We start from the raw sequence: 288,358 nt of genomic DNA on the forward strand, positions 1-288,358 counted from the left end.
GTCCAGAACGTTAGTGAGTTCTCTCTAACGTTCTGCCAGGCGCGCTGCTCTGCTCATAGACCGAAAATTACTGCCGTGCCAGGTCTTTAGTAAAAAAATAAACAAAACTACTTCGCTACTCACCGAAACAAAGGCTTTTTTGTGTTGTTGAAAGTCTATCCTCCATGGTGGGAAGCCTCTCAGCACCCCGCCTTCTCTATATAATACACTTTTTGGGCAGAAAATAAAATATGTTTGCCAGACGGACATTATTTTATTTACTCCACTGCGCCTTCTACAGATCTGGTCAATATAAATTACCATTGACCAGATCTGTAGAGGGCGCAGTGGAGTAAATAAAATAATTCTTAATATTTTATTTTCTGCCCAAAAAGTGTATTATACAGAGAAGTTGGGGTGCTGAGAGGCTTCCCACCCTGAAGAATAGACTCTCAACAACACAAAACGGTCTTTTTTTTTGTGAATAGGAAAATTGTTTTGTTATTTTGTACTAAAGTTGGAGACCTCGCACGGCAGTAGAATGTTGGGTCTATGAGCAGAGCAGCGCGGCTGGCAGAGCGTTAGAGAGAACTCACTAACGCTGGACCAGGGCTAGCTTTTTAGGCAACGTTAAAAGGGCACTTGTTATGAGATAGGAAGTGTACTGATTTATAACGCGTCGTACGGCTGTGTGCCACTCGCAAGCTCACAAGACGCTTATTGAGCTTGTAGATCGGCTGTTGTTGGGGTAACAACAGGATAGGTGGGCACCAAGGAAGGAAGAGTGGGCACCTTGGTTTTAAATTGGCTTTCCCCCCCAAAAAAAAATGTTTCAAAAAATAATATTTGGAAAATGTTTTTAAAGTACACGATTAGAACATGCTTAAACATTCTACAAGTAAGGTCTAATATTTCTACAATTGCTACACATTGCTACAAAACCTGTCATTTTGGGGCACAAACAGGAAGTTGAAGGATATAATTAAGTCTGATAATGATGTACCTTGCATGTTCACATCATGTATGCTTTACATTACTATAAGACCATTTTTCAAATATTTTTTTTTTTTACATTTAGGACAAAATGGCCAATTTTACATCGAGATGCCCACTCTTCTTGTATCCACCAGGACACTATTTTAAATCCTGGCCCCAGGATATTGCAAGTCCCAGTGGTGGCCTGCCATGTGTTTTAGGGGTACTTTCACCATTTAATGTTACTTGCACTGTTATATTGCTGTTTTTATTCATTAAAAATCGCTTATATGGCGCTCCTTACATTTTGGTGGGTGCTCCCTAAATATTTCAAGGCGAGCCCTGATACTTTACATTACTTGCTAACAACAACCTTTTTCTTGTTTCAGAGAGAATGATGAGGGGCTTTAATTCTCTGTGACACTCACACACACACACACACACACACACACACACACACACACACACACACACACACACACACACACACACACACACACACACACACACACACACACACACACACAGCACACAACCATGTCAGGGGCCCATCACGAACAGAGTAAAAGACGGCGCCCTCCCAGGATGTACCTGATCACCACCGACCTGAAGGTCCAGGACCAGCTGGAGGGGACCATCAGGCTGGAGCAGGGCAACATGTGCCTGGAGCTGTCAGACCCTGTAGGGATGGGGAAGAGCAGGGTGGACCAAGTCTGGGTGAAGGTAAAGTGTTTAGAATGTTATCTCTACTACAGGGGTCTGTGTGTGTGTCACTCACACTTTCCACTTTCTGTCAAATGCAGTATAATTGTTGTCATGCCATGGGATATTTTGTAACAATGATTTATCAAAAATGGTGACTCACGCGTCGATAGGAATAAAGGCTGGTCACTCATACTTAAACTTTGTAAGCTCATCGCTCTCTCTCTCTCTCTCTCTCTCTCTCCCCCGCTCTCTCTCTCTCTCCCCCGCTCTCTCTCTCTCTCTCTCAGGTCTTAGACAACGGTATGATGGTGAAGCTAGAGAGACATTTCCTGGTAGAAGTTGCCAGTGAACTCTGTGGTCTGTTGGAGCCTGTTACTGACCCAGGAACCCGTTTCAAACTGCTGCTAAGTAATAATGATGATGGTTACACTACTAATATAATACTGTGGTGGGACAGAGGATGGAGTGCTCGTTTTGGTTAACGTGATAACCTATTCCATCTACCACTTGTCAAAGCTGCACTAATAGCACTATGTAACTTACCTCTTCTACCCGGTTTTGAACCCGGTTTCCTGCGCAAGTGCTGACATTTTTACCATTGAGCTAATACAGACTGCCTGCTTGCTCAGGGGATACATTTAATATTGACCATCAGGTCAAAATTCATGTCAGATCCTGTGTCGAGGTGAGACATGACCTTTGACACGATCTAAATGTCTCAATAGAAGAGCAGGGAGACACAATACAACCACAACAATTACTCCTACAAATTTTGTCCAAACATCACACAAATCGGTACACATTATCTTTCTAGTCCAGTGAACAAGGTTTTAATTCATTGTTTTAATTAGTTGTCATGTTGATTCTTTCCTGTCTGTAAAGTACTTTGTAACTTTGTTTCGATAAGTGCTTTATAAATAAACGTATAATAATAATAGAATAATTATTTCTGAAACCTAACTACATTTAGGCTTAACTCCTTCTTTTAAGATGATCCTGGGAAGCTTCAGCGATTGGCTGCTGTGCCCCTGGGAACCCGCCTGTGGGCGCAGATTGGCCAACCAGACGAGTTGGCGGAGGCAGAGCTCAGACACAGAGGTCCTCTGACCAGAGGAAGCAGCTGTGTGCTGTTTGGGGTCCAACTGAAAGTAAGATCAACTCTGTTAGGGTTAGGCTGATTTTTCTTAGTTGCATGCCGGTGTTGTGCAAAAATAACCGATCTATAAGTTTGCGATGCATTGTGAGCTTGTTGTGGATCTGGTATCTGCTATGTATCAATCAGGCTCTAGAGTATTGGAGGGCGACAAGAAAAGACGTGAGATGCACCACCACCGAGTCTGGGGGCTAGATTCCACCGTGGTGCATCCGGCTTTGTCGAGCGTCTGTATACGAACACAATTGGCCCGTGTTCGGGGGAGGGAAACCGTCCGGGGAGGGCGATAATTGTCACTGCATGTATTCCTACGGGCTGGGGCGGCGCCTGTCAGCAGGGAGTGTTGGTCGGGAGGAGTAGGACGAAGGCCCTACGTCCTCCCGGTTGGGGCTCCTCGCTGGCAGGTGAGTCAGCAGGATACAACAGCAGTGACAACACACAGAAATGTGTGTGGGGAGGAATCAATTGGCATAAAGACGAGATGCAACCCAGGATGCTGATTAGCTACTCTCTTTCTATCTCTCTCTCTCTCCCACCATGCTGCAGGGCTCAGCAGTAGGTCGAGGAGTAAGTAACGGTTCCTATAAGGGCCACCAGCTCTTCGTCTGCCCCGAAGCCTCCGCCCTCTTCCTGCCCGTCAGTCACATCCGACTACGCCAGTGGTCCTCCTCCGGTGGCGGCGGCTCTAACGAGCAGGACCGTGTCCGTGAGCCCCGGGAATCCCGCCGCAGCGATGGCAACGGCGCCAACTACTACCCTGCTAACAACAATCACAGGTACTCAACAAGGGGAAGCTCATATGATCTTGTTCTCCCCAGTTTCAGGACGCTTAAGGGGACAAATGCTTTTTATTACTCAGTGGAATGCCATCCCTTCAGTCCGGAAATCCCCAAATTCCCTTGCAAAATGTAAGAATGGCTTCATCTCAACTATCTGGTCATAGTTAGATCCCTACCCCGGATAGCCCGCTCCTCTGACTGCATTGGATTCTTCTCTTAGTGTACCTCTATATTTATTGCTACTAACGTTTATATATAAGGATTACATTTTCTTTGTACAGTGCGTGTTGTTCTATGTCTCAAAGTGGACCACAATGGAAACAAGCTTATTTTGTGTATAATACACGTTGGCGTTTTTTGACTTGATGATTATGATTTCTAAACCGCCAATACAAGTATTCTATTCTGTTCTAGCCAGCAGAGCCAGAACCATCATCAGCCTCCCAGCGGCCGCAGCCCCCAGCATCGTGCTCTGCAGCAGGCCCCCGTCAGCATCCTGTCTCGTACCGCTGACTCTGTCCCCCTCACAGCCCAGGGGTAGGCATGTCACAGTTATCACATAATCACCTGATTGCAATTATTTGAGATAATCTCAATTATTTTTGTATAATCGTGAGATTTGTTTCCTGTTGAAAATCTTTTTTTAAATAACAGAAATAGCTGATCTAATAATACATACAATTTATATATTTATATTAGCGCTTTTCTAAAAACTCAGTCGCTTTACAAAAACATAAACAAAATTTAAAAAAATAGTTAAAAAACACACTAAAATGTTGCAAAATAAACGGTAGGAAAGGGGGATTTGAATTAGGTAGGCAATGCAAGTCTGAGAAGGTGGGTTTTGAGTGTGGTAATCACGATTACAATCATATTATTAAGTTCATGGCCTGTTTTGGCCATGGTCCAGGGTAAACTGTCGCACCCTTCTTTGTCCTTTGTTCAGGGTTGACTGCAGGTGCGATGGTCTCAAAAACATAAAGGAAAACTGGCAGAAAAAGACTTGTACTCTACAAAAAGTCTTTGTCTTTTAAGAAAGACTCCTAAAACAGAGACTATGAAAATATTTTTCATTTATTTTAACATGCTCATAAATTGCACTCAAATGAAAGGTACAAAAAAAGCATGAAACGTTTTGCCCATGGTACATTATTCATTTTATTATTATTAGTACTGGTTATTGTCATTTCTTTGTTTATTTGTTTTTATCAATAGGCTTTGTATAATTAAGTTATGTCATATCTGTTCTGTACAATTTGTTTACAAAACATAAAAGGCAAATTTGTATTTATGTGTGTTCCAATGTTCAATGCCAAAAACACAATTAAATCATGAATCACAATTGTTTGTATGACAATTAATCATAAAAAATGTCATGATCGTCACAGCCCTACCCAGGGGCCTGGCTCCTTTCAGGTCCGGGGCCCCACCTCGCCTCCCCCGTTCCGGGAGGGCGAGAGGGTGTGTTTCCCCCTGGATCACACCATCCAGGGGGGAGAGGTGCGCTACTGTGGGCCGCTGCCTGGCCGGAACTCCTCTGGGATGTACGTTGGAATCCTGCTGGTAAGTGGTTGTGTTGTCATTCTGTCAGTCTGCGTGTGTGTCTGTCTGCATGTGAACAAAATGACCCAGAGAGGAGACTCTCTCTCTCTCTCTCTCTCTCTCTCTCTCTCTCTCTCACTCTCACTCTCACACTCACACTCACACATACAGGCGCAAAAACATCTCTATCCCTGGCCTTCGGGCCTGGTGGAGATGATGATGATAATAATAATTGCAGGTTCGATAAGGACCCATGGAAGGTCTTTTCTATGGGCTCCCTGTCTGTGCAGTCAATTCAATTCTTACGGTTAAGTCGTACGACGGTGCAAAGGTCTGCTCTCTCGGTTCAACCTTTCTTGATTCGACCTTTCAGCTGAGCGCATGTGCGCGTACACATACAGACAACAGAGAGCATGTGGAAGCAGAACTGATGGACACACTTTGTTTTGAAGTGATGTTAGTGGTTGTAAATGTGTACGTGTACTCCGCAATGTCCGCATAGTGAATTACACCTTGTTAATCAGTTCAGACTCGGACGTTGCAGATGTGCAGACAGTAAAACAAAATGGAGATTCTTCTAGATTTTTGTCTGCGTGTTGTGTGTTACTTCAGGAAACTCCAGTAACTGATATGTGTGTGTTGTCTGTTACAGGATGCTCCAGTAGGTAACTGGGATGGCTTTTATAAGGGAGAGAAGCTTTGTCACATCCCCTCTCCTCTCTATGGAGAAATACTGGCCATTGCCAAGGTCTCCCCTGGTATGTCTTCTCCTTATTAAATTCAATTAAATTAAATAATTGTTGTAATAGTGCCAGTAATTGAATTGAATTTATATTCATATCAAATGTATATCGTCTGGAAACCTCTTGTCCAAAACTCTTACTTTTCAGGATTTAAATTCAAAAATAGCAGATCTACATGCTCAAAACGCGTCGCTTTGCGCCGCGTTTCGAGCATGTAGATCTGCTATTTTTGATACTTTTGTGTGACGCTGACGCTGTAGTATGATCAAGTATAGGGCATCAATTTACGAAAACAACAACTTACTGTGTTGTGCCATGAAATGCATGGATGATAATGCGCTTTCTAATTCCGCTTGAAAAAACACAATAAGTTAGAATATGGAGATAAGAGGTTTCTGTCCGACAGCAACGATTTGCTCTTTGTATGTGATTTGTGCAGCGTTTGTAGGAGGACAATACTGTTCTTTGGAAATGGACACTTGACTTAAACACGTGTTTTGTGTTGAACATTGTGGTATGAGCCCTACCCACTTCTTCTTATATAACCATCCCTATGTATGTCCTTTTTATTGTACTCATGTAGGTCGAAACATAGTTTTTATCTGTCTGTCTGTGTTCAAGAAGATGTGCGTATTTTTTGTCTCTACTACATGAACCCCTAACTGTTGTGTCTTCTATCTGTTTCCCCCAGAATCGAAATCCCGCCAAAACCCCAAATCCATCCTGAAACCGGTCCAGCCCCCCATCCCCAAACCAAGCCCTACCAATGTCCCCCTCAACCTCAAAATCGCCCTGATGCCTCCTCAGCTCGCCATGCAGAAACAAGGTCTCAAACCCCCTCCCTTGCCGCCGCCCAAGCCCAGCAACAAGCCCACCCTACCTCCTCCGCTCCTGCCTCCCAAACCCCAAGCCACGCCCTCGCCGGTCTCACCGACGGACCGGGACCAACCGCGGCCCTCGAATGGCATACACGGACCTCCCTCTCCGCTGCACTCGCCAGGAAACGGCGACTTCGCAGAGGAGAACTACGACGACGACGCGGGATTGGGAGCTGATCTGGAGGTGGGGTCGATGGTCGAGGTGAATGATCCGCCCCTTTTTGGAGTGATTCGCTGGATTGGTCGGATCGGTGGTGTCCCTGAGCTGGTGGCGGGGATTGAGCTGGTAGGCTGACAGAGTTACTGTATTGTTAATCTCTCAAGAACAGATTCTGACCTGCGGTGGAATCTGTCGGAGCAGTTCGTCATAACGTGTGCGCAATGGCAACAAGTGGGCGTGCCTTCAGATCAGGAAGGAGGCCGCGCTTTACCCAATCAAATGTAGTGGGCGGGATTCACGTGTCCGTCCACTATGGTCCACCCTCCCCCCCTCGAAACTAGCCGAAACTAATTTAACAATAGCGTCCTCGGAGCGGACAAAACCACGGAAAGATATTCACATTTTAAATTACTCTTTCATCATAGAAACAAGTGGGCTTATAACCAAAACCATCCATGTTCTCTGGGAGAAGTGGTGTTAGTGTTCCGTGTAGAAATATTGTTAGTGGGAATGAAAACGTAGCCGCACCAACCGGAAGTGATGCGCTATAGGCAGACATGAAACCGGTGTTTCCCTGCGCTCTAGTCTAACATTATCCTCCGGCCAGACTCCACAGAATATCAGAAAAGCAGAGGTCGCTGTTTTTCATTTTCTGTGGGGTCTGGCTACGCGAGACTACTGTATTGTTGGTCCTCTGACTGGCTTTTATCATTTAAGCTGTTTATGCAACTTCACTTGTTTTCATCTTCATTTTATATAGTGTATTTATTTGATAGTTAATAAACTTTATAAGGTGTTTTTAACCACTTTCAATCTGGCATCCCTAATGGCATCCCTATTTTGGGCCATATAGGAGAAAACTTTCAAAAAGAATGATAAAATGGCAAACAAATTGTAGATCTACAAGCTCACAACGCGGCGTGCATTGTGAGCTTGTAGATGTGCTGTTTTAGCTATGTGTTAAAAGTGGTAAAAAAATGATAAAATATATATATATATAGCAGTAACAATGATAGTAGGAGCTGCAGGTTGATTAACTGTGACCAAATTCAAACCCAGGACCAAGAGTTGAGTGCCGGGACAGACGGCAGTTACCTGGGAGAGCGTCATTTCCGTTGCCCCGTCAACAAGGGGCTGTTCGTCAAACTGCGGAACTGTAGGCGGGACTCCAGGTTCCCTGCCCCCGAGACGCGTGTCAATCAAGTGGAGCGGTGCAACTCAATAGGTGTGTGTCAGTCAGAATCAACCTTTAATTGGTGTTAAGTAAGTAAGCCTTGCCCAGCCATGTGGCCCATAGGGCAAGAGCCTATCCCCTGTTTCTGTAGCGTGAGGCGACTCGATGTACAAGTATCCTCTGGACATGACGCTGGTATGTATTTGGGACCCCAATCCAACCCTGCCAAGGGAGGTATTGGGTCCCAATTTTATAGTCTTTGGTATGACCCTGCCGAGGAACCCTGTCCTCCCAGTCTATGGGTGGACACACTAACCACAAGGCCACTGAGCTGGTTACAGATGTAAAGCAGTGGTTGAAATACTTTTTTCAAGCACCTGTGTGTGTGTGTGTGTGTGTGTGTGTGTGTGTGTGTGTGTGTGTGTGTGTGTGTGTGTGTGTGTGTGTGTGTGTGTGTGTGTGTGTGTGTGTGTGTGTGTGTGTGTGTGTGTGTGTGTGTGTGTGTGTACAAGTATATCTTGTGTGCGTGCCCTCATCCCCACAAACTTTAGACATTTTGGCTGTGTCTCAAACTAGTCCAGTGGTTCTCAAACATTTTCATGTCAAGGACTCCCAAATTGATATGTATTTGGCTGCTGACCCCCCATTTGAAAAGATTTGGTGCCAGGGGCCCCCATAAGCGACAATTTGTGAGAAAATAGCCGATCTACAAGCTCACAAGGCTATTTTTTATTAACTGGAAAATAAAATAGGGCTCAGTTAAGTGTTTGAATTGCCGGGGACCCCCTGGGGGTCAATTCTGGGGGGGTCTGAGTGTGAGAGAGGAAGAGAGGGGTGTGTGTGTGTGTGTGTGTGTGTGTGTGTGTGTGTGTGTGTGTGTGTGTGTGTGTGTGTGCTCTAAATACCAGTACCCCAAGCTATCTATCTGTCCCTCTTAATTGAGTATTTCTCTATCTACACAGGATCAGTCTATCTGTCCATTGTAGGGATATGAACTGGTCATATCGCTAAAGGTTTACACGTGGAGGGAAAACAAAAACGTTTAAATGTAGTAATGAACTATATTCATCACAGGTTTTGACTTTATCACCCCCCAAAAAAGGAGAGAAATAACTAAATATATGGAGAGAAGTGAAGATTATAGACAGAGGGAGACAAAGAGAGAGGGAGCAAGGGACATAAACAAATGGAAACTATGACTAAATCACGATTCCGATTACACACATGCACAACTTTAGACGTGTCGCTTGCAGTCTCTGCACATGGACACACCTACACACACATGCACACACACACACACACACACACACACACACACACACACACACACACACACACACACACACACACACACACACGCGCACAGCCCAATACTTTAACCACAATTGTAGAATGCAGCAACAACCCGAAGCTGCGTGCGATATTGCAACAACAAAGTATCAATAGCCTGGAACATGCCAACCCAGACCCAGGATTAAGTGAATGACTACACACAACAAACAGAACTATGGTGCATTTAGTTCTTTTGGAAAACAAGTTTACTTTAGCCCATTCATCTAATTAATGTAAATAATACTCATCATTACATTGAAAAATGCATTATTTGTGATTAAAATAAAGTTTGTTGGTAATTGGCAATATACAAGCTCACAACACGTTGCATCACGACGCGTTGTGAGCTTATAGACTGGCTATTTGCGCTATTTATTAAAGCGGTTGAAAATGCGCTACCTGTGTCCTCTGTCCCCCAGCGTTCGCGGAGTGGGGCAGTGAGCGGGTGGAGGAGCACACCCCGCCCATGGAGGAGGAGGAGGCCAAGGAGGTGTTCTGTGGCTGGAAGAGAGGCATCCAGGGTCACCTCAACTCCTGCTACCTGGATGCCACCCTGTTCAGGTACTGCACACATGTTGATGTTGGTCTGTCACTCTATGCAGCCTCCTCTCTCTCTCTTTCTCACTCATTCACTCACTCAGGCTTGAAACCCACCAGGCGCGCAAGCATAAGCGCAAGGACGCTGATTTTCTTCCGCTCAATGCAGTCGCGCACGATTTTTTTCTCATTCTCTTTGAAACGCATTGATCAGACCTCCCGCTGGTCTGGTCAGGTTTGACGCCAACACTCGTGCACATTATTTTGTGTGTGTTCCCAGTGTCTATCTTTCTCTCTCTCTCACTCACTCACTCTTTCTCTCTGTCTCCCCCTCTCTTTCTCACTCACTTGCTCTCTCTCTTTCCATCTCTCTTTTACATTCTGTCTTCTTCCCTCTCTCACTCCAAGTCATCTTCCTTCCTCTCGCTAACACCCCCTACTGTATGTCTCTTTCTACCTCTCTCTGCACTCTGACCTCCTCTCCTCTCTCCCTCTGCAGTTTGTTCTCATGCTGTAGTTCAGTAGACTGACCTCCTCTCTCCCTCTGCAGTTTGTTCTCATGCTGTAGTTCAGTAGACTGACCTCCTCTCCTCTCTCCCTCTGCAGTTTGTTCTCATGCTGTAGCTCAGCAGACTGGGTGTTGCTGTGTCCTGTGGACCCCCAGACCAGCTCCCTGTCCAGCCAGGCCCAGGACCTGCTTCGCTGTGAGATCGTCAACCCACTCCGCAGGTGAGCAGCACCAGGAAAATAGGGGTGTGCATCAGTTAATCAAACTCATCAATTTAATCAATTATTTAAAAAAAGATATAGATAATTTTATACAATCATTGATTAATAATCGATCAGTATTTTGGGCTTCAAAACTTGTGTTTTGAAGTGTGTGTGGTGAGCTTGTTGATCTGCTATTTTCCCCAAACATTTGGCTATTTTGACTTGCCCAGAAAAGGGCAGGGACGCTAGGGTTCAAGTGGTTAATCCCCAAATCCCTTTTGTTTCCAGACTTCATGTACCATTCCTTTCTAATGAGCAGATTAGTATTTAGTATTGCTACATTGAATGAGTAAGTGCTGGCTGTTCCTCAGGTTTGGTTATGTGTGCGCCAGTAAAACCATGGCTCTGAGAAGACTACTGGAGGCTGACAGCAGCAGTGACACTGGCTTCACCAACCAAGAGAAAGGTGTGTGTGTGTGTGTGTGTGTGTGTGTGTGTGTGTGTGTGTGTGTGTGTGTGTGTGTGTGTGTGTGTGTGTGTGTGTGTGTGTGTGTGTGTGTGTGTGTGTGTGTGTGTGTGTGTGTGTGTGTGTGTGTGTGTGTGTGTGTGTGTGTGTGTGTGTTTTCTCTAAATACCAGTCCCCCAAGCTATCTATCTGTCCCTCTCAATTGAGTATTTCTCTATCTACACAGGATCAGTCTATCTGTCCATTATGAACTGGTCATATCGCTAAAGGTTTACACGTGGAGGGAAAACAAAAACGTTTAAATGTAGTAATGAACTATATTCATCACAGGTTTTGACTTTATCACCCCCCACTTGCACCCCTTTACCCCTCCCTCCCCCCAAACACTTCTATGAATAAATAAATACAAATATTTGATGATTTGCTTAATGTGCCACATTGTTTTCTAACTCAACAGTAAATAAACCAACATACAGTATAACAGGCTATCTTCAAATTTCTACAGTGACAATTTAAGGACTCTTAAGAACTTTTTAATACCTCTAAGAAACAAATAAGACCATTACTGCGTCAAAAGTATTCAACAAACTACTATAAAGATTCTCAAACATTGGCCAAATTGTCAATTATTACCTATGGAAAGAGAATTTTGAAAATAGCCCCGCATAGCATGTAGATCGGCTATTTTCAGCTATATTTATCTGTGGAACCGTGTCAAACTAAATGTTAGGCCTCAACTGAGTGAGGGGGTGAATATTTTGGGGGTCACAGGCTGAAAAGTTTGAGAACCACTGATCTAAACTAGGAGTGATGTTGAGCCCTTGATGAATGAAAAACAGATAAAGTACCAAAATCATGGCACTGCAATGACTGCATGTTTAAATTATTTTTGCATCACTCAGTTCTGTTGGAGTAAACCAACTCATTATCACAACCTTATGTATGCCCACCTTATCACATGAGAGATAACTTATTTCCTCCATTTACATGTAAACGTCAAGGGATTTTTCAGTCTACTGTATCTTTCTACTGCTATGTACTGTTACATGGTGTACTGTATGTGTGTGTAAGCCTTACACACACAAGGTCATACTGAAGTGCAGTGGTTCTCACTGAACCACAGGTTTTTGTTTTATATAAATCTTCTCTTTTGGGGGTCCCTATCACAAAATATTTTCAGAGGGGGGTCCACAGAACATGGTTGAAAGTGTGTGTGTGTGTGTGTGTGTGTGTGTGTGTGTGTGTGTGTGTGTGTGTGTGTGTGTGTGTGTGTGTGTGTGTGTGTGTGTGTGTGTGTGTGTGTGTGTGTGTGTGTGTGTGTGTGTGTGTGTGTGTGTGTGTGTGTGTGTGTCCATCAGATCCAGAGGAGTTCCTCAACAGGTTGTTCCAGCTGCTCCAGATAGAACCCCTCCTGAAGATCAGGTGAACACCACCCCACTGCACCATGTGATCACTCTGGTGAACACCACCCCACTATAGACAATCTATAAGCCCATCTCACAACGCATGGCATCACAACGAGCTGTGAGATCTGCTATTTTCACAATTTTTCTGAGCTTTTTGAATCTTTCCCCTGACCTCCCTATATTACAATAAGAACCTAAAAACTAACTATAACAAAGCCTTTTCAAAAAATAAACCATAAAAGCAAACGCTCAATGGAAACAACCCCTGGACCTGGGACTTTTTGTGTTATCCGTTTAGCTTAAAGGAGTAGTTCATAATTTGATAACCAGGTCATCGATCAATAGGAAACTCAATAGGAGACTCTTTTGAGTCTCAGTCATCAAATTATTGGCTCAGGAATGCGACAAAAAATATAATAACTCCATGAATTCAAGGCTTCATGGGGTGTGTAATTGATAGGAAATAAGTCATTTTTTGTGGGAACTACCGGTACTCCTTTAACATTTGTCTGCACTACCTATACTGTTAACAATATTGTCAATAAAGTATTCGATCAATCAATAAAAAAAAAACTAAAACGAATGAAAAATGCTAAACTATAATAACCTTGCCAGTTGCCACCCACCTGCACACAACACAACACATCCCAACACAACACGGCACAGCACAACACACCACCTCTGACCGTCCATTGTTGTATTGTCCATTGTGTTGTCAACATTGTTTGTGCTGCTGCCCCACTTTCTTGTTGTTTTCTCTCCTTCAACGTGACTCTCTCTCTTTCTCTATTTCTTTCTTTAACTGTCTCTCTTTCTTTCCTACCCTCTCTCATCTCTCCCCCAACCCTCACCAAGTCTCTCCTCTTCCTTCACCTCCTGTATGATTATGGCCGCAACTATCAAGCCTTTTCTGAGCGATTATTCCATCAATAATTTTTAGGATAACCGAGAAGCTTGATTTTAAAATACAGTATATATATATTAAACTTTTTTACATATACAGTATATATATATATATATCAAAGAATCCATTAACTACTTAAGCATTATGTTATACTTTGTTATAAGTAGTTAAAATAGCAGATCAACAAGCTCACAACGCTTGTGATTGGCTATTTTAACGTATTGATTGTTGTGTATAGATGGACTGTATTGCCTGTATCGATTACATCGATTAACCGTTGTCCCCCTATTGCAGATCGACTAACCAGCAGCCCCAGGAGTTCCACCTCTACCAGCTTTTCCCCCCTTCTCTCCCCCCCTCGCCGTCCTCCCCTGTCTCCCCTCTGTCCCCGTCGTCCCTCAGTCCCGTCCCTCTGTCCTCCCCCTCGGCGGGGGGGCGTCTGAGGGTGGCCAGCGTCCAGGCTCTGCTGGAGTCCTCCTTCCACCACGCCGGACTCAAGTTTGTGGAGGTAACGTCCAATGTTGCCAAATGTTGCCAGAAACAAGCAGCCACGTCTATGAAAACAAGCCCAAAATAATATAAGCAACCAGGGCAGATCAGTATAACTTTATTGTCTAATGTTGATTTAGTGCTTCTCAAACATTTTGATGTCAAGGACCCCCAAATTAATGTATTTATTTGGCCATGGACCCCCATCTGAAAATATTTTGTGCCAGTGACCCCCATACAAGATTTGTGTTGTAAAATGTTTCAAAAACATTCCAGATTTGTAACCTTTTCTTTTTTTGAGAATAGCAGATGTGAGCTTGTGGATCGGCTATTTTCAAATAGTCAATGTATATAGGGGTTAAATAAGTAACTACACTTTAGAAACAAGCCCCAAAAAACGCTACCCGTAACTTCCAATGTTTACAAACAACTTTACAGGAAAACAAGCCCAAAGTCGCTTATAATAAGCAGACTTGCAGGATTCGAATTAGATTTTTAGCGATTATTGCTTCTTTGATTATTCGAATAATCGAGAAGTGTGTCTGTTTTTTTTTTTAAATACATCAACATTAAAAAAATCTAAATCAATTAGTCTGATTAACCACTGATATCCGTGTTGTTATTCTCCTCCCCATCCTCTCCCCCACCAGGCCCCCTCCTGTCTGCTGCTGCTCATGCCCAGGTTTGGGAGGGATTTCAAGATGTTCGACGCCATCTTGCCCTCGCTCAGTCTGGACATCACAGACCTCCTGGAGGACAGTAAGACCCTTCTGGCTTTCATATGGCTCTGTCCCACTACGAAGGAAGGGTTAACCCAGAACCTGCCATAACCTGAAACTTTTCCAGAATATGTGAATAATGGAAATTGGGTCGGCAGCAGCCGATTTGAACGTAGAAACAACAAATGACACCTTTTTATGCGTGTTTCCCATTCAAATCTGCTGCCGATCCAGTCTAATGAAACCTGGGACTACAGTTATGCACAGAGCCTAAAAGGCCTGTGAGTAGGGTTGGGTTCCGGATCCAACATTGAGGAACCGGAATCGGTTCCATCACATTTGGAAGAGTTTTTATTTATTTATTAATAGTGCTGCATCTCTGTCTCTCCATCTTTCTCTCTCCATTACTCTCTCTGTCTCTCTCCATCTCTCTGTCTCTCTCCATCTTTCTCTGTCTCTATCTCTTTCTTTCTCTCTCCATCTTTCTCTGTCTCCCCATCTCTCTTGTCTCTCCATCTCTTTCTCCAGCTCTGAGACAGTGTAGTATCTGTCAGGCAGTGGCAGAGTGGGAGTGTCTACAGTGCTATGAAGATCTAGACATCACCCCTGGTCGCCTCAAACAATACTGCCACACCTGCAACACCCAGGTATATTTTCCTATTATCATTATTATTATTATTATTATTATTATTATTCATCTCTATTATTCAGTTACTTCCACTGTCTGTTCTATTGTCTTTTTTATGGCCTAGCGTCTCTTGCATAATAACTTTATTTCTATGGTCTATTTCTGGGGTTCCCAAACTATTTCAGGCCTAGACCCAAAATACAATCTGGTGTCTACCTGGAACCCAAACCTACACAAATCCATTATGAATGAGTTACTTAAGCCCTAACCTCGCGTCACCACCAGACTTTCCACCGCAGAGGAAAGCCTGGTATTCGTTCTAAAACCAGCCGTGTGATCCGCTTTCGAAAAAAGGAAAATAAAGAATTGTGGTTCCGGTGGTTGATTCCGGTTGGCGTCACATTATTTTTGTTCCCCACATAATGCGAGTCAATTAGTTTAGTCTCGCTAGTCACGCTACAAGACAGAAATTGGACACACCAAACCATTATTATACCAAAAGAAATGAAACGATTATACCAAACTACGTTTTAAACCAGGGGAATCATTTTGGAGATGCACGGCGCCGGTGGTTCCAATTGTTGGTTTCGGCCACCTGATGATGTAAAGTTATTTCCGCTCCGAACGGATCAGAAACCCGACAAGGGTATTGATCCCAGGCTACTTAAGCCCTATTTCAAGAATAGCTAAAATAGCCTCAAGCTCACAACGTGTGGCATCGCAACACTGATCTATTTCATAATGTTATGAATAATAATCTTACGTGTTTCTACATATCCGTCTCTCCCTCCACAGGTCCACAGTCACAAGAAGCGCGTGTCCCACACCCCACAGCAGGTGGGCATTCCCGACGGGCCGTGGCCGTGGCCTGGCCTGCTGTGTGACACTCGCCAGCAATTGCTCCTCTTCGCTGTGACGTGCATCGAGACCAGCCACTATGTGAGCTTCGTCAAGTACGGGCCCCGCCCCACTGACTGGCTGTTTTTCGACAGTATGGCGGACAGGGAAGGTGAGAGATCAAATGAGGAGTTGATTGATTGATTTTTGATTGATTGCCGATTGGCGATTTAAAAGGTTTAGATAGTATGTTAAAAACAGACAAAAAAGCCAAAAGCTTGCTTCCATTGTGATTTTGGACACAGACCTAGACTCAAGAGCGTCTCGGATTGGAGCTGATGTCTGATTGTCAGGTGTGTCTGTCTGTCTGTCTCCTAGGCGGCGAGAACGGCTTCAACATCCCCCAGGTGAGGGCGTGTCCTGAGGTGGGCCGCTACCTCAGCCTATCAGAAGAGGAGTTGAGCCGCCTGGACCCCGCCTCCTTACGAGAGCCCGCCCGCCGCCTGCTGTGCGACGCCCACATGTGCTTCTATCACAGTCCTGAGCTCAGCCTGTACAAGTGACATTTACGTGCACACTCGATCCTCTTCCCCTTGATAGCCCTTTTAATTTTTGGTCTATTTTACACAGACTACAGGATCCAGATGTGTCTGTGTATATCAATGCCTATGGAACAGAGATATTTATATATATACACGCACGCACATGCACATACACTAATGTGCATCATGAACAAAGATATATACATGGACACATACCATCCTGCATTGTCCTTACATAAAACAATTGGTTACATCTCTTAACAAAAACAAAATCCTAAAATAGGGAAGAAATACCGTTGCACTGACCTCACCCACTGTAAATAATATTCACACGCACACCTGTACACCTCTTACCCTCGTCTTACAAATGCTGCATTCCATACGTTCCTGTACCATACAGGTACAGGAACATGCAACTCATTTATATATCCACAAGCACATATCATTAATCCACTTAAACCCAACAGTTACTGAGTTACAGCTGTACTTGGGCCGTACAGCTTTTTTTTCCCCGTCTACACCAAATCTCCTAAAAATAGCAGATCTACAAGCTCACAACTTGTCATGATGCAGGCTTGTAGATCTGCCAATTTTGCCTAATGTTTCCCCCCAAAATAGGCATGCTGTGGGTTCAAGTCGTTAAAACCTGTATTTCCGGTCCCCAGCCTAGAATGTATTCTTAGACAGAGGAAAACCTGACCAGTGGTATAGCCCACTGGTCAGTATAACAAGCAATATGAATTGATTGGTGCAGTGGGTTGGTTTTATGTAGTGAACTACATGTTGATGTGCACATGCCCACATTTGCTTACTTTAATGACTGTGCCTAGTATATCAATAAGCAGTGCATTGACATGCACAATTTACAGAATCCATTATGACTGCAAACACTCCACAATTGTGCCTTATAATATATATGATATGGTCACTTTTCTTTTACACTGATGTTATTTGCACTTTCATTTTTACATGCAGTTTTGTGTTGAACAATGAAATAATGAAATTATTGTAAAGATTTCTATGCATTAGCCCATGGTGTTAATATTATTTTTTTTTACTTTGTATGCTTTTGACAGAACTTGCAAGAATGGAAACACATGTTATAATAAAATGATACCACTAGAGGGCGTCCGTGGTTCTATTTCCATGTCATCATCAGTGTTGCCATGTCTGCTCATTATAAGCGAGTTTTTCTGTAAAGTTGCTTTTAAATATTGGTAGGTTGCGATTTAGTTTGGGCCTGTTTCGGATTCGAGCGGCCTTTTTGCATGTAGTTGAAGGCGCAAGGGGGCGGGGGGCTTCGCGGGTGGGGAGAGAGTCATCGCATCCCAACATTGGACTGTCAGAATCCAGGAGATTGGTTGGGGACGTGGCTAGTGGGGGGTCTGGGGGTCCTCACTACCGAAACGAAAGTTAGCTGTTGTCTGTCCAATAACATGACTTGACTTGACTGGGTTCAAGTCAAGTCATGTTATTGGACAGACGCTCTACCAGTTGAGCTATGCTGTTGGCTGAGAGTTACAGGTTTCCTGGTGGTTTTAACTTGTTTTTCTATAAGTTAGTCTGCAAAGGGAAGCATCACTAAGGATACCAGTCAATTTATCCGTTGCCCCAAGTTACCAGGGACACTTGACTCGAGTGGGAATCGAACCCAGTCAAGTCAAGTCAAGTCATGTTATTGGACAGACGCTCTACCAGTTGAGCTATGCTGTTGGCTGAGAGTTACAGGTTTCCTGGTGGTTTTAACTTGTTTTTCTAGAAGTTAGTCTGCAAAGGGAAGCATCACTAAGGATACCAGTCAATTTATCCGTTGCCCCAAGTTACCGGGGACACTTGACTCGAGTGGGAATCGAACCCACTCAAGTCAAGTCATGTTATTGGACAGACGCTCTACCAGTTGAGCTATGCTGTTGGCTGAGAGTTACAGGTTTCCTGGTGGTTTTAACTTGTTTTTCTAGAAGTTAGTCTGCAAAGGGAAGCATCACTAAGGATACCAGTCAATTTATCAGTTGCCCCAAGTTACCGGGGATACATGACTCGAGTGGGAATCGAACACACTCAAGTCAATTCATGTTATTGGACAGACGCTCTACCAGTTGAGCTAAGCTGTTGGTTGAGATTTACAGGTTTTCTGGTGGTTTTAACTTGTTTTTCTAGAAGTTAGTCTGCAAAGGGAAGCATCACAGTAAAGACACCAGTGGGATTTGAACTCATGGCCTCTGGATCATGAATACTGCGTCTCAACCCATTGAGCTAACTGTTGGCCATGAAATACAGCCTTCCTGGTGCTTTGACTTGAACAACAAACAAGACAAATAAATGTATTTTTTCACCATTGTGTCACTACCGAAACGAAAGTTTGTCACTACCGAAACGAAAGTTAAATCCGAAAAAAGTGTGGAGGTCAAAATCGTCCCCCCAAAAACCTGTTAGGAGTACGTTTCAGACAATTTAGAGTTGATTGGTAATTTTCGTTTCGGTAAAATTGATTTTACCGAAACGAAAGTTAAATCTGAAAAAATCACTAAGTGTGGAGGCCAAAATCGTCCCCCCAAAAACCTGTTAGGAGTACGTTTCAGACAATTTAGAGTTGATTGGTAATTTTCGTTTCGGTAAAATTTATTTTACCGAAACGAAAGTTAAATCCGAAAAAATCATTAAGTGTGGAGGCCAAAATCGTGCCCCCAAAAACCTGTTAGGAGTACGTTTCAGGCAATTTAGAGTTTATTGGTAGTACTTTGTAGTGACTTTTTTTGGTCCCTAACATTCATCGAGCTCTGGACTTAGTACATTTTTTATTCACCATTGTGTCACTACCGAAACGAAAGTTTGTCACTACCGAAACGAAATATTAAAAAAAGATATTGGTTGGATGCATGGCGCATATAATAGGCTATCGCATTGTAGATTAGTAGGCGAATTCCAATATTCACTATACATTCCTCATGTTTAAGCCTAACTGAATTATATATTCATGAACTTGCATATAAATTGTATATATTTTTGGACGACTTGTGCATTTAATTTGTCGCCAATACTTTGCCACGCTTTCTCCCTGGGTCCATTTATTGCGGCCATGTTTCCTTTCTTGCTTATTATATATTTTACTTCCTCGTATGATTCCGGGGAGACTTCTCTTTTGGGTCTTGAGTCGAACCAATTACTCCCGCGGAGACATCAAATTTCTCTTTTGGGCCTTGAGTCTTGGGACTCAAGGCCCAAAAGAGAAATTTGATGTCTCCGCGGGAGTAATTGGTTCGACTCAAGACTCTTTTGGGTCTTGAGTCTTGGGACTCAAGATTCAAATCCTGGAAATGGCAAATCAGCATGTGTGGGATTTGAAGGTGCAAGAGTCAGGTAAAAGTTGGAAAAATGTCCAAGTTGAATTTGAACTAGGAACCTTTCGGTTGTAAGCCCTGTATCTTAACCCCTGCATCACAGTGATTTATATTGTACATGCAAAATTGCTGCTTTACGAAAACGTATTGTTACTGCACTGTTTCTTATTTTTATTTTCATTTGTAATAAAATGTCAGACATCACAAGGTATTCTTCATTTTACGTATCATATGGTCCAGTATATTATTAATTCATATCAGTCACTGTATTCCAGTGGGGCAAGGCAGCCTACTGTAAGTCTTAAAATTTAGTTTGATACTTTTATCAGGCTTGCTTTACTAGCATTGGAAAATAAAATGGTACAATTTCATCCATTAAAAAAGTAGGCCTACAGAAATTGATCTGATGACTGAAGTAATGTAGGAGCTTCAGTCATCCTGGGGGTCTGGGGGTCCTCCCCATAAACTTTTTAACATAGTAGATGTAATTTCCTGTGTTCTGGTGAATTTTGGGAGTTTGATACCAAATCCAGGAGAAAACCAGAAAAAATGATGATCCAGGAGTGTCAGGAGACGTGGTGCCCCCAGAGGCAAATTTGTTTGTTACCGTATGGGTTCCCAGGTTGAGATATTTCAAACTGGCACTTTTATTTGAAAGAAATCAAAGGTGCAACATTTTATTTAAACCAATAAGGATTTATTATTAATAGAGCAATTTTACAGAGCAAGTCATCATCATAAATAAACAATTTCAACTGTTAATGTAAGTGTAGCAAGCTTAAAATGGTCTTATTTAGATTTTTTTAACATTTTATTTCAAAACTTTGAAAGTTTACTCTTTAATCACATTAATCCTGGTGTCCCTAAAAAAGGAAAAAGGCAGATCTAACAGGCTCAATGCGATACGTTATGAGCTTGTAGATCAGTTCTTTTAGCCATTTGTCTTACAACAAGGTATACAGGGCTTAAGTGGTTAAAGGTAACTAACAGTAGTTAATTAAAACAGAGAAAGGTCCTTTTCTAAAGAGCAGTAGATTTTAGACCACAAAGCACTCTCACACACTGGACACTTTCATGTTTTAGACTAGTGTCAAAATTGTATATTTCAGTTCATATTCTAAAATGTTTGCTTAACGGATGACGTTTTGGAACTTTAAAACATTTTCAACAACCATTTATTTCTGAACTTGCACAATTGCAAAGCTGGGAGAAGTCTCAAATGTCAAAATGATGAGGAGGCCCTAACAGTAGTTCACAATATAACTTTCTGCCACTGAAATCTCCGTCCAACACTTGAAGAGAACGAGACAAAGATGACGACAGATGGAACAAGTACAGGCTATGGCAGAGACTTATCCCATTTAGACCTGTTACACCTATGCATTGCATCTGTGTGAACATTAGTTGTTAATATACCAACATGCTTATTTTTTAAATCTTTTGAATAAAAAAGGGGTTTCAGAAAAAACAAGTATTAGACGTTTTTTAGAATTGGTCTCAGGTCTAAATGGGCTAAAGCAGACCTATACAGTTAATGAAGTTAATATCAGTCCATGTCTGCAACAGCAAAGGCAAACAGAGGTGGGTGGGTGTGTGTATGTGTGCAGACACCATCCTCTTCACAGACACCATCCTCTTCACAAAACCATCCCTCCACCCATGATCTCGATTCTCTGTCGGAGATACAAAAAAAAAGAAGGTGTCATTGAAATATTATCCAATAGATTTAACAGTTCCATCATTCCAATATTGTTTCTAGTCCATCAACAAGGAATGGATCATACAGGAAAACAAAGCGGCCGCCATGCAGAGGAACCGGATCCAACATTGAGGAACCGGAATCGGTTCCACCACATTTGGAACCGTTTCTGGAATCTGTTTTTATCACACTGTCTAGTATGGTATGTGGACTTCCAGTCTGCTATAAAATTACAATACTGGTGGTTCTTAAAACGTTTTAATTTCAAGGACCACCATAACTCTTGAGAGTGTACAAATGGAACCAAATGGACCCGTAACACAGACGTGTAAGGGTCCATTTGGAACCCCCTCAAGTAACTCAGAAGGTCCCTGGACCCCTCTACAACAATATGTATGCAATACTGTATGTATGATTGAATTTGTGTTTTAAAAAATTGTAATGAAGGACAAAATTATATCGATTTAAACAAAATATAGGAAAAGGGAACGTTAAAGGGAACCATTATGGAATCAGACCGTTTGGAGAGATTCCTTAAGGAACAGGAATCGTTAAAGGATCCCAACCAGAGCAGTTCAGTGTCTTGCTCAAGGACACTTTGACACGATACCAGGAGGCGCCTTGATCGAAACCGGGAACGTTAAAGATTCCCAGGCGAGTGATCTACCCCCTGAACCACAACTTACTTTTAATAACTGCTGTATCTAGGGGGTGAAAAATCGAATAACGTTTGATCTCTAGGCTTACCTGAGGCGGTTCTATGAAAGCCAGCCAATCAGACGAATGCGTCGGAAGCAGTCCCATTGACTGACACTTGTAGATAGCCAATGCCGAGCCCAGGAGGTTGCCAACCAGGTAGACGAGACCCTGAAGCCACTGTTGACTGGAGCTCTCCAGCAGCTTGAACGCTGTAGGGACAAAAGAATCGGCACTTAAGCCAAGAAACCACACCAACATCACCACTGCACATACTATATTGTTGCTGTCGGGCAGAAACCTCTTATCTCCATATTTTAACTTTTTGTGTTTTTTCGTAAATGAATGCCCTACTTGATCATATTACAGCATCACACAAAAGTATCAAAGGTAGCAGGTATACAATCTCGAAACACGGCGCAAAGCGTTTTGAGCTTGTAGATCTGCTACTTTTGCTATTTTTTCACCCGACAGAGACGATAAGCTGGAACTTCACCGAAGTAAGGAGGTGCACACACTTATGCACATACTGTACTCATTTCCTTTCAAAATGATTTATTATTATTTAATAACAAATTGTTTACTTAACAGGTTTCAAGAACCTCTTCTTTTAATGCATACAAAACCAGTCACAAGGCTTTTAAAGCTGAGAGCAGTTTTAATGATTCTAAAAGTCTAATTAAAATGCAATGTTCAAAAGTGTTTCATTTAATTTCCGTTACTATCATTCCAAACTGATGAGGTTTCCACACGCTCAGTACTATGCAGTGGTGTCCTCTAAATGATTAATCCTAACCCCAACCTGAATCGTTTTCTAATTGCAAGCCTAAAGGTCCTTGCACACTGGAGCGTTTTTTAGGCACAAATTTCGGAAAAAAAAACGACCTCACGTTTGCACACTGCCGCCGAATATTTCGTCCGTATGTATTTTTTTCGGACCAGGGTCGATTATTTGCGTTTTCCGCAGCTGTCTTTTGCCTTTTGAGCAGTGTTGTGTCCTTCCTGATAAACTGACTGATCACAGTCTGTATGTTTCATGTTTTAAGCTGTAGTGTATCCTGAAGTGAATAGCCTATCTGCAGATTCAGCGCCCCACTACCGTGTGCGTGTGTGTGTGTGTGTGTGTGTGTGTGTGTGTGTGTGTGTGTGTGTGTGTGTGTGTGTGTGTCTACCGTAGACATACTGCCAGCCGCTCTTCAGCAGCAGTTGGCTCGAGGAAGTTTGTGGTGGTCTTTTTAATATGTGGCTCCAGTGTTGCTAGCAAAGCATCAAACTGGACCACTGTGTGAAACGTGTGAAACTCTCCGTCCTGTTTACGAAATGTCAGGATAGGATGAAGCCAATATTCTCTTTTCCTTTTTTTCACAAGTGACAGGACCACAAAATCATCTTCACTGCTTGATGACTCAAATTTTTTTTTTTCGTTCTGCGAAAATATTGCAACAGTAATTGCAAATAGTAATACAAGTATACACACACACAAAACACTCTTTGGGGTACTCACTTGCAGACATGGACATGAGTGCCTGAATGGGCCTCCATGCCATCATGCAGACCATCATGATGGGGAAGATGGAGATGGTGTTGCCTGACATGTACATGATGAACAGATTCATGGGGATCTGCTTCAGGGGACCCAGCGCCACGTCCCAGCATCTCTACAGGAGGAGAGAGAGGAGAGGAAGAGGAGAGATAAGTAAAATGTATCTGTATAGCCTGAAATCACAGTTGTGAACACTGCTTGCTTGTTTTTTTTATAAATGCTAGTTTTCTTTATGCAGATATATAGTATGTTGGTTACTCATTCATGTTTTTGTTGTTTAGATTATTATTTTTTCTTGACCACAAAGCATGTCGTTTAGACAGACGCTAGGTTCGATATTACCTGGTATCCTAGTTTCTTTGAGGCACAACATTTTTCTCTCTGCACTTTACCTTATGTGACTATTTACAGCACCTTGTGGTTTGTTGGCTAGAGTTCATGCTTACTCTGATCTTGCCCTTTTAAGTGGTTCTGAATAAGTGAGTGTCTGCTAAATTGCTAGGGTTAGGGTTAGGGTCTAAAACAAACCTCCCCTTTCAAGATTCAAGGTTTGTATTGTTACAGCTTATACAAGTACATGGGAGTACAATTCTTAGATTTCGGTTCCTCAAAACAACTGAAGAATGAGAGGCAGCGAGTCTCACCTTCTCCACCAGGTTCTTGTCCGTCTCCTGGATGCTGGTGTCGGGGACAGGTTTCTCCGAGTAGCCGATGGGGTACACCACATCTCCCTGACCCCCCTGCCGGTCACCTCGACTCCTGAAGGACAAGGAGCAGATTTTATGATGGATGCACTTGGAAAGGCCAAACCACTGTTAACCTGGCATCCACATTTTGGTTGTCATTATTGGTGATCATTAAAATAAAAAGAAAACTAACAAAGGATCTAGTCGCGAATCACGATGCAATGCTTTGTGAGGTTGTAGATTCCACTAGTTATTTATTTTTACATTATGAAAGTATACAATTATTGAATACTGTATATGGCCTGTTTTGGCCATAGTAAATTATCTATTTTGATTATTGGTACTGGTCATTTTCAGTCTTTCTTTGTATATTTAAGTTATTTGCCATATTATCTGTCCTGTGCAATTGTTGTTCACAAAGCCTAAATTAATGTCATTTTGATGTTCCAAAGTTAAATGCCAAAAACACAATAAAGAAACGCGGTAACCACAATTCTTTGTATGACAGTTAACCGTCAAACTGAAATGATCATGATGGTGAGAGCCCTGTGTTTTACCTGCTGTTGCCCACGCTCAGCTCCAGCGCCCACTTCATCCTCCTGGCCCCTCCGCCCCCTCCTCTGGTGGACACGGTGCCTCCTCCGCCTTGTCCCCCTGGAGATGCCATGGCCACGGACTGGACTTCTGCTCTGACCCGCACAGTACACACGGAGAATTCTGCAAGCACACATTAACAAATGACTGATCAGTTACCACAAACAAATCCCTTTATGGTAGTAGGGCCAGGCAGAATATTATATAGATAGTGTGATGGCTAGACCAGTAGTTCTCAAACCTTTTCATGTCAAGGACTCCCAAAACGATATGTATTTGGCCACGGACCCCGCCCCCACAAAAAAAATAATATATATATTCAAAGATTTGCACACATTTTCACGATTTTTCCAAAATAGCAGATCTACAAGCTCATAGCGAGGCACATATGACCGCGCTATGAGCTTGTATATCTGCTATTTTTGAATAGCCAAAGTATAAAAGGTTAAAGTGGTTAAAATTATTGTGATGCTATATTAACACATTTTGCTGGGGACCCCCTGGTATCCCCCTCAAGGACCCCTGGGGGTCCCCCGACCCCACTTTATAGAGAACCAATGAGCTAGACTATTTATCTGGTCTGGGATTTTGGCTATAGCAGTTGAAATAGAACGAAAGCTCTAAACCTAAGCCAAGAAAATCCCGCTGCAATGGTGTCCAAGTAGAACTTAAACCGAGATGTCTAACCCTAACCCAGAGTGAATCACAAGATGACGTAGTTGCAGAGGCTTAAAGGGATAGTTCACCAAAAAAAAATCTTATTTTCTATCAATTACACACCATGAAATCTTGAATTCATGGAGATTTTTTTGTTTTTGTCGCATTCCTGAGCCAATAATTTGATGCCGGCGGAAAGTCTCCGGTAGGAGACTCAAAGTTGACACTTTGTCTCCTACCGCCAGACATCAAAGTATTGGCTTAGGAATGCGACAAAAACAAAACATCTCCATGAATTCAAGTCTCCATGGGGTGACTAATCGATAGAAAAAAATACATTTTGGGGGTGAACTATGCAACACCTGAGTATTTGGGTTGTAAGGCCAGATATAGCCTAGTTGGTACAGAGGATGCTGATCTCTCTCCAGGTAAGAGTCTAGAACTGGTCAAAGTCTTGGAGAACGAGTCTGGCAGATGTAGTCTTGGAATAGTCGAAGTCAAAGAGCCGTGTTTTGGAGATCGTTGGGAGTCCTTGGTTACCGCTGTTGGAACTGAATCCGTCTCTGAGATTCCCTTGGCTTGGAGATCGTTGGCTACGGTGCTTGTGTCATCCCAACGATGTCATTTATACGAGTCAGTCATATGTATCTATATATGGAGTCCTAATGTTGGCCATGGCCAAAGATGGAGTCTATGATGTCAGACTTAGAATGGTGGTCTATCTGGCAACCCTGTATAGGACTAGTGGGTAACTACAGCGACCCATCCAACAATTGTATGATGTGAAAGCCTTCTTTTACAGCAGCGGTTTTTAATTTCAAAGACCTCCCAGAACTCCTGACCTGACAGTGTACGACTAAATGGAACCCAATGGACCCTCACGGGTACATTTGGTTCCATTTGTACTCTCACTGATTTACACACCCTGTAAAGATCAATCGGAAACCCCTCAAGGAACCCTGAGAGTCCCTGGACCCCTCTTTGAGAACCACTGGGCTATAATATTGTGATATGGCTTAAGTCTGGCTTTTAAAGGCCGAATTACAATAAAGTGATGGCTTTTGTTTAGAAACTTACCTGACTGCTCTAGCTGATCTATTATTTGCCTTTACCCACTGATTATATATTCCCCCTCACGAGAAGATTTAACATTTAAATAGGACTTTGCTGTGCACCAGGTAAAGATTATATACATTAGTATTATGAATTTATAGCTATATAGATCCATTTATCTATCCATCCCATGGATCCTCGTGGGATCAATAAAGGCACATCTATCTATTCATCTAACATGGAATTGCGTTACTAGTAGTAGTAGCAGCCCTGAAACATGGGGACAATGGGTCCAATCAATGAACCGTTTATTTACTGTGCAGCCATTAGCCAATGATATTCATAAACAGTGGAACAGGAAATAAGATTGATTCAGAATATTGGTCCTGAAAAGGACAGCGTTTCAAGGCAAAAATAGATCTACAAGCTCAAGATAGTAGTAGATAATAATGTCCTGCTTTACAAGCATTTATCAAGCAGAGCCAGAGACCAGGTTCATCATGTCTGAATATCACAATCACACACAAATACACACGTTTCTCATGATCTAATGACATGTTGTATATTAACAACGTTGACTTTATATCAGTGGTAGATCATTTAACTAATGCTAATCTCAGTGGTATAATAATAATAACATTAAGAAGGTTCTGGATGCTGTAGCTAATAGCAGGACACACTATGGCGAAATATACAATAAAATTAGCCCCATATAGTACCTCTCCCTCCGCTATGTAGCTCCGAGATGAGGTCCTATATCGTTCTCTGCCGTTCGGCTGAAAAATGTCCGCACATTTGCCACTTTACATGTTTCTTACCCCTTTCTGCACATCCGATCCAAAAAGTGAAAGTATTCTGAAATGATCACAGATGTTTGAAATTTTAACTCACCATAAAATCTAACAAACGAGTTGAAAAAAGCACTTTATTCGCCTCTCTCCTCAGCCGGTTCAATAATATTATGCATTAGAAGATGCAATTCAACATTTGACCAGTAGGGGAATCAGTAATGTTATCTCTATGGGCGCAACTCTTGCGCAATGTCTTAAAAACATGTAACCGGCGGAGGAGAGAGGCGAATAAAGTGCTTTTTTCAACTCGTTTGTTAGATTTTATGGTGAGTTAAAATTTCAAACATCTGTGATCATTTCAGAATACCTTTACTTTTTGGATACGATGTGCAGAAAGGGGTAAGAAACATGTAAAGTGGCAAATGTGCGGACATTTTTCAGCCGAACGGCAGAGAACGATATGGAACCTCATCTCGGAGCTATACAGCGGAGGGTGAGGTTCCGATTGGAGCTACAATAAAATGTGCTGCAACAACGCTCTGCTTACCTTACATACACGTCCAAAAGGCCACCGAGCTCCGGTTTTTATTATTATTACTAACGTGGCAAGGAATTAAATATGACTTTTAAATGTTAATTACAAACAGAAGGACATATTCATTCCGACCAGATTCAGTTGCGACGTCTGTGTGGTTTCAATTCAGGCCCACAGTGATGACGCATTAATGACGGCGTTGCCAGACTTTGCGAGAGAAATAAGCAGCCTGGTTTAGGGAAGCAAGTCCAAAGGAAGCGAGGATCCCCCAGAGTTAAAAAAATAAGGGGATCCCCACATCGGTAACAGTGTAGGTGGGTACTAGGGACAGCTAGAAAACTCGATGGCTATTTTGTCCAAACTGTAAAAATATAAATATATTTGAAAATGTTTTAAAGTTAAGTAATGCATGCATACATGAATAGAAAATGCTTAGACATTCGACAATAAATTAAGGTCTATTATTTCTACAATTGCTACAAAACCTGTACATCCAGTAAGTTTGAGCATAAACAAGAAGTTAAAAATAAGTCTGATAATGATGTACTGCATGTTGACATCATGTTAACATTACAAGACCATTCTTTTTGAGTGGTGCCAACCACTCCATATCTGACTTTGTCCGTGTGTCCGTCCGTATGTATGTATGTATGTCCAATAAACAAAAATTGATGACAACATCAATACGGGGCTCATCAAAGGCACCACTCTCTTCACACAGGGCGTGATTTTTCTTTTTACAATTTGGACAAAATGGACACTTTTACATCGAGGTGCGGGGAGAGAGTCAGCGCACTGAAGTACAACAAAAATAAAACCTGGCAAAACAGTTGCGTGCATTAGCGCAAGATGAGGATAAAGGAAACATTCAGTCCCCCTGGGAAAAAAATCTCCTGTTATCGGACGGTCGGAGGTTGGCAGGTATGCTGTGTGTCCAGAGCTAATATCACAAACCACTGGACCGGTCAGGGCCAAATTCCTTGTGCACACTGCCAGAAGTACTAACATATGTTATATAAGTTTGAAATATTTAATTTTAATTGAATTTGACTAGGCCGGCGCCCTTTTGAGTAGTTTTCAGACTGAGAAAACTACATTTGTGCTCTTTTCTCTGAAGTGATTGGATCATCTTCATGCAGCACAGTAAAGACTATTCAAATACGTGAATCAACATGGAGGAAAAAAGACACAAACTTCTTAACATGCTGCTATTCAACTCTCTGACTTTATTAGACATTCATTTAATGAAATCATTGTGGTAACAGTGCATAAATATAAAATACATATAAAATGTTTGTGTATAAAGTTTAAAAGAAAAAATAATGATGATCCGCTACCAAACAGAACGGCACGTATAGGCCTTCCTCAGCGTTACTTGTGTGTGTATAAAGTTTAACATATATTTGCTGTCGGGCAGAAACCTCTTATCTCCATATTTTAACTTTTCGTGTTTTTTCTTAAATTAATGTCCTACGTGATCATACTACGGCGTCACACAAAAGTAGCAGATCTACAAGCTCGAAATGTTTTGATCTGGTAGATCAAGATTAAAACTTGAATAATTGCGTATAATCACATAATAAATGTTTTTTATGACATTGTCCCAGCACAAGGGAGCGATTTCATCCTAAACTTGTGGTACAACCCTCTAAGGCTAAGCCAAGGGTTCCCAAACTTTTCAGGCCGCGACCCCCCAAAATAATCATTGGGGAACTGTGGACCCCCTACCCTGACAAGCACTTGGAATTGAAGGCAATACATTTAGTTTGACTCTGTTCCGAAGATAAATATTTAAAAAATAAAAATAAATAGCCGAAGGTCACAACGCCTTGCAGTGTGAGGCGCTGTGAACTTGTAGATCGGCTATTTTCACAATATTTGCCTCTTTCTTGCGTAATATTTGACAATTTGATATTAAAAAGGTCTTAAAAGTCATTCAATTGTAACTTTAGAAATGTGCAGATACCCTGTATACTGTATGTTGATTTGTTTACTGTTGAATGAGAAAATAATGTTGCACATTACCGGTAAGCTAATTATCTGGGGCTAGCCCAAAATAATTTGGGGGGTCCCCTGTTGCCTCCTGTTGTTGGCGATTTTGCCAGTTGGGTGCCCCAACATATGGCCAACCCCCACCACCCGCTTCCCTTAGGGGAGCTTGCCAATTGGGAGCCGTGGGAACACGCACAGCCCCTCCCAGTGAGGGTCCGGGAACGTCACTAATATGACCTGTGGTGCGAATCCTCCGACCTACCGCCATGTTCTCCAGTATCAGTGCATGGTCCTGCTGCGGCGGAGCACGCGACTCCCGGGTGACCAGCCAACACAGATGTGCATCCGTCACCAGCCGCATGTTGGTCAAAAAGAGCATAATGTTATAAACACGACCAGAGACTGGTATTCCACTCTGCGCCATGCACATAAGCACAAAACTAGGAGCGTATGTGATGAGCGTGACTATTGCCAGTACAATTACCTGAACCTCACTTTTCTCCATTGGTGAGTGACGTGTGCACCACGACCATACTGCTGTTGTACATGCCACCACAGCCAAAGCAGAGGCCAAAGCGCCCAACCCGATGTTGGAGGCGTAGGTCACTTCCGAGAAAAGCATGCAGACGACAACCAAGGTGAGGACAATTGGCAGAGAATAGTAGACGGACTGCGGTTTGGAACGGTAACGTGGATTGGCCACAGTGAACTCCAGCACCACCAGGAGATGTAGCAACACCCCACAGTGCCTTGAAGCGTACCACACGACTACGAATTTGTCGCAGTGCTCCAACCGGCACATGCCATTTATCAGCAGTATCGCCATCACTGGCGTGGACAATGACTGGAGGAGGGCTGTGAAAATCAGCGACACATTGAATACGGTGAGTTCTCGGGCCTCCGAGCGCTTGCGGTAGAAGGATATCAACACGCCGATCAGCCCAGGTAGACCGATGCAGAGGCCGGTCAGTAGGAGAGCCACCGAAGTGGTACCGCCGTACATGTAAAGATCTGCCCCACTCTTCCATCTGCTGTTCGGACAGTTGCTGCTGCTGAAGTTGGCGTTCTCCATGATGAGGCAACGTTGTGGTACCGGTTGGTCTGGTCTGGAAAGTGAGATTGTTAACATGTTTAATAACCTCTAGTGGAAGGCTTCCACATTCAGGCTACACTAGGCCAGTGGTTCTCAACCTTTTCAGGCCGCGACCCCCCAAATTAATCATATTTTAACAGGGGACCCCCACCCTGACAAGCACTTGGAATTGTATGAGTTGAGACATAACATTTATGACATATTTACTGCCTCTGCAATGATCCGATGCACAGGAATAATAATATTTGAAAAAACTAAATACTTGCAACGTCACTAAAAAGAAAATGACCATGTATTTGCATCGAGTCATTATATAAGCATAATGTATGCTAATTAAACACTATAAACATGCCCAATGGCTACATTGTAAACATCCTTACACCTGAATGAGATAAAATATTCATTCACTTAGCAGAAAACCACCAAAACACAAGCCTCTACTTATTATTTCTGCTCATTTATGCAAATATGCAAATTATCTCATTAACTATGCTCGATATAAAAATGTCCCAAGCTGAATTTGATTCTACTTAAAACTTCACATTAGGAACAACTGAGAAAAGATTGATACACCTATTTATCAGGTTGTTATAGCTTTTGCCCTGACAGCCCTGTCTATATGGACAACAGTCCAGAACCTCTGATATGCTGTCTAATAGTCCAAAAGAGCTTTTAGTCACACTGAGCTGTATGGTTCATAGTCATGCACACATAATTATCATATAACATATAAGAGGGGGCCCTGAATAAGCGTTCTCAAATAAATGCCCATGCCTCTGCAAAGTGTATTATTCAAGATGTTAATTGTTAGATCTTATATAGGCTATAGTACACATACGGTGGTAAAGTAGCAGCAAATATAACGAAGAAGAAAGAGAGAGAGAAATCAGGTCTTACCTCGACAGATGTGTCTCTTCTCCTGAAGTGGGCGTTTGGAGCCAAAGCAATAAAACTTAATATCATAAAGTTGAGTGCACTTTAGCCTGTAGTGTAGACACCTGCACACACTCGCAATACTGATAGACTTTATTTATAGCGCTTTCTGACTCAAGTTCACAAAGTGCTTTACAAAAATGACAGTGACATAACTATTATAAAATGATACAATTCATAAAAGCAAGAATCAAAAGATATAACATAAAAAGGCGTAAAAGGAGATTGATTGATTGATTGATTGATTGATTGAATACTTTACTAACAGTTTGCAACAAAGGTACAATGATACAGATTTATACAAAAGAAGCATAAGGATAACCCCAAAAAGCCAAGGGCTTATTTCCATTGAGGTCATGTGCATTCAATTCATCGAGACATTTAAAGACAGACAATAATATGCTATAATATGCAAAACATCATACATACGGGTAGTAATAAAAAAAAATATATATGTACAGTAAACAGTTGAGGGGGGGGGGGGTCATCTCCGGTGATAAGCTTAGACTTTTTACAAGAGCCAGTTACAAATAGCAGACACCTGTAGGTGCTCTTTTCAGGGTATGGGCACTGATGACGTGGAGGAGAGAGCACGCCCCCAGCGCCCAGAGCGTCCCCTGTGGGAATCGAACCCAGGAACTTCTAGATGTGAGGCAACAGCGCTAGCGCCACCGTGCCCCCCTCATCTCCATATTTTAACTTTTTGTGTTTTTTCTTAAATGAATGCCCTACGTGATCATACTACGGTGTCACACAAAAGTAGCAAAAGTAGCAGATCTACAAGCTTGAAATGTTTTGAGCTTGTAGATCAATATCAAAACTTGAATAATTGCGTATAATCACATAATAAATGTTTTTATGACATTGTCCCAGCACAAGGGAGCAAATTCATCCTAAACTTGTGGTACTACCCTCTAAGTCTAAGCCAAGGGTTCCCAAACTTTTCAGGCCGCGACCCCCCAAAATAATCATTGGGAAACTGGGGACCCCCTACCCTGACAAGCACTTGGAATTGAAGGCATTACATTTAGTTTAGCCTGCTCCAACGCTCCTGATTTCGTGTATAGAGGGGCGGGTGTATAGAGGCGCAGAGAGACTGCGCCTGATCCCATTGGTTCACCGATCTGTCCGTCAACCCCCGCCCCGTTAACACAACTTTACGAGCGACGCCCACTGCACTCTGGTTGGTTGGGGAAATCCCACTTCCTTATACCCAGGACAGGCTATGGTTGGTCCAGGCTTTTCTTTTTTTAGCAAAACTAAACAATAAAAGCCTGGAGATCGAGGCTACATTTAGTTTGACTTGGTTCCGAAGAAAAAAAAAATAGCCGATCTACAAAGTTCTGGACCCCAGGAAGAATAGTCTCCACTCTCCACTAAGGTGTAGACTAATGGGGATCCTTAATAAACAAACAAACAAACAATAATGGAAAATATTAATATCCAGTCAAGGTGAAGTGTTGATCATTTATTTGGAAGATTCAGGCAGAGCAACAGCATACAGATCATAAGAAACAGGCCTCCTGGCCTCCTGCAGCCCCTCGGGGCACAAGCTTCATGAGCACCAATCTAAGACAGTTCTTATAGTCCACTGTACCAGAGATGCTATATTCTAAATGATCATATAAGGTATGTACTAAAGATAAAGGCGACACACACATAGATATACAAATTTGCTGACAGAGTGAGAGTAGCATGGAGGAGTCAGCTCAACTGTTAGATTGACAGCTGTTAGTTGTAGCACATTCATATAAAAGCTTGCTGTTTAGACATTCAATGAGATTGTATGGAAGGCCAACAAATACACAATACATATACTTGGCAATCTATACATATTCGCCACGATAAAGGTCACAATGCCTTGCACTGCGAGAGCTTGTAGATCCGCTATTTTCACTATTTCTTGCGTAATAATATTTGACAATTTGGACAATTTGGTATTAAAAGGTTAAGAGTCATTCAATTGTCCCTTGCAGATACCCTGTTTACACTTATACTGTATGTTGATTTGTTGTTGAGTGAGAAAACAATGTTGCACATTAAGCTAATTATCTGGGTACCCGCCAAAATAATTTCGGGGGTCCCCTGGTGCCCCCTGTTGTTGGTGATTTTGTGCCCCAACATACGGCCAACCCCCACTACCCGCTCCCCTTTGGGGAGCTTGCCAACTGGTAGCCGTGGGAACACCCACACCCCCCCCTAGTGAGGTACCCGCTCCCCTTTGGGGAGCTTGCCAACTGGTAGCCGTGGGAACACACACAGCCCCCCCTAGTGAGGTACCCGCTCCGCTTTGGGGAGCTTGCCAACTGGTAGCCGTGGGAACATAGACCCCCCCCCCTGGTGAGGTACCCGCTCCCCTTTGGGGAGCTTGCCAACTGGTAGCCCTGGGAATACCCACACCCCCCCCTAGTGAGGTACCCGCTCCGCTTTGGGGAGCTTGCCAACTGGTAGCCCTGGGAACACCCACACCCCCCCCTAGTGAGGGTCCAGGAATGCCACTGATATGACCTGTGGCACGAATCCTACGATCTACCTCCATGTTCTCCAGTACCAGTGCATGGTCCTGCTGCGGCGGAGCGCTTGACTCCCGGGTGACCAGCCAACACAGATGTGCATCCATCACCAGCCGCATGTTGTTCAAATAGAGCGTAATTCTAAGAATACGAACAAGGACTGGCATTCCACTCTGCAACATGCACATTATCACAAAACTGGGAGCGTATGTGATGAACGCGAGTATTGCCGTACTAATTACCTGAACCTCACTTTTCTCCATTGGTGAGCGACGTGTGCACCACGACCATACTGCTGTTGTACATGCCACCACAGCCAAAGCAGAGGCCAAAGCTCCCAACCCGATGTTGGAGGCGTAGGTCACGTCCGAGAAAAGCATGCAGACGACAACCAAGGTGAGGACAATTGGCAGAGAATAGTAGACGGACTGCAGTTTGGAACTGTAACGTGTTTTGGCCACGGTGAACTCCAGCACCACCAGGAGATGTAGCAACACCCCACAGTGCCTTGAAGCGTGCCACACGAATACGAATTTGTCGCAGTGCTCCAACAGGCACGTGCCGTCAATCAGCAGTAGCACCATCACTGGCGTGGACAATGACTGGAGGAGGGCTGTGAAAATCAGCGACACATTGAATACGGTGAGTTTTCGGGCCTCCGAGCACTTGCAACAGAAGGATATCAACACGACGATCAGCCAAAGTAGACCGATGCAGAGGCCGGTCAGTAGGAGAGCCACTGAAGGGGTATCAACGTAGATGTAAAGGTCTGCCCCACTCTTCCATCTGCTGTACAGACTGTTGCTGCTGCTGAAGTTGGCATTCTCCATGATGAGGCAACGGTTGTGGTACCGGTTGGTCTGGTCTGGAAAGTGAGATTGTTAACATGTTTAATAACCTCTAGTGGAAGGCTTCCACATTCAGCCAGTGGCTCTCAACCTTTTCAGGCCGCGACCCCCCAAAAGAATCATATTTGAACAGGGGACCCCCACCCTGACAAGCACTTGGAATTATATGAGTTGAGGCCCAAGGGGCAAGTCTTAGATATTTACGATGAGGCCGACAAAATGGCCAGAGTGGCGCTGTTTTACCCTGCGCCGACCTGCGGTGTCAGAAAGAATTTATTTTAACGCAAGTGAATGGGTTTTTTGACAAACTTTAGACTAGATTTTCTTACTGTAATAAAAATTGTCATAAATTCTATATGCTTCCAATTGCTAGTTTAAAGTCTCCTTTCAATCATCAGGATATGCGTTTTGCTAAATTATGGTCCTATTTATTATAAAATTGACGATAAAGTAGGCTATTCTCTAGGAGGGGCGGGATGATTTGATTGACAAGCTACACAACCAATAGCATTCATTCCCCGCCCCCCGCTCTTGATTGACAAGCTACCCAACCAATAATGGTCTGGTCTCATTCTGACGCGTATTGAAAGATGGCGGACCTACAGTCTTGCAACAATCGGCTTCATTTTCGGTCTGTAGAAAGCAGCGGAGGGGGTTTGTCCATCTCATTTATACAGTCTATGGTTGAGGCATAACATTTAGTGTGGCTCGGTTCTGTGTGGCCTCGCTTTAGAGGCGTTGTGGGCTTGTAGATCTGCTATTTCTTTTTATGACGGTTTGGCCAATGTTTGACCAGTTTTGATAGTGTAGTTTGTTGATTACTTTTGATGCAGTAATGGTCTTATTTCTTTTCTTTCTTTCTTTTCTTTTGAGGTATTAAAAAGGTCTTAAAAGTCCTTAAATTGTCACTTCACTGTCATTTGGGGACACCCCAAAATCATGTGGGGACCCCACTGGGGGTCCCGACCTACAGGTTGAGAACCACTGCACTAGGAAACAAGCATCCTTAGTGTTTATACACGGACAGCGCAATTTTCAGGTTCAAATGCACTCGAGACACGAGATAACTAAAAACCTCTGGAGGTGTTCAGAGATCCGAAATCAGTGTGTATCGGGACCTAGAGGGTATAATCTATTAAGAAAACAAAACAGGCTAAGTATTAAACACATTTATAAACCCCATACGGTGTCTAGCAGAAACCCTCAGGGCTCTATACTAGTGACTTGTTTGACTTGTTTTCGCTCTACATTAAATATCTTAGCTGAAAATAGCAGATCGACAAGCTATTTTCCTAGAATACCAGAAGGTTTTCCCAGAATACCAGAATACATACTGGGATTTAATTGATTAAATACCACTTAAATACGAAAATGAATAATTTAGAAATGTCATGTGATAATAAATCGCATTTTATCAAAATTGTGTCAATTTCCACCTAAAAGGATGCATTTGAATGGCAGTGCCTAATATGGCTACATAATGGACACAATACACACACAAGCATGGACACAAACACGCTCTCACACACACACACACACACACACACACACACACACACACACACACACACACACACACACACACACACACACACACACACACACACACACACACACACACACACACACACACACACATTTAATTCAATTGGGACCCGTTCATATGGATTGTCGAACAACACCCCAGAAGTTCATATACTTTGTAGTGATGTTTTGATACATTCTAAAGTCTCTATTATTTGTCTATTTTACCTTTTTGACATTCATTCTTAAATGATATTTTAGGATAGGACGCGAACTCTTTGCTCATTTTGCATCTCTTTATTTATATATCTATTATAACTTTATTTATATTGCAGTTTTCTAATCAGAAGTCACAAAGTGCTGCACATGCAGAACAATTGCATATAAAAGGCAAAAAAGCAAGAAAAACAAATCACAATTTAAAAGGATGTATAAAAAGAAAGACAAAGTCATACAAATGACAAATTCAACGGGTAAAAGCTGATACAGAATTTACGCTCACAGTGCTTGTAAAGCAGCATGTAAAATTTAAATGTAGCTATTTTCAACATTTGAAGTTCTGAGTTCTAGGTTCCAAGTACCTTCTGACTAGGGCCCAAATTTGGTTCTGAGAACCCTATTTGAAACCTAGTCATAGCGTATGGAAACAAGTCCAGAACCTCTGATTTAATGTCTAATAGTGCAAAAGAGCTATTAGTCACACTGAGATGTATGGTTCATAGTCATGCACACATAATTATCATATAACATATAACAGGGGGCCCTGAATAAGCGCTCTCAAATAAATGCCCAAGTGCACTATTCAAGATGTTAATTGTTAGATCTCAAATAGGCCATAGTACACATAGCCTACTGTAGTAAAGTAGCAGCAAATAGAACAAGAGAGAGAGAAATCAGGTCTTACCTCAACAGATGTGTCTCCTCTTCTGAAGTGGGCCTTTGAAGGATTCCCATCAAAAGCAATAAAACTTAATATCAGTTAGCGCACTTTAGCCTGTAGACACACCTGCACGCACTCGCAATAATGATAAACTTTATTTGTAGCTAGTATAGGCCTTCTATGGAAAATAAGGGGTTAACCCAACAAATTGCAACAGAAACTCTTTAAACGTTTTTTTTGTTTCACAAATATGTTAGTAACAACATATCAAAAGTCCTAATAAATCCCAGTGGTGGAACATATTGAAAAATGCTGAAATAGGTGATGTCACAATTTCCGGCCCATGAAATTGTGATGTCCATGTTAAAAAAGCATTTAAGCATCTAATTTCCACAAAAAAGGTTCAATAATGTGCACTATCAACCAGAGACTGTGTAGGATGCTGTACAGCGCTTGTTAAAAAAGTTTCTGTATGCATTATGCATTTGTATGCACTCGGTTTTCATATACTGTACATTCTTATGTGAAGCACTGTGCATGTGATTTTGTTGATTTTGTCTGCATTTTCTGTATGAAAATGCAGTGCTTAATGTTTATTATTATTATTATTACTGTGTGCTACATCCAATATATCCAATAGTGGAACCATCACCCACGCTACTCAAGAGGATCTGATGTATTGTCAGATGTCCAGCTTAACATCACATAGCCATGCCCTTGTCTCTGGTCCTACGCCGAAGAGGCAGGCTTATGAGGGTGGTCCGTGTAGAAAACAGGTGGTAATTCCACCCTACTTTTAAAGATTTTTTTTTTGGCTTTTCTGCGCCTTTATTGATAGTATAGTAGAGAGTGACAGGAGACAGGGAGTGACACGGAGCAAAGATCGTCGGGAAAGGGACGCGAACCCGCGACACACCGTCAGGCATCAGAGCCTATGTGGTATGCGCCTGGACTGCTAGGCCAGCGGGCACCCACGGGCCAGGAGGTTCAGGAGGGTCCATTGCCGGCATGGTAGGTCTTCAACTTTGACGGCATCCCCCAGGTCCTTGATGTAGTGATGGATTTGAGTGGGCCCGGCTATCTCCCACTCCTGCTTCCAAGATCTTGGGTGGGCTTCAAGCAACCAGCTATGATCCTTAGGGAGCTGTTAACCTTTTTTTGACCTGTGGGCTTCGGCACCAAGATGGGGGCGCTGTATTTGGCTGCAGAGAAGACCAAGGCTTGCGTGGATATTTGTAGTGTCTTGGCGGTGGCTCGCCAAGTCATGCCAGTGAGACCCTTGATGACACCTTGGCCTTAACATCTTCTAGGTGTTGCTTGAAGAACAGTGTCCTTACCAAATGTATGCTGACGTGGGGCTTGCTCAAATTCCAGGCGCATGTTGTCAACGACAACATGCCAGTCGTTCGACAACGACAACATGCTGGTTCCCTTTTTTATTTTCTGTTGTGAAGATGGTATGCCGCCGACACTGTCTTGCCAATGCTGAGCTACAGACGCCACCTGCGGAGGTAGTCTACCATGGTATCCATGTCTTGGTTGAGACTGCCTTCCATAACCTTCAATAATAATTAGACCTATTTGATCCCGTGGGAGAAATTCTGTTTTAAGTTACAGTAGGTGTCCAGTGCATTGTATAGGGTAGGGGTGGGCAGAATTTATTTCCAGAGGGCCATACTGACTTCCATAAAGTGAATGAAGGGTGCCACACATTGTACAATTGAATTGAAACTTGAAACACATAGTGCTGAATTATGTTACAACTGTATGAATTTGGTAAACATGACAGACTACTTTAGAATAGGTCCTTGCTTTCACAACAACAATTTTCTGTTACAAAATGTTTATCTTTTTTCTTCTTTTTTTTTTTTTTTTTTTTTACAGCTGCACTGTAGCTATTGTATCTATTGTACTCTGAGGTGACCATGATAAGATTACATACATAAAACAATCCAGGTCAATGCCGTATCAACTTTTAAATGAGCCTATAAATTAATACAGTATCTTATCTTATCTAATATGCAGCGCACTGATGCAACATATTCCATTATGTTATAAATATGGACTCAAGGCAGACTGTTTCACTGTTACATTATAAACATAAAACATTTGAGTACATATGGATGGAGGAGTTTACCATTTGGCACTCAAATGGTAAATATGAATTACTATTAATTGGAGTCGAGTTGAATTAATTTGTCTTGAAAATGCAGCTTAAAGTGCTTCACATAAATATATATGAAATGAACATGAAAAGCAATGCATAACATACAGAAACATACACAAGTTTCTGCTTGAAAAGTGTACATTATTGAACCTTTTGTGTGGAAATTAGACAAGAAAACATGCTTAAATCCTTTTTTAACATGGGAAATTGTGACATCACCTATTTCATCTTTTTTTCAATAGCCTATGTTCCACCACTGGGATTTCTTAGGACTTTTGATATGTTATTACTAATATATTTATGAGACAAAAAAAGTTGAGTTTCTGTTGCAATTTGTCCTAGGTCATTTTGTATAATGCCTGTAAGCGCTTTCTGACACAAGTTCACAACGGGCTTTACAAAAATTACAGTGACACTAGACCATACCCGGTCGGCGCAGCGCATCCGTGGGGGGATATGCGCACATGATCTGGCAACCCGGGAGGCAGTTCGTCCCATAGCTGGGCAGCCCCGTAACCATGGCGACAGTGTTTTACACAAAAACGCTAATAAGAAGCTGAGATTTGATGAAATTGAGAAACGGGCTTCACAGTTAAGTTCAGATGGTAATGGTCAATGGATGTGTGCAAAATCAGAGCAATTGGTCCAGCCAGTGAGGAGAACCGGGTAGCTTCACCTCCACTACAAACGCACAGAGGTTACTAGAATTATAGTAGGATAGTAGGATAACAATTATAAAATGATACAATTCATAAAAGCAAGAATCAAAAGATGTAACATAAATAGGCTTAAAAGGAGATTGATTGATTGAATTCTTTATTAACAGTTTGCCAAAAAGTACAGTGGGAAAGACTTATACAAAAGAATGCTAAAAGGATAACCCAAAAAAGCCCAGGGCTTATTTCCATTGAGGTCATGTGCATTCAATTCATCGAGACATTTAAAGACAGACAATAATATGCAAGACATCATATATACGAGTAGTAATAAAAAATATAAAAAAGGATATGTACAGTTGGGGGGTGGGGGGTGTCATTTCCGGTGATAAACTTAGACTTTTACAGGAGCCAGTTACAAATGTGGTTTTGAAGGAAGGTCACACTTTTTTATGACAGTTGGTAGGGCATTCCACATTATGATACGATTAGATAAGCATTGATAAAAGGGAGGCAGTCAAATAAACCGTGCCCACAGTGTTTTTCTCACATCCATAGTAACATAATATATCATGTAGTTTGCTGCTATGCTCAAGCACCTTTATCTTATCTCAGGTACAATGTGTAAATATGTAGAGCATTTGTTTGTTTTCTTTGATTGATCTCTCTTCCACCCTTGCCCCCTCCCACTTTTTTACTTTTGTAAATCTGTGATGTGACAATAAAGCTGAGACCGTTCGCACACCATCAGTTCAGCTTCATCCTTATCTCTGTGACCTTGTACATCAGTTAGTTCTCAAATGTTTGAGTGCCAAGGACCCCCAAATTGATGTACATTTGGCCGCGGACCCCCGATCTGAAAATGTTTTGTGCCAGGGACCTCCAGAAGCAAAGATTTGAGTAAAAAATATTCGCTATAAAAAATATATATTATTCAAAGATTTTCACACATTTTCACGACACGCATCGCTTTTCCCTGCCTGCCGAAAGCTCAAACATTTTCAGCTTGGGTGCCTGGAAGCGCTTTTAGGCGAGTGTCTTGGCGTTTTCAGCCAAGAAAAAAAAAAACAGAAAAAAAATTAGGCCTTGTGTACCCAGGGTACACAAGGCCTAATTGAGCATTTCCGCATTCCATTCTCACAATGGGAGTCAACGCTAGTGTCGTCACTCTCATATTAGATCATGCTGGGCTGGAACACATGCACAAATTACATCATCAACTTGTGAAGAGAGTTGTCCCTATTGAGTGAAAGATTAATTATTTCTAAAATAAATAAAATATTTAAGGTATTTTCAATTTTAGTTATAGAGGGCAATTCAAATGTATTACGGGTCAACTGGGAATGGAAGTGCTGTGGACATTTTTACCCACTGCACTTGTCAGGCATACAGTGCCAAATTCAGGACATTCAAGAATAGTTACTCAACGCTGCATGTATGGGACAAACCGTTTTGTCCATGGACAAACGGTTCATGCACTGTATGAAATACATCTTATAGGGATGGTTGGTGCATGTGTGGGATGAAGTGGCTATGGGCAAAGGTGTATGTGCAGAATTAACTGCAAACGTCCATGAACAAATGAGCATGCACGGGTAAACTCTTTGTCCATGGACGAACACTGCATGTATGTAAAAGTGTTTACTTTAAAGACCCTGTAAAGCAGTAATGTGTTCTCATATTGTCACACCAAAGACTAATCCTACTATAATTCTAGTAACCTGACGGTGGGTGGGTGGATGGAGTCCTGGGTCTCCGATCAAACTGCGCATGCGTCGTGTTGCCAAGTTTCGCGAGAGAAACAAGCAACGAGGTCTATGAAAACGAGGCCAAACCAAACGAACCCTATACCACCAACATTGGCCCTACAGCGCTTGCAGTCGGCCGACATGGCAACACCTAGACCCCGCCCACTCTCTCAGTACAACTCTTCCTGTGGAAAGTAAACACACCAGACGGACCCGAGGCGGGCGAGTAACATGCCTACGCCATTCTCCGTGCTGACACATATATATATATATATATATATATATACATATATATATATATACCACCAACATTGGCCCTACAGCGCTTACAGTACGCCGACATGGCAACACCCAGACCCCGCCCACTCTCTGACTACGTCTACAATTCTTTCTGTCGAAAGTAAACACATGACCAGACGGCCCGGGCCGGGCGAGTAACATGCCTACGCCATTCTCCGTGCTGATATATATATATATATATACGCCCGTGGGGAGGGGTGACCGCGGGCCGGGGGGGGGGGACGCGCGGGGACGTGCGCGGCGGAGAAACCGCGCGACAGGACGTGCATTAACCCCAAATTTGCAACTGGGTAGCGTTAGCAATTAGCATGCTACGGCTAACAGCTACGTTAAACATATTATCAACAACCTGTATGAACGTTCTTCCAGTCGTTCCTTCACAATAAAGGTTGCATCATCAACTCACAACGCGTCGCCATGCGTTGTGGAAATAGCTCATCTACAAGCTCACAATGCCTCGCGATGCGTTGTGAAAATAGGGAGATGGGGAGAGAGAGAGAGAGGGACGGAGAGAATACTCAAATACCTTGAGTAAAAATACTTCAGAGTACTCAACATGAGTACAAATACTTAAAAGTACTGAAAAGTTGAAAAAAAGAGTAAAAACACTTAAAGATTGATGAATACACTACACATACCTAAAAGTTGATAAGAACAGTAAAAATACTTAAAAATCTGTAAAAAAAACTTTAAAGCTAATAAAGTCATTAAAAACACTTTCAAGAAAATACATTGAGTAACAATACTTAAGAGTACTTCAAATGAGTAAATACTACTACTACAAATACTCTTTTAGTACCGCCTCTTTTAGTACCGCCTCAATACCAGCTTCAATGCATTACTGAAATTACATTTATATGAAATACATCACAACACCCTCCTATAATATTAAAAAAACAGGCGAAGGGGTCCGCCATGTTCCACAGGGGTGCGCGGGGACCCCCAGGAAAATAAAAAAGAAATGTTGCATTTTTTTCTTTTTTCTTTTTCACTTTTGGATTTTTTTGTCCCACGCTTTTGGTATCCCAAAATAGGGGGGCGCCACGACGGGGCGCGCGCGGGGGAGAAACCGCGCGACAGGACGTGCATTAACCCCAACTTTGCAACTACTTTCGCCTGCGCCCTTCACCGGGTATGGTCTAGTGTATTATAAACCACCCAGACAAATTGTAATGACTTTTGTCAAGTATATAAAATGAGGTCTCAAAATATTGAAACTCTCACTCTGACTCTGCTTTGAAAACACTGGGGCGTGTCCGTTGAAGCTACAGAAACCACGCCCTCCTCCTCCCGGTGAAACTGACTGATGACAAACTGGACACGGCATAAAAAAATCCCTGCCCGTTCAGTTAAAAGAAACCTGCTCACCCAGCGTGTACATCGCTAGGGGAACACCCTTCTCTCGGGTCTGGGCCCATAACGCATGCACATTAGTGTCCTTTACTGCAGTGGTTCTCAACCTGTGGGTCGGGACCCCCAGGGGGGGTGACCACATGATTTTGTGGAGGTTCCCAGATGACAGTGAAGTGACAATTTAAGGACTTTTTTTTTAATTCCCCCCCAAAAATGACTGCATCAAAAGCAATCAACAAACTGTACTATAAAAACTGGTGAAACATTGACCAAATTGTCAAATAACATAAGAAAGAGGCAAAAATTGTGAAAATAGACACCGAAAATAGCAGATCTATAAGCTTGTAAAGCTATCTATAAGCTTATAAATCTGCTATTTTCACAATATTTATCTGTGGAACAGAGTCAAACTAAATGTAATGCCTCAACTCCTACAATTCCAAGTGCTTGTCAGGGTGGAGGGTCCCCAGTTCAAATATGATTATTTAGGGGGGTTCCCACTGCTCCCTAGTTCAAATATGATTATTTTTGGGGGTCGCGACCTGAAGAGGTTGAGAACCACTGCTTTACTGTACAGTATGTGTCCTATGTCATGAACTACTAACTCCATAAGTGAGCCCGTCAGAGTCAAGACATGAACAAGCTCTGCTCTGAGTATGAGCAATTCTGTTGCAAATACGAAAAACAATGTTTTAAACAAACGGTTAGAGGTATGAAATTAAGCAAGATTGATCAACTATACATTGTCTATTTGTTAATAGAATAAATATACAAAATATATCATTTACAGACAAGTTGTCAAAGATGTACTGTACTGGATCACAACTCCATTAAGTCTGCATAGAAAATACAAACATTGTGGGCCTACAGTATGTGAATAAACAAAACAATAGTTTTGTGCTGACTTTGTGTGCATTTATTGACTGTTCCTGTCATTCTTTTCACCACTGTGTAACTATTTACCATAACCTCTATAGTTGCGTTGTTATAATTATATCATCTTTGCTATATTCATCAAGGAGTTATAACTGTATGATTGTATTTTCTTAAATCCAACGCCAACTCCTCAGTGTTAATTAATAGTTGAGTTGATTAATAATTAATGAGATGATTTAATTAATGCGTCCTATTTCTTGTACACTGGGATCACGTGACACACATGGAATGAGCTCTGTTGGAGCCTAAATAAAGACAAAATTATAATTGGCTTCTGTGACTTCAAATTCAATAATAAAGAATATATTTTTGCCCATATTCACACTTAAGGGTATCTTGATAAAAAGAAATCTGCGATATTAAGATCATAATTAACCTTTTTGCAGAACCACCGCTGGCATTGAGCAGTTCATTAAGAAGTTATTAATGCCAGTGTCAGTTGTGGTGCTGCAAAAAAGTTATTTGCTTTTGAACAAAGGTCACCACTGCACATGAATCACACAATCAACAATCATAAAACAAAAATCTAACTTTCTTAAACATATGATTTTAACTTCAAGACAGCAACATTTTTTATGATTGATTGATTGATCGATTTGATAGATTGATTGATTAATTCATTGATTAATTCATTCATTTATTGAGCTTCATAGGAACATGACCAATGCTTTTGATCTCTAGCTAGCCTATAATTAATTATCCAACTTTAACAACTGGAATGAAATGTTTGTTTTTCTCCCAAACAAATACGTTTCACTGATTGATTGTTTTATTGCTGAGAGAAGCCTGAAGTGGATACTGGTGGTGAGTGAGTGTGAAATGCGCTAAATGGGCACGGTGGGAGGGAGAGCCATCAGCAGTGGTGGAAAAAGTACTCACATTTTTTACTTAAGTAAAAGTATCAATGCTGCTATTTAGAAATACTCTGTTAGAAGTAAAAGTCCTGAATTAAAGTACAAAAAGTCATTGTGCAGAATGTCCCATTAGGCAAGTTCAAAATGTATGGGGGCGGCAGTGGCACAGGGGTACAGTGGCCGGGTAGAGTGCACTGGAAACCGCAAGGTTCCCGGGCTGGGCCGGGCTGGGGGGCTCCCCCAGAGTTAGTGTCGAAGTGTCCTTGAGCAAGACACTGAACCCCTAATTGCTCCTGATGAGCAGGTTGGTGCCTTGCATGGTTTCCTCCCCCATCCGGTGTATGAATGTGTGTGTGAATGGGTGAATGTAATGCACAATCTATGTAAAGCGCTTTGGATAAAATAAAAGCGCTATATAAATGCACCATTTACCATTTATACAAATCTTTTGAAAATGTAGCAGATCTACAAGCTCACAATGCCTGTAGATCTGCTATTTTCAAGTGGCCGAAATATATATACGACTGAAGTGGTTAATTACTGCATGATTTGTACCTCACTATGAGGGTAATTTGGCCCATTCATGCCAGCAAGTACAAGACAAGTGTGATCATTTTAATCCACAGCTTGACTGGAAGTTTAAAATAATTAAGGTGGCGTTTAATGGCGCTCGCGTGTCTGTCTGTGTGTGTGTGTGTGTGTGTGTGTGGGGGGGGGGGGGTCGTGTGTATGTGTGTGTGTGTGTGTGTGTGTGTGTGTGTGGGGGGGGGGGAGCCATGGGGGGTGTTGAAGGGGGTGGGGGGCTATTAGTTTCAGTGCTCAGGGGCCCCGGGGGGGCTTAATCCAGTCCAGAAGAAAGGTAAGCTGCTCGGCCAATAGACAGGCTGTCTGGTTACCTGGACACACCCACCCAGGTCTGCTCGGCCAATAGGCAGGCTGTATGTTTACCTAGACACACCCACCCAGGTCTGCCTTAAGGCACAGAGCGCAGCAGAGAGACTCACAAACACACCAAAGGACCCTGTTGACCTGCACTGACCTTTTGATCTCTCCAACATGAGTGATCTGGAATCCTGTCTTCCGCTTGGATTACTTTTCTTAGGTTAGATTTGGTTTTCAACTACTTTTCCCAATATGGCAGTGAACTTAACCACCGAGCCCTGCGCACCATCTTGTGCCACTTGCAGTACCGCCGAATTAGTGGGCCTTGTGTTGGTAGGCCTGTTGGACAGCGACGACGACGATGACGACGATGTAACGGTTGGAGCTTGTTTTAACAGAGTCTCCAAAAACATGGACCCAGAGAACTATACTAAAGGAAACCTGTACCTCCTTGAGATGGCTTTGGAGACCGACGACGATGAGGAAAGCGGCGCTTACTTCAACTCATTTCCCCAAACGGCTCCATCATCAGAGATCGCCGCTGAGGAAGACTTCCACCTTGAACTAGCATCAGAAAGCGAGGATAATGATGATGGCATTGGGGCTTGTTTCGTTCCCAAACTGGCATCTCAAAGCTATACCAAAGAAAAACTGTTCCTCCGTGGAATGGCATTGGAAAGTGAGGGTGATGGGCGAACTGTAGACTGGTCTACTGCCTTTAACTCCTTTCCCTTGGCATCACGGAGCTTCATTACCTCTGAAGACCATCTTCTTGAATTGGCATCCTCGGATAGTGAGGATGACGACGACGATGATGGAAGTGACGCTTGTTTCGACTCCTTTCCCAAGAGGGCCTCGCAGAGCTTCGAAGACGTGTGTCCCCTTGAGCTGCCGCTGGAATGCAAGGATGAAGATACTAGCTTCTATGATATGAGTGGAGCGGACAGTTTTCTCACAGACTACCTGGTTAATTACCAGGAGGGCCTCGATCAAGTTGAATTGTAAGTAGTGACATATATGCCTATAATTTTCCTTTATTATTAGTATTGTTGCTGTTATTATTACTGTTATTATTTTAACCATTTGTGTATTTGGTGGTCATTATTTGGGGAGAGAGAGACTAAATGAAATCACACACCAATTAATGGAATTTCACTTCACACTGTATGGGAGAATAGCCAATGGTGACTTGGTGCAAATTGAGTGCGTGGGGGAGGGCTGTATCAAGCAATATCTCCATACAGAGTGGGTGGGTGTGGTTGGGGGATTTCAAATGGAACTAGTTTCAGGGTGGGTACATATCAAGCAACTAGCCACTGGGCTGGGTCAGATGGGCAATATTTCTTTTGACCGAATATATCAATATTATGAGGATAATACCACCCTAGCCTGCCGACAGCACGTTGTGGGCCTGTAGATGGCCTGTTTTGTAGGTAAAAACCAGGAAAGGACAGTATTTTTTCACAATAATGTGCAGAATTCCACATGACATCTGGTCTCATATAACAATATCCATATAATATTCTTATATTGCCCAGTCTTAGGGTGAGGTGTGAAATACACAGTTATATTATATATGATCTAATAATTATGTTTTTTTTTTTTGTCTTTTCATTTATTTTACAGCGATGATGATGATCATCATCCGCCGACAGCCCCGGCATTTCTTGAAGTGACCAAGCCCCCCGCACCTAAACATGCCATGCACCCAGCCTCCCCTGAACGTGTCATGCACCCATCGGCCTCCCCTGAACAGACCATGGCCCCAGCATCTCCTGAACAGACCACCATGGCCCCAGCCTGTCCTGAGGTAGCCAGATTGTCAGGAGGGATCACATACACACCGGAGGAATTTTTCAGACTGTTTCCCAGAAGGTCCACGCCTCTAACCATTTGTCAACACACAAATGATGACGGCGACAACACACCAATGGAGGAATGGCATGTCTCCCAGTGCACTGAATGTGCCATCACCACCACCTTGATCTGCAGGTAACCATGCAAATTCACTGTGGGGGTAGGGCTGTATCATGGGTAGGGCTTGCCTTGGGAGATCTCAATAGGCCTAATGGGGGGGTCAGCATCAAGCACATTCAACACCTAGCGACTCCCCAAGCACAGAGGCCGGAAGTGACGTAATTTACATACAGTCGTGCAACAACACATTCTCATTTCCTAGCCCAGTGGTTCTCGCACTTTTTCATGTCAAGGACCCCCAAATTGATATATATTAACCCTGACCCCATCTGAAAATGTTAAAGTGGTTAAACTGATTTTGATGCTATATTAACTAATTTCGCGAGGGATCCCCTGGAACCCCCTCAAAGACCACTGGTGGTCCCTGGACCGCACTTTGAGAACCAACGCCCCTGGCCTATGTCCTGATATACTGTGGGTCTGGGAGGTGTGAAATACTTACTGGTCTGATATTATGATCTAATATTTTGTATGTATTTTTTATTTGTTTTACAGTGAGGGTGCCATGCCCCCAGCAGCGTCTCCTGAAGATGACAGAACATCAGGACAGCAGTCCGCCCCACAAGGTCATGGACACAATCAGCCTAGAGCACGGTCTCGCTCTCCACCGCACGCCAGAGCGCGGTCCAGATCTAGGTCTAGATCAAGGGCCAGGGAACAGCCACAGTCAGTAGCCTCAGCCAGATCCTGGGGAACGGGGAGAGGCCCTGAGCATCAACCGAGCTCGACCAGCACCGACACATCATCGCTGGTGCTTTTCAACACGTTTTTCAGCTATGTCATTGCTCAGATGAAGATCATTGCTCAACGCGCAAAAGAACACGCTGATGAAGCGTACTATCGTACCACAACATACACATCTGAGGAGTTTTTCGATCTGTTTCGCCGCAACGAGGCCAGATGGTCGGAAGTGCAGTCACCCCTACGACGAGTGCGGTCTCGCTCTCCACCGCACACCGCAGCAGAGCGAAGACATTCCTGGAAATCCATCCGCAAGCTGAACAAAGTGACAAGGCCACGGAGGAGCCGTTGAAGAGTAGTTAGCCCGTATTTATTTTCAGAGAGAGAGAGAAAAAAACTGTATTCATACTCTAAAGCAGGTCAGCAAGTAAGTTTGGTCTCAGACCAATTATTTTAATCAAAAAGGGAAAAATTATATTTTATCAGGAGACACAGACAGTCATACTCCTTTTCAAACAAGGTCTCTTCCTAGAACGGAAAGAAACAGTGTTTTGTTTACAGCATATGAAATACACTTCTGGATTGTGTTTTAAACGTGAGAGACGTTTTTTTGGTGAAAACTGAACATTCAAAGAAGAATGGAAAGAGAACTATGCGTTCATCCTACTCGGTTTCATCAATGCAAAGTCATTGCTGTCCATATCCTACCTATGTGAGACTGTCAGTCAGATATTGTAAATTAGTTACAACATAATTTGCCGGGCCAGATATTATCACTGGTGGGCCAGTTCTGGCCCACAGGCTGCCTGTTGCCTACTGCAGCTCTAAAGAATCCTGAGCTGCTGCTAAAAATGTTACTTGTACAATGCGCATGTGAATTTGATGTGCATGCCTTCCAGACATTGATAGTAACATACACTTACTAGTGCAATTTTGAGACTTTACTTGAGTATTTAATTTCTTTATGTTTTTTTACTTAAGTAAAAAATCATGAGTACATAAGTGCCTTCTGCCTTCTTGCACACTTCCCACTGCTGCTAAAGATAACATACCTGCCTTAAAGAGAATTATCATACCTGCCATTCTACCTGTCATTTTTACTTTATTTTTTTACTTTAATTACATAAAGTGTTATTTTATTATTATCATCTTATTATATTGTATTGCTGTTGTTGCAGCAGAACATACACCAGCAACATTTTGTTGTACCCGTTTTCTTGATTTTTGACACGGTCCTCTGTCTCATTGCAAACAGGAACTATAGTTTTCGAGGTGTGTTGTTGAGGCTGTTTTGAGTGTTTTCTTTTTTTTCTCAGCGCAATGCGTTGTGAACTTGTAGAAAGACTATTTTCAGCAAAAAATACTTAGTGTTGAGTGAAAACAGGAGGGGGCTTAGTATAGACGGAAAGTAGGCCTACGGTTATAACAAAGGTAAAAAAAAAATCAAAGTTTAAGTGGTTAAGAGGTTTATCATAACGGCCATTCTACCCTTTTTAGATTTTTTAAAAACGTTTTTTTTATATTTTTTTCTTTCCTTTTTTCCCCCTTCATTACATCCAGTATTATTTTTATTATCTTCTTGTAATATTGTACAGTCTTTGAAGAACATGTCCCACCAAACATTTTGCTGCTTGTCATGTATGAATAACAAATTGATTATGACTGATTCTTGGACACATGTTTTTGTTGTTGATTATTTCAGAAAAACATTCAAAAGCCAAAAAATATTCTTTACTATTGTTATCTGTGTGATTTGAATAAAGATCTGTGAAATTCTATTTCCATTAGTTTTTTTCCTTTGACTTAAATATCATATAACTATAAATGTTCTGATATCCAACTTAAGGTTGTCCTCAAAAAAGGGAGAAAGAAAGTATATTGTACATTACAGGTTATACACAAATTATAACAGGGACACCTTGAAAACAGAACAAAAAGAGGTAAAACTAGCCTAGAATCCAGACAAATCTGCCAGTGCAAAAAAATATAATATTAGCCCTCTGGCCATGCCAGGCTAAGGTAAATCTGGCTTGGGGTAAGAGGCAGAGTAATCGGAGTTCCCAGAAGTTTTCGCCAGCTCTAGAGGCAGAGTGACATGGCCAGGATGATGTGCAGCATTGCATCGGCTGAATAGGGATAAGCCTATTAGCCTATGTGTTGATAATGTGTTTTTAGATTAGGTTTTGTAATATTGTATAATGTTGTGAGCTTATTAGATCAGCTATATTTGGCACACGAAATGTGGAAGAATTTTAACAATTAAGCCCTATTTTAATTTTCGGATATTTGAAAACGCAATGACACATTGTGAGCTTGCATTTGACAAATTTTAACAAAATGATCTTCTCTTATGACCCTTGCACCAAATCTTTTCAAATGGGACTCGCAGCCAATTTATATGACATGAAAATGTTTGAGAACCACTGCATTATTATGTTACAGTATATTGCTATTGTTTAACATAATTGGTCTGCAGTCTGTAGAATAGATGATGATGACTCATCTACTAATCAATAAAAGAGTGTTATTACAGTCGGTGGGGGATCTTTTAACTGTGCCATCTGCTTTGACCCGACTTTCAATTAACAGGGAAACTAAACCATGGAGGCTGGATGATATGATATGGGTGGGCGGAGGGTGAGTGGGGGATGACAAAGTCAACACCACAAGACAACTGAGATAATGTTTATAAAAAAAAGTCAATACAGGTGTTTAGAAGTTCAAATGAAACTTCACCAGTCACAGCTGCTGTGCGTGTGACTGTGTGTGTGTGTGTGTGTGTGTGTGTGTGTGTGTGTGTGTGTGTGTGTGTGTGTGTGTGTTAACGACACCCATACTTCTGAGTGATCATTGAGTCGTTATTTGTTGTTTGTTGAATCATCAGTGAGCCGATGGAGGGGGGAGGAAGCGAAGGGACGGACAGATGGACAATAGGATGTTAATTTGAACCTGTTCCCAGTGACAAGTGGTGTCAACCCGAACCCTGCTGGTTCAGGGGGGACAGATGCCACAAGTGTGCCACTCACTCAACAGATGCACGGACCTGCTCAGACTAACAATGGGTGCAAACGAAGCACGACGCCTCCCCTGCACTCAGATGGTGACACATTTCACACCCTGCTTTTGACATGTTAATATGGTGGATGCTAGCCCTCCTAATAGTATCATACCGTGATACTTCAGCAGTTTCCTTTCAGGCTTTCAAGAGGATAGTTAGTTACAGAGGCTATAGACTCTGTGTAGCATTCAGAGATTGTGGAATAGTTGTCTGGCCTCGAGAGACAGGTGTTGTTCACCCAACAGAGCACTGGTTCCTAAAAAACTGGGTTCCAGGAACCCCCAGGGGTTCTTATTAAGAGGGTTCCAGGGGGTCAGCAAAATGAGGAACTGTTGAAAGTTTAAACACTATGTAAGCACTATGTAACTTCCCTCTTCTACCCCGGATTTGAACCCGGTTTCCTGCGCAAGAGCTGAAATGTTTTACAATTGTAAAACAAGGCTTGTCTGTCTCAATAGAAGAGCATGGAGACCAAATATGACCACCCCAATTGTATAATTTATATTGTATTAACATACTCTACCATACAGACTGGACAAAATTAAATTGTATTCATAATGTGTCAAGAGAGGTTGGCAAAACTTCTCTTATTGGGCTCCCTGGCATAAAAATAGTTTCAATTTGGGGTCCGCAGCCAAATATAATATCAATTTGGGGGTCCTTGACATGTTTTGGAATCACTGTAACAGAGAGCCACATAGCAGCTTTTGTTTGTTAATAGAGAATAGTGAACAGTGTGCTCATCTGTGTGTGCACTTTTCAGGATTCAAATTCAAAGACAGCAAAAGTAGCAGATCTACAAGCTCGTAGTAGCTTAAAATATGGAGATTTCTGCCCGACAACAATGATTTGTAGAACCTTGTTTGTGTTGTTGGCCATTTTCAACCCTACCAACATGGACTACACTACAGTATAGTAATCCAGCAGTTCTCAAAGTGGGGCCTAGTCAGGGGTCCTTGTGGGTGTTCCAGTTTAACTAGTCGCGATGCAACACGTTGTGAGCTTGTAGATCAGCTATTTTCACTATTTTGATACTTCGCTACTTGATCATACTACTGCGTGACACAAACGTTTGGGATATATGAGGTTTCCACCCTGACCGAGACAATATAATAATATATTTATTGTATTACTATAATATATTTTTTATACCTACTGTACAGACAGTTGTAGAATTCTGTACTTAATTTAATCTAACAACTAAGATGTTCTCTAATGGGGGCCCTTTGCACCAAAACTTTGTGCAAATGAAAATGTTTGAGAACCACTGGTATAATGTGAGCACGCACGCACGCACGCACGCACGCACACTATAATGTGTCTTTTCACAGTTAGATTCTCACCTAAGTACAATCCTTCCATGTCAGGAATGTGTGCTGAAACTACTTCTCAATGTGTTAACATGACAAAAGAGTGAAAAGAGTGACCACAGTCTTCTGTGCATGGCTGGGCATTTGCAAATGTGTTGTCCAGAATTTCAGGCGGTGACACCTGGGGAGACAATACATGTTAAAATGTGTTGTCCAGAATGTCAGGCGGTGACACATGGGAGACAAAACATGTTAAAATGCACAGGTAGAAGGCGACTACAGTCTATGTCACTCTTTTGTAATGTAAACACATACACTCAGGTAGAGATACAGCACAGAGTCAGACCAAGTGGCCTGGTTTGTACTGGTTTAGTGTTTTTGTTATAGTCTTATATGAATCACTTTTTTAATACTTTTATAGTGTGTGTCTTTATTTTGAATTTACAAGTTGTAACTAAGTTTTCATGCAGAAGAACTGCATTGGAATTGTGAAGCCTGTTTTATGCTTAGTTGCACACACCGAAAACAGCAGATCTACAAGCTTGCAAGTGTCACAACGACAAGTGTCCTGTGCAGCGTTGCCATGTCTGCTAATTACAAGCGACTTTGGGCTTGTTTTTTGGTAAAGTCGCTTGTAAATATTGGTAGCTGCGGGTTGCGTTTTTTTGGGCTAACGCTATGGACCAGAGCTAGGTTGAAAATGGTGGTTCTCAAACAAATTCAAGTCAAGGACCCATAATATGTATTTGTCCGCGTATTTGTCCGTGGAACCCCATCTGAAAATATTTTGTTCCAGGGACCCTCATACAAGATTTGTGTTGTTAGAATTATGTAAATATTCCACATTTGGCAGTTTTTTATAAAGATAGCATATCTTTATAAATCTGCTATTGTGAGCTAATGCTCACAACGCATCGACGCATTGTGAGCTTATAGATAGCCATTTTTGGTGCACAACACTGGTGCACAACTAAGTACAACTTAGCCCTTAGCCCTTACTTGAATGTTACACTTGACTTTACAGTGTAAACACTGTAGGCTAAATGTTTTACAGAACTGCAAACTGTGACGCCGAATTTATGCTTAGTTGTTGTGCACGGGGTCACACACCGAAACAAGCAGATCTACAAGCTCACAATATTACTCTGCTACTAGTTATAATTTAGCTGCTTTGGCACTGTGACATTTCCTTAAAGGCTACACTGCCACTTTAATATCTTCAGATGTAACGGCACTGCATTGGAATTGTGAACTGTACATAAATAAAGATGATTTAAGTAGTTTTCCCTCATTTACTGTGGTAACACATGGAATGCAATATAATGTTGTTGTTGGGCAGAAACCTCTTATCTCCATATTTGAACTTATAGTGTTTTTTTTACTTTTTTCGTAAATTAATGCCCTACTTGATCATACTACAGTGTGACAAAAGATTCAAAAGTAGAAGATCTGAAAACTCGAAACGTGGCGCGAAGCAACACGCTTTGAGCTTGTAGATCTGCTACTTTTGCTATTTTTGAATTAGAACCCTGAAAAGTAACAGTTTTGGACATATGAGGTTTCCAACCGACAGAGACGATAAGAATAACACTGTTTCCTCATCAACTGCATGATTTTGGAATATTGGGTGAGAGACAGTATGATCTTAGGGAGATCTCCCATTCCTCCCTGTAATTCTAACCATGGGCATAGCCTACATGTTGTCAACTACATCATAAACCAAGGAATCCAGTGAAAAATAAAATAATATTAAATGTGAGTACGGTTCAAGAGGCCGATTTGAAAACTGGTTGCCTACCCAGGGCTATCAGTCATGGCCTGCTGCCAACAGGACATGAGGAAGCTGTGGGAGGAAATAGTTTGTACAACAGATGACTTGTGGCGCCCCCCTATGGACCGAAGTGAAAGCTACACCGCTCAACATGCCATTCCAATTTGGGTTTGATTGGATGTTGCGTTCACAATATATGGCGTTTGTTTTTGTAAGAAATAGGCGTGCCCACAAATTTGTGATGTAACATACAGGTATGGAGTATCAAAATCCTGTATGACGGTCAGTATCACATGAATCACGTAAAATTAACCATTGCAAAACATTGGAAAACTAGGCCCTCACACACATTTTGGAAGACAATTACAGCCAATCAGAATGGAATCTGAACATTCTGACTGATGACTCCAGAAAGAATGTGGACTGATTTGTTTTCACTTTGGGACAAAATCTGTAGAAGGATTAGAAATTATGTTTTGAAGTAAATGCAAAATGGCAGAACATCTTGTCAGATGAAAATGGATGTTGCCTGTTGTTGGATGTTGGCTATGGGGAGTTACATCATGATCCAAGGAGCTAGGGAACATTTTTTATTGCGAACGCGGAAGGAGGCGCCTCCGCCCAAGTGGAGCATACTATGAAACTCTGCTCGGCTTGTGTCTCTGTCTGTGTGTGTGTGTGTGTGTGTGTGTGTGTGTGTGTGTGTGTGTGTGTGCAGTATGTGTGCACTGACTGCACTGCCTGTGTGCAACCAACAGAGTGCGCCAGAGTGCAGTCAAAACACACACACACACACACACACACACACACACACACACACACACAGTCCGTAAATACACAATATTTTCGAGCTGCGTTCGCTTCCAGCGTTCGCGCGTCTTACTTGTTGTATGTATCAAGAGTTATAAGCCAAAACGTGAAGCGGCCTGTTAGTGCCACCATGAGGCCTAACGTTGGTCTTTGTAGTAGTTGTTAATTTGTAGTAAAAGTACAGTGCACAGGCCGGCATGTGCAGCCTATCTTAAACCAGTACTTCTCCGTGGGGTCCCCAGCAAAATGTGTTAATACAGCATCACAATCATTTTAACCCCTTCCTCCATACTTTATCCATATTTTATTGGCTATTCAAAAGACCAGGCAGACAGGGTGTACGGACAGCCAGAACAGGAGAGAGGCGATATTAGACGGCGACCACCGATATGACCCACGGACCACATCGCGCCCTGTGGAGGACTGAGAGAAGAAGGACGCGACCCGAGTATTGACGTGCAACAACCGCAGCGACTTATTCAAACAGGCAAACAATAGTTGTGGTCAACAGATCTTATGCTGAGCTAGACAGAAATGTTAAAGTGCTTTGAATCTGTGACTGGCGTACCTCCTTGTCCTCCACAGGGACATCAGAGTTACTGGTGTGAGAGGCCGAGGTGGTGCATCCAACGCTGCCCACCCCCCCCCCCCCCTCTTTCAACTGGCTGGTTTCTCCTTTTTATTGTTTTTTATTATATTTTAGTTAGTGGGCCCTTTTAGTGAAATTAAATGTCTGATTTGTATTGTATTTTTTAACTGTTGTTATTGTAAAGCACTTTGTAACTTGTTTTTGAAGGTGCTATATAAATAAAGTTATTATTATTATTATAGTTAGTTAGGTAGGCATTTGATTGTGTTTTGGCTATTTTAGATGCCGCTGTAATTAGGGTTAATTTAAATAAAAATCAAGTGTTCACCTTTGCAAGTTTGCCTGTTTAAGTGTTTTGCCTTTTAAAGGTTCTATGACATTCATTTTCACGTTTTTTTTATTTTTTATGTTTTTTGGGGGGTTTTATGACCTCAATTACACCCAAAAAATCTGAACTTTTGAACATTCAGTGGATTTTCTGTGGTCTGGGGTTTTCTGAATAATTAGGCTGAAAAGTAATCTGAGCTTGGCCCTTCGGCAGTGAGGTCACAGGCCATTAATCCTGCCCACTCTCCTCCTCGCCCCTCCCCTCCCCTATCCTTTCCTTTGGGGGGGCGGAGCAGAGGCGATGATTGACAGGCAAAATCCCTCAACAGCGAAACCCGCAGGCAAAGATTTCTTTTTTCATTGCAGTTGAAAATGCTTTAGAAATGTGAGAGAAAAACACCTGCCATGGATCACAGGAGTGGATTTTTTTTGTTAAAACTTTGTATACACGTTTGAAGGACCATGACAAAGACTTTTATTGTGTGGTAAAACTGAATGTCATGAAACCTTTAAATCTCTAAGTTGTCATACGAACCTGTGTTGCTTTTTTAACGTTTAACTGTGAGGACCAGACCTCCTAAAGGTGGCCTTTTAACATGTATTGATTTTAGCTTTAAGCACCCTGCACTTTACAAACTTCATATCAGCAATTTGAGCATCAGAATTCAAGATGAGTGGTACACTAACTTGAAAAGAAATGCATAATTATATATATGCCTATTTCACACCGCATTCAAACACCTTGTTTTTATTTCATTATGTGTAATGTGATGATTGTATTGAGTACTGTGTATTACGTTGTGATGTTCAAAAACCAAACAGTCAAGTTTCATTGTGCATTTTCAAAAACACACAAAATATAAATGTGAACAAGGATGTGTTATTTGAGGACAACAGCATAGTGTTTTCGCACAGAAATAAAATGTATATCACTGATATTACTTACTCTACAATATTCAACAATCATAAATACATTAAATTGATATTCAGATGAAAAAGATAAAACAATAAACAAATTCCCTGAATCCTAATCTAGTTAGAAAATATAGATACAATATATACTTATAGGTATACAAAGATACATATAACATATATCAGCATAGACATACATTCATGTGTCTTGTCCTCCATTTCATCTCATTAAGTAAAAACATGGAAACAGGGTCTCCGTCAGGCATCACAGGTTTTATCACAGTTTTTGTACTCCCTCAAACTGTCTTTCAACCCCATGTCCTGGGACAATGCTCTGCATGAAAACACAGTGTTCAAATGAGTACAATAACAACAACCACTGAACACTACAAATAGATGAAAACTAAAAGCTACTTAACTAGAAAATGTGTCATAAATGACCAATCAAACAAAGTACCATACAATTATTATCTTGTATGTGTGTGCACTTACTCTCACATGTGGTGAGAGTAAGTGCAGCATGTGTACGCCAGGGCTACTTACGCATTCTTTCTGATTCATTTTCTGAAGGAAAACGATGCACTGATGTATTGCGGACTTCGTTAATCTGACTTCCTTTGATTCGCAGTCTTTCTTCTCCTTAAAAAAAAAAAAGGTTAACTTTACAGTTCAGTTTTTTGGCTACAGTTTGCACATCAGCCACAAAGTTGTGGCTGGTTGACAGCCAAGCTGGCAGTGAGATTCAGGAGATAAAGTGTCAGAACAGCAGTCTTAATTCAGAAGAAGAAAATGCATCACCAACCAGGCGATGATGTTTAGAGAGAGTTTCAGCGCTATGTTTCAGGCTCTCTACAACGTCTCTGTTCTTTAGACTCATCTTAGTCAGTCCATGTACCAAATGCTTCAGGCTGTTGGCAAAGTTACCGCTGCAATGACACTATGGGACAAAGCATGTCAAGGTACTGCAGTTTTGTCGAGTAGAACAAATAAAATGTGTCTTGAACAGAACAAGAACTTATAAGGCCTGCATCGATTGCTCAAAAATCAACTCATATTACTTACTGATTCTTCTCTCATTTTGTTTGTTGGCACGTTAGCGTAGTGCTTTGCCTGTAGAAATAGAGATGATAACATTTATTTTATTATTATTAATCCACCGGATGGTGATGACAAGATTCACATGTTACAGTATGCAGATACAAGTCTACACTAACACTAATTCTCTTCAGTGCAAGACCCGGTCACAGTGCAACAGAGTAGGGCTGTGACGATCATGACATTTTACTTGACAATTGATCGTATTACAAATAATTGCGATGAATGCCTTAATTGTGTTTTTAGCATTGAAAATTAAAAATTGCACAAGGCAAGAAGATATGACAAATAACTTTAATATACAAAGAAATGAATGACATTTTATAACTTTATACCTTCAAACTAATGGGGAAATAGAAATAGCAGAAATAGTTGCTATACAAGCTTACACCGCGACAGTGTATGAATATGACAGTTATGCAAAATAATAGTGATTATCTCAAATCATTGCGATTAAGTGATTATATAATAATTGTGACAAGCCTAGTACAGAGTAAAATCCTGAATATTTGTTTAACTCCGAGACCGCAGTATGAAAATGTTTTGCCTTAAATGGAATTAAATTGTCATGAGAAATAGATTATAGGTGATATTGAAACATATTGTTACAATATTCACTATATAATTAGTATTATTATAATTTCAAGTTAATTGAATAGTGAAATTAAACTTCTCATTTGTCTGGGGACCCCCTGGAATCCTCTGAATGGACCCCTGGGTGTCACCAGAGCCCCACTTTGAGCATCTCTGCATTACAAGAGATATCATAAAAATATTGTGTCCACAATACTACTTACAGGTACCAAGTTGAAATTCCCGTCTTCTCTTATTTCCTCGAGGAAATGGATGATCTCTTCGATGGCAGTTCTGGCCTCCTTTGCCTTGTCACCAGCCTCCTTGGCACCCACTGCCCTGGCATCAGCCTTGCAGCGATGCAGCAGGACAACTACTATCACCATGTACTTCATATTCAAGTACTTTTTCTTCTCTTTCTTCTTCTCTTTTGCAGTCTCAGGTGCGTGAAGTGATGGTGAATGCAATCTGAAAGTGCCTTTTTATGGTGACAAAGCCCTAAACCGGAAGTTCATGGAATGCATTGAAGTCTACGGCTCCTTGTCACCATTTCCAGCTTACATGAACCACGTGACCGGCGCTGTTTCTGCCCCCTCATTGGCGCAACTCTCTAACACAAGGCTCTGGCTTAAACAAGCTAACTTTAGCCTGAAGCTAGCGTCAGATGTTATGGAAAACTTTTAGGTAGTAGGAAAAACATTTCCACGGGCCAATTATCGAGTAACATCGACTTACGTCAGTAAATGGACTGCCGTTTACTTACTGTTGCAAAAATAGTAGCGTGGCAAGCCTTGGGGTGTCTGTCATTAGGATGTTTTTTCAAAGGAAGTGAGGCATCCCCTTCAACTGCACCCACCGACGGCTGCCAATTAGAATCACACAAGCATAGAATAAGTCAACTTAGTAATAAAACCGAACAAGGAACGAGTCAGTTTAATATGAATAATAAAAAGTAAGATGAATTATGACTATCTGGGGAGAGAAGTTGTATGCACGCACAATACATCAACTCGGTTGATCACCTTAATAGCCCACGAATCACCTGATAGATCAGAAAGAGGGGGTTTCCATACCTGGTTTAGGGCATATTTGAAATGTGCACATGGCTATTTTACATATTGTGTCCACAATACTACTTACAGGTACCAAGTTGAAATTCCCGTCTTCTCTTATTTCCTCGAGGAAATGGATGATCTCTTCGATGGCAGTTCTGGCCTCCTTTGCCTTGTCACCAGCCTCCTTGGCACCCACTGCCCTGGCATCAGCCTTGCAGCGATGCAGCAGGACAACTACTATCACCATGTACTTCATATTCAAGTACTTTTTCTTCTCTTTCTTCTTCTCTTTTGCAGTCTCAGGTGTGTGAAGTGATGGTGAATGCAATCTGAAAGTGCCTTTTTATGGTGACAAAGCCCTAAACCGGAAGTTCATGGAATGCATTGAAGTCTACGGCTCCTTGTCACCATTTCCAGCTTACATGAACCACGTGACCGGCGCTGTTTCTGCCCCCTCATTGGCGCAACTCTCTAACACAAGGCTCTGGCTTAAACAAGCTAACTTTAGCCTGAAGCTAGCGTCAGATGTTATGGAAAACTTTTAGGTAGTAGGAAAAACATTTCCACGGGCCAATTATCGAGTAACATCGACTTACGTCAGTAAATGGACTGCCGTTTACTTACTGTTGCAAAAATAGTAGCGTGGCAAGCCTTGGGGTGTCTGTCATTAGGACGTTTTTTCAAAGGAAGTGAGGCATCCCCTTCAACTGCACCCACCGACGGCTGCCAATTAGAATCACACAAGCATAGAATAAGTCAACTTAGTAATAAAACCGAACAAGGAACGAGTCAGTTTAATATGAATAATAAAAAGTAAGATGAATTATGACTATCTGGGGAGAGAAGTTGTATGCACGCACAATACATCAACTCGGTTGATCACCTTAATAGCCCACGAATCACCTGATAGATCAGAAAGAGGGGGTTTCCATACCTGGTTTAGGGCATATTTGAAATGTGCACATGGCTATTTTACATATTGTTTCTGTCAGTCAGAAATATTTACAAATATTGAACCAATGAAAAGTAAAAAGCACTTCTGACTAAACGCCTAACTCCATTGGATCCTCAAAGGGTAGTTCAAACCACCTAACAGTTAGGTGGTTGGAGTTATGTCTCAATTCAAGTTTGGGTAAAGTAATGATAATATAAGGACACATTCAAGTATCTGACAATGTATAAAGTCACCATACCAGCTTTGAAGAGGCAGTATTGTGTTGTTCTAAAAACATGTTTTTTTTCCCATTTTCTGAAAGTTAATATTTTGGACAAGGCTTTGTTGACATGTTTCTGAAATGTTTTCTTCTATTGGACAAGCGCTTATAATTCATCCATAAATGTGATAATAACATTTTCTCAATGTGTTTACCACCGCAAAAGGACTGGGATAAAGAAAGAAAAAAAAACATCCCCAGGGAGTAGACTACAGTACTTCCTTTTAATTTTTATTACAAAAACAGGATTTTTCAAGAATTAACAATACAAGTCCATCTACCCGGAACAAACAAAAACTTGAAACCGAACAGGAGAGAAAGGAGGAATAAGTAGGAGAGAGACAGTGAGTATCGGTGGTGTGTGTGTCTGTCTGTCTGCATAAGTTTACAAACTTCATTTAAAAAAACACCTCAAAAGCGGAATCAACAAATGTAGAAAAAAAAAAAGAGAACTGTCCCTCCCTTCTCTCCACAAATAAAAACGAACAATGGGGGGAAACAGAGACAATATTAGATGAAGGAAGATGATATTGGGGAGGGGGCTTTTTTTTTTTCTTCAATCATTTATTGGACTCTTATATAAAATGCTTGGCAGAAGAGGTGTAAAGTCTTCTTTTTCTATCTCTATTACTTAAGAAACACTTTCTTAATCTTTTTTTTATTATCTTTTTTTGTTTTTAAACAGAAAATAACCCAACAACACAATGTTTTCAATAAAAACCCATTTCAACAAAACGAGCACACACACACAAATACACACAAAGGCCTGACGAATGAGGTGTGTATGTGTGTGTGTGTGTGTGTGTGTGAGGAGGTGAAAAGAAAATAGACCTGTGGTTCTCAAAGTGGGGTTCAGGGACCCTCACAGTTCATCGAGGGGGTTCCAGATGGAACCCTTTACAGGTCTGTAACTCTAGAGAGTTATGGGGGTCCTTGAAATTAAGATGTTTTGAGAACCACTGAAATAAAGCAAATTGTATTTGTCTGCTGGTACATTGCTACCATATCAACACCACAGTAAAATCCTCAGTTTTAAAGGAGTAGTTCACCACCCAAAAATGTGTTTTGGTCGCATTCCTGAGCCAATGATTTGATGAACGTGCCATCGGTCAATAGGAGTCACTACGAGGAACCAAAGGAGAATAGCAGGAAGACTCTTTTGAGTCTCCTACCGGAGGTCATCAAATTATTGGTTTAGGAATGCTGCGACAAAAACAAAAAAAATCACCATAAATTCGAGGATTTTTTGGGTGAACTACTCCTTTAAGGCAGAAATTGTAAGAATGGACCCACAGGGGAGCCATTTTTACACCCACGATCTTATGGCGCACGGACCAACAGAAAAGTGGTTTATTTGGAGGGGGTCTACCTCTATATACACGTGTGTGTGTGTGTGTGTGTGTGTGTGTGTGTGTGTGTGTGTGTGTGTGTGTGTGTGTAATACGAGTGAAAAAGAGCTGGCTGGGGGTAGAAAGGGTGGGTCAAATCAGCTATGTTTGGCAGTAATGTGTGTGTGTGTGTGTGTGTGTGTGTGTGTGTGTGTGTGTGTGTGTGTGTGTGTGTGTGTGTGTGTGTGTGTGTGTGTGTGTGTGTGTGTGTGTGTGTGAGAGAGACATTTAGTGCCGCCGTCTCTTCTTGGCGGATGAGGGTCTGGCGGGTGGTCGGATCTTCCTCTTCTTGCTGCTCTCCTCGGGTTCCTCGTAGTGACTCTCTCTGTCCGCTGCAGGGAGACGAGAGGAGAGGGTTACAACCATTTATGCCAGGGTTCCCCTATAGGCGGCCCGTACGACGAAAAAAAATGTTTTTTTTTTTTTTTTGTAAAAAGATATATATCTGTAATACTGTTCAAGCAGACTAACAAACACATCAAAGTAAATTGTTGATTCTGGACTTATTTTGATTTTCAGTATGTACAACTGGCTGGTGTTAATCTGCATTACTTTTCAAGCAGACTTATTTTGTTTCCAGAGTGCATTTTTTCCTTGTGTGACCCTCAACACAGGATTTAAGAATCCCAGGCCTAAAATAACACAGTGTCAAATTAGCTCGATTAGAGAAAAAAACATGACAGACATGTGCGTGCGTGGCGTGCCTGTGTGGCGGGTCTAAGCTTGTGCCAGATGTAAGAGAGGGGGGGGGGGGGATGTTCCAAGGAAAAAACGCGAGGTGCTCTCGTCCAAAAGGCTAGAGAAATATTTCATCTTTCTAGCAATCTAGATCGATGAAATCTAGCAATTTAACCTTTGCTTTTATGAAATATCTGAGATCATTAGGTTTTTATGGAAGACGCTTCTGAACATATTGATAGTTTGACTACTTCAAATGCTCTAATCTTAAAAGAATAACCGAAAATAGCCTATCTACAAGCTCTAAGTCTCAAATGTAGATCGGCTATTTTCGCTGTACAACATGCTTCCATAGAAGACATGCTGGCTTCTATGGAATCCAAAAGACTGAACTTTAATCCATGAGTTCTAGAAGCACACAAACCTTTCCTGGCTTCCTCCTCCAGCTCATCCCAGTCTTTACCACTCTCCTCCTCACTGCCCAGACTGCCTTCACTGTAGTCTGAGGAAAGAACACACACCACGTTATTATACGTGTGAGTGAGAGCGAAAGAGAGATAAGACCCAAAAAAATGGAGAAATCAAGAGATCTGTATGGTTTATGTACACCCTTAATCATGAAACCAAGTGAATTAGCTGGAATCTTGACCAGTTCTCTAGTTATTGTGTTCTTGTTTTTTTTTTTACCATATGAACCCTGGTGTCCCCAATCTGGGGTGAACATTGGGCAAAAACCGACGATCTACAAGCTCGCAATGCCAATACTTGTAGATCAGCTATTTTCAGCGAAGAGATTTGATGCAGAAGGAATAAAAAAGGAACGGACCAAGTATAGAGCCCGGTCAACTAAGTATATAGGGTTTAAGTGGTTAAATATTAACTGGAACTTAAAGCCAAAGACAACACTGTCACTGCGTCAACATTGCTATTCTATGCCGATATTGCACAGCGTACAGAAAACCTTTTGGTACTGTCTTTGATTAGATTTTTGATTGATCATGAAATAAAACATATGTCACATGTAACATAAATCTGACCCACCATAATCAAAATGCTAACGCAAAAAAGCTTACAGCTGGTTTCCATTGCGGCCCTTAGTTTGAGGTGTCTACTGTGTATGATGTCATGTGGTGTGGTGCTGTTGTGTTCATGAAATGTATTGAGTTCATGATGTGCTAATGATGTGCTGTCCCTGGGCACAAATGAAGGAATGTTAAGTGTGCGGCATGTGATACTTACTAGAGTCCTCTGTCTCTGAGTCATAGTCTTCATCACTGTCCTCCTCCTCTGCCTCCACGTCCGAGTCCGCTGAGGGGTTGAACGTCTCGTCCTCCAACTCCGACTCAGAGTCCTCCTCTCCCCCGCTCCCCTGATGGAGACACACACAGTAACAGGCCACCAGGAGGACGATCAGGGACACAGAAGCTGATAAAAGTATCAGACCCCTGGGGGACTCTGGTCTAAGCTGTGTTTTCACTAATGAAATTGTCCAGCAAAACCATTTGCATAACTTGGTGGAATGGCAATGGGAGAGACCGTTTTCACGTGCCCTCCTTGGCAGCAAAAGTTCTAGTATTGCCTGATAACAGACCGTTTATTTGTTTATTTTCTAAACGGTATAGAACTTTATACTGGCGCGAGAGGTTACTGTAAACACGCAAGACTATCTTTAATCCATCGAAAGAACAGAGGCGGGGCGCCCGCTGGCCTGGCGGCCCAGACGCATACCACATACGCTGGTAACCAGACGACCTTTGCTGTGTGTCATCCCCCATCTCTCTCCCCGTTTCCTGTCGGCCTACTGTCCTATCAATTAACTCACCGAGTGCCAGAATTATTTCTGGCTCTGTTGTCCCAGTGCCAGAGATTTTTTTCAAAGTAAAAAAAAAGTGCTTAGGAAGCGAGATACAGCCTTTTTCAGTTATAAGTTAAACAAGGAGTGGATGGAGCTGCATATCTTCAGATAATTATATCTTGGGTTCTGAACATGTTTAAAAAAAAAAAAAAAAAACTACTATACTATACTTACTATTTTTTCAAAAACACGTCAAACACGCCATTGGCACGTTGCGCCATAGCGGTAAAACACGTGAAACACGTTAATGGCACTCAATGAGTTAAAAGGCATAAAAGCCCCCAAAAAATATCTTTAAAAAAAAAAGAACAGAGGATAAGCGAACGGTTTTCTAATATTTATTTTTTCTCTCTCAATCATTCATTATCACGGGATGCAGTGTTAACAGGTGGAGTTGAAAGATCTGTTTCTAGCCTAAAATCTCATGTCCAAGACTACATAAAATTATCTTGAATGGTCAACTAAAATCTCATGTCCAAGACTACATAAAATCATCTTGAACGGTCAACTTAAATCGCTTGTTAATTTTTTAAACGGCCACTTATTAAATCATATCGTTTAATCCCCCGAACGATATTGCGAGAACGGAACGGACAACGAACAGAGGGTGGAATGTTTGTGTGTGTGTGTTTCTGTTCTGTGCCGACTGTCAGTAAGAAGAGGAAATACATGAACTCCAAAACAAAATATACCATTGACTAGTCAGCATGGGGAGTTTTAAACTGGAGTTCTACTCCCAGCTCCAGGAATGTAGTTGAAGCCATTTCTTGATGCTTGTCGTGCACTTTTGAATGAGGCCGTCTCAGTACTTTGATTTCTAGCGTTTTAACTACAGGACTTTTTTAATTTCAGAAAAATACTAGGAAGTTTGCCGTAAAATTTCGATAATGTTTAATGCATCAAATCATCACAACACCTGTTGCAACAATACGCTACACACCCGAGTCAGTGGTTATCAAACTTTTCAGGGCACAACCCCCCCTAAAATAATAATATTTTAACTGGGGCCCCCCCACCCTGACAAGCATGTGAAATTGTAGGTAGCTTGTACCTACAATACAAGTTGTCTCTTTCTTAGGTAATATTTGACAATTTGGCACCACTGGATTAAGTGTTCATGGACTAAAAGGAAATGCTAGTTGAGCAGTGCATACCTCACTCTCTGGGTCCAAGAAGGACCAGCCTCCCTGCTCAAAGAAGCCCTCTGGATCATCAACGATGGTCTTCATGATCTTGGTCCAGTTGAGAGACTGGACTCCTTCTGTGTACTTGATGTCACAGGAACTGCAGGAGAGAGAGTCATACATCAAAACTCATAACACTAGAGGATGGCTTGAAACACATTTCTCTTGTCAAATTCTGGGGGTTCCTGGCACAAAACATTTACAGATGGGGGTTGTCCACGGCCACACACAATTTTGGGAGTACTTGACAAGAAAAAGTTTGAGAACAACTGATTTAGAAGACATTTGTAGAATCGGTCTCAGGTCTTAATGGGTTAACGGTCTGGAACTGTGGGTCATAATTTTCTTATTTCCAGTGGCTCTCAAACTTTTTTAATTTCAAGGACCTCCATAACTTTGAGAGTGTACGAAATAGAACCAAACAGACCTGTAAGGGTGAGTTTTTAACCTGATTGGCAGCATACAAGTTTGAGAACCACTAATCAAAAGATAATGAAATTAGGGCCGGGACTTTATCGCGTTAATTTCGATCAATTCATTACAGAAAAATTAACGCATTTTAATCACACCTATTTTTGCACCGCGAAACGTTTCTCACTTGACGAGTTTCAGACGGACCGATCATACCAGCGCACCGACGTTGGTGCGCAACAACAAAGTTACCTGCAGCATGAAAACATGATGCCTGCTTGATAATGTTGACTGGGCAAATCAGAATCTGTAATGACCCCCCCCCCACGCGCGCTTGTCCCGTTTAGGGGGAGGGGGCGGCGGTGCGCTTGGGGGGGATGCGGTGCGGGTCACATGCTTAATTAAACTACTATAAAACATCAGTAACAACAACACTCTAACAGCCTCCAATGGTGGAAAATAGCAGATCTACAAGCTCACAATGCCTTGCGCTTGTAGATCTGCTATTTTCACATGGTTACATGGCATGTTTTATAATAATAATCGAAATCTACAAAGTAGCTAGTAACTAAAGTTTTCAAATAATTGTAGTGGAGTAAAAAGTACAATATTTGCCTCTGAGATATAGTGGAGTTACTGGAGTAGAAGAAACAGTATTAGAAATTGGAAATACTCGAGTCCAGAGCAAATACCTCAAAATTGTACTTAAGTACAGTTCTTGAGCACATGTACTTAAAGACGTATGCCAAACTCCATTTGAAAAAAATGCTTTTCACTGTTCTCAGGTCAAATATTGATATGCGATTAAAATGCGATTAATTGCGATTAATTAATTACAAAGCCTCTAATTAATTAGATTCTTTTTTTTAATCGAGTCCCAGCCCTAAATGAAATTCAAATAAATTCTGAACGGGCATTACTTCAGCCACTCCTTGATGGGGTCCAGGGAGTTGACAGGCACGGCGTTGATCATGGTGACCTTCTTGTTGTAGTCTTTGTACACGATGACCACGTCAAAGTTCTTCAGGTGGAACTGCACACGCTCAAAGTGGACCAGCTCCACCTCGTCCAGGGTCACCACGAATGGCGGCTGGGGAGAGAGAGAAAACATTTAGTCAAGAGAAAAATATTATTTTCTTATCTTTCTTATGAGCTAAATGTTTTGGAAAATATAATTTCATAGCTTACAAATCAATACATTTACATACTGTATATTTTATACATTTTTTATCAAGGTAGTTAAGCCTAAGAAAAGCATTTCATTAATTTCTCACCCATTCAGTGGTGTTGACCAGTGAACTAGAAGTGGGCTGCAGGAGACAGGTACTCCTGTAGGGGGCGCCCTGGAAACTGAAAACACAAGCAAGGCAAATCCGTCAAAACCTTCAAGAAGGGCTGTTAAAAATCATTACACAAGCAATAGTTTTGTCATTACATCTTCAACTAAGCCAAAACTTGAGCCCATGTGATCCTAATTGGGCTGCTTTTCTCACTCTTTTTTTTTCTTTCAGTCAGACAGACACTTTCATCAGGATTAAGTAACCATTTATTGCAATGATATTGCATTCAGTTTGGCGGTATGACTGCTCCTGTGATACTACAGTATATGCGTAAGCATTACACAGAATCTGAGATCACTAACCCCTCTAAAGCAGAGCCTAAGTTATTGCATGAACATAAATTAAGATACACAGATATAATATACAATCCACAGGAGGCGGCGGAGGGAGTTTGATCACCGACGGGGCTGCAGGAACCAATGGCGAGCAAGAAATCTGAAGAATTAAAAGTGTTCCGCTTAAAAAGACCACCTAGAATGAACCATTAGGATTGAGAGCGTATGTGTTAGCTTGTTAGTGAATGAGAACGAAGGGAAATTGAGTGAGCCGCGCGTGGGGAACCACCCGACTGCCGTGCCTGCCTGAACTATCACAATGCTTGATCAGATAATATGATATGTCTGCACTCTCGCATTGCAATGAGATAATGATACTAAGGCATGGGTCTGAGACCCCTAGGGGGACCGCCGAATCTTTGTGTGATAGAAAAAAATTACACCCTGTGTGAAGGAAGCGGTGCCTTTGATGAGCCCCGTATTGATGTTGTCATCAATATTTGTTTATGGGACAGACACACACCCGGACAGACACACGGACGCCCGGACACACAGACAAAGTCAGATATAGAGCGGTTGACACCGCTAAAAATAGACGATCTACAAGCTCACAATGCCATGCAGCGCGAGGCGTAATGAGCTTGTAGATCGGCTGTTTTCTGGCAAAGTGTAGAGGGGAAAAAAGAGCAGACCAAGTACAAGTTTTCTAAGTATTGAGGGTGTAAGTGGTTAAACTGTCTGAATACACATTAACATGAATCCAACACAACGCTATACAATGACAGTCAAACAAGTCTATGAAGCTATCTATGAAATCTATGAAAATGTTTCATCTGCAACACAATTTATAAAATATCTAGTGGGGAACCCTGCTTCATCTCCCTGCCCTATACAACGTCGAAGCCCCCTGTACTAAGGGAAAAAGAGATTAATTATGATCTTATTGGCTTCCCATACAAGATGGTGAGATGCAAATATTACTATCTCCGCTCACCCCAGGTCTCTGAAGGGGACCTCGAACTCCAGCTCCTCCTTGGTCAGCGTCTCCACCTTCTCGATGAAGTTCTTGAAGGCGGACTTGAGCTTGTGCCTCATCTCGCGCTCCATCTGCTCGGCGTACAGGTCGTCGCGGTCGTGCATGTGTTGGTGCTTGCCCAGATCCGTGGTGATCTCACCCACCTCTGTGTAGAACTGCACGTCCGTGTGCCGCTTCTTGCCGAACATGATGGCGTTCTGGGGGGGAAAAAAAAAGGTCAAAAGACAAACATTTGAGAGACTATTGATAGTCGTTTAATTCAGCGGTTCTCACAAGTGGGGTCTGGTGACCACCAGGGGTCCCTTCATAAGGTTCCAGAGGGTCCCAAGAAAAATGTGTTAATTTAGCATCAAAATCTGGTGTTTGTATAGATTTGTTTGTTTTGTGTGGTATTTATATACATATTTTATTTATTTAGATAGTAGAGAGACAGTGACCAGAGGGCAGAGCAGGGGAAACACAGTCTCCAATCAGAATCGAACTGGGGACGTTGACTATTCTAAGTGTTCAGGATATTTCAATAAAGCTGACTCAAATAAATCTATCGTATTTGAGAATTTGCCCTAGTTGACAGCACACACCTTGAGGTGGAAGTGCAATACGATGATCATCTCTCCGTCACAGGGCTGGAAGATGGAGTGCTTGATGTTGTTGTAGAGGATGTCCACTTTGTCTCCACGCACCGATGTGAAACGGAAACCTGGACACAGAGAGACGGGACACAACGATGAAGGAAAACATTTACATAAAAGAACGTGCTTCTCAATTATTCCATTAACCTACATGAGCAAGATTAAGTCGGTTAGAGGTTCTTCTAAATGTCAGTTTGGATATATCTTTGGCCCCAACCCTCACCATTGGTGTGTGCCTCCAGTGAGCCCTGCATCCTCTTCTGGGCGATGTTGGGTCTGATGTAGAGGTCCTTGAGCTTGGGGTTGCTGCGGTTCAGGTTGATGACCAGGGAGTCCTGCTTGACGATGCCTTCCTTCTCCTTCTCCTCTGCCTCACGCGTCTTGTACCGCTTCTGCACCTCCTTGATGATGCGGAAGGCGTTCTGCAGGTTGGTGGCGGGGATCGACGGGTCGCCCTGCGCCTTCTGGTTGGACGCTCGGTACGTGCTGCGAGAGAGAGATTCAATCGATTCATTAATTTGGTGTAACAAAATATACAAGCAATACAATTTGGGGGTCCTTGATAGGGGTGTGCCGATACACTCATTTCACGATACGATACACAATATTGGGCTCACGATATCGATACGATATATGGCACTTTTTTTACTATGAAAATGTATGGGGGGACAAAAAGCTTATGAAAATAGGGGGGGGGGGGATAGCAAATGCAAACAAATACTTCTGTTTTTGCATTATTATTGCAAAAAATTCCAAAACGCCAAAACGATACATATCGTCACAAAAACGGATATATCGGCACAACCCTAGTCCTTGACATGAAAAAGTTCGAGAACCACTGTTCTAAAAACACATGCACAAAATAAAGCTTGACAAGTGACGTTTCCAAACAGCGGCAGCTTACATTTCTTTGACAAAGGTAGCGTCAGGGTTGGGGAAGATGTTCCCCTCGTGGCGACCCAGAGAGCTGCCAGGAACGTAGAAGTTTATCCTCAGGTAGGTGTAGTCTCCCTCTACCGACATACTGATGTTCTACAAAAGGAAGAAAGGAGGTGAAGGAATGCAATGTTAGTTTTTTTGCTAATGTGATACGTTGGTTGTAAGCTGTCTGTAAGCTGTCAGGTGGAAACCCTGTATGTTCTAATGGATCCAATGTAGCTATTATTTAGTCACAAGCTTTTGTTAATATTTTTATTGGCTTGTGAGTAAATAATGACTACACACTAGATCCATTGGAACACAGGTTCTTTCTTTTTTCTATTCCCTGAAAAGTCACAGTTTTGGACATATTGTCTTTTTCGGGTGGAAACTGTCCAAAACTGTTACTTTTCAGGACAGGATTCAAATTCAAATGAAGCAGATCTACGAGCTCACGCCACGTCACATTGTGAGCTTGTGGATCGGCTACTTTTGTGTTACACTGTAGCATGACGAAGTAGCATTAATCAAAACATAAAAAGTTGAAATATGGCGCTACAAGGTTTCTGCCCAACAGCGATGTGTACAATGTACTCTGGCATCGCAGCGTACCTTGATGGTGGCGATGTGGAAAGGCGTGGAGATGCCAAAGACGGGCATGACGACCGTCTCGTACTTCTTATCGATGAAGATCTTCATGTCCCTGATGTCCTTCTCTCGGGGCATTTGAGAGACATTTTTGTAAGACACGTTGGACTTCCTGGCCCTGGGGGGGGGGGGGGGGGGGGGGGGTCGCAAGAATTAAGAACCACGTTTCGATGAGATGAAAATACACATTAACATTAACGCTACACATTGACAGTGCTGTCAAACAAGTCTATGATGATATCTATGAAATCTATGAAAAAGTTTAATCTGGTGTAGTAGCGGTCCCTGCTTCAACTCTCTCAGCTAAGGGGTCCTTGGCCTGAAAGACCCCTGGTTTAAGTGGTTAACCAATCTATCAATAACAAGCACAAATACAACATAAGAAAACATTATCCTACATCTTATTTGACCTGTCGGTGGCATAAAACCTTTGAAGCATTAAGTTAAGACTTCTATAAGGCTTGATTTTTACATACTGTAAATGAATGGAAGATTTTTTAAAGACTTTTAAAAGTAAACCCATTACTCACTTCTGAATCTGCTGCTCTCCTTTCTGCTCCGTCAGACGTCGCCTGGCTTCCTCGTTCACCGAATTGGCCAATTCCTTCTGGTGGGCCCGCCTCTTCTCCTCTGCCGTCATCTCGTTCTGACCGGTTGGAAAACAAGTTGTGATTAAAACATTATTATGATGAATTACTTTGTTGGGATAGAAGACACGACTCTGTCTGTTGGTGGAGGAACTGTGGCTAACCAGCTAAATTAAACTGAACACGTGTGTTACAAGCGTGTTGGCCAGGGCAACAATTGGAACAATGAACTGTCATTTACAGTTTCATGTATGTGAATTTACATATGTGCACACAGTAATAAACTCTTGCATTCATGTTTAGCATTTTGCCCTGATCGAGGACTCTAAGTACACATATAAAGAAAATATACAGTATACAGTATATACAGTACATAAAATAAATGAATGCGCCTCAGGTACTATGTAAACATAAACTGAAATAGAGTCCAACATACAAAACACACACAGCTTGTTTTGCTCCATCACCACTCTGGCCAGTGCATTTGTAGGCCAGAAATACCAGTCACTTCTGGCAACAGCAAGTAATGGTCTGCCAAACAAAGGGTGATTAGCTGCTAAAATGACTGCTACAGTAAACAAATCACACCAGCCACAATTCAAATTTCGGCACAGGTCTCCACCAGGTCAGGTACGTTCTTGTGGCCTCCTGGTGGCGCTATAATAGGCCAATGTGAAAAGGGTGCCATATATTCTTAGGCCTTTCACGGTAATCGAACACTGCATTTAATTTTGTTCCAAAAATGTGTTTTGCTAAATTAGACCTGCTGGTGGCGCTATATCAGGCCAATGTGAAAAGGGTGGCATTTTTTCCTCGGCCTAGTGGGAATGTGCGTGTGAAATTTCACGGAAATCGCAAGCTGCGTGCATAGTTTGAGGGATTTTGTTCAAAACGGACCAATCCTGCAAACTTTAGAAGCCAACCTTAGCCAATCAGGATGGAATATGGGAAATCACATGACTATAGAGATACTCTGTACCGTTTTGCATGACGTTTGGATAAAATCTGTAGGAGTAATATAAAAAGGGTTTTGCACAAATCGGCCTCCTGGTGGCGCAGCGCTATAACAGGCCCATGTGAAACATTTGGGGCAGAGGTTCTGAATTGGCATCCAGGGAGTGTGTGTGAAAGTTTCGCAGCGAACGGGCCGACGGTGCCTGAGATTAGCTGGTCGCACACGGACAGGACACACGGACGAACACACGGACGGACGGACAGGGGGTAAAACATACTCTCTCGCCATGCCTTTCGGCCTGGCGGAGACAATAAAAAAATCGCGATGCATATGTGTGAGCTTGTAGTAGTGTTATTTTTGCCATTTTGGTTCTTACCCTGGTTCTGTCTGCCAGCAGGGCGGCGCTGCGGGCTCCTTTTCCCAGCAGCTCCTCAGCATCATCTGCCTCTTCCTCTTCATCTTCCTCATCATCATTCTAGGATGGAAAAAAACATAATTAAAAAAATATGACACTGAAATGCCACAGATCTGAATGATTGGATTTGATGACATTCAATTTTGTAATAATTTGAAAAGACAGATTTCACGCTGCCATCTTACCTTCAGAAAGATTCCCACGTTCTTGATCTTTTTCTTCACTGGAGTCAGTACTGTGGCAACTTCCTCCTGCCACAGACATTAAGACATTTGACAATTCGATGAATTAATCAATTAAAAAAATATGGAGTGAAAATAGCAGATCTACAAGCTCACAACGTGAGATCGGCTATTATCACTATTTCTTAGCACCTCCATTGTACAACTAAGTATAAATCAGTCCACCGATTAAAAAAGAAATCAAGAATTACTTTTTCGTTAATACACCTTATAAGTTAAAGAAATGATCAAATTTGTTTCGATTGTTGAAGCTTTAATCAGTTATTGGTTCTAAATGTCAGTTTCGATATATTTTAGGTTAATTGCCCAGCCTTACTTGGGATATCTTATGATCATACCCAGGATGCCAATTAATAAGCATTTATATACAGTAGAGGGTAGCACGGGTCCAAAAAATGGGATCCGAACCAAAACGGACCCGTGGATAATTGGAACGGTCCGAACGGAACCGAGAAAACATTCTAAATTACTGGACCCGGTCCGAAACGGACCCGGGATAGGTGGACCCGGCGTGAAATGGGACAGAGGCAAACTGGACCCGTTCCGAAGCGAGGATAATTCAAATGTATTAGACCCGGTCTGACCGGGTCTCTAGACCCATACTGGACCCGGAGCTCATTTATTGCTAAAATCACCGTGGTATTCAGATTAGCCATGTGTGTTAGTCAGGAGCTCCCCCCGCCCCAACAGAGTAATCACAGACTAGCTGCGTCGCGTGCTTTCTGCTGTGTTGCAGACAGACAGATAGAGAACATTTCGCTGACTTTATACGGTCTGTCCCCGCATATTATATCCATAAATATGCTCCACAGTCCACACAGACAACGTTCCAATTTAGATCTTCCCGGTGGATTTTTTTCTTTCTTTCGGTTTCGCCTGCTAAAAAGACTCAAGAAAACTCACCCCAAAACACACTCGCTCCCATTTTCTTGTATTTGTTTTACTGAGGATAAGGTTAGAAATAAGTTTAGGGTTAGGTATAGTTTTACTGAGGTTAAGTTTAGGAATAAGGTTAGGTTTTGGCACCGTTTTACTGAGGTTACGTTTAGGAATAAGGTTAGGTGTAGGCATAGTTTACTGAGGTTACGTTTAAGAATACCAGGTGAATACCGCCGGATTTTCCCGGGGCGACTGTTTTGGTATTCTTTAACAGCAGTGCAGTGCACAATGAGATTGGCTGCGTATATCAATCGGCTGTTAACATTAAACTATGAGAGAACAGGCGATTTGGGAGCATAATTACAACGCATTGGTCTCATTTTGAAACCGAAGGTTAAAGAGATTAATATAATAATAATAACAAGCTGGTCGTTGGGTCCACATGGGTCCATCCATTTCAAATCGATCCGACTGAGAACCGTGGCAATTGGAACTGATCCGACCCGTGCCCGAGGGACACGTCAATATTTTGGCCCCGAACCGGCTCGGTTCTCGCGTCGGGGCTCGGGTATTCGGTTCCGGGCGGACCCGTGCTACCCTCTAATATACAGTGTATGGGGCGGCAGTGGCTCAGGAAGTAGAGCGCCCTGCTTGGGAAACAAGGTTCTCGGGTTCGATCCCCGGCTCTCGCTGGGTTAGTGTCAAAGTGTCCTTGAGCAAGACACTGTACCATAACTGGTCCCGCTGAGCAGGTTGGCGCCTTGCATGGTTTCCTCCGCCATCGTTACGTGAATGTGTGTGTTAATGGGTAAATGTAATGCGAATTGTAAAGCACTTTGGAAAAGGGTGCTTTATATAAATAAATGCACCATTTACCATGTCACCAACATTCTAAATGTATTGCATAATGGTAAAACAGTGACATTTTCAAATATAGGAACAAACTTACACACAAATACTTTTTTTGGGGTGTGTCATACCTCATTGATCTGTACTGTATCGCCAATAAACAGGGCATATTTCTTCTGTTCTTCCTTTTTCCCCTCCTTATTCACCATGTCGGCAAATCCCAGGCTTATGCTTAACACCATGCCTGATGCACACACAAGACACGTGCATGCTAAACATCCATGGAAATAGCTGCAACGAGCCTCAACCCATTAAGACCGGGAACGCATCTGTGTCATTTTAAGATTTCTTTGGCTATTAAAGAAATAGCAGATATGCAAGCTCATAGCGCGGCACTTTTATATTTTGAAAAAGTGTGGAAGATTTGTCCAAAAAAGGTTGGAGCACCACTGATATAGCAACATACCGTTAGGATTTAGAAACCTTTTTTAGATATGTATATGGCCACGGACCTCAAAATGTTTTCAAGCTAAGATTTCAGTTACAAATGTTTTTTTTTTTTTTTAAATAGCCAAAATAAATCTAAAATGACAAATGCGTTCCCGGATTGAATGGGTTAATACAATCAAATACATTGGTGCTTCACAGCACTGATGTGCTCACACACAAGGAGAAAGCCGATGGGGAATGATTTTCTTAACCACTTTCAACCTGGCATCTCTATTTTGGGCATGTTATACATTTATTTTTTCTTCAAAATCTTTCAAAGAAAATAGCAGATCTACAGTACAAGCTCACACAACGCATTGTGACACTTCCACCAGGAAACACCATCGTACATTGAAAGTATTAAACAGGACTGAAAATGGCACTATGTAACTTTATTTTAATGAATATAATTTTATTTTTATCTAAATGGACCATCTAAAACTAAATGATCACAATGCATCGCATGTGAGCATTTAGAGCGGTTTAGTTTTAAAATGTGAATTTTGTGAATCGTAATTAATTTGGACGATTTCCCACAAAATAGGGATTGCCAGGGTTTAATGTGGATACAATGTTCTGCTTTCTCACCTTTTTTCAGTTTGTATTGGTTTTTAGCATTAAGCACCAGGGAGCCCTCCCTGAACTCTATTCCCATGGCAAACCTGCAAGAGGAAATTAATCAATTAAGTGTAATGATGATTATGAGACAAATCTGGATGGTGCGCACGTGTGCACGTGTGCATGTGTACGTGCGCGTCTACACACAATATATCGTTGCCGTTGCGTGGAAACCTCATCGTTGCTGTCGGGCAGAAACCTCTTATCTCCATATTTTAACTTAGTTTTTTTGTAAAATTAACGCCCTACTTGATCAAACTACAGCGTCACACAAAAGTATCAAAAGTAGCAGATCCACAAGCTCGAAACACGGCGCGAAGCGGAGCTTGTAGATCTGCTACTTTTGCCATTTTTGAACTTGAATCCTGAAAGATTTATAGCTTTGGACATATGAGGTTTCCACCCGACAGACGATTATGTCCAAAACTGTGACTTTTCAGGAAATGGAAAAAAAGAACCTGTGTTCCAATGGATCTAGTGTAATTATTATACAAGCTCTTAACACTTATCATTGGTTCAATATTTGGTTCAATATTTATTTAAAAAAAAACACACAGACACGCTTAACCACGTTCACATTTATCAAAAATGGAAAAGATTGCAGATCTACAAGCTCACAACACAACGTGTCACGATGTGACACTGTAGTATGACGAAGTAGATCATTAATTCACGGGGGGGGGGCATAAGCCGTTTTTTTTTTTTTTTTCCGACAGCAACGATGTCAGCGTTATACCAAAGGTATCAAGCAAATGAATCAATAAAACATGCATTAGTGAGTCTATGTATAATATGTAGGCATACAAAAAAGAAAGTGTGAATGCGTTTCCCTCTTACCCAAGGTTTTTGGTAAGTTTGGACACAAGGTCTGACTTCTCTTTCTTAACATACTCTAGGACAGCGTTGTAAGCATCGCAGATTTTCACCCCTGTGAAAGAGACCAGAGTCATTTATACACTTAATGAAAAAAGGACATTTTTCATCCCTAGAACTGAAATATTTTCATTTCCACTCGATTCAAAACTCACGTCATTCATTTCACATCTCACATGCACCTCAGTCTCTCAAGCCAGACTATCTCTTGTCCCCTTTCGGTGTCCTGGGTTCGGTCCCGGGCACCGCCAACTCAGCGTGTGAGTAGCATGGCTTGCGTAGTCTCGCGAGCCAGACTGTTGCCTCCCACAATTTTCAAATGCTTCCGTCATACAGTCTGGAGCACGGAAGCTCTGAAAATGATCAGAGGATAAAGCGGATGTGACGCCTCCTCCCCGCTTCCGTTTAGTCTTTACAGTCGCGCAAATTTGTCCTAATATAAATAATAATAATCGAAGCATATATAGCTTGCTGCTTATTAGAAAAGGACATTCTAAAGTCAAATATATATTTTCGTGAACGGAAATGACGAACAGATGGCAGCTTCCGTTGTCGGATTTCGGGAGGTGTAGTTCCAGACTCTATATAGCATTCGGAGATTGTGGAATAGCTGTCTGGCTACGCGAGACTATGGCTTGGGTAACTAAGACGTGCGGTTAAGTACTGGGAGCTGATAGTAGGTGTTTGCACCCCACCTCAGCAATCCATCTCAGAAGGGGTCTAGCGCATTGCAAAGGGGACAGACACCCTTCCGTTCTCAGCAGATATTAACAATAAGCCACTCCGACCTACTTACTGATATGAAACGCATCACTATTAGTGACACAGTAATACAAACACAAGTCGACCTCCACCCACCGTGTTTGAGTTCTTTGAGGAGTTCTTCCTCCACCTGCAGCAGGAAGTTGTAGTTGTCCTGCATTTCCTGCGGGGGGTCCACCATCAGCGTACGCACCAGGTTGGAGCAGTAGGACTTGTAGCGGATCCCCATGGAGCATGTGATGGCTCCGAAGTGCATGTGGTTCTTATCACTGGCCAACACAAACAGTGAAATTTTGGTGTTATCAGTCCAAGAATAACTTTTATTTCCATGTGTAATAGAAGAGATCATTTCAGGCCTGTGGTTCTACTTTAAATAAATAAATTAATATGTGAACCGACACATTTTGAGCTTGTAGATCAACAAGCTCAATAACATAAGGTGTAAGTGATTAAACCTAGCATAGAACAACACTTCATATCGATATATACTGTATCAAGTGTCAAATGATGCATCACGTGTACCTGACAACACTGAACTTCAGACTGTAGTTTCCTCCGCTCTGGATGATAGGTGGATAACACATCTCCACCGTGGACGGGTCTGCACCACTCAGGTACTTCTTCTCCTCTATTGCCTTCTCCACAGACTCTGCCAGCTTACTGTGACGCACTTTCTAAAGGGGGGAGGACAGAATTGGACAAGGAGGTTCATGGGATTAAAGTTCATGTAATTGACTCCTGAACCAGTCCCCAATTTCTACAGACTCCAAAACTGTGATTTTGAGGTCCAGGCACTCTCATTAGTTAACCACTCTCCCATAGTTCGATGAGGCAAAAGACAAGCAGACAGATTCACAAAATAACGTTTCGGAATCAAATTTTGGTTCATTCACTGCCACCGTTTTCCCCCTTTGTACATATAGTGTTTTGTATTTGTTGATGACAAGTGTCATTGTGTTAATTTTTTATGTTGATGAATTGAATACATAGGACCACAATGGGAACAGGATTTGTTTGTGTTATACTTTTAGCTTTAATATCTTACCACGTGCCGTTTACCTTTCTGACTAAAAAAGTATTCAATCAATCAAAAACCCTTGGTTTTACCACTGCGCTCGGGTGCCGCAGTGGAAATGTTCTACAGAAAATAAATGTTGATGAATTTAGTTAATGCACTGGAATAAGATTGTAAATGTGTTAGTTGAAACATCCAATTGTTTTTTTTAAAAGTTTATTTCATGCCTCTACGTTATCAAAACCAGATGCCCCCGCTCCTCTTTCTCACCTCGTCTGCATCAACGATCTCCATGACTCGCTCCTTAAAGAACTTTGTGTAGACCTCGCTGGTGACGGCTGCTGCCTTCTTCATCAGCGTCAGCTCTCCGTCCTCCTTCACGGCCATGGTGTACGCAACCACTGCACTGATGTCCACCTGGGAGGGCAGAATGGTTACAATCCGTTTGTCGGACAAGTGCATTTTTATATATTTTGGGCCACCCGCTGGGGTCCACAGCAATACCATAAAATATTAATACATCACTCAAAACCCACCTCTTCAGGATAGCTTTTCCCAGCTGAGGTCTAGCTGAGATGAGATGTCTATCCAACCCATGCTTAACCTTTTATCGGTTATAATCTAGCACTTATTTTTTATTATACTTTTTTTTTTAATCACTATTTCTATATGCAAATACATACTGGTCCCAAATATTTGAACATCAGCATTCTTCAAAGAATAGAGCAGTCATATTTCTTTTGCTTTGTAATAAAAATCTTAAAAAGAATAATCAAATCACATGGATCTCAGGATTCACATGGGAACTGCGAGGATCCATTGTGGATCTGATCTCAGACATCATGTGGCCAGCCTGTGACGTCAGTCATTTATGGCATACTCTACGTATAACAATTTAATGCGATCACTCAAATATGAAAATTATGGAAATGACTTAAAATGCATTTCCAGAATACATAAATAATTCATAGATATACACATACTGAAGTTGAATCTCTCTCTAGCTTTTCCAATCATCAGCTTATTTAGACTACTTTAGGAGAAGAGTCAGCAGCACTAGGGGCCCGACACTGGGTTTTAATACTGAGGGAGGAAGTGTGATGGGTGGATTCTCCTCTTACCTTCTCTAGGCCCTCTGCAGTGATGGTGTCATTCCAGCTCTTCATGTACTCCCCGGGGAACTTGTCCTTGCTGAAGACGCCCACCGTCTTGCCCTCCTTGCTGCCTCTGATGGCCTCCATCATCTTGTCAAAGTTGGCCTTGTTGCTCTCGTTCTGTCAGACACAAGATACGTTAGGCGACATGTTACGCCCCCAATTTAGTCATTGCTGATTCTACTGTCCCCGCCCGTTCGATGTTGGCCTCCGCTGATACACATGGAGTCACAATCCGCCACTGTCGCAGAGAGAGTGTAACATGCACCAAGTTCCACACCATCTCCCCCAAGATCCCCTTCCTGCTGAACAGGCATCCCAAGCAACCAGTAAGGGTTGACAGGTGCAGAGACTAGGACAATTGCCATCTTCCCACCTATGGCCAAGCCAGAGCTACCGAGTACTGAAAATAGATCTCTGCTGTGGTGGGGCCAAGGGTTTTAACAAATCAGAGTGGCTTTGTTTACTCAGTAAACTAAGTGTGTCCAGTAATTGGTCTTGTTGTTCAGAGTAACAAAGTAGTAATGACACATAGTACGGACCACAGAAATTACAACAATCGGAAACATCTCAAGTGACAAGCTACTTTAATTGATTTGTCTGCCCCACCAACAAATTGGCATATCTCAAATCCAAACGGCAGCTGGCCATCTGCCAGGTTGGCTAACTAAAAGAACGGACAAACGCTATGGCCACATCACCATTACCCTGAGATCAATTTCTTCTTACACCTGCTATTCTGTGTGATTCACTATAACCTACCCATAAGCGATCGGTGGAGGAGATGACATTCCTAAAAATGTAACGTTTCAGATACAATATCCAAGGAGAAAAGCAGAAGTTTTGAATGGTCTGGAAACCATTATTTTGAGTCTGAATTCCCTCAAAAGGTTGAACTGATGTATTATTCATTGTATTATGGCTACTGAAGAAGTCTCTACCTTTTCTTTTTACCCCTGGGCACTGTGTGTGTTGTATGTGGTTTGTGTAACCGGGTGGGATTGTGTGGCGGGCGGGTGGGAAGGGGTTGATATAGGATGAATGTGGTGTTATGTACTGTCAAAGAAAAAAACATTGAAAAACTATCACATCAAGCCGTTACCTTTTCTCTGATGAGCAGGGTGATGGGAGGAACTCCGTTTGCATTCTCATTGCCCTTGGTGATGGCCACCTGCTTAAGGAACTCCACCTTCTTTTTACTGGCCAGGAAGATGATTTTGGCCTCGCAGAAAACCATGATGGTGTCTGTCAACTCGTAGCCAAACAACCACGTCTAAGGGAAAACAAGAGGAAAAACACCAAATATATAGTTAAATAACCAATTGAAATTAAGTGAGTAACTGGACAAACACATTTGGGTCTTTGATTTTAAGTTGAAATGATCTCGTCATATAGCGAAAATAATAAAACAATGCACCAACTCAAAATGTGGTTTACATAACAGCGCAAACAATCAGAAAGAGATCATTTAAAAAACAAACTAAAACTGTGTTTCACATGCCTTAAACAAAACTCTCTGTTCTAGAGGAGGCCTTGAAATATGAAAGAGCTCTTGTTCAAAAAGGAGTACGACTGTCTGTCTCCAGGAAAAAAAGTTATTTTTAATCTTTTTGATTAACTAAATAAAGTAGTTAAAGAAAGTGCCACTTTCAAGGATGGGACCTGCACAAGATTATTCCATAGGCATTACTGTACGCACCTGTAATATTTGATTACACACACATTTCATCAGTAGTTGTAGCACACACATCTTTATTCATTAACATGTATAGCAAGCAATATGTTATTATTGTATATGAGGTTGTTAGTTGCACATTCGAGGTCCTAAATCAGCCAACTTAAGCCACTTTCAGACATGCCCCGTATTATGGAAGTTTTCCAGAGTTCAGTCGGAGGGGCTGTATGTATGAAAGCAACATTCCGGCTCAGTAGGATCGGACATGCAAGAGATTGCATGCGGGCAGGACCCTTGACTAAAGTCCGGGTAATACCCGTTCTTCTTCGTTTTGGCAAAAGAACCGGGGTTACCTACGTAACCTCTAGTTTCCCTCCGCAGCGCGCACTTGGCTGTATATAGCCCCGTTTGGAACCTCACTTGCCACGATAGCTCCTAGGCTGTATAGAGACCAATGTTCTCTGAAAATATTGCACTTGATCCTTGCATCTCCCTCAAGCTGTGCCTGTGTTATTTACGTGAAGTAGCTAATATAATGTGCACGTCTACTACCCAGACCCCGACCCTCACCATATCAAACAGAGTATTTACCTTAATGTGTGAACGCATCTGAAACAGACTTCTGTTGCATGCTACATGTGTGAACCGTACAACACCGGACAATGTCCTGACCTGGTTTCCCAGACATTTTCCAGTGTTCATATGAGAAAGTGGCTTTACTTGCTGATCCCTGTTCTGTATATACTATGTTATGGAGCTATTACAATGTCTCTGCATTAATACCACTGAGTTTGATTCCTGTACATTCTTGGTATTCTTCCTCTACATGCGTGGTATTCTGTCTGTATGAGGACTGAGTGTGGTTAACTTTGAAAAGATAGTCTGTGCACAACACTGCTAAGTTAATGACTCATGTACTGTACCTGTAGAGCTGTTGATTTGGCGTACACAATCTCCTCGTCCACCCCAACAGATACCACAAGAGCATCCACTTTGCCAAATTCATCTTCTCCTTTCTGTCAACACACAAAGATGGGATTCACAAAACCGTCATATTGAATATTATCATCCACTTTCATTATGACATGTATCAGAACAAAAATTACGATACGAACATACTTTAGTTAGTATACAAACAAATGCTGTTTATTTCAAATCCCCAAAGTTAGTTGCTACATTTGTCATCTGACACATTTAAGTTATTATAAAACACATCTGCAACATCAGCACCTGACGATGGACAACCAAACCACATTATGTGTTCAAAGCCTCCCTTAAACCCCACCTTTTCAGACTTGTTTTCGCCGCCAAATTAAAATCCCCCTTTCTGCCTTTAATTTTAATGTTTTTCTTTGCTTAGGTTTTAGCCTTTTAACTAGTTATTTTCTTAACAAAGTGGTTTCTATTATATGTTCTGTTGTGTAAAGCGACTTTGGGTACCAAGAAAAGCACTGTATAAATTGGATGTATTATATTAATAATCATAATAATTAATTATTATAATGTAGATGCTACTTGTTACTAAGGAACAAGTGCAGATGTAGGCATTTATTACTAAGAAAACAGAAATTGCCTGGAAGCATCTGGCACTTAACACCTTTCCATTTTATCAGGTGTGTGTGTGTGTGTGTGTGTGTGTGTGTGTGTGTGTGTGTGTGTGTGTGTGTGTGTGTGTGTGTAGCATCTTGTCAATGTGTGTGGAAAATGGGGTTTATAAATGCTGGTTTGCGCTATTCTGTTCATTGCATATCTGATTGTACGCATTGGCTAAAATTCATGGACATGCATTTAAAACACACTTTTTGTTTTTAATATGAAGCACATTCAGTTTACTGTGTGTATGAAATGTGCTATCCAAGACTAAATTGATTAAGGACTGCAGGGAAATTACACAATTATGCAACCTGTATATTATTGTGCTTGGTACACATGCTTAGATAAATGAGCTGATGTTAATAAACACTACAACACTTGTACTTGTAGGTGCTTGGCTAGCTAGTGTGTTAGCATGCTAACACGCTAGCTAACGTGGTTACTGGTACTAGACAAGAATAAAAAACACCAAGGATAACACCAGTGATGTCACAATGAACTGCGTTGTGCGTGGTGTGGTTCGGCAATCGGCACTGACATTTAAGACTTAATCATTTATTCCCCCTCGTTGCACATGCACAACTCTTTCAACAATTAATAAAAGGCGTATTTTTCGAACATCATTATAATTCATTACGTCAAAAACATTATTTAGGACCTAAAAGGACCGTGCAACAAAGTGTCGGCGGGAGGGGGCGCTTAGTTGCGACGTCACATGCGCATCCTTGGTCGCGACAACGACGTGGCGGCGGTTCTCCTTCCCCTTCTCTTCCTTGATGCTCATGTTAGCCAACCAAAAAAAAGCAAAGCAAAAAGAAGCTAAGCTAGCACAGCTAATATGAAACTGACTAGTGGAGGTTTAATGGGGGTTAATGCTGCAGCCCTGCATGTAAAGACATTCCTTCTGTCCCCAAATGTCTCACATTAGGGGACATTTAGGTGACAAGAAACATGTTGTACATGTTTTCTGAGGCCCACTTCCCCCCCTGATGCAAGCCCTGATGTGGGCTACACAACACAGGCTGAAGAAAACTAAAAAGAAGCTAAGCTAGCAAAGCTAGTGTGAAACTGACTGGAGGTTGGTGTAATGGGGGAAATGCTGCAGCCCTGCGTGTAAAGACACATTCCTAGAGTCACCCAAACGTTTATTAATTAGGTGACACAAGAAAACATGTTGTACATGTTTTCTGAGGCCCACTCCCCCCCCCCCCCCTGATGCAAGTCCTGATGTGGGGCTGCCACACACACAACACAGGCTGAATGAAACACAAAAGTCACACAAACCATGATCAACCACACAACATTTGTTTTGTTTGTTATTTTTGTACCTTCCAGTTGCTGTATAATCGTTTGATCCGGCGGTAGTACGCCTCTTTATCCAAGTTGACCGCCATGGTTCTCCTTCTTCTGACTGGTGGTGATGATGTTGTAGCTCCTCTTCTTCACAAACCCTCCCTCCTCAAAGTACTCCAGATCCAGGCTCCTCTCTCTGCTCGGCTCTGCTCTGCTCTCTCTAGTACGGGTATTCTCAACATGTGGGTCGGGACCCATGTTTGGGTCGCGGACCAGTAAGTAAATACGGTTACCCCTTTGTTTTTAATTTTTATTTTCATTATTATTTTTTAATCTTCCAAAAAATAAAAAATGTTCATAAGTTAATAACAAATTCAAACGTTTTTCAAAAGAATTCCATGGGGAAAAAATGGGGGTAAAATCAATTAATTAGAGGGGAAAAAATACTTTTAAGATGTAGTGAAAATAGCAGATCTACAAGCTCACTAGTTTGGGTCATGGGGAGACATCACTTTTCGGTCTCGAGCTAAAAAGTTTGGGAACCACTGCTCTAGGCCGGATGGTGATGATGATGATGATGATATTATGCACTTTATCCACGACTCGTATGTAGGCCTATGTGGTGATTATTAAAAATGGTGGGGAAATGAATATGCAAAAAAATAATAATAAACACTATACACTTCAGGTTAAAATATGCGGCTCAGGAATGGGTGAAAGCCTTATATAATTTTCGCATTCATAAACGACATGCGGGTATTTCCCCCGCCTTTCTTCTCTCCTCTCTCCCTCCTCCCCTCCTTTCTTTCTTCTCCTCTCCCCCCCCTCCTCCCTCCACGCTGCGGAGCAACAATGTGTGACAATTAATTCCTCCCTTCTCCTCTCTCCCTCCTCCTCCTCCTACCTCCTTCTCGTGTTCACTACAACAACAAGCCCCTGGAAAATAGAGCAGCCATGTCATATTAATATGCACAATAATGTGAGGTTTGTGTTGGAGGGTAGAATATTTTAATACATGAATAATGTCTGCATTTAAGAATGCTCCACACACCGTGTGGTACATTCGCTCTCACAATAGTGACGTTTACACCAGTTGTTCTCAAACCATTACATTTCAAGGTCTCCCCTTTACTCTGACAGTATACAAACTCGGTCGCATTTGTACACTGACAGAATTACAGACCTGTAAGGGTCAAGTTAGAACCCGCTAAAGGAACCCAGAGAGTCCCTAGAATCCACCGAGCCACTGATTCACAGATCGCAAATTACTTTGATTGATGGGATGTTTGTGGCGCATGTTGTAATGCTGGTTGCGAAACAGCGCCCCCTGTCTTCTCGACCATGCCGGGGGTTTTCTTTTCTTCCCGCCACGGTGTACTTTCCCGCCACCGTCATCATCATCAGTCCGAAATCCTTGCTCCTACGTCACCCCAGCAGCACAAGTGTAGACTAGAGGGGAGTGACAGTTAGTGATTCTCAGCCTCTTTTTAAAGACCCCCTATTGATATGCATTAGGCCAGCCAGGGACACCCATTTGATATGTATGTATTTATTTATGTATTATATTATATATTTGTATTTTTATATTTATTAGCTTTGGGACTCAGTAGGCTAAAAGTCATTAATGTTAACTTAACTCTGAGATAGTAGCCCATTTGCTTCCATTTGTAAAATGAACAATCTCAGATACAGTTACAGGTCCATTTGGTTCCCAACTATCAATAATATATAATATTTTAATATATTTTTCTAACCCTAACTCTAACCGACTTTGCATTTTATGTATGAAGGGTGCTACATAAATATTATTATAGCAGGGGTCCCCAGACCCCATATTGCCTCATCTTTCCCGATTTGAACCTGGTTTCCTGCGTAAGTCCTGAAATTTCTACCATTGAGCTAGAGCCTATACCTGCTTGCTCAGGGGATAAATTGAATCTTGACCATCAGGTCAAAATTCTGTCAGATCATGTGTGTAGGTGAGACATGGCCTTTGACAAGATCTAAATGTCTCAATAGAAGAGCAGGGAGACAAAATACAACCACCCCAATTGTATACCTTATATTGTATTTTAACATACTCTACCATACAGATTGGACAACATTTAAATGTATTCATTAAGAAAAAGTTACATAGTGCCGCTTTAACTATTCAAATGCATTAGCTATACTAAATGAATGAAGGGGGTCGGAGCAATTGCATCAAACATCTGTCATACCTTTTGAAGGTATGAGAGATGTGGCAGCGGTGGCCTAGTGGTTAGAGGGGCGGCCTTGATACCGGAAGATCCCTAGTTCGATTCCCCAATTCATCACATCGATCATGAATCACCGCTGAATAGCCCTTGAGCAAGGCTTCCATGCAGGGTCCGGCTGGAAACAAGTTTCGTACTTAGTCCGACACCCTGGGTAAACAACAAACTTTGCTTTGCTTTTTGCTTTGAAGGGAGAATGAATAGGTAAACCACAAAATGTATATTAAAACATAAAATATTTTATTTCACCATTAAAAACAATTCCATGTTTATCTACAATACACCAGACAGATCATTCCACTCTTGTTTCATCAAGCTTTAAACCAAAGTGGTAACAGTTGAGTTTCCTTCTTTAAAAGAAACTTGATTACTCAAGTCTGAACGAAATTCCAGGATGTCATTTAAAAACAAAAGAGATATACATTCCCCTTCCCTCTCAAGTAGTGTTAATGGCAAAGCTGGTGTGCACATTTTTATTTCCCATGTTGTGTTTAGTTCTTCAAACAACTTTCTCCACCATGTTCAGATGAAATAAAATAAAACGCTTTTTTCTTTTGTGGGAGGTAGGGGGCTGTGATGGGGAGACTGGGGACAGTCTTTTAATATATATATATATATATATATTTCAAATGTATTTTTCGGCATTTTCTGCTTTAGATAAGAGTAGAGAGACAGGAAACTGAAGGCAGAGAGAGAGAGGATAGACATGCGGGACAAGATGGGAGTCAGGTTCAAGCTGCTGAAACATAATATTCTAAAATAACGGTGTACCATAGTTCTCAATGCAGGTCAGGAATCTACCATTATTGTCCACGGGTCACAGTGGTGCTGTAAGTCCCAAATCTCACCAGTCATGACTTTTAGAAAATGGGAATAGAACTTGATGAATTACTGGGCTTCAATTGGCGTGGTTCTATGAAGTGAGGCTCTCCATTGGTGTAGTATGAGTGAGTCAGTGGTGGACAAATAAGTACCCAACTCCAGTACTTGAGTCAAAGTATAGATACTCCTGGTCAAATAGTAGGCTACTCAACTACAAGTGAAAGTTGCTGTCAAATTTGTGCTCAAGTTAAACTACTGGAGTACATACTTTTAGAAATACTTAAGTATAAATGACAAAGTACAGTTCTTTTTATATCAATGCACTGCTGTATCGGAATTTAGATATAAGATAAGCTTATTAAGACGCATTACAAGTAGATCTTGTAGATCGGGCAAAAGTACAATATTTGTCTTTGAAAGGTAGTGGAGTTAAAGTCATCAAAAAATACAAATACTCAAGTGCAGATACTTCGTTATTGTCAACCACTGGTGATAGTGTACCAACATTTCTCTTGTACCTGTATGAGTGAGTGACAAATAAACCACTCTTGATTCTTGATAGTACTGGTGTATAATGGTTTGATTACCTGCTACAGCAGCTGGTGGAATAGACAAGGTTGCTAGACAAAATTTGGTGGCAGCGTTTAGTGTTAACTTTAAAACATGTCTGTATCACAATAGATCCATGTTGCCTTCCTCTAAAAACTCAGCTTGAAAACTGTGCTTGTCCAAAAAGAAGTGCCCCTTGTCCAAAATCACATTTTTGATCACCTGATATCCAAGCAGCTAAATCTTGTAAAGCATAATCCCACAAGTCTGTGTCTCTCAGAACCAAAGTACCCATAACATTTGACATAAAATAAAATAAAAAATAAAATAAAATAAACAAAATAATCAGCTGTTCTGTTGCCTTGAATTAAATCTTTACATGTTGGTCGTTTCTTAACCAGAGAGCCTGCTTGCTTGGTCATCATTGGTAATTACTGGGGGAATGCGCTCCACTGCAGCAGCAGGCCAGAAAGGGCACATGTCCAGGTCAGCCAAGAGATCCAAGCTGTCCAAGGAGAAGGATGAACCTTTAAATAAGCCTCCCGAGGTATAACTGCCCAAACTGAGAATTTTTTGAGAAAGCAGCAGGTTTGTCAACATCAAACAAGGACCTCCATGACATTTGCAGTAGCTCTTCCATGCTTACTACACTGTTCCAGCTCCTGGGAAAGAGCACTTCCCCTCAGTGTCTTCATATTACGACTCATAAGCAATCGGATGACTTTTTTTTTAATGAATGGACGCGCTGATGAACCTTGAGACCTAATTTTGAAACAAATCTCTTTCCACGCTATTCGTAACAAAGGGTATTCTCTCCAGAGTGCACCGTGCATTAAATGAGTCGGTTTGGTATAGATTTTCCCACAGTGATAACATGGTTTCTCTCCAGTGTGAATCATCTGGTGTATTTTAAGGCCTGACTTCAAAGTGAAGTGTCTTCCACATTGGTCACAGCAGTGGTGTTTTGGTTTTTCGGGGGAACAAAATAATGCAAAAAAGCCCAGTTCAATACCACCAGTGAAACAGACGATCAATCGATTGATTGATCATTAAAACAAACATGCTCTGAAAATGCATGCGGCCCACCCATTATTATCTGACCACTGAACCAGTGTGTTGGGACCCAAAGTTGGACAAATGAGATGATCTGGCAAGGTTGTAGGCAAAGAGGTAAAAAAGAGGAATAACGTGTTGTTCAGCATATTAGGCCATAGTAAAAAAAAAAAAGAAAATCAGGTCCAAGTGTGAAAACCAGTTGAGAATTACCGCAGCAAAAAACTCCCGTAACAACTTAAACCCCAGCATCCGTATAATGGGGAAAGCTTTCGCTGAAAATAGTAGATCGACAAGCGCGTTGTGAGCTTATCGATTGGCTATTTTCTAGCTTTCCCCACAATAACAGAAAAATGAAAAGACACTAGCATAGAGCCCCGAGGTATGGGGTTTAAGTGGTTAACCTAAAAAAACTTTTGTTGTTAACAGCCGAGTCTGGAAGGAACATGAGCGACATTAACCCATTAAGACCTTGAAAGTATCTGTGTCATTTTTAGATTCATTTGGCTATTTTTGAAAAAACATGAACATTTGTGCAAATCTTGGTCCGCATCTGCATCGCAAGGTCCCCCAAAAACATATGTTTTTGGCCGCCGACCCGATCAAAATATGTTGTTCCAGGGACCCCCAGAAGCAAAGACTTGAGTTTAAAACATTGTTGTTTCAAAAAATATATGTACCGGTATTCAAAGATTTTCACAAATGTTCATGATTTTTCAAAAATAGCAGATCTACCAGCTCATAGAGCGTCACTCAGTGCCTTGCTATGAGTTTGTATATCTGCTATCTTTTAATAAAAAAAACAATGGATATAGCTCAAAAAACTAAAATGACACAGATACGTTCCCAGATCGAGTGGGTTAAAGAGCTCTTGACTCTGTGTGAGATGAACGAGCTGTGTGTCCACTGCATTTGTAATGAAATGATTTAAAAACAATATCATAGAAAAATTATCTCATTATTTATAAAGTTCATAATTTAAATGCCAGACAAGATGATCATCAGCCCCCCCCCCCCCCCCCCCCCCCCCCCCCCCCGGCTCACTTTAATGAGGATCAAGTGTCTCTGGTTTCCATTGGTTTAGTTTCAGGATAAAAATCATGATGTCGTCTCGTCACTCATCCGTCCCATCTGGCTGAGCCGTCATTCTGCCGTCAGACGGTAAGTCAAACGGTCGTTGCATACACACAATTCCTTTTTTTCTTTTTTGAAAAGGTGTTTGTTTCAAACCCCTTGGTCTGCCAGATGGGTGGGGCGTTCCACACCAGCGTCACACGCAGATCGGCTGCCCGTTTCGTCAATCACAGAGAAGTACACCGAAATTAGCCGTTAGAATACTTCCCTGTGCTTTTCTGAAACGTTTCTCACCGAGTTGTGCCGTGTGGCAAACCCCACCCGTCTGGCGCTTTAAGTAAATACAAAAACAAACCATGAAAAAAAAAACGGTTTCTGTAAATAGTATTTGATCTTGGTGTATCATTCATTTGACCATCCTTTGCTCCAGACCTCCGCCAGAGCTGTCCGTGTCCTATGTGACGGTGGTGCTCTGTCCTCGGATGGCACACCAAGCCATGAACACGTCCCTGCGGAAACAGAAAACAATCAAATCATTGTTTCGTTTGTCATCGTGGCTGGTGATCACGGGTGATACGTTTTAATAAGATCCCACATAACCCAGAGCTAAAAGGAGCCCCCAAACCAAGCTATGGTTTGGAAATAATATCATTTAGTGCATAAATATGATGGCTGGATCATATTTGGATGGATACATTTGTGATAAGTTGTGAAAAACAGTGTGTTATGACCTCTGGGTCACAAAGAGTCAAGCACTGCTTAATTTTCAATGGGGGGGGGGGGGGTCCTTGAGGGGGTCCCCAGCAAAATGAGGAACACCGTAACCGGAAACTCTGTAATCCTATTTTATATTTCGGCTATTCGAAAATAGCTGATCTCCAAGCTCATAATGTGACATGTTTTGAGTTTGTAGTTCTGCTATTTTCAAGTCATTTTAAAAAATCTTGAAAGATTTTAAATAATCTTCTCTTATAGGGGCCCCTAGCTGGCACAATTCTTTTTCAAATGGGGTCAAATTCATGTAAATGTGGGGGTCCTTGACCAGTGACGTAAAAGGTGACCCCAGGTGACCGGGGCCGCTCCGGTCAAACTGCTGCATATGGACTGTACCCGACCAACACAATAGAACATGACCTATGTTCAGAATGATGCACACCTGCAGTGTGTGGCGACACACTCGTTGCTACAGTACTCGTTGTCCCAGTCCTTGCTCTCCACGGCCGCGTTGGTACAGCCGGCCCGCACGCAGACGTTGTGCGTCGGAGCAGGGGCCATGCCTGGTCCTGGGGCCACGTTCACCTCCACCTCCATCTGAGAGACAGAGGGAGAGAAAGAGACAGAGGGAGAGAGAGAGAGAGTGTGAGTGAGTGAAAGAAAGAAAGAAAAAAAAAGAGAAAGACAGAAATCGTATTTAAAGTTTACTGATCCGATCTCCAAGCACGATCATAGGACCACAATGGAATCATGTCCCCAGGACTTTTTTGCGTTTATCCTTAATGTCTGACTGTGCCACGTGCTGTTTACATTTCTAACTAATAAAGTGTTCAATCAATCAAAGCATATTTTAACCTTTCAAGTCGACCTGGTGTCCAAAATGTGGGCATGTCACTACAGGCGAGAGAAAGCTCTGGTTCCTTGACGACAGATCATGTGTGAACATTATGAGGAGATTGACACTCCCAGCACTTAATATTTCATATCTGAACAGGGTGGTAAAAAAATTAAGCTAAACCTTTACAGATATGTAATGTGGCAGGAGGAGCATACCACATTGGAAAATAACTATTGGTTGATTTAGTGATCAGTTCAGTTCAGTTGCCACCTAACCACTTTTGTGGTTTACTGAGATATCGGCTGTGGCCTACTGCAGTGATTCTTAAAGTGGTGACCAGCAAAATGATGATAGTTAGGAACCAAATAGACCTTTGCGGGTCTGTAACTCTGAGAGCGTACAAATGGAACCAAATGGACCAGGTCCATTTGGTTCCATTTGTACACTCTCAGAGTTACGGGGGTCTGTGGCCGAATGCAAAATGGGGGGAACTTGAAATTACAAAGTGTGAGAACCACTGACCTACTGAACTATCCTTCAATTTAGGACGTGTGCACTCTGCAGCTGTACTATTTAAGGAAATATGAAGATCGGATTAGGACTCGGTATCAGCGGATATTCAATATCAAATTACTCGGATGGGGGGAGCAAAAAAAATACTTGATTCATTCAGACATCCCTAGTTTAGCCGTTTTGGCTGGAGTTTTCCTTGTTATCCGATACATAAAATATAAACGTACAGTATCATATCAAATACAACATTCTGTAAATACTGCAGGCTAGTATTTACACTGGTACAGTATGTTCTAAACTTTAAAGAGGCAGTGCCAAAAGCCTACTACGCCTAGATAATGATCATTGGTTATTATTATACCGTGCAACAATAGTACAAATCAATTTCATCGAATATAAAATATAATCAACTTAATAAAAATGAATCGATCTTGGATTTGATTCCGGTTTAGGAGAGGAACACTGACTCGTAGTTGAATGGATAAGGAGCCCGCCTGGAGAGCAGAAGGTCCCATATATTGTGTCAAGGGACACTTAACCCCTAACTGCCCCCCCCTGCGCTCTCTTGAGAAACACTCAGCTGGGTGAAGCTGAAACCTGAATCTCCCCCGTGGGATGAAATGGGTCTAATTATTTCCTGTTCTGTCTGCTTTGCCGAATGAAAAAAAAACGATATTTTCATGAACTGCCTCACGACAATGCTTGTGTAACTTAGACATTAACTGCAACAAATTTTGATATGAGTGGAATATAACCAATCTACAAGCGTCACACGTTTTCAGCTTGTAGATCTGCTATTTCCATAATGTTTTTTAATTGTTTGAAAAGATATCAAAATGTTTTCAACATGGAAACGATTATGACGTATATGCAAAACATTATTGCGATTATCTCAAATAATTGCGATTATGTAATATTGTGACATGCCTAAATGTGGACTAAACAAATAAAAAACAGAAAAGGTACCAAAATGGTGGCTGTGATGACTCATCGCATTGAGTTTGTGTGCTTTGGTTCCAAATGTTTTTTTTTGTTTCTGTTCCTGTGTAAAGAGGAGGGGGCCAGCATGCTAAGGTGTGTCTTGAGGGATGAGGCACACCTGATTCCTGCCCCTTGGGGTATTTATGCAGGCTGGCCAGGGGCATTCTCTCATTGTTTGTTTGGTTTGTTTGTTTGATTTCTGTTAGACACTTGCACACACACTACATTTTCAGTGTCACACATATTTCAACCTTTTATGTTTTTTCATAAATTAATGCCCTCAAAAATAGCTACACAAGCTTGTAGATCAGCATTTGTTTTGCACAACATCACTGTATGATGAAATATAGAACAGTGGTTAATCAGACTAAGCGATTTACTGTAGTTGATTATAACAAGATCTATTAGATCTCAAAGTGGAGTCCAGGGACCCTTAGGGTTCCTTGAGGGGGTTCTAAATGGACCCTTACAGCTCTGTAAATCTGTCAATTATGGGGGGTCCTTGAAAATAAAAAAGTAATGCTGCCTTCACACTGGCGGCTGCAAAAGATACAAGGCGGTATATTTGTTGCCGAGTTGCTGTTTAAGCGTTGATCAGAGAGAAATATGAAGAATCAGAGAAAAATATGAAGGAAAATATAAAGCCAGCCTGGGGTTAAAAAGAGCAGGGAACTGGCTGACGGAAATAATTGGTTTTCTCCCAATACAAGTAGGATTTGTGTGGAGAGAGAAGGTGAGTGGAAATGGTTAAACAACACTTTTGTATCTGCAGTTGAATCCTGCAGCTTTGTAGCTGCCAGTGTGGACGCAGTATTAGAGAGCCACCGGAATAATTGCTAAGAAAATGGGTAATACTTGCAGCCCCAATCCAGTCTGCATGGAATAAAGCAGAATAAAATCTCCTAATCTGTGATTTGTGAAACAGCATGAAAGGACCTTTAACTATTTAGGTATTATCGTTAAATCCAGGGGTGCACATAACTGGTGCACAGGTGCGCATGCGCACCCAAAATAAATAATGCGCACCACATCAGACGACGCGAGGCGCTTTTGCGTACCAACAGCTGGGACAGGAATTTCCAAGCTTTTATTTTTTAGCAAAAATAAAAAATAAAAGCCTGGAGAACGAGGACACATGCTGCACGTGATTGTGTCAGTGTCTGGCATCGCCTCGCATTGCCTGGCTGCGTGCACGCAGCCAGCTGCACGTGATTGTGTGAGTGTCTGTCTCGCATCGCCTCGCATTGCCTGCTGCACGCAGCCAGCAGCGGCTGTTAGAGGCACTCGTCACCGATGATGAACGCACCGTAATGGTGCAAAATATGCCGTGAACGTCCAAATCTGGCGGATAAAAGCAGCGCAGCACAGGGCACCAACCTTGGGGGCTTCACCAAACGGCGTGAGAGAAAAAAACGTTGACAAAACGGCACGGGACCATTTATTTTGTGCGCACCAAGTCACATCTCCAGGTGCTCTTCTGAGTACTAGACCTAAAAAGTTATGTGCACCCCTGGTTAAATCGCTAAATCTATGTTCCTGCTGTTCTACACACAGCCAACCACGCAACCAGTTGAAGAAATCGTAGATTGAGGCTTTAACGTTTGCTCTTATGAAATATCAGAGACCATTAGGGTTTTATGGAAGACGCTTCTGAGCATGCATTCTATTGATAGTTTGACCACTTAAAAATGACCGTAATCAGTCGTGGCGACTCAGAACTTGAGTCCAACCAGAGCTCCCCTTCCTGCTCTTACCCCCTCCTCTCCATCGGCCACTTCCTCCGCGGCGGCCATCCCTCCGCCGGGCCGCTCCACCTCCATGGCCAGGCTGGACGGCGAGGCGGTGGAGGTCACCGAGGTCGCCACCGCCGCCTCCCCCGCCGACGCCACGATGATGGCCGACGCCTCCTTCTTCACCGGGACAAACTTTATCTGCAGAGGGGGCGGAGCCGACGAGGCCGACGAGGCCCCGCCTCCGCCGCCCCGCGGCTTGGCCTGCAGAGGGGGCGGGGCCTGGCCGTGGACCATCTGCTGCAGGCGCGGCGGGGGCGGCGTGTTCTGCATCTGCTGGAGGGGCGGCGGCTGCCGCGACGAGGGCGCCGCGGTGGCGGTCACCGTCACGCCGCCCGAGGGCGACGGCGCCCGCTTGATGATGATCTTGGTGACCGTGGGGGGGCTCGGGGGCAGCAGCGGAGGAGGCGCGGGCTTGGTGGCGCCCGTGCGGGAGCGGGTGGTTCGTCCCGGCAGGTCCAGGATGATGTTGGACGTGCATATGTTGGTGATGGTGTTCTCCTCCGGGTTGTACTGCTGGGTGCGGGACGGGCGGGAGGCAAAGGAGGAGGAGGAGGGGGCGGAGGAGGTGATGGGGGCGGGGGCCGGCGGTGGAGGAGACGGGGTGGTGTCCAGGACCTCAATGGGAGCCTGAGGAGAGGAGAGGAGGAGAGATTGTTGATAGGAATGAAGAGGAGAGCGGGAGAACAGAGAGGAGAAGATTGTATTGGAGAGGTAAGAACATAGGAGAGGAGAGAGAAGTTACTAAACCTTCCGGTCCTCTCTGCATTTGATTTACCTTGCTTATTCTAAGTCGCTTTGGTTAAGAGCGTCTGCTAAATGCCCGAATTGTAAATTCTGAATTATTGAATCATAAGGACGTCCCAATGTAATGACGATGTAGAAAATGTCTAAAAAGGGTAAAAAAAATGTATCAAATGGCACCACAGGAAATTACACTGACCATGAAATGCAGCACACCCTCAGAATCAAACACTCTTCCCCTCACCTGCGACATCTGATTGGCTCTGTAAGCTGCCAGGTTTTTCAGGTACTCTCTTTTCGCCGCTTCATTCTTCCTCTTGTAGACCTGAGAGAGAGAGAGAGGCACACAGTCAAATCCTCAGTGTCCATTTCAACTCTGAGAGAGTACAAATGGGACTAAGTGTATCCTTATGGGACCAAGTGGATCCTTACTGGTCCAATTGTTTCCATTCGCACCCTCAGACAGAGTTAACGACATGGACACTAGCGTCTCTATTCTGGGCGTGTCATAATAAACAAGCATTTGGCAAAAATAGGCAAAAAAACGGTGAAAATAGCATATCTATATATTTATCTATCTCACAAAATGTCGTGTTGTGAGCCAATAGATCAGCTATTTTTGGTGATGAGAGATTTGGTGTAGAGGGAAAAAAGAAGGACCAAGTACAGACCTGGCAACCTTTGAAAATAAATGTGGGTATCACACTCGCACGCTTTGGCGCTGCTTTCACGCACGCCACTTTCGTGCGCACCGTTTCTGCGTGAGCTGCTTCGCCTGAACGCGATCATTTCCCACTAGCCTCCATATCGACTTTGTCGACAAATAAAACAACTTTTTATTCTGAGTAAAATAAATATTGTGATACCATTATCAATAACAATATTATGTTGATAAGTGATATTGCTTAATCACAATATAAATGTTTTCATCAGTCATGCGGTCCTAATGCACATGAGACAGTTTGTAGTCAGACTGCTCACCTGCTCATTAAAAGAGTAGTTCAACCAAAAAATTACTTATTTTCTATCAATTACACACCCCATGAAGCCTTTAATTCATGGAGATTATTTTGTTTTCGTCACATTCCTGAGCGAATAATTTGATGACCGGCGGAGTCTCTGGTAGTAGACTCCTATGAGTCTCCTACTGAGTGACCGATGACCCGGGCATCAAATTATTGGCTTAGGAATGCTACAAATAATCTCCATGAATTCAAGGCTTCATGGGGTGTGTAATTGATAGAAAATAAGTAATTTTTGGGGTGAACTACTCCTTTAACACTGGAACACACACACGCGCGCGCACACACACACACACACACACACACACACACACACACACACACACAGGAGATATGGGAATTCACAGCACTTGCCAATACATACAGTAGACATTGCTCTGAAAAAACAATACGATTCGTGTTTTTCAATCATTACCTGCTGATCCTTGATGACTGATGTCAATATCAGCAAGCTTGCAAATACTGTACATAAAGGCATGCTAACATCCAATTACAATTTCAACTCCCCCCCCCCTCCGGTCCGTTTACCTTTGCAAAGGAGTTCAAAGAACGTCCCCACTTTGAGGGAACCAGTCAGATGGCGTGAGGAGGGGGAACGAGGAATGGTGGTGTTGCAGATTTGCAGGTTCAGTATATTAGTAAGACTGCAGTACAAGCTATCTGTCCAGTGTATGGGATCTACACTACTGGTAGCATAATGCATAATGCATATAGCCCAGTAGTAGCTGCAAGCAGTCATGCGACTATTGCATAATCGTACAGTAGCTGATAATACAAACATGTAAATCATAGATGGCCCAGGGAATCTCTTAGTTACAACATTGACATGACAACAGTTTTGTTGTCATGACAGAGAGGTCGTTTATTTGACATAATGTCGCCAGACAGTATTATCAGAGCATGCATCCTGGCAGAAAGAAATGCGCTCTGCTCAGTGCATAAAGTAGAGAATAATCAAACTCAAAAGGCATCACCAGCTACTTGTGTGCTTTAACATTTGAAGGGACAAATGGTACCGGCATTACTTAGATGTCAAAATGCGGGCTGGTTGGCATGTGTGTTGCGACTATCAAAACAAACTTTTAGTCGCCAAGAGGCTAAGTCGGGGAAAACGAGAACCTGCCGGACCTCCCCTGTCTTGTCAATAAATCAGCGTTTTGGTTACGTTATTAATTAGTACCAAAAGTGGTACTAAAGCACAAAGTGAAGCGGTCAGCAAAGGTTTGACTTAACCCCTCTTCATTTCATTCAGAAATTCCCACGCAGGTGAACAGCTGATTTTACTACCGACTGACAGACGTATCACCAACACCACGTGACTCGAATCCCCATTGTGAGCGGTTGTGACCAATGATGCAATTAAGAACAATAACAATCCATTCAACTGTCTATACCTGTCACCTACAGCAGGTCTGCAAGTATAGACCCCTGGGGGACCCCGGTCAAGAAGTATATAGGGTTTAAGGGTTTAACCCATTAAATCCGGGAACGCATCTGTGTCACTTTAGATTTCTTTGGCTATTCAAAAATAGCAGATCTACTATTTTTGAAAAAAGATTCTAGACATTTGTAGAATCCCTAGAAGTTTGCTTTAAAAAACATATATATTCAAAGATTTGCACACATTTTCACGATTTTTCAAAAACTAGTACTACGCTCATAGTGCGGTACTCGTGCCGCGCTATGAGCTTGTAGATCTGCTATTTTTGAATAGCCCAAAGTATAAATAATGGTTATAGCTAAAAATCTAAAATGACACAGTATATGCGTTCCCGGATTGAATGGGTTAAATTAACATGCCCATTTGACATCTACATGTGACAACCCTCCCAGTGGACAATTACCTGTTTCTGCTCCTCCCCGAGGCTGTCCCACATGGACGCCACGATCTTGGACACCTCTCCGAACGTGGCGTGGGGGTTCTGGCCCTTGATGGCGGCCTGCGTGTCCCGGAAGAACAGAGCGTAGGCCGACACGGGCTTCTGTGGCTCGTTGGGGTCCTTCTTCGGCTTCCTCCCTTTAGTCCCGCCCCCTCGTCCACCTCCTCCTTTCCGGCCTGTGCCGGCGGAGACTCTGGCGGTAGGGACGGGGACGGGAGAGTCGGTGAGGGAAGGATCCAGGGAGATGGCGAGGGAGATCGGGGACTCCACCAATACGCTCTGATGTGTTGGAGGGAGGGAAGGGACACAGAGAGTTGTGTGCGTCACTTCCAAGTCAGAGGACTGTTTTTAAACTTACATTAAAGTAGCAATACCGTTATGTAGAAATACCCTGTTATTACAAGTAAAAGTCCCATATTCATATACTCAATGTTACTTGAGGAAGAGTACAAAAGCATTGGCATCAGTACTCAACTTTTTCTAAATTTGTATTTTCAAATAACCAAAGTATAAAATAGAGCTGAAATGATTGATGTATGTTTAGTAATAGTGATCTAAATCTGCAAGGTAACTTGAAACTTAAGTCAAATTTGTCAAGTATAAAATGTAAAAAAATGGAATTACTCAAGCAGTGCAGGATTAACGGAAGGGCTTTAGGTGCTGAAGCACAGGGCACCAACCTTGGGGGGTTACCAAACGGCGGGGAGAAAGTACAGTACTTGAGTAAATGTACGTATTTACTTTTCTCCACTGACATTGAGTCACATCCTACAGTAGCGACATGGAAATCTAATCAGAATAATATGACTATTTACAATCCCAATCAGGATATAACTATGATTCTTTTTTAGATAAGAGAGTGTAGAAAGTGAGCAGCACGGCACACAGGTCTCCAGACAACCAAACCAGGGACGTTGTCATTATGTGGTTATACTACCCACTCATCTACCGGTGCACACCACAATATAATTACAATTCTAACCAAAAGGTTTTATTGTGTTGTTTGTATTGTGATATGGATCTCCCCTGGGTCTGAAATAAAGGATTGAATTGAAAAAGATAACCATTTACAATGCAACTACTTCCAAATTTGACAGCAACAGTGGGGGCCACAGACTGTAGGGGATTCTATTTACAGGAGCCAAGGTCCCGATGGGATTTGATCCCATGTTGGGAAAGTCAACCTTATCCATTACACTGTCTTCCGACACAAGTTTATGAGTTCTTTGTTTTCTTTTAGACAATAACTGTACAGCTGTATAACACCAACAAAATAGTAACAACATGGGTAAGTAGTACTTACACAAGTCTGACACAACACAATGTAATCCCATGAACCTTATTATCCCTATTCTGGGGCGAACATTCTGCAAAAATAGCAGCTCTACAAGCTCACAACTTGTTGGTGTGTGGGTTGGCTATTTTCAGGAAAGAAATGTTGTGTTTTTGGATGACAAAAAGGAGGGGGCCATTATAGAGCCCTGAGGGACTTCGGTCAACTAAGAATAAAGGCAAGGGTTTAATCAGACGTTTTATATGTTTTCATATCGTCACTGTCAGCTAGAAACCTTGTATCTCCACATTTCAACTTTTTATGTTGTTGTTTTAGAGTGAATTAATGCCCTACTTTGTTGTCGGTTTCTTTATTCCATTTCCTGAAAAGGCAATGGTTTTGGACATACAAGGCTTCCTCCTCCGACAGGCGATAGTGACGATAGGCACCAGTTTCCAAACGCACCCGTCTGAAATCGTCCATGTCATCGTCCTGTAGGGAGCTGGTGGGGGACGCGGTGGCCGACAGAGGGTGTTCGGGGGACTGCGAGCGGTGCAGGATGCTCCCGCCCCCAAGGCCCAGCCCCAGCTGAGCGCTGAGCTCCGACTGGTCGATGGTGGTCAGCTGGTTGGTCCCCAACAGGCTGTGGCCCATGTCACTCAGCGGGACGTCGATGGTCATTGGAGAGGAGCTACTGAACTGAGAGCCAATGGGATGGCCCAAATCCTGGGAAGTGAACGAAGGAGGAAGAAGAGGGACAAAACAAGGCGACTTTAAAAGTGTTATTTCCATTTGTCAACCAAATGCTGATAAATGGTAAAATGGTGCATTCCCTTTTTTTTAAGATAAATGTTTCTGCTTTTATGCCTTTTTGACAGGATAGTAGGCTGACAGGAAATAGGGAGAGAGATGGGGAGTGACATGCAGCAAAGGCTGTCGGGATCGGGAGTCGAACCCGCAAAGGGCTGTCAGGCTACTTCGAAGCCTAGGTGCCCGGACCGCTACGCCAGCGATTCGAGCCAAAATGGTGCATTTCTATAGCGCCTTTATCCAAAAGTGCTTTACAATGTGCAATACATTCACCCAGAGGCAGAGGAAGCCTTGCAAGGCACCAACCTGCTCATCGGTAGCAGTTAGGGGTACAGTGTCTTGCTCAAGGACACTTCAACACTAACCCAACTGGAGCCGGCAATTTTTTTCATGCCAAGGACCCCCAAATTGATATGTATTTGGCCGCAGACCCCCATCTGAAAATGTTTTGTGGCAGGGACCCCCAGAAGAAAAGATTTATGATAAAAAAAATAACAAAATTATTCAAAAGTTTCCAAACATATCTTTCTAGGATTTTCATACATAAAGACATGTTTTTGGTGAATTATTTTCATTTACACTGTTGCATAGTTACAATGAAGATAATATTCCTGATACCTTCAGATCTGTCGTATTGGAGAATGCAACACATTGCCCAATCCTAATCTCCATTGCGAAACGCTTACATTATGGCGCAAGTTCATGAATGAGAAGGCACATGACGAAACAGACATGTGATGTCTCAGGTCACGAGCCACATTTAAACCCATGAGGTCATGCCTCGTACATGCCTACGTACCTAAGTGCTCCAAATGACTGAAGCCCTAATTTTAGACAAGTTCAAAAGGTAATGTTATGCACCTCCATAAATGTTGTCGCTGGAGCAGGACAAAATAGGTAAATGTATCAAAATAAAGGAAAAGTCTGCAGACAACAGCTTAATGTTCCAAAAATATATACACCGGTAAAGACTAGAAGTTCGGGCCGCTACGCGGCCTTCACATCTAGAGTTTGGGACGCTATGCGGCCCTCACACCTAGGGCCGGCCCTCCCATCAGCCAATTTTAATATAGGATATACTTTTTACTATGCTAAGTCAGAAAACAATGTCTCAGCCAAGTTTGATCCTCCTCATGTCCTCCGTTTGCCGACTTTGCTCAGTAAAAAGATTTTTGTACGCTGTAAAATTAGTAAAAGCTGACTTTTACTCATTTTAGACAATTCAAATGCATCTGGACACCAAGTAGACTAAACACAGGTTAGAAGTCAAACATTTAAACTCCATTGAATGGAGTAAAACCATTTACACTGAAGGCTGGTGCCAAATACAGTTCAGGTGCATTATGGGTGCATAATAAGTGCCCCCTCCTCTCACCATGCCCAGTCCGGACCCCAGCATAGCACCCCCTCCTGGCTGGCTGATGACTCCATGCAGGCTCAGGTGCTCCAGTCCCTGCGACGCCGGGTTGACGAAGGTGGAGGCGAAGGACGGGTCGTCCCCGCCGACCACGGCGTTCCCGGTGTCCGAGGGGCCCGTGTCCGACAGCTCCCCGAAGTGGGACACCACGTCGGACACGGTGAGGGACGAGTCCGGGTCCAGAGAGATGGGGGGGATCTCGAACTCCTCATCGCCCAGGCTGGGGGTGTGGAACGTCTTGAGGAGGAGGAGGAGGAGGAGGGGGTGGGTAGAGAGATGGGTAAGCGGAGGAAGGTGAGGATGAAAGATTCAGGAAGAAGGCAGGAAGAGGAATTTAAACAAGAGAGTTGAAGGAGGGAGGGAAAAAATAGTTCAAATGAGTGAATGACAAGTGTAAACAGAGAAAGGCAAGAAGTGAAGCAGGATAGGAGAGAGTATGAAAGGATCAGGGGAGTGAAGCAAATACAGGCTTATTATCAGGATAATAAAGCTATAATCCCAGACTTATTTGAATGGGAAAAAGTTAACCAATCTAAATAAAGCTATAATCCCAGACTTATTTGAATGGGAAAAAGTTAACCAATCTGTATTGTAGAGCAGTGGTTCTCAAACTTTTTCATGTCAAGGACCCCCAAATGGACACTTATTAGCCCGCGGACCCCCATTTGAAAAGATACATTTTAAGGACCCCCAGTTTGACATGCATTAGGGCTACGGACCCCCATTTAATGGCATTTCTATCTCTGGGACCCCAATTCATGTTGTAAAATTATTGTTAACTTAACTCTGAGAGTGTACAAATGGAACCAAATGGACCCATTAGGGTCCATTTGGTTCCATTTGTACACTCTCAGAGTTACAGACCCATAAGGGTCCATTTGGTTCCTATCCATCATTTAGCTGGGGACCCCCTGGAACCCCCTCAAGTACCCCTGGGGGTCCCCGGACCCCACTTTGAGAACCAATGTTGTAGAGTATGTTAATACAACATAACTGGTACAGTGGATGGAGGTGGTCTCCCTACGCTTCCGTTGAGAAATGTAGACCCTGGTGTCAGGAAGGACATTTACTGGTTGACAAGTATCCCTGCCTGAAGCTCACAAGCCCAAAATCTACCCTGGACAAGCAGTAAACTCGTCTCGGCTTGTACAAGCAGTTGCCTAAGAAGCGGCAGATGTTTGCTTTCCCACACGTTGGACACACAGGTTTGAATCTCGGGTGTTACAGTTAATTACTTACACCTTCTCCGTAGGGAGAGTTGTCGTTTTAATTCATCACCTGAGCTGCGGTGTGCTAATAGGAGACATGGGAGAACAGCGTGGCGAAGGGCCTTCTTTAACACAACACAGCGTTTTCAACAGTTTTAAGAACTCATAAATCTCTAAAATGTTATAGCCTGCAGAGAGGGGCCATTGCATAAACACTCTTCTGTGATGAAGCAGTCACACTGCTGTGTCCAACAACTACTGCTTAGTGTCTAAGGGGTAAGTAAATAATATGTTTCGTAATATTTGTTTAATAGTAAGTAAGTATTGGAAACCAATGGTTCCTGAGCCATGTGGCCCATAGGGCAGGAGCCTATCTCCTGTTTCCGTAGTGTGAGGCGGATTGACGCACAAGCACATCCCCCAGCCATGATGTACGAGACGAATACACCCCCTGGACACAACGCTAGTATGTCGCAGGGAATTGTGACATGGTTCCATGATAAAGCCCCATTTATACTCCCGTTCAGAATGGATGCATGATATGTATTGATACGTTCTGAACGCATTGCGCGTATTTATTCACATATACGCGGCCGTACTTTTGTCTATATTGAGGTTCAACCATTTCATCCACTAGAGGGATTATTCAACCAGCCCCAGCCAACTTTGCCATTGAGCTAAACAGAGGACATACAGTAGTTCCCCAAAACTGAATAAATACCACACATAGAAAAACTAAACTTCACTGTTCAGCTCACTTTTGTTGTAAGTAAGATATTCGCTGGAGAAAAAACAAACAAAAAACAAACAAATCATGGAGGGATTTAACTACTACATCTGCAAACTTCACATGCAAAACTGCTAGCCTAGCATAGCACTGTACAACCAGCCCACATCCATTGAGATGGTAGTTCCCCAAAACTGACTACTGTATATAGCCTACCACACAGCTGGAAAAAGCTAAACTTCACTGTTAGCTCAGTTTTGAGTAACTAAGATATCCACTGGGGGGTTCAAACTAAATTGCAGACTTAACTACCATGTCTGCAAAATTCACATGCATTTTTAAACTGCCTGATGCTGTGTCACCATAACACAGCGCTGGGTGTGTTTCTTCTTCGCTGTGTACCGTTGACTTTGTCTGGTTTCAGCCGTGCAGCCAAAGGAGTAAAATGTAAGCATAGCACGGACGGAGCGGCCCAGTTCGTATCCGTACTTTACATCCGAGTATAAATGGGCCTTAAGCAGATCACAGATACACCCTACATTATCTAACCTTTATTTTACATTTCCAAACTGGTATCATCTTAATACTGTTGATTATTTAAGGCATTCAAAACAAAAACAAAAAAAAAGTGATGTAACTGTTTTGAATGCTGGAAAGTATGATTCTATCTATTACTTTGCTGCTTAAAATGCAAAACAACCTACTCAAAATAAAGATCCTGATCTAAACTAAACTTGTTTAAGGTAGACACCAAACAAAAGCAGGTTTAAGACCCTCAATGTATTTTTCACAGATGTGAACAACACTTGGACTCCATCACCTCACAGTACGAGCACACAGAATGCTCAAGGGTGAGAACTGGACCCATAACTCTCGGAGCAGTGCTAGTGGCATGTCCTACCATTGAGCTAGAAAGGGAATGGAACCCTTAACCCTGACAATGTTAATGACATGTTCCACTCATTGAGTTACACAAACACACACACACACACACACACACACACACACACACACACACACACACACACACAAAATGAAACACTTAACCCTGGTCTGTGGTGGAGGCACTTTCCTAAAACTTTACAACGTATGTCTTTCCAAGCTAAATGCAGTACTAATTAATGAAAGGAATAAACATGCCTAATGTCCGTTCTACCAAAACTAACATTCTGACGTATTGTATCAGCAAAACAAAAGTCTTATGTACAATTAATCTTATGTACAATATGTGTACAACTTTGTAATACATATGTCCTGTACGGCCTCAACAATTCCACTATGCATGTTGGGAGTAGGTTATGGTTCCAACCCTGGTGGTAGGCAAGTCGGGACGCCGCTGAGTCAAAAATGCAGCCATCGCACCGCTCGGCACGGTCACTTGCTCACCTATCGGATCGCTCAGGCACACCTCACAGGGCTCAAGCCCGCTTCTGTCAGCTCACCTGCCTTCTCATTTATACAGTAAGCATCTCTTTTAACAATCATCGTTTCAGCTGCTACAAAACATATGTATGGCTACAAAAATAAGTACTTAAAGTTCAGTGGTCAGGTCATCAAGTATCCATTATAGGTTTTTCCGATGGACTGTGCAGGCTGTAACAGAGACCACCAGAGACAAAGGGAAGAGAGGAGGCATACCTCTGAGGAGGGGAGGAAGGGAAGGCCCGACCCTGGGATCGTCAGGTAGCTGTCACTGCCTCCCGGGAACTAGAACATCAAGATAGGTCAGTTAGGTTTTCATTTCCAACCCAACACTACCCCGGGACGGGTGATTATCTTAATTAGTACACCCTCCGTGAGAGTGAGGGGACGGGACGGGGGCGAGTTAGTGAAATGTAGTAGTGTTGGATTTGGAATGAGAACCAGCATGCACGGTATGTCCTCGATGGCACATGGTTGTTGGACACCAGAGACCATTAGGCTACTGTGTACACAGTCACACAGGCTGGGAAACCAACACCAACCGCATGCTGTTGGGTGTTTCTGGGCGGGTGGCTGGCAAATGCGTCTACTCTAACCGGCACTTTGAAAGATATCCTACTGTAATGTCATTTGTCATAGATTGTTAACCATTTAAGCTCTACTTTATAATTTGTCATACGACAGTGTCATGCTACGGAGATAGACGACTTTCAAGCTCACAACGTGAGAACGTATGAGCTTGTAGATCTGCCATTTTCGATTGTTTTTCTTTTACATTTTGCCAATAAATACATGCCCAAAAGGGGCACATTGAAAGTGGTTAAACTATGCTGTCCTGCAAAGGCAAACAGTAGTAAATAATGTATTTTACATTTGAAAGTTCTCTAGACTTAAGGTCACTTTTACATTATCAAAAGTTATACCCCTACATTACTACATACAACCAAAGGATGCACATTACAACTGATCAACGCACTAGTAGTAGTTCTCAGTTTCACTACTTGACTACTAAATATGAAAGCTTTCCAAGGCCAGTTTCCATAGAGCAGAGAAAGTCACATTTGCCACAAGCCAAATGCAGATCACTCAGATCAACCATTTGGGAATCCTTTCTGGTCAAAGGATCCCATTGTGATGTTAAACAGTCAAAGTGTCAGAACTCGCCACACCTTGGCTTGGCCAGTGGATGAAAGCAGCAAGGTTTGTCCTGACTCCTGGCCAAAGAGCCGTCAATTTCACAACCACAACCTTCGCAAATGCTATGATGAGACTGTTGATCATCACAAACGGTGACGTGTTCACGTGCATCATGAGAATGGACAGGTGGAAGGTGACAATTCAAATAGGCACATAGAATGCAGTCAGGCAGTACTTGGGGACCATGTAGCTCTGGTCCATAGCGTTAAATGGTAAATGGGTTCAGTGTCTTGCTCAAGGACACTTCGACACCAATTCTGGGGGAGCCCGGGATCGAACTGGGAACCTTCCGGTTCTCGCTCCACCTCCTGAGCCACTGCTGCCGTTCTCCCTAAGGAGAACTCCTTCTAACGCTATGGACCAGAGCTAGGGCCCAAGGTATTAATAAAGCACGGTTATATCAAGATACCCTAAAATGGTGCCCACTTTGCAACTCGAGACTGAATCCCAAAACAACACACACTGAAACACACATGACAAGTTATTCTTTCTAGTCTCTGACAGGACATTCAAGGTAACAACTAGCACAGGCAGTGTGGTGTGGTGTGGTGTAGTCTGGTGGTGGTGGCATGTGTGGGGTGTGTGTGTGTGTGTGTGTGTGTGTGTGTGTGTGTGTGTGTGTGTGTGTGTGTGTGTGTGTGTGTGAGATAAATGAAGTTTTCTAGCATAATGTACTGTACTTAATAGGCGTCACCTTGTGGACAGAGTCAAATCCATTGAAAGTCTGTGGATCCAAGAACTCTGGATCTCCATGCTGACCGCTACCATCCGTCAGATCCGAATAAAAATTCAGGTCCATGATCCTTCAATTCAACGTGCACTCATATGAGCTGAGATATAAGATAGGTAAATGTCTTCCAAGTCCAACAAAGCACACGTTTATGCAAAAACAAGTGGAGATATAGCATCCCCCTCCTTTTACCTCCTCAGCTCTCCCTCCCTGGGTCCAATAATTCCAGATTATTCTTCCCTATGAGACAAACACCAGGCTTGACAGCTGCTCCTGCACAGATGTGAACCTATGGCTGCAGATAGACAGATCCAGTACCATCCCAAAAATAGACAGACAGACAGACAGACAGAAAGATAGCCACCCAGCAGCTAAAACGTGGCTGTCTAGCTGCTGTCTTGTCTATCTTGCTGGCTGGTGTGTCTAGTCCTACTACAGTGCAGCTGCTTGCTTTGACGCACAATCGCGGTACATTCACTTCAAAATAATCGCCATTATCGCCATAATCGCCGGGCACGTTTAACGGTACATTATCTAGAAAAACAATATCGCTATTAAACGCTGGCTGTTTTTTTTGACGCAAGGTTGCGGTACGTTATAGGTTACTAGAGCATATTGTCTGACTCTTCCAGTGCTACATCATCCACGAAGCCTCCAATGACACCAGGTTAACGGGTTGGACACAGCGGGGTCCCGGTGCTCCGTCGTGCGGGTCTGTCTGCGGGGTGACAGTCCGTCTCTCTCCTGTCGCGGCGGAGAGGAGAGAGGCAGCCTAGTCCTACCCGACCTCACCGTTTCTTCTTCGTGGTGGTGCCCCGGGCGAGACCTGCTCAATGGATCCCCGAGAACATGGATCAGATACGGATTGATCATTGAAAAGGCTGCTCAATTGATCCCCGAGACATGGATTTGATACGAATTGGATATTGGATATAATGTGTGTGAGAATATATACATATATATATATATATATATATACACACACACACACACACACACACACACACACACACACACACACACACACACACACACACACACACACACACACACACACACACACACACACACACACACACACACACACACACACACATATATGCTGCTAAATGAATCTAAATGAATCTAAATGTTATGATGATCTAATCATTGTATTCGTTTTATGGAAGGTATAGGCCTACAGAAAACAAAACTTTGAAAGAGTTGGTTAAATAAAATGACCTCCATCTCACATGTAAAGCTTCATGGGGAAATTGGAAAAATCACCCTGGCCTGAAGATACATTTAAAATGCTGCTTTTTTTGTTTTGTGTGCTTGCTAATATACTAAACTACACGTTTAAGGCAAAAAGGGTGACTTTTAACCTAAATGACTGTAACATTAATAATACACTGGTAATAATAATGTACCCCCACATGATAACACAGCCAGATATTAAATAGCAAACATCACATGTTGCATAAAACTTGAAATAGCCTATAAGACTGAAAGTGAATAATGATCACAGCAGAGTGGTGGAAAATAAGTAAAAGTAAACCTACTGTACAATTTTGAGGTACTTAACTTTACTTGAGTATTTCCATTTTCTTTATAGCTACTTTTTACTTCTATAGAAGTATGGAGTATACTCCATAGGCTACATCTAAGCAAATATTGTACTTGTTACTTATAACTACACTTTAGTGTTTAAATACTTTGTAGATTACATTTTAAATACAAAACATACAGTAACTGATAAAGTATGTAATTGTAATATTATGCAAATCAGCACATAAAATAATTCAAATCAGCCCAACCTTTATAGCTGCAACATAAAATTAGTGATTTATAACAATCGAATAATATGATTATTCTAATGAATAATTTTATGTTTGGTATAGCCATATTGTAATTATATTTTGATGGAATATAGGACTAGAGAACGTTTGTATTTCTATTGGTAAACATCTGAGTAGCCTGGCACGGTGGTGGAAAAAGTACTCAAATATTTGGTATTGGTACCAAAATGTACTTAAAGCACCAAAATTAGAAAGTACTAATTCTGCAGAATGTCCCATTGCACAAGTTTTCAAATGTATAAAATCTTTTGAAAATAGCTGCTCTACAAGCTCACAAGTAGATCTGCTATTTTCAAATGACCGAAATGTGTATAGAGCTGAAGTGGTTACTCCTGTTTTGTAATAATAATCAATATCTACAAGTAAATAGTAGCTAAAGTTTTCAAATAATTGTAGTAGAGTAAAAGTACAATATTTGCCTCTGAGATGTAGTGGAGTAGAAGTAAAAGTACTGACAACTGGAAATACTCCAGTAAAGTAAAACATACCTCAGAATTCTACTAAAGTACAGTACTTGAGTAAATGTACTTAATTACTTTACACCATTGGTCATAACAAGAACGAGCCGAATGGTTCGAGGCTCCTATACAACGTACTGAGGGCCATGTATGATATATTAAATATCAAAACAACAAACTCCTGTCAAACACTTATACCAACATTAATACAGTGTTATTAGTCAACATCTCTGGCGGATAGAAGCCACTTAAAATGCCTACGATAAAGACCATTTGAGAGATCATAGGCCTCACGGTGAAATGTGGATTAGAGAGACAGGAGGATTATGATCTATAGGTTTAAAGACCAGTGGAGTAGGATTGTCTATAGGCTATAGGAGGGGGCAGAAAGAATATATTTATATATATAATAATGTGACGTGAAGGACATTGTAATGATGACAATCTAACGGGACACATCATCACACACTAGGCCGGGTGTGAAAAGCCATTATTGTGTTATTGTGACAACCAGAGATGTCTGTTATACAGTCTGTAGTTTATCATCATGTTATGACAGATGGCTTCTCTTCTAATGTCGAAAAGTCGTTTCGTTTTAACGGGTGTCTGTTCTTCCTCTTACCTCCATGCTCACCCCGAATTATGATATTTTTTTATCCCACTTTTTAGTGAACTTCTGGACCCAGAAATGATTTCCTCTCAAACAGTCATCCATGCAAATGATCCATAGAGTTATAATGTATCTAGAGAACGGACTGCCCCGTCCCCACCAATTCATTTCGACGAAAGTTGCTCACAAGCGCAGGAAGCATCCGGAAGTACCTCGACTTCCTGGATTGGCTCCATTTTGGAGCCAATAGAGCAGGCGCACCAGTGCTTCAGACGGTAAACGCATGCGTAGTAGCGTATGAAATGTGGAATTCCTGCAATTTCAGATATGACCACCAGGCGACGGCCACTTCACTGTTCTAACGAGGAGTTGGGGGCTCGCACTAAACATGGAGGCACCGGCTTACTGCTTCCGGATTGTACGTACAAGTGGAAGTGACGTTATCACGTCAAGCAGCGCACCGACGACGTTTTTAGTCTACTGTAGTAACAGTGGTGGAAAAAGTACTCACATTTTGTACAATACTGCAGTGTAGAAACACTCTGATACAAGTAAAATTCCGGTAATAAAAAAAAATACCTGAGTAAAAGTACAAAAGTGTTGGTATCAAAATGTACTTAAAGTATCAAAAGTATAAGTATATACTTATACTATAGTATAGTAAGTATATATAAAAAAAATAATAATAATGGAGCTGGGAACTTCTTCTTTGGTCCACCCATTCCTGGGACATGAGCCTTGTTCAGTGAAGGTTCAGTGACTGACACTAAGTACATTTACTCAAGTACTGTACTTAAGTACAATTTTGAGGTACACTTGAGGTATATTTTGATGCCAATACTTTTGTACTTTTACTTAAGTAAATTCTGAATACCAGACTTTTACTTGTAAGGGAGTATTTCTACATTGTAGTATTGATACTTTTACTCAAGTAAAACAATGGAGTACTTCTTCCACCACTGTCTATCACTATAGGGTAGATGTTTGTATCATGAGGACATATGATAAAAGATAAATAATGTTGCTATGCACTGTATGCATAGCAACTTATGACAAGCTGGTCAGAATGCATTATAAGCTCAGTGGAACTGCACATTATAACTACCATAATTTAGTCAGTTATAAAGTGTCTTTGTTATAAGTTGCTATCCATAATTATAAACATTTATAAGAAGTGTTATGAAGCCCTATAAGTGCATTATAAATGCAATTATAATGCATTATAGTCACAACCTTAACTTAAGTGTTACCTGGTAGTTATGTGCCGTTCTACCGTAATATACAGTTTTACCATAATGTATAATAAATAACAATACATTTAATCATATTTCAAGTAAACAACAGCCTAAACATGGAACTACTTTTCACACTAAACACTAAACACAGTGATATGAAAAAAGACCAAGAAGTCTTGAATGTTTTCTTTCAAAGTTGGTTTATTTACTTCCATATTTCTCAAGCAAAGTTTTTTTTTTTCATTATTATTAATTTTATATTAATGTAATTAAAAAAAGATAAAACTTGGAATTCTTCTTTCTTTATATACAAGCAAAAAGAAAATCATAAGAAATAAAAAAAAACAAAATAATAGAACTTTAAACAATCCCTGCACAATACACTGAATAAGAGGATCTAAGCATCTGAATGGAATTAAAACAACTTCCAGTTTGTAGCTCCCTCCGATAAGCAATGAACTCACAAGCACGTTGGGAGCTAATACACACACGCATACTCACACTCACACACACACACACACACACACACACACACACACACACACACACACACACACACACACACACACACACACACACACACACACACCAGGAAGAGTGGGCACTAAAGAAGAATGGGCACCTCGATGTAAAATTGGAAAATGTTCCCAAAATATTAAAAAACTAAATATTTGGAAAACGGTCTTAAGTAAAGTAAAATATACATGATTAGAACATGCTTGGACGTTCGACCATTAAGGTCTAATATTTCTACAATTGCTACAAATTGCTTCAAAACCTGTATATCCTTTCATTTTGGGCATAAACAAGAAGTTGAAGGATACATTTCAGTCTGATAGCGATGTACCGTGCATGTTCACACATCATGTACTTTATAATTACTTAAGAACATTTTTCAAGTATTTTATTTTTTAACATTTTGGAAAAAATAGCCAATTTTACATAGAGGTGCCCACTCTTCCTTAGTGCCCACTCATCTTGTATCCACACACACACACACACACACACACACACACACACACACACACACACACACACACACACACACACACACACAGCAGGAGAATGCCAAAAGGTTGTAGCTGAGGTGTATACAGTGATTCGGGATATGCATGGAACAAGTAGCGTGGCGTGGTATAAAACAACTTAATGATGAGTGCACCGGAGCTGAATGCACCCACATATCAATTACACGTTGTGCAAACAAACACACACACACACACACACACACACACACATTTAATGTCTCTCTCAAATACAGCGAAAATACAAAAAAACAAACAAACAAAAAAAACGTTTTGACGACATGCAGTGCAGTGGTCCCCTCAACGACGGTTCATTGTGCCAACACTCCATTTGACTATTGCTAAAACACTGTTATCCTGTTTTTTTTTTAAATACTTCATTTTCCACTTTCCGAGGCTTTCATTTTTACCCACACACTATTACTATTACATGGTTCTACCTCGTTTTCTCTCTCTCACCCACACACACTACACTGCTACCGCCTATGTACGGACACAAACGAAACATATGAACCTAGAAAAAAATGCAGGCCAGTTTATCGTCACTGTCGGGCAGAAACCTCTTATCTCCATATTTTAACTTTTTGTGTTTTTCGTAAATGAACGCCCTAGATGATACTACAGCGTCACACAAAAATGTTTCGATCTGCCATTTTTTATATTTTTGGATTTGAATCCTGAAAAGTAACAGTTTTGGACATATGAGGTTTCCACCCAACAGAGACGTTATGAAGCAGATCAGAGAGAATCTTGGCTTCAATCCTCGCTAAAAGTGAATTCATTATTCTTAATTCTCTGCCTTCGGACTGATCTCGTCTGACGGCCTGAATCCACTGGGCCGGGCTGCAGACACATGGCAGTCCCCAGGCAGACAGGAGTCATCACAAAGACCAGAAAGCGTCTGGAAAGTCTGAAAGTAGTAGTTTAGTGTGCGTGTATGTGTCTTATAAATTACATTCTAACTGAACTGTGCACGTAAGGTGAGGCCTTCCAAACTTGACCCGGCCAGGGCAAGTACCAACACAGCCGCGAGACAGATTTATACTTAGTTGCGAGCCGGCGTCATGCGTGAAAATATCAGATCTAAAGCTCAATCGAATATCAGTTCGAAGCTCACGACGCGTCGTGTCTGTGAAGCATTGAGCTTGTAGATCTGCAATTCTTTGGTGCACGACAACTTCGCGCAACTAAATATAACACAGGCCATATGAGACCAGGACGCTGCTCTTCATCCACCTGGGCCACAAAGAGACTGACCCAAAAAAAGTTCCAATCCCAGACATTGGTCCCCCTAACAGGCCAGGTGGGGTCATCAAAAACGTTTTTGTTTTTTTATGGGGTACTGGTCAAATAGTTCAAAACTCTTTTTAAAAGTGCTTTGTTTGGCACTTCGGTTACTGAGAAATGTTCACTGGAAGCTTGTTAGCATGTTGTAGCAATGCTAATGGCATGAATGGTATCGGCTAGCCAATTGTTGAGCCCCTATTATTGGCATCCTTATTAAGACCAACTCCATGCACCTTCGAAGTTCGAACTCGGCCTTCATTGTGATCTGAACTACACACCAGTGAAGATTCGCGACTGCATCTAGCAAGGTTGTGATGCTATTGCGGTGACAAAAGTTGTCCATAGACATATACCAGCCAGGTACCCCAGATACCAGGTGATATAATGTATACACAGGATATCAGACATATACCAGGTGATACCAGATGCCACACATACCAGATAAAAACAATAACAGCCACGCTGTCGCGGCCGGTAAAAACATATTCCCTCAGTTGGTGTTTTGATATGGTAATGGAGTGTTGTTGTCTAACATATAAATGTCAGTATATATAAAGGGACCTCTCGGTACAAAGTCCGGGAGGGGGTTATGTGTTAAGTGCTGAAGAGAGCGTCCTGGTCCGTTGGCTGCCAAACCAGTCTCTTCAGTAGACAGCCGGGCATGGATCAGGTACTCGATCCCACAGGTGTTCTGATTGGGTTGAGATCTTAGTGACTGTGAAGGCCATAGCATATGATTCACATCATTTTGCATTACACATCGAATCATTCTGTGACCCCCCCGTGCTGCCACACATGCACTCGCCCACTTGGAGACTATATGGTGAAGGATGTGTGATCTGAAAATATCACTTTTTTTCCCACATCATGTATGTAGAACAGCGCCTATGGCTTTTTGCACCACTGAAATCTTTAATGTCAGGCTCCCTGCCATCCCTGCCCTAGTCTCGTGAGCCAGACTGTCAGACTGACCACAATTTTCAAACGCTTCCGTCAAGCAGCCTGGAGCACGGAAGCTCTGAAAATGATCCCGCTTCTGTTTCGTCTTTACAGTCGTGCAAATTTGTCCTAATATAAATCTGAATCATCGAAGCCTATAAGGCTTGCTGCTTATCAGAAATGGAAATTTAAAAATAAAATGTAAAGATATTTTTAAAATACATTTTCGTGAACGGAAATGACGAACAGATGGCAGCCTCCTTTCTCAGCTTTCGGGAGGTGTAGTTCCAGACTATATAGCATTTGGAGATTGTGGAATAGTTGTCTGGCTACGCGAGACTATCCCTGCCCCAATAGTGAACCCTCTTTCATAGTCTCTTTAGGTATTTTTTTTCTTGCCATCTTGATCCAAAATCGAGGTCAACTGAGCCTGCTCAGCATTTTTATGCATGCCACAGACAAAGATAGGATATTAATTGTTAAATTGTATCATGCAGTACACCTGGATGCTATATCTGCATTTGTTATGTTTCTCCATTAAGTTATTCAGGTTTTTACATTCATGTGGCACCCGTCTGTATGTCTGGAACGATGATCTCAATTAAAAGATTAGACTTTCAGATTATTAAAAAACCATAACAGTCTAAGAGATACTGTATAGCAGTCTGTGATCAGGGTTAAGGTTCAAATTAACATTAGCTTCATAAACTGTATGTTTCCTTTGATGTAGTCAATGACGTGAAATAAAAGTAGGTTAATATTACGTGTGTTATCCAGCACACATTCAACTAAGCTACCGCACTCTGTGCCACCAAAAGTCTCTCAGACCTCACCATTGTTCACGCCCGTACTGTGTACAGATCACGCACTCTGTTCAAAACACCACAATCTGATCAGACTAAATCGTACACTTTTGAGGGAACCTTTTCATCTTTAATCGGGGTGTCTCCTGACTGTGAATGACCGACTGAACCCCCTTTCTGTGACTGGATTTCCACTGTATAGTAATAGAAGACAACAAAATCCTCAGTGTTAGTTTATGGACCTATGGCTCCATTTTTGGAAAGAACAAGATTGTGGATACACTCATCCATAGAAACAGTCCGCACTCACATGGTGAATCTTCTTTGAAGTTTTTTAATTTACCGCAGCAGCAGTCATGACAAACCTTGTCCGTTTGTCATGACGGCTGTTGCGGTAAATATTTTTCACCTTGTGAGTACTGTTTCTGTAGAGTGAGTGAGAGTCTGCACCCGTCTGTCCTTGTCTTAATCTATTGACAGTAGAGCACACTCAGCTCTGGTCTTCTGTCCCATAGTATTTGGATACACTCGTCCGAAATTCGTTTTCTCAGGTGGGTGGCTGGCATCTCCCTTAAGGAGAAGCAGCTCTCTCACCCGGGAGAGACTCAGAGCAGAGCCGCTGTGCCTTTATGTGGAAAATGAGCCAGTTGAGGTGGTTTTTGGGCACTACGGATGCCTCCAGGGAGCTTGCCCAGAGAGGTCATCCTGGCACGCCCAGCCGGGAAGAGACCACGGGGCAGACCAAGGACCAGATGGGGGATTATATATCCCCATGCTGGCCTGTGGGAACACCGTGGGATCCCCTGCTTAGAGTTAGCTAATGTGGCTCAGGAAAGGGAAGTATGGTATTCTCTGCCGGAGCTGTTACTTCCACGACTCAGGATAAGCAGTAAGAAGATGGATGGATGGAGTTAAACTAAAAATGAGGATTTTGATGTGTACCAAAAAACAAACGAAAACAAACAAACAAACAAACACTATTCTACAACGCTGAGAATTCACACCTGCTTTCCGAACTATATTCTCTACAAAACGGAACCCTGAGCCGCATCAGTGGAACAACTCGCCCGCCTCATTCTATTGCACACACACACAGCACGCGCCGGTCCCTCATCCAACGGTTGCTGTATCGACCCATATGAAAGTCCCTTGAGGGATGACTTTTTCCACACATACACGTACAGAAGTACACACACACGCAAACACCCCACACTGGGGCCAGGCCATATATCGATATTATATTGATTCTGTGATACATATGAGACTAAGGTATCATCTGGAATTTTACATGTCGTAATACGGTATGGCAAAAATTGCTATTTTTGAAAATTGACATTATCATCAGAATATCGACATTGAGGTATTTGGTCAAGAATGTTGTGATATTGATTTTGTCCATATTGCCCAGCCCTACCCCACACGTACACGTACAAGAGTTGAGCACTCTTTACTCATTCAAGGAATTGTGTTGGCATTATTTAGTTGTAGCTTGTCATAAAGTGGAATGGGAACCAATGCTATGGCATACAGTGGTACAGTGGTGTAAAGACGGTAGGAGGGGAGGGGCTAGCCGAGCTGCAGCCAATGACTTATTAGTATTATGTGCCGTTTTTGTGGAGAGGCCACGCCCCCTTCCCCCAACTGCTCCACACTCCCCTCTGCTCCCTTTCATTTGATTGGCTGTTCTTTTGCTTTGTCCAATCAGGAGTAGATGGTGATGACTTCACTCCCTCCTCCTCTGACCAATAGGACGCGCTCCAGTCCTTCAGTCAGAACTTCCAGGAATTCCATATCTGAACAACAGTCAAGGACTGACACTCTCGGAAAAGATGATCTTTATGCACCGTTAACTTAAAGGGATAGTTCACCGCCAAAATGACTTTTTTTCCTATCGATTACTCACCCCATGGAGCCTTGAATTCATGGAGATTTTAGGGGAAAAATTAGTAATTTTTGGGGTGAACTATCTCTTTAATGCAGGTTTATGGTCCACAGTTCAGTAATATCTATCTAATTTTATTTGAACACAGTGTGTTTAATTGTAGCTCCTCTACCTCCAAGTCAAACTCCTTAAAGCAGAAGTTCCCAAACTTTCCTATGCTAAGGAATCTCAAATAGCCATAGCTTCTGGCTATTTATTTTTTATGGCTGTTTTTGCCATAGCTTGGATATAACACATAATTACAAGAAGCTAAATGGCTTAAAACAGAACCCAGAAAATAGCCGATCTACACATTGCATCGTGACACATTGTAGATAGACTATATTCACTATTTATTTTAAATGTTTGAAAGATTTTGAGAATAATGACATGCCCAAAATAGGGACACCAGTTTGAAACTGGTTAAACTGGCACAATAATCTCATGAATTGAATTTGAATCCACACACACGCACGCACGCACACACATATATATATATATATATATATATATATATATATATTTTCCTTTCCAATTAGACCACTTAGAAAACCTGCACTGTATATGATGAAATATATTGTGATAGTGATTAATCTAATGAATCACCAACTCAAGGATACAGTTCTCGTCTCCTTCCTGGTTCCTGGGCGGGCCGGGCATGTTGAGCAGGACCAGCCGAGCATCATGGGATTTATTAACGATGACCTCGTTCAGCCGGACGGCCGTGTGCATCCGCCTGACATTGGAGTGATCCCTGAGGCGAGAAGAACAGTTTAACGAGCCGTCTCAATGAACAAGCGTGCTAATAGGTCGTGAAACGAGGGGAACATGAAGTGTGGATGAAGCAGCTGCCTTGTCGGTATGATTAGCATATCTGTTTGACTGTGCATATCGTTGCTGTTGGGGTGGAAACCTTGTATGTCCAAAACCGTTCCCTTTTTATTATTATTTTTTAGATAATAGCCGATCTACAAACTCACAACATTTGCTTGACATTTGCTTAGATATACAAGGTTTCTGCCCGACAACGACGATAGGCTGTAAATATTTTGTGCTTGCTCTGTAAATGTGAAGGCCTGTAAAATAGAGGGCTTTGTGTGTATGTGCGTGCGTGCATGTGTTTGTTTTTTTGTGTCCATGCGTGCGTGTGTTTGTTTGTTTGTTTGTGTGCGTGTGTGCTTGTCGATATTGAGACCATCCCCGCAGCCATTCTGTCTGTGTGCACTTGCATACAGTACATGCACGCTCATATTTACGTGCATGTATACAGTGGTGTCCTTCAGGGGGATCCATGGGGTCCGCAGCAAAATTTGAAACAATTTAAAGTTCAAACCGATTTTAAAAAAATATATAAATTGTATTTAATCATATGTAATTGGAATAAATGAAATTTATATGAGCACATATTTGGGATATTTAAAAATAAACGCGTGGATAAATCTTTGCCAAATACAATACATACCACTTTGGGTACATGTATATGAACACAGTACCAGTGGTGGAAAGTAACTAAGTACATTTACTTAAGTACTGTACTTTCCAATTTCCAATACTTTTACTCCACTACATCTCAGAGGCAAATATTGTACTTTTATTCCACTACAATTATTTGAATTTTTTTGTTACTAGTTACTTTGAAGATTTAGATCATTATTACAAAACATACATTAACAACTTCAGCCCTATATACATTTCGGCCATTTGAAAATAGCCGATCTACAAGCTTGTAGACCTGCTATTTAAAAAAAATAATTATTATACATTTTAAAACCTGAAATGGGATATTCTGCATAATGAGTACTTTTACTTTTGGTACTTTAAGTATATTTTGATACCTATACTTTTGTACTTTTACTCAAGTACATTTTGAATTCCGGACTTTTACTTGTAACACAGTATTTCTATATTGCAACATTGATACAGTACACAGTACACATGCAGACACAGACACACTTTACGGCCTGGTTGGGGCGGTGGTACTCACGGCCTGATGCTCAGCATGTCCCTGAAGCCCTCCGGTGTGGAGCAGCCGGAGTGCTGCGCCGCGCGGTACTGCAGGGTCTTGTCCCGGGTCCACGTCATCTGGACCCGCCGGTGGTGTTCCGTGGAGGTGCCGCCTCCTCCGCCCCCACCACCACCTCCTCCCCCTCCTCCCCCACCCCCACCACCTCCTCCCCCTCCTCCTCCTCCTCCTCCTCCTCCTCTTTCTCCTATACTGGACTGTTTGGCCGTGTCCCCGGCGTCCGTGTCGTCGTCGTCATCGGAGCCGATGCTCGTCAGACGCAGCATGGAGTTGCGGTCCTTCACCAGCTGGGCCTGATGAGGGAGGGAAACACCAAGATGGCAGACGGATGCACGCACGCACGGACACACAGGAAGGTGGAGGGAATGGTAGGTGAGATCGATAGATATTCACACAAATGGGACAGAAAGAGAGACAGAGAGACAGACAGACAGACAGACACACACACACACACACACACACACACACACACACACACACACACACACACACACACACACACACTTTTAGAGGTGAATGACAATACGCTCTCTCTCTCTCTCTCTCTCTCTCTCTCTCTCTCTCTCTCTCTCTCTCTCTGTCTCTTATTTAGATAGCATGTTGTTTGGACAGATGCTCGTTTTGATGTTTACCTGGTATCCTAGTTTCTTTGAAGCACTACATTGTTTGCCCACAACACAACGTTGCACAATGTGCACAATGTTGCACTACACTCTTTGCCCACTTACTTATGCAACTATTTACCTTGTTTGTTGACTATTACTCTTACTTGCTGGCTTACTCTGGCCTCACACTTGCAAGTCGTTCTGGATAAGAGCATATGCCTTCCTCCCCCACACACATGTATGTGTGTTGTTGTCTCTGCTGTTGTATCCTACTGACCCACCTGCCAGTGAGGAGCCCCCACCGGGAGGACATGGCACTTCTGTCATAATACTCCCGCCCAACTGCTTACAGGTGCTGCCCCCAGCACATAGGATTACGTGCACTGACAGATACCAGTAAGACTACCTAATCGGGAGATAAGCGACCGTAGGTCACATGTATACAGAAGAGGGCTGTAACGGCGATTGGTTCCTAGTTGTGTGGGCAATGGATGGTTTTGTTTGGTGGTCTAAATGTGGTGTGTGTGTGTGTGGTGTGGGAGAGAGAGTGTGTTTATAGGGGAAAGGAGGGATTGTTTGTGGGGGGCAAGCCCCCGAGTTACGGCATTTTATGTGAGCTGCAGTGGCAGGGGGTCCTCCACTGGGGGCGCCACCACTTTTGCATCCGTTCTGGAGCACCAGGAGTGGGTGGTCCCCGGGAATGCCCCGTGAGCAGCCCCGTTGGGGTGGTCATTTGGTAATTTGTCCACATGTGCTCATTTTTTACACTTGGGGGTCCCCGAGGCAGCTGGGGGTCCCTGGAGCTCCGGGGGTCCTTGGAGGGTGTAGTTTGGCAGGTAAGGAGTGTGTGTGCAAAATGTGGCATGGATCGGGGCAATGGGTGCGGAGATATGAGCAGGGCAAAAGTGTGACGTGTGTGACGGAGTGACGGAGTGACGGACGGACACCTGGAGCAGCTTTCTGTAGTAAGTGCGACCTACGGTCGCAATCACCCTCCCCTTCCCCAAACACAGAATAATTGTGTTCGTACAGACGCTCGACAAAGCCGGATGCACCCGTGGTGTAATTGTAAATTCTAACAATGCTTTTTTCAGTTGAAAATATGTCATTTTAGTTGAGCGAAGTCACGCCACACTTTTTCGCCAAAGCACAAGTCAGGCTATACCTACACCATACATATACAGAAAACAACTCACTGTCATGGTGTACAAAACGCTCTATTTAACACTACACAACTACTAACAAGGACAACAACATCACGGCAGGGTTTTTACTGCATTATACGAGCAGAAGTGACACAAACACATTTGAGGGACAATATAAATGGTTTGTTTTATCGGACCAGAGTCACAGATGGGTGGGGCTTAGACTATGGTTGTATCCTGCAGATGTAGCAAACCCCTACCCGTCTGTTACATGGGGAGGTTAAAACAAACCCTAAGACATTTTTTGCAAATACTATTTGACCAACATTTGACTCCTAAACTCTTAAATGTACTCTTAAAGGTCCAGGGTGAGCAACAAAAAAAAAAACGAATCCCAGAAAATATATAATACCACATCAGTATCTATCTGTGACAGGACGGGTGCTATTCCTAAGGTGGTCTACTCAACACTGCTGCTTTTGACATTGATTCAGTGGACTTACGTCATCGAAACTCCAGCGATCTCGGAGTTGCTAAGGGAACCAAAGGTAGAGGTGGATAAGGTGCACTTGACTAGTTAGTGAGGTAATGAATGGTCATAGACATTAAATAAGTAGAAGCCACTTTGGCCATAGTGTCGTACGTCAATGTCGGCACCATATTGGTAGGAGCAAATTGGCTTAACTCCCCTGCAAGAAATGTGCCTGAGTTGTATATAGGTACCTGAGACCAAAGCTTTTTTACTGTTTTATAGCGATTACTCTCTCTAAGTAAGATGAAGTGTTTTGGTATGAAAACGCTAAGTATCATTTAACCAAGTTATATCATAACTACATGTGTGATATTTGTAACAAACCAAACCGCTTGAAAATCGGTTGAGAATTCAGCAAGTTAGGACGGTTTAAAATTGTGGAGAGACCTCCTGCTTCAGTAGACATACAGTACATGTATTAGGAGGCGCAGCTTGAATGGACCATTATGGCGGCCATGTTGACGCATCGCTCCAGTGGACAGCAGCAGCGGACAATGTGGTATCGACAATGAATGGTTATTGTAGAGGCTACATTCCTGGGTTCTTTCCCCCGGCTCCTTCAGGCTTAGTGTTGAAGTGTCCTTGAGCAAGACCACTGAACCCCTAACTGCTTCGGGTGAGCAGGTTGGCGCCTTGCATGGTTTCCTCTGTTGTCGGTGTGTGAATGCAATGTAAAGTGCTTTGGAGAAAGGTGCTATTATATAAATGCACCATTATCATCATGTCACTCTCACACCTTTTCTCAATCTCGCACTCTCTCTCTCGCGCACACGCACACGCACACGCGCACACACACACACACACACACACACACACACACACACGTAGCCTGACAAGCTCACCTCTTTCTCTCTGTCTGACTTGGAGAGTCTCATCTGGCGCAGCATCTGAGACCTCTGCTCCATCATCAGGGTTCTCTCATAGGTGTACGCACTGATGTCACTGTCATGCTGCCAGGAGAGGAGAATAGAAATAATGTAAACACTCTTCTCTTTTTTTGTTTGTTGCTTCTTACCCCTTTTTCTCCCCAATTTAGTCGTGATGACAATTAATTTGATTGCAGACATACAAGCTTGTGATGAGCTCGTAGATCTGCTATTTTTGAATAGCCCAAAGTATAAAATAATGGTTATAGCAAAAGAAATCTAAAATGACACAGTATGCGTTCCCGGATTGAATGAGATAAATAAAAACAAACAGCCTACCATCTCAACCACCTCCACATCGGCCTCGATCCGCAGGTGATAGAGGAAGGTGGCCAGGTCTTTCTTCATCTGGATGGAGTTGTCCTCCAGCTGGGCCACGGTGAAGATACGCATGCTACACTTACGCCACACCTGAGGAACACAGGGGCGGTAAAGATAATACAGGTTGATAAATAAATAGCCCAAGCACACATTTATATCAGTTTTTAAATCTTAATAATACCATAATAAATACACCAATACATCGATTTTAATATTCTAATAGCCAATCTTCAATCTCACAAGGGATCACATTAGATCTTCTATTTTCACCAAATATTTGCTGAATGTTCGCCTATTATGACATGCCCAGAATACCTGTCCGAGAGTTCATGTGGTTAACCCATTTAGACCTGAGGCTGATTTTAAAAACGCCTTACAAATCCTAAGTTTTCTGGAAAAACTTGACATTTTTATTCCAAAAATGTATATGTTGGCTATTCAAAAATAGCAGATATACAAGCTTGTACATATGCTATTTTTTAACACATTAAAAAAAATCTCAACAATGTTTTAATTCTTTTTTTTTTTTTACTTAAATCTTCTCTTCAGGGGGTGCCTGGTAGGGGGTCTGCGGCCAAATATATACTGTATCAATTTGGGGGTCTTTGACTAAACATGGATGCTTTCCTGGATTGAAGGGTATAAGAATATCTAGGCTTTCCAGGTCTAAATGGGTTAAGCTGTAATGTAAATTATTATGTGTGGATGTGATTGAAGCCACACAAATCACAATATGGTAGATGATAACAAACAGAAATCCTTGCCAGGACGCAGTCGGGACAAGTTTTCCACTTGTAAAATGTCAACTGAGCCGACGGCTGTCAGTGCACATATATATCACTGTCACTGGCAAACACTGCATGTCCACTTGCATCTTGTCTGTGTAAAACCCAGGAAATGCCTAGTCATGAAAGTTGCATTGTAGTTCATAATTTATGCATATCATTTTTTTTTTCATCAAATCACTTAGTTGGCCCAACATTGTGCTTGTAAAGTAGTTTTGTTCTTATATCTAGGGTTTAAATGCATTGCACACACCATTATTCTATGCAATTTACAATTTAGGCATTTAGCAGACACCCTTATCCAGAGCGATTTAACAGTAAGAAAGGTAAACACGTACATCGGATGCAAAGAGACAGTGCAGTGCCTCAGTAAACTAGGATCTGAGGTAAACCATGAACCTATCATCAGTCTAAACAATGAACTATCAGAATAATTGAAACTATAGGATACCAGCAGGTAAACGAATGAACCTAGCATCTGTCTAAATAACCTACACGCACACCCATCCACCTACCTGGCAGAATTGAGTACAATGGACCACAATGGAAACCAGCACCCCGGGACTTTTTGTGATATCATTTTAGAAAAGCTTTTTATTTTTATTTTACTGTACTGCCGTGCAGCTATCAAACATGTTATTGTTAACCCATTAAGACCTGAGGTACAATTCTACAAATGTCTTCTAAATCCTAACAGTTTTCTGAAACACTTATGTTGCTATAAGATCAATGGTGCTCAAACTTATTCATGTCAAGGACCCCCATGTATTTGGCTGCGGACCCACATCTGAAAATATTTTGTTCCAGGGACCCCCAGAAGCAAAGATTCGAGTTAAAAATGTTTGCTTTAAAAAATATTCAAAGATTTGCAAAAAAAAATGAATATTTTTCAAAAATACCAGATCTACAAGCTCATAGCACGGCACTCGGTGCCGCACAATGAGCTTGTATATCTGCTACTTTTAAATAGCAAAAGTATAAAATAATGGTTTAAGTGGTTACACAGATGCGTTCCCGGTTTTAATGGGTTAATTAAGTATTCAATCAATCAATCAATCCAAAAACCTATACAGTACACACAACCAGGGATATTTGAATGTGCATCCCATCCATACCTTGTGTTGTTTGAGCAGGAAGGGCAGCAGCATGAGCATGCCTCCATCATGGACGATCCACCACACGTCTATGTAGCCCTCGGTGCAGGGCTCACTGTTGCCCGGGAACAGAGAGATGTTCTTGGGCACCAGCAGAGCCAGGTGGGCGGCCGTGGTCACCCGCACTGTGTCTGGAAGACAGACAGGGGGTGCTGTTACAGCAAATGCTGCTCTACTGTTCCTCCTCTATTTCCATAGACATAAATAATATGATGTATCATTGGCAGGGGAAACTGGCCATAACTCCATTGCGAGAAATATGCCTGTGTTCTACATAAGTACCCTAATCATTATTGTTGCTATCTACATAAGATAAGATGTGTCAGTATGAAAACCAATTAAACCGTATATGGTTCAGAAAAGCAAGGCTTGCTTTCCTCCAATGTGGCAGCCCTGTTGATGCGTTGCTCTAACTAAAAGCAGCGTCCAATACAGTATCTACATGTATATTATCTAGAATGCTCTAATTCTCTCTCTCTCTCTCCCCTTTATCTGTCCAACTCCCTCTCTCTCACACCCCTATTCTCCCCCTATACTGTAACAGCTCTTTCTCTCCCTCCCCCATCATTTCCCTCAACCTGACCCTATCATCACTCTGTCCCTCTCTCTCTCTCTCTCTCTCTCTCTCTCTCTCTCTCTCCCTCCTCCTCCTCCTCCTCCTCCTCTATACTCACTGATAAAGGTCTTCCAGGACTGGGGGTCCTCGCTCTGCCTCCAGGCGTGAGGCCAGCCCATCACCACAGTGTTGGGCTTCATCCCCCCCAGGCCGCTGGACTGGATCATGTGGCTGATGCCGTCGCGGGGCTTCTGGGCCACGATGCACTGGCAGAAGCCCTTCACTCGCTCCTTGTCCATGAGCAGCTTCATGGTCTGGGGGGAGGGATGAGCATTACTTTAGCACGGTGGTTCTCGACAGTGGTCCTTGAGGGGGTTCCAGGTGGTCCCCAGCTAAATGATGGAGAGTTGGTAACCAAATGGACCCTTATAGATCTTTAACTCTTGAGAGTGTAAAATGAAACCTCTCAAGTCATTTTACGCTCTCAAGAGTTAAATCATTGTTAAACATCTGCATTACTTAATTATAGAATTGTCATTTTGATTAACGTTTGCCTGTTATCTCTCCTATTGATACCGACATCAATACAGCACGGAATTGTGAACAAAATCGTATCCAACGATAACAAAATATTCTAAGTCTTGGGTCTGAGAGGCTAAACCTCATCAAATGGTGGACAGTGGCTCAAACGGCGAATAAATAATGGACCTTGATATGAAAAGGGTTGAAAACCACCGCTTTAGCTCAACTCAGTTCAGTTCACTTCAGCTGAGGTGCAGCCCTAGTTGAGTATGTAATTCAGTAATCCAGTAATTCAACGTAGTGTAGTGTATGTTTGTGTAGTATAATGTAGTGTAGACAGAGTAGTAGGTGGTAAACCTGTTCAGCTGCCAGGGCCTCCCCATAGCTCTGGAGGAAGTTTCCTGGGATGACCGTCCCCACGATGGTCAAACCCTTGCCTGCCTTCAGCTGGCTGGCAAATGTCAGCAGGTGGGGGTTCTTGACGTGTGCATCTTCATCCAGCTTCAGCAACACCAGCAGCTGAGGTCTGGAGGGAGGGAGAGAGAGAGAGAGAGAGAGAGAGTGAGAGAGAGAGGGAGAGAGAGAGAGAGAGAGAGAGAGAGAGAGAGAGAGAGAGAGAGAGAGAGAGAGAGAGAGAGAGAGAGAGAGAGAGAGAGAGAGAGAGAGAGAGAGAGAGAGAGAGAGAGAGAGAGAGAGAGAGAGAGAGAGAGGGAGATAGATAGAACCACAACCACATGAACCCCAGCGTCCATATTCTGGATTCTGAGAATGTCATCATCATAACAGGTCAACATTTGCCAAAAATAGCCCATCTATAAGATACCAATGTGTCCCGCTGTTGTAGATGGGCTATTTTCAGAGAAGAGATTTGGCGTAGAGGGGAAAAAGAGGGGGCGAGGACAGACCCATGAGGGACCCCAGTCAACAAAGTATATATGGTTTAAGTTGTTAAAATGAGAGAGGGAAATCTGACAGTAGGAAGACTGAGACAGTTATGAAGTATTATGTGAGTGAGTGAGTGAGTGAGTGAGTGAGTGAGTGAGTGAGTGAGTGAGTGAGTGAGTGAGTGAGTGAGTGAGAGAGTGCGTGAGTGAGTGAATAAATTGCATGTGGTACTGGGTGCCATACCTCCAGTTCTTGGTGTGTGGTACTCCCTCTTCCAGCCTCAGGAGGGCGTAGCGGGCAGCGCTAAGGGAGAGACCACGGATACCATCTCCCCACTCCTTCTCCGCCCTGAAACACACAAACACGCATTTTAAACATTATTATCATTAATAATAATAATCTATCAAGCTCACGACGTGGCACAAATTTTCAAAAGATTTCACGTCACGTTTTTTTGCCGCTGTACCAATTTAAGTGGCAGCGTGTGCGACAGAGCTCCATCATTTTTCAGGGTAATGCACAAAATGTCTGTATCTGCAGGTCCGTCTGTCTGTGAGTGACACCCACAGCCACAATACTAGAGGGAGCGACAACGATCTGGTTAGCCTGGCATTTGATTGATTTGATTTATTTGATTTGCACAACAGTTACCTAAACATAGGCATACATAATAGCTCTTTCCATGGGAAAGTTTACAGTATTAGTTATTGTGCCAGTGAGGTAAGAAACCCTGGGGGGCTTATACGAGTACCTCACCGTTTGCATTGTGTGTGTGTGTGAGTGAGTGAGTGCATGGCCAGACTAATATCACTGCGAACATATTAGTCTGGAATCTCCGTGTGGAACCTGCTGATTGGTCCCTCACAACTTCCGAGGGAGAGAAATCAAATCTCTATTGAGAGGGGCCAGACCGAGGGATTTTTTTTTTTGCAATGGCAGATTTGTCTGGAACCAGGCTAAGATCTGGTACCATCCATTCTACTACCCTCGCCACCAAAATGTGGAATGCCCTGACACCATCCATTAAAAAAATGTGGATCACTTGCTTCTTTCAAAACGGGCCTGAAAATCCATCTATCAGGAGACCACAAGGGGAGGTAAACTCAATTTTCCCATAGAAAGGAGGTGACATTCACTGCCGATTCCTTTGTATATACAGTGTTTGAGATTTGTTGATGATATGTATTATTGTGTTCTTTTCATGCTATGTTGATGAATTGGACTTTTTTGTGTTATCCTTTTATCCTAAATGTCTGGCTGTACCTCGTGCTGTTTACATTTCTGACTAATAAAGTATTGAATCAATCAATCAATCCCATGAATGTCATAAACACGACATCAGCAGTTAGTGGATTGGTCGTATGGTAGTGGGTACCACACTGGATACTCTGACAACAAGTACAACAAGTAAAATAGGTATTGCATAGGCCGGTGCCCGTTTATAAACAACCCATTGAATGTCATATCGTTATTAGTACTACGGTACCGGGTACCGCTTTAGGTTCTCTAAAAACAGGTAATGAGTACTACTACATAATCGGGCGGGGCATTCATTCCCAACTTGCATCGTTCCTGAATTCCTGTGTATTAGTATGATAATAATAACAATAAAAGTTATTTATAAAGCACACATTTACACAAAAATTAAGACATTTAAAAACTAAAAACAAAACAAGCGTTGACGAGCATAAAATATAAAGTTAAGGGACTCAAACAAATTAAAATGTAAAATGTATATTCTGGAAAGGAACTGATGACTCTAACCTCTTTCCCACATGCGCAGTAATCTGTCAGCGTCATATGGGCCGAGTTTCCTTAAAAGTCACTCCAGCAATTTGCCAGCTCAAGGTTAACAAGTTCTTCTGTATGAGAACAGAACAGCTATCTATCCCAATTGAGGACAAGATTAACAAACAGCTTTGTGGCACCATTCCAGAATAGATTAACCACATGAACACTATTCTAGGGACGAAATTCTACAATTGAGCTTTCAGATTTTCGGCAACACGATTTGGTGTAGAGGGGGAAAAGGAGGGGACCAAATATAGAGCCCAGGGACTCTGGTCAATTAAGAATACAGGGTTTAAGGGGTTTTTACAGACAGCTTCATGGAACCGTTCCAGATGAGATTAACAGACAGCTCCATGTGGCACCGTTCCAGATGCCGTTGTCTGTGATAAGATAGATATCACGCCACCTACGCAGACGAGCAATGACGGGCAGAAAAAGGCCCAACCGGTCTTCAGCTGACTGAACAGGCAGTGGGGGAAAAAAGCCAATGAGCACCATGGGAACAGTGGCAGTGGATTATCGAATTGACATTATGAGATGTGCCAGTCGATTGTAAATCCTGTGGCCTGAGTCTGACACCAATACAGTGGACAGAGAGGTAACATCAGGGGTGTCTGTAGTGCTACTTTAAGAAATGGGGGAGCGCATCTACAATTTAACAGGATCTGATACAGTATATGGATGGGATTTGGGTGGGATTTGTTGTTCGTTCGTCATGTCTGATGTGTGTTTATTGTTGTCGAAATGACCTTTTTGTGCTTCCGTGAATATTGACTGATATTGCCTGTTGTGTTAATCCGTGTGAATTTAATAAAAAAGACCTTGGAAAGATAGATAGAAGATAGAATCGCTTTTCCCCTTCTACACCAAATGTCTTCACCAGAGACAGCCGATCTAGAATTGTAGATCTGCTATTTTTGGCTGAAGTTTTCCCCAGAATATTGATTTGGATGGATGACGTTTACGTTTTTTGTATTTTGGGGCTTTTCATGCCTTTATTTTATAGGACAGTAGACTGATAGGAAATGGGGAGAGAGATGGGAAGTGGCACACAGCAAAGTTCGTCGGGGTCGGGATTCGAACCCGCGACACGCTGTATTGCAGCCTAGGTGCCCAGACCGCCACACCAGCAGCCCGGGCCGGATTCAAGTTGTTAAAGGGCGACTTCAGCCATTTTCAATCTATCTTCATATAATTGGTCCTCGCTAATGCTCATTATAATGTGGTACCATTTTTGCCTACTCACTCTGTGGACAGTTCAGAAACCTGAATACCAGTGACATCATAGATGGCGAATCCAAGCTAATAGAAACCACAGGCTTTCTATTTTTGGAAAGTTAGCATGCTATAATGGAAGCCATTGTTCTCGCGTTAATAAGAAAGAGAAAAAACGAAACCTGCCTAATGATGATGTCACTGGTAGGCGGGTTTCTGAAGTGTCCACAGCCCTCCTATGACACACAGACCGAGTAGATTTCTTTTTTTACCATTTTATCATGAGCATTAGTGAGCACCAATTATATGAAGATAGGTTGAAAATGGCTCAAGTCGTCCTTCCACATACAGTATCTGACACACTCTCGCAGAAAACTGCAGGTCTGTTACAAGTACTAGTTATTTTAAATCGAAGCCAAAAAAAATCTGTTTGCCGCTGACTTTTTGTTTTGTTTTTTGTATCATTTCTTCTGCACTGTAATTGTAATTTTTTACTTCCGTTTATTTTTCGTTTTTATTGTATTCAAATGTCCTTTTATAACGTGTTTATTTTTGCTCTGTGCCATAATGCTTAATGTTTTTATGTAAACCACTTTGAATTGCCTTGTTGTTGGAAAATGTGCAAATAAATAAACACGCCTTGCCTTGCATGAGCAGCGCCCGCTCCATGCAGGAATGTAGGCCGTGAGAGTGTGCACTCATCCACATCAGACATACACACAACAACTACACACAGCATGACCTCCTGACCTCCACACAGCACTCAGCCGCCATACACAAGAAATGATACAGTACATACATACTGAGCGCACGCGCACACGCGCACGCGCACACACACACACACACACACACACACACACACACACACACACACACACACACACACACACACGCGCCCCTTTGACCCTTTAGTTTAATGCAATGTGATTGGAGGTCATGCAGGGAGACGGATCGCCATGGCAACATACCCGTGGTACTCGATGTATTTGTAGATCATGCCGGCGATCACCATGGCGACGATAGCGTAGTACCAGGAGGAGATAAACATCAAGGCCACACAGATGATCATCCCCAGAAATGACAAGGTCCTATAAACACACACACACAACACAACTAGGTCACACTGTGTGTGTGTGTGTGTGTGTGTGTGTGTGTGTGTGTGTGTGTGTGTGTGTGTGTGTGTGTGTGTGTGTGTCTTATGTGTGTCTTATGTCCATGTATGTGTCCCTACAGTATATATCGTTGCTGTCATGCAGAAACCTTTTATCTCCATATTTTACGTTTTTAATTACGTTTTTAATGCTCTACTTGATCATACTACAGCGTCACACAAAAGCATCAACAGTAGCAGATCTACAAGCTAAAAATGCGTAACGTGCTACTTTTGCTATTTTCGAATTTGAATCCCGAAAAGTAACAGTTTTGGACATATGAGGTTTCCACCCGACAGAGATGATACGTGTGTGTGTGTGTGTGTGTGTGTGTGTGTGTGTGTGTGTGTGTGTGTGTGTGTGTGAGTGTGCAGTATACCAGTGATAATAGGAGAAACGTGGTCTCCAGTTGGGTGTTCTCAGTAGTGTCTGGAGAGCACAGGCCAGGTTGACAAACAGATAGCACATCAGAAAGAACCTGTGGAGACACACAGAGATGGTACAGAGGAGCCAGGGATCAGCAAATAGTAGGGAAAAAAGAGAGCGAGATAGAGGAAAATGAAACAGTGGGGGAGAAAGAGAAACAGTGAGGGACTAGAGAGAGGTATAGTGTAGTGCTGGGCGATATCGACAAAATGAAACATCAAATATTTTTTGACTCAATACCATGATATTGATATTGTGATGACAATATACATTTATTTTTCTAAATATTTTCAAAACCAGCGGAAATTTTCACAATTTTGGAAAAAGTTCCAAAAATGTAGAAAAAATAACATAGGATTTAAATGAATAAAACCAGGAAAAGACAACCCTTATACCATATCAGTATATGCCCAGCCCTAGTATAATGTTCACTCTATCTCTATAGCACATGGCATGGTTAAAAAAAAATCGAATTAATGATTTATGAATCAGAAAACGACCCATGATTTCTGAAATCAGTTTCTTTAAGAGACTAATATACTACTTGTTACTAATTCCATCAGTAACTAATAATATACTACACATTACTTGTTACTACTTCCATCAGTAACTAATAATATACTACACATTACTTGTCACTAATTCCATCAGTAACTAATAATATACTACACATTACTTGTTACTAATTCCATCAGTAACTAATAATATACTACACATTACTTGTTACTACTTCCATCAGTAACTAATAATATACTACACATTACTTGTTACTACTTCCATCCGTAACTAATCACTTGTTGTTACTCCCTGAGAAAAGTTATTTGTGATGCTACTCAAATACACATATTGTGTTAATCACAAACGATTGTGATAAGTGGACATTTCTCTCTTGCTGCGGCTGAGAAAAACGAGAATAGTGCGCTCCCCCACACGCGCACGCACGCGCACGCACACACACACACACACACACACACACACACACACACACACACACACACACACACACACACACACACACACACACACACACACACACACACACACACACACACACACACACACACACACACACACACACACACACACACACACACAGATAAGGGTCTCACATGGAGAGGATGGGTGCCACCAGGTCCAGTGAGGCAATGAGGATTCCCAGCTCAGCTATCAGAGCTGTCAGCAGCAGGGCCCAGGTGGGCTCACCGTTGGCCTTCCCATGGCCAAACACCTGGAGGAAGCACACACATTCACACACGCACACGCAAGCACACGCACACACCCACACACACACACAGTATTTTATTTTTGGGCAGCAAATGTATAAGTGTCATTTTAGCCCTTTTTGCCCCTTTTTATACTCAGTTGTGCTCCAGTGTCTCTCAAAAAAAATAGCCGATAAGTTCGGCTATTTTTGGTGTGAAACACGGCCGCTTTTGACTGGCAGTTCTGCCTCGGTAAATGCCAGGATGAAACTCATTGTCTCCCCTATACATAGTAATATGTAACAGTCAAGCCCCTAGCAGGGACCCCCCTGAGTCTATACATTTATGGAAGGATGATTGTTATTGCTTAAACATGTAACTTTATCATTTTGTCGGACATAATATGCTATGTTAAAAAGTTACATAGTGCTGCTTTAACTGAGTACTGTATAAAGCGGGCATAACCTCTAACCCCATCCCCTAAACCTAACCTCTAAATGCCTAATCCTAACCTAAAACTTTTCCTAATTGTAAGCCTAACGGCCCAAATATTTTTAAAACATAAAAAAACAATTTCTCTTGTGAGGAACAGGAACAATTTCCCCACAATTTCTCAAATTCTACCATACTTGCAGTTGTGGGGAAATGTGGCCCTCATGAGTATATGAAGACAAGTACACACGCACGCACACATGCGCACATTGACACACACCAGGCAAGCTAGTACATACTCTAGCTACACTTACTTGCCTAGATAAAATAAAAACACAAAACCAACTAGAAATATAGCTGCAAGCAGCAATGAGCGGTTTCGAGAAAACTGGCAGACTGGCAGACTGGCAGACTGGCAGACTGTGACAGAGTGGCAGACTGGCAGACTGTGATAGACTGGCAGACTGGCAGACTGTGACAGAGTGGCAGACTGGCAGACTGTGACAGAGTGGCAGACTGGCAGACTGGCAGACTGTGACAGACTGTGGCAGACTGGCAGACTGGCAGACAGACAGACAGACAGACAGACAGACAGACAGACAGACAGACAGACAGACAGACAGACTGTGGCAGACTGGCAGACAGACAGACAGTGACAGAGTGGCAGACTGGCAGACTGTGACAGACTGGCAGACTGGCAGACTGTGACAGAGTGGCAGACTGTGACAGACTGGCAGACTGGCAGACTGGCAGACTGTGACAGAGTGGCAGACTGGCAGACTGTGACAGACTGGCAGACAGACAGACAGACTGTGACAGAGTGGCAGACTGGCAGACAGACAGACAGACAGACAGACAGTGACAGAGTGGCAGACTGGCAGACTGTGACAGAGTGGCAGACTGGCAGACTGTGACAGAGTGGCAGACTGTGACAGAGTGGCAGACTGGCAGACTGGCAGACTGTGACAGAGTGGCAGACAGACAGACAGACAGACAGACAGACAGACAGACAGACAGACAGACAGACAGACAGACAGACAGACTGTGACAGAGTGGCAGAGTGGCCGACTGGCAGACAGACAGACAGTGACAGAGTGGCAGACTGTGACAAAGTGGCAGACTGGCAGACAGACAGACTGTGGCAGACTGGCAGACAGACAGACAGTGACAGAGTGGCAGACTGGCAGACAGACAGACTGTGACAGAGTGGCAGACTGGCAGACTGGCAGACAGACAGACAGTGACAGAGTGGCAGACTGGCAGACTGGCAGACAGACAGACAGTGACAGAGTGGCAGACTGGCAGACAGACAGACTGTGACAGAGTGGCAGACTGGCAGACAGACAGACAGTGACAGAGTGGCAGACTGGCAGACAGACAGTGACAGAGTGGCAGACTGGCAGACAGACAGTGACAGAGTGGCAGACTGGCAGACTGGCAGACAGACAGACAGTGACAGAGTGGCAGACTGGCACACAGACAGACAGTGACAGAGTGGCAGACTGGCAGACAGACAGACAGTGACAGAGTGGCAGAGTGGCAGAGTGGCAGACAGTGACAGAGTGGCAGATTGGCAGACAGACAGTGACAGAGTGAGAGAGAGGCAGACAGACAGACAGACAGACAGACAGACAGACAGGCTACCAGGAGTATGTTTGTAAAAAAGTAAGAATTCCAAATAATGATCACCTCAATGCATTGTTGGGGACAGGGATCAAACCAGCGACCTATGGATTCACAGGCTGTCTCTCTTCTTATTGAACTAGAAATATAGCCTCCCTGATGGTGTCTGTTGATATCTATAGGTTTTTCAGTCCGTTATGAACCAAGCCTCTGTTTTGCTAACTACTCTAGATTACTGGTTGACAAATATTTAGCAATAAAGTTTTGTTTTGTGTTCTTGGAGTGGAAAGTAGTGAAAATAGTTGATCTACAAGCTGACAATGTGTTGCTATCTGAAAAGTTGTGAGATTGTAGATTGGCTATTTTCACAAGAAAGTATGTCATACATTAAAAAAAACTACTCTCAAAAAAGCATTTCATGTTATTGTTTAAAAGTTGCACATGTCTGAATTAACAGGGTCATGTTTTGTACAATGCAATTTAAATGTAAACTGTAATCAGTGGGATTTGAACCAGGGACCTTCGGCACATGAGGCTCACACTCTACTGGTAGAGCTATTGAATCCACAGGATCAGACATTGAGAAAGGAGAATGTAACAAAACAAAACAAAAGAGGGAATGAAGTACGTCATATATTGAAAATAACTACTCTCAATAAGCATTTCATTTAACAATTGCATGTTTATTCATTGATACAGTCATGTTGTGTGCAATGCAATTGAGTTGAGGTCTGCATGAGGTGAGATTTGAACCGGCGACCCTGTGGTATCAAGGCAGATGATTAAGCCATTGGGCCAACAGACCCGAACTGATGAAAAGGGAGTTCACACACATGACACACTTTCACGCAAATTGCTCAGAAATGCTGGATTTAAATGTTTTTGAAACTGCTCAAAATTGCAGACAATCTAAGGGCGGAGCTTACTGGTCAAAGTGATAGATATGTTCCTCATTGATACAGTCATGTTGTGTGCAATGCAATTATAATGAAGTCTACCTGAGGTGGGATTCGAACCAGCAACCCTGTGGTTTCAAGGCAGATTATTAAGCCATTGGGCCAACAGACCTGTACTAGTGAAAAGGGAGTTCACACACATGACACACTTTCACGCAAATTGCTCAGAAATCCTTGGTTTAAATGTTTTTCAAACTGCTCAATATATTTCGGAATGGAAACTAGTGGAAAATAGTCGATCTACAAGCTCACAACGCGTTGCTATCTAAAAAGGTGTGAGATTGTAGATCGGCTATTTTCACAAGAAAGTATGTCATACATAAAAAAAAACTACTCTCAAAAGCATTTCGTGTTATTGTCTAAACATTGCACTTGTCTGAATTAACAGGGTCATGTTTTGTACAATGCAATTTAAATGTGAACTGTAATAAGTGGGATTCGAACCAGGGACCCTTCGGCACATGAGACTCACACTCTACTGGTGGAGCTATCCAATACACAGCCTTAGACAGTGAAAAGGGAGAATCCAACAAAACAAAACAAAAGCGCGAATGAAGTACGTCATACATTGAAAAGAACTACTTTCAAGTATGCATTTCTCGTCATCTTTAACAATTGCACATGTATTCATTGGTATAGTCATGTTGTGTGCAATGCAATTATAATTAAGTCTACCTGAGGTGGGATTCGAACCGGCTACCCTATGGTTTCAAGGCAGATGATTAAGCGATCAAGCTATTGAACCAACACACCTGAACCTGTGAAAAAGGGCCTCAAACATGTATTTGACACAGTTTCATGCAAATTGCTCAGAAATCCTGGATTTAAATGTTTTTCAAACTGCTCAAAATTGCAGACAATCTAAGGGCAGAGCTTACTGGTCAAAGTGATACATGTGTTCCTCATGAGTCAAGGCACATGTGTAAGCAGGTTTAACGGCTGTCGGCCAAACGAGGCATGACTTTTGCCTGTTTAAAGTTTGCATTTTCAAAAAATTGCTATAGCGCCCCCCTTTGACCAATTGGAGTAAGATTGGTTTCAGTGATACTTGGAAGGACCCTCTACAATATTGCAAAGTGTCAAACAAATGTGAGTCTGCATGTATGTGTTAGGGGCAGATGAATAATTTAAAAAAAGGTGCAATTTTCATTGGCTTATAAAAGCTTAACGTTTTCACTTATGGAAAATCCGCTAAGTTACGTTTGTCGGCATTGGTCCAAAGTTCATGTGTATACAGTTTCGTACAGATTGCTCATAAATCCCAGGAGAAGTGATTTTTTTACTGCTTTTTACTGCTTTTCATAGAATTCGAAATGGTGGGAGATCTAAAGGTCAGAGGTCAAAAGTCAAACAGCGAAAGTTGTTAGGCATGAGGAGACGCATGTGTGTATCGAAGTTTCATGGCTGTAGGTCGAACAGGGCATGAGCTGTACCTGTTCAAAGTTGGCATATTTCAATTGAGTGCTACAGCGCCACCCTTTGGCCAATGGTTGTGAGTTTCGGGTTTTCGCCGTTTGGCATAGCCCTCTACCATATTGCCGAATTTCATAAGAAGTGACCAGGCGGTTAGGCCAGAACTGGCAAAACCGGCGGAAGAATAATAATGAAAGTGTAGAGATGTAATAAGGCTTCGAGCCTATTGGCCTCGAAACCTTAAAAAGTGCTCCTCGGAGCACAACTCTCCGCCAGAAGACTTGTGTTGGTTCGAAGGTCGCGAAGGTCTGTATAAGTGTCCTATCCGTCCTGTCTATGTAAGTGTCCTATCCGTCCTGTCTGTGTAAGTGTCCGATCCGTCCTGTCTGTATAAGTGTCCTATCCGTCCTGTCTGTATAAGTGTCCTATCCGTCCTGTCTGTACACTGTCCGTCCTGTCTGTGTAAGTGTCATATCCCTCTTGTCTATATAAATGTCCTATCTGTCCTATCTGCCAATTATGTATCAGCCATGCAGCCATTTCATGGTTCCCGTCTTACCTCATTTTGACAGTGGCGGAGACACTGTCAAAATGATGCCATGTATATATAGGCATCATGTCGTCACTAGCCAATCAGATCACAGTATTTCACGTGTCACGTGAGGCTTGACCAATCGGTGTGTCATGTTTAGAAAGTGAAAACGCAGTGATAACAATACTCTCCTGGCGGAGAGTAACAAAAGAATATTCATAACGACAAAAACTAGACAAATCATTTTGTCAAATGTAAATCTAACCCTGAGGAATGGGATGATGTTGTCCTTGGCGATGGCCTGGAGCAGGCGAGGAGCGCCGGTCAGTGATTGGAGGCCCGCACCGCATGTTGAGAAGAACGAGCCAATCACTATGACCCAAGGGGAGGGCCAAGCCAGGGTTCCCACCACCAGGTTCCCCTTCACTGAGTCTCCAAACCTGCAGGGGGCAGCATTATGTTCTGTTAGGGGGCTATGTACTAGTCGTTTTAGTGATAGTTTCTTTTTTTGTAGGACAGAAAAAGTCCATCAACTGGAGCAGTGTCCGGGGGGGGGGGGGGGGGGTCAGGGAGGCGTGAGGACTTGGGAATTTTTTGGGTCATTATATTGCCGCACTATAAAATATAAATACAGTATATATGATCTCCGGACATAAGAACAATAGGACTTAGGTGTTCCAGTGAAATAATGTGTGAGGCGTACTAACTTGTCTCTGAGTACCACGCCCTCGATGCAGGCTCCAAAGAGAACAACACTGCTCAGGTCTGATTGGTCCAAAATAAGGAACCACAACAACAGTCCCAGCAGACACAGCAAATCACAGTGGAATGTATACTTCACATTACACATGACTGGAATGGACAGTTCAGTCACTTTGGTATTTGTTTCTAACCCATTCAATCCGGGAACGCATCTGTGTCACTTAAGATTTCTTTGGCTATTCAAAAATAGCAGATATACAAGCTCATAGCATGGCACCGAGTGCTTGTAGATCTGCTATTTTTGAAAAATTGTGAACATTTGTGCAAATCTTTGAATATAATATTTTCAAAGCGAACATTTGTAACTCAAATCTTTGCTTCTGGTGGTCCCTAGAACAAAACATTTGGGGATGGGGGTCCGCGGCCAAATACATATCTAAAAATGTTTTCAAAATCCTAACAGTATGTTGCTATATCAGTGGTGCTCCAACTTTTCCATGTCAAGGAAGGACCCCAAAAATGATATGTATTTACCGCACTATTAAATGTTTTCAGATGGGGATACGTGGACAATTACATATTCATTTGGGGGGTCCTTGACATGAAAATGTTTGAGAACCACTGGTTTAAACAACATTTAGGAAACAAGCCCAAATAAGCAACTACACTTTAGAAACAAGCCCAAAAAATATGCGGACACGGCAACACTGCACTCCATCCATCATACTGTATCTACTGTACTTTTTTCCCTTGCCCCGTAATCTGTTTTCCCAGCGGGATCAATAAAGGTCTTATCTCTTATCTTATGAGTGCATGAAAATGTAATAAAAAACTGTCAAGCACCCAAACCAATTTTGGGTTCTATGCTGATCCCGATTTTGGAGTGTCCTAGAGACCACTGGTTCCCAAACAGTGAGTCGGGACCCATTTGTGGGTTGCGGACACATTTTTTCTTGTTTCAAAAAGATTAACATAAAAAAAAAAAAAGATTTCTCATCAGTAAAAAACAAGTATCAAACATTTTTCTAAAGCATTTCTAAGTAAAATGTAAGACATCCCATGAATAAAAAAAAAACTCTTAAGAAGAAGTGAAAATAGCAGATCTAGCGTCGCACTGTGACACGTTGTGAGCTTGTGGATCGGCTATTTTCACTAGTTTGGGTCCCGGGGAGACACCAAATTTATGGGTCTCGAGCTAAAACGTTTGGGAACCACTGTCCTTAGACCACCAATCACTGATGTTTTTGACCCATACTTTGTCAAAAGTGCAATATCTTGTAGTAGGGATGGGACGATGTGAAAATTACATCTCACGGTTATAGCGGCAAAAATAATTGCTATTAATGACATTATCGTAATAATCAAAATATGCTTAAAACTTTAAAAGACACTTTTGTTAACCACTTGAACCCCCAGCATCCCTAATCAGGCTTGCCAAAAATAGCTCATCTACAAGCTCACAACACGTTGCAACGCAACGCGTTGTGAGCTTGTAGATCAGCTATTTTTGGGGAATCGATTTGTTTTATCAATTATAAAAGTGGGTTTAAGTGGTACTGAATGTTCAACTCAACAAAAGCTAATTAAAATCTCTGCGATACGATTATTTAGAGCGTTTTTTTTAACACGATAAACAATAATAGCAATTATCGTCCCATCCCTATCTTGTAGTCAGTTTGATAAGCATATCTTGACAGTAATAAGGGGGGTGTACAGTGGAAGGATACAGACGAGGGAGGTAGTGAGGATGGCCATGATGGTTCCAATGGGGATTGAGCGCTGGGCGTCCTTCAGGTCCCCTGACCGGTTTGAACCGGCCATAATGCCTGAGGAAAGACAAGGAAATCATAGCAACAGAGAGAGAATTATTATTACTATTAGTATTTACTACTATTACTATTAACTATTATTGGTAGTAGTAGCAGCAGTAATATTAGTAGTAGCAGGCAGCAGTAGTGTAAAGTAACTAAGTATATTTTGATGCCAATTTTGAATACCGGACTTTTATTTGTAACAGAGTATTTCTCCATTGCAGTATTGATACTTTTACTTAAGTAAAACAAATGTGTACTTTTTCCACCACTGGCAGTAATATTAGAGGTAGCAGGCAGCAGTAGTTTTCTAAAATGCTGGTGCAATAACAGTGGAAATTGTCTCTGGAAGGCTCCGTCAGGTAATATACCCAGCATTATGATGACTGATGAGTCGGGCTGAACAAAGCAAAATCTCAGTCACTAAATCCTCTGAGATGGTAAAGCCTCCCAGAGCATTACCCTGACCTTAGAGATAGATATTAAATCCCCTTGAAATGAAGGGACATACACCGCCACAGTTTTTCCTTTTTTCTCCTCTGTAAATAATGCTAGTGTGTTATTTTTGATGACATGTATTAATAATGTGTTAAGATTCTATGCTCTGGCCTGGACTGCTGGGCTGGCATAGCGGGTCCAGGCACCTAGGCTCAATGTAGCCTGATAGGGCGTCGCGGGTTCGAGTCCCGAGCCCCACGGCCTTTGCTGCGGGTCGCTCCCCATTTCATGTCAGCCTACTGTCCTATCCCAAAATAAATCTTTAAAAACGAAAAAGAATTCTATGCTCTGTTGATGAATTTAATACATAGGACCACGATGGAAACAAGTCACCAAGGACTTTTTCGTGTTATCCTTTTAGCCCAAGTGTTTTACTGTACGTCCGTGCTGTTTAAATCTTTTGACTAATAAAGTATTCAATCAATCAAAACCACACTAAACCCATGCCTAAACCTAACCATCTAAACCGCTGTTTCTCAAACAGTGGGTCAGGACCCATTTTTATGGGTCGCGATTAAATATCTCTTTTTTTTTCGTTTTCAAAAGATTTTAAAACGTTTTAATAAAGAAAATCAGAACTGTTCATCAATTAATAAATCTAAGAATTTCCATAAAAAAAAAAAAAGATTAACAAGTAATGGAAATAGCAGATCTACCCACTAGTGAAAATAGCAGATTTACAAGCCCGGGAAAACATCTCATTTCTCTTTTGGGTCTTGAGCTAAAAAGTTTGGGAACCACTGATCTAATCCTACCTACTCTCAACCGTACCTGGCTTTTTGCACAACAATTGATTAACGTCCTGCAGGCCGGCACATTCTAAGTGCTGCCTACAGAATATCAAACACACACCAAGGCAAAAACAATAAAGTATGTACCTGTGACCGATGGGAAGAAGATTCCCACCAGCAGCGTGAAGGAGGTCGTGATGTCAGCGAACACGTACGGCCGATGATTGGTTGCTGGGTGTGCGACGTGAGGCGAGGGGAGGGACCCTTTCTCCAGGACCTCCCCTTTGCTGAGGTAGGTGCTCCACACATTCTCTAAGGATGAGACAGAGAGGCACTTTATCAGCCGAGCCACCGAGCACTGACATGCTATTGTAACGAGGCTGTGTGTGTCTGTGTTTGTGTATGTATGCCACTCTGTCCGCAATGACTCAGTAAACTGTATCAACCTCAAATCACAACACAAGACGTGAAGCTAAAGATATTAGATCAATTAAGTCAGCATGTGACATATGGTGTCATTTGGTGGTCAAAGATCAAAAGTCGGCGATGCACACCTCTAGGTTCACCTGTATTATACTTAATTGACCGAGTTCCCTAAACCTGTTAATTTCCCTCTACATCCAATCTTGTTAGCTGATCTAGAAGCTCCCAACCCATCACAATGTGCCATGTTTTAAAATGTTTTTTTTGCATTCTACAACTTGCAGAATGTTCATCCCCAGAATAAGGATGCTAGGGTTCATGTGATAAACAATAAATTAGATGCAGTTACTCTGATCACACTAGTAAGTCGCTCTGGATAAGAGCATCTGCTAAATGCCTAAATAGCAAATTGCACAGAAATTGTGCAAGCTAATTTATACACACACATAGAGGCATGTACAGAGAGATAAACCCAATCCACCAATATAGCCTAATCTGCAACCAAACATGCACACACCAACAACACACACGCAAGCACGCACACACACACCGGCACAGACGCACGCGCGTGCACAGGCATACAGTACCTGCAATAATTCCACTGGCCATCCCAGGGATGCCTTTGATCTGGGTGAACTTGCTCTGAGTGAAGTAGTGGTCACAGGAGGAGTTGAGGAGGTCTGACCCCTCACAGAACTGATTCCACAGTGACGAGGGCCTCTCCACAGGGCCCGGCCCGGGGTCAAAGGTCGGGACCACGGTGGTGCTGTTGTCTGTTTGCACGAAGGACAAGGAGGGATTCGTGTTTAAAGCTGTCTGAAGTCACTAGATGGGGATTAGACTGGTCTGATGTAAGACCATGCAATCCTTCAATAAATGCACAAAATCTGTTAAGGGTGACGCAACGTTCATATAACCGTTATGCCATCTCCGACGAGGAAATGGCGATGACGTCATCTCCTGATCTATATCTATCAAAGTCAGCGTGTGTGGAGCCGAGGACCTGAGGGAGTGTGTTGCCTGGTGGGAAGTCGGTCAGTGCTGATGTCATTAGACTGGCCTCCAAGTACTATGATAATGAGTACTACACTAAGTACTGTGGGTACAACGGACTCCCAATAGGCATCGGCCTAGTATCTCTCAAGTAAACAGTAGTCTAAACTGTATAGAAGATCTCACCATTGTGAAATTTAAACCTCATATAAGTCGTTGTAAGGGGAAAAGCGACAATAACCGTTCTACAAGCTCACAATGCGTCACAACTCGCAATGTCATGAGTTATGACTTTGTAGATCAGCTATTTTCAATATTTTTGAAAGTCAAGGTTTTCACCTCTAATGACATGCCCAAAATAGGGACGCCATGTTGAAAGTGTTTAATTTATATGGTGCGACGCTCAACAAAAAACAGCAAAACATTTCTATTATTTTTTTCATTCATTTTTGTTGAGCACTTTTGGCTGTGGTGCGACAAAATATACAATAGTACAATACGACATATAGGTGTGGCAGAAATAATTTTAAACAGCATCTTATAAGAGAAACAAACCTTCAGTGAAGGAGGTGATGTTGGCGTCTTCTCTCTCCGTCTCTCTGGCGTCATACACTGTCTTGTTACAGTAGTTGTCATGGAGAGCGTGGGCGTTGATGGTTCGATTCCCCAGCATGCACACCCTGTGGGGCAAGGCATTATTAGAGCATCCACTTAGTCAGTCACAGCAGTGAGAGTTACAGAAGTGGTCAGCTTGGGGCGTCAATCAAGAACGAAGCAGTGTCAACACCTTGCACTGACAGTAGAGGGACAGATGGCCTTTAGCCAAATTCCAATACTCGGATTTCTGCCTCCTCACCTCCTCTGTCCACCAGCATGGCGGTGTTACGGAGAAATGTAGCTCTAAGCGTATGTTAAGTTCAATAAGGAAGATCTTTTCTCTCATGCTTTTATCTTGGCGCTTGGTTCTTGTCCATGTCACTTCCATTTTCCTACACTGTCAAAATCCTTTCCTTCACACGAATCTAAGCGTGAGCACTTCTAACCGATAAAATTCTACTACCAATCTGCAGCCAGCCAATTGGTGATTGGGCTCCATCTTTCAATTATCTCTGCCTCTGAACTTGTCATTCTCTTTTCAGCCAGCGACCGAGCAGCCCACCTCCATCCCCAGATCCACCTAGTTAAGACCTGGAGCTAAGAAGGAAGGAGGTTTATCTGCGCTGCCACCACCAGCGTCTTAGATTCCAAAAGGGGGGTTCTCTCTCCTATCTATAAGCTTTCTAAATTAAATGCCCAAATCTGCACTTTAATCAATAAACATTTTGCTTGCATCAACTTGGTCTTGATCTCTCCTTTATTGAAATTGGTGACCTGCCAAAATATGTGACCATCTTGTGGACTTAACATGACGTCTGAATGTCTGAATGTAAATCCCTGCTGTTTGTTTACTAAGAGAGTTTAACCTACATAGTGGTATGTAGGCCACGTATTTCAAGACCTAAATTATGTGAAGACCACAAGCTGCTCACATATTTCAGCAGCTCATTAATTTCACCGAGGGCAGAGGAGGCGACGAGGCAGAAATTTGAGCATTGGAATGTGGCGTTTCCCATTTCTCGACTATTACGTCATGAGATGTAGTATTGTGCAAGCATTTATTAGGCGATTAAGTGCGTGGTAAATCTTACATTAAATAATAAACAATTTAATTACAACCGATGCAATTGAGCTCGGTGTTGGGGTTTACCAGTCATTTACTGTCATCCCAACTTTCATACTGTAGCCACGACAGATGCTCAGATGTGTAGTGGATGAAATATCCCACACATCTTTCAAGTGATTCATGTGACATGGGACTAGGCTGGACTCATTGACTTTTAACCAAAACTAACCTTTATTAACCCATTAAAACCGGGAACGCATCTGTGTAACCACTTAAACCATTATTTTATACTTTGGCTATTCTTTTTAAAATCGTGAGTCTTTGACTATATATTTTTAAAGCAAACATTTTTAACTTTTTTTTTTTTTACTTATGTTGCTATAATATCAGTGGTTCTCAAACGTTTTCATGTCAAATACCACCCAAAATGATACATATTTATCTGCGGACCCCCCCCATCTCAAAATATTTTGTTCCAGGGACCCCCAGAAGCAAATATTTTAGTTAAAAATGTATATATATATTCAAAGATTTGCAAACATTTTCACGATTTGTTTAAAAGAAATAGCAGATCTGCAAGCTCATAGTGCGGCACTCGGTGCCTTGCTATGAGCTTGTAGATCTGCTATTTTTGAATAGCCAAAGAAATCTAAAATGACACAGATGTGTTCCCCGATTGAATGGGTTAAGAAATTAAAGAAAATAAATTCCAAGATGAGATAATGTGTTTCTTACGGGAACTCTGGCGGGGCGAAGGCGGAAACGAGGGCCCCGGTGTAGATGGACAGGATGGAGATGATGACGCAGGCCAGGAAGATGGACGCCAGCTTGTTGACGTACTTCACCCCGACGAACACCAGCAGGGACATCAGCAGGAGGCATATGGAGCCGTACACGCGCATGTTGTTCAACATGGCCGCTCCCTCGCCGTCGGGCTCACTGGGAACAAAGATGGCCGCCCTCGGCGCTATGTACATCTGGAGGAGGGAGGGACGGAGAGAGAGAGAGAGAGAGACAGAGAGAGAGACAGAGAGAAAGAGAGAGAGAGAGGGAGGGAGAGAGAGAGAGATATGAGAGAGAGAGAGAGAGAGAGAGAGAGAGAGAGAGAGAGAGAGAGAGAGAGAGAGAGAGAGAGAGAGAGAGAGAGAGAGAGAGAGAGAGTGAGAAACAAACGGACGAAACGGTTTAGAAAGAGTAGGAAAGGATCATATTTTCTGGTTATCGTTGCTGTTGGGCAGAAACCTCCTATCTCCATACTTTTTGTGTTTTTTTGTAAATTAATGCCCTACTTGATCACACTACAGCATCACACTCAAGTATCAAAAGTAGCAGATCTGCAAGCTTGAAATGCTGCACAAAGCGGCACGTTTAGACCTTGTAAATCTGCTACTTTTGATATTTTTGAAAAGTAAGTTTTGGATATAATGAGGTTTCCACCCATCAGACGCTATATTTTAGAAAAGAAAATCCTGCACACTGTCTTCACTTACAGACAAAAACTTTGAATGGAAACACAACTTTTCGCTCGCACTGACCTTCATCAGATACCTGCTGATGAAGGTCGGTGCGACCGAAACCTTTTGGCTGTGAGTGAAGACACAGCGTGCAGGATTTATTTTATCCTGACTCATGCATTGACTGCCTCCTCCTACGCAACTGTTTATGAAGTAGGTGAGGTGTGCAGAAGGACCTTTTTAAGTGGTTATATTTTAAAAAGAAAGTCTTAAACACTTATTCTTAACCTTGTGCTCATTTCTTTTTGTTTTCTAATAAACTGGTTGTACTATTCCCAGGAGGGACTGTGCAGTAGATACTGTGGTTCCCATTCCCATCTCCAGTCCACAGGGACCCATGCTACTCCTCATGGGTTTCTTTTCTAATCATCAGCTGTCGACCACATTGGAGATAAAAGACGATTGGGCACGCCACTGTGGTTTATCTCCCAATGCTTTGGGGCCAAATCTTCCAATTGGAGACCAGTATCTCTAGCAATAGCATCTACATTATGTAATGGCCTTCTTCCTCTAGTTGGACAGTTTCGGCAGTGTCTAGTTTTAACATGAGCTAAACTAGAGTGGAGTGGATTATTTTATTCGACCTTCATTTATGATATGAGGTTAAAATTCCATTGAGGATTTGAGATAATAGATTTAGTGTCATAATGTGAAGACTCACCCCTTCAGACCAGTGGTGGAAAGTAACTAAGTACTGTACTTAAGTACAAATTTGAGGAATTTCTTCTTTACTGGAGTATTTTAAAATGTCAGTACTTTTACTTCTACTCCACTACATCCCAGAGGCAAATATTGAACTTTTACTCCACTACAATTATATGAAAACTTTAGTTACTAGTTACATTGTTGTACTAGTTACATTGATTATTACAAAACATACATAAACCACTTCAGCCCTATATACGTATACATTTTGGCCATTTGAAAATAGATGATCTACAAGCTCACAATGCGTCGCGATGCGACGCATTGTGAGCTTGTAGATCTGCTATTTTCAAAAGATTTGTATACATTTTATACATTTGAAAAGTTGTGAAACGGGACATTCTGCATAATGAGTACCGTACTTTCTACTTTTGGTACTTTAAGTGGCTACTATGCAGACATGTCTCGGTCACTCGTTCTCGTGTCTTTCGTTTCTTAGATCTGTTTTCTTGGCCACAAATGTTAAGAATGTCATTAAGATAGCATCTTAATCATGTGCTTTAGATAGCATGTTACTTAGATGCTAGGTTCATTGTTTACCAGGTATCCTAGTTTTTTGAGGCACTACACTGCTCTCTCTGCATTCTATTTATGTGATTAATTACCTTGTTTATTGTAAGTCGCTCTGGATAAGAGTGTCTGTATGCCAAAATTGTAATTGTAATTGTAATCAGATCACCATAATCCAGTAAGGGAAGGAATGCAGCCTCAACCAGTATTTTCTTGGCAAAAAAAAAGAAGACACGATTAATTTCTAAAATGAAATCCTAACTTGAGCTCAAGCTTTTCAATAAGACCTTTGAATGTTAAATTGTCCTCAATTAAAACAACTAAATGCTTGTACTGTGAGACTACTTCAATTTGACATTCCTGCAAGGTTAGAATGCTAGGAGAAAAAAGATTATGATGACATCATACTGTATAACGCTGTGCTGGCTTGAACCGCCCCACCTCCCAACCAAGGTTAATTTTCTACAACATTTTCACTCGTTTTTATTTCGTTTTGACTTCATGTTTTCAATTTAGTTTTAGTTTTAATTAGCTTTTACAGTAAGTGGGTTTGCCAGTTTAGTTTGTTTTTATTTAGTGTAAAGGCTTAGTTTTTATTCATTTTTATTCATTTCAATGTTTTTATTGTAATTGTCAGGTGTGAGATAAAAAAAGTTCAGGAAAATAGCGCAAAAAAAAGCATCGCATTGTGGCAAGTTGTGAGCTTATAGATCAGCTATTTTAGCTGTTTTTAAAGAAAAATATTGGATACTGATACTAAAACCAATGACATTTTCTCTATGACTTTAGTTAGTTTTGATTACTAATCGTTTTTTTTTTGGCAAAGCTTCGTTTTTTAATTTGATTTTCAGGTAAACGGCATGTGACACTGGCACGCGAGCGGCCAAGTACAAATCACACCTTACCCACCAGTAAGATCTCAATGGCTCCCAGTATGTACATGGATCCGGCGAAGGTGGTGCCCAGGTAGAAACACAGACCCACCGCCCCTCCAAACTCTGGACCCAAAGAACGGCTGATCATGAAGTAGGAGCCTCCCGCTGGAATGGAGGGAGGGAGGGAGAGAGAGAGAGAGAGAGAGACAGACAGAGAGAGACAGAGAGAGAGAGAGAGACAGAGAGAGCGAGAGAGAGAGAGACAGAGAGAGAGGGAGAGAGAGGGAGAGGGAGAGAGAGCAGGAGGTAAAGAGAGAAAAGGGGGATAGAAAGCAGAGAGAGCGAGATGATAAAATACAGAGAGGGAGAGGTAGATAGATGGCAGGGAATGGTGCAGAGGGCAGAGCGAGAGAGAAAGAGAGGATAACAGAACAGATTGGAAAGAGAGGAGAGGAAGACAGAATAATGACATGGAAAGGAGAGATTTGGCAGAGATGAAGAGACAGAGAGGGGGATGAATGGTTAGTAACATTGTGATGTTAAGAGTGGGACGAGAGAGAGAGAGAGAGAGAGAGAGAGAGAGAGAGAGAGAGAGAGAGAGCGAGAGAGAGAGAGAGAGAGAGAGAGAGAGAGAGGGGGAGAGAGAGAGGGAGACAGAGCGTGTGTGTGAAGAGGACAGCTGATGAGAGAAGTCATACTATGCTTGGAGAAATAAGCATAATGTTTAAGCTATGTGACAAAAACTGGAGAAAGAAGACAGACCAGCCCTTGGACAAATAGAAGTTTAAAATAATTTGTATTTGTTTCAGGCCCCCTGGATCACCAGGCGGGTGGAGTTTACCACTTAAGGACATTTCAGATTTGGCGTCAGGCATGTTTTCGGATACAGGAAAGTGCACTAACTTAACTCGCTTTCCTTGCTGTTATGTACACTTCCTTGCCGTTACGTACACACCTAACGTACACTTGTTAGGTGTACACACTCTGTGTCTGAACTGTCCCACGAGGCAAAACACCAACCATCTGATTCTTCAAGCGGATGTAAACAAACGCAATGAATTGTTACTATTTGACCAAGTTCTGACACAGACAATAAGGAATAAAACAGATTTGTTTCAAAGTGTGGACGAGAAAGTGTGAAGTCAGTTTCCAAAAAGTACAAGCTACAGATATATTCATAGCCATAGAGTGGGTAAAGAGAGGCCATCTGGTAATCAGAAAGGCACCAGTTCGACCTTCGGCTCACCTATTTACGACATGTCGAAGTGTCCCTGAGCAAGACTTAACTTAACCCCTTAACCCCTAACAGCTCTCCACCGAACACTCATCAAAGAGCTGTCTCAGCAAGCCATGTCCTGGGTGAATGCAGAAAAGTAATTTACACTCACCTGGGGATGATATAACACTCCCCTTTCCCTTTCGTTAAAATTGTCAACAGAATGATAGGATTCTGATTGAAAAAATCACCAAGGTTGCCCTTCAATCTGCATTTACAATCTGACAACATATCAACTCACATCTGAGAGCAAATGGAGAGGAAATGTGAGTGATGAGAAAAGAGAATGGTGTTTTGTATGTCTGCTGCCATAAAGGACAATGTTAGAAATCAACACACTACATTACAGTTCATTTTGGTTCTACGTTAAAGTGTCAAATGATGCAGGGAGGAGGTAAGCATTCATCTCACGCTACTTTGATATTTTGGGGCCTCTTCTAAGGCTGGGGGCAGTGGGCGTTTTAGTCAAGTGAGAAGTCAATGGTAAGATAAATTCACTGGGTTTCAATGTGCGTGCACACACAGACGGAGAGAGAGACAGCGTGAGGAAGAGACAGAGAGGGAAAGGCAGAACAAACAGAAACAACACTTGTTAGAATAACACACAGTGCACGGTGCAGTATACACACCACCAACAGTATTATGGATGTGCGTGCTTGGATGGGGAGGGAGTGGAACCTAGAACTAGAATGAATAGAATGAGAACTGACGGGATTCAAATGGATGTTCCAGGAATGGTAAATTCAAGATGATTTCCGTGTAACTCCTGATGATGTCACATTTGAAAAATGGTCAAAGTGTCTTCCAATTAGGGGCATAATAACTCCATCTGCAGTTATGTTTTCCGGGCTCGGAAAGTCGCTGAAAGGCATAACCAACACGTAATGGGCTCTTATCTGTCTATTTCGCTTGTCCTTCACTCTCCCTACCTCCTACTTATTTGTGCCTCCCTGAGTCCCTGCTGTGCTATCAGAAATGAAATAGCTAAAATAACTACACGTTTGTAGATTGGCTATTTTCGCTATTCATCGCACGACAAAGTATATCGCCTTTGTCGGGTGAAAACCTCATATGTCCAAAACTGTTACTTTTCAGGATTCAAATAAAAACACTGCAAAAGCAGCAGATCTACAAGCTCAAAATGTGTCTCTGCGCGCCACGTTTTCAAGCTTGTGGCTCTGCTATTTTTGCGTGTGATCAAGTAGTGCATTCATTTAAGAAAAAACGCAAAAAGTTAAAATACAGATATAGGAGGTTTCTGCCTGACAGCAACGATAACACTGAATTCACGGCAGCAGCAGTATGCCACTTCGGTGTTCTAAGGAAGCGGTGAGGTGCAATGCGTCGCCTATGGAGATGAGCGACCACCGCATTCCCCACTGTGACAGGAGAAGGAGCCAGCAGAAACCAAAGCGGTCTGGCGCTGTGTGGTGAGACGGAACGGCAGCCAACCAGAAGGCACGCTGTGCTCTGAAGGAGGCGCGGACTAAGGACAGAAACGCACCACTTTATGGAAGCAGCTTGTTGATGTGAAATTAACCCATTCAATCCGGGAACAGTCAATCCGGGAACGTCAGTGTGGTTTTAGATTTGAGCTATAGCCATTATTCTATACTTTGGGTATTTTTGAAAAATCTTGAACATTTGTGCAAATCTTTGAATACATATATTTTTTGAAACAACATTTTTAACTCAAATCTTTGCTTCTGGAGGTCCCTGGAACAAAATATCTATACAAATGTTCGCTTTAAAAATATATATATTCAAAGATTTTCACAAGTTTTCGCGATTTTTCTAAAATAGCAGATCTACAAGTTCATAGCTCAGGCGTATATCTGCTATTTTTTAATAGCCAAAGAAATCTTAAAATGACACAGATGCATGCATTCCCAGTCTTAATGGATTAATCAAGACTGAGCAGCATGGCATGGCCTATTTCTTGCCTAAAATGCATAAATTGTTTACAAACGAGCTGCCAGATATGAGCGTGGAGTGTCTGTACTTCTCCTCCCTGGCTGTGAGTGCTACTGCTGGGTGCAGCTGTGCTGCCTTGAGCCGCTCAAAAGCTCTCATCACTGGACCACAAAACTGACTTATTTACGAGGGTGTCACACCTCGAACGCGGCCATTTTGCAATAAAAGGAAGCAGTAGAAAGGGATGTTGTCAATTCAGTAGTTAACCAGGTGAACTCTAGCGTCCCTATATTCTGGGGCAAGCGTTCAACCGCAATAGCCGATCATCAACTTGCGTTGTGAACTTGTAGATTGGCTATTTTCGGTGAAGAGATTTTGGTGTAGAGGGGGAAAAAAGGAGGGGCCAAGTATAGATCCCTGGTGGACCCCGGTTGATGAAGTACGTACAGTAGGGCTTAAGTGGTTAGAGAAGAGACGTTTATTTTGAGCTTTTTATAACACCAGAAGCCTACTACTTACATACTATTTGCACACGAGATACAACAAGTGTTTGTGTGGCAGCCATGTTGAGTGTAGTCAAGAAGGAAATGACAGGGGCAGCTCAGTTATGTGTCTTTTCTATTCATTCCAATTCTACGTGACAGAGGGGCAATGGGGGTGGGGGGGTTTACCTGGTACAACTCCATTAGTGGCGATGGCACTCATTGATATGGCTGTCAGCAGTGTCTGGAGAGACAGACAGACAGACAGACAGACAGACAGACAGACAGACAGACAGAGAGTGTGTGTGAGAGAGAGAGAGAGAGAGAGAGAGAGAGACAGGGGGGGAATGGGGGGGAGACAGAGAAAGAGAGAGTTGAGAGCAGGAGACGGAAAAAAAGAGCACATGGTGAGTTATTTGATGCAAATTTGTATATCTCATTACATTTAACAGACTGTTAGCATGTAAAGTATATATATTGTATGTGGGGGCAAATATGTGGATGTGTATATATATATATACAATGTATATCAAACGTTTATCGCTTTCATTGATCTAACTAAGGCTTTCGATCTGGTCAGCAGGGAAGGACTTTTCCAGATTCTTCCAAAGATAGGATGCCCACCAAAACTGCACAGCCTGATCAAATCCTCCCACAACAACATGAAGGGGACAGTGCAGTTCAACGGTAGCAACGGTAGTCAAGGACGGCTGTGTCCTTTGCTCCCACACTCTTTGGCATCCTCTTCGCCCTGCTCCTGAAGCATGCCTTTGGCGCTGCAACAGAGGGTGTCTCTACATCCACACCAGATCAGATGGCTCTAATCAGAGACATGCCGTTTACCGATGACGCAGCTGTTGTGACCCACACTCAGCAGGAGCTTCAGAAGCTGATGGACCACTTTTCCTAGGCCTGCAAAGACTTTGGACTGAGAATCCGCAAGAAAAAGTGTCCTATGACAGAACACTGTGGTCCCACCAGTCCTCTGGGCATATCTTGGCAAGACAAAGTGTACAACACTGAATGTTTTGACACATGCTGGCCTCCCCAGCATGGACACACAGCTCAGACAGCACAGTCTGCATGTGCATCGTATGGAGGGCGGTCGCATTCCCAAAGACCTCCTCTATAGACCCCTTAACAGACGACATCACACTGATAAGAACCAGTATGCGTGCAACCAGTCAATGAAACCCATTCTGTCAGGTCTCGCTAGGACGCGCCTCACCAACACACAAGAGGGGGTTGGGGGTGTGCTGAAACCAGCGCACCCCGAAACAACAGGTTGAGAATTGATTGCGTGAAACAATCACCTGTGCGTCCAATCTCAATGTTAGTAAACAAATAATTGGTCTATAGATAACTGGCACGTGGGAGGAGAGGACAACAGGTCATCCACACTTGCGCTACAGAGATGTCTGTAAGAGAGAGATGAAGTCCCTTGACATCAACCTCAAATCCTGGGAAGTAGGGGTGTGCCGATATATCGTCCCGCGATATATCGCGATACGTTTTCGCGACGATATGTATCGTTTTGGAAAAAAAAAATATCGTTTTGAATTTTTTTTTTTTTTTTTTTTTTTTTTTTACAAATCAAAATAATCAGTTATGCAAACAGCCCCGAGGTGAAAAGGGTGACAACATGTTTTTTTTTTTCGGGTCAGGTGTCACACTATTGCCCTATTTGGATTCAAAACGGCTGAAAAGCTACAAGTTTGCATGTCTGAATAATGCAAAAACAGAATTATTTGTTTGCATTTCCTTTTTTTCTCCCCTATTTATTTTCATAATAAAAAAAGTGCGTATCGTATCGTATCGAAATCGTATCGAAGTTGTGAGCCAAATATCGTATCGTATCGTTTGGTGAAATTAGTGTATCGGCACACCCCTACTGGGAAGCTCTTGCATCTGACCGCACACAGTGGAGAAGCACCGTACACTAACACCTCATGACAGGGGAGAGAAAACGGTCAGACGCAGCGGCAGTCAAGAGAAGAATTAGTGCACAACAACGTACACAGACCAACAGACTGCATAGGGCTCTTCAGTCATAAGAGACGCTGCTCCAGACCAGACCCCTAGGATGTGCGAACCATGGTCAACCCTGACCGACAGAGGCCTATGATATCAAACGTATTTATGTGTGTGTGCCTGTGTGTGTGTGTGTGTGTGTGTGTGTGTGTGTGTGTGTGTGTGTGTGCGAGTGTGTATGTGTGTGTGTATGTGTGTGTGTGTGTGTGTGTGTGTGTGTGTGTGTGTGTGTGTGTGTGTGTGTGTGCGTGTGCGTGTGCGTGTGCGTGTGCGTGTGCGTGTGTGTGTGTGTGTGTGTGTGCGTGCATTGGTACTCACACAGCAGCAGCACATGAAGACTATACAGAGGGCCTGCAGCACACCGGCCGTCCCCACCACCCAGGTGAGCCGCAGGAACAGAATCACACCAAAGATATTCTGCAGGCACGGCAGGTACACACCCATGAAGGTACCCATCTGAGGGGACTGGAACACAGGAGCATACAGGTCACACATTATACAGCCAGGTACACACACATATGCATAGAGGAAAGGCCATGGGGTCACCAATCTGGGAACCCATTCGGTAAAAAAAACGTTTCTTTTTTTCAGTTTTTTGTCTCTGGGGGCACCACACATTTTTTTGTGTAGAGACAGGAACTCGGTTTGGCTCCTCCCATTTCATAGTCCACTTCCTCCCGAGTGCTTCTGTGTTTATTCCTACTAACAACACTACACTACAGGCAGTGGTGCTGACAGATTCTGCTGTGATTATTTTCTTGGGGATTATTCTATCGATTACTTTTCGATTAATCGAATAATCGAGAAGCGTGTTTTGGGGAATCTTTTTATTAAAAAAAGTATATTAACGAATTGATGCGGAAAAAGTCCAATAGATTGTTTTCTAATCGACTAAATTGATTAGTATGATTAACCCCCTATTCTATACTTCGTCATACAAAAGTGTCACACAAAAGAAGCGAAGACAGCCAATGGACAAGCTCACAGCATATCATGTTATAAAACGACATTTTTTTCCCCACAAAATTGATTATTTTTATTCTGATAAATTATTGATTATTATTTTACAATCTATTAAATTGATTAGGTTGATTAACTGTTGCACCCCCTACCAGTAGGGTTTATTCTTAAGGTAGCATCAATGCCGATCATGAGATAGTAGTCAGGGTTAATTGTCCCTGGGGGATAAACACACTCAGCAAGTTTCATACTAGCAATCCACCCATTCCAGACTCGTGTGCAAGTAACCTTTCCTCTAGCGGCTCAAGAGGAAAGGTCATTGGGTCACCAAACTCAGTAGAGCCCATCCTGACCTCTGGGGAGTAGGAAGGTGCAGGAAACCAGCGAGTAGTTATTGAGATAGGTTGCAACATTGTCATCCTTCAGTTAAAAGGGGTGTAAGGGATATGTTTTACTTTTTTTATAAACAAATAATTAATAATAATAATCCAAATTAAATGCTAGAGTGTTTGTTCAGTAACAGAGGAACTTGAAAATATATTTGCTGTTTACTAAAGAGCTGGAGAGATCGGGAGACCCATGCTACTGAACAAACACTCTATAGCAATGATTACTATAGGAATATAGAGCTATTTAACACTTAATTTAACAAAATAATATCACTTACATCCAAAACATCAGGACAGTAAATTTAGTTTTTCATCCACTGACCACTGGCAATATTTCACCTTTCTTTACCACCCAAATTTGACATCTATCATAAAGAATTATTTACATTGTTAAGAAATACTCCAGTCTCGAGGTGACGTTGATATTCGCATTTATACTGCCGTGTTTTAAAACCGTCCCAATTAATTCATATGCTGGATCCAGTGGTACAGGATTCAGTGGAAATGGGCGATGTGTTTTTGAGCCACAGTTGAGTCCAGCAGCCTCTTATCTGAGCCAGACACTTGCTTATCAGTGACGATTGTGCAGAGGACCAGGTCAATGTGGTCATCTACTGGACTTCCTCCGATTCCTGAGCTATTACTGTTTTTTAACTCTGAGAGTCTACAAATGCAACCAAATGGACCCATGTCCATTTGGTTGCATTTGAAGACTCTCAGAGTTACAAATGGATATATGAACGCTGCAGATGTTACTGTGTACCAGCATGACTATACTGTGACAATATTGCTAATAGCACTTCTAATTCTCCTGGTACTAAATCATATATGTACTAATAATACATTTTAGTGTTAACTTTTTCCAGTGAAAGCAAGTTTCAAACTGCACAGGAGCTCAAAAGCACAACAAAAACACATGTATGTATGTAACTGTAATAACATAACAGCCCTGTTCTGTTCTTTGGTACAAGATCATGACCTGGCAGAGAGTACAGTTAAACTCATTAATACTGTGGTGTTACAGAGATCAAAGTTCTCTATAGCGATTAAGAACAGGGAATAAAAGTGTGGGATGTGTGAGCGTGCGTGTGTGTCTGTGTATGTGTGTGTGTGCCATCAGTTTTTACACTTCAATAAATCGAATACTTAGTGTGTGTGTGTGTGTGTGTGTGTGTGTGTGTGTGTGTGTGTGTGTGTGTGTGTGTGTGTGTGTGTGTGTGTGTGTGTGTGTGTGTGTGTGTGTGTGTGTGTTTTATGATGGTACTATCTTGAATGCTGCTAATGTAGTGAAGAGATCAGGAGAGCAAGGTGTCTTAGATGAGTCATTGATGATGATAATGAGAATAGGGTGGATGTGTGCAACTGTACATATGGATCAGTGCTCAAACAATATATATATATATATATTTTTTTTAAAGATTTTCAGATATTTTCAAAAATATATGAGTTCAAAACATTTTCCAGAATGTTTCCAAAAATATATTAAAAAAATTGAAACTGGTCAATCTACAAGCGATGTGACGTGTTGTGAGCTTCCAGATTGGCTATTTCCACTGTTTTTGAAATGGGGCATGAATGATTCATTCATAATGTATTTTTGTAAGTTTGGGTCCTGGGGAGACACCATATTTCTCTTTTGGGTCTCAAGCTGAATACATTTGAGAACCCCTGACCTGGATGGATCAGAGTTCACTGAAATCAGTCATGTACACATAGGAAAACAGTATGAGTTTGCTATAAGCTCATGAGTCTGTAATTGTAGTGTTCCATCTGTACTGCCTTCAATGGCAAAACGTGTTAATAGCTTATGTTACTTGCTAAACACTTCTCTGCTAATGTTTTACATTAACCAGCTCCTGGCATCTACACATTATGACAGCCTTACACTTGTTTAACTGCAATCAGCTGAAGCCTAAAAAAAGATAAAGGTTACATTCTTAAACGTAAGACCTTTTTACCCTCCAAATGAGGAAGGCCTTTATGCTAAGTATATAGTAGTATGTGGTTTACAAGGGATTGCCTTTGGCATGTGGTGGTGTAACAACCCAACAAAGTCAAATTTAACAGTTGAGCGTCTTTCGGGCTATTAAACTAAAACCGGGTAATAACTGGTCTAAAAGTGAAAGTTTTTTCAACCTCTATTCTTATCTTAGACGTTGATTTTTAAGCGCATATAGACCGTCTATATTATAGCTGTTGAAATGACGTCTATAATATAGACGTCTATATATATTGACTCATAGACACTGGGACCTTGACAAGATGTCTGGACATGCAGGACTCACACTGTAGAACACCATTAGTCCAACGAAACACTATAGTTGCAGCAGTAAATTCCTTATGCTGTGATCACACTGGCAGATACAAATCTATGGGCTACCATTAATTTTCAATGGAAGCCAGCGACATGAAGATACAAAGCAACAGGCTACCATTCACTTTAAGTTCAACAAAGCTACAATCCCAAGTTGAGCTGGCTTCAACTGCAGATATAAAGCTCCAAACGACAAAAGAAACAAAGGTGCTGTTTAACCTTCGCTCACCACACAATTCCTGCTTGTAAATGATTGTTATTTCTGTCCGCTAGTTCCATTTTAGTTTTAACCCCAGGTTTAATTTTCATTTATATTTTTCTTGCTTGTCCGATCTTTCCACTCTTGACGACGTCAACGAGCTCGTTTTGCAACAATTAAACAGCGACTCTGAGACCGATACGATGCTTTATTATGTCGCTTTTTAACACAGCATTTAACACAGTGTTAATCTATCCAATTGTAACTCGGAGAGTGTACACATGGAAGCAAATGGACCCTTTACGGGTCCATTTGGTTCCATTATGTACACTCTCAGAGTTAAATGAACACTGGATTTGACAGTGTATAACCGTATACCTTGCTGGGCTTTCTCTTGTCACCGATGCTCTCAGCCTCTTCGTGTTCTTTGGCGCCCTGCATCAGGTTGGTGTAGTTGGCCAGACGGTTGAGCAGAGACGAGACCTTGGGTCGAGTGTCCATCTCCTCCTAAAGAACAGAGCGGGACGGATGGAGGGAATAAGGAAGAGACAGAGAGAGAGAGAGAGAGAGAGAGAGAGAGAGAGAGAGAGAGAAAATAGGTATATGGGGATAAGATGGAGGGAGGACAGAAAGGAAGGTATGAGTGTATTTTGACGAGTCGAAGCCTAAATGAGCCTGCAATTCTTAAAGATGGAGTGCCATGATATTTTTCAACCCTAAAACCTGATCATAAGGTATTATTATTGTGTAAGGATTTTTTTCAAAAAAAAAAGTGTACAGAAATTGTTTAAAAAAAATGTTTTATGTGGACACGCCTCCAGTTCATTAAGTATGCCTGGTTCTCACCTTAGCACCTCCTCCACCACCTTAGCACCACCCACCTGTCCTAGTCCCTCCTCCTCCTCATGCCCACACCTGTTGTGTTATGATAATGAGGGGGAGGGTATGTTTTTTGGGGGCTCTGTGATGTCACTAAAGGGCAATTTCTCTATTGGCACGTTTGACCCTCAAGATTTCAGCCTCCAGGAAGAAACTCCAAATAATCAGAGAAGACATAAAACACCATAAAACCACCACCGGGGGGCTTAATGAAGTTCTATCAACCTCATAGACACATGAAAAACAGAAAAAGTGCAAAAACATGGCACCAGCTCTTTAAGTTTCATGTCATATTCAGGATTCACATGGGAGACCAAGCTTCTACCACTCTTCCAAGAGGGTAAGTAAGTAAGTAGCTAAGCCATGTGGCCAGGAGCCTATCTCCTGTTTCCAAAGTGTGAGGCAGCTTGATGTACAAGTACACCCCCTGGATATGACCCTAGAACCCTCTTGCCTGTATGTATGTCACAGGCAAGAGGGAATCCCCACTATAGAGAGTATGCGCATGCTTCACTTTTTTCCAGCATGGAGCATTGGAGTTTGAAAGCGCTCGTTAGAAATCACTCAACGGTCCTGCGTACCACCTGTTTCTAAATTGTACGTAATGCAGGAGGCGGCAGGACGTTGCATTATTGAAAACGAGCGCTTCCAAATTCTGACACCTGCACGAAATGTATTGACAGAAAGTAGCTCATAACATGTCTACGGTGGATTTTTATGAAACAAAAACTTTGCCGAAAGAAAGAGGATAATTCAAGCTTTCCGTACAGCTGCCATGTTGGTGAGTTTAACGTTGTTTAATACAATCAGATAGGACTTTTCTGTTTGGATGTATGGGCTGTCAAGGCCAGAAAGTATTTTTTTGCCAATCAATAGGCGTTCCCGCATAACTTCCGGGTACGATGAAGTCAAACGCATAGACTCTATTCTATTCTATCTAGACTAGTAGACCCCGTAACATCCTTCCCAAACAAATAAGCACAAAACATAATTTTCCACTCCAGCAGCAACGGAACCTGGGGATGTGACGCAAATGTGCCGTCGATGTCTGGTCAGTGCAGGCCATCGGCACACTGCGAATGAATGCATTTATGAAGTTACAGTAAATACTGTACCTCAAATAAGGCCAGGTTTCTGTCATAGAAGTCATCATCGTCCACCCCATGAGAGTTGTTAATGTACACACTGGATATTTTGGAATTCCCATCACCTGGAGAGAGAGAGAGAGAGAGAGAGAGAGAGAGAGAGAGAGAGAGAGAGAGAGAGAGAGAGAGAGAGAGAGAGAATTGAGGCAATTTGTTATTTATGTGCTTCTCTCTCACAGATGGTAAGTGACAGTCCCAGGAGAGGAGAGGAGAGGAGAGGAGAGGAGAGGAGAGGAGAGGAGAGGAGAGGAGAGGAGAGACGAGACGAGACCGTTACCCAAAAGAAAGGCCAAAATTAAATACGATCATCAACTCTAGTTTTGCCTAACATCAACCATACTGAAAAATTCAATGAGAAACATTAAAACAGTGAGAGAATGAACATAGTCATGGATCACAAGGGCGTTAAATCAGTTTCACCACAGCCTGAGAAAAAACACCGACCACACACACACACACACACACACACTCACATACTGTGATATGTTGGCCTCCGTGTCCCTGCTTGAGTTCAGTTCCGCCTCAGTCAGCATGGGTAGCTTCATCACCACCGCCTGAGTCAGCAAATATCACTTCCTACTCTGCTCTTTTGTACACAGTACACACGCACGCTAGCATACTTGACTTGACATTTTGCAGAAGCTAAAAGCACCACACTTGTCATTTTGATCAAGACACCGGCACATACTGGCTGACGTGTGATTTCACAACACACATACGTGCACACACACACACACACACACGCCGTCTTCCAGTTTTTTAGCCCCTTCTTTATAATGTAGTAGCCCTTTCCTCCCAGGCTCTTTCAGACCCCTACCCGCCAATCACACATCACATTACCACACCCCACTCCAATCCCACACACAAACACATTCTTATCACACACACACACACACACACACACACACACACACACACACACACACACACACACACACACACACACACACACACACACACACACACACACACACACACACACACACACACACACACACACACACACACACACACACACACACACACGTCTGGTATGTGACGAACCCAACCAGTTGATCAGGTCAGTGCGCAAACAGACACTGACTTGACTGATTCTGTCATTCTGGTTACTGGCCAGTTATTGGAACAGACTGGCTTTCTGACTGTTTGTGTTCGTGTAGAGAAGATCGACAAATCAGGATGCACCACGGTGGATTCGAACCCACAACCTCCACCGTGGCGGCAGGCACTTAACCACTGCTCCAGCCTAATTTCTTACATGAAATTTTTACTATGACAAATATACCTATCAATTCCGGGGTCCTTGACATGAAAATGTTTGAGAACCACAGAACTAAATAACACTGCGCATACAAGTGCCTGCCTGGTGATGTTACCCATTACCTAGTGTCTGTCTAAAATGTAAATGTGAGTGCAGACATAATGAGAGTCCCAGACAGTCTCAACAATAGCTGAAGGTTATTTCCTGAAATGATAAAGCTCAAAATCCCGCCTGCGGTGGCCCTTATTAACAGTGGATGCTGTTGGGTACACCTGTTCCCTCCACTGCCTCTATGACTCAGCTGTCTATCTAGGACTCACGCTCCACCGCGCACAGGAGGCCACAGCTGCACGGTGTGTGTGCGTGCGTGTGCGTGTGTGTGTGTGTGTGTGTGCTTGAGTGTGAGAGAGAGAGAAAGAGACAGACAAACACAGACTATTCCCCGGAGAAAACAGGAGTATCCTCACTCTGAAAAATGATGTCTACCTGTGTGTGTGTGTGTGTGTGTGTGTGTGTGTGTGTGTGTGTGTGTGTGTGTGTGTGTGTGTGTGTGTGTGTGTGTGTGTGTGTGTGTGTGTGTGTGTGTGTGTGTGTGTGTGTGTGTGTGTGTGTGTGTGTGTGTGTGTGTGTGTGTCTGTGTGTGTGTGTGTGTGTGTGTGTGTGTGTGGGCGGGGGGGGGGGGCACGGGGGGTCGTAACATTCACTGGAGCGGAACTCTGGAGTCAAATGTGTGACTGTGTGTGTGTGTGTGTGTGTGTGTGTGTGTGTGTGTGTGTGTGTGTGTGTGTGTGTGTGTGTGTGTGTCTGTGTGTGCGCGCACGCGTGTGAGCACGCATGTGTTTGTGAATGCTTGCTGTGTGAGCCTGTCAAATTCACTTTTCACAATTATTGGAGAAGGGGGCTTCAAAAAATAATGGCTTCTGAACGAGTCTGACCTTTCTGAAAATAACACTCCATTGTCCTCCTTCCACAAACAGGTCCATTTTTGTTCAACTAACTGTGGAGTCGCTCACTCACGTGATGTGACTCCACACTCCTTCACACGTGTCTAAGGGGAGTTCAATGGCTATCTATTTGATATGTGTTTGAGACAGACAGACATAAATGACAGATAGATACTATGATTGATAGATAGCGTAGCAGACAGACAGACAGACAGACAGACAGACAGACAGACAGACAGACAGACAGACAGAGAGACAGACACAGTATGAATAAAGAAGTAAATGCAAGGTAGTTGCTATAACACCGGCCGCTAATAAATCTACTACACCCACGGTTTTGATAACCAGCCAATTCATCACAACCTTGGAATGGTTCTGCAAAGCTTTTTCTTTTTTTTACCACATGAACCCCAGTGTCCCTATTCTGGGCATGTCATAATAGGCGAACCATTTGGTGAAAATGGGTGAATATTCCCAGAGGATTCCACCCAGTTTTAGCAACAAAAGCGCGAGAGATTGTCCCTCAGCGTGGAAGCGTTAAGGGACTGTCTTGCTGTTGTGTGCACATGTGTTCCTCTCTCTCCCTCTGTGCAAATAATCCTGGCATTATTCGTAGTCCAATCAAAACCCGAATAGGATTACCCTCGGTTGACTTCTATTTATGGAAGCTTATTACCAAACAGGCATTAGGTATCCTAACTACTATGCAATTACTTAACTGGATCAGCACAACTAATACTGTTATATCTCTGCCAGGCCTTTGTTGAGCCCCCGTGAGTCAGCATGGTGATTTTAACATCCCATATAGTTTAGGTCTAATAAAAGATATGATACATTCAAACATCGAGACGTGTGGAAATATTCTTAATTTTAAGTGTATCTTTCAGCAGAGTAAAGAGAAAATACTTTGCCAGAATCCTCTCCTCTCTCTCTCTCCCTCCCCCTCTCTCTCTCGGTTGCTTCCCCTTTGACCTGTGCCATTCACAAGTCTGAGTCATATAAAACGTCGCTAAATCATGTCATTTACAGTAGGTAAGTTCGGAGAAAACGGGACCCAGTGGAACTGTGGATACATATCGACTATCAACAGGGCGACTGGTTCGATCCCCGGATCCTCTTGGATTTGAGTTGAAGTGTCTTTGAGGAAGACAGCTAACCCCTAATTGCACCCGATAAGCAATTAGGAGTACCTTGCATGGTTGCCTCAGTGAATGTAATGCATATTGAAAAGCCCTACCATTTACCATGATAACACTGTTATGTCCTATCACCTCGCTGTAATTGAAGTGCACCTACTTCATTGCACACATGGATTATGGAGCACATGGTCACTCATGGATTAAGAAACTCATCAGCAAAAGCAAAAGCAAAACATTTTTGGAAGGTATTGTATTTTCTTGTTGTTTAATGGAAGAAACCATGCTGGTTCGGAACCGGGGCCTTTTCACTCTTTACTGTTCTTTCAATAATAAAACTGAATGATTCACAGAAAAATCATCATTAAAGAAAGAAAATGTATTTTGGGTTCTGGTTGACAGCATAGGGGTTAAGACTCAAGACTCAAATCCCATTCCTACCAAAGCAAACTGTGGAGCGTGTCCCACTAGGAATTGCAGGGGAGGAGGTGGAAATGTACCCAAATGCTAGAAACCTTGCGAGTCAAAATGTCTCCCTTGGCCGGCCCTTGGGAATGTTGTTTTCACTCAACGCTGGATATTTGGCTTGATCCTATGTCACACGTAAGCTGAAATGAGCATACGCCCGTGGGAACCTATTGTAACTCCCAAATCCATGAGAGCACATGTGGGTAGGTTAAGTAAGACTGTACAAACAGACAACTGATCTGTCTTACATGCACACGGACAGCATACATGGCTGAATGGTTTGACACTTGAATGTGGGAATTCGTGTATGTGCACGTTTTACAGGTAGGTCTTTGTGTTCATGTACGCACTGGACCACAAAGGAAATAAGCTTTTGAGCTTTAGCATGTAATGTATAATCCTTTATCATCCGTTAACCACATGAACCCTAGCGACCCTCTTGAGGGGCGAACATTCTGTGAATATAGCTGATCTACAAGCCCACAACATGTCACGCTGGCATGTTGTGAGGCTTGTATATGGGCTATTTTTGGCTAGGAGATTTGGGGCCCTATCTCCGCCTTACCCCTCATCCCTAAACTTGCCATTTTTTACTATTTTGAAAAACATTTTAAAATAGTTCAAATAGCTGACCTACAAGCTCACAACGTGTCAATGTAGATTGGCTAGATTAACTATTTTAATTCGTTTCTCAAAATAGTAAAATATGGCAAATAAGTTTAGGCAAGTATATGTCCAAAACTGTAACTTTTCAGGATACAAATTCAAAAATTGCAAAAATAGCATATCAAAACACAATTGTTATTTATTTTTTGTGTGACCGTGTAGTATGATCGTAGGGCATTAATTTACGAAAAAACATAAAAAGTTAAAATATGAGAGGTTTCATTCTGCCCGACAGCAACGATATATAGGGTTTAAGTGGCTGTACCTGAAGATATGTTTGAGCATCCGCTAATACAATTCAATTCAATTATCCAATGAACTCAATCAACCAATCAATCTTTAGATGACATACCTTGCTCTGTGCTCTCGGCCCCGCCCCCTGCGGTGGAGCCCTCACTAAGCGGGTCGCTGCGGTTGATGCTCTCCCGCGAGCCAAAGCGCACGCGGTTGTTGGATCGCAGGCTGATGTCGGGCGACGTGTCGGACACCCCGGGGAGGTCCTCCGCTTTGGTGGGCGTCACCGTGAACCGGACCGACGCCATGGCCAACTCGCTTGGAAAACGGGGAGTGGGGGGGTGTAGGATTACAGGGGAGAGGGGGAAAAGGAATGGGGTGTGATGTACAGAGAGGCAGACTAGGCTACGCTGTACTGGACTGATTCCCTGGTGATGGTGAGATGGTAGCGGCCACTAGAAACTTCTCCCTTGCAGATACACTTCCCCATTGAGCTGAACGGGTGTGCCTTTGGCAGGCATATGGCTGAAACTGATCTCTGTGTGTGTGTCACAGTGTGCTGTTATGTATCAATGTTCCTCGTACCTGCTAATGCTTCCAAGAGTGGCTGGTTTTAACTGCAATGCCTGAACGTCAAAGAGCCTCTCATCATCATCAATGTGTGTGGTGACGTTTGACGTAAATGAACAGTGATGTTATATGCTGATGTGATTAAGAAGAATGCGTTTAAAACAATTTCCCAGAATCTGTCCTGTCTGAACTCGTGGGCCTGAATCATCCACTATTTTTAATCCCAATCAGACTGATAAAATCAAATTTCATTTGGTTAAGTAGTTAGAGTGATTTATTCTTGTTTATTCTTTCTGTGCTTGATGTTGTTCCTCTCTCTGTTAAATGTTGATACAGATTATGTGACTATATAGGCTAGTGGTCATGTCAGGCCTTTTTCTGTCTCTCTGTCCCGTCTTCACGTAAACAGGCTGGAGTGGCGATAAATCAGTATTTCTACCGTGATGTCCCTGTGTGAGCCAGAGTAGAATGATGTGAGAAGAAAGGGAATGCAGTGAGTGTAAGGAGGTCAGGGGAGGATGAAGGACAGACAGAGGAAGAAAAACAGGATTCAGATTTCAAATAACAATGTTGATCTCATACGTGTCTAGATGACTAGTTTGGCATAACCCTGTCTATAGCTCACATTGCCTGTATGAAGAATGAAAGGTAGGCAGCATCTGAAACAATTTAAATTTATCTCACATGGGAGAAAGAACAAAGTGAACAAATTCACCTCATTCTTCCTGTGAGCATTGTTATGGCTGATAATAAACCATGATGATGACATGCAGTAGATCTTTTTCACAAACTTGGGGGCTTTCCAAACTGGCTCGTTTCTATTAATAGCTGAAGGCAGGGTAAAACAATAACCTGGCTGAGTGAACCTATGGGTCATGTAAATGCCTTGGAGGTGTAAAGTCAACTGACCAGAGACACCGCCCCCATCCCACTCCCTCCCTCCCTCCCCCGTGAGAAACCACGGCTGGATGGAGTTGAGTTGTCGCTTTTGTGTGTGTTTGGTTCATAATTTAATTATTATATGAGAGAGCGGTTCGAACCGGTTGGGCCAGTGGCAGTGCTCGCTGCCATCCTCTCTCCCTCCCTACGGAGGCTATACGCACTTCCTTGTGTTCATTCTGCCCCAACCGACACACCCACACACACACATGTTCTGGGCAGACATGAAAATTAGGAGGTGTAAGGTTCAGGTTTCGCAAGACCGAGAGCTGTGCTGCTGATCTAATTTTTCAAGTCGAACTTCACAACGTCATTGTTATTTGTTGTGTGTCTTGTTGCCACGAACTTCCACGCCTCAGTTTGTGTGTGGTGGAGTAGTTCCTACAGACAACGCCTGTGTCAGTTTCTCCGTTTATGCAAATATAAAAAGACACCACTGTTTGGCACAGAGCCTGGAATAAGAGCTAGATAGTCTGGGCTATCTGTTTACTGAACCTAGTTGGACAGCTGCTCAAAGGCTAGTTGTCTAGTTCTCAACCTCTTGAAAATGATCATTATGATGCATTTGCCTCGATGTTCCCAAGGAGACAGCATAGCAGCCAGTGCCAAAGGTTATTCTAAATGGCCTGGAGTTGCTGTGGATGAATAAAATGTTATTTTAATAAGTCTGTGTGGTAGAGTATGTTAATACAATGTAACTAGCACAACTGCAGTGGTTGGAGGTTGCTACCCTGTCTTACTATTGCTGCTATTCTGTGATTATTCCTTGTTTTAGTTTAAATGTTTATTGTTATTACTGTTACAAAGTCTGAATCAGAATCAACTTTATTGTCACATCACAAGTTTACAGGTGTAAAGAAGTGGGTGAAATTATTTGTTTCCCCCGCGCACGCTCTGTCATTTTGTAGTTTTCGTGAGAAGGGGGGTTAGAGCAGGATAGAAAGTTAAACGGGTCAAAAATGTAATCAAAGATACTGTATATACATATGGTATATACAGATAGCATGTGTAGTAGCAGGGATGTACATGATGTTTAGAGCATTTTGCATCATACCCAGATGTCAGAGTGTACATGTTCTTTACGCAGGCGTGTACATGTTCTTCAGAATATTAGCATCATACGCAGGTGTGGACATATTTGTGTACATATTAAACATGAGACACGTTGTGCACTTGTAAATGGGATATTTCCACTATTAATGCCCTGTGCAACTTCAAAGCCTAAAAGCCAAACAGAAAAGGAATTTTCATTCATATGTTCCGATGTTCAACGACAAAAACACAATTAAATCGTTAATCGCAATTATTTGTGTAACAATTAATCGTCAAGTGAAATTTCATAATCGTGACAGCCCTAACCATGAGGTGAAATAAAAAAAATACCAGCAGTGCAGTGTTCCATGTTTTAAGGCGCAGTTCACTAGGCCAGTTCGTGCCGCAAGGCACGAATGAACCACGAATTAATGACGAATGAACCACGAATGAACCATGAATGAACCAGATGAATGAACCAGAACAAAACATGTTCACGTACGTTCACGTACTCTTGTGTACTAATGCACAAGATGTACCAATAAAAAAAAATATGGAAAATGTTGGGTCTCCCTACTCTTCCATTGAGAACGGTAGACCCTGGTGTCGCCAAGGATATCTACTGGTTGACAAGTAGTAGGCCTATACTGCCTAAAGCTCATCAGCACAATATTACCCCTGCCCCATGGCCAAGCAGGGATTGCCCTTGGGATGAGCAGTAGATGAGGGTTTGAATCCCAGGGTAGGCCATAAAATGTAGGCACTGCAGCTGTGTCAACACATTTTATTTTTTATTTTATTTTTTTGTGTGTGTTACTAGTTACTACTCATTTAAGTCTGTATCACTGATTGGGCCTTTAAGACAGCACCACTTTGTTAAAACCCTGTCAGTAATAATGGGGGTAATGGTGAAAAACAAACAGATGCTCGGCTTGCATCTACCAACCTAAGCCAATTAAAGCAGCTACCATAATAACTGCACTCAGCACCAGTCAGTCGGTCAACAACACAAAACTACTACTACTTTAAACATTAACCACATAAACCCTAGTTGACTGGAGGAGTCCCCCAGGGGTCTATACTAGGCCCCCTCCTGTTTCCCTTTGTCTTCTACAGTAAATAGCCTACATGTAGCCTGAGGTCAGCGTAGCCAAGTCTGCTTATTAAAAGCGACATTTGGCTTGTTTTCTGTAAAGTTGCTTGTAAATATTGGTTGTTGTGGGTTGCGGTTTTTGGGGCTTGTTTCTAAAGTGTAGTTGCTTATTTTGGGGCTTGTTTCCTAAATGTTGTTTAAACCAGTGGTTCTCAAACATTTGCTTGTCAAGGACCCCCAAAAAAAGATTTACTTATGCCAGGGACCCCCACAAGATTTGTGTTTAAAAAATGTTTAAAAAAATATTCCACATTTTCGTCAATATTTTTTTGAAAATAGCAGATCTACAAGCTCACAATTGTGAGCTTGTAGATCGGCTATTTTCAATTAGCCCAGTTGCTTCTTTTGGGCTTGTTTTCATAGACCTGGTTTGCTTGTTTCTCTCGCAAAATCTGGCAACACTGCCTGAGCTTGTAGATCGGCTATTCATCATGAATACATGTCTCTTGTCTTGGTAGAGAGACCTGGATGCCAAGGCAATGCGGCATGCGTCTGTGTGTGTGTCTGTGTCCGCAGCCAGCAGCCCTACAACCACAACCACACCAAACCAGTTCCTACAGTCAGGAGATAAACCACCACAATGTATCCGAATGGAGCCATTTCCTTAACAATTGCGCGTTTTTTTTGTTTTTTTTTACAGTAACACAAACTATGTCAACAGGTACTAATAGCTGCTTGCCAACACATCTCTGTGCGGGTACACGGAGTACCTTAATATATCACATGATATATTGATGTTAAACGACGCGTTCCGTGTTATATAGTCACCGTGCTGGTAACATCATGTTACTTTGGAGACTTGTATCATTGTGTTACATTGTTGCCAATGATCATGGTGTTATTATAGCCCCTACGGAACCTCTCCCTCCGCTGTATAGCTCCGAGATGAGGTTCCTCGTTTCTCGGTGCCGTTTTAGCAGGACATTGTCGCACATTTTCCACTTTACATGTTTCTTACCCCTTTCTGCACATCGTATCCAAAAAGTAAAAGTTCTCTGCCATGCTCTCAGATGTTTTAAGTTCTAGCGCACAATAAAAGCTATCCAACGAGTTAAAAAATGTATTTAATTCGCCTCTGTCCTCATCCGGTTACATGTTTTTAAGACATTGCGCAAGAGTTGCGCCCGTAGAAATAACATTACTGATTCCCCTACTGGTCAAATGTTGAATTGCATCTTCTAATGCAAAAAATGATGGAACCGGCTGAGGACCGAGGCAAATTAAATACTTTTTTCAACTCGTTGGACAGATTTTATTGTGCGCTAGAACTTAAAACATCTGAGAGCATGGCAGAAAACCTTTACTTTTTGGATACGATGTGCAGAAAGGGGTAAGAAACATGTAAAGTGTAAAATGTGCGACAATGCCCTGCTAAAACAGCACCGAGAAACGAGGAACCTCATCTCGGAGCTATACAGCGGAGGGAGAGGTTCCGTCGGAGCTAGGTGTTATTATTACATTGTTACGGTTACAGTCGCATCGTTACATTGTTACAGTGTTCATTATCGCTTTCAGGAACGTCATGACCTCAATGTCCTCCTGATTGATTGATTGATCGATTGAATACTTTTTTAACAGTTTGGCAAAAAAAAAGCACAGAAAGTACAGTTCAATACAAAAGGATGCTAAAGGGATTAAACCCCAAGAACGCGCTATGGCTTGTTTCCATTTAGGTCCTGTGTATTCAATTCATCGAATTGCCATACAAATTGCCATCAAAACATGCAATATTATAAAGACTTCCTCAACATTAAAGTGATATTTTGGGTTGCAGTGTCTTCGCTACAATGTTGAAGCGTGTGTGTGTGTGTGTGTGTGTGTGTGTGTGTGTGTGTGTGTGGATGCTTTATGGCTACAGTAGCCCTTCTTTGCGTCAATGATCAGAGCGTTGTTTTGCAGCCAGCAGATGCCTCTTCCCTGCCTCATGCCGGGAGGTCCAGTCTACACAGTGTGTGTAACAACACATCTACACACTGTGTACAGTCAGGTAGGCCTACAGCTAGACATGCTGCTGCCTCTCATACATACAATAATATGTGAACATGTTCCCATTCATAGACACACTCCAGACAATATGGAGCACAAAGCCACTACAGCCATTTTATAAGAGCCCACATACCTGGTGCCGGCTGCCGGGGGTGGTTGAAGGTTCAAATCCAGTTCAATAACCTTACATCTGATCTGAGGACCCGGGTCCTCCTCGCCTGCTGCTCTGCTCGTCGGCACTTTGTTTCAACAACAGTGTCCGACAGAAAAAGAAGCGCGTTATTACGACCATATGTCCTGTTGGGCTTGCCGTCGGCGTTGCCAGGTTTTGCGAAAGAAACAAGCAACCGGGTGTATGAAAGCCCAAAAGAAGAAGCGACGATGGCACTTTAAACAATACATTGGTCATTGGCTATTTGAAAATAGCCAATCTACAAGCTCACAACTCGTAGATCTTCTATTTTCCAAAAAAAAAATATATATTTACATTTTACACAAGCCTTGTATACAAGTCCCTGGTATAAAATATTTTCAAATGGGGGTAGCCTTGGCTGCCTTGCCTTGAAAATGTTGGAGAACCACTGGTTTGAACAACATTAGGAAACAATACCAAATAAGCAACTACACTTTAGAAAACAACCACAAAAAAAACCCGCAACCACCAATATTTACAAGCATCTTTACAGAAAAACAAGCCCAAAGTCGCTTATAAAAAGCGGACATGGCAATGCTGGCTTGTGCCTTCGAGTTCGTGCATGCGCAATGAGCGACGCTTAGCACGGCTGAGATGCCCAAGGATTCGTCAGTGACGTCACTGGCATGCGGCGGTTCATTGCTCAGGAGTGAGGAGCCTACGCTGTAGATGGTAGATGTTTATGACGTCACTGGCTAAACCTTGGCATCTTTACTCTAGGCTATTGTTTGGTTTCGGGGTTATGAAAGGTGAATACTACAAATATCAGACTACTCCAAAAGTATATCCAATATTAGTTTTATATTATAAAACTATTGTGTATATATGATATTTTAAACATAACATAATTTAATTTGATATTAAATTAACAAAGTAACATGTTTTATTTAAAAAAAAAGTTTAACATTTACTGCAATTTAATTTGATATTACAATTATATAAGCAATTACCAACTTTGCAATGTCACATGCAGTAAGAAGACTTTTCATTCGTCATTTTTATTTATAAAAAGATATTGACAACCGAGTGATGCTAAATAATTAACGCTGGGAGGAACCATCATACAAACGGCACTTGAAGTTGACGTAGATCAAGTTTACAATGAGTTGTGGGTGAACACACACTCTGCCAAAGAAAAACAACAATACAATCATAATATTCACAATATTATGCCATCACAAACATAACTGCCCCTTTACAAGTGAACATCCCAACAAACAAAAAACCTCCTGGGACAAAAAATGTCAACAGCAAATGACATTAAAAGGAAACCCCATAGTCACCCAATTATATCTGGTATGGCATAGTATACCAGGGTGAAAATCAGTGTCGGTAACAGATTTAAGCGACATCACACCATGTTAATCTTCTTCCTGTGTGTTTTCTGTAAGGGGTGATCTTTAGGTCTTCCTCGCATCCTCCAGTCCATTTCATCCTCCAGTCTTTTGCTTTGATATCCAGCTCTCTACCACCCAAGCGGTTCTCCAAGTAATGATTGATAGTTAGGAACCATGTGGACCCTTATGTCATATATATTTATCCTTCGTCGCATGACGGTGTCACCGTCGGACGACAAAAGTGTAAATTGGACATTACAGGTCTGTAACTCAGAGTTATGGGAGTATATCATTGCTGTCGGGCAGAAACCTCTTATCTCCATATTCTAACTTTTTGTGTTTTTTCGTAAATGAATGCTCTGCAACTTGATCATACTACACCGTCACACAAAAGTATCAAATCCACAAGCACGAGCTTGTAGATCTGCTACTTTTGCTATTTTGGAATTTGAATCCTGAAAAGTAGCAGTTTTGGACATTTGAGGTTTCCACCCGACAGAGACTATATCAAAACTGGGGGGGGTCCTTGAAATTGAAAAAAAGGTATTTGAGAATGACTGCTCCATCCTCCTCTACAGGATGGGTCGGGGCTGCTGGGTGATCAGCAGGTTGAAGCGTTTCTTCAGGGTCACTCGGTGCCGGGAGAACTTGTCGTCTGGAGAGAAGCGGGCCGGGTGGGCCGAGCTGGTGGGCTGTCCCGAAGGGTCCACTTTCTGTTCATCATGAGGGGGCAAAGGTCAACATAATTATCATAATGTTCAATCACACTCAGTTTAATAACTTATATATTAGCTCCAATTCATTTAAACACTAGAACCCCCAGCATTCCTATTCTGGAGGGGAACATTCACACTTTAAAAAGTGAAATTCGTGTTAAAGGCTTTTCTGCTAATTATGTAATGTTTGGATTTGGCCAAATTAATCAAATACATCTCTATTGTGCAGCTAAAATAGAATTACATGCACGTGTGAAATCACTGTTTATTTATTTAGAATTTAGTAGCTAAGCCACAGGCGACAAGATCTTCACAACAGTGCTTTCTAGCTTCTGCCATTGGCCTTAAATATCACTTTAATATCACTTTTATCCACGTAGCTGCATCATTGACAGCATTGCTTTCACCTTTTACAGCATTTTAACCCGACAATGTTGTAACCTAGACATGGTAGGCCGAGCTCAAGAGAACAAGTTAATAAAGCCTAATCTTTGACCAGTGGTGTGAAGTAACTAAGTACATGTACTGAAGTACTGTACTTAGGTACAATTTTAAGGTACTATTACTTTACTTAAATGTCCAATTCAATACTTTATACTTCTACTCCACTACATCTGAGAGTCAAATATTGTACTTTTACTTCTACTCCACTACATCTGAGAGGCAAATATTGTACTTTTACTCCACTACAATTATTTAAAAACTATAGTTACTAGTTACTTTGTACATTTGGATTATTATAGACATACATTACATAGCCCTATTTAAACTTTGGCCATTGGAAAATAGCAGATCTACGCATTTTTTTATACATTTGAAAACTTGTGAAGTGGGACAGTCTACTTTTGGTACTTTAAATACATTTTGATAACAATACTTTTGTACTTTTATTTGTAAGAAAGCCTGTCAGCGACGTACCTTTTCCACCACTGTATAATCTACCGTTAAAATGTTTAGTGCAGAACCCCATGTGAAGAAGAAAGTAAACATACCTTCAGAGTGTAGATTCTCACCCCATCCTCATTGTCATAAAACTGCAGGAACATTTTGACGAGTAACTTCTCTCACGTTACTTTTGAAAAGTATAAGAAAAGTCGTCGGGTAAAAAGGTTAATTTTGAGGAAAATGCGTGGAATGTTTTCTCGTTTGATTCCCACGTGTGGAGATTTTTCCTCGCTAGCTCTGTCTGCAAAATGTGGAGCGGACATCCGGTAATGGCGCAGTATCCATATCCGTACCGCTCAGCACCCTGGGAAATGGTGTTTCCACCAGGAATCACGCTCATCCTCCGTCTAACCCTCATTTTCTACAGTCTATGGTCTGTCTATGGAAATGTATTGAAAAGTGATATTAAAGTGATATTGAAGGCCAATGGTAATGGTGTACTGGCAGTCTGGTACCCTAGGCCAGTGGTTCTCAAAGTGGGACCCAGGGGTCCTTGAGGGGGTCCCCAGCTAAATTGCTTAGTATCAAAATAATATTTTTAACCACTTTAAACCTATTTTACATCAGTACACAACAATGGACAGCAGGCATCTTGATGAGAGTGCCTGTTGTGAGTATGAACAGTGTGGATAATTCAATATCATGAGTGACTTGCAATTATATTCTGATTTGATTTGAGTAAAGAGGTGTCCAATGATAATGTAGTAGAATAAAATACAAATGTTCTTGTTTGAAATGTATTGAAGTAAAAGTGAAAGTTGTGATGAGTAGGCTATAAACTCAAGTAAAGTATAGAAGTATACCACTGGTATTTCTGCATGAATTAAATCAGTGTCCTACCTATTCTGAAGAAAACCTGGAGACTGGCTAATATATATATTTTTAAATAGAAGATTTGCAGCGGACATAGAAATTTTGCCACGGACACGTCTGTCCATGTATAGACACATTGATGACCCCTGATACGGATGGACATAAGTATGGACAGATAACCTGTAACATATTGCTCTGGCCAACAGCTGTCACCTTGAAAGCCACACAATTCTGAAAGCAGTGAAGCTACCCACAAGCTACTGGTAAATGTAGTTCAAGCACAACCAGGTATTGCAATTTTATACATTAGCAGAATCTGTTTTGCTCGCATTCGTCCGAGTGTGACTTTGATAACTGTTTTGCCTGTGCCATGCAAGTCAAAGGGGGCAATATTTTGGATTTGATCAATTTCTAATCAATGGAACAAGTATTGAAAAGCACTGCCCAATATTTGGAGTTACATAATAGCAAAGTAACTACACAAACCAAACCTTGACCGATTAATGTGTTTTAAGCGATAGCCTTTGTGCAAAACGGGTCCAAAACTGCAAAGTGTGAGCGTATTCTCTTTTGATGTTGACAATCTTCTTATTATGCATGTATGCAACTGGTTCATTGACAGCTTGTAGAACAAATACTTTCACCAATCCTTTAAACAAGTAAAATGTGACCCAAAAGAAGTTGGAAGAGTGGTGCATACAGCAAAAAAAGAAAAACAAAAAGAATGGTAACAGCAGCTAGAGGACAAATCAAATGTCACAGTTTATTATTGTATTAAATGTTAATACTTCCATAAAAAATATAAAAGAAATATGAAAAACGTCCATTTAAATAAAATAAGCATTGGATTTTACAAGTCTCTCAAACGTCTTCACGCACACCACAATCCCTTTTAGGCACAAAGGATGCACATGATAAAACAGAAGGACCCTAATATAATACAAATATAAAAATACATTTCATGGCTTCATGATGCACAGTAAAATCTTCAATGTTAATATATCCATTTGTAACTCTGGGAGTGTGCAAATATTAACCAAATTAATCAAAATTTGGTCAATATTTGCTCACTCCCAGAGTGTAAATTAACACTCAGGATTAGAGAGTTTACAAAGTTTGATAAGACCTCCTGGGTTTCACAGTACCAGCAAAAATCTGCATACACACAACATGGTAAACTATATTGTTTCTCAGCAATTTTAAAAAGGAGGTGATTTTAACAAACATTTCTCTCACCCACCCACTCACTCCCTCATTCATTCACTCACATACCTCCTTCATCGCCAAAATATTAACACTATACAGATTGTCTGAGTACCAGCAGCATCAAATGGAAACCGGCGAATTTGATTGAAGATCAAGAACATAGCGTGGCGCGAAACTATTACCGTACATTCAACATTGCATTCCATACACCTGACGACGTGCATGGCTTGTTTTTAACGTCAACATTTCATGGAGAAATACACGGAGCATTGGAATTTAGGTTGAAAATCTGCAAAGTTTCTCTGTAAGACATGTTACTGTAGAGCACCGTTTCCCAAACAGTGGGTCGTGAGTAAATATCCCCTTTTTTGTGTTTCCTACATTCAAAAATATATATTATTTCTTTATTATAATTATTTCAAAAGATTTTAAAAGCTTCATCAATTAAAAATAATTCCAACATTTTTCTTAACAGTTCCATAAATAATGAGAGCTTGTACATCAGCTATTTTCACTAGTTTGGGTCCCGGACAAACATCATTTCTCTTTTGGGTCTTGATGAAATGATGCTCACATCAGCGCAGTTTTAAAATTAGATTGCTCGCTCGCTCTCTCTCTCACCCCCCCCCCCCCCCCCCCCCCCCCCCCCCCCCACACACACACACACACACACACACACAGAGCGTACATTCCCTTGCTGACCCGAGACCCTGACAACCTATGCAACAGAATATGCGACCAGAATGGCATCATTAAGGCAAGGACTTTCTGTGCTCGTATTCTGATGACCAAGGTTGAAAACTATTGCACAAAGCACATGCAAAGTACAGAACAGGTGCTATTTATGGCTTTGGCTTCACTTGTTCCATGTATTAATGTCTGATAATCCTGTCCGGAGGTTGTGAAAACCATCGTAAAACTGCCCCGGTATAGGCTGCGTCCTCAATTTAACATCCAGTCAATCAAACAAAACGGAAGACAATCAATAATCCTTTTGCCACCACAAAAAAAAAGTTCATTCAGCTTTCTTATTGGATGAGCAGGTTCCGAAAATCCACTTTCTTATTGGACGAGAAGGCGCCAACAGTTCCCTTTCCGATTGGATGAGAAGATTCCAAAAATCCTCTTTGTTATTGGACGAGAAGGTTCAGTCCACTTTCTTATTAGACGAAAGGGCTCCATCAGTCTGCTTTCTTATTGGTCGAGAGGGTTCCGTTGCCGTTCTGCATGGTTCCGTTGTTGTTCACCATCTTCCCATTAGCTGAGGCCATGTACATGTATGACATCTGAGACCCCGCCTCCTCAGGCTGCAGGTATTCGTTTACCACCCTCTGATAGGTCGGATGGGTTGTCAGTACTTTCAGCAGATCCTCTGTGGAAAGAGGTTTTTAGTAGTTTTAGTAGTTTTCAAACAGTAATACATTCAAATGATTATTACACAATTACACAGAATAGTTTGTAGAGCAGCTAAACGTGAGCCAGAAAAGAATAAGAAAGACTGAGCAACAAATGGCAACGGCCAAGTCCACTAATATTCTTGGTTATAATCCCATTCCATACACAACGTTCATTACACAATGAACCCATTTAATCACATGGGGGAAATTCTGTTTTCTGTTTTCAGCGGGGGGGGGGGGGGGGGGGGGGGGATAACTGCAGCAGCAGCACTACAATCTGAGCAGTGGTGGAGCGAGAGAGTGAGCGAATGAGTAAATAATATAAAAGCTAATATTTGAGAGGGACAAAATGATTTTGTATGAGAGAAGAGATATACTGAGAGAGAGATATACTGAGAGAGAGATATACCGACTAGGCCTAGGGCTGTCACGATTATTACATTTTACTTGACGATTAATTGTCGCTCAAATAATTGGGATTAAGGATTTAATTGCGTTCCTGTCATACACTGAACATTATGATTAGAATTTTCATCTTTGTTTGGCTTTTTAGGCTTCGTAAACAAAAAAGGTGCACAGGGCAGATATGACAAATAACTTAAATAATTCAATAACTTTATTCTTAAGGTTAGCTGATCTACAAGCTCAAAACACGTCACATGAAAATATATGAAACATTTTCAACATGGAAATTATTATGACAATTATCCAAAAAAGTATTGCGATTATCTCAAATACTTGCGATTATGTAATAATTGTGACAGGCCTAATACTGACTGACACACTCAAAAAAGGAAAGAGAGACTTACGTTCTGTAAGCTGGCCATTACTGGAGGCCTCAGTGTAAAGCTGAGAGGTTTGGTGCTGAGGAAGACCAAGCAGTGCCCCCATGAGGTCAGACAGCTCCACTGCATCCAGGCTGCCTCTGCCCTCCTTGTCAAACAGCTAGAACACAAGAAGAGAAGAGGGTCACATTGATGACTTCTGGCCCAAAATGACATACCTTGCATTTGAAACAAGAGACATCTGGCCTCATAAAATGATTCATATAATGAAGAATGATACGTTGTTTTATTGCGAAGAATCCTAGACTAAAAACGGAATACAAATAAGACGGTATAATAATTCCACAGCTTCCATGTAAATCTTGGACTTAATGTGGCCGGTCATCTCTATATTTGGGTGTAGTTTCAGCCCAATCTGACCTCCATTAACTTCTAGTTATAAAGTTTAAATGAAATTTGAGCTGCAACTATGGATTATTTATTTAGCAATAATTCCATTACTTTTTTTGATTAATTGAATAATGAATTAAGCACTCAATCCTTATTTTATACTTCGGCGCAAAACAGTGTAGAGCAAAAATAGTGAAAACAGCTGATCTACAAGCTCACTCACTATTTCGGAAATCCTTTGGAAATGTGTTGAGACTTTTCGCCTATAATTACATGCCCAAAATAGGGATAGATTATTAATCTACTATTTTTATTAACTAATCAATAATTTTGTATTATCAATTAAATCGAATAGTGCCATTAAGTCTTGCACCCCAATTTAAAATAACACATACAAAGAAACAACATGAATGAAATTAAATATTCATTAATCAAAGCAGGGGCGCCGATATTTATAAGCTCTAGCGGGTGCCCAACAAGGCGCACATGCACGCGCGCTGCATGTGCGCGAAAAAAATTGCGGGTTTTGGTCGGTTAATTTACTTTTTTGGGGGGGTTTTGTAACTTTATTTCGGTTAATTCGGTTGTTCAGTGGCGATCTGAACCAGGTGATCTGATTTTGAAAAATATTTTTTTTTTTTAAACTTTTTTTTTTTGACCAGCACCCAGTGGGTGCTTTAGCCCCCGGGCACCCACGGTTTCGGCGCCCTTGAATCAAAGTCTCTTCTCGCCCCCCCGGCTCGACATTAGGCAGTAGGCCTACCGTGCGGTGGCATCATGCACACAGCTGACGTTGCCACAATAACATCCAGACAGCAAGGCGTGTCACGCGTCACTACGCATCAATCAGTGAGTCATTCTAACAGGTGCCAATGTGGATGGTTTGGGTGTCGAAACAAAAACACCAGAAGCAGTGGTGGAAAGTAACTTAGTACATTTACTCAAGTACTGTACTTAAATAAAATGTTGAGGTATTTTTACTTTGCTGGAGAATTTCCAATTTTCAGTACTTTTACTTCTACTCCACAGAGGCAAATATTGTACTTTTACTCCACTACAATTATATGAAAATGTTAGTTACTAGTTACTTTGTAGATATAGATTATTATTGCTAAACATACATTTAACATACATTATACAAACAATCTATATTTCGGCTATTTGAAAATAGTCTCGATGCGACGCAGATTGGCTTTTTAGACATTAAGAAAACTTGAAATGGTACATTCTGCATAATGAATACTTCTACTTTCGGTACTTGAAGTATATTTTGTTCCCAATACTTTTAATCAAGTACATTTTTAATTACAGACTTTTACTTGTAATGGAGTATTTCTACATTGCAGTATTGATACTTTTACTTAAGTAAATAAATTGAGTACTTTTTCCACCACTGTCAGTGAGTCAGGTGTCAGGTGCCAATACGGATGGTTTGGGTGTCGAAATAAAAACACCAGAAGTACTTACAGCGAAGGTGGTGTGAAGGTGTGAGCTGAAGCAGACAGAACCAGATATGGGTGTTACACTGGAGTAGATCTGCCGCAGGTCCACAGTGTCATCCTAAAACAAACACATCACATTCACATAAGATATGCAGAAGGTATGTATGGTCTGACATTGTGTTGTGTTTTAAATCCCAGGCCTTAAAAAGTTCATAAAGGTGCGCTTCATGAAATTCAACCTGATCTTTGTATAATTGGTCCTCATTAGTTCCAAGTTTTCTTTCCTTCTTTGCAAGAACAATGGCTTGCCTTCTATTTCAGCTTGCCAACTTTGCAAGAAGAGAAAGGCTGTAGTTTCCATTAGCTTGGAATCACCATTAACATTGCCCTATTATAGCGCCACCAGGAGGCAGATTTTTGCAACACTTTTCTTTTTTATATTTCTCCAACACATTTTCTCCAAACATCATGCAAATCGGTACATATTATCTCTGTAGTCCAGTGATCAAGATGGTTCCGTCTGATTTTTTCTATTCCATCCCAAATTCCCAACATTGCTGGCCCACAACAACCTACCTGACCTGGCGGAGACCTGTGCTCCGAGGAGCACTTTTTCTAGTTCTAAACCTGTATTAACGGTCTTAAATTTAGCTAACACTCTGAACCACCGTAGTCTTGTAAACAATCCACGAAATAAAAGGATTACACGTTTCAGAGTTAAACTGACATATTTACTCTCCCTGTGTGTGTGTGTGTGTGTGTGTGTGTGTGTGTGTGTGTGTGTGTGTGTGTGTGTGTGTGTGTGTGTGTGTGTGTGTGTGTGTGTGTGTGTGTGTGTGTGTGTGTGTGTGTGTGTGTGTGTGTGTGTGTATACATTATGTGTTATATATATACACTATGTATTTCTGTGTGTATATACAGTACAGTATATGTATTTCTGCAGTCATAATGGCCATACAACAGAGTGAGTAAAATATAAATTTAACCACTGGTCTACACTGGACACTGGTAGCGTATCCATTCCGTTCTCAGACAGAACGCTGTCACTCAGTGGAACCGCGTCATGAATAACTTTGGCTGTTCTAAAATCCACAGTAAACCACAGACTCTTGAGGCTTATTGCTTCATTAATAAATCAGGAAGTGTTCCATTCATAATCATGACGATAGATCATCGGTGCTGAGGCATTTTAATAGTCAAAACCACATCTTGAGAGAACAATGGCAACTTATATGGGCATCGAGACGCAGTCACACAGAAGTGGTAACAGAGACCAAATCCTTCTCCATTTAGAGGCGTATTGTATTGGACACAATCCCTTGATAATGTACTCTCATTCCCAATGTGTTGAATCAAACATTTAATTTACTTGCTTCTTATGAAGTGAATGTGATTTCTGTCGTTGTTTGTGTGTGTGAGATTTTATCATTTACTTGTGTGTGTTTTCATAATCACAGGCCTACCTTAGAGTAGAGGCCACAAAGAGTGATGGCTGTCTGTCTGTCTGTCAGTCCAAAAATAGAAGCTAGTTCCTCTGTGCTGGCCTTCCACCCCTGAGCTGCAGACCTACACCCATCAGCCAGTCTGCATAATGCGGCCTCCACCTCTGACGCCCCCAGCCTGGCAGAGAAGGAAAGAAAAAACGCAGGGTGCGCATGAAGGAGAAAGCTTGGATTAAAGCAAAAATAAAGTGTATGGCCAAGTCCTATTACACAATTTGTGAAACGGTGTGAAAAAGAGGCCCCCACACTAGTGCCGTTTCCTAAACAATTAACACAATATGTAAAATGATGATGTTTTTTGTAATTTTGTTCCGCTGTTCGACACACTGTCAACCAGGTGAAGAAATCACAAATTGAAGATTTAACCTGTTCTTTTATGAAATATCCCGAGACTATTACGATTTTATGGAAGATGCTACTGAACATATTGCTAGTTTGACCACTTCAAATACTCTTATCTTTAAAAAAATACAACTGAAAATGGCCTTATCTTTGAAAGAATACAACTGAAAATAGCCTATCTATGATTGCTATTTTCGCTGTGCAACATGCCTCCATAGAAGCATGCTCACGTCTTATGTAGGTAAAAGACATTAACCACATGAGCTCTAATAACATCCCTTTTCTGGATACTGTAATAGGTGAACTCTCAGCCAAAATAGCTGATCTACAAGCTGATTATAAGTAGAAACGCAGTGTGTTGTGAGCTTTTAGATTATTATTTTTGTTTGTTGCTGAAGAATGGTTAACTACTGGCAGATCCAGCATTAGGACAAAGCAGTGTTGATTTCGACTAAAATGTCGGTCGACAACCTTTTTTCACTGAGGAAAACTAAATAAAAACTAAAGCTATGATGACTAAAACTAATGACTAAAAAAAATGACTAAAATGTTAGGGAGGGACTAGTGGAGAAGAGATCCTGCTCTGAAAATAGCAGATCTACAAGCTCACAACGTGTCGCAAGCTTGTAGATCGGCTATTTTCAGCATGCAAACAAGTGTAAAATCAGCCATTACGACGCCAAAATACATTTTAGTCGACTAAATCAACAGTATTTTTAGTCGACTAAAATCTTATGATATTTAGACGACTAAAACTAGACTAAAACATTTCAGATGACTAAAATATGACTAAAACGGAATGGAATTTTATTCAAAAGACTATGACTAAAACTAAATCAAAATGTGCTGTCAAAATCAACACTGGAACAAAGTAACGCTCGCGTCGGTCTCTTTACCCCGCCTTGTGCAGCAGTGACAGGGCTTTCCTGGCAGGAGGTTCCAGGGGCAGAGAGAGGCCTCCTAGTTTACAGACAGGAATCCGGCCTTCCATCACATAGTCGGTGGCCGGGATCCCCAGGGCCCTGTGGAGAGCAGCACAGAGCGAAACATAAGCTGAAGAAATGATGCACACTGATGGCCCCAAAGTGAAAGAATTTGTTAACCAGAAAGTAAAATCAGTGTTCATTTAACTCTGAGCAGGGCAGGAATTCCATGGACGCCAAGGCCTCAGTTTGGTCTATTTAGCAAAATAAAGATTTATTTATTATGTATTTTATACTATGAGTTGAAAAAAAAAAAATTGATGGCCTTGCTGCCCTCAAAAAAATGACGGCACATTATATTTGTACGCTCTCAGCAATTTACAATTTACAAATGGATACATTAATACGATTATTAATAGATAAATACTAGGGTTTTACCGTGTATGTATGCTCTCGGTCAACACTACACAAAGCCATAAGAGTTTGGATTAGTTTAAACGCGGGTGGATTAATTAGTTGCAAGTACTCTCCAAACTGGTGATCATCGTTCCTATTTTATAGAACATTTTCTCAAAGATTAGGGGGAGCTCATCACTCACTTTCAACCTCATCTTTACATGATTGGTCCTTACTAATGCTCATTATAAGATGAGCACAATTTCCTTCCACTCACTCTGCGTCTCAGAGGTGGACTGTTCAGAAACCTGCCTAATAACAATGACATCTTCAATGGGGATTCCAAGGTAATTGGGCCCTTCTCTTCCTGGAAAGTTATAGCTCACTGAAATAGAATCCATTGTTCTTAGAAAAGAAACAAACCATTAAGACCTGAGGCTGGTTCTAAAAAATGTCTTCCAAATCCTTACAGTTTTCTGAAAAATATATGTTGCTACATCAGTGGTGCTCGAACTTTCATGTCAAGGACCCCCAAAATGTATATGTATTTGGCCTCTGACCCCCCACTCAAAATATTTAGTTTTTTCCAAAATGGCAGATCTACAAGCTCATAGTGTGGCACAAAGTGGCACGGTATGAGCTTGTATATCTGCTATTTTTGAATAGCCAATGTATAAAATGACACAAATTCTCTTCCCGGTTTAATGGGTTTAAATTAAAGTTTGAAATCGTGTTTTAATTTACCACCAATGTTGTCATTGGTAGATCGGTTTCGGAACTGTCCACAGTCCACATCTAAGACACAGTACAGAGCAAATAGACAGAAACGGTGCCAGTCTTATAATGAGCATGAGTAAGGACCAACTATATGAAGATAAAGCATATAATATAAAAATGGGTGCCATGCTGCTTGCATAAATGGAACATGCTCCAGATTGCGTCATATCTCACTGATAAATCACCCTGTGATTCATGGCTTTCCAAAAATAGTTCAGCACAGATTACTGTGAAACGAGACTCCCACGCACTGGCTGATACCGATAATAAGCCTCTCCGACCTACTTACATATTATTTTATTTATTATTTATTGTGCAAAAAAGCTACTCAATACTTAGTCCCCTCCTTTTTTCCCTTTGCACCAAATCTCTTCTCCGAAAACAGGTCACAACGCGTCATGATGAGACACATTGTGAGCTTGTAAATCTGCTATTTTCGGGTTCATGTGGTACTCTTTCCAGCCTGGCTACGAAAACATGTATTTTATTTGGAAGGTACTGGTATGTGGAGGGAGAAACCAAGTACTTACTAGGCCTTTCATGATTATTCCGTAAAGGAGTAGTTCACCCCAAAAATGACTAACAACTAGTAATAACTACTATTACGATCGCCAAATCGCAATTATTTTGCATAATTGTGATAATCGTTTCAAAGTGAAACATTTCATACATTTCTAAACCTTTTCCAAAAATCGCTACTTTTGCGCCATACTCAACTCTTGTACGATGAAGCAGGGCATTAGTTTACAAAAAAACAAACATGTTATGACAACGTGGGATGACGTCACATGCTCTCAAAAGAGAGGAACATTACAGTATGTAAACGATGTAAACAATGTCAGCATTCCAGACGGTCACATGTAGAAGCATTTCTTCACAGCCATGTAGTAAGAGTTCATTTCATAACAAGCATAAACAACAAGTATAAGTATAAACTACCATAAAGAAAATTATTCCTGGTTTTGCTGTGCCGTTATTAACATGAATCACGATATTTTAGTTGACAATTAATCATCATACAAATAACTGCAACTGAACGATTTAATTGTTTTTCGCAATTGAACATATTTCCGTTTGGCCTTTAGGCTTCGTAAACAAAAATAGCACAGGGCAGAAAAAAAATTGCAGGAACAGCAGATGTACAAGCTCACAACACGCCATTTCTTTGTATATTTAAGTTATTTGTCATATTTTCCCTGGGCAATTTTTGTTTATGAAGTGGAAAGCCAAACAGAAATGTTGGTACATTTCGTACCAACATTTCGTTAATCACAATTATTTGTATGGTTGTATGGTTGTCCTTACTTGGCCATGAGTTTCTGGACGTTGTCTGCATACAGGTTGGGGTCGTCCTTCTCCTCCTGGGATGGTGTGTAGACTGGCATGTACTGGGAGCACAACAACACAACACAATTATTACACATAATCGTCACTGTCGGGTGGAAACCCCGTATGTCCAAAACCATTACTTTTCAGGAAATGGAACCTGAGTTCCAATGGGTCCAATGTCAATATTACTTCGTTATTTAAGCTCTTGTTGATACTTTTACTTGGTTCAATAATTAGAAAACCCACAGACACACTTAACCACTTCTCGCAAATTGTCAAAGATAGCAGATCTACAAGCTCACGATGCATCGAGTTGTGAGCTTGTATATCGGCTTTTGCGCAACACTCTTTGTATGACGAAGTAGGACATTCATACTGTATATGAAAAAAAAACATGAATGAAGTTTAAATAGCGAGATACAAGATTTCTGCCCGACCGCAACCACATGTAGTCATGGCAACATTCGATGATGTCAAAGGCTTGGAATTGTGAGCCGATCCATCTGCTCTCAAAAAGGTTTGTCTTGAAATATTGAGACAAATGTTTACAGTATGTAAACAATGTCAGCGTTCCAGATAGTCACATGTCTGTGTGGAAGCATTTCTACAGAGCCGTGTCATAACAGTTCATTTCATGACAAGATAGCCACCATTTAAAAGAATCTGGTCTTGTAAAATTATTCCTGGAACTGCTGTGCTGTTATTAACATGAATCATGAGTGATGGTTTGAACTTTTGCTCACATTTTGCTGTTGATAAACGTGCTGTTGAGGATGCTATCATTTGTGCAGTGTTCAACATCAACAGATGTGGGGATAACCAGTGGTGGAAAAATATACTTGATTTTTTTACTTAAGTAAAAGTATCAATACTGCAATGTAGAAATACGCTGTGAAAAGTAAAAAAAAAGTCTGGAATTCAAAATTTATTTGAGTAAAAGTAGAGAAGTATCAAAATGTAGGTTAAAGTACCAAAAGTAGAAAGTACTCATTATGCAGAATGTCCATTTTCACAAGTTTTCAAATGTATAAAACGTATTAAAATATTTTGAAAATAGCAGATCTACAAGCTCACAATGCATCGCATCGCGACACGTTGTGAGCTTGTAGATCTGCTACTTTCAAACATTTTAGTACTTTTACTTTCGGTACTTTAAGTATATTTTGATGCCAATACTTTTGTACTTTTACTCAAGTAACATTTTGAACACAGGCCTTTTATTTTTCTACATTGCAGTATTGCTACTTTTACTGAAGTAAAACATTTGAGTACTTTTCCCACCACTGTTGACTACTGTAAGGCTACTATCTTAGTAGTCTGGGAGTCTTCGGCTTGGATCCTGGACAACAGGGGCGCGGCCACTGAGTTATGATTCAAATCAACAGCCAATGAAGAAAAGGGGGCGGGATCCACATGCAGTGGGTGTTGCATCTAAATAGTATCGACGGGAAGCAATTTCCCCTTGAGAAATTTCGGCCGCCATTGTTGTGTACTGCTGTATGCCTCTCGTCGGACTTTTTAGACGAGTTGCACAGCTCTCAGACCGGTAAGAGGCGTGTCCGCTCAGATTCTGAGCGTAAGTTACATCCCGCCCACAAATACCAGGGCTCTGGCCCAGAAGTTCCTCGCCAGAGCTGGCGAAAACTTCTGGGAACTACTACTATCTTAGTAGCCAATAACAACAGTCTCCATTTACTAAATTGTGTAAATAGAGACCTGAATGTCATGTCTTAAACAGGCAACATGCCCAAAACAATATACATGACAAAGTGTAACCACTCACATGCAGGAAGCTACAGTTCAGAATTAAGTCACAACATCAGTCCAAAAATATCACACGGAAATCCAGATAACAATTAATGCCACTCATTTTTCAGACCTGTTTTAGCTTCCTCAATGCTTGAAAGGCCCATCTGAGCCAGTCTGAGTGAGTGAGCGAGCGAGCGAGCGAGCGAGCAGTGGTGGAAAGCAATCAAGTACATTTACTTAAGTACTGTACTTAAGTACAATTTTGAGGTATTTGTACTTTACTTGAGTATTTCCAAGTAACTACCGGTAGTTACTAGTTACTTTGCAGATATAAATTATTACATCATAAAACATACATGAACCACTTTAGCCCTATTTTATACCAAGGCTATTTGAAAATAGCCGATCTACAAGCTCACGACGTGGCGTTGTGAGCTTGTAGATCTGCTATTTTCAAACATTTTAGCACTTTTACTTTTGGTATTTTAAGTACATTTTGATACCAATACTTTTACTCAAGTAATTTTTTTTTCATTCCGGACTATTACTTGTAATGGAGTACTTCTATATTGCAGTATTGATACTTTTACTTGAGTGAGTAAAAGTGTGAGTAATTTTTCCACTACTGCTTTCAACTGATAAAAATAAAGTAAAAGAGTTGTACCATTGCCAAGTTTACACACCCATGCACGCCTTTACTGATATAGCACAGTATGAATAGAAACCCAAAGTAAGAAGTGCTCCTCCTCATTTCTCTATTTGTATTGTTTATCATGTATCCCCATTACTGATGCTGGATTTAGGAAAACTAATAAAGATCATAGAAAATGTTGCAACCGCTGTTGCGTGAGTTGAAAATACTCATTATGCAGAATGTCCCATTTCACAAGTTTTCAAATGTATAACATGTACAGAAATCCTTTGAAAATAGCAGATCTGCAAGCTCACAATGTGTCACATTGCGACGCATTGTGAGCTTGTAGATCTGCTATTTTCATTTCAAATGGCCGAAATGTATATAGGGTTGAAGTGGTTAATGTATGTTTTGTAATAATAATCAAAATCTACAAAGTAACTAGTAACTAAAGTTTTCAAATAATTGTAGTGGAGTAAAAGTACAATATCTTCCTCTGAGATGTAGTGGAGTAGAAGTAAAAGTACTGAAAATTGGAAATACTCCGGTAAAGTAAAAAATACCTCAAAATTGTACTTAACTACAGAACTTGAGTAAATGTACTTAGTTACTTTACACCACTGGCATCAGGTGGTGTGCCTCACACTTTGAAAACTCCTGATCTATATCTATATATTGTATAGTATGCAGCACATATCACATACCCAGCCTTTATTTGCCCTGGGTGGTGAGGGCAGCGATAAGGGGACGGAGAAGGTGATAAGTGCCATCAGTCAGCACAATCTAAAACGCCACCACACCAAGTGTCACCATGAGTGACCTCCCTGCAAATCCCATCGTCTTAGACTAAACAAGGCTATGGGAATGAGATAAACCAGGGCTTTCCAAACCTTTCTATGCCAAGGACCCTTAATAGCCATAACCTCTGGCTGCGGACCCCCTACTATGGCACACACACTCTGAGGCTAGCATCTTACCTCGACAGTGATGTTGGTGTAGAGCTGTGCAGATGTGTACCACAACGTCTCCACCCTGACAGATAGAGACACAACAATGTAAGAAGATGAAGAATGGACTACTTTGAATACGCCAGATGTTCTCCACCTACATTTTCATGATGTAAATTAACTATATTTCATTGATCGTGAACACAGAATCCAATTTGTATATCTCCCAAGCAGTCCAATTAAATCGTTTTCCCTCATGGAAACAGATACATTTGCGTTTCATAAAACTCTGTTGACTTCATATTTGCATGTTTAGGACATGTTGCAGAGTGATGACATTTTTTATAGAGCATTGATATTGGAAAGAGAGGGATGATATTTTGTATATTGGTGCATATAAGTGGCCGAGTGAGAGGGACTCACCAGGTGGTTCCCTTGTAAGTCCAACGGACGGTATCCTGGAAGAGGGTGATAAAAGCAAAAAGGCATAATCAAATTATGAACGCAATAAAACAAAACAAAAAAACTGAAATCATACACACATAGGGTTATGAATTTATCATCACAAACCTTCCCTTCATACTCACTTCCCTAGACTCCCTGAACAAACAGGCACACGGGAGTTAAGTATGAAAATGATAGCTTGGTCAAACAGTGCTGAAGGAGAGCAAATATAGTATGGCCACAAGATGTTAAATATAGGGGGACTGAAATAGGGGGATTAATAATTAACTGGCAATAATATTTGGCCAAATAAAACTGATCAATTAAACTATTAGATTTTCTTGTGTTTTATTAATTAAAATTAGTTTTAATATAAAAATGGCAACATTGTGCTGATTGTATTATTTGAACTAGGAACATCGTGTTTGTTATTGCACGTGAAAGTGCTAAATGTTATACATTAGCAAAATCCAAGTTATTTGCCTTTGTTCATTTGCTAAAAGGGAGACTTTGACACCCTTTTCACTGTGCAATCAAGACAATAGGGAGACTATTTTGGATCATCAATGCTTTATCTAAGGAGCAACTATTGAAGGCATTTGGAGTTACATCATGGCAACTACACAACCTAATACTCTACCTAAGTGTAAGTGTTCTGCTTCAACTACATTCACGCCTGTCCGGTGTCCCTGTCCCTGTCGGGACTTATCATATAATATAGGTGAAAAAAATGAAAGAAAGAATAAAATAGCAGATCTACAGCCTTACAACACAGTCTGTAATTTTTTGCAATTTTTGAAATAGGGCTTAAGGGCACGCTCACACGGAAGTTTAATTCCATCTATGAGGGTGGATTCTGCCAATGCTTTTCAATGGGAATGGCGTGGTTTGATGGTCTTGCGCATCTTTCCGGGTGTCGCGCACACCTTGCGTTTATGCACTCTTTAAAAACATTTTTTTTAATTTTCATCCCATGATTTTGTAACCCCATATTTTACACCCAGTGCCAATTGTCTATAATCCTGGGCACTACCTTCCCGCTGCCAACCTAGGGAGGCCATGGCTGAGCTCATGCCTCCTTCAATGCATGGCATGAGAGCCAACTGACCTTCTTGTCACCTGACAGGGGAGAGTTTCCCTGGTTGGACGTAGCGCGTGGAAGGAACACGTTATTCCAACCAGTTCCTTTCCCCTCCATCAGGTGCCCCGGCTGGCCAGGGGGAGGCAGTATAGTGACCAGGATTATTGCATGTTTTTGTGAGGGTACCTACCCTAGGGAACACGGGGAGAACATGCAAACTCCACACGGCGTCCCCTGCGGGAATCGAATCCAGGACCTTCTAGCTGTGAGGCGACAACGCTAATGCGTTTATGCAGTCTATAAGCCATGTCTATTTGAAGCAGATAAATGCTCGAGTCAGATGCTGCTTTTCCCCCTCTGTCCAATCGGGTGAGTCGAAGGCGGATTCATCAGCTCATCCAGTCCTATATCATTTGACTATGTGAGAATTTCACATGACTGTGTGTGTGTGTGTGTCTGTGTGTGTGTGTGTGTGTGTGTGTGTGTGTGTGTGTGTGTGTGTGTGTGTGTGTGTGTGTGTGTGTGTGTGTGTGTGTGTGTGTGTGTGTGTGTGTGTGTGTGTGTGTGTGTGTGTGTGTGTGTGTGTGTGTGTGTGTGTGTGTGTGTGTTTCGGTCTCTGGTTATTTGGACAGAATGCACTGCAAGCTACTCCGCTTTTTAGAATGCGCTAGCTGGCTGCAAAAAACAGTCGGCCGCGCACAACCTGAGTTCATCAGCCGGCAGACATAGTTTGGTGTGACCGTGCCCTAAGGCTGCACTATGTAACTTTCCTCTTCTACCCTGGATTGAACCCGGTTTCCTGCGCAAGCGCTGACATTTTTACCATTGAGCTAATAGAGCCCGAGGGGATAAATTTAATCTTGACCATCAGGTCACAATTTGTGTCACAATTCGTGTCAGATCCTGTGTCTAGTTGAGACGTGACCTTTGACACGATCTAAATATCAAAATAGAAGAGCAGGGAAACTAAATACAAGCACCCCAATTGTATAAGTTATATTGTAGTAACATACTCTACCATACAGATTGGACAAAATTATATCTGATTTATTTATTATTATTAATTAAGTCACATAGTGCCGCTTTACTGTAAATGGTTAATACCTGTTGAGCTACACAGGGCCAGTAGAGATACACAGGGCCAGTAGACAGTGTTCCTACTCTCAGAAGAAGCATTTAAGCAATCAATAAGCTTAGCTCACACACACACACTCACCAGTTTATTAGGGTAGTGTAGAAGAACAGGCTGGACGGGAACGCCGGCAAGAAAGGCACCTGGACAAGGACAAAAGAATGGAGACAGGCAGGATGAGATGTCACCATCACACTACGCCTTGAGGGCTATTTATAAACAGCAATCCATGTTAGAAATGAACCATATGGGAAACATTTAGGTTTGGTGAGAGAGAGCAGACATGTTGATGACAGTTATTATCATAATGGCACCTGGCACTTTCCCCAGAGACAGAAGGGGGTGTTAGAAATGGGACACAAAATGAAGATAAAATTAAAGAACACACTGCTCAAATGGAGACGAGGGGAATTAATCAATCAGAATGCAGACAGTCACACCCTTCTACTCGAGGAACTACAGAGCATGCCAGTCATGTCTAAGAGATTTAGACCAGCAGCAGAGCTTGACTCATGTGTGAAGTCACATGACATACTGTAGATGAGTTTCATCTCAGGGATATATCCAGCAGTAGATCAATTGTGACTTGTGAGTATAGTATTGAAGACACCAAAATCATCACTCACACTTTTATTTCTTCATGCCTCGACTATTGCAATGATGTTTTAACATGTCTTAACCAAAGAACACCCGCTCAGTGGCCTTGTGGTTAGAGTGTGCCCTGAGACTGGGAAGTTGAGCTTCGATCCCCGGCCGGGTCATGCCAAAAACTCTGAAAATGGCACCCAATGCCTGCCTGGCACTCAGCATCAAGGGCTGCATCGAGTCATGTCCAGGTGGTGTACTTACTTTACTATTGCAAAGGTTACATATCTGAAAGGACGTATGCAGCTGCCAGGACCCGTCTGAGTTACATTGCTATGTCACGCATCATTTGTTTACACATGAGTGCTCGAGTGTATGTAATAAATATATATATATATATATATATATATATATATATATATATATATATATATATACATATACATATATATATACATATATATATACACATATATACATATACATATATACATATACATATACATATACATATATATACATATACATATACATATATATATATACATACATATATATATATATACATATATACATATACATATATACATATATACATATATACATATATACATATATATATATATATATACATATATATACGTGTGTGTGTGTGTGTGTGTGTGTGTGTGTGTGTGTGTGTGTGTGTGTGTGTGTGTGTGTGTGTGTAGGTATGCATGTCTAACTCACCTGGCTTGAATTTAATCAAACTTCTCCCATTGGTAGTTGTGCCCTCAGGAAACATCAACATCTACACACCAACAGATTGATTGATAAGAGTGTGAGAGAAAAGACAATGTGACTGATGTAAATATAGATATAAATATATCGCAAGATTAACAGGAGAGATTAAGGTGACGATTAAGGTGATGTCGCAGGGAGCGGGGGAAATATTGATACTACAGAGATTGTGATACGATATTTGGATATCGTAATATTGTGATTAGGGTTTGTGTCTGCGTCCAACTGTTCGCCAATAAACAGAACTATAGCAAAGCAATACAATGGCAGAATGTTATCGCCAGAAGCTTGGGCTGACCGAAAGGGACGGACGCTTCAGAGAGTGATGACCGACGAGGAAGAACACAGGGTGCAAAGTGATGCTAAGAGAAACGGTTATTTGTCCTATAAACCCTATATACTTCACTGACCGTGGTCCTCTGGTTAACAAACGTATATACTTGGTCTACAGGTATACTTGGTCCCCTCCTTTTGTCCCTCTACAGACACCAAATCTCTTTACCAAAAATAGCCAATCTACGCATTGCGACGAGTTAACTTGCGAGTGTGTAGATCAGCCATTTCCGGTGAACGATAACCTATTTTTGCAGAGAACAGGGATGCTAGGATTCAGGTAGTTTCGTTTTGCAGTTGCCCCATTCAAGAAGACTTGTATTTTGACCTATCATTTCACAGTTTTCCTGCAAACCTTCCGCAATCAATGATAAACGTGGACCTCCATATCTTACCTGGGGCCAGTAGCCGTTGGAGGTCAGCCTCTCCTTGATCTGCGTGACAGCCTTCTTTCTGGACTCCGGGTCTTTCCTGCTCACGATCACTGCCTGGTTGTACCCCAGCAGAGCTGCAGCGCACACACGCACACACAATTTTGACATTTAGCAGACGCCCTTATCCAGAGCGACAAGTGCGAGATCAGAGCAAGCAGAGTAAGCATGAACCCTAGCCAACAAACAATAAGGTAAATAATAAGAGTGCAAAGAGAACAATGAAGTGCTTCAGAGAAACTAGGACACCAGCAAAACATCAAACCTAGATCTGTCTAAACAACATGCATAGTAAAAACTAGCATCTATCGAAAACAGGTGACACGAATGGATAAAAGCTAAGAGGAGTGCTAGAGGTGGAGTCTGAAGACTCAGCTCTTCAGAACTATCCATGTTAGGCAATGTGCATGCATGAACACAAATATGGGAAAATTCAAGTAATGCACATCTGTGAGATCCCAGTTCCATGTTCTTGTACATGGTTTTAGGTTATGCATTCATTTTATTGTACACACACACACACACACACACAAATCCCCAGGGGGCAATTCGATTTTGGGCATCGTTAGAATAAATACCAAAAATAGAAACGTGCACAGAAGACACAATACCAAAAATAGAAACATGCACAGAGGACACAACTGTAAACAAAAGGAGCTATGTTTAGGATTGATTACAATGAGGGAAATTATCATCCACATGCCAGAGAGACATCTAGGCAACACAGCGGACATGCACACAAAACACACCACAAATGAAAAGCAGACCCAATATTGTCAGAATGCCAGGACAGAGACATTATGTAAGCTGTTTTTTTTTTACTGTAGTGAGAGACAGAAGCTAAGCAGACCAAGCAACAGAGAATGAGAGTGAGTCACTTGTTTATATTGGGGCTTCCTTGCACTTTCTTCATTTAGTTCTCATAGTTTGTGTAATGGCGTGGGCCAGGGGGGGGGGGATATGTAGTCAGCCAGTTGCGGTATGCCACGCCATCCCTTCGACTGCCCGATTATTTTGATTTGACCAAAAATAAAAGATGATGATTGGAGCAAAGCATATCGCCTACTGATCCAAGTCCAACAGCCATCCAATCACAGTCATGGATACGACAAGTATTTGTGACATTTTGGAACTTGAAACTTGATTGAAACTTCACCCCATTTAGCTCAGGACTTGGAGCAGTGTTTTTTAGTTTTTTTTGTGGTGACCAGTAGCTATGTGCCCTTCAATCTCAGACTCATCACTCCAATCTTCCCAAAACCTCCACTTCCCATCTTCCCAGTGCCTGCCATCGACAGGGCGTGTCCTAAATCCATGTCATGTCCCCCTCTCTCACCACAGAGGTCAGGAGGTCAGGAGTTGTGGCGACTGTCATCAGCCTGTGAAAAATGTTTTTTTCCGCACATGTGCAAGGTTAACAACAGCGATGGTGCAGGGGGGACTGGCAGATAGGCATACGTTTTAACTGCACGTGTGCTCCATTTTTCACAGGCTGATGCCTACCAGGGTTCGATTTGTAAAAACAAAAGATACAGAGGGGGGGGGGAGGATTTGACTAAACCACTGAAGCCCTACTGTATATACCATTGTTTGCACAACAAATAGCAAAAATAGCTCATCTACAAGCTCGCAACACATCACAAGGAGACGTGGTGAGCTTGAGCTTAGAGATTTTCTACTTATTCTGTTTTGAATTGAACCCTAACCCGTTTTTATCAAATTGCGATATTAAACATACTGTGCACATCAAACTGTGTACATCTCCCAAAAGGAAACGCATGTTTGTATATTGAAGCATGTGTTTGTTTGTTTAGTCAGTCTGACCACAACAAACATCCCCACCACTGGTGATACAAATAAATGGCACATCTAATGGCCAACTAATGGCCTAATGTTTACCCCCATGTCCCCCAACAAATCGAACCCTGGTGACTCTTTCTAGCCTCCTCGTCACCTAACTGGAAGTACTATAACTCTGTGAGACACGAGAGGTCACCGCTCCTCTCCTCATGCTAGGAGTCGATATGGAGGAGACAAAGCAAGGGAGAGGGGACGAGAGTTGCAGAGCTGCATCACAAAATATTTCACTACTCCTTATACCAGGACGCGAAAAGGAGGAGACATAAAAAAGGAGAACGTGAGAAGGAGGACAAATGAAAATCACTACATGCAAAAAAGGTCAACTTTCATCACCTTTTAGATGTTGATTCCGTGACCCTAAACTGAACATGGAAAATAGTTAATCAATATCATATTTTTCCCTTAACTAATGGCCTATTACCACATCTCACACAACAAGCTAGCATGTCATTTTCAGCGGTGCATATGATTATTGTGAGAGACGTGTTTAAAAGCTTCTCATCCCGTCCTCTACATTTGTCAACACAGCCAGCTTAACCGTCACCATCTACATGTATATCAGCTTCTACTATACTGATCCACCCACCTAAATGCACCCTCACCAGACCAAGATTTTACCTTAGGTTTTGCTAGGCCACCATTATCTGAAATAATGGGATCATCTGAGAGGCCTGACTGGTCTATAACCAGAGAGCAGGTTAGAGATGTATTTGAGAGCTAGACTAGCTAGTCTAATAAATTGTGCGAAGTAACTTGAAATCAATTCCTTATTGTATGGGGAGCCAGTGAAGTGATGTGACCACAACAGGAGTCATGTGTTCAGTGGATAGTAAAGACATTTGGAACAGGTGGAGGGAGGGGCGTTGGAATGCTAATGTGTTACATGTTGGCACATGCAGGAAGTATACACTGCCCAATGATGACAGAAACAAATCCAAAAGTTTTGATTTCGCTCATCTGCGCTGGTTTCACTGTTGTGCAAGTGTGTGGCATAGTCTGACAGCATTTCCGAAAAATGTCAGAGGTAATGCAGGAAAAGAAAAACGCAGTGCCAAACAATGGCCCACACCGCACCCTCAGACATAAGCACACACACGCACACACACACACATGGAATGAAACCCTGGCCTCCTTTAAACGGGCAGACTGGTGTACACTCACATCATGAAAGCAAACTGGGGAAGCACTGCACCCTTCTCAACACACACTCGGTGCAAATGTGGACAAACTGGGACCCCGCCTCGACCAAATGCACCCCACCCCACATAGCGATACCCAGTACCCACAACCCTGCCCCACCCATTCAGGGGTAAAGATCTCAGCCCCCCACCGTATCAGTCCAATGCACACACACACACACACACACACACACACACACACACACACACACACACACACACACACACACACACACACACACACACACACACACACACACACACACACACACACACACACACACACACACACACACACACACACACACGTGGAGTCCAACATTGTTGAACTCGACGCAACAGCATGACAATTTGATTCCTCACTCGCCATGCATCAACCAGTCTCCTTCACCCGCGATGTGGACGCGCATATGTAACCATACCCTAATGCCCAATTTATACTTGCTTGCGCCCGGTGTGGCGCACCAGGCAATAGCCAATCGACAAGCTTGTGACCTTGTAGATTTATTTTTTGCTATTTACCCCGATTTAGTCGTTATGCCAATTAATTCCTCCCTACACACATGTCTGTGTTGTCACTGCTGTTGTATCCTACTGACTCACCTGCCAGTGAGGTGCCCCCATCGGGAGGACTCCCGCCCCAGCACTCCCCGCTGACAGGTGCCGCCTCAGCCCATAGGATTACGTGTAGTGACAAATATCACCCTCCCCCGAACACGGACCAATTGTGTTTGCGTAGACGCTAGACAAATCCGGATGCACCACGGTGGATTCGAACCCTAACCTCTGCGGTGGTAGGCAGGCACGGCGTGTGTGACTAAGTCACCCTCAACTCATCCATCCACTCACTCAGTCCTTCACAAACGTTGTGACCTCTCACCTCCTATGACGGGTATGCCGGTGTTCTCGGACCGGGACACCACGGTGGCCAGCTGCGTGGGACACAGCACCAGCATGTCCAGGAAGCCGCTGTGCGGCGCCACCGCCAGCACGGGGGCGTCCTTCTGGTCCGCGCGCCGCCCTTTGACCCTCACCCACAGGAAGCCCAGGGAGAAGAAGACGGTCCGGCTCAGCAGCCAGACGAACGGGTGGAGCAGCCGGCTGCGCCAGCCCGTGACCGGCCGGGAGCGCGCCTCCTCGGACAGGCCGGCCAATCGCAGGCGGGCCAGGGGCCACAGGATGAGGAAGCAGAGGGACGCGAGGGCGATGCGGAGCGGGAAGAGGATGCTGCCCAGAATGATCACCTGTGGATTTATAGAACATTTTGTTTTTGATTAATTGACTGATGAAATACTTTATCAAGAGTTTGCAAAAAGTACAGAGGTACAGTTATACAATAATGCTAAAAGGATAACACAAAAAGCCCCGAGGGCTTGTTTGCAATTCCAATGAATTGTGTATTCAATTCATCAAGACATATAAAGACATACATTAGTATAGAAGAAATCATCAATAATTGGAGCAGGAAAAGTAAATTACAGCTAGAGGACTTGTCTTTTACCCTGGGTATCACAGACTATATAGTTTTTGTTACTTTCTGTAGGTTAGCAAAGATATTTTTCAATCATTTATTGATTGACAAAACTGCATGACCATATTTGTACACATCTGTCAAAAGGATATAAACACATAAAAGCTCTTGTGCCATTTCCATTGTAGTCCTTTGGAGTGCAAAATGTGAGTGTATTCTGTGTAAACTGAATTCCTTTCATTAGAACCCACCTCTAGAGATAGGCTACTTTAAATCTTTCACGTTATTTGACCTCTCTATACTGCTTTAACCATTGTTATGGTTTCTTTGCAAAGCACGTGGTTTTTCAATGTCAGAGACCCACAACATGGGATCTGCTAGACCATGTGGTTCTCAAACATTTTAATTTCAAGGACCCCCATAACTCTGAGAGTGTAACCAAGTTCCATTTTTACACTCTCGGAGTTACAGACCTGTAAGGGGTCCATTTGGAACCCCTGAAATGAACCCAGAGAGTCCCTGGACACTTTGAGAACCACTGTGCTAAACAGAAGCCCTTTAGGTGACAGCCAGGCAAAAAGATGTATGACTCCAAGGCAAAATGGTTAAAAAATATTCAGCCATGATACAAAAGAGCCAATGTTCCTCCTCTGGACATATATATACAGCTTCTGTGCTCTGAGGGGATTATGCTTCGGCATATGACTGTGTTGCTCACCTTAAAATATCACAGCACATTTTATGTACATGATGAGCAGTGGTGTAAAGTAACTAAGTACTTTTACTTAAGTACTGTACTTAAGTACAATTTTGAGGTACTTTTACTTTAGTATTGCCAATTTTCAATACTTTTACTTCTACTCCAATCCATCTCAGAGGCAAATATTGTACTTCTAACTTCACTACAATTATTTGAAAACTTTAGTTACTTTGTAGATTTTGATTATTATTACAAAACATACACCAACACTTCAGCCCTATATACATTTGGGCCATTTAGCAACGCATTGTGAGTTTGTAGATCTGCTATTTTCAAAAGATTTTTATACATTCTGTCCCATTTCACAAGTTTTCAAATGTATAAAAATCTTTTGAAAATAGCAGATCTACAAACTCACAATGCGTTGCTAAATGGCCCAAATGTATATAGGGCTGAAGTGTTGGTGTAATGAGTACTTTCTACTTTTGGTACTTAACGTACATTTTGATACCAATACTTTTGTACTTTTACTCAATTACATTTTGAATTCTGGACTTTTACTTGTAACAGAGTATTTCTACATTGCAATATTGATACTTTTACTTAAAAGTACTCACCCTGATCCTCTGCGCCCTGGTCAGCTTCACTTGGTGCACAAATGGATGTGGAAACTCTTCAGAGGAGCCATTATACCTCTCCATGGCAATTAATACCCACGCCAAGCGACTATACAATATACTGCTAGTAGTGTTAATTATTAAAAGACAGTCCTCTGTTGTAGAATAATCTAATTAAAAAAGAAATAAAACTCATGCGTAAAATAGTGTGCGTGTTCAAACGGTCTGCTTTATTATTCAAAGTTAAAGGCCTTGTGCTGCAATAAGTGACCAAGAGGCTGCAGCTGTTTGCCTTGGAAGAAGCGACACCCAGAAAAGAAAAAGTAAGGTGATATAAAACTCTATTAAACCCTAATAAAACCTATCCCGAAATATGTGACTAAAAGGTGAGTGGAACAGAAACTAAAGCATGAAATGGTCCACCCATAGTGTCCTACTGTCTTTAATGCCAAACTGACACTGTGCACAAAAGTACGAAGTGTGATTATAAGAGATGAAGTGGAAACTAAAGCAAAACAAATCCGTGTCCCAAAAAGAGCCACCCTGTGTTTGTAGATCCCAAAGTGTCGCTGTGTGAGCACTGTTCAGTGTGCACTACCGTAGTGACAGTGAGTAAAAGCTGAGCTACTTCTTCCACATGGAGATCCCACATGACTCTTCCAGCCCCCTTTAAATACCTGTCCCGCCCCCTGGAAACCCAGCCCACACACGCACGCACGCACGCGCGCGCGCACACACACACACACACACACACACACACACACACACACACACACACACACACACACACACACACACACACACACACACACACACACACACAGGCAAGTCAGACCGGTCCTTAGATTTTTGAGAGAGAGAGAGAGGGAGGGAGAGAGAGAGAGTGAGTGAGTGTCACAGTGTGTGTCTGTCTGTCTGTCTGTCTGTCTGTCTGTCTGTGTGTGTGTGTGTGTGTGTGTGTGTGTGTGTGTGTGTGTGTGTGTGTGTGTGTGTGTGTGTGTGTGTGTGCGTCAGTGTTGTTGTTATCAATATTATTATGACTAATATTACCATTATTATTATTTTATTATGACTACTATTACCATTATTATATTTTTTATTATGACTATTATTACCATTATTATTATTTTTATTTTCATTATGACTATTATTACCATTATTATTATTATTATTATTATTATTATTACTAATATTACCATTATAATTATTATCATAAGAAATGTTAGGGCAACAAAACATCTAGTCCCACCTATGAATGTACTGTATCTATTGATTGTACGCTATCCGGGGGTTTTAACCACATGAATCCAGTCAGCGGCTATTTTCAGCGAAGATGTTTAGTGTGGAGCTAAAATAGGAGGGGGACTAGTACCATAGGGGACTCCAGTAAACTAAGTATAGCCGTGGTTAAATTAGCCACTTAAAACACTTAAACTTGAACTTGAATTGCACTTGGACCGCTTTTGTCTGTCTACACCAGGGGGTTTCAACTGATTGTGAACCAGGGACCAGCACCTTGACCAAGAATCAACCTGGGGACCACTGTTGTGTTGGGTGGGGAAATGTGGGTTAAGAAGATTAGTTAAAGGTGGGTTAGGGTGGCCTTTGAAGATTGCTTGAAATATTCTAGTGGTCAAGAGCTCAAAAAAAGGTTGAGAACCAACCATTGATCTATTCCTCTTACCTTATCCAACCTTCCATATTAAACTCAGGTTAACTGATACTATACTGATTTGTAACATTTATGAGTGAGCAATCACTTGCCATTAAATGACCACATTTCCTAACAAATAATGATGACACCTTCCCTTCTTGAGATTCACTCCCTTTTCTGTGGAATGGCCCATGGATACATTGTTACAAAGGGTAAATTGTATGAAAACTCATCCAAAACTCCACAAGGGACTGTGTTTCATAAATGTCTCTTGAAAGAATCTGTGGACAATGAGCTGATCCTCTTCTGTAGTAAAGCTTGAAATACTTTGGGAATTGAAACACAAGCCTCCTCCAATGACCACTGATAATGTTTTTTAGTTCCACTGTCCTCATATATCACACAAATACCAAATAACTAGGTTTTTCCAAAATAAAACGAAATAAAATGATGAACAAAAACAATCTTCTGAATAGATGATCAGGGACCACAAGAAATACCTTCATGGACCACCAGTGGTCCACGGACCACCAGTTGAAAACCCGCAGATCATAGATAGAATCAGAATCAGAATCAGAATCAGGTTTATTGTCACATCACAGGTTTACAAGGTAAAAAAGTGGGTGAAATTCGTTTTTGTACATCATTCCCATCGCAACGTTAGTTCCATAGAAAGAAGAGTGGGGAGAGAGAAGAAGAAGAGGGGAGGGGGGCAAGTGGGAAGGAGATCGAACAAGAGAACAATAGAGGCCAAACAAGTTATCTACATATTTACAAAGTACCTGAGACAAAGAAACAAACTAAGGTGCCTGAGCATAGCAGCAATGTATGTATACTGTGCATGATATACTTATAGACGTTAAGGTGCTTAGAGAGAAAAAAAAAGCGCAATAAAAAAGAAAAAAAGACAAAAAAAGTTTGTGCATTATACATGGGATTAAGGTGCAAAAGGTCAGTGCGTGTCCACCTGAGGGTGGGACTGACCCTGGTATAATCCGCAAGTAGCTCCATGAGGGAGAGCAACAAAAAAAAAGTAATCTGTGCCTGGTGTGGTCTACAGGTATGTCCGAGGGGGAGCTAAATCCAAAGTCATTTGTCCCTGGTATAATCCACAGGTGTGTTCAGGAAGAGCCAGAAAGTCTGCGACCAGCTGGGCAGTACCACCTATTGTCATGCTGAAGAGGGCTCATGCCTCATTCAGCATTCTGACAGCTTTTTCTTCACGTGTGTGGATAGACATAGATAGGCTATTTTCAAATGGCCGAAATGTAGATAGGGCTGAAGTGGTTAATGTATGTTTTGTGATAATAATAAAAATCTACAAGGTAACCATAGTTTTCAAATAATTGTAGTGGAGTAAAAGTACAATATTTGCCTCTGAGTTGGAGTAGAGGTAAAAGTAACATTGGAAATACTCCAGTAAAGTAAAAATACGTCAAAATTGTACTTAAGTACAGTACTTGAGTAAATGTACTTAGTTACTTTACACCACTGTGTGTGCACTGAATATAACCATGTACCGTATTGCATAACCATTCATATCTGTTCATTCATGACTCATGTGAGGTACAGTACAGTAGATGTTTTGTGACACCTGCTTTACTAGTTTGTCTAGCCTCACATTGTCCATTATGCACACCGCCCTGCCCAGCCCAGGCTGTTGTAAGGGTGACCGGGTGGAGCACGGGGGTGGGGTACTTATGGGGTGGACAGTGACACTGTTTCACTGACACACCTTATCGTTGCTGTTGGGCAGAAACCTCTTATCTCCATATTTTAAACTTGAATCCTGAAAAGTCTCAGTTTTGGACGTACACGTATGAGGTTTCCACCCGACAGAGACGTTATACTGTAAGGTACCATTGATAACAAGACCACAACTCTCTTTCTCTCTCTCGCGCACACACACACACACACACACACACACACACACACACACACACACACACACACACACACACACACACACACACACACACACACACACACACACACACACACACACACACACACGCTTATATAAGCTTACTAGATGTTCAGGCCTGCACATTATTTGCAGCCTGATTTTGCAGCATGTGGTCTCCAAATATGGGCATGTCACATCTGTGACGTAACCCAAGACAAACAATGTTTCCCGAGACAGTTCGCACCTGTTAACATTGAAATGCGAAAGCTACATTGATTGACTGATTGATTGATTGAATATTTTATTTTTTATTTTTGAAGGTACAAGTTAAAATCAATTGGGGCGCCGATGGCCTAGTGGTTGAGGGCCTCAACCACTATAGGCCATCGGCGCCCCATTTGGTTTGATACCTATATCTTGAGAGAGAGAGATATCTTTGTAGCAGGTACGGTACCGCAAACCAAGGGTTTGGTGAGGTGCTGACCTTTGGTAACAATCTTAAAATGGAGGAAAATAGTTGCTCCATATGCATCCATTACTGCTTATGGAGCTGGAGTGTGCGACTTTTCTTTCTCCAAAGGAATCTTTGAACATAATTTTTGGCACATTTTGAAAGCCCTAGTCTACGCCCTCCCCAACAAACCAATTGGTAGGGGATTTCAATGACAAGGGATTTCAGTACAAGGGGAAGTAGGAAATAGGAATGGGCAGAATGTCTAGATAATACGATAATAAGAATATTAAAGCTTTAGATACCAACTTAAATCACAGACTGACATGAGGGAAGATTACGTGAAACTGTTCCTACAGTGCCAGCAGCGAGCATGCCATGGGCATACAGTACAATGGCAAATTCAGGATATGCGGAAAACGGCATTGTTAGGCAACGGTTTGTGTTGTGTGTGACGTAAGACCAGAGGATGTCTGCAAATATATAAGGGATTGTTGAATGGTTCTTCATACAGTAATTGATTTAGAGAGCGGTTACAGTTTGAGATACAAGTAGGAATACAGATACAAAAGCAACACACGCAGAGTTTTTACTAGTTTGATTCTTCATAAGGTTTTATCCAGAATTAGAATTATTTCGCAAGAATGAGGGAGATTGTCAGTGTTCAAGCCGGCCAGTGCGGGAACCAAATTGGATCTAAGTTTTGGGAGGTCATAAGTGACGAGCATGGCATCGACCCCACTGGGACATACCGTGGGGACAGCGATCTCCAACTGGAAAGAATCAACGTCTATTTCAACGAAGCAACAAGTGGCAAGTATGTTCCTCGTGCTGTGCTGGTGGATTTGGAACCAGGCACCATGGACTCTGTGAGATCTGGTCCTTTTGGTCAGATTTTCAGACCAGATAACTTTGTGTTTGGTCAGACTGGTGCTGGTAACAACTGGGCAAAGGGCCACTACACCGAGGGAGCAGAGCTTGTGGATGCCGTGCTGGATGTGTTGAGGAAGGAGGCAGAGAACTGTGACTGCCTCCAGGGTTTCCAGCTCACCCACTCCCTGGGAGGAGGAACTGGATCAGGCATGGGCACTCTGCTCGTTGGCAAGGTCAGAGAGGAGTACCCTGACAGGATCATGAACACTTTCAGTGTGGTACCTTCTCCTAAGGTGTCGGATGTGGTGATAGAGCCCTATAATGCCACCCTTTCCGTCCACCAGCTTGTGGAGAACACAGATGAGACGTTCTGCATTGACAACGAGGCCCTATACGACATCTGCTTCCGCACCCTTAAGCTCACCACACCCACCTACGGTGACCTCAACCACCTTGTGTCTGCCACTATGAGTGGAGTCACCACCTGCCTGCGCTTCCCTGGTCAGCTCAACGCCGACCTGAGGAAGCTGGCCGTCAACATGATTCCCTTCCCCAGGCTGCATTTCTTCATCCTTGGATTCGCTCCGCTCACCAGCCGAGGCAGCCAACAGTATGCCGCCCTCACTGTGCCCCAGCTCATCCAGCAAATGTTCGATGCCAAGAACATGATGGCCGCCTGTGATCCGCGGCACGGCCGTTATCTCACTGTTGCTACCATGTTCCGCGGCCGCATTTCCATGAAGGAGGTTGAGGAGGAGATGCTCAAAGTGCAGAACAAGAACAGCAGCTACTTCATAGAGTGGATCCCCAACAATGCTAAGACGGCTGTGTGCGACATCCCACCCCGCGGCCTCAAGATGTCTTCCACCTTCATCGGCAACAGCACGGCCATCCAGGAGCTGTTCAAACGCATCTCGGAGCAGTTCACGGCCATGTTCCGCCGCAAGGCCTACCTTCACTGGTACACCGGCGAGGGCATGGACGAGATGGAGTTCACCGAGGCCGAGAGCAACATGAACGACCTGGTGTCAGAGTACCAACAATACCAAGATGCCAGTGCTGAGGATGAGGGCGAGGACGAGGAGGGAGATGACGATTAGTAATAGAACAGGTCAAAGCCAGAGGAGGCGTTTCAACAGCAGGGAGCTGCAATGATAACAGAACGTCAATGGTCAACGTAAATATCAAGCCTAATGTATTCTTATATGCGCAATAGGTTACATCACAATATCTCTTCTTTTTTTTTTCTAACAGAAATCCACAACACAACATAAGGGTTCCTAGATCTATTTTTTTATAACAATCAACATTAAGCAATGTCAAATTTTGTGAACGTCTTTCTTTTTTTTATACAACAGAATATTATTATTAATAAATATACGGTCACATTTTTGAAGCTCTTTTTTTAATTTACAGAATATCCACAACGTAATGTCACGGTTGTTCTTTTTTTTAGGTTACTTTTTATCCCTCTTGTCTAACTGTGTTTTCCCGGCGGCCTGTCCGTCCTTCCTTCCCGACCGCATGAACGCAATATCTCAGGAACGCCTTGGGGGAATTTCATGACATTTGGCACAAATGTCCACTTGGAATTCAAGGATGAAATAGTTAGAAGTAGGTGGTCAAAGGTCATGGACATACAACCGCAATGCATTATTTATTTTATTTTTTTATTTATGCACCTTTTTTATTCTATTTGTTATAACAGAATAACCACAACAAAACATAATGTCAATGTTTCTGCACCTATTTTATTTTATTTTTTTATAACAGAATATCCACAACAACAACACAACATAATGTCAATGTTTCTGCACCTTTTTTATTTTATTTCATTTTTTTATAACAGAATATTCACAACAGAACACGTGTCAATGTTTTTGCACTTTTTACATTTTTATTTTTTACAACAGAATATCCACAACACAACACAATGTTATTGTTTCTTTTTTACTTTTCTTTTTTCTGTACCTTTCTTAATTTGATTTATTTTTTGATAACAGAATATCCGAAACTGGAGAGGCTGCCATCGTGGCTTTCAGTAGCCATCAGGACCTGGGGAACCTGTGGGGGAATCCCATTTCTATGACAGAGACAACATTTTGCATATGAAGTTAAAGTGCTTTTGGAGGTGTGCTCTGTGGAGGCCCCATAACATGCGATTCCAAGTCGGGGTTGATTCGATGTTGCATTCATGTATACGGTACTATTTTTGTAAGGAATTGGCCCCTTCCACTACTTTTGGAAGTCAATTACAGGCAAACAGTATATCAAAAAGTTGATTGACACTCATTGTCACATGACTCCTGAGATATCATGTGTACCTAATTTGGTGAAGTTATCATGTTTCTGCAACAGAGACATTTGTAGCATTTGTGGCCCCCCTATCAATGGGGCTATAAGTGTAATTGCTCTGCGTTGTTCAGAGGCCCCTCAATGTGTGATTCATATTTGGGGTAAATACAAGAACACTCGCCCCAAAAACACGCTCGCGAACGGTTGCCATCAGGTATTCCTAAACGTAACCTCAGTAAAACTATGCCTAAACCTAACCTTAACCTCTGTAAAATTATGCCTAACCCTAAACTTAACCTCAGTAAAACTATGCCTAATCCTAAACTGATTGCTAACCTTAAAGTGATAGGCCCTATGTAATTTTCAATAGAAAAAATTACTTCTGTGACCGAGGGGATAACGGAGTGGTGTCATGACTTCAATATACCCTATGACAGCTGGACAGTACGTACTGTGCGTGTATGTGCGTGTGTGTGTGTGTGGTAGTGGTGGAAAAAGTACTTGCATTTCTTACGTAAGTAAAAGTATCAATACTGCAATGTAGAAATACTCTGCTACAAGTGAGGTCTGGAATTCAAAATGTACTTAAACAATTACATAAACAATTACAATTACAATATTTGCCTCTGAGATTGAGTAAAAGTACTGAAAACTGGAAATACTCCAATTGGTGAGTGGTCATTCATTATGCTGGTCATGCTGCTGGGGTTTCCAGCAGGGGCACTGGGCGCCACTTGGTGTGTTTGGTTAACATTGGTATTCAAATAGCTTCCCTTCAACGTGCAATGGCTGTTTGCTGATGTAAATGCACCTATCCCCTTGTGAAACCATACACAGAAACCTGGACGGGCTGGAACACTGACCTTTAAAAGTACATTAGTGGGGCTGTGGGCTCCATCAGTTCACTACCTGGGGTCTGGCCCTCAGGAAGTCGTCACAAACCCACTTGTCAGCCGGTGGATAATTCGATTTTTTGGCTTAGCTGGGCTTATTAGTAAATTGTGTGATTTTGTTTTGTATTCTTTTGCATGGTTTGTGCTTTGTTATAATTGTTTTGATTTCTTTACTTATTACTACTTTGAGTGTTTGTATTTGAATTGCATGTTTTTGTTAGCATTTATTTTTTTCAGTCCACCACTGCCGTATATTGATACGTGATTGATACATTGACTGATGATGATTATTGAGGACTATTGAAGGTACTGCGATTCTGTGCACCTGGGCGTGGCAGCCTATTAAGGTGCCTTTAAAACGGATAAGCGAGTGATTCTGGAGTGACACCCACCGATGATGAAGACAGACAGCACTTGGTACAGTGAGGTGTGCCACTGGTGTCCTTCTTGTCCGCAGGGGAGACAATCAAGAGGTGTTTACTGTGGAAACCACTGGGAGAATCCCAGAAACTGCTGTCCCTCATCTCATATTTGGCTGCTGTTTTTATTGTTTATTTAAAATGTAGTTTCTTGGCGCTGTAGGATAGGAGTTAGCTATTGTTTTATGGTGTTTTGAGGCCACTGTAAAGGCCTATCTTTTGGGTATTTACCCTTTTAACTTGGTTCCTGCTTCTGCCTTCCGTGATTTGTCATCTCATCTGCCCTCCTTCTTGTCAAATGAACCTGTGTAGCTTTTAAGTAATTGAGGACCTTTACCTCAACAAATTAGATGCGTAGGTAGCCTATAGGTCATATCATATCGATGGAAACATGTCCAAAACTGTTACTTTTCAGGATTCAAATTAAAAAATGGCAAAAGTAGCAGATCTACACGCTCAAAAGCTTGTGGATCTGCTACTTTTGTGTGACGCTGTAGTATGATCAAGTAGGGCCATTCATTTACGTGAAAACACAAAAAGATAGAACATGGAGATGGGAAACCTCCTATCTCCATATTCTATCTTTTTGTGTTTTTAAGTACCAAAAGTAAAAGTGGTCATTGTGCAGAATGTCCCATTTCACAAGTTTTCAAAAGTATAACATTTATAAAAATGGCATATCTACAAGCTCATGATGCGTCACATTGCAACGCATTTTGAGCTAAAATCGGCAGTTTTGAAATGGCTGAAATGTAGGTTAGTGTAGGGCTGAAGTGGTGAGATGTAGGAGTATAAGTAAAAGTACTGAAAGTTGGAAATACTCAAGTAAAGTAAAAAATACCTCAAAATTGTACTTAAGTACAGTACTTGAGTAAATGTACTTAAATACAGAGGAAAACGTTCAAGTATGTGCAAATGTATCTTGACAAATATGACAGGTATGCGAGATCAGCCACAGCCCCGCTTTTGGCCTGGCGGAAATAAAGCCACTCAGCAAAGCCGCTGACATCACTGAAACGGGATGATCGGTTCACAGCAGTGGTTCTCTGCTGTGAACCGATCATTCAGATCCATGTCAAGGCTGTGTATCTGAAATCAGCCAAAATAATAAAATATAGGGTTAAAGTGGCTAAACTCAATTTGATGCTATATCAACAAATTTTACCCACTCCTTGGGGTGTCTTTTTGTATGTATTTGCAGATGCATGAAATTCGTCTTCTGCATTTACCCATCCTGTAACTACTATGAGCAGTGAGCAGCCATTAGTACGGCACTCTGGGGAACAGGTAGAGAGCCTGCCTTGGAAGCTGAAGGCCCTAGGCTCAACTCCTGGCCTCAGCAATGTGTCCCTGATCAAGATACTTAACCCCTAGGCTGCCACAAGGACCCCTGGGGATCCCCGGACACAACTTTGAGATCTATGGCTTACAGCACACTGACAAACATAAATGGAGCCCGGAGGGAGGAAGTGTTCTCGGGGGTTGCACCCAGGTCTTACGATTGGGACTCCCTCTTTCTTTGGTGTAAACCCTAACCTTTAACCTCACAAAAACTATGCCTAAACCTAACCTTAACCCTAACCTCACAAACACTATGCCTAACCCTAACCTTAACCTCACAGAAACTATGACCAAAACTAACCTTAACCCCAACCTCACAGAAACTATGCCTAAACCTTACCTCAAAACCACGTCCACCTGGACGAAACACTGGGAAAAGAGAGAGTTGATAGATACTGGAGCAAGTGTTCTGTGAGAGAAACAAGCAACCATAACTAAGTCGGGAGGTGGCTTATTGTCGGTATCAGCCGAGTAACACGTGGGAGTCTGTCCCTGTTACAATGCGCTAGATCCCTGGGAGATGGATTGCTAAGGTGGAGCTCCACACCCATCCTCAGCTCCCAGTACTTACTGCACGACTTACCGCACCCAAGCCATGCTACTCATGAGTTGGCGGTGCCCGGGATTGAACCCATGACCTTGTGGTCTGAAGGCGAGAGCTCTACCGACTGAGCTACGCGGACACAAAATCAAAACTAGGAAAACAAGCGTAAAAGAAGCGAGATATACAGTACATCAGCTATTTGAAAATAGCAGATCTACAAGCTCACAACGCGTCGCGATGTGAGCTTGTGGATCTGCTATTATCATATAAAATCTTGGGGAAAAAATAATAATAAGCAGACCTGGCAACACTGACTGGAGCTGTGTTGATGAAAGCTCTCAGCTGCTGCAGACTCAGGAAAGCCACGCTGATGTCCAATAATGGAAAGTAACTAAGCACCACAGCAAAATGCAGCAGACACACATGACATGAACAGTGACACAGAAGGTGCCGAAACAATGACATGTTGTGTTGGGGTGGATGTTGTAAAAAGAAAGAAAAATGGTGCAAAAACATTGACATTATGTTGTGGATATCCTGTTATAAAGATAAAATTAAATTAGGTGCCAAAACATCAACATTATCTTGTGGATATCCTGTCATAAAGATAGAATTAAATTAGGTACTGAAACATCATGCTGCTTTTGTAGATATTATGCTATATATGTGTATAAAAAAAAGAAACGTTGACCATTATGTCGTTAAAAAAAAAGGAGGTTCAGAAACATGTTTGTTGTGGAGAAAAGAAAAAGAAAATAGTGCAGAAACAGACATATTGTGATGTGGATAATCTGTTATAAAAGAAATAATAAAAAACAGGTGAAGAAACAGACGTGTTGTTGTGGATCATCTGTTCTAAAAAAAAAGGGGGGAAAATGTTCAGAAATATTGACATGATGTCAATATTCTGTAATAAAAAAAGGATCAACAATACAGACATGAAGTGTTGTTGTGAATATTGTTATTTAAAAAAAGAGGTGCAGGATATTCGGAATAAAAAAAGATGTAGTGATGTTAACTGAATGGGGATAAAAGGATACTTAGTTTGGAGTTCACTAGCCCCGTTTGGAACCTCACTCTACACGATAGCTCCGAGATGAGGTTTCACTGCGTAGGGTCACGGCAGAGGTTGTGTCCGACAAAAGTCAGCGATGATTACCTTTTTCGCAACTTCGTATCCAAAAAGTAACGGTAGTCCGAGACGCCTACAGATGTTTGCAAAATAGTTGGAAAGTAAAATATAAGCGACGGGTTGAAACAACCGTTTAAATTGTTTATTTAGTCAGCCTGTGCCATGTTTTCCCATTGCAGCCAAATTGGGAGCAGTACTGACACCTGCAGTCGGGTATTCCCCTGGGTTGAATGGGAAAACATGGCACAGGCTAACTAAATAAGTGATTTAAACTGTTGTTTCAACCCGTCGCTTATATTTTACTTTCCAACTATTTTGCAAACATCTGTAGGCGTCTCGGACTACCGTTACTTTTTGGATACGAAGTTGCGAAAAAGGTAATCATCGCTGACTTTTGTCGGACACAACCTCTGCCGTGACCCTACGCAGCGAAACCTCATCTCGGAGCTATCGTGTAGAGTGAGGTTCCAAACGGGGCTAGGAGTTCACTTGATGTCAGGCTTTTTCAGTCTCTGATAAGATTTTTTTGGATGCCTCCATGATCGTCTCTCTCTGTTCTTTATCTCCTTATCCTGCAGCTCCCTGCTGGTATGACAAAGTATTCTAGTCCCCCCCTTCTTCCTCCTCGTCCTCGCCCTCATCCTCAGCACTGGCATCTTGGTATTGTTGGTACTCTGACACCAGGTCGTTCATGTTGCTCTCGGCCTCGGTGAACTCCATCTCGTCCATGCCCTCACCGGTATACCAGTGAAGGTAGGCCTTGCGGCGGAACATGGCCGTGAACTGCTCCGAGATGCGTTTGAACAGCTCCTGGATGGCCGTGCTGTTGCCTATGAAGGTGGAAGACATCTTGAGGCCACGGGGTGGGATGTCGCACACAGCCGTCTTGCTGTTGTTGGGGATCCACTCTATGAAGTAGCTACTGTTCTTGTTCTGCACTTTGAGGATCTCCTCCTCAACCTCCTTCATGGAAATGCGGCCGCGGAACATGGTAGCAACAGTGAGATAACGGCCGTGCCGCGGATCACAGGCGGCCATCATGTTCTTGGGATCAAACATCTGCTGGACGAGCTGGGGCACAGTGAGGGCGGCATACTGCTGGCTGCCTCGGCTGGTGAGCGGAGCGAATCCAAGCATGAAGAAATGCAGCCTGGGGAACGGAATCATGTTGACGGCCAGCTTCCTCAGGTCGGCGTTGAGCTGACCAGGGAAGCGCAGGCAGGTGGTGACTCCGCTCATACAGGCACAGACGAGGTGGTTGAGGTCACCGTAGGTGGGTGTGGTGAGCTTAAGGGTGCGGAAGCAGATGTCATATAGGGCCTCGTTGTCAATGCAGAACGTCTCATCTGTGTACTCCACAAGCTGGTGGACGGACAGGGTGGCGTTATAGGGCTCTATCACCACATCCGACACCTTAGGAGAAGGTACCACACTGAAAGTGTTCATGATCCTGTCAGGGTACTCCTCTCTGATCTTTCCGACAATCAGAGTGCCCATGCCTGATCCAGTTCCTCCTCCCAGGGAGTGGGTGAGCTGGAAACCCTGGAGGCAGTCACAGTTCTCTGCCTCCTTCCTCAATGCATCCAGGACGTAATCCACAAGCTCTGCTCCCTCGGTGTAGTGGCCCTTTGCCCAGTTGTTACCGGCACCAGTCTGACCAAACACAAAGTTATCTGGTCTGAAAATCTGACCAAAAGGAGAAGACCTCACAGAGTCCATGGTGCCTGGTTCCAAATCCACCAGAACAGCACGAGGAACATACTTGCCACTTGTTGCTTCGTTGAAATAGACGTTGATTCTTTCCAGTTGTAGATCGCTGTCCCCACGGTATGTCCCAGTGGGGTCGATGCCATGTTCATCACTTATGACCTCCCAAAACTTGGATCCAATTTGGTTGCCGCACTGGCCAGCCTGTAAGCTCACAATTTCTCTCATTTTTCAAAGTTCGTTTGGTCACCTATTAAGAACTTCTTTCAGTCTTTTACTAGTTTCAGTCTTTTACTAGTTTCAGTCTTTTACTAGTTTCAATCTTTTACTAGTTTCAATCTTTTACTAGTTTCAATCTTTTACTAGTTTCAATCTTACTAGTTTCTATTTCTTTCTAGTTTCTTTCTTTTTCTAGTTTCAATCTAGTTTCTTTCTAGGTTCAATTTTCTTTCTCTTCTAGATTCCTCCTTCTTTCTTCTTCACTGTTCTTAGGCAATTCTATATTCTGTTCTGTAGGCTGTGGGTAGGACAACATCTTATATACTTTACCGGACTATGGTCCGACATCACTCACACAAACTGTTGCCTAACAACACCGTTTAGTGCATACGTGTGCTGAATTTGCCTTAGTGAGCCCATGACCACCTGGCCGGAACTGTGTGAAAAATGAATAGAGATTCGCATAATCTTCCCTCCTGTCAGTATGTGCTTCAAGCTGCTATTTAAAACGTTCTTATCTGCATTGTCATCTACACAAATTCCTTTTTTAAATTGATTGATTGATTTATGTTCTTTTTTTTTAGATATTGACCGATATTTCACCGATATTGATGCAATAATAATGACCGTTAATGGCTCTGAAATTGAAAAATAAATACATTCAGCGATGAGCTCAATATAAATATAATGTATAATAATTTAACACATTGGTATCGGCAGATTTGACCCTGCATATCGGCTATTGGCCAAATTTTCAATATTGTGCATATATATTAACCAGCTCAGTAGCCTTGAGGTTGGAGCGTCCCCTCTCAGACTGGGCGGTCAGCTTTCAATCCCATGGCCAAGTCATAGCAAAGACTACAAAATTGGTACCCAATGCCTCCCTGCCTGGCCCTCAGCATGTGGATTGGGGGTTAGTCCCCATGTGACATACTAGTGTCATGTCCAGGGGGTGCACTTGTAGTATTTCAAGCTGCATCTCAGAAACAGGAGATAGGCTCCTGACCTATGGGCCACATTGGGAATTGTTGGTTGTGGTGGTTAGGCTGTACAGTGGTAGAACAATTACATCTCAAATCACAATATTGGTCTGAAAAATCCATGATTTGATAGTTTCCCTCAAATCAATCATCACTATTGTGTACAACTTCTGAAATGGAGAGTATATATACTGTATATTTTCAAACTGAGGTATTACATTCTTTGTTTTCTTTTAAATAGTCGATCTACAAGCTCATGATGCACTGCATTGTGAGGTTTGTAAACTGTTTAGACATTTTAGAAATGTTTCACCTATAATGATAGGAATGCCAAGTTGAAAGTGATAAAAGCCAGTGCTCCATCATGTACAGGTTTCTATGTATGGTTTCACAGTAGTTTTACAAGGTGATAGGCACATTTACATCAACAAACAGCCACTGCATGCTATTTGAATACCGACATTAACCAAACACAGTGATGACGATGCTTATGACTATGATGATGATTATATACTTTATTGCAGTGGCTCTAAACATTTGAATGTCAAGGAGCCCAAAATTGATATGGATGTGCAAGGCTGCGGACCCTATCTGAAAATATTTTGTGACAGGTACCCCCAAAAGAGAATAATCTTTCAAAATGATTACACATTATTCCACTTTCTAGGGTTTTCAAGATTTATTTTCCAAAGGGACCCCCTGGAACCTCCTCAAGGACCCCTGGGAGTTATTCTTTATTAATCCCCATGGGGAAATTTGTCCTCTGTATATTCGACCCATCCAAAGAATAGGAGCGTCAGCCACTGGTGTAGAAGGAAAGTGGAGCATGGAGGAAACTCACATGAACATGGGGAGAGCATGCAAAATCTACACAAAAAGTTGTGTTCAACTTCTCACCCAGGACCTTCTTGCTGTGTGAAACAGCTTATTATGACTATGATGATGACTGAAACATCGGTGTTGTTTATGGCGATAATACGCTAGTTGTCCGTGGTTCCTTTTGTCATTCACTTAAGCCATTCAAATCCTTTCTATCCAGGATATAGATAGATTTAAGGGGAGGGAGAGGGAGGGAAAGAGGAAGAGATATAGAGTCAAATAAAAGAGAGAGAACGGGGAGGGAGAGAAAATGCATTAAAGAGAGAAGATAACTTATTCTGCCATAACTCTACATCACACCACTGAAATACCCAAAGCTACAGGAAACAAACAGACAATTCACATTCAGGTAAGCAAGGCTGTATAATGTTCTAATTTATACAATACATGTATCCTTTAGAATAAAATAGAAAGTTGTGTCTGTTTAATTACTTTTCTAGTAACTTTTTCCAGCAAGTTAGGGTGACCATATTTTCAAACGGTCAAAAAACGGAAACCTGAATCATTTTTTGCTATTTTGCTATTTAAGAAATAGCAAAAATAGCAGATATAAAATCTCACAATTTGTTTTTGCCTGGCGTTTTCATCAGGATGGGGGACAATTGTTTTAGCACTTAACAAACCTAGTGATGCACCATTCAATAGAACAGAACATGATAAACCTCTATATAAGAGCTCTAAACATATTTTAATTGTGGTGAAAACCGGGACAATTTCGTAGCGAGGTTGAAAACCAGAAACTTTAGTGTTCAGCAGATATTTGTCAGGACTCGGGACACCCAGCTTGAAACCGGGACAACCCTGGTCGAACCAGGACGTCTGGTCACTGTACTTGGAGTGTCTATGGAATTGTTTCTCAAAATATGTTAATAAAGCGTCACATTTTAACCCCTTTATCCATATTCTTATTTTATACTTTGGCTATTCAAAAATAGTAGATATACAAGCTCATATAGAGCTCATATGAGCTTGTAGATCTGCTATTTTTGAAAAAACGTTTGCAAATCTTTGAATATATATATACGGATAGGGGCGAACACATCATCTCCCACACCCATCTCCGCCCTGGTGGTGATGATCACATATTGAGGGTCCTCTATGGGCCTCTTCACAATCTAGAATAAATGTCAAAGTAGGTTGCAGAAAAGTTATTTATTTATCTATTTTACCAATCTTCACCAAATTAGGTAGGCATATCAAACAGCCTTTTAATATTCCAAAATGTTTGACTGTGGCTTCCAAAATTTGTGGGAGGGGGGCGGATTATACAAAAAAAAAATCTATAGCCCACTCTTTCGAGTATTAGGCTACGTTTTATTCTCACTGTGTTTTCATTGCTTTGTTAAGCACCTTTTATTACTATTTTGTACGAAAGGCACTATAGACCCCTTAACAGACGACGTCACACTGATAAGAACCAGTATGCGTGCAACCAGTATGCTCTCAATGAAACCCATTCTGTCAGGTCTCGCTAGGACGTGCGTCACTAGCCAACACACAAGAGGGGGTTGGGGTGTGCTGAAACCAGCACACCCCGAAACAACAGGTTGGGAATTGATTGCGTGAAACAATCACCTGTGCGTCCAGTCTCAATGTTAGTAATAATAATAAACAAATAATTGGTCTATATAATTCAAGTTGGATTGTTTGAATTACACCAGTAAGTGCCCTGCCCCACCACAAGTGTCGTCCAGTACAAAGACAAACAGCGCCTCTCAGTGGAGGTTTGTGATGTCAAGAATCATGATGGGGAAACTGTTGCACATCTTGTTGACTTGCAATAGTGCAGAAACAGACATATTGTGTTGTGGATAATCTGTTATAAAAGAAATAATAAAAAACAGGTGAAGAAACAGACGTGTTGTTGTGGATCATCTGTTCGAAAAAAAAAGGGGGGGAAAATGTTCTGAAATATTGACATGATGTCAATATTCTGTAATAAAAAAAGGATCAACAATACAGACATGAAGTGTTGTTGTGAATATTGTTATTTAAAAAAAGAGGTGCAGGATATTCGGAATAAAAAAAGATGTAGTGATGTTAACTGAATGGGGATAAAAGGATACTTAGTTTGGAGTTCACTAGCCCTGTTTGGAACCTCACTCTACACGATAGCTCCGAGATGAGGTTTCGCTGCGTAGGGTCCCAGCAGAGGTTGTGTCCGACAAAAGTCAGCGATGATTACCTTTTTCGCAACCTCGTATCCAAAAAGTAACGGTAGTCCGAGACGCCTACAGATGTTTGCAAAATAGTTGGAAAGTAAAATATAAGCGACGGGTTGAAACAACAGTTTAAATCACTTATTTAGTTAGCCTGTGCCATGTTTTCCCATTCAACCCAGGGGAATACCCGACTGCAGGTGTCAGTACTGCTCCCAATTCGGCTGCAATGGGAAAACATGGCACAGGCTGACTAAATAAACAATTTAAACGGTTGTTTCAACCCGTCGCTTTAATTTTACATTACGACTATTTTGCAAACATCTGTAGGCGTCTCAGTGTACCTTTACTTTTTGTATATGATGTTGCGAAAAAGGTAATCATCGGTGACTTTTGTCGGACACAACCTCTGCCGGGACCCTATGCAGCGGAACCTCATCTTGGAGCTATCGTGGAGAATGAGGTTCCAAACGGGGCTAGGAGTTCACTTGATGTCAGGCTTTTTCAGTCTCTGATAAGATTTTTTTGGATGCCTCCATGGTCGTCTCTCTCTGTTCTTTATCTCCTAATCCTGCAGCTCCCTGCTGGTATGACAAAGTATTCTAGTCCCCCCCTTCTTCCTCCTCGTCCTCGCCCTCATCCTCAGCACTGGCATCTTGGTATTGTTGGTACTCTGACACCAGGTCGTTCATGTTGCTCTCGGCCTCGGTGAACTCCATCTCGTCCATGCCCTCACCGGTATACCAGTGAAGGTAGGCCTTGCGGCGGAACATGGCCGTGAACTGCTCCGAGATGCGTCTGAACAGCTCCTGGATGGCCGTGCTGTTGCCTATGAAGGTGGAAGACATCTTGAGGCCACGGGGTGGGATGTCGCACACAGCCGTCTTGCAGTTGTTGGGGATCCACTCTATGAAGTAGCTACTGTTCCTGTTCTGCACTTTGAGGATCTCTTCCTCAACCTCCTTCATGGAAATGCGGCCGCGGAACATGGTAGCAACAGTGAGATAACGGCCGTGACGCGGATCACAGGCGGCCATCATGTTCTTGGGATCAAACATCTGCTGGACGAGCTGGGGCACAGTGAGGGCGGCATACTGCTGGCTGCCTCGGCTGGTGAGCGGAGCGAATCCAAGCATGAAGAAATGTAGCCTGGGGAACGGAATCATGTTGACGGCCAGCTTCCTCAGGTCGGCGTTGAGCTGACCAGGGAAGCGCAGGCAGGTGGTGACTCCGCTCATACAGGCACAGACGAGGTGGTTGAGGTCACCGTAGGTGGGTGTGGTGAGCTTAAGGGTGCGGAAGCAGACGTCATATAGGGCCTCGTTGTCAATGCAGAACGTCTCATCTGTGTACTCCACAAGCTGGTGGACGGACAGGGTGGCGTTATAGGGCTCTATCACCACATCCGACACCTTAGGAGAAGGTACCACACTGAAAGTGTTCATGATCCTGTCAGGGTACTCCTCTCTGATCTTGCCGACAATCAGAGTGCCCATGCCTGATCCGGTTCCTCCTCCCAGGGAGTGGGTGAGCTGGAAACCCTGGAGGCAGTCACAGTTCTCTGCCTCCTTCCTCAATGCATCCAGGACGTAATCCACCAGCTCTGCTCCCTCGGTGTAGTGGCCCTTTGCCCAGTTGTTACCGGCACCAGTCTGACCAAACACAAAGTTATCTGGTCTGAAAATCTGACCAAAAGGAGAAGACCTCACAGAGTCCATGGTGCCTGGTTCCAAATCCACCAGCACAGCACGAGGAACATACTTGCCACTTGTTGCTTCGTTGAAATAGACGTTGATTCTTTCCAGTTGGAGATCGCTGTCCCCACGGTATGTCCCAGTGGGGTCGATGCCATGTTCATCACTTATGACCTCCCAAAACTTGGATCCAATTTGGTTGCCGCACTGGCCAGCCTGTAAGCTCACAATTTCTCTCATTTTTCAAAGTTCGTTTGGTCACCTATTAAGAACTTCTTTCAGTCTTTTACTAGTTTCAGTCTTTTACTAGTTTCAGTCTTTTACTAGTTTCAGTCTTTTACTAGTTTCAATCTTTTACTAGTTTCAATCTTTTACTAGTTTCTATTTCTTTCTAGTTTCTTTCTTTTTGTAGTTTCAATCTAGTTTCTTTCTTAGTTCAAGTTTCTTTCTTGGTTCAATTTTCTTTCTTTTCTAGATTCCTCCTTCTTTCTTCTTCACTGTTCTTAGGCAATTCTATATTCTGTTCTGTAGGCTGTGGGTAGGACAACATCTTATATACTTTACCGGACTATGGTCCGACATCACTCACACAAACTGTTGCCTAACAACACCGTTTAGCGCATACGTGTGCTGAATTTGCCTTAGTGAGCCCATGACCACCTGGCCGGCACTGTGTGAAAAATGAATAGAGATTTGCATAATCTTCCCGCTTCCCTCCTGTCAGTATGTGCTTCAAGCTGCTATTTAAAACGTTCTTATCTGCATTGTCATCTACACAAATTCCTTTTTTAAACTGATTGATTGATTTATGTTCTTTTTTTTAGATATTGACCGATATTTCACCGATATTGATGCAATAATAATGACCGTTAATGGCTCTGAAATTGAAAAATAAATACATGCAGCGATGAGCTCAATATAAATATAATGTATAATAATTTAACACATTGGTATCGGCAGATTTGACCCTGCATGTCGGATATTGGCCAAATGTTCAATATCGTGCATATATATTAACCAGCTCAGTAGCCTTGAGGTTAGAGCGTCCCCTCTCAGACTGGGCGGTCATCTTTCAATCCCTGGTCAAGTCATAGCAAAGACTACACAATTGGTACCCAATGCCTCCCTGCCTGACCCTCAGCATGTGGATTGGGGGTTAGTCCCCATGTGACATACTAGTGTCATGTCCAGGGGGTGCACTTGTAGTATTTCAAGCTGCATCTCAGAAACAGGAGATAGGCTCCTGACCTATGGGCCACATTGGGAATCGTTGGTTGTGGTGGTTAGGCTATACAGTGGTAGAACAATTACATCTCAAATCACAATATTGGTCTGAAAAATCCATGATTTGATAGTTTCCCTCAAATCAATCATCACTATTGTGTACAACTTCTGAAATGTAGAGTATATATACTGTATATTTTCAAACTGAGGTGTTACATTCTTTGTTTTATTTTAAATAGTCGATCTACAAGCTCATGATGCACTGTGAGGTTTGCAAACTGTTTAGACATTTTAGAAATGTTTCACCTATAGGAATGCCAAGTTGAAAGTGATAAAAGCCAGTGCTCCATCATGTACAGGTTTCTATGTATGGTTTCACAGTAGTTTTACAAGGTGATAGGCGCATTTACTTCAACAAACAGCCACTGTATGCTATTTGAATACTGACATTAACCAAACACAGTGATGACGATGCTTATGACTATGATGATGATTATATACTTTATTGCAGTGGCTCTAAACATTTGAATGTCAAGGACCCCAAAATGTATATGGATGTGCAAGGCCACGGACTCCATCTGAAAGTATTTTGTGACAGGTACGATAATATGCTAGTTGTCCGTGTCCTTTTGTTATTCACTTAAGCCATTCAAATCCTTTCTATCCAGGATAGATAGTTTTTTTTTAAAAGAGGGAGGGAAAGAGGAAGAGATATAGAGTCAAATAAAAGAGAGAGAACGGGGAGGGAGAGAAAATGCATTAAAGAGAGAAGATAACTTATTCTGCCATAACTCTACACACCACTGAAATACCCAAAGCTACAGGAAACAAACAGACAAAGGGTGCAATTCACATTCAGAACAGGTAAGCAAGGCTGTATAATGTTCTAATTTATACAATACATGTATCCTTTAGAATAAATAGAAAGTTTTGTCTGTTTAATTACTTTTCTAGTAACTTTTTCCATCAAGTTAGGCAGGGTGACCATATTTTCAAAAAATAGCAAAAATAGCAGATATAAAAGCTCACACTTTGTTTTTGCCTGGTGTTTTCATCAGGATGGGGGACAATTGTTTTAGCACTTAACAAACCTAGTGATGCACCATTCAATAGAACAGAACATGATAAACTTCTATATAAGAGCTCTAAACATATTTTAATTGTGGTGAAAACCGGGACAATTTGGTAGCAAAGGTTGAAAACCAGAAACTTTAGTGTTCAGCAGATATTTGTCAGGACTCGGGACACCCAGCTTGAAACCGGGACAACCCTGGTCGAACCAGGACGTCTGGTCACTGTACTTGGAGTGTCTATGGAATTGTTTCTCAAAATGTGTTAATAAAGCGTCACATTCATTTTAACCCCTTTATCCATATTTTATACTTTGGCTATTCAAAAATAGCAGATATACAAGCTCATATAGAGCTCATATGAGCTTGTAGATCTGCTATTTTTGAAAAATCGTTTGCAAATCTTTGAATATATATATATATGGATAGGGGCGAACACATCATCTCCCGCCCCCATCTCTGCCCTGGTGGAGATAATCACATATTGAGGGTCCTCTATGGGCCTCTTCACAATCTAGAATAAATGTCAATGTAGGTTGCAGAAAAGTTAATTTATTTATTTATTTTACCAATCTTCACCAAATTAGGTAGGCATATCAAACAGCCTTTTAATATTCCAAAATGTTTGACTGTGATTGCCTTCCAAAATTTGTCGGAGGGGGGCAGATTATACAAAGAAAATATGTATAGCCCACTCTTTCGAGTATTAGGCTACGTTTTATTCTCACTGTGTTCTTTTATCATATTACTCGCTCAATATTCGCTTATGGGAGAACGTCCCTGGGCGTGATCACAGAAGCATTTATTATACACTCCAGGCAATACTATTGGCTGGACCAAGGTTGCGTGCTGGCGTCATCAGCAGGTACCACCCCCTGCGTGCCCTTCATAAGCACTGAAGAGAGCCAGCCGCGTCATTCAAATTTCCCTTCTCTGAATCACAGAGCAAACTCAACCTATCTCTCAGACAGACATCGCGTAGCTTAACAGCTCGACCCGAGACAAGTGAAACACCTTGGACTCAGAGCGTTACCGATTGTCACTCAGAGACTTGGTGGTAGGCTTTTTAAGCTACCTTCGCTCTAGAGAAGAGCTTGTGTTTAGCCTCAAAAGCTAAACGACAAAAACACTGTGTTAAGCCTCAGAAGCTAACACAATAAAGTGATAATTCGAGCGACAGAAATAAGCCGAATTAATTACACATTTCCCTTTTAGCCTAAAACGCCAAACCGAAATAAAAAGAAAATAACACCACGTTTGTACCTCAGAAGTCGAACCACCGTGTTACAAAATGGCTAGCCCACAACCCCCTCAGAACGCTGCGGCAAATAAGAGCTTTTCCCCCGCAGCCAGCGGGCCAAAGAAGCCCAGCCAAAGGCAGTGTCCCTGTGGGAACAAAATGTCGGGCTTTGACACCCACACCCGCTGCTTAAAATGCCTGGGTCTGCTACATGCAACCATGGGCCTGCGGCCGGGTTTCTGCGAGCACTGCGATGCGATGGAAATGAAATTTCTGATCCGACGGCTCAGCAAGATAGCAAAGCGAGCTAACGACCCGGTGCTCGGGGAAACCATGGATACAGAGGGAGGCGATATAGACCCCGCTCCCCCTGTACATGACTGGGCAGAGAACGCCGACGAACTCCTACCTCTCGGAGAGGAGGAACCCGAGATGGTGATGATGGCGATGGCCCAACCAGAACCGGAGCCAGACGACGGTTCGAGCCCATCCGACTCCGTACTCTACTCCGAGGATAGCGGTGATGAAGACGATGACTTCATGCCATCCTCCTCACAGTTCGCCCCGATGTCAGCTGTACTGGAAATGCCAGGCGACAGAGGGCACCCAGGAGCGGCGAGTAGCACCAGCGGGATCGATGTATTCGACCTGCTGAAATACGCAGCGGCGGACCTAAACGTCCCTTGGCCCGCGGTGGAGCTCCAAGCAGGACCCACCTCGCTGTACGACGAGGACCTCGGTCCATCTCGCTCCGTGAAGAGGCTGCTGCCTATGTTCCCCAGCTGCCCAGAAGAAGTGCAGCGCTACGGGTGGACACAACCCTTCACAGCGTCCTCTCTAAGCCACCCGTCCATAGACTGCGTGGATATGAAGGAAGAAGGCATACATCATCTCCCCCCGATAGAGAGAGTGATGGCCGCCCACCTCACTGGCTCAAGCAGCTCATCCGAGCTCCCCACACGGAGTGGACGCCAACAGACCCTCATGGCTAAAAAAGCCTACGGCGCAGTGGCTCTGTCTGTGAGGGCCCTCAATGCCTCCTCTTTCCTTCTCCACTATGCCGGTAAGCGCCACGCAGCAGCGGATGGTGCCCCGACCCTGGAGACTATGGCTCGGCTCCGCAGAATCTCCGCGGAGAGCCTGAAATTCACCAAAACAGCGATCCAGTGCTCGGGACGCGCGCTGGCCGCCATTGTGGCACAGGAAAGGATCAGATGGCTGGAACTCGCGCAACTGACCGAGGCGCAGCGGAAAGAGATCCTCGACGAGAAGGTCTCCCCCACTGGCCTCTTTGGCGAAGCAGTCGCCAAAATGCAGCGCAGATGCGAGGAAAACAAAAAAGAGGGAGAGGCTCTCCAAGTTTGCCTCCCCAGGAAAGCTCCTCCACCACAACCCCGCCGCAATTACGCACAAGCTGCTACCACGAGCGGGTTCAAGATTCCGCTGAAAGCGGCGCCTTACGCAGCCGCCGCTGCGGCTGGACCGACAGGTACCAGACCCCCACAGGATCCTGGTGCCAGAAGGAAGGTCCCTCACGGCCCCCCTCCAGCTAGAGGCGCCCCACAGCGCCCAGCTGACCACAGGGGTGGCAAGAAAAAGCAGAAGCGGGCATAGCAGACGCAGCCCGCGAGGGAGAGTGGAGAGGTTACTACCCCCCACCCCCACTCTCCAAACCTTCATGTTCCACGGGGCGCTCTGCTCGGACGGACCGTAGTGACCACGGGCCTCACGGATCACAGTCCAGCAAAGAGAAGAAAGACTGTTCTTTTGCAAAATGTTTATGTTCCAAATGTAAATGCAAAAATGTGTCACAACGTTTCTATATTAAAACAAATAACCCCGTCGCAGCCAGGCATGTCGCCAAGGGCACGGGTGAAAAAATATGTGAAACAAAACAAAACAATAAACCCCAGAAACATGAGCCCGTCACTACGGACCTCTCAACGAGGCACCGTAATGACGGGACCAGCGCACTTTGTCCCTATCCAACGCGCCCGGCGCGCTCGGGGCCACAGGCCCCGAGCGCACCACGGGTGGGCGCTGTTGGACAGGTCAGAGTGGCTCTCATACGGTCAGGCCCAGACAGCCCAGGCCTACCGCTAGAGGGCGCCATTGCACTCCCCTCGAACGAGGAGATACTTTCCCCTCTAACTATGCATCTAGATGCATGGGAAAAGTGCAAACCACACCCCTGGGTGTTACGCACGATCACCAAGGGTTACAGAATACAATTTGCCTCAAAACCACCGGCATTCGAGAGGATAATCTTCTCTCACGCCAGCGGGCAGGCAGCCAAAGTACTTCAGGAAGAAATCGTCTCCCTATTGTCAAAGAAGGCTATAAGGGAAATACCGAGGGATCAAAGCCAGTGCGGGTTTTACTCCCGGTATTTTCTCGTGCCAAAGAAGGGGGGGGGGCTGCGTCCAATACTGGATTTGAGACCCCTCAACCGCTGTCTCAGAAAGTACAAATTCAAGATGTTAACAAATCCAACCCTACTGGGCATGGTAAAACACCAGGATTGGCTCACATCTATAGATCTAAAAGACGCCTACTTTCACATCCCCATCTCCCCACCGCACAGGAAATTCCTGAGGTTCGGTTTTCGGGGACGAATGTACGAATACAGGGTCCTCCCGTTCGGCCTATCACTAAGTCCTCGGGTGTTTGTGAAATGTACACAGGCGGCGCTGGCCCCGTTGAGACAACGCGGCATTCGTGTGGCAAATTACATCGACGACTGGCTTTTGCTGGCAGAATCGGCATCGTCAGCCCTAATACAAACCACGGAGGTGTTGAAACACCTGGTGTCTTTGGGTTTTACGATAAATCACGAAAAAAGCATACTGACGCCAGCACAGTCCATCAATTTCATAGGAATTTCACTGGACACAGTAGCACTCAGAGCGTGCCTGTCGCTGGACAGAATGAGATCGTTTCTATCTTGTCAAACTCAGTTTCGCGAAGACAGAACAGTTTCTTTCAAAATGTGTCTAAGGATGCTGGGACTCATGGCGTCAGCCATCTCCCTCATCCCATTAGGAAGGTTACACATGAGGCCATTCCAGCAGTGGGTGGCGGCCCTGGGGATTCCCAGTCACCAGGGACGCCGTCGAGTTGCCGTGACAACCGAGTGCGTCATAGCGTTACGTCACTGGGGGAATCCCAGTTTTCTCTCGGAGGGCGTAACCATAGGGATGATCACGTCCAGGAAAGTCATCACCACAGATGCAAGTCTTTCCGGATGGGGGGCTACACACGAGGGCAGAGCCGTGGGCGGCATTTGGGACCCAGGTCTGAGATGCGCGCACATAAATTACCTCGAACTCATGGCTGTTTATCTCGCTCTGAAACACTTCCTCCCGTTCCTAGGGGGACGGCATGTGTTAGTCCGAACAGACAACACAACGGTAGTGTCTTATATCAACAGGCAGGGAGGTCTCAGATCCCTTCTGTTGCACACATTGGCTCACAGACTGATTATTTGGGGCAGTACTCATCTACTGTCGCTCAGAGCCACACATGTCCCGGGAGTCCGGAACCTAGGTGCGGATCTCATGTCCAGGGGCAATTGTCATTACAGCGAGTGGGCTCTCGACCCCGGAGTGGCAACCCAAATTTGGACACGCTTCGGTCACCCTCAGGTCGACCTGTTTGCGTCAGAGGAGAACACAAAGTGCCCACAGTTCTTTGCGATAAGGGGTGCAGCCCCATTAGGCCTAGACGCACTAGCATACACCTGGCCGAAAGTCCTATTGTATGCGTTTCCCCCCCTAACTCTGATTATCCCCGTACTCAGGAGGGTACGGGAACAGAAGCTGTCAGTAATTCTGATAGCCCCGAGGTGGGGACAGTGGGTAGCGGAAATAACTCCTCTCCTATGCGGACAGCCATGGCCCCTCCCACTACGCAGGAACCTGCTCTCACAGGCGGGGGGGGAAATATATCACCAGCATCCAGAGCACCTGGAGCTATGGGCCTGGCTCGTGAAAGGATGAACCTATCTGCGGGGGGTCTCCCCCAGAACGTCATCAACACAATACAGAGTGCTAGAGCTCTATCCACTAGGACTCTTTATAGCTGTAAATGGAGAGTCTTTGAGGAATGGTGTGGAAATTCACACATAATTGCATTCCAAGCCTCAGTCCCAGACATCCTCTCGTTTCTACAAGAAATGTTGGATAGAGGCAGAGCCTTCTCCACTATAAATGTATATTTAGCAGCCATTTCGGCCTGCCATATAGGTTTTGAAGGCACAACATCAGTGGGGTCACACCCACTAATATGTCGCTTTATGAAAGGGGCTCGTCGCCTTCACCCGGTGGTTAAAATCCTGGCCCCGTCCTGGGATTTGGCCCTGGTGTTGGAATCACTTTCACAACCACCATTTGAACCTCTAGGAGGGGTGGATATGAAATTTGTGTCACTGAAAACGGCACTGCTGCTTGCCCTGGCAACGGCAAAACGGGTCAGTGATATGCATGCTTTCTCTGTACACCCAGAGTGTACTAGTTTAGCTGCTGACAACATGTGGGTGGTCTTAAAGCCTAACCCTGCTTTTGTACCTAAAAATCCTCACATGGAGTGCGTCCCTGTAAGATTGGAGGCGTTTCACCCGCCTCCTTTTGCGTCACAGGAACACCAAAGGTTACATTCTCTCTGTCCTGTCAGGGCACTGAGCATATACATGGAACGGTCTAGGCCTTTTAGGAAGGCAGACCAGCTGTTTGTCTCATGGGCTACTCAACGGATTGGTAATCCCATAACTAAACAGCGTCTATCCCACTGGATAGTTGAGGCTATCCAACTGGCTTACTCTAGTAGGGGTCAACGGCCGCCTGAGAGGCTCCGTGCACATTCCACTAGAGGAACGTCTACTTCCTGGGCCCTGTTTAAAGGGCTTTCTATTCAGGATATTTGTGCCGCGGCAAGTTGGGCTTCTCCCTCAACTTTTGCCAGGTTCTATAGGCTAGATGTGACTGCACCGCCTTTGGCACACGCAGTCCTTAGTGTAAACTCCAGATAAGAAGGGGCGATGACCTCCCCCTTGAGGCTGTCAAGGAACTTCGAGATAAGTAGTTTGGGCAATACGGGAGTTTATAAAGTCTCCCATAAGCGAATATTGAGCGAGTAATATGATAAAAGAACTTTAGGTTACGAACGTAACCCCTGTTCTTTGAATATTACGAGCGAGATATTCGCTAAGACGCCCTCCTTGCCTGATTGGCGAGAAGGAAATTGCTTATTTTGAATGACGCGGCTGGCTCTCTTCAGTGCTTATGAAGGGCACGCAGGGGGTGGTACCTGCTGATGACGCCAGCACGCAACCTTGGTCCAGCCAATAGTATTGCCTGGAGTGTATAATAAATGCTTCTGTGATCACGCCCAGGGACGTTCTCCCATAAGCGAATATCTCGCTCGTAATATTCAAAGAACAGGGGTTACGTTCGTAACCTAAAGTTTTCATTGCTTTGTTAAGCACCTTTTATTACTATTTTGTACGAAAGGCACTATATAATTAAAGTTGGATTGTTTGAATTACACCAGGAAGTGCCCGCCCCACCACGAGTGTCGTCCAGTACAAAGACAAACAGCGCCTCTCAGTGGAGGTTTGTGGTGTTAAGAATCATGATGGGGAAACTGTTGCTGTTGATCTTGTCGACTTGCATGTTTTTGCCAGGTAAATACAGCATGCATGATGCAACAAACAAACAAACACAAATGCACATGCATACACATTAACAAAGGTAGTTGTATATTAAAACTGTGATTAACCAGTGGTGGAAAGTAACTAAGTACATTTACTCAAGTACACATTTGAGGAATTTCTACTTTACTGGAGTATTTTACATTTTCTGTCATTTTACTTCTACTCCACTACATCTCAGATCCAAATATCGTACTTTTACTCCACTAAAATCTAGTTACTTTGTAGATTTTGATTAATATTACAAAACATACATTACCCACTTCAGCCCTATATACATTTCGGCCATTTGAAAATAGCCGATCTACAAGCTCGCGATGCGACGCACTGTGAGCTTGTAGATCTGCTATTTTCAAAAGATCTTAATACATTTTATAAAGTTGAAAACTTGTGAATTGGGACATTCTGCATATTGAGTACAGTACTTTCTACTTTTGATACTTTAAGTACATTCTGATGCCAATACTTTTTGTAATTTTACTCAAGTCAATTTTGAATACAGGACTTTTACTTAACAAGTAACAGATTATTTCTACATTGTGGTATTGATTATTTTACTTGAGTACAAAATGTGAGTACGTTTTCCACCACTGCTTTTAACTATGTAATTGCAACAATGTGAACAATGTGACATTTGATAATTTAACACCCCTCCTTCTTGGTTCATTCATATTACAGGCCTTTGTGTTCTCACTTCGAGGGCGTTGCGTGTGTACCACTATATTGAGGAAAACAAGAGCTGGGGTAAAGCTCAGACCTTCTGTAGAGAGCAATACTATGACCTGGTCACCATCAACAGTATGGAGGAATATAAAATAATCATGAACGCATCAAAAGAGACCTGGTACTGGACTGGTCTAGTGAGGTTAAACCAAGGGCGTATCGTCATAGAGGCCAACGGGGCCATGGCCCGGTCTAATAAAACTCTGCTCCCCCAGGGGAAAGAAAAACAAAAAAATCAACATAACAACATTAGCACCCCTCACCCTATGCTGTTGTTGCCAAACACAGAAATTCGCCTTTGTTTTCAAATCGGGCTTATTTGCATTCGGCCGAATTGTTAATGGGTGGCCATTAAAAACCGGTTTCCCCGTCAAACCGGTTCTCTTGCCAGTAACCAGCGGCTGCTGGTGGGGGGCCAGTGGGGCCACAACCAGCAGCGCCCACCACAACGCCAGACCCGCCACCACCAGCAACCATCTCCGCGGCCAGCAGCACCATAAGTGCGCCCCTGCTCCCCCGGATTCCAGCGGCGCAGTTGCGCCTACAGACCTCTCTGCTATCGACGAGCCAGCAACTCAACCCAAACTAAGCCGCTTCCCAACTATACTTGCATATTGTGTTTTATTCACGTTTCTCTCGCTTGCATTAACGCTGATGGTAATTCTCAATAGACTGTCACTTATCAGCCATCGTTGCGCGAGCCCCCACCCGCCCCCCAGATTCTAAAGGGGGGAGGGGGGGTTAAGAATCTGGCCCGGTCCACGTTAGAACCCACCGTACGCTAATGGGTTAAACACCACGGAGTGGCACTGGTCTATGGCAGATCCTGGTTTCTATGGACGAGGTCAGACTGGTTACAGGAACTGGTCTGCAGGAGAACCCAGCAGTGTTGCTGGTGATGACTGTGTCCGTGTCAGTGGAGGTCTCTGGTCCTCCACCGCATGTACAAATACAATGCCTTTCATCTGCTATGTCGGTGAGTGACTGACATTTTAATATTCTCCATTAAGATTTTTTTTTAAAAGCCATGATTCTATAGTCACAATTAATTTGTGGAGCAACTTGAATGTACACGGTACCCAGTGGTGGAAAGTACTTAAATACATGTACTCAAGTACTGTACTCAACTACAATTTTGAGGTATTTGTACTTTACTTGAGTATTTCCAAACTTTTACTTCTACTCCACTACATCTCAGAGGTATATTGTACTTTTACTCCACTACAATTATTTGAGAACTTTAGTTACCAGTTAATTTGTAGATTTAGATTATTATTACAAAACATACATGATCCACTTCAGCCCTACATATACATTTTGGTCATTTGAAAATAGCCGATAAACAAGCTCACAATGCGATTCACGGTGCGACGCATTGTGAACTTGTGGATCTGCTATTTTCAAAAGATTTCTATACTTATGGAAACTTGAAATGGGACACTCTGCATAATAAGTACTTTTACTTTTGGCACTTTAGTAACATTTTGATGCCAGTACTTTTAAGTACGTTTTGAATTCCGGACTTTTACTTGTAAACAGATATTTCTACATTAGTTAGCAATATTGATACTTTTACTTAAGTAAAACATTTGAGTACTCTTTTCCACCACTGACTTTACCTGAGTTGTATCAGGGCATTACTGCTAGAGATGTACCAATACCATTTTCTCCCTTCCCGATACCCAGAACTTATTGGTCGATACCGAGTAGCTATCGGATACCAGTGTATAATAAAAATGTTGTTCCATTTTGCACACTCTTAGAGTTAAGGGTGCCCTTGAAATTAAAACGTTTGAGAACCACTGATCTAGGACTAAATAAAAATTCCTTTAACAAGTTAAAGTGCAGCTACAAGTTAGTAAAATAATGATTAAAAACAGTCATGCAGCATCAACTGAAGCATTCAAAATATTACTGTAAATGAAATATCATCATATGACAAATTACGTGGCATCAGCTCGGTATAGACTGGCATACTCGCCAATACCGATACCGGCCTTTTGGGCAGTATCGGCAGCTTTTCCGATACTGGTATGGGTATCGGAACAACTCTAACTACTACTGCCAACTTTGGAAGTTCACAAAGTGTGTGATTGTTTCACATTTCACACAAAATGTATTTTATTTGACAGACATGGTAGAGGGCAAAGCTCGTTACTTCCTGATAAATTCCCCCGAGACGTGGCGGGATGCTCAGCTCTACTGCAGGGACACATACACAGACCTGGCCAGTGTGAGGAACCAGGCAGAGAACCAGGAGATTGAGACACTCACCGACGGATCTGCTGTCTGGATCGGCCTGTTCAGAGACGACTGGTTATGGTCTGATGGGAGCGGCTCCTCGTTCAGACACTGGTGGCCGGGGTATCCAACGGCAGACACAAACTGTGGAGTAATAGATGGGTTCCCTGGTCCGAACCGAGAGAAATTCTTCAGCTATGAGTGTGAAACCAAATATTACTTCATCTGTTACAGTGGTGAGTTGCCATAAACAATTCATTTGAGCTGAAACTCACCCAACTGAGTTCGACAGAAATGACCTAAAATGCATATCTCAACCAAGAGGATTCTCATTTTGCTTTCCACAGAGTCCCCCCTCGTCCCCAGAAAGACGAAGCAGGTGTTGAAACTGAAGCTGACCCCAGACGACCCCACTGTGGACCTGAATGATCCTGCTGTGATGGAGGCCGTCTTGAAGCAGGTGAGTGTCACTAGACTGTAGGTTCAAGTCCAACATCACAGCTGGACCAGAGAGGTAAAGATGTTTGCTGGGGAGAATAACCAGGTACCAGAGGGATAATGTCTGTTGAGATGAATAACAAGGCTGTCTGTGTCTCTCAGATGAAAGAGAAACTGATGCAGCAAGGGGTGAGTGGAGACGTCAAGCTGACATGGAAGAAGCAGCCTGGTGGAAAAGTCTTCCAGAAGGAGAAAGAGAAGAGGAGAAAGACGGAGCTCTGACACACACACACACACACACACACACACACACACACACACACACACACAAACACACACAAATGTCTCAAACATTATTATATCGTTGCCGTTGGGCAGAAACCTCTTATCTTCATATTTTATATTCTAATATTTTGTGTTTTTGCGTAAATGAATGCCCTAATTGATCATACTACAGCGTCACACAAAAGTATCATAAGTAGCAGACCTACAAGCTTGAAACGCGAATCCTGAAAAATAACAGTTTTGGACTTGTGAGGTTTCTACTCGACAGAGACGATATATTATTTATATACCTAACACATAATTATACATGCAGTTACAGTTTTCCCTTTTCTAGCGCTGAATTAAAAACTTTAAAAATGTATAATTGTATGTGAATAAAATATTCTTAGCAGTCTTTTGCTGAATTAAAGATTTATTGTAGAAATAAAAGTCTTATAAAAACAAAATTAAGATACAAAACCTTTCTGGTCCTCATTGCAAAGATCAAGATACTTTGAGGACAAGACAGTTTGTACAGTTATACTGTACATACATAGTTTTGTTTTAGTATCAAAACCATAATCTTAATCTTTAAGTCTTGAAGTATTCCATGGGCTGGCTGGTGGCATTTTAAAAACACAGCCTAGGGAGGCCCAGTTTTCAGCCAAGCATCAGCCTTGGGCTAAGGGTTAAGGCCAACCTTTCAAAGATTCTTAAAACTGAAGCTTGGTCAACGACGAGGCCATTGCGTTACATAATTCACTGAAAGCTAAAAACACAGAAAACATTGCCAACGAATATTCTTCAGAGAAAACGTGAGAAAATACAATTTTGACTTAACAAAATACATCTAAAATATTTTGTGGAAAATATATTTACAAGGTACAAAATATAGTTTATAGTATAATTTTGTAGATTTTTAAAATACTTCCAAACATAACAGAAGTATATTTAAATAATAGTTTCTTATAACTGTCATTATCATGACCTCCCCATGTTGGTAGCCTCAACTTGTGCTTCCAATGCAATCAAATCATCATTTTTTTAATTTTGTGTTACATGCGAGTAACAGATCTAGCCATTTACTTTTTGTTGGAGTAATTCAAAGCAAAATGTCAGACAGTCAGCGTGCACTAAAAAAAAACCTAAACATGTACACAATTCAAAATATATAATTCTTCTGGTGTAAAAGCAAATTAGTTTCCACTGGTTTCACACACAAGTTATGGCTTGATTCTTGCATCATCTCTGGTTGCCATTGGCTGGATAGTCCCACCTCTCCCCCACCCCATCATATTTACTCCTCCTGTTGCTCCAAGATGAGATAGGACAGCGAGTTGATGTCCGTCTCCCATGGATGACTCTGCAGCACCAGAGTCACCATGCTGTCCTGGCCAGGGAACACCTGACAGAGGCTCTCCCTGAGCCTGGCTGTCTCCTCCGGGCTCCTGTCCACATTGCTCAGCCCCGAGCCAGAACCTCCAGACCCCAGCTGCTGCTTTCTGGAAGGCTGATGATGATGCTGCTGGTGGTTCGATCCTGCGTGTCCCGCTGGTCCCACCCTGCTGCTCTGATTTCCTCTCCCCTTCCCCCCGCGCCGGGCCCCCCTGCTGCCGCTGACCTCTGCCGCCGCCGTGCTCTCGTTTGTAGCGCTGCCGCCTTGCGTTCGGTCACGGAAGTGCAGGACCTCGGTCTGGGAGCGCGGGGTTCTGGCGGTGGAAAACGGGAAGGGGGAGGCGGTGCCGGCGAACGAATGGCTGCCGGGATCCGGTGGTCTGAGGGGAGAATCAGATTTAGTTGTTTTTTGATATCATTATTTTATTATCGTATTATTCAGTATTATTATTTGTGAAAATTATGAGTGTGAAATTTGCTAATAAAAACAAAAACAAATAGGGAATAAGGAGAGCATGAGAAATAAATACCGTAGTGTCTGTTTTTGTTTTCTGATTGTAGTACTTAAAAGGGATAGTTCACCCAAAACATTTCAATCACTCACCCCATTAAGAGAGGAGTTTTTTTTAGTTTTTGTCGCATTCCTAAGCCAATAATTTGATGACCGGCAGGAGACTCAATGGAGACTCTTTGAGTTTCGTTTACTACATGTAAACAAAACAAACCAACTACAGTAAACTAGGGAAAATTAAGGGCATAATGACGCAGAAGCAGGGAAGAAAACAAATGAAAGAACAGGTAAAAAGTCTGTTGTGTGCTATGTGCATGTGTGTTCCTAACACCTGTGCTGTGAAAGTAGGAAGTCATCCAGATGTGGTCCTCCTCTTCCCAGGGGGTCATCTGGCACCATGAAATGGTCACCAACAAATGTGTACTGAAGAAGCCTGGTAGAACAACATCATCATCATCAGAACAGAAGAAAAGCCCTTAATTTATTACATTTTTTCTATTCTTAGACAATTATTTGTATCCCTTTTTTTCTCCCAATTTAGTTGTTATGCAAATTAATTCCTTTAAAAAAATGGCATTTATGGGTTGTGGCAAGAGACACGAAAACAAGAGTAAAGAGGTGAATCATCACAGGTCCTAGAACTGATTCAAACCTGGGGCGTTGGCAATTCTGCATCACATGATTGTGTCTCCATGGGGCCCCACCACAACACAATGACAGCCACACTTAAACCAACAGAAAACCAGCCTGACAATGGATTAAGTTTTTAAACTGCCATTTTATTCTGTCTCTCTACCTCTTTTTGATGATGTCCCTCCATACGTGGGACTCGTCCAGGAGGTCTCTGAGGTTGTCATTTGTTACAATCACTCCGTCCGTCTTCTGGGCCAACTGTAGCATGAATCTACCGGGAGAGGAGAGGAGAGGGGAGGGGAGGGTTGGGAGAGGGGTTGAACAAATGAGTAGCCCCACCGACAGAAAAATAAAGAACATTTATTCTCGAGGTGATTGACTCAGCTCTTGATAGGACTAACACTTGCTGTATTTTGGGATGTGGATGGGCCGTTGGGGTGTGTGTGGGGGGGCATTGAGGTGAAGTATTTTGGGGGGAGGGACACATATTTTACCTTGTAGATCAAATTTGGTTGCATCTGGGGCAATCTATTTCCTGAATGTAATTTTACATTATAAGACTACAAACATTACATTTAAATGTTCAGCTTTTAATAATATTGCTATACGGAAATAAACGACACACAGGGCAACTGAAATTCCTCAAATCAATGGCAATGGCTTACTTTAGAATTCATTTACCATATTCGCACATCAGCATTTTTGTGACATAAGAGCAAAATGGCCGCTGTGTAAGCAAAGCAAAGCAAAGTTTGTTGTTTACCCAGGGTGTCGGACTAAGTACGAAACTTGTTTCCAGCCGGACCCTGCATGGAAGCCTTGCTCAAGGGCTATTCAGCGGTGATTCATGATTGATGTGATGAATTGGGGAATCGAACTAGGGACCTTCCGGTATCAAGGCCGCCCCTCTAACCACTAGGCCACCGCTGCCACCAACTATTGTCAAGTAATCACACACAGTTGCAACAAGCTTGTGTGGTCCTGCAGCTCTGAGGTGAACCAACCAACCAACCTGTCATCATAGGAGTTGATTCTCTTGCCCTGGACCTCTCTGGAGGGGGTGTATGAGACCAGGCCCAGATCCTGTAGAGCGGTCAGGAAGTGCTGCTCTGGAGGCAAAACAAATACAGAGGGGTTGAGGTGCACCATAATCACTTAAACCCTATATAATATCTCCATATTCTAAATGTTTGTGTTTTTTCCTAAACTAACGCCCTACTTGATCATACTACAGCGTCACACAAAAGTATCCACAAGCTCGAAACGCGGCTACTTTTGATACTTTTGCATTTGATCCTGAAAAGTAACAGTTTTGGGCATACGAAGTTAAGAAGTCATGGACGTTTGAATTGTGTTTGTAAACCAATCTTTTCTCCAGCGACTATTTTTGTCTCAAGTCCCGATGGGTCCAGCCTATTGTCTCGGGCACTTCTGCTGCAGGAAATCTTAACAGGAACTCTCAGAGGTCAAACGAGGCCTTCCTCCTTTCTCGAGAGGAAATTGGCTCCCGTCTCCTTTTAACCTGTCACAGCAGGACCGGAGACAATAGGCTGGACCAATCAGGACTTGATCCGACCTGGGGTCAACTGCTAGGTGTTAGGTTCACCTGACACCATCAACACGACGGCTGACAGAGCATGTTTCCCGGCTCTGCCACGGAGTGCTAAGCATGCACTCAGCCACCGTGACAGAGCTGGGAAACGGATCCGAATTTTATTCATTTCACTGTTTTATTATCATTATTATTATTTTTTGTTTATTTTTAATATGTAGCACTTTGAGAATTGGTTAAAATATAAGGTGCGTTACAAATAAAATGTATTATTACGGCTTTCGGACCAACAATTCCACTTTATTCAATATTGTTTTGGGAAAAAGAGAAATAAGTTGTAGACCGGCTATTCTCAACAAAAAAAAACCTCTATTGTCATTGCAAGTACAACAAAATTGAAAGGCTACGTTTTTGGAATTTATAAAAATTCAAAAGGCCAAAGCTTGGTGGGGGAAGGAGGATCATCTGGAGGAACCATCTGGCTATCTAATCATCATAACAACTCACTTCAAGGGAAAGGTGCGCTAAACTCAAAGGACAGTCTTGAGGTTAAACTGGGTACATATTGTTGACAATATACACAAGGAAGAAACACCCGCACTCTCTGCAGCAGTTTAGGAGTCTTTAATAATGATCCGCAGCAGCAGTCTACCAAAAAATGGGTGCGTTTCAGCACGGACTGTAGGCCTTCCTCAGCGTTACTCGATACTTGTTACTCGACACTCGTTGCTTTATACAGCTGAGTCGTTACGACCGAGTATGAGAAATAACATGTGGCATTTAACCCACTAGATCACTGTTTCCTATTAATTCCTAAAGAGTGGGTCGGGACCCATGTTTGGGTCGCAAGTAAATATCCCCTTTTTTCGTTTCCTACATAAAAAAAATATACATATATATATTTCAAAAGATTAAAAAAAAAGTTTAAACAAAAAAGGTTTGTGGGTGAGTATCAGGGAAATCTACACAACGGCTGATACACAACTGATAAAATACACATCTCACACACAAATGTGGTAGAGCAGTAAACTGAGTTACCTAGCAACACTATCAGGCAATGCAAGTCAGGAAGTCTGCTGCTATGCTCACACACCTTTATTTTTTACTTCAGGTACTTACCGCTCCTTATGGCTTAGCTCATGTACTTACCGAACCGGGTAACTATACGGTACTATGTGTAAATATGTAGATCATTTTTGTGTTTTTATTGATCTCTCTCCCTCTCTTCCCCTTGCCCCCCCCCCTTCTTCATCTTCTTCCCTTTCTCTCATGGAAAAAAACAAAAACAATGGAGCTTGCACCAAAACTAATTTCACCCACTGTTTACACCTGTAAACCTGTGATGTGACAATAAAGTTGAATCTGATTCTGATTCTGAGGGTCTCCTAAAAGCTGATAGGGGATTCTGTGAGGGCCGGGTATAATTGCCGTAGAATCCTATGACATTATTGGGATTGACCTATATCAATCATCATTTTAGCCATCAAGTTGACATGGTTCTCCAAATAAAAGGGAAGAGGGGAGGGATTCAATATGATTACAGCTGCTTATGTTATTAGTCATTAGTCAAATGCACATTGTCAGCTGAATACTGTATTGCTGACTCGGCTAACACCAAATCCCTTATACTACAGGCCAAAGAGTATGAAAGCTGACCCTTGTGGTTCAATTTTTGCACTGTGGGTTTTAAATGACCAGATTTCGCTGTGTAATGTTCGTGGGCGATTACTCTTATTTCGTGGGTTTTGTAAACAAATCTGGACAGATACGTCATGAGACTTTGTCAGGAGACCCATCTCTTACGGTTAACACCCGTCTCTCTCCCACAACATGGCCATGCATCATTATGCAAATAAATACAATAACTTCTGCATCACGTGTCTATAGAGTCTATAGCACTGGTACTCACTTCTTACTTATAGCACTGGTTCTCAAAATGGGGTGGAAGACGCCCAGGGGTCCTTGAGGGAGTTCCAGGAGGTCCCCAGCTAAATGATTGATAGTTAGGAACCTTTACAGGTCTGTATCTCAGACAAATGGAACAAAAAAGAAAAGGGTCCATTTGGTTCCATTTGTACCCTCTCTGAGTTGAGTTATTGTAACACTGTGGATTTTACAGTGTGGACTGGACTGGGGTCTCAGAATTGAAAACCGTGCCGAACGCATGTCAAACTGAGGGTCCTTTAAATTAAATAGGTTGAGAATCACTGCTGTATACAGTAGGACAGGAAAGGGCCTATAACGTGACGTGAGCACTATAACTACAGAATAACTATAACTATATCGTTCACTTCGGTGTGAAGTTTGTAAACTCTGCCATCCACTTGACTTTAAAACGTTTTTTTTTTAAAACTATATTTTTTATAGTTATAGTACTCAGTGTGAATGGCCCTGAAGTGTTACCTTTGACCCTGGAGTCTCTCTTTTGTCTCCACTGCGGCACGAAGGTGCTGATGCGACGGTGGCCTCGTTTCCAGAAGTGTTGCACGGCCAGGGCAATCCCTCGGCAGGAGAAGAAATGACCCAGTCCATGGCTGGAAGGATCAAACAAGTACTTTAGACCAGTGTGGTTCGCAACCTTTTCAGGCTACAACCCCCCAATGCATTTTGTTTTTTGACTCTGTTCCACAGATAAATATTAGACAAACCTGTTTAGGGCTGGGCAATATGGTATATAAAACTCTATTCAGTGAAGTGAAAATCTGACGATGAAATCAGAAAAGTTGTGGTTTTCAATCTGTCTTTCAAACAGTGTGTAAGGGACAATAATTTCACCAAAATAATCTCCATTTGTTGGTTTCTTTACCTTTAACCACTTGAACCTGGTGACTCCATTTTGGTCATGTCATTATAGGCCAAAATAAAATAAGATAAAAGTGTTGTGGGCTTGAAGATCGGCTATTTTTGCTCTTTGTCATACAACAAAGTACATAAGTCTATATCATATATCAGGGCCGGGGTCGTCAAGTTTGACCTCCATTGTCCATTTCTTTTCTAATGATGGCCAGAACACAATCTATGGCTAACTGGAACATGTGACAAACCACTGTATATACAATGATAACTATATATAATGATATATTGCTATGATAGTTAATAAAAAAAGATGTGTGTGGTATAACTACTGATAGAAATGTGTGTGTAATAAAATGTACGTACAGAAATGCTATCGTAATCATTTTGTGCAGGTCCCATCTCATCAATGTGGCACTTATATTTAGTCAAAAAGATTTTTTTTCCGGAGAAAGACTATCATACTCCTTTTTGAACAAGAGCTCTTTTATGTTTCAATGTCACCTCTTAGCACAGAAAGACACAGTGTATCAAGGCACATGAAACACAGTTTGGGTTTGTTGTTAACCCTCTGGCATCTGGCATTTTGTTTTAAAATACAAAATGACTATCCTTTTTTGTCAGGGCTGGCAAAGCAAGGCCGACTTTAAGGGATTTTAAGGAAAGTTGAAAACAGAGCATTCATCCTACCCGGTTTCATCCATGTAAAGCCATTTCTGTCCATATCCTACCTAGTACCTATGTGTCATCGTCTGTTTTGAACCCATTTGATTTGACATTAGGGACCTGTTGCGACCGCATGCCCTTGCTGACGTCGACCCCGAGTAGGGTTCTCATCCACGACCTTCCGCATGAAAGGCCTATGGTCTGCCCGCTACACTAGGGTGGCCCTACCTAGTACCTATGTATAATTATAATAATTTGCCGGGCCAGATATTATCACTGGCCTGTTGCCTCCCAATACCCTATATACTTTGTCGAACTAAGAATAGCAAAACGTGGTTAACCTGTATTATTCACAAATCTGCTTTCAGTAAAAGTATAAAATCTGCAGTACCTTGTTGAGTTGTGTAGTAGTTCATCATTTTTGGAAATTACACCTAAGAGGTGCTATGCTATTTCGTATCATGTACTGTATATTAGCTCCCTTACCTCATGGCTACGTTGCTCCCATCAATGATGATCATCCTCAGACTGGGGTTCCCAGGCTCGTCGGTAAGCTGGAGGTCAAAGGGCAACTGCAGGCCCTCCATGAAGCGTTGTTCCCCCGTCACCACGGCCCCTGATGAGACGGCAGGGAAACCCCGGACGTCCCTCGACCTGGTGGGGGGCGGCGAGTGGCTCCCCGCGAGGGCCGGGAGTTGGACGGGATGAGATGCCGGGTGGACATACTGGGGCACCTGGGGTGGCTGTTGCTTCTGGGGGTGGGTGGGTGTCTGGGGGTTTGAGGGGAAGCTGGAGACTGGGTTGTGGGTGAGGCGGGGGACCGTTTTGGGGGAGCTGGTGGCTTTGGGTCTCGGTTTGGGGTGATTGCTGAAGTGGGAGTCCGCGGCAGTGGAATAGGTGGGCTGGGGAGGTCCCCTGATTTCAGGTGGTATCTCAGAAGGATGAGAATTTGAACGCTGGTGGTGGCTGGTCGGTAAGACCGACACATTTCCATTTTTCCATGGAAGGAAATGTGGCTCCAAATCAGGTAAGCCTCCACCAAGCACTTCCAACCTTCCCCTCGGATCCCATTTCTTTTCATTCCCGTCTTCCAGGACCTTTCTTTCCACCTTATTTCCTCCGGACGCCAAAGGGCGAGTCGACGCCTCATTTGCTCTTCCTCTTTCGTCCTCTCTTGTTCCAGCTCTTCTTCCCTCTCTTTCCAGCACCCCCTCGTCCACCTCCATGGGCCCCTCTCTCTCGGCCTCGGACCTGGAGGTTTCGGCCTCTTTGACGCCTTCTTTCTGCAGCTCCAGAAGCAGCTGGTGAGTGGAAAGGTCCGGCCACATGCTGTAGACCTCAATGACCCTCTCCTCGGTGTACCCACAGCTGGCCGCAGCTCGCTTCAACACCCCCAGGACGAAATCCTCCTCTTCTCCTTCCTTCTTGCTGTCCCCGTCCCCCTCCTCTCTCTTGCTCCTTCGTCCTTCTCTTTCCAAGCTCCTGTCCACTGCTGACTCTTCCGGAGAGCCGTCCTTCCCTCCGAGTTCCTCTCCCACTCTGTTGATTGTCGTCAGGTTCCCTCCATGACTTATCCCTCCCCTGTCTCCCGGCTCTCTGTGCTCCGTCTCGCTGGGTAGGTTAGTGTCGTCTTGATGCTTTCGGACAACGTTCCCATTTTCTATTTCCCGGTTTCCGTCTCGGTGCCGGTCTGGGTCACTTTGTTCCCGGTCGCTGCGGTCCTGCTCCTGCTGGACCAGGTCCAGAATCTGCGAGGCCTCTTTGGGCCCTGTCCGGGCGATGACACGTCTCACCACAGCCTCCGTGTACCCCATGGCCGTGAAAAACTTCAATAGCAGCCTGAACTCCTTCTTGCTTCCCACGGACAGCAACAGCTCTCCTTCTCCGTCTTCCTCACCCCGATCTTCCATGACGTCCAACCTCCCTCCCCCTCCCTCCGGCTGACCTTCCTCTCCTACCTCTTGCGGAGAACCCATCCGCCGATCCTCGGCACCGCCTGCCCTCAATCGGACACCGGCGGAGGAGGCGTGTAAAGGATGGGGGCAGTGATCTGTGGCGCCGGTTGACGATGCCGGCGTATGCGGCACCCCACCCGCCTTTCCGCCCACCCGCGTATCAGTACCTGAATGAAGTGGAGAGGAAGATGGAAAACCCCCAAAACGTTCCACATTGTTAAAGTCCCGTTTACCAACATCACGCCTTTCATTCAGCTCTCCGCCTAATCTATCGCGCACAGTCCCATCTTTAAGCGTCAGCCGTTGCAAGGCACCCTGCGTGCTTGCACCCTGGACGTCTCTGTGGTTCTCTCTCCCTGCAGCAGAGTCCCCAGGGCTAGAGATTGACCCGAGCCCAGAATCCCTCACCAAATCCAGCAGGGTCTCCTTCACAGACCCTGGCAGTACCAGAAGGTCCAGGGTGTGCCTGTCCTCCCATCTTTCGACCAGGGACTTGAAGGCCCGCCGTGAGTCCAGTAACTCGCCCAAAGCCCTGTCCCCGACCTCAGGCGTTCTGTCCTGGATGCCCTTGTACCTCTCCACCAGGTCTGTGATGAGAGAGTAGGCCTGCACCACGGGCTCCGTCAGGCCTGAAATCAGCAGGCAGCCCGGAGAACCGATCTGAGATGTGGAAAGAGATAAATGAAGAAACATGTCAGTGGTGGAAGAAGTACTGACATTTTTTTACAAAGTACCAATACCACAATATAGAAATACTCTGTTACAAGTTCCGTATTCCATTTTACTTGAGTAAAAGTACAAAAGTATTGGCATCAAAATGTACAAAAGTAAAAGTAATAATTTTGAAGAAAATCTACAAAGTAAGTAGTAACTGAGTTTTCAAATAATCATAGTGGAGTAAAAGTACAATATTTGGTTCTGAGATGTAGTGGAGTAGAAGTAAAGTATTGAAAATTGGAACTACTTAAGGACAGTACTTGAGTAAATGTACTTTCCACCACTGGAAACTGTAGCTGGTGTGCTGCCCTGTCGTTATGATTATATGATTAGGAGGACTGACATTTATCTGCTTTACCAGTAAATACATTTGTTGATTCACTCTCATCTGGTTAAGCGTATCAGTATGTGCTTACGCACATGAGAGTGACTTAACAATGTATTTACTGGTCAAGCAGATAAATGTCAGTCCTAATCATGTATCACCTGTTCAAACCCTCTATCGAGAATCTCAATCAGACTTGCAAATAATCCAAGAAATACATTGAAATGGCTCTAAATCAAAATACATCTAAACCTAAAGTACACCATATTTTGAGTTAGTACCATGTCGTGATGGTATAATTGATGGCATGTTTTGCTGGTGCATTACACTGCTTCCCATACTTACCACTATATGTGCTGAGGTGGTTTTCATCAGGCAGTCCATGAACAGCCCTCTGGCTCCACAGAAGACACAATGAAGGACCTCAGGGTAGGACACCTCCTGCTGTTGCTCCTGGTTCACCACTCCTTTCACAAACAACTGTCACAAATATAGTGTGAAATGTAAGTCTCTGATGTCATTAACTTATTAACAAACAATGCTGTTCATGTAGCTATTTTTGTAGTTATAGCACAGATTCATTGGTTTAATAATTATAATTGTGGCGCCACAACACGCCACGGTGTGACGCGTTGTAAGCTTGTAGATCTGCTATTTTCACTCTTTTGGAAACTGCTTGAAAGTTTTCTCCTGTAATGGCATGCCTAAAATGGGCATATCAGCTTTTAAGAAAAAATGGCTATGTTATATTAATATGATACTATTCAGGTGTCGGAATTCGGAAATACACTTTAAGTAAGAGGACGCCAGACGATCACAGGTTTGAAAACCTGTAAAACACAACGATAGTGGAAGACAGCACATCCACAAAATTATGAACATGAATGGTAACATTACGTTACTTTTAAAGGAAGCTATAAGAAATGTCTAACAGTCTTTCAGTCTGTTGCAGTTTATATCACATACTCATGAACTTTGTCTACAGTTTTAAAAATGAACAGACAAGAGTTGCAAAATGTTGTGTGTGTCTACTCTTGATAGTGCCCATAATCAGCAGCATAAGTAGAGCAGAGTTGAATAACAACAAATACACACACACCGCCCAAGTCTAGCTGATACTGATATCGCTAAAGCAGAGTGGTTCTCAAAGTGGGGTCTGGGGATCCCCAGCAAAAGCAGCATCCCTATCATTTTAACCACTTTATCCATTTATATGTTGGATATTCAAAAATAGCAGATGTACAAGCTCACAGCGAGCTTCTACATCTGCTATGTTTAGGAAAGGTTTGAAAAATATCAAAAATGTTTGGATTTTTTTTTATAATTTAGATTTATTTTTCTTAACTCTTTAACTGCCAGAGTATATACATTAATTAATACAAATCTTCTCTTTTGGGGGGTCCCTGGCACAAAACATTTTCAGATGGAGGGTCAGCGGCCAAACAAATATCAATTTGGGGGTCCTTGACATGAAAAAGTTTGAGAACCAGTGGTGTAAAGAGGTCTTACTTTGGCCTCCGTCACATTGCTGCTGGGTCCTCTCAGCTTCAGCCACATCTGCCCGTTGTTACTGTGGGGCAGGCCTTCGGCATCGTCATCCGCTCCGATGCCGAAAGACACCCGGAAGATCCTCTCCACGGAGCCGTGGAGGGACATCAGAGACCCTCGCAGCATCCCGACACATGCAAAGTCATCCTCCACCTCCTCCTCCCGTTCTCCTCCTCTCCCATCACTACTTCTCCCATCGCCTTCTCTGCCTTGCATTGAGAGCGCTGGCAGCAGCCTCACTGTACCACAGGCCATGATGCCCTGGATGTCCTGCAGACAGAGAGAGGAAGGGGGGAGGGGGAAGGGGGGGGGCAGAAAGATGTACAGAGGGGGGAGGGGGTAGAGAGGTAGATAAGAGAGACAGAGGTGGTAGAGGGAGACATAAAAAAGTGAGGGAAACAAAGGGAGAAAGAGGTATAGATAGGTAGAGTAGAGATAGAGGAGGTGGAGGCAGTGAAAGAGAGAGTCATAAAAGGTAAAGAGAGGTAGAGAGGTAGAGAGAGAGAGAGAGAGAGAGAGAGAGAGAGAGAGAGAGAGAGAGAGAGAGAGAGAGGTAGGGAGAGAGAGAGATGGAGAGAGAGAATGAGAGGGGTAGAAAGGGAGGTAGAGAGAGGGGAAAGGGAGGTAAAGAGAGAGAGAGGGGAGAAAGGGATGGAGAGAGAGAGAGAGAGAGAGAGAGAGAGGGGGGGGAGAGAGAGAGAGAGGGGGGGAGAAATGTAGAGAAAGGGAGGTAGAGGGAAACAGAATGTGAGGGGGAGAGAGAGAGAGTGAGAATGAGAGGGGGGAAAGGGAGGTAGACAGAGAGCTATTTAGTTGAGTGACTTACTGACTGTTTTTTACCAACACCAGGCCTCCATACCTGTGTTTACAATTCTTAACATTTGGACAAAGACGAAACTTAAACCGTCCTGAGTCATTTCATGTAAATAAACAGATGTAGACTACGAAGCCATGAATACGTTTAAACTAACAACGTAAACAACAAGGTTGCTGTTGTTGTTGTTCGCTGTGTTTACTTACTGTGTGCTGCGACTCATCCGTCTGTCCTTTAATGTGTTGTTGTGAAGTAGTCTTCCACAGTGTAGCCTGGCTACGCTGCCGCAGCTCAGGGAATTATATTATGTCCAAAGTTCCGAGACACAGACATCTATAGTTTGATTAGAATCACAAAGGTGTAAATTAAAAACTACAACTGAGCGACTGCGTTGAAAAACACTGTCCGTTTACGCCGAAAAAGCTGTGATAACAGAGTCACGTTAGAGAGGAAGTGTCGTCGCCACTCAGACGGTCTGAGACAAAAACGAAACCAAGCGCAGTTTATTATTCTGAGGCGACCCGCCTACCCGCGACATACAGCTAGCTTCGGGGACAAACCCGCTATAATCAACCTCTATACAGTCTAACAGCCCCTATAGACAGGTTTATAACCATAACCCGGGTTATGAATGTATACGCAGTCTAAAAACACCACACGGTAACCGGAAGCCTCGCCCCAAAACACGCTCGCCCCCATTTGTTTTCGCGGACCGCTCGCCACCAGGGGTTCTTGTATTCCTAAATTTGTATTACTGAGGTTACATTTAGAACTAAGTTGGTTTTAATTGGCATAGTTTTACTGAGGTTAAGTTTAGGAATAAGGTTAGGTTAGGTTTAGGCATAGTTTTACTGAGTTTAAGATTAGGAATAACTAAGGTTAGGTTAGGCATAGTTTGCTGAGGTTACGTTTAGGAATAAGATTAGGTTTAGACATAGTTTTATATTGAGTTTAAGATTAGGTTATGTTAGGCATAGTTAGGTTAGGCATACATAGTTTACTGAGGTTAGGTTTAGGCATAGTTACTTTACGTTTAGGGATAGGTGGCGACCATTCCGAGGTCGCCGGATTTTACTCGGGGTGAGCGTGTTTTGGGGCGAGGGTTCTTGTATTCCACCGCACTGGTTCAACTCAGAGCAAAACAAGACGATAAGGGGGAATTCCAATGACGTCATGATGAATCGTTTCGTAATAATTATTCCCCACAACCACCACTGCCAAAGAGTCATATCGAAAAGTTTTATTATTGTCACTGACTGTCACAAGTTGTGTGACTATGCAAATATTGAGTAGCCGAGACTACTGCAAGCAGTCACTTAGGCCTATTAATCAGTCACTCAGTCAGTATTATTTTGATTTTGTTTCACAGAGCTGTTTAGCACAACACAACACAGTTTGGGGTGCGTTGAGTCAAAGTAAACAGAGTTATGCATAATTATTCCATACATTTAATATTGCAATCGTCATTGTTAGTTGAGCAGTCAAATACTTGATAGCCTACTCATGTGTCAACTGAAAGTGTGCATGTTGCTCTCACATTTGTCCACCAGAGGGTGCTGCGGATCAACTAGTCATTACTTGTTCAAATGGCTCAAATACTATCAGCCTGGTACATTATAAAGATTCGAACCGGATTCTAACCGCGTGGGACTAGGAGACCAAACTTCTGCAGCTTCAAGAGGGAACGAACGAGGTCTAAATTTCCAGTGGAAAACTCAGAGTAGGGAGAAAGACAATTAACCTCCCACCACTGCAAATCATATCATTGCATTGCACAGCCCCAGTCCATACTATACTGGGTAGACATGCTCTAGGGTTGAATCACTTTAAGGTAAAAAGGCTGGGTTTCCGAGGCTACTTTAAGGGGACTCCCTGCTGTTACAGAGTACATTTTTACAGGGACATATTATTTCCCATGTGTGGCTGGTAGAGGACAGAAGCAGAAGTACAGGCTCCTAAACATCTATTTCACTTCTGCTTCCTTATCTGCACTTTATTGGAATGGATTTTCTGTTCTATTCTGTGTGGAAACAGAACAGGGTTTGAAAAGATGAGCTGATGGGATTTTCTTAATGTTCATGAGGAAGACAATGCATATTTTTTTGCGGGTGAGTAATTTGAGTAATTTAGTAAGTTTATTTATTTCCCCAAGTATCTGTGGTAGAGAAATAAGAGTTAGGCCTGATCACATGTGGAATAAGTTATGGGGAAAGACTCAGGGACATGTATGTCCTTTTACATGATCAGACATCACATTGACATGTTTTTTTTTTATAGGCTATTTATTTGTAGATAAAAAATAAGTGCATAATTTCCTGTGTTCTCGTTTTTTTATTTGTATTTGATAGGCTACTTTTATCAAGTTTTTCTAGCATTGGATATTGATGGGTACATTTTGTAATTTCCTCCATCAAAAAGCTAAAAGTAGGTCTACATATGTATTTGATGACTGAAGCAATTAAAGAACCATCTTCAATAATAATAACCATTCATTACTTAAAAGTGAATATCTCTTTATGATTGCATGCAATTACAATTTATAACTTAGATAGGCCTACATGATAATAATTGTGTATACTGTATGTGGGAATGGAGTTTATTCAGTCATAATACAGTAGCCTACATAAAGCGACTGTTCAAGCTCAACATTCCCACTCTCTCACTTCAGCTAGTTTTAGTAGTACCTATATACTGGATCTGCCAGTGTTGTGTCGGATGTAGTGTGATTGTGTATTTATTGTAACCTTGTGTATTTTTATAATTTGCCCTCAGTGAAACCAAAGGCACATTTTTACATTCTATTCCAAATCAACATCATAATCAGTGTTATGATTAGCCTACTTTTTTGTCTCCAAAAGATGGAATTATGCAATAGGAAATTAAAGCACAGTCCACAGTAGCCTATATGCCTGGGCAAATGCATTAAGTATGAATGGCCTCTATATGTAATTGAAATCCCTTTCCCCTCTCTTCAGTGAACAATGGCACTGTCCAGCTACCAAGATGATCCAGGGTTGATTGGTGAGTCCAGTCTGCAGGACTGGAGGGTGATTGGCTCAGGTGGATTTGGTCAAATCTTTAAGGCCAGACATCTTCAGTGGGGATGGGATGTGGCCATTAAATTGTTACATCATGATGACGGGTAAGTGCAAAAGTACTAAGTGCTAATGAGGATTTAAAGAACACAATGGACACTTCTTGCATATGCACACACTTCCTCGTTTGAGTAGCTGTAGTGAAAAGTCTGAATAGCTCACTTTTATTTTACCACTTTATTTTGCATTTGGAAATATATTTGGACCATTGAAATGTTTTTTTATTTGCAGAATAAGTCCCAAAAACATTTAGCTGCTTGTAATTGTATAAGTCAGCTACAAATAAAACGTATTGACTCTTGATTCTTTGAAAAGGTTTCGAATTACATTATATTTTTCAATATTTTAGATGCACAAAAGAAAATGTATACCACACACACACACACACACACACACACACACACACACACACACACACACACAGTATTAGAGAGAAGAGAGAGAGAGAACCCCATAATGAAATCTTTTCCACTTCTGCATGGGATCTTTAACTGAACTAGATATTTGCTCACTGACGTTCAGATCCAGGTCGGATCAGCTCTTGCTCCATGAGGCTGAACTGATGCGACAGGGAGGGAGCCCCTACGTCATCCGGGTCCTAGGGGTGTTTAGGGGCCGTGTGCCCTTCTCCGTCTCCTCTATACAGCTCGGCCTGGTGATGGAGTTTATGGAGAGAGGATCCCTTGCCTCCTTGCAGGTCATTTGTGTCCCTCTGTTTCATTGATTCACTGAATTTATCCAATGACCTGTCCTTTTCTTCCATTACACATGTATTCCTTTACTCAATTCTTAAGGCTAATTCACAGTTGGTTCGCTCAATGAAAATGACATATTGTCAATGAGAATTACGTTTTTTGTTGTCTTCATCACTCTTGTGGTGCGGTATAAATGAACCTTTATTTGTATTTGTACTGTAACTCTGATTCTGTATCAGACAACATTGTTGTTGTTGTTGCACATTATTTTGTGGACCTCACACACTTGCATGTCACTGCTTGTATGAGTAGTGAGTGACAAATAAACCTTCTTCATTCTTTAAACCAGGGTTCTGCAACAGGGGGCCTGGGACCGCTAGGGGGTCCTAAGAGTTACTACTGGGGGGCAGCCAAATCTTTGTGTGATAGGGTTCAAGTGGTTAATGTAAAGGAAAAAAAAGGTTCCTCCTAGCATCCCTATTCTGAGGGGAACGTTAGCCAAAAATAGAAGATCTACAAGCTCACAACGCCTCGCAGCGCGAGGCGTTGTGAGCTTGTAGATCTGCTATTTTTGGCAAAGAGGTTTGGTGTAGAGGGAAAAAAAGAGAAAACCAAGTACAGAGTCAACAGTCAACTTTACTAAGTATGGAGTGTTAAGTGGTTAAATGTCTGAAAATACACATTAACATGAATCCAACATATTAATAGAAAAGATAATGTGTAAACAACTAAACAAAAAATATTATTTCACACAAAACCAATGATAGTGCTGTCAAACAAGTCTACAAAGTTATCTGAAATCTATGAAAAAGTTTAATCTGCAACAAAAAACAAATTTTATACAACATGTAGTGGGGGTCCCTGCTTCATCTCTCACTAAGCTCAGGGGTCCTTCGCCTGAAAAACGTTGACTATCCCCCGATTTAACCCTTTCCGTTTTGCCCTCTCCCTCACCAGGACACTCTAAACAGCCCCCTGCCATGTGCCCTGGTCTTTCGACTGGCTCACCAAGTGGCCAAGGGCATGAACTACCTCCACAGTCTCACCCCTCCCATCCTCCACCTGGACCTGAAGCCCAGCAATGTGCTGCTGGACACATCCATAAATGTCAAGGTGAGACCCAGGCCCAATGTTTGGTGATCATTACCATCAGTGGTTTGTCAAGAATGTCCATGTATGCGACTGCTGGAGACCAAACTAAGTAAGTCGTAAGAGAGGCGATGAGAAGATGGGCCATTGTCTATTGTCCATTGTCTGACATGCTCAGCTCAACAAAAGGAAGATTTGCTGGGTACAAAGAATGCTTTTAAGGGGGTTTATTAAAGCAACAAAAATAACTTACAGTAGTTAAAGGGTGCTCAAACTTGTAGCAACATAATCACAGCGATCAAAACAATAAAGCAAAACAAATAAAGAAAATAAAGCAAATAAAGTGGTCAACTAAAAATACGACATCCCACACACCCCTCTCTCTCTGTATATTCTCAGCAGGTGAACAGGTGGTTCTTTTGAGGTAACAATGTGTCCGCCTCTATGCCTGTGACCTAATTATCCACGTACCCCAATTGTGCATTGACCAAATGTATAATCAACCGACATAACCAAAAATAAACATCATAATAACAATAAACCAATTCATGATTGCAATAAACCAATTCATGGCTCCTACAGCCATTGTTCAAGCTCATCATAGTTATTGTATGCAAAAACAGGTATACTTGTCCAACTCCTCTGTTTTGCGGCAGGAACTTTCCCAGACCCAACAATAAATACTACTTTCACCGCAATCCTTCACTCTAGGTCAGGTCAGGCTTCAGGTCACTCACTGACTTGCAATAGGTCAGATTCGTCCTAGACGGCGGTCTCTAGCTCTCTTGGCCAGGAAAGCGGTGACATGAGCGTAACGATGAAGTGACATGAGTGTGATGTCAGAGGTCTGCCCGGCGGCCGGCCGTCCTCCCATAAGCCAATTTTTATATAATAATAGGATAAGATGTTGGCCCCAAAATAGTGACGCAAGGGTTCATATCATGTGGTTAAGATGCTCTGAAGCCTCACATACTCCAGTCCTGCTGGCCTGGGATTGCTGTCTCTCCGGCTCTTCACTGAAAGAGGCATAAGGCCACCTGGTTCTCATGCTGTCAATTCAAGCCATCTAATCAGGGACTTTATAGACCTGTGATGCCAGCTGGTTAGTCACTCAAGCTAGGCAACTCTTTCACAATCTTTAAAAGCTACCGAGTCTGTAATTGCACCCCTGACAGTTTCACACAGGAAGCTGTCATCTGTTTGTCATTTCTGTTCATGAAAATGTATTTTTAGATATCTTTAAAATATATTTTTGAATTTCCGTTTCTGCTAAGCAGCTAGGTAGATAGGGTTTTGACTAATTACATTTACATTAGGACTTATTTATGTGACTGCAAAGGCGAAACAAAGGGGGGAGGGAGGTGGGGACATCCAGAAGCGGAAGCTTTTGAAAGTAGTTTGAGGCCACAGTCTTGAGATACTACCAGCTGGTTATCAGTGTTGGGAAAGTTCACTTAAAATATGAACTAGTTCAAAGTTCAGTTCACAAATTTTAAAATGAACTAGTTCAAAGTTCAGTTCATAATTCAAAATTTTGAACTAAAGTTCATGGTTCAAAAAATGAACTAGTTCAGTTCTTTTTCGTTCTTTTTTTTTCAATATATATTAGTGCGATTAATCGCATATTAATCGCATATTTTTTATTGGCTCAAACTTGAATGATGAACTGAAAAGCAGTGCATTGTATTGTATATGGAGCAGGATGCATCCAAATATATTATTTATTATTATTACTATACTTCTATTATTTATCCAATTCATTATAAAACCAATGTTATTTATTTAATTTTCTTATACATTATATCCTCTCTGGTGTACATACACAAAGCACCCTATATTTATTATTTCCAGTGGTGTAAAGTAACTAAGCACATTTATTCAAGTACTGTACTTTATTTTTAATTATTTCAAAACTTGAGTTACTAGTTACTTTGTAGATTTTACAAATACATGAATCACTTCAGCCCTATTTAGGTTTTGGCTATTGGAAAGTAGCCGATCTACAAGCTCACAACAGGAGCTTGTAGATCTGCTATTGTCTAAATATTTTCATTCATCTTGGGGGGCTGGGGGCTTGTCAAAGTGAGTGTATGACACTGTTAACATCAAAAGCCAGATGCAGAAGTCCACTTTTAATGCCAAAATAAAGTCGGGTCGCACGTCCAGACTACAATATGACGGTCATTCAGAGGTTCGGGGGCCGGGGCTACCGTCCTAAAGTCGGCTGTGCTACGACGCATCAGCCACGTTGTTGTTGTGATATCCCAAACTCATCTCGCCGTTCCGCGGTGTTTACTTATTAATTCAGCCCAGCTTCAAGTTAATTTTGTCGGCAGTGAAGCCAAGGAAACAACACCGATACTTTGGAAGAGACACAAGTCAACTTCCAAATGCTTGTGGCCGGGAAATGAGCTTCGCAGAGCGGATAAAGTGTCAGCCCTTCGCCCTGGCCGAGTGACCGTAACTGTCTGTGCTGCTCGGACTCCGCGCTCGGCGCGCTGCGCAGATGAATGTTAGACACAGCCTTGCTTTTCTTTTTTTGGGCTGATGGTGCGTTCAGGACGCCTCGGAAACACAGAATAGGATGAAATACAACATGACAAACCGATGTAACCATGGAAATTTGGGACACTCTTGAACGAAGTTGAACGAAGAGAGAACGCCGTTCACAAACGCCAGAATGAACGCGTTCACAATAACGTTCATCTAGCGGATATACAGTACGTTCAGTTCACGTTCGCCCAAAATATGAACGAGTTCATGAACGATCGTTCATTGAACGCGTTCAGGCACAACACTGCTGGTTATATACTGTATGGTAGGACAGAAGCACCAAGTGTTCACCAAGCACCAGGACTGGGCCTAAAGACCTGCTCTAGAATCAACCTGAACTTGTGAAAACAACAAATGCATGAATGAAACCTATCCTGAAACAGTGGCAAAATGTTTTCCATGTTGGTAAATGTAAACAATACACATCAGAGAAAAAGGAGGTAATGCATACTAACGATTATTTTGCCGTAAATATACTATGTATTGCAACATCATTGACTTTTACTCATCTCTCTCTCTTCCTTCCTCTCTGTGTTCCTTTTATTTTCTCTCCATTCCCCTCTCTCATTAATCCAGCTCACTGACTTTGGCCTGGCCAAGTTTTACAGCAGTGTGACGCGGGCGTCCAATAGGGATGGTGGCGAGGAGGGGGGAACGATTAACTACATGCCTCCGGAGGCCTTCAACTTATCATACAAACCCACCCGCGCCTCTGACATCTATAGGTATTCATAATTCCCTGTGGGTTCTTATTGTGTGCCTGTCTACAAAAATATGCACCATGCACCCACCACCCATAGAAAGTGTGTGATGACAGGGTTTTGTTTGTATGTATAGATAATTGCTGGATGATGTCTCTCTCTTTATGTTAGTTATGGCATTCTTTTGTGGTCCATCGCGACGGGGGAACAACCATATGCCAGTGAGTGATTTTCTCTTCTGTCTGTACGTACGTCCATCCTGTCTGTCTATCCGTCTGTCCCTCCTTCTCATTTGTTGTCTCAATTTTCTCTCTCCAGCTTGTCCCCCTCCTCAAATCAAGAACTGTCTCAGCCTCACAGATGCCACTATTATATGATTAATGTTACTTAAACACTTAAACATAAGGTTTCTCTTCTCTTCTTCCCATCAACGACCTTTCCCCTCCGATCTCTTAGATGCCATCCCCAGCATTGTACGGCTACGTATCCCCAAGGGAGACAGGCCTTCCCCGATAGAGATTGACCGAGGGCAGGCCCAGGCAGGACTGGAGGACCTGGTAAAGCTCATGGAGAGGTGCTGGCTCCCTGAACCCGCCCAGAGACCCCTGTTCCGAGGTGAGAATTCCACCCCCCAAGAACCACCCAACCACTTTGATGAAAAGTTGAATAGTTTTAGACCTCTGACCTATAAAGTGGTGAGAGGTGAGCTGAAACTTAAATGGCACTAAACAGTACAGACTGTAACAGAACAGAATAGAATAGATGAGAAGTAAAATGTCGGTAGGCTATAGCAGAACAGAGGAGAATAGAAGAGAATGGTGGAGTAAAACAGCGTTCTAGCATGGGTGATGGGTCTAAGGCTGTGTTCACACGGGCAGATACAAATATACACAGATACACAGCATATTTGACGCTCTGCCGCTTTGTATCTGTGTTGCTCAACACGGTCGTTGACGTCATCAAGCGCGCTGCGTCATCGGTGTACAGTTGTAGTTTTGTATCTTTGTATCTGGAAGTTGAACTCAGCTCAACTTAAATTTGTATCTTTGTATCTTTGTATCTTTTGTAGCAGCTATAAACGTTGGATGTAGCTTTGTATCTTCATGTCGCTGGCTTCCATTGAAAATGAATGGTAGCATGTGTCTTTGTATCTGCCCGTGTGAACGCAGCATATGGCACTGTTTCCCAAACAGTGGGTCGGGACCTATATGTGGGTTGCGGACTAATTTTTATGGGTCGCGAGTAAATACCCCATTATTCTTTGTTTCCTAAATGTTTTGTTATTTTTCAAAAGAATAATAATTAAAAAAACATTAATTAGAGGGGAAAACATACTTTTATTAAGCTGTGTTAAATAGCACATCTACAAGCTCACAAGACGTTGCGATGTGACGTCTTGTGAGCTTGTAGATCGTCTATTTTCACTAGTTTGGGTCCTGGGGAGAGATTTCTCTTTTGGGTCTTAAGATAAAACGTTTGGGAACCACCGGTCTAAGGAATGGACTGCAGTCTGTCTGACGAGCTGTATCAACCTTCTGTCTGTGTGTTGTTCCCAGAATGCACTGCTGCGACAGAAGCCCTGTATGAGAAGCACAGGCATGCGATTAACGATGACGTACACCAAGTGCTGGCGAAGCTGGTAATAAATACAAACACAGCCAACACTCCCTTGTTCACTTTTAAAATGATGTCCTTACCCTTTTCAACACCGTAACATAACTGTTTGATGATAAAAAAAACATTTCATTTCATTTCATCTTTCTTTCTTTCTTTCTTTCTTTCTTTCTTTCTTTCTTTCTTTCTTTCTTTTCCAGGACCAAAGGAGAGATGAAAGAATTACAGAGTGCGCTACAATGATTCACACCAGCACTCAGGCATTAGGTTTGTGCTTAGTACCATGATGTCCCTTCTAATCGCTATTCCGCTCTCCCTCAGAAACACAATTCACATATGGTGTGTTATGAATATCTATGGTTTAGGAATGCTTAACCTGTGTCGAACCTTTGTCCTGTCTTCATTCATTTCATTCTTACATTCATTACATTCATTCATTTCATATTTCTAAGTGAGTCCCCATGGCAAAGCCGTGAAAGTGTCCAACCACGTGCTGACAGGCCCTCCACCAACCCAGGTAAGAGAGCCACAGTGGAACAGTCCAGTCTGGTGTGGACATACATGTCGGTGTGTTATTGTAAACTGATGCATTTGTTCACTACTAATGACCAAACATCACAGTAGTGACTCTCTGTAAAATGCATTCAAATGCCCCCCCCCTCTGCTCTATATAAATTTAGTCACCTGGTGTCCCTAGGTCACAGATAAAGCAATTTCGCAATACAGGGCTATGGCTATTCGAGGGTCCTTGGCATGGTAAAGTTTGGGAACCCCTGGTTTACCGCTTGTCTGTAGCTAAAGTGAACAGTCTTTGCAGTCTTTGTCAGCTCCGTGGTACCATCAGCTTGCGTTATTTTTTTCAAGTTTTTTTTGGATAGATACAGTAGACTGACAGGAATGGAGAGAGAGATGGGAAGTGACACGCAGCAAAGGTTGTCGGGATCGGGATTCGAACCCGCGACACGCTGTCAAGCAGCCTAGGTGCCCGGATCGCTAAGCCAGCCGCCTGGGCCTTCAGCTTGCTTTATTGCCAAATTGTCATTCAGCTAATGTCAGCATACTTTTAAATAAACTTTACAGGAGGCAGCGGCCAAGCCATGTCAGGTGCAACGTTGTGCCTGATTTATGAGCCAGTGAAACCGAGTTTAACAAACACAACCACAAAGTGACAATAGAGCAAATTATGACAAAAGCACTGCACTCAAAATGCAAGGGTTGCCATCATGCCGTTACATCTCCACTTCCTTTTTTATTGCAGGAAACGGCTGCTGGTTTGACTGTGAATCAAAGAGACAAGCACATCATCAAAGGTGAAAAGGAAGTCGAAGTAGGGCTCGCTTACTGTCGAAACCATTATGGTAGAAAGGGGAAAGTTCTCATACTCTGCTCTGCAAGAAAAACACTGTTTAGTTTACACTTACTCTTTAATTTAGTACTGAGTGTTGAAATACTGTTAAATCTTAAAAAGAAAATCTCCCAATTTCCAAATTCTTGCACCAAATGTATGAGAAAGAAATGATCTCACCCATGTCTCATGTCGTTGCTGTCGGGCAGAAACCTCTTATCTAACCTTTTGTGCTTTTTTGTAAATTATTGATCATACTACAGTGTCACACAAAAGTGTCAAAAGTAAGTGACTAGTTTTGAGCTTGCAGAGCTGCTAATTTTGCTAATATTGAAGGAAAATTTACAGTTTTGGATAAATGAGGTCTCGACCTGACAGAGACAATATGTTTCATAAAAAGTAGTGATGACTTAAAATTAAATATTTTGGTGTGCACGGTTTGGTTTTGGCTTTTAGATTATGTCATCCTTTGACTTTTCAGTGTTCAAAGTGTTTATCTGCTTATCGTTGTCAGGCCAGACCTCATTTCAGCCAATCAGAGGCCTTCATGCTGTTCCCGTCCACTCGTCGCCCAATCACAAAGTGACCACCACTGATCAGAGGCAGAGGTCACCATCATCTCCTGTGAAGACCCATGCAGACAGGACACCGGTTAGGCCACGCGCTACTGGACACTACCAGGTAAGTGGTGTCTATTATGTTCAGTGGCTCAGTGGTTTTCAAAGTGGGGGTAGATTTGAAAGGAGAGGAAAATGAGAAAAAACTAAACCAAAATTCTATTTCAATTAAATTCATAAGATTGTTAGCGTCCCTATTTTGGGCTGTAATTATTGTCAAAATCATTACAAAATGTCCAAATCAATCAAAACATTTTTGACAAATAAGCTCTATAAGCTCACAACACGTAGTGCTGCGACACGTTGTGAGCTTGTAGATCGGCTATTTTAATGTTTTGTATCCATTTCCCAATATGGGGGCTGCAGCCAAAGGCTATAGCTATTTTCAGTAGATTAGAACAGTGGTTCTCAAACATTTTAATTTCAAGGAGCCCCAGTGTAGTATGCGTTGTGTGTTCACATGGAGGGGGATCCAGGGGGATGACACTGTGAGAAGGTAACACTTAAAGAACCACTGCTCTAGAAAATGAACGAGTCAAGAGACAGAATATTTCATATTTCTGTCTGCTAAAACGTCCACAGTATTTCCATATAGGCTACTATTTTGGACAGCATATGGAAAAATCCACTGCAATAAATGTAATTGCCTGACATTCAGCTATGACCTATTGTCATCGAAGCAGTCAATGTCACATGTTTTAATTGATGAACTTGGGGAGAATGGTGCCATTTTGGAAACACCGGAAGCTCATTTTAAGTCTCACCCGCAGCGGCAGTTTTCTAATCCAGAGACCGCCGGCCATCGTTCCCACTCGGCCAGTGGAATGTCCATCATCATGAGCAGTGTGGTGGGACTGCAAATCGGCGACAACAACAACATGTATGTCAACGAGAGGAGACGCCACCCCACGGCGCCACCTAGCGCCAACGTCCCAACAACGCCTCAGCCTGAAAGTCCCACACAAAAACCTAAACCTAAAAAGACTTAAAATCAGGAAGCGTGTGTGAATGATTCACGAAGATTGCCACGTTTGCCAGAATTGTGTTTAATGTTCCTCTTTAATGTTCCTCTTTTTCATGAAGTCATGATTTGCCAGGCATAATATGGCATATTTTCATTTTCTTCTTTCATCTTATTTTTGTATCTCCGTTTCAAGCTAAGTCTTCTTTTAATCGGGTAGGACAAAAACCTTCTAAAAAGGATCTAAAAAGATCCCTTTTGTTAATGTATGTATGTACAGTATTTGGCATTATCTAAGCCTTACAAGCCAGTTTCTGTTTCACTCTGGCATGACACCAATGTTGCTGTATGGTTTTTCCCTCTTCACCATCTGTGGTTGAAACATATTCAAAACTGTAGTGCCAGCTCATATTGGCCACATAATGCTAATTCGAGGATTATCCACATGAACTCTAGCGTCCCTATTCTGGGCATGTCATAACATGATATTTAGTGAAAAACGTCAGGCCCTTTATGCAATGGTAAGAGCAGAACACACAAGTAGACCTACCAGAAGTCATAATCACAGGAAACTGAGTGAATGAGTTTTCAACTGATTGAGCACAAATAAATGCTCCTGAATACTAAGTACAGAAATTGGATTAAAATGTATTTGAAAGTAAGGACATATTTCTTAACTTTTCTGGTGGCTGATTAGTCAACAACATCTCAAGTTAGATTTTCCACATCCAGTGTTTAACATTCAGACTGTCATGACTTTACTGTCAATTCTCAATATCTTATAGAGCAAGGGTTCCCAAACTTGACCCCCCAAAATAATAATATTTGAACTGGGGACAAGCACTTGGAATTGTAGGCATTACATGAGGGGTTTACATGAGATCACGATCAGCTGATTAATTTCACTTTCATGTATGGAATGTTCATTATGTGCATTGTCCCATCTAAACAAATAAAGAAACAAAATGGCCAATTGGAACTGAGAGGAAAATGAAAAAATAATCAAAAAGAAAAACATAAAATGTTATTTCAATTAATATTCAATTCGAAGATTATTGTGCCAGTTTAACCATGTTATTACCGTCAAAAATGTTTCAAAGGCTTTCCAGCATTTTCCAAAGTAGAGAAAATAGCAGATCTTCAAGCTCACAATGCGTCACAATTACTATGACTTTTTTAAGCCATTTTGCAATCGGGTGGCCGCAGCCATCCGATTGCTATGTCTATGGCTATTTGGGGTCCTTGGCATGGAAAGGTTTGGGAACCCCTGCACTGTCCTGTCTAAATAAAACAACAGTTGATGAGAACAGGTTCAAGAGTATATGGGAGAAAATATAGTTCTAAGTGGCCAAATTGCAGTCTAAATATAATTGTTGCCAATAACAGTGCTTTAATAGCAAGAATATTGAATATTTTTCTCTATGTTTGTTTTGAAAGGAAGGATGTTTTTTGTATTTTTTGTATCTTTTTGTTATATCATTTGTGGAAATATAATTATACTTTTTAAAAAGCTAGACAAAATAAACCTTGGCATTGTGACAAGGTGTGTGACGTTTTTGTGCACTCTTGACTTGACTCTGGGCATTTCATAACAGATGGACATTCGGCAAAAATAGCCAATCTACAAGCTCAACTAAAAGCTCATGTTTTAGAGGGGGGAAAAAGAGGGGGCCAAGTACAGACCCCTGGGGACCTCGGTCAACTACGGTAAGTAGTATAAATGATCATGGTGTGTTTGTAGGTTTAGTCCAGTACACTCAGGTAGGCTATTCTTATAAACATTATTTTCAAAAGCATGCCAATTGTTTACATTTTGAAAGATTTTTATTTTACAAAATTGTAATTTTATGTTTTATTGTATTTGGTATTAATTCTGAAGACATGATGTTGATTTGAGTTTGGTAATAGTTATATTGACATTCCCTGATGTCCCTCACCTTATTCTTTGAGACACACATACAGGTGCGTGGCCAAATCCTCCATTGTCGTGGAGGTGCAAACAACACAGGTATCAGCATTGCATTTGTGAGAGAGATCATTATACTGTATACATACTAAGTGATATCTTTTTCTGTCCTATTGTTGCGTATTGTAGTGCAAGGACCTGCAACAACCACCATCTTATGAAAAATTACGGCACATCCAATCAAGTACCAGAGTCTCAAAAAGGAGCCAAAATCGACAAGAGAGCTATAGCTCTGCCCCCTCAGCCAAAAGTACACCCTGCGTATGTCACTGATCACATGACCTCAATCAATTATCCAGTTCTAGGCAACATAGAGGGGGGGGACTTTTTTCTTATTTCCACACAACAGCTCTAAGGTGTATTAAAGACATATAGTTCAATGTTGAGAATGAGTGGTCTTCCCCTTTAACCTCTTCAGCCCTATTTAAACTTTGGCTATTTAAAAATAGCTGATCCACAAGCTTACAAAGCATCATGATGCAACGTGTTGTGAGCTTGTAGATTTGCTATTTTCAAAAGATTTTATACATAATCAATACCGTTACCTTTTTTACCTTTTTTAATTATGAAACGGGACATTCTGCATATAATGAGTACTTTTACTTTTAGTACTTTAAGTACATTTTGATACCAATACATCTGTATTTTTACAAAAGTATTAACATTTTTTACGTTTTCCAACACTGGTCACCACCCCGATACCTAACATTTTAGAATTAAACAGGTTGACTTGTGTTTTTTTCACTCCTTTCTTTGAAGTCTCTACAAAGTGCTAACATGCTCCTCTACTGTGCACTGGGGCGTTGAGACTAATAGGATGTGACAGTCCGGTGTGATCCCGGCAGGCTCCTGGCACCGGCTCCCCTGCTGCCATCGCCAACGCCTCCATCTGTCACCGGATCCACCGCGGCGCCGAGAGCCTCAGAGCTGCTTCGCGTCACCTGAGGTACACTTTAGGGGGGACACTTCACGTGACTCTGCTTTATTGACTGAATGAAGTGGACTTTTTTATACGACATGGTGGCACTATTGATTGAATACTATAGAGCCATCTTTAACAGTGGTTCTCAACCTTTTCAGGCTGCGACTCCCAAAACAATCATATTTGAACTGGGGACCCCCCTATCCTGACAAGCACTTGGAATTGTAGGAGTTGAGGCATTACATTTTGTTTAACTCGTTCCAATGTGAAAATAGACGATCTACCACCAGTCTAGAACAGTGGTTCTCAAAGTGAGGCCCGCGGGTACCCCAGGGGTCCTCGAGTGGGTACCAGATGGGTCCCTGGAGCTATAGTTATTGGTAGTTAGGAACCAAATGGGCCCTTACAGGTCCATAACTCTGTCTGTCTCAGTTTGTCTGTCTGTGGCTAATCTTGTAAAAAAACACTGGACCTTTCTTGTTTATTCACATTCATAACATCTTGACAGTGGATGGGAGAGTAGAAAGGTAAAAAAAAAAGTGTTGATCTTTGGGTGTGGATGGAGAATTTCTGATTTCCTGAATTTGTGTGTCTGTGTGAGCGTATGGTGGGGCTAAATGAAAACGCACGGCCACACTTCTCCATAAAGCAACTCTGCAGGGAGGCATAGCAGGGATCTCCACAATATTACAGAACAAACAGCTGTCCTTAAGGAGCAGGGCGGGCTGACGTCGACGTTAGGCTGCTCTCCCAGGTTTAAATATAGTAAGTTGTAGTAGAGGTGGTTTGGAGGCCATATTAATGTCAGCATGACTTGAGGACGTGCGCTATATCTCTCTGGGCCTGTGCCTAGCAGCGTATGCTCCTCTCCAATGGTCACTTATCAGAAGCAATGGCCTGGGCATGGAGCCCACAAGTAAACCAGCGGGGTGGAAGGCAAGGTGGTGTAGTCAGGTAAGGGACAGTCCTGGAACCAGAAGGTCACAGATTTGATCCCCAATTTCCCAGAGCATCTGCCTCAATGAACCAGCTCCAGGGAGCGTGACAAACGCCAATGGGCTGGCATTTTTCAACGGGTCACGCTGTTCCTATTTATACTTTCCTCTGGTGTGTGTCTATTTGTCAATATGAAAGACAGTTAGAATGTGGTTTGTGTTAACCCATTAAGACCGGGAACGCATCTGTGTCATTTTAGATTTCTTTGGCTATTCAAAAATAGCAAATATACAAGCTATATACAGATATACAAGCTTATAGATCTGCTATTTTTGAAAAATCTTTGTTTAAATCTTTGAATATATTTTAAAGCGAACATTTTTAACTCCAATCTTTGCTTCTGGGGGTCCCTGGAACAACATATTTTGAGATGAGGGTCCGTGGCCAAATTCTTATCATTTTGGGGGTCCTTGACATGAAATACTTTGAGTCCCACTGCTATAGAAATATAAGTATTTTCAGAAAACTGTTAGGATTTAGAATACATTTGTAGAATCGGCCTCAGGTCTTAATAGGTTAAATAGCAAATAAACCACACTGTCTGCTAGGCATCAATTACACATTTGTAATTCCAAGATGTCCTCAACCTGTTTTGAAGAGCTACTTCATTCCTGGTTTGGGGAGTCATTCTTGACATATCAAGAGTCAGGTATTAGACATCATACTCTTTATTTCCATAATATAATTTAATTTCCTATTTAGCTGGTCATGCATCGAAACAAGAAAAACATAGACATTGGACAGACTATCACATGGTGCAGGCAAGCACATAAAACACATTACAGTCTACTAGCAGTCTGACAATAGACAGTGGGCCATAAAAGTGCAGTTGAAATGGCAACACTTGAGCTTACAATAGCCTTATATTATTATAATCCATGGTGGAGTTATGCAAATGTATTGCAAGTATACAAATCACTCAGTAAGTACTTAATCAAAATCTCCCTAATGTAAAGCTCACTTACAAGAGTGTAGGTTACATCGAACACTATTTGCATTACAATACTGTATGCACTTGTAAATACTGATAGGGAGATCACCATTATGTACTATTAACCACTTAAACCTTATGTACGTAGGTGACCGGAGGGCTCTATACTAAGTACGCTCCTTTTTCACCTTACAGAAAATCTCTTTACCGACAATAGCCGATCTACAAGCTCACATAGCAATGAGTTGTAAGCTTGTAGATCGGCTATTTTCGCCGAATATTTGCCATGAGAATAGGGATGTTAAGGTTCAAGTGGTTAAACGGTACTATGTGCTTGCAATTTCCAAAAGTTATTACACAAGATAATAGCTGAATTAACCAAATTAAACTCACAAAGCATTTGCCATGCAATGCGTTATGAGCTTGTAGATCGCCTATTTTTGGTATAAAAAAAATGTAATCAGTGTAGATTCAACTAAGTATATAGGGTTTAAGTGGTTAAGAAATGTATGAACTAAAGTGCTTCTGGAAATACATTCAAGATTATTGGTTGTAAATATTAATTTTAAAGTCACCCATCTATCGGATGTGTATACATCAAAGACAGTCATATTTCTTGTAACTGGCTCACTAATGCATTGTTCTGCAGAGCACCTTGTCCCGTGAATACAAGAACGCTCGCCCCAAAACATGCTCGCCCTGGGTCACATCCGGCGACCTCGTTTCGGTCGCCACCAGGTATTTCTAAATGTAACGTCAGTAAAACTATGCCTAAACCTAACCTTATTCATATAACCTGGGGGCGAGCGGTTCGCGAAAAGAATGGGGGCGTGTGTGTTTTGGGGCGTGCGTTCCGGTTACCTGTCCCTTGTACTCTGTGGGGTTCTTTGTGTCAAAACGAGTCTTAGGTTTTGTTGTAACCAGCATTAAAATTGTTCTCATAAGTCGTATATGAAACATATTTATAATTCAGAAACCTACAGACAACCACGATGTTCCATTCTATTGCCCCTCATCACTTCATTCTTCCTTTCCCTTCCATTCCGTCTTTTATCTCCATCTCTCCATCCCCTCTATTATACGAAGAGAAAACAAACCCAAGAGGAAATGGGATTATGCAATTTCCTGTCCCGCCCAGTTATTCTCACTTATTTTCTTTCCTTCTATCACTTCCATCCCTCATCTCGCACCCCCACCCGACCACCGGCCCAAACACCCTAAACGCACCACCCCGAAAGACTTGAACAATCCACGAAGGGGAAAGTACTCAAACTCCCCTCCACCCCCTCCCTCCCCAATATTAGGTTCCCAGTCTCATCCATAACACCATCTTGCTCTTCAATCCCCATCCACCTCCATTTAAACAGCCCCCCCCCCACCACCACCCACCCCCCTTTGGTCATTAACCTGAACCTCCATCCTACAAGGGGAAAACCAGAAAGCCAGAGAAGGTGGAGTACTTCCAGCCTCCCATCAGGTTGCCTCGCTCCAGTTTGAGGTAGGCCTTGTCGCCCCGCTCCATGGTGATCAGCCCGGCGTTGGTGGCCGCCTCCCGGGTCACGTCCTGGTCCCCGGCGAAGGCTGAGATCACCGGCCAGCCGTTCAGAACCAAGCTCACCTTAGTGGGACGGACGGGTGGATGACACGGTAAGTTAGGAGACAGTAGGTGACAAGGACAATGTGGAACGAAGAAAAGAATGGAACGATATAGAATAGAATCAGGAAATAAGAAATCAATTATTGAAATCTCAGGTATCACTTTCTATAAGCCCAATGCATTATAAAGATAGCTATAATGCAAAAGAATGTCTGAGAGTGTCCAGCAAGTAGAGGTTCGGGACTTCGGGCCCTCACATCTAGAGTTCGGCGTAGCTGATGGTCCTCCATTAAGACAATTATAAAATAGGATTATGATACTTGACTTTTTAAGTAATTTTAAAGTACTTTATAATGTGTTATGATTATTGTTATAAAACATTATGAAGATGACTTAATGAGTGCTTATAATTACTATAATATCTTAAGTCATTTATAAGTATCTTTATGATACATTACACAATGGGCTTCATAGAATGTGTTAGCAGCTTTTATACTCAAGTATAGCTTAGTTTCTCTTACCTGTATTGTCTGCCTGTTGTAAACTTTGACCACATGGAAGCTGAAACTGTACACCCCTTTTCTTGGAGCCACAAAGATGCTTCTGGCTGGGTCAAAATGGCCGCCAACATTTACTAGAATCTATGGTAGTAATGGCAAAGAGAGGGGGAGAGAATGAGAGACACTTGTCAGGCATCACTTAGCTTCATCACCGGCTTCCATAGCTTGTTGCTTTGTCGCCGCTAGTGTGAACCATTCAACAAGCATCCGGTTCTGGATATGAAGCCATTAATGGCCTAGATTGTGTTGCTATTTCCACTCCTGTTGGTTGCAGAAGAATAAACATTCTATTCAAGTGAATGGGTATTTCGTCGGACTTTACACTTGGTTTTATTACAGTACTAAACATTAATTGTAAAATTGATGATAAAGTAAGGTATGTCAATACAGTAACCAATTGGTGACGTCACGGCTCCTTCGTCCAAATTCTTTTTACTGTCTATAGGTGTGAACGTGTGGTTTCTACTGTGTATTATCAGTTTCCCCAAATAAACACCACACGACATAGCAAAAGCACCATCGGGACACCGCTCAGAGTAAATGAAATACTACAAGACATACAGCCACAGAAAGAGAGACTGACAGACAGAACCAGAGATACTGTATATTAGGAGACAGACAGACTGGCAGACAGACAGACACTCTCTCTCTTTCTCTCTCTCTCTCTCTCTCTCTCCCTCTCCGTCGCACACCAAGGCTGACCTGGTCAAAGTAGATGGTCATGGTGCGGTTGCTCATCTCCGACGGCTCGTGGTTGGTGTTCCGGACGGCGGAGAACGCCACGCGGCCGGTGCCCGACCTCACCGACATGCCCAGGGCGCTCCCCGACGGCTCGGCCGAGGGGGTGGAGTCGCACACCACCAGGCACTTGCCCTCCAACACGATTGGCTCCGTCTCGTTTTGACCACTGACCCCCAAGGGCCCCCACTGCAGGAGGAAGAGGAGGAGAGTTCCCTGGAGCACGGCGGAGCTGAGACCCGGGATGCAGGTCGGACAGCAGGTGGACGCATGATGGGACATACCTCTTAATGACATGGTTTAGTAGTGTGACGTCAGCTTGTATTTTCTCCCCTGGTACAATTTGGTGGAAGATGAAAGATAGATAGATTCAGATAAAACTTGATTGTATCCCTGAACATGTGAGGTGTGCAGTGTTGACAACGCTCAATGACAGTATGACCTCCTCAAATCCCCCTGTGAGAGAAAGGATGAAAAAAAAATCTCCTTGGGTGACGATGATGATGACAGTAACTCACGTTAGCTAATTAAGGACAGGAAATGACGTCAGTAATCCTCAGGTATGATTGTCGGCGTCGTGCCAAGATGGAGGGTTGATGATGTGTCGTCCTGGGAGGGGATTAAAGCAAGATGGCCGCCGGCCATAGATTATACTGACAGGACGTCCTCACACGGAACGCTGAGAAACGTCTTATGAGGGACACACGAAGGCCGTCCTTATATGGAGTTCTTATGTGGACACCGTGGGGGTGGAGGCCATCCAATTCTTCAGACCACAGGGGCAGCGGGTCCGCTAGCCCATCAGGATGCAGCAGTCCGGCACAGAGCCAGAGCTGTCTCACTGCACCGTGGTATAAAGACTTCAGAGCTGTCTCACTGCACTGTGGCAAAGACTTCAGAGCTGTCTCACTGCACCGTGGCAAAGACTTCAGAGCTGTCTCACTGCTCCGTGACTTCTGACCTGTTTCAACACACAGTGGAAATAGACAGGAGCAGAGCAGCCAATGAGGAAGATGTACAGTAACACACTTTTGGTTATTGAGAAGTTAAAGGTAGGGTAAGTAGGGTAATTTGTATATTTTTACAATCTTGTATTTAAAGGAACTCAGATTTTACTGTGCGGCATCGTCACAAATTTTACAAACCAACAACACACAAAACAAGCAATTGCCTACAGCACTGATTCTCAATGTGGGGTCCGGCGACCCCCAAGGCTCCTTGAGGAGGTTCCAGTTACAGAAAAAGGGAACAAGGAGAAAGCGGAAGGAGAAAGCCAAGATGAGATTTGGACAGAAGATGAAAAAAGGAGAGAACAAAAAGGACCAGGCGACTGGGTTGGGCAATTAACATTAAAAATGTATTTAAACCAATATTTAGAACTAATAATCTTGCTCATGTAGGTTAATCGAATAGTCAAGAAGCAGGTTTTGGATAATGTTTTCTTCTCTGTGAATTGACACAAAACATTCTAAAATCAATTAGTCTGACTAACCACGTGTGTATTACACTTCGTTGGTGGCGTAGAACGATAGTGAAAATAGTCCAAATCAAGCTCACAACGCATCACATTGCGACGACTTGTGAGCTTGCAGATCTGCTATTTTCATTCATTGTAATCGTGGCAAAAGTCTGAAATAATCGTGATATTGCCCAACCCTACCAGATCAGAAAAGAGCAGAAATGAATGACGAAGAGGAAGATGAAGAGGAGGTAATTACGAGTTCAAAGACAAAGAAGTAGAGGATGAAGATGATGATGATGATGGTAGTGATGAAGGGATGGTGAGCTAATGCCTTGGCCAGGAAGAGGATGCCAGCTGGACTCAGGAGGGGGACAGAGGACTGTATCGGTCCTACCACTGAGACACCATCTGTGGGTAAACACTCCCAACACCCCCCCCCTCTCCTTTCCAGGCTTATACCTGAGTCCCTGTTTGCATTCCTTCACACACACACACACACACACACACACACATGCGCGCGCACGTACGCACGCATGTACACACGCCGGCACGCACACAGACACACGCACACACGCACACGCACACGCACGCACATAGCCATGTGCATGAAGGTGACTGTCTGATCTTACATGCATTCACATTTTGTATTAGCTGATGCACGCATGCATGAAAAAACAGACATTTGCATTTTTGTATTAGAAACACACACAGACCATATTGTAGACAAACATGTGAATATGCTCTCTCTTGCTTCTTGCGCGCGCTCTCTCTCTCTCTCTCTCTCTCTCTCTCTCTCTCTCTCTCTCTCTCTCTCTCTCAAAGGACCTCAATGGAAATAAGCTCTCTAGTTTTTTCGTGTTATATCTTTTTGACAGATACTGTATGCAGATATATGGTCATGTGTATGCATTTTCTGTCAATAAAAACATAAATCAGTCAGTCAGTCAGTCAGTCAGTCAGTCAGTCAGTCAGTCATTTTAGTCAATCAGTCAATCAAACAATCAATCAATCAGTCAGTCAGTCAGTCAATCAATCAATCAATCAATCAATCAATCAACTCTCTCACACACAGAGTATAAGGGATCGATCTCCATAAAGCAATGATCACATCTTAACGTATGAAAGATTCATTTCGAGGTGGGATAAAAAACAATGCTATCCTATATGTCACTTTCATTTTGCTTTATTAATTGATACAGTGTTCACGGCTAGAGCACTGAAGACACACTTTACACTGTTGATTTAGTATCACCATTGTGGCACGGGAGTCTAATGATTATATGGCTAAACTTGCAAAACAATAAAAATACATTTCACACATATTATGAAATACATTTCACACACATACAAGTGACATACATCTTACCTCAGAGCAGGTGTGTAAGCTCACTGACATACAGTATTTAGCTGGCCTCGGTTAAGTAAGCGCATCCCAAAAATCCAAGTTCCCCTTCCGCTAATGCCTCATCGTTATTGCTCCACTCTCTCTCTCTCTCTGTCTCTCCGTCTCTCTCTCTCTCTCTCTCTCTCTCTCTCTCTCTCTCTCTCTCTCTCTCTCTCTCCTCTCTTCCTGTGCCAGTGTTCCTCTCTATCTGTCTTGTTGTCCTTCTCTCCTGCTGTCCTTCTCCCATCACTCCCTCGCTCACTTTTCCTCCCTTCCTTGCATTTCCCTCCCTGTACACCCCCTCTCTCCGTCTCTCTCTCCCTCCCTCCCTCCCTCCCTCCCTCTCTCCCTCTCTCTCCCTCTCTCTCTCTCTCTCCCTCTCCATCTCCATCCAGGGAACCCCTCTGTTAGAGCAGACGTTTAATCACATCACCAGAACCACGGCGCCTTCTGTTCTCACGGTTCCTCCACCTCCTACCTGTTCCTCACGCCTCCCTCTCCTCCCCATGTCTCTCCTCCTTCCTTCCATCCTCCCACTGCTTCCTCTCCACACCCTATCCTCTGCCCCCCCCCCCCCCCACCCCTCCAGTGTGTTCCACTCATCTCTCTGAAAATAAATGAAAACACTTATTTCACTGTGCACTTTTTACAGTCTTTTTTTAATAGACTCTCAAACTACACTTTTGTAATGCTACATTTTCATGCCGCTATGCGGCCTTCAAACCTAGTCCTATGTTTCGCTGATAAGAGCAATGGTCACCGAAGTATGGCCATTTGAAGTGAAAGCTTTCCCCACGATAACAGAAAACAGAAAAGACACTAGTATTGAGCCCTGAGGGACCATCAGTGGTGGAAGAAGTACCCAGAAATTTTACTTAAGTAAAACCAAAAGTAAAAGTACTAATGTTTGAAAATAGCAGATGTATAGCTCACAACGGGTCGCGATGCGACCCTTTGTGAGCCTGTAGATCGGCTATTTTCAAATAGCCTAGGTATAAAATAGGGCTAAAGTGGTTAATGTATGTTTTATAATATAGTAATTTATACCTGCAAAGTAACTAGTAAATAAAGTTTTCAAATAATTGTAGTAAAAGTACAATATTTTCCTATGAGATGTAGTGGAGTAGAAAGTAAAAGTATTGTCATGGCAGCTTGGGAGTCCTGACTGTCTTAACTTCTGCTAGTTTGTCCATTAGGTTGGAGCTGCACTCTGCTTGTGGGGAGGTGTGTCCTGGCAATTACCTGGCTGTCTTCCATCCTGCAATTACCTGGCTGGCTACTTATACCTGGCTGTGACAAATACAAGGTCAGTTAAGGTGTTTGCTTTGCTTAAGAACCAGATTCATTCTTCACCTCCAGTAACCTCTCATCCAGTCAGCCTGACTGCCTCCCACGCAACTCCAACCTGGACAGAAGATTACAGAGATCTACAAGGAGGACTGCTTTTCGTTCCTTGCTACTTTGGACCTCCGTTTGGTGAAATCCTACCTTCAGTTATACTGCGGCTTTAGCCTGTACATCTGTTTTTGAATAAAAGACACTTAAGTTTACTCTCTATACGTCTCCTTGGTCTGTGTTCTGTATCTGGGTTCGCTCACTGTCTGCCCTGACAAGTATTGGAAATACTCTAGACAAGTATTGGAAATACTCTAGTAAAGTAAAAAGTAACTCAAGATTGTACTTAAGTATAGTACTTAGTTACTTTCCACCACTGTAAAGTGGTTAAACCCTGTAATTCGTTGGCCGGGGTCCCTTAAGGGGTCTATACTGTACTTGATTTCAAGCGGTGATTTAAAGGCAGTCACCAATATTTTAAAACTAATTATGTGACTCACTGGATCTGCATCTGCATGCTGAATGATACATGACAGAAAAACAGTACAGTAGTAACTGTAGATTACGGTTCCCAAACATTTTAGCTCGAGACCCAAAATAAGTGTTTAGGAAACACTGGTCCCTGCTGGAGATAAGCGCATGGATACATTTTACTTTTAAGTTTTGTTGGCATCCAATCCTCTAATTCTCGCTAAATTTTTAAGATTATTTTAGGCTGACATTATTATTTACTTGATGTAGCTATCCAAATTTAGATCACCTTGTCTCACTCACTTTCAACCGTTTCCTTGCCACCGAAGGCAATTGTATCAAAGTTAAGTTGAAAGACATCCTGTCACATCCTGTACTTGATTTCTTCAATGCACTGATGCAGCAAAATTTATGGGATCATAATTTTTCGGTGAGAGAGAGCTATGTTCCTTTGAGAGGCATCCACATAATTATGGTAAGCAGTTTTGATGGACACTGTCAGTACCCTCTGATGGGGACAGTGATATAAAGCTAAATTGCATCTCTGTATTAACATGGTCACTAATTCAACATAGGCCTACCTACATATCATAATAGGATTTTGCACATGTTTATTGGCAAATTAAAGTCCTTTGCCACGTCCTAAAGGAGCAGAAATAATCAACCCAAAAATATATTTGAGCTAGGTTAAGAAAATATCTGTTCCAGAAGTAATTTCTGAGTATAAGAGATTAATGAATTTATAATAAGTTAAAGTCATAACTTTAAACATTTATCTCTACTTGAAAAGTTAACATGGTTTTCAAAGTGTTAGTGTATATTCTAGTGCAGGGGTCTTCATCAGGGGGTTCGGGACCCCTAGGGGGTCTTTAGAGTTACTACAGGGGGGCGGCCAAATCTTTTTGGGATAGGACTTTTTTTTCTTCTTACATTAACCACTTGAACCCTAGCATCCCTATTCATCCCTATTTGCCAAAAGCAGCAGATCTACAAGCTCAAGACGCGTCACAGCACGACGTGTGAGCTTATAGATTTGCTTGTAGATCTACTAGGAGATTTGTTGTAGAGGGAAAAAAGAGCAAACCAATTACAGAGCCAAAGGTCAAGTTAACAAAGTAATGAGGGTTTAATTTACACAACAGTAGTTGCTGTCAAACAAGTCTATGAAGTCTATGAAGCTTATCTATGAAATCTATGAAAACAATTAATTTGCAACTTAATTTTATACAATATGTAGTGAGGGTGCCTGCATCATTTCTCTCTCAGCTAAGGGGTCCTTGGCCTGAGAAATATTGAAGACCCCTGATCTAGCGGGAATTGTTGCTAGGTGACCAACAAACAAAACAAACATATATAACAGTGTGTTCCCATCTACATAAACATAACAGAACAGCTGCTTGTATAATAACAAGCAGGGAGGTCATGAACACAGGCCTTCAGGTGAGAGTTACGTAAGCTTGTTCAGTGTTGAATGCTAAGTGTATACAGCTTGCTTGCTGCATGGTCATCATTTTATGCTGGATGCTTGTCATTGTTTACATGATCTTTTAGCACCTTTTATAATGGATATAGTTTCATAATTGGTATACTGTAAGATAACATTTCACCAAACATGCAGCGGTATTATTGCTTACACCAAACTCTAATTCTGTTTAACCCGCCTTGTCTCTGTCTCAAGGTTAAGCCAATTGAACACAGTGGTAATGTTAAAGGCAGCTGAAGGTAATGACATTAATTGTGGGCGTGTTTCATTAAGATGTTGCTAGATGTTAAAAATACCCACAATTAATGTTATTACCTTCAGCTGGGCTTACTTGCCAAAACGGCAGCTGTGAAAAGGGTCCAGTAATTGCGACTAGAGCCAGTCACGTGTATGAGGAAGCAGGGAATGGGTTATTTTTGGAGAGAGTTGGAAAGCAGAGAGGAAGACTACATGGGGAAGGGAAGGGATCACTGTGATCAAACAGATGATGATGATGATCCATATGAACATGGGTCGGGTCCAGAGCAGGCGGCAAGGGAGAGCTCTTGAAATTGAAGCTCACATGGAAGAATGAAATTCAAGTGAACGAGGTTTTGGCCAGACTTTACACTTGATTTTCAATTCAATTATCATGATATGTGTTAAAGTAAATTATGGTCTATGGTATCTCTGATCTATGGTCCAGAGATAGGGGTCTTAACTACATGCAACAGTTTTGTGCTACGGTATGGAGGTCCAAATGCTCTGTCTAAATGCTTTATTCATTTCAACTGAGCACTACACCAGATGATTTCACCGTTCTGCCCAGTTCCTGCCCATAGTCTACTATTTTAGTTGGAGACTCCTTCAGAATAGGGTGTGACGTGACAAAGAGCGAACGGACGACTGTCGAGTCCGAGGTGGCACCGGTGGCACCCCCGGTAGAGGTGTGGTGGGCGGGACCTCTGCCTCAACCTCCTGTCCAACATATCCTGCCACCCTTGCTCCTCCTGTTTCGACAGGACAGATGATCAAAGGAGCGACGTTCTTACCGTTGTCGTGGAGGCAAGGGTTAAAGTACGGGTACAGGGCCTCTGTGAAAACACACCCCTGATAGGTGTAGATATGAGACTTTGCTTCTGCATCGTAATAAGCCACCGTCCCACCCTCGTAATCCAAGAAAACGCCCACTTTCTGGGGCACGTCTTTCAGGGGGAGGGGAACGGAGGGGCCGGCACAGGCGTTCAGGCTGCCGGCCTTCCGGCGGCAGATGGCCCAGAAGCCACTGTCTGGGTTCACCGTGATGCTTCCCTTCCTGTTCACGGACTCCCTGGCCACGCCCACGTCCCAGTCCGTCTTATCACCAACCTGGAATTTAAATGTTGCCAGTGTGATACATCATTTTAGGTTATGGAGTCAAACGGTGCACGCACAAAACAAAAGATACAGAATAAAAACATACTTCTCCCCCCCCACATTTTTTTTACACTAGTGCAGTGGTTTCCAACCTGGGGTCCAGGCTCTCTTGGGGGGACGCCAAAGATCATAGCGGCTTGGAGGTAGTCCAACATTTTTAACATGTTGCACAAACTCATAGCTAACTCCCACGTGTAACCTCATAATGAAGCACACTAATAACATTGTTAAACAAATGTTTCAAAAAATCAAAACAAGCTCACATGTACAAGCTCACAACCCATGAGAAATGTCTGGCTGGAGCCGTTTTCCAGCAGACGAGGTCGCCCAAGGACGAGCGTCACGGTTAAAAAAGGTTGGAAACCACTGCACCAGTGGAAAACCCAGAATATTACATTCTGGAACGTGATGAAGAGGAGCTGCAGGCTGAACATGGATCTGAATCAGATAGTTGAATGTACGCTATAGGCTCACAATTTGTCTTAATATTCCCAACCTGGACCATGGTTAGGTGACTGAGGTCTTACCTGTACCACAAAGTACCGACGTCCACTGCTGTAGCCTTGTTTCCCCAGAACGCAGACGCACGAGTCAAACCTCCGGGGATCATCAGGGGCTACGATACGGTTCTGCTTGTACCCGATGTTCACCTGTCATTCATTATGATCATCATCATCTGTTGAACCACTGGACAACATCAAACAGTATACAAGTAGAAAATGCAATAACAACTCTGTCAGGGAACTCTTTAGGAGCTATTTCACCTTAAGCCCTATAGTGTATTTCATTGACCTCTTTGGCCCGCTCATTTATTCTCTTCTACAACAAATCTGTTGTGAGAAAATAGTAGTAGATAGTAAATAGTACTAGCTATGTAGTATCAGCTATGTTTCTCTATTTTTGTCAAACGTTTGCCAACTCAGTTGCAAACTGTTTTACAGCTAACAGAATCATAACATTATGAGAACTCTCGTAAATATTTGGTAATTTGGAGAAATCTAAGAAGTGCGAGAAGAACAGTTCAGGATGTACCTGCTTCCCATCAGGAGACAGAACCAGCCAGGATGCTGCTGTAACTGGGTCCAGAGTCACATCAACTGGTAAGACAGGATTGAATAAAAAGGATTGCATGAATGACATGAAGAGTGAAGTGTTCATGTCTATAGAGTGTGTGTGAGTGTGTGCGTGCGTGTTGTGTGCAGTGCACACATGCATGCATACCTGCATATTGTTGGATCCTCTTCAGTTCTACAAGAGGGTGGAAAAACGTTTGTTTTAATTTACCAACAATCACAAAAAGATACCCAATAGGATTAAATCTATTGCTTATGCTATTGGAAGTTACAATTATATGCTGTATGTAAAGCTACTGGTATGGTATCAAATAAATTCAATCAATGGGTCAATCAGTTATCATTCGTACAACAGGAATAACTGAGACTGACAATACATTAAAACTATATAAACTACCGCCGTTTTGCTTATTCTTTATTCATAATTCTATCATTTTCCATTTTATGTGTTGCATGAATCACTTTGTAAACACTGCATTTAGAAAAGTCCTGTACAAATAAAGTATGTTAGTATTTTTAAAAGATACTGACCCTCTACAGACAACTTCTTCTCCATTTCTTTGCATATGTCCACCATCTTAGAGATGGCTCTCGTGGTTGTTCCCACACAGAGGCATGCATGGATACTGATCTCAGACCAGTCCTTGTTGGAAGGAGGAGTGCTGAGAGACGGTAAACTCTAAAACAGGAGACACATTTCCCATGATCAATGTAAAATGTATCTACAAACTTGTTGCTTCAGATTGTGAGCTTTCTAGAGCCACATCTAGAACCACATACACTACAGTATCCTTTCATACCTGCAGGAGGTGGAGGTGGTCCTCTGTGTGTTCCAGCTGCTCCAACTCGCCGCTCCTCCTCTGGAGCTCGGTGATCTCCTCCTCCAGCTCTCTGAGGAGTCCCTCTGCCCTCCTCTCTGCCACTCTCTGCTTCTCCTCCATCTCCTCGATGACCTCCGCCTGTCTCCGCTCTATGGAGCTCATCAGCTCACTGAAGACCTCGACGCTGCCTGCTATCTCTGACTCCACACTTTTCTGAAGTAAGGCAAGAACATTTTAAATGTTTAACAAGCAACTTTTTTGATCCCCTTCAGCAAAACCTTTCTTTAATGGTTTGATTCCTTCCCATGTGCTATTTGTATCATACCGTATGCCATTCTGTGATGGTTTTGCATTCATTCAATGTACCGTACAAAGCCATGGCCCAAAGCCAATCCCGAATGCTGACTATGATAAAACAATGTATTCATTGACCTATCTGGCTGTGCCGTTATGCTCTACTCTGATACAAGATACAAAGACAACATTGATTGAATTGTAAAGAAAGCAGTAGCCTCTGTCAAAATAAAAAACACTACAATCAACATAAAATGTATTCTGGTAGGATTTATAAGCGGTAGGATTTATAATAATAACATTATATGTCAATAACATTGAATATGGAATATTTATGATCAATTAGGTCGATAACATAACGTTTTTTTCTTTTCTTTTCTGGGCTTTCGGAATGCAAACGATGTAGCTAAAGTGAATGGACTGTGTAAAACATACTCTGCTCAGCTCCAGGGAATGATTGAGCTCCTCTTTCTTCCTCAGTCTGGCCTGGACCATTCGTTTAATCTCTGCCTCTGTCTTCCTCAGCTGAGCCTGTAGTGTAGATGGTTAAGATAGGAATTCCACCAGTATGTTACTGTTGATCTCATTCATGTAAAATGCAATTTACAATTACCATTTAGCACACAGAGAGCGACAATCAATCAATCAATCAATCAATCAAATTCTTCACCTTCATCTTCACACTCTCCATGTGCATGGGCACAGTGTTGTGGCCCTTGTGGTCCGTCTCTGTGCATTTGACACACAGCGGAGACAAGTCGTTCCTGCAGAACATTTCCAGGGGTCTCTTGTGCTTCCTGCACAGACCCTGGGTGGGGAAGGTGGCGGGGTCGGTCAGCCTGTGTTGCTGGAGGGCTGCCTCCCTCTGGTGGGGTGTTAAGTGGGTCTGGCAGTAAGACGCCTGGCACACCAAGCATGACCTGACCGCCTTCAGCTTGTTTCCACAGCAGATGTCGCAGGACACTTCGTCAGGAGGCCCGGTACGGGACCTTGAGGAACACCTCTGGGGTACCGGCGGGACGTCATCGCCGTCTTCAGTCTGCCGTAGCTTGACCTTCAGCGACCTTTTAGTTTTGATTCAAATGCAGTTCAATTCGATCTCAATTAATTTAAATGAAAGTGATGTCAATCAGGTTAGATTTAACACTATTTTAAAAAACATTGATAAAATAGTCCAAATAGCCGATCCACAACAGACAACAGACAACACAGGCAGGAAAATAATTAAAGAAACAATTGGAGCTTCAATAACGACAGGTTGACCTTTTAAAGTTGTCAGTGATGTCGGCGAAGCCCGTGTTGACCCTGAGCTCTGGACGGCGGCGGAAAGTCTCCTTGCATAGCGGGCATTCAGGCGTGTCCCTGGTGTCCCAGTAGCCTTGGATGCAGTCCAGACAGAAGTTGTGACCACACGGGATGGACACGGGTTTGGTGAATATGTCCAGACAGATGCAGCACAGGAACTGGTCCTCACTCAGCGCCGAGGCCATGTTTCTGATGATGGGGACATTTTAATACAATTATTCAACATTTTTAAACATTGCTGTCAGGCAGAAACCTCTTATCTCCATATTCTAACTTTTTGTGTTTTCTGCAAATTCATGCCCTGCTTGATCATACTGAAGTGGCACACAAAATCATCAAAAGCATTAGATCACAAGCTCAAAACGCGGCATGAAGCGACGCGTTTTGAGCTTGTAGATCTGCTACTTTTGCTATTTTTGAATTTGAATCCTGTAAAGTAACAGTTTTGCACATATGAGGTTTCCACCCGACAGAGACAATATTAATAAGTCTATGATAGAAGAATTATAATTCTATGTATGAACATTATATACATAACTGCACGATCATGTTTAATTATTTATGAATAAAATGACAATCAATTAGACTAAATGGTACATAATAGGAATTAGACTAGAATAAAGTACTTTCTAATATTTATAGTGTGTGCGTGCATGCTGCCTGTGTGAGAGTGTGCGTGCATGATAAATAAACACTGCAGGAAAATGAAGGAATGCTGCTACACTGGAGCTGGAGTGGTGATAAGAGCTCAAAATGGTTCCGTAAATAAAACAAGAGACAGAACGACCATTGTTCTTGCACCCTAAACTTAGCAAATACACATTTCATTACTCCTGCTACCCCTGGCAATAAAGTCCTCACTTTAACCCCTCGCCTTAACAAAAACAACAGCGACAATAAGTCCTACAATAGCAACAAGACATAGAGGAGTACCTTAGTGGTGGTTGAGGAAATACAGCTGGATTTTGGCACTTACACCTTGGCAACTACGTCATTCATACTTATTATGATGGTGCACTTTCCTGGAAGAACGACCTTTGCTGCACTTCCCTGAAACACTTGCCTCATGTCTTCTCTTTCACCTTTGGTATATACTTGGACTGTTGGACACACATACAGATTGGTTTGGTGCTGTATACAGTGGGTGACCATTGACTTTGTCGCTTTTCATAAGAGTATCACTTCACTCATTTGCCTCACCCGCTTTGCAGTAAATTTAAGTTCCAAATACTACCACAAGGTGCCGCTTTGGAGTCACTTTTTTTGTGACAGACAGACAGCCAGCCAGCCAGACAGACAGACAGACAGACAGACAGATAGATGTCTTATATTATTATTAATAATAATAATAATAACTAGCAATAATTACGTGTGCTTAGAGCGTTTAAATTGGGTTTTCTGTTCAGCGTCGGGCAGTCAGGAACGCATCTCTGTCATTTTAGAAATGTTCAGACACACATTGGTTTCTGTGTGTCTGTCTGTCTGTCTGTCTGTCTGTCTGTCTGTCTGTCTCAAAAGTCCGTGGAGAGACAGACAGACAGACGTCTTATATGTTTTTTATTTCTCGCATCAATTTCTGTATAGTAGGATTCTACCTCTTTCCTCTGTAAATGAAATAGTCCAGTTAGTGTAGCGGTTAAAACTGATGGCCGGCGATTTTACGACCCGGGTTCGAATCCCACTCTATAAGCTTGTTGACCTGCTATTTTTACTTTTACTTCTACTCCACTACATCTCAGAGGAAAATATTGTACTTTTACTCCACTACCATTATTTGAACGCTTTAGTTACTAGTTACTTTGCAGATATAAATCATTACATTATAAAACATACATTATTTGCCCTATTTCACATAGTCTATTTGAAAATGGCCGATCTACATGCTCACAACGCATTGCGACGCATTGTGAGCTTGTAGATCAGCTATTTTCAAACATTTATTTGCCAATACTTTTGTACTTTTACTTTGATTGAACTCAAGTAACATTTTGAGTTCATCCATGACCGTAACAGACGACCGTCATGTGATCCATGGCCAACAGCGAGGCGTTTGTTTTCATTCTTATAAGACCGCGTGGCTCATTTATATGCACGTGAAAGTAACTAAGCGGAAAGTAACTAAGTACATTTACTCCATGTCCACTTGTTGCTGACGGTGGTAGTGTAGGAGCAGCGCTGTAAAAGCCCCGAGCGTCATCGGTGCAGGAAAGATGCGTATTTGGTTGTACACACGGAGACGCAAGGGTGGCGTTTTCAGTCGGAATTCAAATCATGATGCAACACTTTGTGAGCTTGTAGATCGGCCATTTTCGCTACTTTTATGGGACACTGTTGTACAACAAAGTAGAATTCATTTGTGAAGAAAGAAAAACCCATTAACAGTTGAAAATAGCCTACACCAGAGGTTTTCAACCAGTGGTCCGGGGACCACCAGTGGTCCTTGAGGGGGTTCCAGGGGGTCCCCAGCCAAATTAATAGTTAGCAACCAAATTGACCCTTATGTGTCTGTAACTCTTAATGTACAAATGGAACCAAATGGACCCATCAGGGTCCATTTGGTTCCATTTGTACACTCTCAGAGTTAAATGAACACTGATGATGATGATACAGTGTAGATTGGGACGCCCAAGAAATCTAAATGGTTGAGTCCCTGGCATATCTTTTCAAATGGGGGTCCCTGGGCTAATATGTGTCAATTTGGGGGTCCTTGATGGGAATAAGGTTGAAAACCACTGGCCTACACCATTTCTGCCCATCCCTCTAACTTCATGTAGGCGCATTAAAAATATCAAAATTGGCCGCTCTGAATTTGTATCTGAACAAATACTTTGATAGAAGAGATAGGCCTACAGAGGTACTGTAGGGGGGAGGGGGAACCTGATAGCAGAGTTCCTCACTTGGCTTATTTGGAATAGGCTGCATTAACATAACCGGTTTGGCAAGAGACTGGGCCAGTGTTGTAGGCTAGTGCTAATTTTGGAAGTGGGGGAGCAAGGTTCTTGAGCGGATTGGAGTTTTTTTTTTGTTACTTTATTTCGGTTTTAGGGTTAAGCTCTGATCCACCCGTCCCCCCCTCCCACGAAAGCCCCCCGACCCCCGCACGCAACCACTCCGCCGCGCTGCGCCAGGCCGCGCTGCGCTATAACTCACTGTCTGTGCCTGTGGTGGCCTACTGAAAGCTAATAACATAGTAGTATGACAAGGGTGCAATTATATTCAATGATATTCAATTGTTTTGTGGAAAACACATGGCTCATCATGCTTAATTAAAGAGAGACTCACTTGCCTTTTCTTAGTGCTTTTCATTGTTTGGACAGAAGAAATTGTAAACATTTAGCCAATATTCGATCATCATTAAATAACAGACAGTGAACTGGTAAACTGGTGACAGCATGTCATGGATAGCACATTAATTCTTAAACAATATTGAGGAGGAAATAAGTATAAACGAGGAAATAAAATAAAACAAACCAAAAAGACGCCAATAACCCCTGTCTTATAAAAACTGCCAAAATGGGTCGGGGTTATCTGACATGACAGGCTGTGCCACTTTGGTTTTTGTGCTTTCTGCCGTGCGATGTGCTCGCAGCCAAGTCTTGACATAAGGCTCTGGATTCCAGGACCTGAGCGGAGGTCCATGCTGTCTAATAAACATCAGAGCCGACACACGTTCTGTATGCAGTCGCGAACGGAGTGATGTTATGAGGTTCAATGTTCATCAAACTAAAGCCGCACACGCATTCTGCCGAGCTGCATGGAATGAGCATATTACAGTTAATAAGGGGTACAAGTGCAGCTGGTACCCTTCTCCCTCCACATTCTATGTAGGCCTAGGCATAGTCCCTAAAAGCATTCACTGAAGATTTTTCTAAATCTCACCTGCACAACCCAATATTATGCTGTTGTTACAAATGTAATGCAGTAAACATGAACGTAGCGTTAACCGTGGTGATGTGTTGGATAATATTCACCCGCAGCTGGTTTTAACGAGACAGCAGCGTATATGAAAATGCTTCACAGATGATCCGATCATCTTTATTTTTAAATTGATGATGAAAGCCGCACACGCAAAATGGGGGTCCCCAATATGGTTATTTTGGGGGGTCATGGCCTGGAAAAGATTGAGAACCCCTACTTTGATGCATCTCTCTCTCTCTCTCTCTCTCTCTCTCTCTCTCTAGAGAGAGAGACCTTGTCTTTGTACAGAGAAACAGAGAGAGAGAGCGCATCTGGATAAAAGAGACTTTGTCTGAGAGAGATAATTAACATAACCGGTTTAGCGATGAATAGACTGGACAAGGAGCACATGTCGTTGAAGAGTTTTTTGGTTTGCAGTTTACTTAAGTAAAAATATCAATACTGCAATGTAGAAGTAGCCTACTCTGTTACGAGTAAAGTATATATAGTAGGCCTATATTATATTAATTTCTCTCTCTCTCTCTCTCTCTCTCTGCCAAAAATAGACTAAAATGTTAGAAAATAGAGTTGCATCGCGACTCTTTGTGGGCTTGTAGATCAGATTTTTTTGCCTATTTAATAGCCACGCTGAAATTGCATCTGAACAAATAGCCTGCCTTGATAGACCCCCCCCCCGCTCAAAGAAAGAGACACACGGCATAAGTGCACACACAGAAAGCACAGAACGTATGACCCCAGTATATATTAAATATATATATAGTGCCACTGAACCACCACCACAGAAATACAATTTGTCAATTCAAATGAGCTATTGGCAAGAGAAAAAAATACGTTTATTTTCCCGTCTCGTTTTATCAATTAAGACGTTAAAATTAAACTAATGTTAAGCTCAGCATCATGCTATCTAACTTTATTTGCTTAATATTTTGCTTAATATAAATGTCACATCTTGTACTGTAAGCAACAGACAGGATCTTTCTCTGTCTTTCTAGGAAAAACAGTGCCTAAAAACCCCAAAACAAACAATTTTGCTATTCAAATGAGCTATTGGCATGATAAAACATACGTTTACATTTTCCAAAGCAAGTGTCAAAACATAATACAAAAGTGTAAAGTAATGTATGTACAGTTTGGAGAGGATATACAGTAACTAGTAACAAATATATTCTTGCTGTCTGCTGTGGGCTGTAGGCAGCTGTAGGCAGTAGACCGCTGCTGCCCCTAGTGGCACAGAGTGGAAATCATACATGCCCTGCATGAAACGCATGAGAAGAATGAAAAAAAACGACAAAGTCAATGGTCACCCACTGTAGCTCGGGCAAATATTGTACTATTGGTGGCTGGCTTTAGATTGAAAATGTTGAGCTCCCATCAGTAAGAAGGTTGCACAGTCACATCTGTATAGCATACAAAGCCCTTATTTCATGGTGAGCGGAAATATCACAATCCTTCTGCCTTTATACTTTCACAGTACGGCATGTTTAATATATTAATACATAACCACCACCTACAACCAACTTTGATCCACGTCTGGGGCTCGACCATTGAGTCATGGACAGAGACGTTCACACAACAACCTGTAACTTGTCTCAGAACAAGTAAATATGAAGATATTTAAATATCTTCAGCTCTTCAGCTTCAATTGTATCTTCAGCTTCAACTGATATATAAATATCAACAGCTCCTTGTATTTCGACAAGAACTTTGAGTATGTTCAAGAATAATATCACAATAACATTCCTAAAGCCATTCTTGTTACTATATTTACCCCAATTATCCATCACTCACCTGAGGGGGAGGACAGGTCAGTTTCTGTAACAGCAAAATGTGCTGAGGATCGAAGCCTAAAGCGACTGAGAGGTTTGTGTAGAAGTTGATCAGAACCCCAGTGAGCAGAACTGTGTGTTGACATTAGGTTAATGCTAATCTGATACAATGACGCTTGTAAGTTTAGTGATAGCTCCTCCCGTCTTTTGGGTGTGCTGTCTTTGGAAAAACATTTAACAGGTATTTCTGGTCTTCCTACCCACAATAGCTCCCTCTGGTACTAACTAAAACATATGTAGTGACACACAGTACGTTTTTAAGAGCAGATCCCTGAGATCATTAATTTTCCTCGTTCAGTATTCAATGTTTCAGCACTTAATTTACTTACACAGGCATTTTAATGCCTAATCCCTAATGCTACGATACAGCTCTATTTTCAGTTTTGCACTGGAAAATCGTGCACTTTTGAACCCTTTGTATAAATATGTATATCTTTTACATGCTTTATATTGAGATTGTTCTGTTTACTTAGCTATAGTGCCTCTAGCCCTCTACTCCATTTGTTATTGTCTATCTGTCATTTTATCACATCTCTTATAATATCTTAGTTTATAGAAGACAGTTGTTTGAGATTTTATATACAGTAAATATAGGTAAAAATCCATAACCAGCTCTGATCTTAACCACTTACGTGTCAAAAATTGCTGATCTACAAGACATTGGCTTTTTTGTTGTTGTATTTAAACAATCTCCCAAATACATGGTAAGCCGCATTGGCATCACTCTCCATATACCCTTCCAAATGAAACAAAATATTTTTACTTATCACTTTATTACTTTGATTCATCACTACATTTTATTTTTTGTGATGATGATATTTTGATTGATTGTATTATAAAACAGAAATAAACAAACTTCACAGGAATTGACTGCAAACAAACCAATACCTGCAAAACATTGCTGATCTACAAGATGACAATGTGACGCATCACAACATGTTGTGAGCTTGCAGATCAGCAATTTTCACTGTATTTTCTGACCATATTATGTTTGATTGAGTAAAAACAATGGAGAGTATAAATCACTGTTTCTCAACGTCTAGTCCGGGGCCCACCAGGGGTCCAAATGGATCCGGGTCTGTAACTCAGAGAAATGTAACAATTCTTTCTCTTTGGAACCCCAATCTACACTGTAAAATTCTCAGGGTTGGACAAATGGACCCTTACAGGCAGTGTTGCATTGCTGAATTGGAACGTGGTTGCACTCTATTTTAATGACGTCACGCACATGTCGCTTAACACCTACACTACAGGTCACACAATGGACTATTGATATGCATCGATTCTAGGCTCATTCCTATGTTAATTCACCTGGTGTGAGTCGGGAGCCTTTGTAAACTTTGTTGAGGTGTGAATTTAAAGTTGTTTTAAATCTATGCATGTGCCTGGTCAAATAGGTTCCTGCACGGCGTGCAAGGCCGTCCCATGAGCAATGCAACCCTGCTTACAGGTCCATTTGGTATACAAGGTCTGTTAGGTCCATTAGATATACAAATTCATCTGTGACACTAGCATTATTTATTGTTATTTGTATTGCATCCAAGTATGAGGCAATCTGGAAGATTGGAACGATCTGAAGCTTCAGTGTAGAATTCCTGATTTTGTCTCATTATCACATCCTTGGTTTTCCTTGGTTTTCCCATTCATGTAGAAGACTTCTCCATTAGGTTGCCTTCTCCATGACAGCTTCACGCCAGTACTGTTAGACTGTAAAAACTGTCTCCAAAGCGTATGTTCCACCTGAATCAAAGAAATTAGATTATGAAATGACTTAACACTATCTAAAATTGTATGTGATAAAAATAAATTATAGTTTATCATAGATTTGGATTTAATATTAAACTGTAACTGTAACCATATAGGATGAAGCTCACCTGTTCTAGAATGGCCTTCTGCACACCTGAGTCCCTCCAATTCACTGAGGGTTCAGAGGTCACCCAGAGTCTCACCACTGTTTTCCTGATCTGTTCTGGAGTGAACGTACACATGGAATGAATATACTTATGAAGATATGACATAATTGACCCTGAAACTCCTGGGGGCCCCCACATGATTTTGGGGGGTTTAAGAACTTTTAAGACCATTTTAATACCTAACTTTTTTTTATTGAAATGAAAAAATACCATTACTGCATCAAAAGTAATCAACAAACTATTCTATAAAAAATGGTCAAACATTGGCCAAATTGTCAAGTATTATAAGAAAGAGGCCAAAAAAATGTAAATAGACGATCTACAAGCTCACAACAAGGCGCTGTGAGCTTGTACAGTAGATCGGCTATTTTCACAATATTTATCTGTGTAAACCGAGTCAAACTAAATGTAATGCCTCAACTCCTACAATTCCAAGTGCTTGTCAGGGTGGGGGATCCCCAGTTCAAATATGACTATTTTGGGGGGTCCCCAGTTCAAATATGATTATGTTGGGTGGTCGCGGGCGCGGCCTGAAAAGGTTGAGAACCACTAAAAAAGACAGCATTTCTTATACTCACCTCCACAGACGACACCTGCATCTTCCCCGTGATGGCAGTTGTGCGTTCCTAAACCTCCGTGTACGCAGCTCGCCAAAGTGAACTCTGAGCCGACACACTGAACGTTGTCGAGCACAATCTGCCCGCTTCCTCGTCCAAAGTGTGCTCTCTGAGGGGCAGAGGTGGCCACGCCGCAGCCCAGCTGTCGACACACCACGTGGGCATCGCTGAGCCCCCATTCGTCGTCGCACACCGTCCCCCAAGAGTCGTCGTGGTAGACCTCCACTCTGCCCGAGCACGGGGCCGTGCCATTGACCAGCCTGACAGAGGCAGCAGCAACACCTTTCCAGAAAGGAGGGAATCGAGGGATTCATGCTATTTTTAAGCAGTGCTTGACCAAAAGAAGCAATTATTTTCTGCATATAATCTCACACATTATCTCCAAAATGATATACTGCCATATCTGTGGGATATATCAGTACAGTGTTGAGTCTGTTGAAAAAAGTGGCCCCACACACACACACACACACACACACACACACACACACACACACACACACACACACACACACACACACACACACACACACACACACACACACACACACACACACACACAGCTACTGACCTCCTGATAGAAGTAGTGTTACAAATGCCTCCCACGTCATCAGATTGAATTAAATGCAAGCTGGAAAAAAAATATCACCCGTCTGTTATGGTGACTTTACAATACTGTCACTGATACACTGCAAACCCTCACTCCATGGTGTATGTTTTATTAATCATGGGCTATTTGAAGTGAAATGTAAATATATATATATATATATATACATCTGAAAAGCAGTTATTTTCTGATGCTTAAGCCTAATTTACAGTATACTTTGTCCAATGTGTGGCAAGCCAAAACCAATGGTAGTACAATGAAATATAAATTTAGCTTTAATGTACACATGCGACAAAATACGAATTAAACACAACATACCTGAAAGGGAAGACGTTTCAGTCTCTTGATCTACAACACTGTGTGTTGATGTTTGTCTTCTTCACTTTGTCTGCCTGTCTCTGTGCATCGGTGTGCATATAGGCAAAATATATGCAGCAAGCAGAGGCACGGCAAGGCAGTTGTATTTGTATACTGTATATGCAAAGTGCTTTACATAAGTGAATGCAAAATAAACACCTTATACAAAGATTACAAAAAAAAAAAAAGTAAAAATGAAACAGAGTAATAAGAGAGTAAAACAGTGCAGAATAATGATTACAAGACATGATCAATTAAAGGCAGCAGCAAACAGAACAGTCTTTAGCTTTGATTTAAAATAACTGAGAGTTGTAGCAGACCTTCAGTTTTCTGGGATTTTGCTCCAGATAGAGTACAGTATATGTGTTGCACTGAACACTGCTCTATGTTTAGTTCTGATTCTGGGGACAGAAAGCAAGCCTGTCCTAGATGACCTGAGATGTCTGGATGGTTTATGATATAGGCTATAGAACAAGATCAGAAATATATTTTGTCCCTAAACATTCAATGCTTCATAAACCAACATTGGTAATTTCAAATCACTTATTTGACTCACAAGGAGACAAGAAGATCTAAGAACTGCAAGAGACAAAAGTCTAGGCAAGCATGACAGGTTTCCCCCCCCCCGCTGTTTTTTTTTTACAGCGCCATGCACAACATCACCCCGACTCCCACAAAATGACTCCCTTGTTTGTGGTGGTTGCTCATTACCTACAGTAGCTCTGGCTGACATGTATCATTGCTAGGGTTTCCTCCCAGATATCCTCACACACATGGATGCACATTACATATTCACATAAATCCACTAACACATGTACATGCCCTCTTAATACATCAAATCAAATGCTGCTACTATTAAGTCAAACAATCAGTGTTAATTTTGACAGCAAATTTTGATTTAGTCTTAGTCTTTTGAATAACACACCATTTAGTTTTAGTCCTACTTTAGTCTTCTGAAATTGTTTAGCCTTAGTCTAGTCTTAGTCGACTAAATATCAAAAACATTAGTCTTTTAGTCTTAGTATTAGTCAAAAACAATTACACTGCAGCAAATTCTGATTTAGTTAGCCTTAGTCTAGTCTTAGTCGACTAAATATCAAAAACATTAGTCTTTTAGTCTTAGTCTTAGTCGACAAAATTAACACTGCAAACAGTGCCTTATCATGCAGAGGTGGATGAACCTCTGAGACAGCCCAGTGTACCCACAGTGCCTGACTCAAGCAGACTGCACTATGCACACAAATGCATGTGTTAAAATCCCCCCAGTGTTTTTATTTAACCTGTACAATATGCAAATGTACAACAATTATCCCTTTTCAACTAGCCTTTGTCACTGTCCTCTGTCACTGTCCCTAATTGCGAACGCAGCAAGTGAGCTTACTATGAAACCGTGCTCGGGTTGTGTGTCTGTCTGTCTGTCTGTCTGTCTGTCTGTCTGTGTGCAGTATTGTGTGCACTGCCTACGTGTCACCACAGTGTGGCTGAAATCCGCCTGCCCCTGGGTGACTAATTACACTCCTCTGAGAGAAATATAGCAGCTACAGTCAAAAATAACACATCTAAAAGCATCTACACGAGTTCATCTATGGGATATCTAAGAATTCCATGTAATTTGTGCATATTTCAGGCCGGATGGCAAGTTGAAAACGCCTTAGTTTGAGGACAGTTTGAGATTTCTTGCGTCTTCTATGCTGTAACATGGGATTCCAAATGACTAATTTGCACTTTTAAGAAAAACAGAGCCAGATACATTCAAAAAAATATGTTTGTTTTGGGGGGGGGGGGGGGGGGGGGGCAATAACTACTACAAGCTGCGTTCGCACGTCTTACTTGTCACTACTGTCTGTCACTGTCCTTTGCCACTGCCGCTGTCCTCAATCTTTGCATTTGTCAACTCCCACAACCTTCATATGGTTACTACTTACTATACTACTGTCACTTTTTAGTTATGTAATGAGGCAGTGTGTGTGTGTGTGTGTGTGTGTGTGTGTGTGTGTGTGTGTGTGTGTGTGTGTGTGTGTGTGTGTGTGTGTGTGTGTGTGTGTGTGTGTGCGCGTGCGCGTGCGTGCGTGCGTGTGTGTGTGTGTGTCAGTTACCCTGTTAATACAATTAGCCTACACTTAAACTCCAGTATATCCTCAACAATATTGACATTCAACACATTATCAACATTATTGATCACATCATTTCCAGAGTGCTTGTTTGCCTGCTAGTGTAATGCTTTGCCACCATCCAGTGGAACAACAATGATAAGGCAGGCAATGCACAGTGAGGGAAAGAAAGAAAGAACATTGAATATTTACAGTATCAACTCAAAACCACAATCAAGGATATAGTAGGTATTCATGGTAGGACATACAAAATGCAAAGAAATGGCAAATTCATCCATGGCTGATTCAGAGAATGTCCTCTTAAGCCCTACTTCATTTTGTATGGGATGGACTTTGTATAATAATGTATACGTGCCTTCCTGTTATTTGACTTGTTCTGTGTTCTGTGTTTCTTCCTTCTCTATTCTCTC

General features: G+C 42.3%; 16 protein-coding genes across 25 annotated transcripts; 4 read left to right on the top strand and 12 right to left on the bottom strand.

Moving 5' to 3' along the window:
- Window positions 1-1,491: 1,491 nt before the first annotated feature.
- On the top strand, window positions 1,492-17,781 carry cyld3 (cylindromatosis (turban tumor syndrome) 3; the record flags this gene model as incomplete). The annotated part of the gene is made up of 18 exons (XM_084043809.1): window positions 1,492-1,677; window positions 1,947-2,067; window positions 2,650-2,807; window positions 3,359-3,588; window positions 4,006-4,128; window positions 4,980-5,154; window positions 5,786-5,891; window positions 6,568-7,040; window positions 7,974-8,139; window positions 9,840-9,981; window positions 10,564-10,686; window positions 11,040-11,134; window positions 12,493-12,556; window positions 13,739-13,952; window positions 14,584-14,692; window positions 15,181-15,299; window positions 16,076-16,289; window positions 16,496-17,781. The coding sequence occupies 18 exons, from the start codon at window positions 1,492-1,494 to the stop codon at window positions 16,678-16,680; spliced, it is 3,003 nt and encodes a 1,000-aa protein (XP_083899935.1). The 3' UTR covers window positions 16,681-17,781.
- Window positions 17,782-20,672: 2,891 nt separating this feature from the next.
- emc4 (ER membrane protein complex subunit 4) lies at window positions 20,673-28,421 on the bottom strand. Its single transcript, XM_084043339.1, has 6 exons — window positions 28,264-28,421; window positions 25,179-25,338; window positions 24,580-24,694; window positions 23,897-24,050; window positions 22,444-22,604; window positions 20,673-21,670 (listed from the first exon to the last, which is right to left on the bottom strand). Exons 2-6 carry the CDS (start codon window positions 25,286-25,288, stop codon window positions 21,635-21,637), a joined length of 576 nt encoding a protein of 191 aa, XP_083899465.1. The 5' UTR covers window positions 25,289-25,338; window positions 28,264-28,421; the 3' UTR covers window positions 20,673-21,634.
- Window positions 28,422-62,507: 34,086 nt separating this feature from the next.
- On the bottom strand, window positions 62,508-86,266 carry supt16h (SPT16 homolog, facilitates chromatin remodeling subunit). 2 transcript variants are annotated; one of them, XM_084042624.1, is made up of 25 exons: window positions 86,102-86,266; window positions 84,104-84,196; window positions 82,608-82,778; window positions 81,473-81,625; window positions 80,622-80,768; window positions 79,859-80,010; window positions 79,433-79,605; window positions 78,539-78,629; window positions 77,672-77,745; window positions 76,726-76,838; window positions 74,810-74,875; window positions 74,586-74,684; window positions 73,198-73,313; window positions 72,632-72,785; window positions 72,006-72,133; window positions 71,325-71,587; window positions 71,051-71,169; window positions 70,428-70,666; window positions 69,093-69,168; window positions 68,739-68,908; window positions 67,378-67,507; window positions 65,608-65,737; window positions 64,793-64,870; window positions 63,910-64,022; window positions 62,508-63,845 (listed from the first exon to the last, which is right to left on the bottom strand). In XM_084042624.1, exons 1-24 carry the CDS (start codon window positions 86,165-86,167, stop codon window positions 63,919-63,921), a joined length of 3,105 nt encoding a protein of 1,034 aa, XP_083898750.1. In that variant the 5' UTR covers window positions 86,168-86,266; the 3' UTR covers window positions 62,508-63,845; window positions 63,910-63,918. The 2 variants fall into 2 exon arrangements, with proteins under 2 accessions (XP_083898750.1, XP_083898749.1); XM_084042623.1 differs by having other exon boundaries at window positions 62,508-64,022.
- Window positions 86,267-91,784: 5,518 nt separating this feature from the next.
- Window positions 91,785-109,889, bottom strand: tox4b (TOX high mobility group box family member 4 b). Of its 3 annotated transcripts, XM_084043475.1 has the most exons (11): window positions 109,050-109,889; window positions 107,375-107,443; window positions 103,760-104,038; window positions 102,755-102,821; window positions 102,691-102,722; window positions 102,040-102,300; window positions 100,266-100,580; window positions 97,644-97,724; window positions 96,620-97,285; window positions 92,976-93,130; window positions 91,785-92,328 (listed from the first exon to the last, which is right to left on the bottom strand). In XM_084043475.1, the coding sequence occupies exons 1-11, from the start codon at window positions 109,152-109,154 to the stop codon at window positions 92,274-92,276; spliced, it is 2,085 nt and encodes a 694-aa protein (XP_083899601.1). In that variant the 5' UTR covers window positions 109,155-109,889; the 3' UTR covers window positions 91,785-92,273. The 3 variants fall into 3 exon arrangements, with proteins under 3 accessions (XP_083899601.1, XP_083899602.1, XP_083899600.1); XM_084043476.1 differs by lacking the exons at window positions 102,691-102,722; window positions 102,755-102,821; XM_084043474.1 differs by lacking the exons at window positions 102,691-102,722; window positions 102,755-102,821 and having other exon boundaries at window positions 101,929-102,300.
- A 3,518-nt stretch (window positions 109,890-113,407) lies between these two features.
- slc12a6 (solute carrier family 12 member 6) lies at window positions 113,408-172,057 on the bottom strand. Of its 3 annotated transcripts, none has more exons than XM_084042615.1 (26): window positions 171,933-172,057; window positions 166,238-167,124; window positions 161,381-161,475; window positions 159,765-159,893; window positions 155,843-155,989; window positions 153,683-153,737; window positions 149,856-149,986; window positions 146,953-147,194; window positions 145,110-145,234; window positions 144,149-144,334; window positions 143,286-143,450; window positions 141,826-141,924; window positions 140,104-140,161; window positions 139,662-139,836; window positions 134,348-134,466; window positions 133,192-133,290; window positions 132,630-132,749; window positions 128,899-129,003; window positions 128,128-128,296; window positions 127,367-127,562; window positions 126,654-126,823; window positions 124,712-124,843; window positions 124,349-124,456; window positions 121,186-121,517; window positions 119,822-119,955; window positions 113,408-119,073 (listed from the first exon to the last, which is right to left on the bottom strand). In XM_084042615.1, the coding sequence occupies exons 2-26, from the start codon at window positions 166,425-166,427 to the stop codon at window positions 118,982-118,984; spliced, it is 3,573 nt and encodes a 1,190-aa protein (XP_083898741.1). In that variant the 5' UTR covers window positions 166,428-167,124; window positions 171,933-172,057; the 3' UTR covers window positions 113,408-118,981. The 3 variants fall into 3 exon arrangements, with proteins under 3 accessions (XP_083898741.1, XP_083898740.1, XP_083898742.1); XM_084042614.1 differs by having other exon boundaries at window positions 166,238-167,138; window positions 171,933-172,050; XM_084042616.1 differs by lacking the exons at window positions 155,843-155,989; window positions 159,765-159,893; window positions 161,381-161,475; window positions 166,238-167,124; window positions 171,933-172,057 and adding an exon at window positions 151,514-151,594.
- Window positions 143,132-200,856, bottom strand: lpcat4 (lysophosphatidylcholine acyltransferase 4). The gene is made up of 14 exons (XM_084042630.1): window positions 200,235-200,856; window positions 198,327-198,690; window positions 194,373-194,485; window positions 193,594-193,654; window positions 192,364-192,422; window positions 190,046-190,080; window positions 189,653-189,707; window positions 186,269-186,351; window positions 183,764-183,889; window positions 182,487-182,643; window positions 181,049-181,141; window positions 179,216-179,351; window positions 177,677-178,381; window positions 143,132-143,152 (listed from the first exon to the last, which is right to left on the bottom strand). The coding sequence occupies exons 1-13, from the start codon at window positions 200,316-200,318 to the stop codon at window positions 178,191-178,193; spliced, it is 1,557 nt and encodes a 518-aa protein (XP_083898756.1). The 5' UTR covers window positions 200,319-200,856; the 3' UTR covers window positions 143,132-143,152; window positions 177,677-178,190.
- Window positions 172,961-175,232, bottom strand: nop10 (NOP10 ribonucleoprotein homolog (yeast)). The gene is made up of 2 exons (XM_084042759.1): window positions 175,038-175,232; window positions 172,961-174,042 (listed from the first exon to the last, which is right to left on the bottom strand). Exons 1-2 carry the CDS (start codon window positions 175,089-175,091, stop codon window positions 173,902-173,904), a joined length of 195 nt encoding a protein of 64 aa, XP_083898885.1. The 5' UTR covers window positions 175,092-175,232; the 3' UTR covers window positions 172,961-173,901.
- A 4,033-nt stretch (window positions 200,857-204,889) lies between the features above and the next one.
- On the top strand, window positions 204,890-206,218 carry LOC311035324 (tubulin beta chain-like; the record flags this gene model as incomplete). Its single annotated transcript, XM_084043459.1, has 1 exon — window positions 204,890-206,218. One exon carries the CDS (start codon window positions 204,890-204,892, stop codon window positions 206,216-206,218), a length of 1,329 nt encoding a protein of 442 aa, XP_083899585.1.
- A 6,127-nt stretch (window positions 206,219-212,345) lies between these two features.
- Window positions 212,346-213,677, bottom strand: LOC311035323 (tubulin beta chain-like; the record flags this gene model as incomplete). Its single annotated transcript, XM_084043458.1, has 1 exon — window positions 212,346-213,677. One exon carries the CDS (start codon window positions 213,675-213,677, stop codon window positions 212,346-212,348), a length of 1,332 nt encoding a protein of 443 aa, XP_083899584.1.
- A 4,614-nt stretch (window positions 213,678-218,291) lies between these two features.
- Window positions 218,292-219,623, bottom strand: LOC311034630 (tubulin beta chain-like; the record flags this gene model as incomplete). The annotated part of the gene is made up of 1 exon (XM_084042543.1): window positions 218,292-219,623. One exon carries the CDS (start codon window positions 219,621-219,623, stop codon window positions 218,292-218,294), a length of 1,332 nt encoding a protein of 443 aa, XP_083898669.1.
- An 11,858-nt stretch (window positions 219,624-231,481) lies between these two features.
- On the top strand, window positions 231,482-231,838 carry LOC311034452 (lithostathine-1-beta-like; the record flags this gene model as incomplete). Its single annotated transcript, XM_084042333.1, has 1 exon — window positions 231,482-231,838. The coding sequence occupies one exon, from the start codon at window positions 231,482-231,484 to the stop codon at window positions 231,836-231,838; it is 357 nt and encodes a 118-aa protein (XP_083898459.1).
- An 874-nt stretch (window positions 231,839-232,712) lies between these two features.
- On the bottom strand, window positions 232,713-245,830 carry khnyn (KH and NYN domain containing). The gene is made up of 9 exons (XM_084043534.1): window positions 245,406-245,830; window positions 244,347-244,655; window positions 243,183-243,317; window positions 240,327-242,455; window positions 238,785-238,915; window positions 235,842-235,938; window positions 234,993-235,100; window positions 234,528-234,629; window positions 232,713-234,065 (listed from the first exon to the last, which is right to left on the bottom strand). Exons 2-9 carry the CDS (start codon window positions 244,638-244,640, stop codon window positions 233,588-233,590), a joined length of 3,474 nt encoding a protein of 1,157 aa, XP_083899660.1. The 5' UTR covers window positions 244,641-244,655; window positions 245,406-245,830; the 3' UTR covers window positions 232,713-233,587.
- A 1,182-nt stretch (window positions 245,831-247,012) lies between these two features.
- On the top strand, window positions 247,013-259,288 carry ripk3 (receptor-interacting serine-threonine kinase 3). Of its 3 annotated transcripts, XM_084042718.1 has the most exons (14): window positions 247,013-247,030; window positions 247,239-247,307; window positions 248,175-248,341; window positions 248,817-248,991; window positions 249,947-250,102; window positions 253,208-253,356; window positions 253,504-253,553; window positions 253,789-253,947; window positions 254,889-254,971; window positions 255,147-255,213; window positions 255,399-255,463; window positions 256,205-256,256; window positions 256,806-256,972; window positions 257,679-259,288. In XM_084042718.1, the coding sequence occupies exons 3-14, from the start codon at window positions 248,181-248,183 to the stop codon at window positions 257,895-257,897; spliced, it is 1,503 nt and encodes a 500-aa protein (XP_083898844.1). In that variant the 5' UTR covers window positions 247,013-247,030; window positions 247,239-247,307; window positions 248,175-248,180; the 3' UTR covers window positions 257,898-259,288. The 3 variants fall into 3 exon arrangements, with proteins under 3 accessions (XP_083898844.1, XP_083898845.1, XP_083898843.1); XM_084042719.1 differs by lacking the exon at window positions 247,013-247,030 and having other exon boundaries at window positions 247,064-247,307; window positions 256,205-256,257; window positions 256,819-256,972; XM_084042717.1 differs by lacking the exon at window positions 247,013-247,030 and having other exon boundaries at window positions 247,066-247,307.
- A 4,816-nt stretch (window positions 259,289-264,104) lies between these two features.
- On the bottom strand, window positions 264,105-265,861 carry LOC311034453 (cerebellin-1; the record flags this gene model as incomplete). The annotated part of the gene is made up of 3 exons (XM_084042334.1): window positions 264,105-264,302; window positions 264,803-264,922; window positions 265,544-265,861. The coding sequence occupies 3 exons, from the start codon at window positions 265,859-265,861 to the stop codon at window positions 264,105-264,107; spliced, it is 636 nt and encodes a 211-aa protein (XP_083898460.1).
- A 3,196-nt stretch (window positions 265,862-269,057) lies between these two features.
- Window positions 269,058-282,429, bottom strand: LOC311035340 (zinc finger protein RFP-like). 3 transcript variants are annotated; one of them, XM_084043489.1, is made up of 10 exons: window positions 282,309-282,429; window positions 276,561-276,791; window positions 275,968-276,361; window positions 275,733-275,828; window positions 274,983-275,216; window positions 274,714-274,861; window positions 274,331-274,357; window positions 274,142-274,206; window positions 273,637-273,759; window positions 269,058-273,061 (listed from the first exon to the last, which is right to left on the bottom strand). In XM_084043489.1, the coding sequence occupies exons 2-10, from the start codon at window positions 276,785-276,787 to the stop codon at window positions 272,561-272,563; spliced, it is 1,815 nt and encodes a 604-aa protein (XP_083899615.1). In that variant the 5' UTR covers window positions 276,788-276,791; window positions 282,309-282,429; the 3' UTR covers window positions 269,058-272,560. The 3 variants fall into 3 exon arrangements, with proteins under 3 accessions (XP_083899615.1, XP_083899616.1, XP_083899617.1); XM_084043490.1 differs by having other exon boundaries at window positions 276,561-277,696; window positions 282,309-282,407; XM_084043491.1 differs by lacking the exon at window positions 282,309-282,429 and adding an exon at window positions 277,536-277,734.
- On the bottom strand, window positions 282,294-285,581 carry LOC311034454 (scavenger receptor cysteine-rich domain-containing group B protein-like; the record flags this gene model as incomplete). The annotated part of the gene is made up of 4 exons (XM_084042335.1): window positions 282,294-282,308; window positions 284,221-284,315; window positions 284,838-285,136; window positions 285,577-285,581. 4 exons carry the CDS (start codon window positions 285,579-285,581, stop codon window positions 282,294-282,296), a joined length of 414 nt encoding a protein of 137 aa, XP_083898461.1.
- Window positions 285,582-288,358: the final 2,777 nt, after the last annotated feature.

Source organism: Gymnoscopelus microlampas, assembly GCF_963454915.1.
Source record: "Gymnoscopelus microlampas genome assembly, chromosome: 19".
In the NCBI taxonomy this organism is placed as follows: Eukaryota; Metazoa; Chordata; class Actinopteri; order Myctophiformes; family Myctophidae; genus Gymnoscopelus; species Gymnoscopelus microlampas.

Coding starts and splice junctions, on each gene's coding strand:
- supt16h (XM_084042624.1), bottom strand. CDS start 86,167: ATGGCGGTCAACTTGGATAAAGAGGCGTACTACCGCCGGATCAAACGA. Junction 79,606..79,858: donor CTGAAGTTCAGTGTTGTCAG/GTACACGTGATG, acceptor TGTGTTGGCCAG/TGATAAGAACCACATGCACT. Junction 72,134..72,631: donor TCCACATCGCCACCATCAAG/GTACGCTGCGAT, acceptor TTCCTTTTGTAG/AACATCAGTATGTCGGTAGA.
- emc4 (XM_084043339.1), bottom strand. CDS start 25,288: ATGGCATCTCCAGGGGGACAAGGCGGAGGAGGCACCGTGTCCACCAGA. Junction 24,695..25,178: donor CTGAGCGTGGGCAACAGCAG/GTAAAACACAGG, acceptor CTTGTCCTTCAG/GAGTCGAGGTGACCGGCAGG. Junction 21,671..22,443: donor CTTTCATAGAACCGCCTCAG/GTAAGCCTAGAG, acceptor TATCTCCGACAG/AGAATCGAGATCATGGGTGG.
- nop10 (XM_084042759.1), bottom strand. CDS start 175,091: ATGTTCCTGCAGTTTTATGACAATGAGGATGGGGTGAGAATCTACACT. Junction 174,043..175,037: donor TGAGAATCTACACTCTGAAG/GTATGTTTACTT, acceptor CATGATGAACAG/AAAGTGGACCCTTCGGGACA.
- ripk3 (XM_084042718.1), top strand. CDS start 248,181: ATGGCACTGTCCAGCTACCAAGATGATCCAGGGTTGATTGGTGAGTCC. Junction 250,103..253,207: donor ACACATCCATAAATGTCAAG/GTGAGACCCAGG, acceptor TCATTAATCCAG/CTCACTGACTTTGGCCTGGC. Junction 253,554..253,788: donor GGGGGAACAACCATATGCCA/GTGAGTGATTTT, acceptor CCGATCTCTTAG/ATGCCATCCCCAGCATTGTA.
- LOC311035340 (XM_084043489.1), bottom strand. CDS start 276,787: ATGGCCTCGGCGCTGAGTGAGGACCAGTTCCTGTGCTGCATCTGTCTG. Junction 276,362..276,560: donor ATCACTGACAACTTTAAAAG/GTCAACCTGTCG, acceptor CAAAACTAAAAG/GTCGCTGAAGGTCAAGCTAC. Junction 274,207..274,330: donor GAGGATCCAACAATATGCAG/GTATGCATGCAT, acceptor CTGTCTTACCAG/TTGATGTGACTCTGGACCCA.
- slc12a6 (XM_084042615.1), bottom strand. CDS start 166,427: ATGGCGTCGGTCCGGTTCACGGTGACGCCCACCAAAGCGGAGGACCTC. Junction 127,563..128,127: donor AGGCCCTGGCAGCTGAACAG/GTTTACCACCTA, acceptor CCCTCCCCCCAG/ACCATGAAGCTGCTCATGGA. Junction 121,518..124,348: donor AGTCAGACAGAGAGAAAGAG/GTGAGCTTGTCA, acceptor CTCCCTCATCAG/GCCCAGCTGGTGAAGGACCG.
- tox4b (XM_084043474.1), bottom strand. CDS start 109,154: ATGGACCTGAATTTTTATTCGGATCTGACGGATGGTAGCGGTCAGCAT. Junction 104,039..107,374: donor CCTTCCTCCCCTCCTCAGAG/GTATGCCTCCTC, acceptor CTCCTCCTCAAG/ACGTTCCACACCCCCAGCCT. Junction 102,301..103,759: donor TGGGGTCCGGACTGGGCATG/GTGAGAGGAGGG, acceptor TTCACTTCCCAG/GATTTGGGCCATCCCATTGG.
- lpcat4 (XM_084042630.1), bottom strand. CDS start 200,318: ATGGAGAGGTATAATGGCTCCTCTGAAGAGTTTCCACATCCATTTGTG. Junction 193,655..194,372: donor CCAACGGCTACTGGCCCCAG/GTAAGATATGGA, acceptor GTTGGTGTGTAG/ATGTTGATGTTTCCTGAGGG. Junction 189,708..190,045: donor ACTTACAAGGGAACCACCTG/GTGAGTCCCTCT, acceptor TCTATCTGTCAG/GGTGGAGACGTTGTGGTACA.
- khnyn (XM_084043534.1), bottom strand. CDS start 244,640: ATGGCCTGTGGTACAGTGAGGCTGCTGCCAGCGCTCTCAATGCAAGGC. Junction 235,101..235,841: donor ATCAACTCCTATGATGACAG/GTTGGTTGGTTG, acceptor CTCTCCCGGTAG/ATTCATGCTACAGTTGGCCC. Junction 234,630..234,992: donor AGGGACATCATCAAAAAGAG/GTAGAGAGACAG, acceptor TTGTTCTACCAG/GCTTCTTCAGTACACATTTG.